This window comes from Pelophylax lessonae (genome assembly GCF_965119305.1).
Source record: "Pelophylax lessonae genome assembly, chromosome: 9".
NCBI classification, from domain to species: Eukaryota; Metazoa; Chordata; class Amphibia; order Anura; family Ranidae; genus Pelophylax; species Pelophylax lessonae.
This window is the reverse complement of record NC_138776.1, coordinates 251,024,739-251,313,096: the sequence shown is the minus strand read 5'-3', so window position 1 is coordinate 251,313,096 and position 288,358 is coordinate 251,024,739. Positions and strand designations below refer to the sequence as shown.

At 43.0% G+C, this 288,358-nt stretch overlaps 2 protein-coding genes across 2 annotated transcripts; one reads left to right on the top strand and one right to left on the bottom strand.

The window, feature by feature from the left end:
* Positions 1-64,582: 64,582 nt before the first annotated feature.
* LOC309562869 (pulmonary surfactant-associated protein D-like) lies at positions 64,583-78,063 on the top strand (the record flags this gene model as incomplete). The annotated part of the gene is made up of 4 exons (XM_082267187.1): positions 64,583-64,770; positions 66,036-66,161; positions 71,480-71,551; positions 77,684-78,063. The coding sequence occupies exons 1-4, from the start codon at positions 64,587-64,589 to the stop codon at positions 78,061-78,063; spliced, it is 762 nt and encodes a 253-aa protein (XP_082123313.1). The 5' UTR covers positions 64,583-64,586.
* Positions 78,064-99,073: 21,010 nt separating this feature from the next.
* LOC309562793 (uncharacterized protein) lies at positions 99,074-251,591 on the bottom strand. Its single transcript, XM_082267098.1, has 11 exons — positions 251,569-251,591; positions 246,299-246,500; positions 241,029-241,127; positions 236,026-236,097; positions 222,202-222,273; positions 109,382-109,480; positions 105,253-105,324; positions 103,050-103,121; positions 101,611-101,655; positions 100,247-100,330; positions 99,074-99,513 (listed from the first exon to the last, which is right to left on the bottom strand). The coding sequence occupies exons 2-11, from the start codon at positions 246,480-246,482 to the stop codon at positions 99,134-99,136; spliced, it is 1,179 nt and encodes a 392-aa protein (XP_082123224.1). The 5' UTR covers positions 246,483-246,500; positions 251,569-251,591; the 3' UTR covers positions 99,074-99,133.
* Between the last annotated feature and the right edge of the window lie 36,767 nt (positions 251,592-288,358).

The following is a 288,358-nucleotide window of genomic DNA, read 5'->3' as shown; positions in this document are numbered from 1 at the left end:
TGATAGGCGACACTAATATGCAGCAATTATGGGCACAGATATGCGGTAATGATGGGCACTGATAGGTGGCAATGATGGGCACTGATAGGCGGCAATGATTGGCACTGATAAGCGTCACTAATATGCGGCAATGATGGGCACTGATAGTCGGCTATGATATGTGGCACTGATGGGAAGTGTGAGAGCCGAGTTGGAGGGCGCTGCTAGGAGGTGGAGCTGCTCTAGGGCTATTTACCTCCCACTTTGCAGTGTGTAATCCACAGAAAAAACATGTCATTGGTTGCTAAGACAGCAAAGGAGATAATCAAGGCAATGGCAGTGGCAGTGGGGGGTGAGAGAGGCCCCGGCAGGGGACACAGAGAGGCACAGCTGACAGGTATCTCATTGAGTGGAGCGCAGTGCCGGAATCTGGTCTGATGCTAGCTCCATCCCCAGGACATATATTTACTAGATAGATGGATAGGACTGGAAGTATGTTGTGTCAGAGGACAGAGACCTGGGCACAATTGTCTAAACCTGGACTGTCCGGGGCAATACTGGACAGGGGGCAACCCTATCCGGGGACAAAACCTCAGTCTGGGGCCTGTCTCCGGAAACCGGGGACATCTGGTCACCCTAGACTAGAGACCTTGGGATAGGCACTGCACAGCAATCCCTCAGAATATATAATGCAGGATTGGGAGTTCATATGGGAAAGCTTAGGTTTCCTTATTGTACAAAGCTGAATATTGGGCTATGCAAGCAGGAGACACTTCTGTGTCCAATGACTTTCACTTTGCTGTAATGGTGGTGCTGAAATACTCTAGTGCCATTCCTTAATCACTACAGGGGGCCCTGCAACTTATAAAGAAGCAGACAACTATGGAAATTGTTGGACTGAAACCACCTTCCAACATTGTAGAATCGCCTGAATTAATTGCAACTCCCAGGAAGCCTTGTGTGCTATTCGCAGAAAGCCTTGTGGCAGAAGGAGGGTCAGGATGCCTTATAAGGGATTGCTGTGGGTGGGTTGGCTCATTTGGCAGGGCAGGACCATCATGAGTACATCAGGGTGTGCCATCATCTTCAGGTGGGGAGGGCCCTCAGTAACACAGTGGCTGTACTTTCTCAGTAGTCATCACACCAGTGAATGCCTTCAGCGGTGCAGATATCATCACACCAGTGCGTGCCTTCAGCGGTGCAGCGGTCATCACACCAGTGAATGCCTTCAGCAGGGCAGCAGTCATCACCCCAGTGAATGCCTTCAGCAGTGCAGCTGTCATCGCCCCAGTGAGTGCCTTCAACAGTGCAGCGGTCATCACACCAGTGAATGCCTTCAGCAGGGCAGCAGTCATCACACCAGTGAATGCCTTAAGCAGTGCAGTGGTCATCACCGCAGTGAATGCCTTTAGCGGTGCAGCGGTCATCACACCAATGTAAGTCTTCTGTTACACAACAACCATCATCACAGCAAAGGAATCTCAGCTGGGCTACCGTTAAATCTGAGAATTGGTGAGAGGACTGTGCACCCAGTTATATCACATCACTTTGAGAGCAAGTCTAGTTATACTTTTAGTATTCTGGGAGCAGAACTCTGCCCAGTGGAAAACTATACATTCTCCATAAATACCACGCTAGCAAAACCATCTACATTATCATTCAGTGCCTCCAAGACAATAATAGGGCCCGACATTGCGGCAGAAGATCTAGAGTCCCCTGCAGGACATTCATAAGGACATTATTGTTATCCCTCAGAATTGCTTTCCTCCTTCTCCTCCTCTTCCTTAACCACAGCCTGGGTCTAGTATCTCCCTGGGTGCTCTGTGGCAGAATAGCCTTCTGATCAAATATTTTCTTATTCTAGCTGCCAAAGTTTCACTTAAGGGTTATTGTTACAGCTATGCAGAGTCCAGTTAGCTAGTTAATCTTATGCCAGTTTTATTTGCTATTTATAACTGTTTATCTACCCATTATACAGTTGTTAATACACCTGTTTGTTCACATCATCACTATTTTAGGTTATGTCAATACAGCAAAATTCTGTTTTAATTCTTTGCCTAAAGCTTTTTTTATTGTATGCTGAAAGTTGGTTGTGACAAACTCACTGGTGTGGTTGCATGACGCATTACTGAACCTAAAATATTAGAATGATCGAAGTGTTCTGGATGTCTATGTAGGCCCAAGGTTCTATGTAGTGGCTCCTACGGGGGGTGACACTACATTAGCAATCTGTGGTGTTTTTTTTTAACCTGCAAAAATAATTGTAGCTTCAAATTTGATAGTGAATATATTTTGTGGGACAGCAACTCTCTCTGGTGAGACAGCAGTGCTGAATATATTATGGCTGAGTTAAAATCACTTCCTTCTTAGAGGTAAACCAACATTCCATATATACCAAATAAGCTAAATACAATTTAGAAATTTTATGCACCAAAGTTTTTCATCAATTCAATAAGCTGTTAAAATTCATTTGTGTAGCACCCTCTAGCACTGGGAGTGTAAATAGGGTTTCTTATAGTACAGGTACATTTATGCAGGCTTTGCTGGCAGCCAAGCCTGTCTGTTTTTCCTGGGTTGGGCAGAGATCCAGGGATGGCTTGATGACTCACAGGTAGCATCACTGAGACCTCCCCCCTACTTCTGGAACTTACTGGAAACTTCCAGAAGGATGGGAGGGGAGGTAAGTTGGAGCTGCCTGGAGTATTCTAAGGGCCCTGACCAATCCCCAACTTGCCCCCTCAAAAACTCAGGGTCAGCCCAGCTGGGGAGGAGTTGTGTTCGGGTGGAAGCTAGAAATGGAGTGTTAGCCTGTCATGGCCTTTGAGTCAGGGGGGGGGGGTGACCTTGGGCCTGGGCTCGGGTGCAGCTGAGAGCAGGACCCTCTCAAAACACACAGAGGTGTCCTAGCCAGGAAGCATGTGAGTAAGGAGAGGACAGTGGGAGAACACTGTAGGGTAAGTCTCCAGGAAGAACAAGAAACAGCCAGGAAGGATAGTGAGTGACACACAGTCTGGAGGCACACCTTAGAGGACTGAGATGGAGCAGTCTGGGATGGGTGCAGAGCCAGTAAGGAGGACTGTGGTGGCACGGGCAGTGGAAAGAGGCAGCTGCAGCCAGGGCCTGAAGAGGTGGTACTGGGAGCAGTAGCCACATGTGACACAGCTAGCACTAAGAACTACTACCATTTTTGCTACAACATAGGGGCCCTTGTCCCTGCCTGCAAAGGGCATTTGCTTTGGGCCTGGCTGAGCCAGTGTAAGGCCCCAACCACAGTGTTAGTTGGTTAAAGTAACGCAGTGCCGTATTGCATGGCCTGGTCATTAAGGGGGTAAAACCTTCCAGTCCTTAAGTGGTTAAAAAGTCAAAATAAAAAATATATACTCTTTGTGAAATAATTGGTTCCTAAAAAGTCCTGGGGGGATTTTAAATTGTATTTGGTTCATTAAAGACAACAATGCCCTCTGATAAGACATGAGTCAAAGTGGAAGTCTAGCGCTCCACAAATACAATTGTCTTTGATCACTGAACTGTATGTAAGGGATGTAGAGAAATCTGCTGAACCTCCTCAGAGTATTCCTACTTCCTTTCTCTATCTTGATCTTTCCAATTCTTCCCTCTCATCTTAACTCACATATATAGTTTTTATCCTATTGGAATGTAGGTGTGGATTTTGTTTTCCACATGATAACACGTCAGATGGGGAATCCTCTTACTAAATACAGTACCCCATCTCACCATCATAAAAAGGGGGCACTGTTTGCCTGTATAAAATTTTGGGAAATTTAGTTTAATTCAACTATTTTCTCAAAGATAACCTTCTGATCTAAGCCTTGGAGAAAAATCACTAAATCACTAGGATGTTTACCCCCATGCCACTTACTGTCAGATTATAGACTATCTCAAAAGATATATTGCCTGAATAGAGTCTGAAACCACCGCAATCAACATACCTTCTTCAAATACCTTGAAAGTGAAGTAACTAGGTTCAGGATGCATACAACAAATTAATTCTTTATGTATAAAAAGAAAATGCTATACATGTTACCCAATTCTATATAATTAAAGCTCATACCTATTATATCAATAATAATACACATATAATTCAAATTGTACCTCTCCCAAAATTTAGTAAATACATATAAAACATTCCTTAAACTTATTCAATTAAGTAGGCCTATGTATATGCTTCATATAATACAACAACACAATAATATTATTGCTAATACAATCAGTACAAATAATAATAATGTTTCCTCAAGCAAATTTTTAAATAAGCCCGAAAAAAAAATAAAAATGAAACATGCTGATCCTTTGTCCATTGTTGAAATAGAGACAAGAATGACATCATTCTCATTATAACCCAGCCTGGCACCATGGCTAGTCCTTATCTTGGCGTGTTGTCTGGGCCCCTTGAATTTATTGGCCTGAGAAGGTCTTTGCTAAGCCTCTAAAATTTTTACATTCACCTCATGACAAAGATGGCTACCAGGATGCCATATAATAATACGTAAAATAATATGTATAGGCCTCATATGATTCCTTTTAGCCCCAATAGTTCTGGCAGAAGCTCTAAGTCTGAAGAAGCCCCAATTTGTAAAAAAATTTAACTGCATGCAAGGAGTGTTAACCGTAATGCATTATAATGCTTTAAAAGACTTGCACATTTCAGTAACAATGATTCGTGTGTATCGCGCCTGTTAGAGATTTAGAGTTTTTAACATTATTTTAAATGATAAAAGTCTCTGAAATACATATTAATATTATAATGTAATATGTTAGTTTTAAAGGTTACTTCAATATGTCTTTGTGAAGGACAGAGAAGCCATTTTGCTATGTATATATTTCTATTCTGAGTTTCTATGTCAGTATGTTGCGTGGAGTTACAGTATGTGCCTTACTATATGCTCCAACTAAATATGCAACAGTGGGTGTTACATTATATTTAGAATTACTACCTTCTTGAGACACACTTTTTTGCTGACATCGTCTTTACATTTAGTATAAAAGACAACTATATCTACAGATCAAGCAGAGATGAGAAAAGAGCATCCTACACTCTGAAGACACGTAAAATTCTCTCTCTCTTCTTTTGACGCATGAAATCTTTCTGTTTTGTTCAGTTTCATATGTTTTGGATGAATTATATTACTCTTTGACTCCAGTTAATGATCCTGCTACCAGGGGTGATTTTTTTTTTCCTCTGTGTTTCTCACCTCTTGACAGCTTGCAGTTCAGCATGGAGAAAAAAACAAAAACAAAAGACCCAGCTTGTACGAAGTTGATTGACATTACCATCTGGACAGCTTTTTTCAAGTATTTTTAGATTCAGGAGGACTTCCGGTTAGAAAAGCGCATTGTTACGTACGTGACGATTTGTGCCAAGGTTATAGTCCCTGCCAGAGAAATCTGGTAGCCAGGAAACGTTCTCACAGGATATCAGGTAGGAGGCCCGAGGATAGTGCTATAAACGGGACTAAGGCTTTACGTTATTTTTTAAAGCCCACCATTGCAGGTAACCCGGCAGATGTTCCCTTTGGATGAGGCAAGTTTGGAAGTCGGATTTTGAATATTGAAGACGGAAGTCCAAAGACAAAAGAAAGAACAAAAGGCAAAAGAAAAAATACACTACTCATCTCTTGTTTTTCTTTAACCACTTGCCGACCGCTCACATTGAGCGTACTGCGGCAAAGTGGTTCGTTATCGTCCAGCGACGTAGGTCTCCTAAGTGACAGGCAGGGACAGATTGCAGGATTCAGCATAGCTGAACCTGCGATCTGTGCCTGTGTCACACAGTCCCCTCCCCCCACAAACGTCAGTAAGCACCAGGCATACATTATCCCCTTGATCACCAATAAAAGTTAACCCCTTCCCTGCCAGTGTTATTTTTACAGTAACAGTGCATATTTATAGCACTGATTACTGTAGTAATGTCACTGGTACCCCCAAAAGTGTCAAAAATGTCAGTCAAGGGACCGATCTGTCCACTGCAATGTCGCAGTCCTGCAAAAAAAAATCGCAGATCGCCGCCAGATTGCCGCCATTACTAGTTAAAAAAAAAAACAATAAAAATGACATAAATTTCCCGTAGTTAGTAGCTGCTATAACTTTTGTGCAAACCAATCAAAATACGCTTATTGCGATTTTTTTTACCAAAAATATCTAGCAGAAAACAAATTGGCCTAAAATGTTAAAAAATTTTGATTTTTACATTTTTTTGGGGCATTTCATATAAAAAAAATGTGAAAAATATTGTTATTTTTTCAAAATTGTCGCTCTTTTTTTGTTTATAGCGCAAAAAGCACAGGTGATCAAATACCACCAAAAGAAAGCTCTATTTATGGGGGAAAAAAGGACACAAATTGAATTTGGGTACAGCATCGGACAACCGCGCAATTGTCCGTTAAAGTAACGCAGTGCCGAATCGCAAAATATGGCCTGGTCAGGAATAGGGTAAAATCTTCCGGTCTTAAAGCGGTTAAAAATACGCTCATTGAGATTTTTTTTGTCAAAGACGTGTAGCTAAATACATTTTGGCCTAATTATATGTCAAAAATTTAATATATTTGATATTTTTTAACTGTCAAAATAGAAAAATATTGTTATTTTTTTCAAAATTGTCGCATTTTTTTATTAACATCCCAAAAAATGAAAAGAGCAGAGGTGATAAAATACCACCAAAAGAAAGCTCTGTTTGTGGGAAAAAAAGGACGTACATTTTGTTTGGGCACGGCGTTGCATGACCGCGCAATTGTCGCACAGTGCCGAATCGCAAAAAGTGGCCTGGACGTAAAGCAGGAAAATCCTCCGGTCCTAAAGTGGTTAAGTGCGCACAGGACTGTCACTTTTTACAGGGGTGAGTGTGTTTGTTCATATAAGCAGATAAAATGGAATGGTTGACATCTCAAGCTCAGAAGTATAAACATGTCCCTGTACTATTGGGAATTTATGCATTCCATAAATAGAATACAGACATGCAGTGGTTTATGGAACAATGTCAGAATGTAGGTAAGTTCTTCAATGGACAAACAACTAAGTTTAATGCAGCATGTAAATTATTGTTATCTTTTTTATGAATATTTAAGCCCTGAAATGTTTGTTATTACATGTGGTCATTCCAAACACATACAAGGGGCAGAACAAAGCTTACAGGAGAATCCATTAATTGAGGTTGTGGAAAGAACTGTCTGCAAATTAGATACATGAAAAAGAACTTGGCGTTTAGTGTTTAACAACAATCCTACAGATGAGGTTGCAGGAAACAATAGGTTAATGTTTAAGCAATTTTTACAAAAGATTCCAAACTTGGATTTGGTTATTAAATTAAAGGTAGTAGATTGTCCTAATTTACGTGAGGCTACCCAGCAAAAGTTAAAACGTAAATGTTTTGCGCAACCTGAAGTTTCTAAAACTCAACTGTTAAAAGTCTTTGCAATAAGCATTTCTGGTAAGAGTAAGAACTCTGGCTGTGGGAGGAGTTTTTCCCTGGGAAATGGGCCAATTGCAGTTCATGGGCATGAGCCAGTTTGTGAGTTTCTCAAGAAAATCAGTCTCCATACAATTTATTTGTTTTTGCTATAATCAGGAAAGCCATACTAAAAAGCAGTGTACAAGTTTTTTTGCAGATGTGCAATCAAAATCTGTAAAAAATTATAAAAACGATAAACTCGATAAACAAGAAAGTTACCAACAGTATAATGGTATAAAAAGAGTGACAGCTACGACTGACAGTAATAGATTATCTTCTGCGCTCTCTGAAAAGAATGTGACATTTAAGGCATGTACGATCAGTCCTACTCCTTACAGAGTAGCAAAGATCCAAATACACAAACTAGCTAGCTATCCCATGACAGCTTTCATTTCTTCTGTGGCTCATGGAATGACAGATTTTTGTGTCAATCCTTCCAGATAAATGGAAAAGAGTCCATGGACGAAAAGAAAAAAAACTATTACCTTACCAATGTAATTGTCATAAGAAGATTTTTAGGCCAACTTTTCTCGAGAATTTATTCAGATTTTTGCAGACAAAGCATCTGTCTAATGAATTATGGATGCTTACTGAGGCTATAGGGCAAATATTTTTAATAATTGGAGATGCCTTGTATACAATCATTTGAAGATCTAAAGAAAGCCCTTATAAATTCAGTATTTCTGATTAATGTAGATCTCTCTCAACTTTTTTACATTCTAGTGTATGTGGGTGATGAGACAATTTTATCAGTACTTTTACAAAAATGTGTTAGTTGTGCATTGGACAATCCTATAAGACAGACACATTGTGGGGTTTTCACCACTTGTTTTGCTAACACCTCAGGTTACACTAAAAGGTGTTATTACAAAAAAAGGCAAGGGGTGTTAATTCTCAAAGATTTGCCTAGTGAAAAATGGATCTTGAGGAGAAAGGCTTGTCAGTTGAATTTGGAATGACAAATGTATATAAACATCTGTAAAAGGTGGACTTTAAGGGCACATTCATGAGACAGATACTAGAGGGAAGACAGCGCAGCGCCTTCTAAGTGCAGCAAGACATTTATTGAAGTATGTGCAGCAGTAATTACACTCACATTTAGTCGGTGAATAAGATGCAGTTAGTCAAGTACATTGATCAACATTACTTGACTAACCGCATCTTATTCACCGACTAAATGTGAGTGTAATACTGCTGCACATACTTCAATAAATGTCTTGCTGCAGTTAGAACGCGCTGCGCTGTCTTCCCTCTTGTCTCCCCCCAGAGATCTCTTCTGTCTCTTCCGCCGGCAGCCGCTACAGTGGACAGCTACCCCCTGAACTGTTTAGGGGTCCCCCTACCCCTGGTGTTTCCCTTCCCCCTTCCCCCCTCCCCCGGGTCCCCAGGACCAGACTTTTTTGAGACCTCTTCTTGCGCCAATTCTCCACTAAACCAATGAGACAGATACTAAACACAGAAGTAAAAAAAACAAGTTTTATTAATTACATGATAAAAACAAAACATTTAAAACGGAAAAAGACTGACCCAACTAACATGGGATTCAGCCTAATCATAGCAAAAAAGAGGCACATATACAAAGTGTAAAATACAAGTCACATATGTAATAGCAAAATCAAATACATCCAAATTACATAGATGAAAAACGTCTGTATCAAGGGTTGACGTGTTTCGCAGTATGCTTCATCAAGACCTTGTAGATATACAGATACAAGTACTCTTAAAGCGGAGTTCCGGGCACAAAATCAATATTTTTTTTTTTGTGCCCCTCCGCTAGTTCTGCATAACCTGAAAAGGAATTGGATAGTTAGGTTTTTTTTTTTTTTAAAAACTCACCTTGTAATTGAAGATCGTAAATACTCACCTCAGGGTACTTCCTCCCTCAGCGCCGCGGCTCAGCTGTCACTTCCTGTCTCGCGATGATTCCTGGGAGCTGAACGTCATCGCTCCCAGGAATCAATGCGACGGCACCGGCCCCGCTCGTCACTTCCGGGCGACGCCGCATTCCCCTGCTAAACAGCTTCTGGGCATGCCCAGAAGCTGTTTAGGAATGCGGCGCCGCACCGGAAGTGACAAGAAGGCGTGGAAGAAGACACAGAAGAGGACCGCGCCGGCTTCAGCTGCCCACAAGAGAGATGGAAACGCTGTGGAAGAAATTTTATAAGTGAGTATTTCTTCTAAAAGGTAAGTGCGAACCAGGACAGATCAGAGGCTAGCCATTGTGGAATGTGCTAGCCCTGACTGTCCCGGGGGTATGTTTGTTAAAAAATGACTTCTGTGCCCGGAACTCCGCTTTAAAGTAAACAAAATCAGTATTAATAAATCATCATAGCACCAAAGTGTATTTACAAGTATTGCATATATTATACAAATAGAGTAGGGTGTTTTAAGTGTTTTGAGAAGAGGTAGCCCACTAGTAAGCATACTCTATTTGTATAATATATGCAATACTTGTAAATACACTTTGGTGCTACTGATTTTGTTTACTTTGGGAGTACTTGTATGGGTGTATCTACAAGGTCTTGATGAAGCATACTGCGAAATGCGTCATCCCTTGATACAGACATACTTTTTCATCTACGTAATTTTGATGTATTTGATTCCGCTATTTTATATGTGACTTGTATTTTACTTGTATTTTACACTTTATAATTGCCTCTTTTTTCTATGATTAGGCTGAATCCCATGTTAGTTGGGTCAGTCTTTTTCTATTTTAAATGTTTTGTTTTCATCATGTAATTAATACAATTAGTTTTTTTTTTTTTTTAACTTCTGTGTTTAGCATCTGTCTCATGAATGTGCCCTAAAGTCCACCTTTTACAGATGTTTACATACATCTGTCATTCCAATTTTTGCAATTTAGGATTATGGCATGCTCATGATAGCTCCCATTTTTTCCAGCTTGTCAGTTGAAGTGAGAGATAAATATTTATTGACACAAATGACGCAATGTGAGAGACAGAGCCACAGTTGTGAACTTAAAGGAGTCACTCCTTCACCTTTAAGTGGACATTTGTCAGGAGGAAATTTCCTGTGCCTATATAGATGGATCCAGATATTGGCTCTCTCTTTTTGAAGCGTGAAACCTTTCTGTTTTGTTCTGTTTCGTATGTTTTGCTTTACTTTAAGAAAATAAAAAACTTTCCTGAAGTATCGTTACAGCTGAGAAGTCTATTTTGAACAGCGCCCCCTTAAGAGCCGCAGATGAACTGGTTCCCCCAGGCACTGAGCAGAGAGACAGAGAACAGTTTATGACTTTGTTTTTGTTATTTATTGAGGGATCATACCTTAGATAGGGATGGGAGATTACAGGATGCCCACTTAACTTCAACAACAAACTTCAGGGACACTCTTCCTATATACAGTCTCTATATCCAGCTTCAATGTTTCCTCCAGCACTCGCTTGCTTGCAGACCCCAGCTGGATCACTGTTGGTGGATCTGATAGGTCCTCAGTCAGATCAGAAACAATGGCTCATTACAGGTAGGCAGAGATGTATAGTAACGAAGTAGAACTACTTAAGTACTGTACTTAAGTACCGAAATGCGGTATCTGTACTTTCCTAAAGTAGAATTTTTTTCTCCTACTTCTACTTTTACTTCACTACATTTTTCCGATGATTTCGATACTTCTACTCCGATATTTTTTTTTTTGTGCTGCATCGTTACTCGTTACTTTTAAAAAAAATTACCACTGCCAGAACAGTAGATGGCAGGTTGCATAAAGCTCCAAAAAATGTGTATAATGTCATTCATTTGTAAATCAGCGCATACGAAAATAAAGGCAGTGTATAATAAAAGCTGCTATACCAAATCTTTCCAATAAAAAGAAAATATGAAACAAACAAAGGTGCTACAGCGGCAGCGCTTAAAGTGCATCAAGAAACAAACTACTAACAAACACAACTTGGCTGTGCGAATAAAGTGCCTGTGCAATCGATATAATATCATCGTTGCCCCCAGTGTGCCCTGCCCACACTTCGAGTCCACACAGTATCAAAAAAAACAACAGTGCTAAAGCCTAAATGCATTGAAAATAATTATTCCCACAATGTAGTAACAGTAAATTCAATTCATATAAAAATAAAATATGAAAATAAAATCACAATAAAATAAGTTATGAAATAATAAGTTAGGTGACTTAGGGTCAGGTCAGGTGCGTGCAACAAGTTGAAGTGTGTAAGATTAAAGATAAGATTGCTTTAGGTGATGAACTTCTTGGCGGCCCTGGCAGGATGACGGGGACACCCGCCATTTCTGGAGCCGAGCCACTGTGATTTCCCAACATGTGACAAAGTGACAGCCAGGAGATCTAGTGTAGTGCTCAGCTCAACAATACCGGTCCGCTTTTATAAAAATGAAATAAATATACATACTGACTCACAATTTAGTAGTAGTAGTAGTAGGTAGTAGCGTGTAGCAGGCAGCACAACTCAATTCAATCAATCCCACAGCTTCGCTCGCGCCGCGGCCCGCGGAATCACTGTCGTCATCATGATCATCAAGTTAAGAGACCGCACTGGAGGAGCCGTGCTGCCACTTCCCGCTTGAGGTCTCTCCGCCTCTAAACGTGATGTGTCACTCAGACTCCACCCCTTAGGGCCCTTACTGAGTCTGAGAGGAGTTGTGACGCGGGAGCAGGACTCGGAGCATTTTCTTTGGCATCTCTCTCATCTTCTTCTTCTATGAGGTGAGGTGAGTGAGGTGGACCGTGGAGAGACTGAGAGGGCCTAATCCTTGCCATCTGCCACCATGGCAATGTGCCATTTGAGAATCAAATATCAATATAAAATATATATATTATATTAATATACACACACACACGGGCACGGCCTGGGCCGGCCCGGGTCATGGGCGGCTGGGTGGCTTTTTTGAACCAAGATGACGGTGATGGCTATGATGATTATTTATCCGATCATCCATGGTCCATGGACTCACCTGGACCATAAGTGTGTTGTGTGTGTGGGTGAGGTGGACTGGTGCCTGTGCTTCCTGCGGCCTGCCTCTGCCTGTGCGGCTGTGCCCGCACTGCAGTGGCCACTGGCAGTGGCACAGGCACTTGACTTGAGCAAAGCAAATGAGCACTAGTGTGAAGGAGTCAGGACTCAGGACAGGTGGTGGAAGCATGTTCTGACAAGTTCTTATAATGAAAATAATATATATAGACAGGTTTTTGAACCAGTGCAGTGCCAGTGCTGCTCCTAAGGTGAGACTGAGAGAGGCTATCCAGTCCACCACTTTACTTGAGCAGATCACAGAAGAAAGGTGGAAGCATCTGACAGCAAGTGACAGCACTTCTTAGATTGCACACTGGAATTCAGTTATGGACTTTTCCTTATAAAGTTTAGTTTACACACTTAATCTTGCACCTAACTTATTCACAATCACAACTTATTTTATTGTGGTATTGTCATATAATATATTTTATATGAATTAAATTTACATTGTGGGAATAATTTGCACTGCATTTAGCACAGACATGTCACTTTATTTTTGATACTGTGGACGATTAATCTGATTTTGAATACAAGAAGAATATATATTATTATTATATAATTGCATTTGCAGGTACTTTATTAGCATTTTTAGCACAGCCACTTTGTTAGTAGTTTTTGATGCATTTTTCACTTTTTAAGCGTTGTAGGTTAAGGTTTGTGATTGTGAAGCTGGCCTGGCACATCATCATCCATCATCAAGCGAATCAAATCAATCCGCGGATTCCGTGATTAGACTGCGCATGCTCATTCTGCCTCAGCTGAAAAGATGGACGAACCAAAAACACCACCTTCCACCCCTGGCCCTTCAACTTCAAGTGATCTGCCTGGCTGTGAGAGTGAGGAAGCTCATGAAGGAGACCACCCCTGGCCCTACTTAGAGTCGATGTTCTCATATGTCGGTGTGAAAGACAAGTCATATAGAATGAGGTGCTTACTCTGCCGCCCGAAAGGTTGTGAAATACTGGCCTTCAAAAATTCACCGTCGAATTTGAAGAAACATATCAAGGTAAGTTACAATTTTTTACAAATATCAAAATCACACCAGCTTGAGCTATCAGCTGTAACTGTAAGCCCTTTAGCGTAGCGATTAGCGAGTTAGCGACATGCTTAACGTTAACGCGTTAACTAGCTGTCATAAATTTCATAAAGGCTATGACGCAGCGTTGAATCGTGTTTTTGACCCATCCAGTAAGATTTAATCTTACATTATGTTAAAAAAATCATACAAGTTTTTTTGGTCACATTAAAAAAGTTCATATATAAAGACACAAACAACAAGGCGTCTAAAAACAACACAGATAAATGAAGGAATGGAATACTTTCATCATGACTACCACAAAGGGACACACAGTGGAGTGCCTATGTGTAGATTTCTTGCCCTGTTGCTGCCTATTGGCATTGGCATTGCCCAACATGTTTCGCGGTATCTTCTCCGCTTCCGCTTCGTAAGGGCCAAGGGGTCTTATCATGTTAACAGAGACTTTTTCCTCCTACGTCCTTCCTAAACAAACAGAGAGCTTGCATTCAAAGCAAAGATCTATCAAAGGAATATAGATAAGTTAGAAAAATAATATAAGAGAGCAATATATATCAAAAAAGCCACTGACCAAAAAGAAGGTCAGAGCCGTTCAGCCTGGTAATGTAAAGTAAAGCATAGCATAACATCATTTATTTTATTTATACTGTCATCATTATAGCTTGATGGTCCTATGTATGTTGGACTGAAATGGACGGTACAGTAACTAAAGCATAATATTGGAAATGTGTTGCATTTAATGATTTAATAATTAAAACACCTATATTAAAGTGTATCAAACTTGTAATGTTAAGGGATCATAGGACCAGTCCAGGACCAGGAGAGAAAGAGAACTTTCCTCCAAAATAGAAAGATATGTTCATGATATATATTCATATTCAATTAATTTGCCTCTATTTGCAGTTGATCATCCCTTGTTAAACAAAACAGGTGCAAGCAGAAAAATATATGTTAAGTAACTAGTTATTAAGTTAAGTACTGTCTTGTGTCTTGTTTCCCCTTTCCATCATGGCTGCTATATGGTTACGTTACGCAGCGCTGGTGAGTGTGACTGGTCAGATGCGCCCATAACCATAATAACCCGGCCGGAATGGCTCTCCATTCCGAATTTCCGGGTGCTGATTGGCTGGGCGGGGGGTGTGGAGATGTCCATCATCTGCCTCCCCGCCTGCCGTCGTACAGACAGTCAGCTGCGCTAGCCATCTGCGCATGCGCATTATGGGTCCGGGTCCGGCCGCGTCACACGCCGATGGGCGTGAGCGGCCGGACAGGACTCGGAGTCCTATAAAATGTCGGCAGATGCCTGTCAGCCAGCCTCGGCCACGACTACACAGACATTAGCACAGCAGGCTCCACGGACGGCCCAGGACGGGACGGAGGAGGTGGTTAAACTACTTGGTAAAAAATGCATTCGGGGTGACGGGGTCCACACTCTTGCTATCCTATCATGATGTCAGGCACTCTCTTTCTTGTGGCTCATTTAACTTTTATATGACTCTCTTTTCTTTGCAGTGAGCCCAGCATGGTAGTCTGACCATGTGGTCCCGTCCGGGCCGTCCGTGGCTTCCACAGTGTGTGTTTCTGTTTGTGACCTGCTGCTGGTCTTCCTTTTCTAATTGACCAGTTTTTTTTTGAGGCACCTCTCTTTGGCTCTTTACCATCCCTCCTTCCTTCCCTGCCCTGGTGAGTCTTTGTCTGCAGTGTGCTCACTGCTGAGCCTGAGTCTGACTGAGTGCTGCTGACTGGACTGTCTGCTGATATTATTATATAACAGTACTTTTTTACTGTGTGTGTAAAAATAATATATATATACATATATTTTTCTGCTTGCACCTGCTTTTGTTTAGCAAGGGATGCGAGGCAAACATAATGATCATGATGAACATATCTTTCTATTTATTTTTACAATATGGAGGAAAGTTCTCTCTCTCCTGGTCCTGGTCCTTATATCCCTTATTCCCTTTTAATTTTACAATTGTTTGATGTCTGCAGAGTGCAGACTGTGCAGCACTGCACATTTTAATATATGTTTTGAATCGATTAAATGCATATTTAGTAACACTTTTCCAATATGCTTAGTTACTTTCTGACTGCCATTTGTCCATTTCTTACTCCAACATAGGACTCCCATGTCCGTCTAGGAGGCGTTTCCGCTCAGTTTTGGTGGTTGCCTCCCCCTCCTGCCCGGCCTGGACCATCTTCTTGGCTAAGTCGTCGTCGTGGGGCCACCTTCCTTCGCAGGAATGTCATCACCAGCTATGTATGTATAAATGTCATGTTATTGCTGCTATAAATAAATCTATCTATCAAAGAAATAGATAAGTTAGAAAAATAATATAAGAACAAATCAAAAAGCCACTGACCAAAAGAAGGTCAGAGAGGTAATGTAAAGGCGTCAAGCATAGCAGTGCTATGCATGCTTGATGCCTGACCTTCTTTTGGTGAGTGGCTTTTTGATATATTGTTGTTATATTATTTTTCTCTAACTTATCTATTTCTTTGATAGATTTATTTGAATGCATTATGCAACTAGCTCTCTCTTTAGATGTTTAGGAACTCTCTGTTAACATAAGACCCCTATACGAAGTGGACAAGATACCGCAAAACATGTTGGGCAAGAAATCTACACATTAGGCACTGTGTCCTTGTGGTATCATGAGAGTATTCCTTCATATGTGTTGTTTTTAGACACCTTGTTTGTGTCTTACTTACTCTTTCTGAACTTTCTTAATATATTGTTGTGAGTGAGAGTGACCAAATAAACTTATATGATTTTTTAACATAATGTAGCCTTAGTGTACCCAGAAAGTCCTCATGCCTCCTCCTCCCTTTTCCTTTCTACAATTGATTTTAGGACCTAGGTACTTCTTTATTGGGTATTTGTCATTATGACACCCCAATTAGTACTAGGATTTAACTTGGTGTACTGCAGTAATTTCAGGTTATTTATAAAATTATATATAAAATTATATATGACAATGTGTAGAAAAATTCCCTAAAAAATATTTTAGCCTAGTTTAGACTGGAGTGAGGTGAAAACAGGAAAAAAAGTGCAAAGTAAGTTGGCTAGCTGTTAATTTTATTCAATTATATGGTAGAAAATTAGACTATTAGTCAAAATAAACTTTTGGTGATAAAATCAAAGTGCTGAGTGCTGACTGACAACAAACAAAGCATCTCAAATTGTCTGCTCTGCATGCATCTCAAGTGGTCTTCTTCGCGCACTCATGTTTCTCATCATGAACCATGCTTGTTGTATCAAGTGTTAGGCCTACAGGGTTTTGCAGCAAGAATGCAGAGAAGTACTAAAGCAGAATCCATGAAGGATCTTTGCTTATGGGGGTTTCTTGCTTAGTTTTTTGTATATAGAATTATGGTGGATAAGTATAACTGACTTTAATTGAATTATTTTTGCTTTTTATTAATAGTGTGGGTTATACACTCACCTAGCTATGTTGCTCAGTCACGTAAAACTTTATAATTCTGTGAAGGTAAAACAATATATTTTTTGGTCTCTTTTCAGAGCAAGCATGACTGCCACTTGAATAGATACGAGGAACTCACATCTGCAAAGCGAAAGAAGAAGACACCGATTCCCTCCCCTTCCATCAAGCAGCCGACATTAATGGGTAGCTGGAGCACGATGCCTCAGAGATCCATTGACAAGGCAATCATGAAGTATGTTGTCCGAGGACTTCAGCCTTTCAACATTGTAGAGCAAGCAGCTTTCCGCGATTTTGTGTTAGACCTGGTACCAAATACCAAAATAATGACAAGAATCACACTCACATCTATGATTGATGATGCTGCCAAACAGATGAAGATCAAGATTATTGAGGCCATGCAAACTGTTGACCACATCGCGACAACCACTGACTGCTGGTCAGCCAGGCGGCGTAGTTTCATTGGGGTCACAGCTCACTGGCTGGACCCGGAAAGTTTAAAAAGGTGCTCAGTGGCCCTGGCCTGTAAAAGATTAAGAGGCTCTCACACTTTCGACCTTCTGGCAAATGCACTTAATGATATCCATGCTGAGTATGACATTCGAGGGAAGATAGTCAGAACAACCACGGACAATGGCTCCAACTTCATTAAAGCCTTCAAACTCTTCGGTGAAGATGGAAATGCTGGTGCTCTAGTTGAGGTGGAGGAGGAGGAGGAAGAAGCAGACAAAGATGAGGAGGAGGTCGAGTTTGTCGATGTATCTTCACTTTTGGATGAGGATGATGGTTTTGAGTTCCAGCTCCCGAAGCACCAGCGGTGTGCATGCCACATTCTTAACCTAATAGCCACTGCCGATGCCAGCAAAGCAGTGTCCAATGAGGCGTACAAGAAATTATACTACTCAACATTTGCCAAGTGCAATGCACTTTGGAATAAGTGTTCAAGATCCTCAACAGCAGCTGAAATTGTGGAAGATGCTTGCTCCCTCCAGCTCGTGCGACCAAATGCAACAAGGTGGAACTCTGTCTTCATGGCTGTGGAGAGACTGCTCAGGATAGTGAAAGAAAAGGGAGAGGCAACAATGAGAGTTTTCTGCACAGATTTGAAGGTTCCAATGTAAGTTTAAAAATGGTTTATGGTACTCTTTCTGTTCAAACTCAATTCTGGTCCATATTGTCTACTTGTACAACATTTAATTGAATGGTTAACATTGAACGATGTACCAAATTCATTGCATGATAATCACCACATCCAATCATGTAGCAATGCTGTTTTTTGTTTCTTATTGTTTATATGTTCTGGTCTTCTTCATAGGTTTAATCCAGCTGAACTCGCATTCTTGTCTGAGTATTCTGCTGTCATGTCTCCAGTCGCCCAAGCAACTAACATTTTGCAAGCTGAAACCAATGTCCAGATGGGGTGGCTGCTCCCAACCGTCAAGCTCCTGAAAATCAAGCTGAACAGGATCAAGATGCCTCTGAAGTATTGCAAGCCACTTGTGGATGCCTTGCAGGTGGGCATTCAGAATCGCTTTGGCCCTATGATGGAAGACCCAGAGCTGGTGGCCGCTGCTATTCTGCTTCCAAAATTCAGGACAAATTGGACACAGGAGGAGGAGACAATCAAAATGGGTAAGATATATAGTGTAGTATGGGTGAATTATTGTGTATTTTTTGTGCAATCACAAATTTACATACCATACAGCAGTACAGCTCAAATATTGGGGGATTACTTTTAATTTTTTTTTTTTTATATGAAAACAAACACACATGAGCTTGTCCTGCATAGAAGATATTGCAAACATACCAGGGCATTATGATGTTAGAGTGAGAAATGATGTGGTAGTATGGGAGACTTCCTCTTTAGCATAGCGGTATCATGGCATTGGCAGCCAAGCCTTCCTGTCTAAGGTCTGCCACCAGGCTGTAAATGCTGCAAAAGGCTTTTTGTTTAAGGGAATTATTTGAATTATAAAGTCGCCACTATTATTTCCATTAAAATCATCTACCGACAATGTCATCATGTCAAATCTGTGTTTACTTTCATGGGTTGAAACTCTTATTATTGTATAAGTTCCACAATAATTCTATATAAATCAAACTTAAGCAAGAAACCCCATAACCAAAGATCCTTCATGTATTCTGCTTTAGTACTTCTCTGCAATTACTTGCAAAACCCCTTAGGCCTAACTTCATACAACCAACCATGCATCTCATTCATGAGGAGGAGTGCGCGAAGAGTAGACCACTTGATGCAGACAAGTTGAGATGCTTTGTTGTCAGCACTTTGATTTCATTATTTTGACTAATAGTCTAATTTTCTACCATATACAATTGAATAAAATGAACAGCTAGCTAAGCTAACACACTCTTATATTTCAGGAATGGAATATATCAAACGAAGTATTGAAGACCCCTCGTTGCACTGTACAGAGGTCAACAGGTCCAGCTCATCTGATGAAGACGACTTCTTTTCTGGCATGCAGGGTTCGAAGGCACAAGACAGTGCCAAACAGCTAGATGCGTACTTGTCATGTTCAGCAGATAACATGGACTTGCTCAAGTCTTTTCCAGCTGTGTGCAAGTTGTCTGTTAAGTTAAACACACCTCTTCCAGCATCAGCAGCCTGCGAGAGGCTTTTTAGTATCGCAGGATTAGTCTTTAGCCCTAGAAGAGCGAGACTGACTAGTTCCAATTTTGAAAACCAACTACTTTTGAGGATAAACCAAAGATTTCTAACTTAAACTGGTATGCATTAAGCAGTCATATAAATATATTTAAGAAGGGAATAAGCTGTGGAGAAAAAAAACACAAGCAGGGAAGAGAGGGTAGGGATGCTTTAAAGGGGCATATTTGATCTGCTTTTGTTTAAGCTCAATGTTTTGCTCTAATCACTTTTGTTGTTGCATAAGAAATACTTGAATGTGGCCTACTGGCCTTTGAGATCTTTTAGTTGCCCTAACAAGTTGAGGATGAAAAGAAAATGCGTAACTTCCAAAAATGACTGCTTTATGCACACTGCAGGGAATAAGCTGTGGAGAAATAAATGTGAATATTAAGGGTGCGCTGCTGGCTGCTGATGCTGATATGTAAAAAAGCTGCAACCAGGACAAAAATAAATGAATATGTGATAAATTAAATATATGGTGCACTAAATCGTATATAAAGCAATATACAATATATTCCAATAATGGAACAGTGTATGAAATGAAAGTCCAAAATATTGTGAATCTTGAAATATGTGACAAAACAAGATGAATATATTTTCAAAGGTGCAGGAATCAAACAGGACCTATTCCAGATAGGTGCAGACTCCCACCACCTTGTGGATTTCCCCCTTACCCGGCAGATGAAGGTAAGTGCAAAATAATATCCAAAATAGATCCAGTGAAACAAAATTGCAAAACCTGTGCTCTTAACTTTCAGTGAAAAAAACAAAATCAGCCTCTTACCAGAAAAAATGTCTATGTACGCTTGTGACTCTCCTTGGTTGGGAGCAGGGCCGGCCTTTGGGGTGTGCGAGCTGTGCGGCCGCACAGGGCGCCATGGGCAAAAGGGGCGCCGTGCGGCCATCGCAGCTCGTACATGATCAGGCAGCACAGTGGGAGGTAAGCGGCGACCGCGGCATGGAGAGAGTTAACACAGGCCACGACCGCCGCTTACCTTCCACTGTGCGGCTGTGCCTGTGTCTTCTATAGCTGCAGGGCTGAGTGCCCGCCACTGACAGATCCCCTCCTCTCCAGGCCAGGGACGCCAGAGGAGAGATCGTCGGCTCCCCCTCCTCCCGCCCCTTCTCCTCCTCCTCCCGCCCCTTCTCGTGGTAAGCCTCCATACTAAGGTAAGTAAACTCTCTCCTGCATCAAATGTAAGGGGGGGCTCTGTGTGGGGGTCTCGGATGTAAAGGGGGCTTTGTGCGGGGGGGTCTTTGGTGTGGGGGGTCTCTGATGTAAGGGGGCTCTGTGTGGGGGGTCTCTGATGTAAGGGGGGCTCTGTGTGGGGGGTCTCTGATGTAAACGGGGCTTTGTGTGGGGGGTCTCTGATGTGTGGGGGTCTCTGATGTAAGGGGGCTCTGTGTGGTGGGTCTCTGATGTGGGGGGTCTCTGATGTAAAGGGGGCTTTGTGTGGGGGGTCTCTGATGTAAGGGGGCGCTGTGTGGGGGGTCTTTGATGTAAGGGGGCTCTGTGTGGGGGCCTGGGGTCTCTGGTGTAAGGGGGCTCTGTGTGGGGGTCTCTGATGTAAGGAGGCTCTGTGTGGGGGTCTCTGATGTGTGGGGGTCTCTGATGTAAGGGGGCTCTGTGTGGGGGGTCTCTGATGTAAGGGGGACTCTGTGTGGTAGAGCTCTGATGTGGGGGGCTCTGATGTAAGGGGAGCTCTGTGGGGGGCTCTGATGTAAGGGTGGCTCTGTGGGGATGGTCTCTGATGTAAGGGGGCTCTGTATTGGGGTCTCTGATGTAAGGGGGGCTTTATGTGAGGGGTCTCTAAAGTAAGGGGGCTTTGTGTGGGCATGGTCTCTGATGTAAGGGGGCTCTGTGTTGGGGTCCCTGATGTGTGGGGGTCTCTGTAAGGGGGCTCTGTGTGGAGGGTCTCTGATGTAAGGGGGACTCTGTGTGGGAGGGCTCTGATGTGGGGGGCTCTGATGTAAGGGGAGCTCTGTGTGGAGGGGCTCTGATGTAAGGGGAGCTCTGTGGGGGGCTCTATGGGGGGCTCTGATGTAAGGGTGGCTCTGTGGGGATGGTCTCTGATGTAAGGGGGCTCTGTATTGGGGTCTCTGATGTAAGGGGGGCTTTATGTGAGGGGTCTCTAAAGTAAGGGGGCTTTGTGTGGGCATGGTCTCTGATGTAAGGGGGCTCTGTGTTGGGGTCCCTGATGTGTGGGGGTCTCTGTAAGGGGGCTCTGTGTGGAGGGTCTCTGATGTAAGGGGGACTCTGTGTGGGAGGGCTCTGATGTGGGGGGCTCTGATGTAAGGGGAGCTCTGTGTGGAGGGGCTCTGATGTAAGGGGAGCTCTGTGGGGGGCTCTATGGGGGGCTCTGATGTAAGGGTGGCTCTGTGGGGATGGTCTCTGATGTAAGGGGGTTCTGTATTGGGGTCTCTGATGTAAGGGGGGCTTTGTGTGAGGGGTCTCTAAAGTAAGGGGCTTTGTGTGGGGATGGTCTCTGATGTAAGGGGGCTCTGTGTTGGGGTCTCTGATGTAAAGGGGGCTCTTTGTGTGGGCTGGGGGGTCTCTGCTGTAAGGGTGATCTGTGTGGGGGGTCTCTGATGTAAGTGGGGCCTCTATGGGGGGTTTCTGAACTCTCTGTTGTAAGGGGGCTCCGTTGGGGGGTTTCTGTTGTAAGGGGGGCTCCGTTGGGGGGTCTCTGATGTAAGGGGGGTCTCTAATGTAAGGGGGGCCAAGTTTGTAGTGATCATAAAAAAGAAAAGTCAAATGAAGTGCAAGAAAAAATGTGCAGGGCGCTGGTGGGGGCGCCACAGGATCAGCTCGCACAGGCCGCTTGTCTTGAACACCTAAGGCCGGCCCTGGTTGGGAGGTTCACTTCTTTCTTTCCCATTAACAGCAGATATGAAATTATATTCATCTTTTGTCACATATGAATATGATATATATATTTGAAGATTCACAATATTTTGAACTTTTTATTGACTTAGATTTCATACACTCTTCCTTTATTTCATTATTGGAATATATTGTTGTATATCACATTGGTTTATATATGATTTTGTGCACCAATAAGCTGTGGAGAAAAAAAAAACAGGCAGGGAAGAGAAGGAGGGATGCTTTAAAAGGGGAAGGGAGGGACTTTATCTGTTTTTGTTTATAAAAAGTTACAGCCTAAGGAATTGTGATTGTCCTTTAGGTTAATCATTTGAATAAATCATTTGAAGTAATAAAAACAAATATTATGTTCAAACTTTTGACTTCTTTCTTTAATAACTACATAACACAGTACTTCTACTTCTACTTTCAGTACTTGAGTAGAATTTTTTTTTCAAAACTACTTGTACTTTTTACTTTTTCTACTTAAGTAGCAATTTTTTGGAAAAAACTACTTGCAATACTTAAGTAGAAAAAATGTTGAATACTTTTGTACTTCCACTTAAGTAACTTTTTCTGTGAGCACTTCCACTTCTACTTAAGTAACTTTTTGATCGAGTACTTGTACTTTTACTCAAGTAGAAATTTTGAGTACTTTATACAAGTCTGCAGGTAGGCCCCTTTTTGAAGTGTAGCAGAAATCACATTGTCCAGCTTACATGCCTCCTCCTGTGGCTATTGATCCTATCACCACCTCTTCATGCACTGCCAACCCACCTGGCTGCAGCTGCCCCTTTCTCTAGCCCTCCAGGCTAACTTCTCCCACAGCCGTCTTCCAGACTAGCTCACACCAGCCCACCCAGCTGTCTCTCAGGAGAACTCCCAGGGAAGGGCTTAAGACCTAAGCATAAAAATTATTACCAAAAAGTGACGTCGATTGCCATGGGCACAAAATTTGCAAATATTTTCATGTCAAAATGGGAGTCGGATTATGTATTGCAAATAAAATGTTACAGGAGGTTCATTGATTGATATGGGGAGAGGAGACAGGAAAAGCTTGGAAGACTTTAAAAGGAATATGGACAATAAAAACATGAATATAAAACTCTTCTAAAAACAACATACATTATAGAGAAAGTATTACATTTCTAGATTTGGTAATAAAAAATGAAGAAGGTTGTTTATCCACAAGCACTTATTTCAAACCATCTGATAGAAATGCAAATTTTCCTCAAGGAAGTTGTCTTCATCATAAGTGGCTCGGCAACATTCCAAAGGGCCAGTTTTGCAGCTCTGCAGAAATCATAAAGAAGTAGAAACCTATCTAGAGCAGGCACATATGATGAGGGATAGATTTATCAGTAAAGACAGTTATAGACAGTTATCTGTAAGAATTAGGGAACATATTTACAATATTAAGAATAGTTTCATGAAGCATAGTGTGACCCAAATGGTCTGCAGTTTTGTGGGGTTCGTATGTAAACATTAAAGGGATGGGAAATGGATTCAGAAATTTAGTCACGCTGGATTTTTGATACAAAAGTTTTATCCCCCAGATGTTAGAAAATAGAATTTGATCTAAACTGTTTTATCAGTGATATTTATTTGTCTGCGTATTTTGTTGAGTCATTATGTGTCCTATATAATTCTAGGGTTATGAAAATGCATAGTATATTTTTTAGCTTTTTTTTTTTTTTTTTTTTTTACATTTTAACAATTTTTTACATATATTTTAAGTTCTATGAATTTTAGTTAAATTAGCTAAGTTAGGAATAAAAGTATGCGTTTTATGGTTTTAGGGGAATAATAGTAATGCACCAATGTATAAAAATAATTGTATGGTAAGCCCGCATATAGCTGACTAGTATGAAGACTCTCTTTATTGTATTTACCCAGCTTTGGTGCAGAGATATAAGATATTATGAATATTATTTACTTGATGTTATCGAAACCATCTATGGGTGAGATTCGTTTCTGTGCTGGGATCACCAATGAGGGAGAGTGGCAGAATGTTCACATGTCACTATAGCGATGGGAAACACGGAAGTTAGTTTAAGCATGATGTGGCTAGGACTCTATCTTTGAGGAAGTCCAACAGGGCCACAACGCATCAAATGGGGGTATCCAAATCTAGATATTTTCCAGGACACCACAGATCTTTGGGTCCATATGGCTTGACTGCTAAGGAGCATAGGCCTAAAGCCATAATAAGCATATCTACCAATATTCTTGCCCAATAAATAACACTCAGACAGGTTAAGTTGGAAAGGGCAAGGCCACAGTTTTATTCAAATTTTCACATAAGCAATTTTCCAACATAGACATTTAACACGTGCCAGTCACAGTTGTACTGTGAGCACCTGTTGAAACCCTAACTGGACCTAGTCTAAAAGGCCTGTTGCTACTATAGGTTCTGGACAGATATTAGACCGGTTGAACCTTCCATTTTCTGAAGACGCCCCATCCTGTGATGAAACGCATCAATTTGGAAAACACGTTGGCTACATGGTTGCGAGGCGGAAGCAGCAGGTGGAATGCATGCTGGTTGCTTGCGCGGTGTTCCCCGCTTATGTCCCCAGTACACTGTTTCGCAACAGTCTGCGGGTCCATTTTGCATTCCGACCGGGTACATGGGGTGGAAGAGGGCCCACGTGTAGAAAATAAAGTTTTTTTGAAATTTTCACAAGCTAGTGAATAGTGTACTGGAAATGTGAGGATTTACAATGGGTTCACCAAGGATTACATTTATGCATGAATTGGTTGAAAATCTCACATTATGGATGCACTGTGTGAAATATATTATGTATTGTACTTTTCTGTATTCGTATGCACTTGTGGATGGCATAGGCCTTGCTGAAGATCACATTATATGAGTGTAGATTTATTTGGGTTATTCTGTTTTGCTATTTTTGTTTTGTAAGTGAATGTATTACATATATGTTGAGTTTTTTGTGTCAAAAGCAGGGATCACCATATTAGGATTGGTTACTAAATATTTAATTTCAAGAAATTGGGGATTGTGGGAAGCACAGCTGAATATTGGCTGCTCTCCCAGCTAGTACCTTTTACTACTAAAGCCGGTCATAGGTGGTGCGATTTTCTTTCCTGTTACCACCAGTTGCAGGAAAGAAAATCACTCAATTCCCTCATCAACACAGTCAGTGTTGATGGGGAGTCCCTTCCTGTGGAGCTATTGTGTTCTTCCGGTGGGGGGTGGGGGGAACCGTCCCAGCTGGGGGAACACACAGTGATTATTGCTAGATGCTGGTTGCACCCAAGCTGACCGATCGATTAACTTGGGTACAATCAGCCTGCCCATACATGGTTCAAATCAGGTTCAGCAGGGATTCGAACCATCTATGGCCCTCTTTAGTATAGGTGGGGATAGAAGCCCAGAGGTCACATTATCAGTATCAACTGAATAGCTAATTAACATGAGAAAACCATGGCACAGTCTACAATGTTAATACAAACATGTGAGTCCTCAAAAAAAAGTACGAGCCAAATCCACATAGCATTTTTAAGTCAGGCCATACATACAAATATGAGCATTTGAACCCAAGATCAGTCTTCTAGAAAAGGTGTATTTGATTTTCGATTAACTGCTGACGGTGCTAGGTGTAATCCTGGCCTCTGAACTCTCCTTTCGGCTGCACACCCAATCACTGGTCAAAGCTTGCCACCCCAGCCTTCGCAACATCTCCAAAATATGCCTCTTTCTAACCAATGACACCACAAACCTTCTAATTCACTCCCTGGTCATCTCTTGCCTTGAATACTGTAACTCCCTATCATTTGATTACCTTTACATAGGTTGTCCACCCTTCGGTTCATCATGAATGCTGCTGCCAGACTCATCCACCTTACCAACCATTCAGTGTCTGCCACCCCTCTCTGCCAATCCCTTCATTGACTACCACTCACCCAACTAATTAAATTCAAAATACTAACCAAAACTTACAAAGCCCCCAGCTACATCACTAAGCTAGTCTCAAAATACCAACCAAATAGTTCTCTTTGTTCCTCCCAAGACCTGCTGCTCTCTAGCTCCCTTGTCACCTTTTCCCATGCTTACCTATAGGACTTTTCCTAAGCCTCTTTCATCCTATTTAACTCCAAACCCCAATCTGTCCAGCTGTCTCCTACTCTGTCCACTCTTAGTCGTTCCCTGAAAACCCTTCTCTTTAGAGAAGCCTATCCCGTCTCCACCTAACAACTATATTTCAAATTTCTCCATCAGCTCAACCCAACTGTTGGCGCTACATAAAGCCTGTATAATAATAATAATAATATTAGATGCCATGACCTAAAATCCACTTTTTATATGATCCCGCTCTGGACATAATGATGGCATATATTTAGCACCCTACTAGGTAGGTGCTAGGGAAAGAGTATAGTTTGAAGCTGAATGACTCAAACCGCTGCTGCCAACCTTCATCACAGAACAGAATACTTGAAGAGACATTGTCCTGGGCTACTGCCGAGGGGAAGCTGTCTAGTCCAGTTTAAAGCTGAATGACTTAACCAGCCGCTGCCAACCTCCTTCACAAAACAGAAGACTTGAAGAGACATTGTCTGCAATATGAGGCTATCTACTCAGAATCTACCACCATCCTGGGCTACTGCCGAGGTGAAGCCGTCTATTCCAGTTTGAAGCTGAAGGACTCAACAAACTGCTGCCAACCTCTGTCACAGAACAGAAAACTTGAAGAGACATCATCTGCAATACGAGGCTATCTACCCAGAATCTGCCACCATCCTGGGCTACTGCTGAGGGAAAGCCATCTATTCCAGTTTGAAGCTCAACAGAAGACTTGAAGAGACACTGTCTGCAATCTGAGGTATTCTTCTCAGAATCTGCTGCCATCCTGGGCTACTGCCGAGGGGGAGCCGTTTATTCCAGTTTGAGCTGAATAACTCAACCAGCCACTTCCAACCTCCGTCACAGAACAGAAGACTTGAAGAGACATTGTCTGCAATACAAGGTTATCTAACCAGAAACAAGGCTGTGATGCTTACTTGGACTGTGCACTGTGGAAATGTTTGACAACTTTTGTATTAACTTATAGTGGATTCAGTTATGCACAGTTTTTGCATGAATTTATAAGTGGTTCCTTGATGTATTATCACTATTATTTGTAATAGTTGAATTTATTTTAATTTAAATATTTATTTTACCTATTTTTTTTTACCTTTAAATCTTTATTCATTTTCCAAAAAATAAGGAGAGGAATAGAAAACATACATTCTCAAATTAAATCTAGGTGTACAGAGCATATTGCTCAGACAGCAAGCATACATATATCACAAATTGTACATACGTGTATGTTAACAGACGGTATATGTGATAATTATTTAAGGGAAACAGACTAAGGAATAGCAATGTGTTTCTTATACTTAAGTTTAGTCTACACTCTAATTATGTTCAAAACCAACGGATTAATTGCTTTCAAAGATTAGTCCCTTTGTTTGGTGTTACGAGAGGTTTAACACTGGTGATGGAATCAAAGAAAGAAGCCAACATATAAAGGATGGTGACTGGTTCCTGGAGTGAGCTAAAGGGTCTAAAGTCAAGTGTAGCAGTCCAAATTTATGCTTCTGGGGTCTTTGAGCCAGGATTCCCAATCTTTGTAAAATTTGTTGGCAGTGTTTGGCTTTGGAGAAGAAGAATTTATTTTTGAAGTTGTTGCTTAAAATCGTGGACAGATCTTGGAGTGATGGTGACTGTGGAGATTTCCACTTCCTGGCTATCGCTAATCATGCAGCGATAAGGATGTGGGTTGCCAGGGTTTGGTGCTGTTTGGGAATTGCCAAACCAAATTAAAGTTCCAGTGAGGTTGACATAGATGTCATAGGTATGACTGATTGGAGGCCACAATTTCTCCAACATTGATGAGACATATTGGGGTAAATCCTGGCAGGGCTAGAAGGAGTATAGTACCATTGTTGAAAGAGCTTCTTTAGTGATTCTCAATATGTGGTACAATGAGAAAGCCGTGAGAGTAGTGATAAAGCCTTGTACCATTGTTCCAGTGGTGGGGCGGAAAGCATGTGTGTGGACCACTGTGTGATTTGGTCAATGGTGGGGTTCCTGAGTGAGTTTGAAAGTATGTTGTTGGTGTAGGACAGGGGTGTCAAACTCAATTTCATCGTGGGCCGCATCAGCATTATGGTTGCCCTCAAAGGGCCGGTTATATCTGTAGGATTAAATGTCCAGAGCACCCCACGCCCCCCTTACACCCTTACTTGAGATGTCAAGAGCCCCCCCACCATCAGAAGTCAAGAGACACCTACCCTTCCTTATATCACAATGCACTCCCTTACCTTGTGCTGATGCCAGAAAGAAGATGCGAGTGGATCTGGGAAGAAGTGCAGGGTCTAGAGGAGAATCAGGGGAGGGCTGGAGTCAGTTTCCAGTGTCTGCTGAATTCTGAAACCAGGGGAGGCAATGACAAGGTGGTGTTGTGGCTTCACAGAGAAGTGCAGGATCTGAAGGAGGAGTTCTGCCCTCCTCTCTACTGTTGACTGCTGAGAAGGGGGGGGGGGTGAGAAAAGACAAGCCTTTCTGCAGCTGCACAGAGGACTGCAGGATCTGGCAAAGGAGTTCTGTCCTCTCTGCTGCCGGCTACACAGAGACAAGGTGGGGGCAGAGACTAGGGGTGTGCTGCAGCTGCAAGAGAGGTGCGAGGGCCACATGAAATGGCCTAGAGGGCTGCATTTGGCCCGCGGGCCTTGTGTTTGACACCTGTGGTGTAGGAAATGCCCTTGAGTAGATTGTTGTTTGTTTCATAGAATTTCCGTAGGGGGGGGTCAGGATTTTGTCACGTGTAATCTGGTGGATTTTATTATGCAAGGACCGGATTCTGAGGTATATATAGAATGTTTTGGAGGAGAGATTATACGTGGCTTGGAGATTTTAAAAAAAACATTAAGCCGAGGCAAGTAAAAATTGCTTAGATCATAGATAGCTGTGTAGCACTGACCCCACAGGACCTGCTGAATAGTGTCTTGACGGGCTCACCTGATTATCAGCAAATGGTTACCTTTAGATAAAGTCCCTGGATCCCTCCTTGCTCCTGATGGCTCGTCACACAAATGAACAGTCTAGGGGTGTTGTTTTTTTTGTAGTTTATTCGTGATTGGGATAGGTGAAGGAAATAGTGGGATACTCCAACTGAACTATTCGCACTGGTTGAGAACTTCTATCTTCAGGACTTTCTTAGGAATTAGGAACAGCTGTAACGCTCCTGCATTTTCTGTATAATGTGGATTTGCAGCTGCAGAAATATTCCACTTCAGTAGTCATGTAGAGAAACGCTGAGATACCAATCCCAACTCCCAAGACTCATCATATGTGGATAGTCTCAATTCAGCATACAAATATACACACTCAATAAGATGTTCCTGGAGTGATCTATGTATATAGTAGTATAGTGGTGATAGGCTGAAGAGACAGGTTTGAGTAGAGATGATAGGTGACAGACACTTGAGAGGAATGTTCTTGAGAATGAGATAGTAGCAGGTGGGATGCAGATAGGTTAGCAATCATGTATGGTAGTAGATGATAGGATAGCAGATGACATACAGGAGAGACTAACCCAGTGCAAGAGCAGATGATAGTAGGCTCAAGAGCTAGCAATCTAGATAGTGCAGATGTAGTAACAGTCTTTAGTATGCAGAGCTAGATAGTGTAAGCTTTAGTATGAAGGTTATGGAGGATTCCCCTGTGGGGTACTTATCACTAGTAGCAAGTAGCAGAGGAGAGGAGAGGTAAGAGCGGGTGATCCGGTAGCGGGATACAGGGATCAGCAGCGAGGTTCCGACAGCGAGGTATGCTTGCAAGCATGTGAGCTTCAAGGCAGGTTATGCGGCGTTGAACGAACAATGCTAGTGAGACCGCCGGCTGTTGAAATAGCCGCTCCTGCGGCGCTCAATGATGACAGCATCGGTCTTAAAGGTGTATGCGCACCTTACCAAAAGAGAATGGTGGGGCGCATACACTTAAAGAAAGTGGAATTAGGGTACCAAAGGTACCAGAACATTACAGTACCCCCCCCCCCTTAAGGCCGGCTCCTGAAGGCCTCTGGAGCTGGTTTTTCCGGGTATTTCGCTTGAAAATTGCGAATTAGTCTAGGGGCATGTATGTCAGAGGTATTTAGCCAGGTGTCGTCTTGGGGCCCATAGTTCTTCCATCGGACTAGATATTGAAGTCTTCTTCTGTGGATACGAGAATCCAGAATCTCTTTTATCTCATATTCTTCTCCACCTTCAACTTGTACAGGAGGTGGGATAGTAGGCCTTATTCCTTGGTCAGGAACATGGGGCTTCAGTAGCGACACATGGAAGATGGGATGTATTTTGAGGTCTGTTGGTAATGTGAGCTGTACTGCAGCTTTTCCAATAAGTTTCCTGATTGGGAAAGGTCCCAAGAACAGAGGCCCAAGCTTTTTGCTAGGGATCCTTAATCTTAAGTTTTTTGTTGAGAGCCAAACGAGGTCCCCAATAGCATACTGAGGAGAAGGTCTTCTACGAAGATCATAGTACTTCTTTTGTTGACTATGAGCGTGTGCGATGGTAGTATTAAGTAAACCCAGAGAGTCCTTTATTTGGGTAAGATAGTCTGAGGCTACTGGGTTATTTGAAGGAAGGATGCGTGGTGGAAGAATAGTGGGATGAAACCCATAGTTCAAGTAGAACGGACTCTGTTTGGTCGTACTGTGGGTTGCGTTGTTGTAGGCAAATTCTGCCAGAGGGAGAAGATCCACCCAATCATCCTGTTGGTATGAAGTGTAACAACGTAAATATTGCTCGATGCACTGGTTGACTCTTTCAGTCTGTCCGTTGGTCTGAGGATGGTAGGGAGAAGTGAGATTTCGCTCAATTCGTAGTATGTGACATAGTTCTTGCCAGAACTTGGAGATGAATTGTGATCCACGGTCAGACAAAAGAGTTTTCGGGATACCATGTAACTTAAAGACATGTTTCATCAGTAGATCCGCTGTTTGTTTGGACGAAGGTAGTCTGCGAATAGCAATGAAATGTGCCATTTTTGTCAGATGGTCCACTGACACCAAGATGGTATTAAATCCTTTGGAAGGAGGTAGTTCTACTATAAAGTCCAAGGACACAACTTCCCATGGAGCAGTGTTAATTTAGTCGACTAAAACTGACTAAAACGTTTTCGTCGACTAACACAATTCAGATGACTAAAATACGACTAAAACTAAAATGGCATTTTAGTCTTAAGACTAAAATATGACTAAAACTAAAATGGCATTTTAGTCAAAAGACTATAACTAAAACTAAATCGAAATTTGCTGCCAAAAATTAACACTGGTGCATGCTCAAAGCATAAATAATAACATATTAGATTTTTCACTCCAGGACCAGCAGTAGTATATAATGAGTTTGGAAATTGTAGAGAAATGCTTAAATAATGCATTACAAATTACAATTAAACTACAACCATTTGATTATAGATGACTAAAATGAGTTTTAGTCGACTAAAATGTAGGGCGTTTTAGTCGACTAAAATATACTGGAGTTTTAGTCGACTAAATACGACTAAAAGTAAAACACTTGCAGAAGACTAAAATGGGACTAAAACTAAAATGCCATTTTAGTCCTAAGACTAAGACTAAAACTAAATTGAAATTTGCTGCCAAAATTAACACTGCCATGGAGTCTGGGGTATTGGTAGACTGCATAGTAGACCGGATGGTCTCGTAGTGTCAATTTTGGACCTGGCACAGACATTGCATGAAGAGACGAATTTCTGTATAGATGTCTTCATGTCATGCCCCGTACACACATGCAGATTATCTGCAGACTTTTGTCTGCAGACTTACCTTTTCTATGTAGTGCAAGGGCCTGCCGGATTGCATACAAATTGAAATGGTTTAGGTTTGACCTCATATTATATGGTTTTGGTAAGTCTGCAGACAAAAGTCTGCAGATAATCTGCACGTGTGTATGGGGCATCAGGCCACCAGAACTGCCTGGTAAGCAAATTAAGAGTCTTTGTCATACCCATATGTCCTGCCATAGGCACATCATACGACAATTCCAAGATCTTGGTGCGCATGGTAGGGGGTATGTAAAGTTTGTCGTTGTAGTAGAGGAAGCCTTCTGCATCAGTATTTAGTTGTGGTTCAAGGAACAGACAACTCCAATAATACGCTTATTAGTAAGGTATTATAGCAACGGAAGGTTTTCGAAGTAATTTTCTTCAGTTAGTCGTGATAGTGCATCCGCATTTTTATTCTTATCTGCAGGTGTGTAGGTCACTAGGAAGTTAAACCTTAGAAAGAATAGTGACCATCGTACCTGCCGGTGAGAGAGAGTTTTGTTAGTCTGAAGATATTGAAGATTTTTATGATCTGTGTATATGAGTATTGGTAATCGGGTGCCTTCGAGTAGATGTCGCCAATTCTCCAGAGCCAGTTTTATAGCAAGCAGTTCCTTTTCACCCACTGGGTAATTTACCTCTGGACTGCTTAAGGATTTAGAAAAGAAGACGACTGGATGAAGTGGTAAAGTGTTAGTTGGTCGTTGGGAGAGTATTGCTCCTACTGCCATGTTTGACGCATCTACTTCCAGAATGTATTGGAGGGATGGGTCTGGATAGCGTAGTATGGGAGCAGAAGTAAAATTTGTCTTTAACAGGTGAAAAGCTTCATTTGCTTCATCTGACCATTTGAATGGTCTCTTAATGCTCGTGAGTTGTGTGAGGGGTCTCACAATGGCAGAGAAGTTCTTGATGAACTTCCTATAGAAATTAGAAAATCCAAGGAATCGCTGTAGCGCTTTGCGGGTGGTTGGTATAGGCCAATCCAGAATGCAGGATATCTTACTCATATCCATCTTGATTCCTGTTTTGGATATGATGTATCCTAGAAACAGTACCTCTTCTTTATGGAACAAGCATTTTTTCAGTTTCACGTATAGGTTGTGTGCAAGTAATCTCGATAACACAAGTTTTACATGTTTTATATGTTCAGACAAGGATCGTGAATATATAAGTATATCGTCCAGATATACCACAACACAGACATCCAGTAAGTCTCTAAAGATATCGTTTATAAATCATTGGAAGGCTGCAGGGGCGTTGCATAGCCCGAATGGCATTACAAGATATTCGAACAATCCGTATCTGGTTCTGAATGCAGTCTTCCACTCATCTCCCTCACGGATTCGGATTAGATTGTATGCCCCTTTCAGGTCCAATTTTGAAAAATAGGTAGCTCCATGCACCTGTTCAATGAGCTCAGGGATAAGCGGTAGAGGATAGCGATCTTTTATTGTAATAGCATTCAATTGCCTATAGTCGATAATAGGCCTGAGACTTGAGTCCTTATTGCGGACAAAAAAGAGTCCTGCTGCTGTGGAAGAAGTGGAAGGTCTAATAAAACCTTTTGTCAAATTCTCATCCAAATATTCTTTGAGATGGGAAAGTTCATCCTGCGAAAGAGGATAAACATGACCGAACGGCAATTTGCTATTTGGGAGTAGATCAATAGTACAATCATAGTCCCGATGGGGAGGTAGTGCTTGGGCATTTTTCTCAAGAAAAACCTCAGACAGATCCTGATAGCATAGTGGTGCAATCTCATCTGTCACCACAGACAGGATCTTCCCATAAGACGGGAGGTTACACATACCCTCGCAATAGCAAGAGAGGAAGGCCAGGGTCCGTTCCTTCCAATCTATGGTTGGTTGATGTGTGTGTAACCAGGGAAGTCCCAAAATAATGGGAAAGTGGGGTGAAGGTATTAGGTCGAAGGTGGTGGTCTCCATATGAGACTCGTTAGTGGTGACTAAGAGTGCTTGTGTCTGACCAGTGATCGGTCCAGAAGATAAAGGAACACCGTTAATAAGACTCACTGAGACAGGTTTAGGTTTAGAAATAATAGGGACTTTATTTAAAGCAGCAAAACGTATGTCAATATAATTTCCACAAGATCCTGTGTCAATCATGGCCTTAGTAGTAATCCTGGTCTGGTCCCACTGTAATGTCAAGCGAACAAAAAGGTAAGGGTTAGTAATTGAAGTTGTCAATCCCCCTAGGAGGACATGTGAACACTCACCCTTTTTTTTGTAGACAAGGGGACAGACGTTTATCATGTGATCCGGGGATGCACAGTATATGCAGAGATTACTAGATCGTCTCCTGGCTCTTTCCGTAGATGATAGAGGTGGGCGTATGGTTCCTACCTCCATAGGAGTAGGGTCAACGGCCGAAATCCGAGAAGAACTGAATAATGGCATTCCCATTTTTTCAGCCTTTCTTTCTCGTAGTCTTCTGTCTATTGTGATACTGAGTTGTATCAATGCATCCAGGGTTTTCGGCAAATCCGCTCGGGCGAGCTCGTCTTTAACGGCCTCTGATAGGCCAAGCCTAAATTGAGTTTTCAGAGATGCAACATTCCACTCTGAATCAAGGGTCCATCTCTTGAACTCTGCCACAAAGTCTTCCACAGGTCTCCTACCTTGTTTTAAGGACCTCAATTGAAGATCGGCAGTACTCTGCCTGTTGGGGTCATCATATAGGCTAGTAAGTTCTGCTAGAAATAAAGCGTAGGAGTTGAGAAGCTGATCGTTTTTCTCAAAGAGAGAGTCTGCCCAGGCCCGTGGATCGCCTGTTAGGTAAGAAATAATAGTGCAAACCTTGATATGATCAGTAAGGTAGGTACGGGGTTTTAGCAAGAAAAGTAACTCACATGCGTTTTTGAATTCACAAAATTTTTTGCGATCGCCTGTAAATACTAGAGGAGGATTTATTTTGGGTTCAGGGGACTGAGCAGCGGTAAGTTGTGTCAGTCTGGCCACCTGCTGCGTCAGAGCCTGATTGTCTTCTTTTAATTCAGTAAGTGCGTGTATTAACGCAGTTACTTGTTGTTTTAATTGTGTCACCTGAGTGGTTATTTCTGCTGAATCCATTTTAGGGTTCGTTCAATCTGTAACGCTCCTGCGTTTTCTGTATAATGTGGATTTGCAGCTGCAGAAATATACCACTTCAGTAGTCATGTAGAGAAACGCTGAGATACCAATCCCAACTCCCAAGACTCATCATATGTGGATAGTCTCAATTCAGCATACAAATATACACACTCAATAAGATGTTCCTGGAGTGATCTATGTATATAGTAGTATAGTGGTGATAGGCTGAAGAGACAGGTTTGAGTAGAGATGATAGGTGACAGACACTTGAGAGGAATGTTCTTGAGAATGAGATAGTAGCAGGTGGGATGCAGATAGGTTAGCAATCATGTATGGTAGTAGATGGTAGGATAGCAGATGACATACAGGAGAGACTAACCCAGTGCAAGAGCAGATGATAAATGGCTCAAGAGCTAGCAATCTAGATAGTGCAGATGTAGTAACAGTCTTTAGTATGCAGAGCTAGATAGTGTAAGCTTTAGTATGAAGGTTATGGAGGATTCCCCTGTGGGGTACTTATCACTAGTAGCAAGTAGCAGAGGAGAGGAGAGGTAAGAGCGGGTGATCCGGTAGCGGGATACAGGGATCAGCAGCGAGGTTCCGACAGCGAGGTATGCTTGCAAGCATGTGAGCTTCAAGGCAGGTTATGCGGCGTTGAACGAACAATGCTAGTGAGACCGCCGGCTGTTGAAATAGCCGCTCCTGCGGCGCTCAATGATGACAGCATCGGTCTTAAAGGTGTATGCGCACCTTACCAAAAGAGAATGGTGGGGCGCATACACTTAAAGAAAGTGGAATTAGGGTACCAAAGGTACCATAACATTACAACAGCCAGGCTATTAATCCATACTGCCACAAGTGTAGATGGGGTTAAGTCTCTTGCTCTCTTTACTCTCTGACAAGACGACTTGATGGACGATAAGTTATCTTCAGGACACTCTCACTAGCATCCCCTTTCAACTGACACCCGACCACTGACTATCCTAGGAGCAGGGGTGGAAGCCCTTCGGTCAGGCCCATTGACACGAGATTCTGTATTCACTGTACTGCCGAGACAGATCCTCCAGTGTTTCCCCTCTCAGTCAGCTTCTCTGGACCTCCAGGTTCAGTTCCTCACTGCTACTCTTCAGGCCCTCAGGATGACTCTCTGCGGCTGCATGGCACCTCTACAGAGGAGGAGGCATCCGCCCCCTCCCTCCGGGACTCCGCTATCCAGCCAAAAGAACCCTGAGCACATGTGCTCCTGGCTTTTATACAGTATCCCCACATGCACTGAGGCACTTTTCTCTCTGCCAATCATCAGGTCTATCAAAAGCCCATGCACCCATTTGTCTGGTTTCCTCCCACTGTCTAACATGCCTCCCTATTGGACCATTGTGAAACACTCTCTAGACAGAATGAGTTGCATTCTGAGCACAATGAGCAGACCTCACTAACAGATCCTGCTCTCTGGTAGGCAGAGAACAATATAGATTTACCTGCAGCCCCTCTGGTAAGCAGACAGAGCTCAAACTATACTTTCTCACTAGCACCTACCTAGGAGGGTGCTACACCTGCATCAATCCAATGCTGTAGGTGTATGTTAGGAAGTATGCGCGGGAAAATCTGAAGAGGCAGGAGTGGCAGCATACAGTGGGACAGGCCTTTCAATATTTGCAGAATAGCTGCCCATACTCTGAGGGATGCTGTTATTGTGTCCAAGGGGTAGTGTTGGGGTATAGGGGTCAACAGGGATGCCCCAAAGGACTACTTTCGGCATTTGGTTAGTACCACCAGTTTTTATTTGCTTTCAGTTAGATTGGCTTGATTGGGTCCACCATGCTTTGATTTGTTCTAACAGTACGGCACGGTCATCAAGTTGAATTTCTTTATTCTGGAGCATTTCTGTTGCCAGATAAAGAAGTTGATGATCGCTTGTAAAGTCTTTAGTTGCATGGGAAGAAATGGAACAGGTATGGTGCGAAAGGTGTAAAGAATATGTGGAAGCAGAAACATTTTAGTTAGGGCAATCCTACCAGCCCAGGACACAAGGGGATGCTGAAGATTTTAAGACAGTTGATGGAGGTTTTTGATGGAGTGTTTTGTGTTGTTTAGTGTTTTTATCCAAACCTATTGCTAGCATGAATGATTTGCTGACTTTGTAGAGAGATATGGTGCTAAACTTTTCTAGTATGCGTTGAATTTCGGGGATGGAACGTACAGGGTTTGTGAGGGCAGTTATGACATCATCTGCATATAGGTCAATTTTGTGTTCTGTGGTGCCAGCAATTATGCCTGAAACTAAGAGTGCAGAGATCTTTTGAGCCAAGGGTTCCATTACCATAGCAAAGATTAACGCCGATAATGCGCACCCTTGTCTCATGCCATTCGTTATATTAAAGGGGACTGGAGATAACACCCGAGATCCACACTTTTGCGTTAGGAGACAAGTATAAGCTAAGAATGCATTTAGGAACGTTCCTGATAGACCAAATTTTCTCGAATGCCCTATCTGCATCCAAGGAGAGGTGCAGAGAAGGCATTTGGGTATGTTCCACCCATTGAATAGGGACAATAAAGCATCAAGTCCCATCCGAGGTCTGTCTACCAGCCTACTTGATCTAAATGTATGAGTTGAGTCATACCTGTGGAGAGACGGAGGGCTTGGAGTTTTGCGTATAGTTTTGTATCTGTGTTGAGCAGGGATATGGGTCTGAAGTTTGCCAGGGAGCCTGTTGATTTTGGGAGGGTTACTATTTGGGCCTCTAAAGCTTCTTTGGTGATTTTCCCTGTAGTCGTGTATTGTGGTACATAGGTGGGGGAGAGAATTTCTACAAAGTTTCTGTAATATTCATTAGAGAGGCTGTCTGGCCCTGGGGCTTTTTGCAAGGGGAGATTCTAAATAGTTCTGAAAATGTAATCTTGGGTGAAAGGGGCTGATAGCGATGCTAGTTGGGTGGAGGATATTGATGGAAGATTTATAGGTGATAGGAAGGCCTTAATATCTTTCGGTCGTGGAGGGACAGTACCTTCATTTTCTTGTATATTGTATAGTTTGGAAAAGAAAGATGCAAAGGTGTTGGCTGTGTCTAGGGGGTTGGACACGTGTACTCCTTGTGTGTTCAAAAGAAATAGGATTTTGGCCCAACTTTGTTGACGTTTGATCTGCCTGACTAGAAATGCTCCAGCTTTGTTGCTTAAAAAGTAAGATTTCAATTTTAGGCGTTTGATATAGAAATCAAATCTATGGTGCAACAGTTCGCCTAGTTTGTGTCTATGTTCCCTGAGTTGAGTAGAAAGTGTCTGGGATGACGAAATCTTATTGTTCTGTTCGAGATTTCTGATCTATTAAAACAAGGAGTCCATCTCGGCAGTTTGCCTTTTACGCTAAAGAGCTCCAAATTTGATAAGCAGACTTCGCAGAAAAGCTTTGTAGGCTAACCATACCATTGAATTTAAAATTTGAAATTGATTTCTCTCTCGACCTCGGATTTGATCAGTTTCTCATATCGTTGGTGGGTTAAAAGAGATGTATTCAGTCTCCAAAGAGTGTCTTGTCTGTGATTTGGGAAAAGGTTTATTGGATTTTGGAACATGGCCCGAGCACGTAATGAGGCCAATGCGGGTTTCGGATGTTGCTAGAATGACTTGTTTGTTCATAAGAAAGCGATCAATCCGAGAGTAGGAACAATTAGAGTGAGAATGAAAGGTATAGTCGCGCTCAACACCATGCATGTACCTCCACGGATCGTATAGGTCAGCCGTCAATAAATGGCGGCCCGCTGTCCAAGAACGGACCGCACAATGCTTCCACCCGGACCGTCAGGCTGCTACCTATGAGCAGTCATTTGTTTGCTGGGACCGTGGGTGTCCCAGCAACCTGTAATGTCCCGTGTGTGCGCCCCGCCCCCCTGCTTCTGACTGCGGCTCCCGACTCTCACTCCCAGCAGCGCCGCGAGTTGGGGCATGACTTCACGTGCGCGCCCGCCCCCTGCTCATGACTTTGGCTCCCGACTCTCACGCTCAGGCGGGCTGCAAGTTGAGGCGTGATATCACGTGCGCACCCCGCCCCCCTGCTATTTGCAGCTTCTGGCTCTCACACACCTTGCGAGGTATTTCTCGCATTTTCTGCCCCCTGCAGCTTGCTGACTCCTGCCCCAAAAGTATGCGGGGCATATTTTAAAGGGGATTGCTGATGGGAATATTTTAGAAAGTGCAGACTGATGGGCATATTTTGTTAAGGGGCACACTGATGGGTACATTTTGTTGTGCCCATTAGAATGCCCCATAAAATAAAAAATGCCCATTAGAGTGCCCCTAACATAAAATTATTTTATGTTAAGGGTCACGCTAATGGGCACATTTTATGCTAAGGGGCACGCTGATGGGCACATTTTATAATAAGGGGAACTCTAATGGGTATATTTTATGTTAGGAGCAATGCTGAGGGACACGTTTTGTTTTGCCCATCAGTGTGCCCCTTAACATAAAATGTGCCCATCAGAGTGCCCCTAGCATAAAATGTGCCCATCAGAGTGCCCCTAACATAAAATGTGCCCATCAGTGTGCCCCTTATTTTATGTTAAGGGTCACGCTTATGGGCACATTTTATGCTAAGGGTCACGTTGATGGGCACGTTGATGGGAACATTTTATGTTAAGGGTCACGCTAATGGGCATATTTTATGTTAAGGGTGACGCTGATGGGCACATTTTATTCTACCCATCACAGCGCCCCTAACATAAAATGTGCCCATCAGCGTGCCCATTATTTTATGTTAAGGGTCACGCTGATGGACATATTTTATGTTAAGGGTCACACTGATGGGCACATTTTATGCTAAGGGTCATGCTGATGGGAACATTTTATGTTAAGAAGTACTCTATAGGACACATTTTATGTTAAGGAGCACTCTAATGGGTATATTTTATGTTAGGAGCAATGCTGATGGAACGGTTTTGTTTTGCCCATCAGGGTGCCCCTTAACATAAAATGTGCCCATCAGAGTGCCCCCTAACATAAAATGTGCCCATCAGCGTGCCCCTTATTTTATGTTAAGGGTCACGCTGATGGGCATATTTTATGTTAAGGGTCACACTGATGGGCACATTTTATATTAAAGGACACTCTAATAAATATTTTATTTGTTAAGAAAAACGCTGATAGACACGTTTTGTTTTGCCCATCAGCGTTCCCCTTAACATAAAATGTGCCCATCATAGGACAGACTTGAGATTCGGACCTCGGCCCAAAGAAAATTTTAGCGACCGGACCTCCTTGAATTTTAATTCAATACCCCTGGTATAGGTCTTTATTTTTAATAAGTGAGTTAAGGGCAGATGATCTGCGTCTAGTGGGGCTAGGGGAGTTCAAAGCTGGGTCAATGATATCATTAAAATCAGCGCAAAGTATTAATGGGGCATTTTTATATAGGCTTATTTTATGTTTTATCATTTTATAGTGTAGCAATTATTCAGGGCCTTGAGCCTGATGTGGGTCTGCCATTGTTACCTGTGACACCTCCAACATATTTAAATTGGGAACCCAAGTGTGAGAATTGAGACATTGATCACTCCGGCATCTTTGGTTGGTTTTGTTTATTGTATTTTGGGGATGGGAGAAGGGAATGAGTGGGATACTCATCTGGCTCAACTAGGTTAACTGGAACTTTGTACAAAAATGCTGACCAGCGCTTCCTGAAGTTTGAAGATACTGCTTTGCTGAACTAGAGCTGGAACCTTGACTTTACCTTGTTTGTTAACTCAGAAGATCCAGGACTGTAGAATACTTGACTCCTGACACTCAATTTAGCTCAAAAGTCACTGAACAGCTCCCTGCATCCCTTCACTGACCGAAGTAGCTCCTTGTCACTGGTTGTGCCGCTGCAACTCTTAACTCACTCTTAACTCACTCTTACACTACACACTGTACACATTAGCTCTTCAGGGCCCAACCACTGGCGTCTCCTCTAGCACTTCAGGGTCCTCTGACTAGGTACTCTCTCTGACACTTCAGGTTCCTCTGACTAGGCACCCCCTTTAACAGCTAGCTGACTCCTGGATCCCTAGAACCTTCTCTGGAGTGGTCCCCTCTACACTTGGCAGACCCCTAGGGGCAGTTCACAGTTCTCACGACCTTGGCAGGCTTTCCTGGAACTGAACCCCTCTTCCTCCACTGGTTCTTGGCACACCGGATCCCTCCTGCAGCTCAACTCAGCATCCTTTGGATTCCCAGGTAGCCACCCGGAACACCCGATCCTTCTGACAGGAGGAGAGACAGCCGTACTCTCCCTCCTGGGACTCTGCTTCCCGCCAAAGACACTGCGTCATGCGATCCCCTCAAACTCATACCCACTCCCAGAATCCTCAGTGGCAGAATCTGCCTCCTGGGGTAGATACAGGCCTGAATGTGTCTCTGATTGGATTTCCTCCACTGCCCAATGAGAATCCTCTCATGGAGCACAGTGGGGAGATTCCCCTCTCAGCAGACACACCTGGGAGACATGACAGCCCAGCTGAAATTATGGCCCTGCTGTTAGGCAGCCAAGGCCCACTATACTCTTACCTAGCACCTACCCTGTGGGGTGCTACATCAGAATTTACATTGTGAGGTATTTGGCGTATAAACATTTACCAGGGTCAGAGGGTGGTTGTCAATGATGGCAGAGAGGATAAGGAATCTCCCTTCTTCATCTGTTTCTACTTGGTTTAACATAAAAGAAACTTTAGTGCTGACGACTATAATTACCCATGCTTTTTTTTGTGGAATTGGCAAAGAAATAGTGGGAATAATTTTTATGTGTACGGGGGGGTTGGCATTAGAAAAATGAGTCTCTTGAATGAACAATATATCTGCTTTTTGGGATGCTGCTTCTTTCCATAGAAGTTTTCTCTTAAATGATGAGTTAAGCCCTTTGGCATTGATGGAAGTGATATGGAGGGACATGGTGGGGGGGGGGGGGGGGTTGAAGGATGGACTGCTGTAGCTGAGCAGGGCTATAGCCCTAGTCATGCTTAACAACAATAAATCACCAGATTAGTAAACTCCTGGCTTTGTAATTATAGTAGACTTACAAATGCAATAGTAGGGTATGCAATGCAAATACAACGAAGTGGAGAACATCAGAAAGAATAAAAAAGAAAGGTTCAAGAAATACATCTTGTATACAACAGTATAGAACAGTGTTCACCTGAGTGTGCCTAGCACACTATATAACTGGGGGTGAAGTGGTAATCAGAGAAAATTCCCAGTTCAACTCTCCAACCAGTCTAATAAACCAACCGAATTAACCTGTCCAACAGTATGGGTTAAAAATGGGTTTAGTTAGCAAACATTTGCAAATGCATGCGTAAGCTGCAAGGCCCCTTCACTGCACCATGTATCACTTGCAGTCCTAACCCTTTTAAATTTACGAGAGTGTCCACAGTGGGAGCACATGCATTCTAGTGGATAGATAAGGGGCAGGTGGGCCCGGGGGTAGCCCAGTTCTCCCCAAAGGCACAGGAGCACCTTGGATACCCAGCACATAGTACAATGGCAGTAAAGGTGTCCAGTATGTCCTCTCACCAGTAACAAAGAAATGGCCCCTGTCCCCATCTATAACTGGCCTTCACAGCACAAAGCACATTAAAGGGCAAACGCATGAAACACAAAACCAGAGAAAATTCCTAGCTCAACTCACCAACCAGTCTGCTTACCAACCGATATAACCTGTCCTCTAGGCATTCAACTTTGTCATGCATTTGGGAGATAGAGATCTGCAGTTTTCTGTGTAGATCTTTCTGTAGTGTGGGAAGCATGGATTTTGGAATGTTGACAGATACAGATATGTCAGTGATTGGTATGTTAGTTAGTGCAGAGCTGTGAGCAGAGCTGTTGACATTATCTGATTTAGCCCAGTGGTGTTTTTTTGCCAGGGGGGATTTGCTGGGAGAGTTGGCTGGAGAGGAGGCAGTTCTCTTACTTCTGTCAGTCAGTGCTGCTTCTTGGTTACCCTGGACTGTTGGACTCTTGGACTGTTCATATCCACCTGCTCACTTGACCCAGGTGGATCCAAAAGCTACTGTTGTTGCTGTACTGGTTCTCCACACTCCTGACCATGCAAGGAGGCAGTGGGAGTCTTGGGGAGGCCGCCATCTTGGTTAGATCACGCTTCCATCGGGCTAAAATACTGTGTCAGGCTGCGTGGTGGAGGCAGGGCTGGTGCTACAACTAGACAAACTAGGCAGCTGCCGGGGGCGCACTATCACCTAGGGCACAGCCATGCCCACTGGTTCATTTGGTTTGGCCTTCAGTAGTCCCTATCATTGTACTTTTTTTTTTATACAATTTGTCCTGCTTTCCCTGTTGGCTCTGGTGCCCAGGAGCTTGGTATGCTGCCACCCTGCCCTCTTTAAAGATGGCAGCGGTGGTCATTGGTTCTGCTTAAAATGTGCAATCAGCCATCTTGCACGTGCAATATTGAACTGTGGGTCTTGGACCGGGCAGGTGCCACACAACAGATGGGGAACTGGTGTGGGTGGTGCGTTCTCTCCCATGGTTATTTGGCCTCTTGTGGAGGCACTGGTGGCACTACGCTTCTTTCCCAGGAGGGAGTAGTTGGATTGGTAAGCCTGTCATAGCTGTGCGTTTATTCAGGGGCTGCATTTCACTGCACACTATCTCTGTTAGTCTGAGGTTTTTTCACCTCCTATTTTTCTTCACAGATATAACATTGCTGACTTGCCTAGGGCACAAAATAGTGTAGCACCGGCCCTGGGGGGAGGTGGCGACTGTTGCCTCCTGGACATGCCAGTCTGTGTCCCGGGGTCTCCCTCTCACAATCCGAGGTAGAGGAGGAGATCTAGTTGCCCTCTGTTGCTTTATATCGCTGCCGTGGAGTGGAGCACAGAGTTCAGGCGGCCATCGTGACTCCTGGCAAGCCACGTCTCCTATTTTACCTATTTTATTTGATGCGCTATTGTGAATCATTTATCTTTTTGAGCACTGATGTGATGAGAGTTTAAATTTTTTTAGGGAAGTTGTATATGTAGCACCCTGCTAGGCAGGGGCTAGGTAAAAGCATCTTATGCTCCTTCTGCTTATCAGGGGAGCCTGATCAATTAGGTTGCCTGTTGCATGTTTCCAGGTGTGATTCACTGGGTCTGAGGGAGTGTCCCCAATGCATCCAACAGGGGAGCTTGTTGGACAGTGGAGGAAACCCAGCCGGTGACACATTGGCTTTTGTGGGAGTCTCAGTGGGAGGGCACTCTTTCAGTGCCTCCTGGGATTGCTCATAAAGGCCAGGGGGACGTGTGACAGGGCATCTTTGGCGGGAAGCAGAGTCCCAGGAGGAGGCTGACGGCTGTCTCTCCTCCTGCTGTATGAGGAAAGTGGTCTTAGGCAGTCGGCCTAGTGACCCAGGAGTGGAGCTGAGCTGCAGAGGATCCAGTAGAGCTGACAGTGGGGCTGTTGGCAGAGTCTTCCGGGAAAAACAGTGCCTGTGAGTACCAGGGGACTTGCCAAAGGGTCTGCCCAGGAAGGGGGACCACTCCAGTGAAGTCAGAGGATCAAGGGGTCAGCTCACACAGAGTGTCAGATTAAAGGGGGTGCCGTATAGAACCCTGAAGAGTAGGGACAAAGGGGGTGCTGAGTAGGACCCTGAAGAGCGATGTACAGTACAGTTCATCTAATTCTTCTTCACATAGTGGCAAGGTGAAGCAGCGGCCTTGCCACACTCAGCTTTATTCAGAAGTCCCAGCAATTGTGCATAGTTTATTCAGTTGGAGTATCCCACTCATCCCTTCTCCCATCCCAGTTCTCCAACAAAAAAACAACAAAAACCCAAACCCCTGGACTGTTTTCTGACTGAGCCGAGCACTTCGAATATTCTATACGTATTGTCAAGTTGTTGCTATGGGTAGCCCAGGGAAATCCATAACCAGCAGCTCCCATGGGAGTAGTGCTACATATACATTAACCACTTGCCGACTGCCCACAGTAATATTACTGCAGCAGTGCGGCTCCCCTGGGTTCAGCGATGTAGACCTACGTCACTGGAGGGAAAGTGGTGTTTAGACACAGTGGGAGTTGGGTCGGGGGAGGAGAGGCCTTCCTCCCCCGATTGTCTGGGAAAGTGTGAGAAGACCCACCTGCTTATGTAAACAAAGCAGGCGGATCTTCTCAGTGACAGACAGGAAGAAATCAGCAGATTCAGCATAGCTGAAGCTGCGATCTCTGTGTCTGTCACAGAACTTCTCCCCCCCCACACATCAGTAAGCATGAGGCATACATTTAACCCCTTGATCACCCACAGTATTAACCCCTTCCCTGCCAGTGTCATTTTTACAGTAACAGTGCATATTTTTAGCACTGATTACTGTAGTAATGTCCCTGGTACCCCCCAAAAGTGTCAAAAATGTCAGTTAGGGGTCCGATCTGTCTGCTGCAATGTCGCAGTCCCTCAAAAAATCGCGGATCGCCGCCATTACTAGTAAAAAAAAAAAAAACAATAAAAATGACATAAATCTTTCCCGTAGTTAGTAAACGTGATAACTTTTGCACAAACCAATCAAAATACGCTTATTGTGATTTTTTTTACCAAAAATATGTAGCAGAAAACAAATTGGCCTAAAATGTTAAAAAATTTTGATTTTTAAATTTTTTTTGAGAATGTCATATAGCAGAATGTGAAAAATATTGTTTGTTTTCCAAAATTGTCGCTCTTTTTGTTTATAGCGCAAAAAATAAAAATTGCACAGGTGATAAAATACCACCAAAATAAAGCTCTATTTGCGGGAAAAAAAGGACGTATTTCGCTTTGGTACAGCGTCGCACGACCGTGCAATTGTCCGCTAAAATAACGCATTGCCAAATCGCAAAATAGGGCCTAGTCAAAATGAAGGGGAAATCCTTCTGGTCTTAAAGTGGTTAAGTAGCAGCAAGGTTTATGAATATTAATTCACATTTTTTCAGCGCAGTGGAACACATATATATTTAATACAAGAATAGAGGCCAAAATGTGGGACTTTAAATGAGGTCAACTAGACATAGAGATTTTATTGAAAAAATACACAGATATACACAGAAGGGTGTCGATTGAATAGCGGAATAGAAAATAGTATATAAAAAGGTGTATCTCACACGTACAAACACAGACTAGGCCCCGATTACAATTTTTTGGACCCTAAAGGCAGGATGAGGATGAGGAGTAGGAGGAGTTCGGAACAGGAGGCAAACTGAAGCACCCTGCAATCCTCGGCGGTGGAAGGTGCGCCCAAAAAAATTTGAAAGGTGTATCTCACACGTATCGATACAGACTATGCCGCAATTTAATTTTTTTTACCCCAAAAGGGTGTATATTGAATAGCGGAATAGAAAAAAGTATATAAAATTGGTGATTTTTCAATAGCACATGTGAACACAGCAGTGTCTTATGTTTTATGTCACGGTCAGCAGCAGGCTATGAAGGGGAAAAAAAACAAATTCCCCTTTAACTTTGTAATTTTTAAATAGCAGATTAGAACAGCAATCTGTAGTAAAATATAGCTGAACGCTGCACACAACAGACTGATAAAAATATATATTTTTTCTCCCTCCTCCTCCTTCTCCTCAGTGAGGGCAAAAAGATTGTTTACTGCACCACCCCCCACACAGCAAAATCGATGTAGATTGCTAACGGACGATTGTTCTGTCCTGTGTCTCCTATCTGTCCCTGCCTACTCTCTCCAGCCTGTCCTTAAAATGCTCAAATATCTTTCCCTGCCTACACTCCGACCTGTCCCTGCATTCTTTTCGGGCACAATGTTGTTTTTCCCTGTCTGTCCCTAATCAGCAGCAGCCAGCACCGTTATGTGTGCTCTCTCCCTACACTACAGCAGACTGACGCACCGCGCTGTGTCTCTCGAGCTTATAAAGACCTGGGTCACATGCTTCAGCTGGACAATCACAGCCATGCCATTAGTAGGCATGGCTGGGATGGCTTCTAAGGCACACCAGTTAAACGCTTGTTGATTGGCTGTTGAAAGCCCGCCATTAAAAGCGCGCCATTACATACAAAACAGGAAATAAAATTACCGAACACGGATTTTAAACCCGAACATACAGTAAAGTTTTCGGGTCCGTGTCCGGTAGCAAAAATCCAATTATCTGGTACAGACCCGAATAATACAGTCCGTGTTCGCTCAACACTATATATTATACAATATGTGTTTATATACTTCTAGATCCCTTTGGTCCCTATGTGCCTCCAATATCCCCTGGAGCGTTGCTCTTGAATTCTGATCTCCACTTCACAAGTGATCTTTTTCTCCCCGTTGCCCCCTTTGTGTTGAGCGTTTGTCCATGCCTCAGCCCCGGGTCAGGCTTTTCTTGGGTCATCTCTGTTCTCCCTTTCCCGTATTGGATTGTTTCTGGACAATTTACATTACTTAAGGTAGTGTTTATTTTACATACCCCCCATCAGATCCAAATTCTTTCTAAAATTATACTGCACTATAATCAATATTCCTATTTTTAGATACATAATGCTTAATCAAGCTCCTGATTAATGGACGGAGTCGAGCCTACAATAACTCTGATGTTATACCCCTTTTTGACACATTTAGAGACTGTGAGCTTACAGAAACTATGATGTCATGTTGAATTTATTTTACCATTGAGAGATCTATGTGTGATCCTTGCAATATTGTAACTAACAGTGGTGGCTGGTGCTCAAAAGTTTTTTGGGGGGGGGGGCGCAAACAGAAAAATTAGTGACTAGCGTGCCCCCAATCAATGCAGAGCGCCACAGCGTGCCCCCCAATCAATGCAGAATGCCACAGCATGCCCCCATCAATGCAGAATGCCACAGCGTGCCCCCAATCAATGCAGAGTGCCACAGCATGCCCCCCAATCAATGCAGAATGGCACAGCATGCCCCCCCAATCAATGCAGAATGCCACAGCGTGCCCCCCAATCAATGCAGAGCGCCACAGCGTGCCCCCCAATCAATGCAGAGCGCCACATCGTGCCCCCTTCAATGCAGTGTGGGATTCCCCCCCCCCCCCGAGACCAATGCACTTACCTGGCGGCGACTTCTCTTCAGTCCCGGCAGCGGCTTCATCTCACTCTCTCCCCCGGCGCGTCTCCTGCAGTCCTCCCGCTCCCGTCTCCTCCTCGGCCAATGGCATGAGGTTTGCCTTGCAGCCAATTAGGAAGCGTGTATCGGACGCGCTTCCTGATTGGCCAGGAGGAGGATCGGTGCGGCAATAGCGAATTTTCATTCGCTATTGTCACACAATGGGTGGGCTCGGGACGCACTGCTCTGCGCCCCGAGCCCACCCTTTGCATCGCCCTATTAGAACCTCTGGCTCTAATCAGGCGATGTAAAAAAAAAAATCCCCATTAAGCTCCATGCGTCCGGCGCCCCTGCATGCAGATTAGGGGGCCGGACGCATAGATGGGGGGGCGGCGCCACTGCGCCCCCAACACGCCGGCCGCCACTGGTAACTAATTTTATTCAATATGAACTGTACTAACTTGTCATATGTCATTTTTCTCCACTGTGTATATCTGTGTATTTTTTTCAATAAAATCTCTATGTCTAGTTGACCTCATATATACAGTGGGTACAGAAAGTATTCAGACCCCCTTAAATTTTTCACTCTTTGTTATATTGCAGCCATTTGCCAAAATCATTTAGGTTCATTCTTCTTCCTCATGAATGTACACATAGCACCCCATACTGACAGAAAAACACAGAATTGTTGACATTGTTGCAGATTTATTAAAAAAGAAACACTGAAATATCACATGGTCCTAAGTATTCAGACCCTTTGCTCAGTATTTAGTAGAAGCCCCCTTTTGATCTAATACAGCCAGGAGTCTTTTTGGGAAAGATGCAACAAGTCTTTCACACCTGGATTTGGGGATCCTCTGCCATTCCTCCTTGCAGATCCTCTCCAGTTCTGTCAGGTTGGATGGTAAACGTTGGTGGACAGCCATTTTTAGATCTCTCCAGAGATGCTCAATTGGGTTTAAGTCAGGGCTCTGGCTGGGCCATTCAAGAACAGTCACGGCGTTGTTGTGAAGCCACTCCTTCATTATTTTAGCTGTGTGCTTAGGGTCATTGTCTTGTTGGAAGGTAAACCTTCGGCCCAGTCTGAGGTCCGGAGCACTCTGGAGAAGGTTTTTGTCCAGGATATCCCTGTACTTGGCCGCATTCATCTTTCCCTCGATTGCAACCAGTCGTCCTGTCCCTGCAGCTGAAAAACACCCCCACAGCATGATGCTGCCACCACCATGCTTCACTGTTGGGACTGTATTGGACAGGTGATGAGCAGTGCCTGGTTTTCTCCACACATACCGCTTAGAATTAAGGCCAAAAAGTTCTATTTTGGTTTCATCAGACCAGAGAATCTTATTTCTCACCATCTTGGAGTCCTTCAGGTGTTTTTTTAGCAAATTCCATGCGGGCTTTCATGTGTCTTACACTGAGGAGAGGCTTCCGTCGGGCCACTCTGCCATAAAGCCCCGACTGGTGGAGGGCTGCAGTGATGGTTGACTTTCTACAACTTTCTCCCATCTCCTGACTGCATCTCTGGAGCTCAGCCACAGTGATCTTTGGGTTCTTCTTTACCTCTCTCACCAAGGCTCTTCTCCCCCGATAGCTCAGTTTGGCCGGACGGCCAGCTCTAGGAAGGGTTCTGGTCGTCCCAAATGTCTTCCATTTGAGGATTATGGAGGCCACTGTGCTCTTAGGAACCTTAAGTGCAGCAGAAATCTTTTTGTAACCTTGGCCAGATCTGTGCCTTGCCACAATTCTGTCTCTGAGCTCTTCAGGCAGTTCCTTTGACCTCATGATTCTCATTTGCTCTGACATGCATTGTGATCTGGAAGGTCTTATATAGACAGGTGTGTGGCTTTCCTAATCAAGTCCAATCAGTATAATAAAACACAGCTGGACTCAAATGAAGGTGTAGAACCATCTCAAGGATGATCAGAAGAAATGGAAAGCACCTGACTTAAATATATGAGTGTCACAGCAAAGGGTCTGAATACTTAGGACCATGTGATATTTCAGTTTTTCTTTTTTAATAAATCTGCAACAATGTCAACAATTCTGTGGTTTTCTGTCAGTATGGGGTGCTATGTGTACATTCATGAGGAAGAAGAATGAACCTAAATGATTTTAGCAAATGGCTGCAATATAACAAAGAGTGAAAAATTTAAGGGGGTCTGAATACCCACTGTATTTAAAAATTAATAACCGCCTGCTAAACCTGCAAGCAAAACCCATGTGGTAAATATCACACCTTTTTTTGGTTCCGTTTTTGTTTATGAATTGACCTTAACAGAATATTGCATGGCTTATCGTGGGGAGGGATTAGAACAATCAGTTTACATTGTTGTCTGTGCCCCCGTTAAGAAGATTCACCCTCTCTATTTGTCTTGTTTACCATTATCATTGAAAATTAAAGTAAAAGAAAATCACAAATTTTGGGTTGTCCCCAGAAAAGTAATAGAGGGGAAATCTATCAATGGGGGTCCCCAAGAAATTCCCTAAAGAGGAGCTCCAGGCTGCTTCAGAAAAAAAAAAAAAGTCAGCAGCTACAAATACCGTAGCTTTTGACTTTTAATATTAGGACTTACCTGTCCTAGAATCCAGTGGTGTCTTCACCCGAGCCAATTTTTCAATCGGCTCTCAGGGTGCTGCCACAGCCATTTCTTGTAAGGGAAACCGGCAGTGAAGCCTTGAGGCTTCGCAGCTGGCTCCCTGCTGCACATGCTCGAAGTGCGCTGCCCTTTGTGAATGGACCGGTGGCGGAGAAATGAGGAGGGGGGGCAAACTTCCAGGAGATTTTGCAAAGTCCCCCGGAAGTGAGAGTGGTCACCTGTCAAAAAACAGGTACCTGCTCCCCCCGAAAGGTGCCAAGTGTGGCAGCGGATGGGGGGAAGAAGCAAACAGAGCTTCCCTTTTTGGGTGGAGCTCCGCTTTAGCTTGCAGGTATTTCTTCTTACTTTTTATTTGGCAATGGGACAGGAAGTAAAGGGAAATCTCCACGATGGGACACAGATGGCGGAAAAAAATTGTGATAAGGGTTATATTCCTCTATCTCTATCCAATATGTAAAAAAAGTTTTGCCTATAATTCTACTTGAAGCCACAGTTGTGTGATGACACATGACATGGACTCATGACATGGACTCATGGGGCAATAGGGGTCCAGTGATCTTAGACTACATCATACAGTTGGCTTTGCAGTCTTCTGGGACCGATGACGGTGAGGAACCTGGAGGGGGGACTTAGGTGAGTATATCTGGCTTAATAAGGGGGGGAAATTTTGAGTAGGATGGGTTAAAAGGGTGATGGGACTGGGAAAAAAATAATTTTAGCCCAGAATGGAGCGTTTTTGCTACTGGACTGAAAATGTATCTTTTATTCGTCATTTCATATATAAAGCATCCTCCTTCCACCCAGTTTGGGACATATGTAGTTACCTATGCTAATTTACATGACTTATAATACAATCCATTCAATGTGAGGAGCAAAAAAAATTTCACGTTGCATGTTTATTCTGGAGAAGGGTGACCTCCTCATTAACCAGGAAACAATGACAGCAGGGAATGTCATATTTTATAGAAAGTTTCCTTAGAAATATTACATGTTGTTTTTATACATATTTCTAGTATTTTGTTTACTTTGATTATGCAAATAAGCCAGTATCTTATCAGTATATATAGAAGCGTGTTGGAACTATTGCACTACAACTGATTCAGATTTCTACGTGTGCAAGTCGGTGAGTAGAATTACACTTTTAGGTATTATCTGAATTATATTTATATGATTGCATTTCTACGTAAATTGCAACACAGAATAATTCCTGCAACCTCTTTGTAAACATGCTCTAAGTATAGCATTTTCTCAGGATAGGTATCCATATGGTGATTAGCGTAGACCATGCTCTGTTGGAAGCCCATGTTATGGGATAACAACGCAGGAGCAAAGAGACAGGCACAGAGCGTTGTCACCCTTAGGAGGAAGTGCTTAACCAAGGACCTTCATGGCAGGGTCATCAGGGATTATTTTACTGAAAACTGCTCATTTGAAAAGAGTAAAAATTACATTTAAAATTACATTAACATGTTAACATTTATTATGATATTTTAGGGATTGGGTTTACATCTACTGCCATTATTTTCAGTTTTATTTTTAATTTTTTAGACGGTTAAGTTAGTTTGAAATTGTCTATACATAAACAGTGATATAAATCCAGTGAAAATGATATCAGTATATATGTAAAAAAGAGTCCCATGTGAGAGTGAAGTATCCACAAAAATCATAGGGTGATAGTAGACTGAGAAGATCCCCACACCAGCACAATGAACATGAATGCGCTCACCAGAGGGTATGGACCCAGATTAACATAGAGTAAGTGGGTCATACAGGCTGGATATCAGCATAGATGTCCCCCAATGTGATTGGATCATCAGATGCTCGGAGGTAGGAGTTCCCGCAGTCTCCAATGAAGATGTCAGAAAATCCCATTCAGAGGGGCATACATAGGGATAAGCCAAACAACACGAACAGAGTGTAAAACTGTTTTTAAAATTTATTAGAAATCCAGAAGTACACTTACAGACATCCAGATGAAATAATGCATTCAGTACAAAGAAATGGCACTCGTGATGTTCCTGACGTGTTTAGTTACATATAACATACTCATAGGAAGTTGCCTCTGATCTTCTGGATCAACCGCGGGTATAGAATTATGTATATAGGATTGTATGGTTGGGCTTTCAATACTGTTTTTTTTTTTTTTTTTTTTGGTTGAACCAGATGGACTTGTGTCTTTTTTCAACCTGAATAACTATGTAACTATGTAAGTGCCAAGCATAGCCGTAGATGTATTTATAAGGGTAACTCTATATAAATACATCTATGGCTATGCTTGGCACTTGGCAACTTCCCATGAGTATGTTATATGTAACGAAACACATCAGGAACGTCATTATTTCATCTGGATGTCTGTAAGTGTACTTCTGGATTTCTAATACATTTTAAAAACAGTTTTACACTCTGTTCGTGTTGTTTGGCTTATCCCTATGTATGTATTACTCTATGGTAATCTGGGTCCATACCCTCCGGTGAGCGCATTCATGTTCATTGTGCTGGTGTGGGGATCTTCTCAGTCTACTATCACCCTATGATTTTTGTGGATGCTTCACTCTGTGTGTAGCCCACCCCTGAACTCTGCATTCTGTATGCAGCGAACCCCTAAACTCTGCACTCTGTACATAATGCATCCCTGAACTCTGCACGTATCGCACCCCTGAACTCTGCACTCTGTATGTAATGCACTCCTGGTATTTAATGCCCCTTTAAGACCCTCCTACTGTTACTGAAATTTGACCATAGCCACTTTTTGTTGCGGCCTTGAGAGTATGTGTGTGCTGGGAGGGTTTTTTTGTGGGTCGTGGTTTAGTTCCTGCACCTTTTTTCTGAGAAAAAAAAGCCCTGCCTCTATAAGCTCTCTGTCTATTTTCAGCGCATGCAAAACCAGATGTATTGGAAGCCATGTTTTAAATGATTGTGCTGTGCCGGTCACTTTCTCCCTAAAATGTTCCTCATTCTTAAGTTCATAAGTTGGGAGGTATGCAGTCATGGCTCTGACAGTACTATGTGCCCTGATTGGGCACAGCTTTCATTGCTTCAGCCAGTCAGGGCTTCCAATGCACTATGCTGCAGCGAGGTGCATTGTGGTCATTCGGCTGGCCGTACAAAGGGTCAAACGATCCGATAATTGGGGTGTTCGTCGAACAGGAGAACAAACAATGTTCGGCCTAAACTCATGCTTGGGCTGAACCATTCGTCCATCCCTAGTGCCTGAATGATCTCTTGCTGACGTGCTTGAGCTTTCTCACAGCAGTGGTTGGCTTCCACATAAGCCTGCTGCTGAGCATCTGTAACCTAAATCAGGACTTTTACAACCTCTACCATGCTGCCTTCAGAGGTTTGCAGCACTTGTGCTGCTCTCACCCAGGACATGCAAAAATGGGCACTCACTCTTTAAATGTCAATTTTTACTTCAAAATGGTTGGATTGGAAGTTGGATGCCTCACATCTGAGCACCAGTTGTATTCCAGGCAGTCTTTATTGTTTTCAAAATCAAACAAACAAAGCAGCTTTCTTCAGTCAAAAGTAAATGCAAAAAGTCCACAATTCTGGTCTATTTGAAATAACACAATGGCTCACCACCAACATGCAAGTCACACACCAGGGTCTAGGGTTCTTGTCTGCTTCAGGGTGCCACAAAGACCGCAGGAGTTCAGTCTCCAGACAGTCCACACTTTCTCACAGCTGTGAACTACTCCACTTCACCTCACTAGCAGGTGCTGACTCCTTGCTGTTCCTTTTCAGACTTCCCATGCAGGCAGGTTCACCCTTTTAGGATCAAGGTCCCTGTACTCTGGATTGGGAGTTCTTTCCCACCCAGTCTCTCAGAGCCTCCAAATTCCAGATCTTGTATAATGACTTACCAATCCTTGGCAAACCACAAATGTTGCACTCATCAAAACTGGAATTAATCAGTTGCCAACCACCCGTCGCAGTTTTACTGCAGCAAGGTGGCCTGGCTGCGCAAACCGACGTAACTGTACGTCGGTTCCGTGCAGGGGTAGGGGGCACGCACCCGCTAGCCCCGATGTGCTGATTTGGTTCAGAACTGATCAACCATCAGGTCCAGGCCTGGACCTGGTGATCAGTTCTGACCAATAGCATTTCTGCTAGCACTAGAAGTCAAATATTTTGGTAGCGGTTAAAACAGTCCTCGACAACCAGGTGCTTTTTTACCTGTGAGTCACACTAGGTACCTATAAATTTATTGGGCAAAATGTCCAAATAGTGGTACACTAGTGAAGAGGCCTACACGATGCTGAGCATGACAGATGAGAGCGATGGGGAAGCCTCACTGTAAGAATCAGACATAATAATCAGGCACAATCATCAGGTATTCAACCTGTAGAGAGCCTGACAGATAACAGGGACCACTACTCCATTGTCAGAGCTAAGGTCAGGTGTACCTGACCCCGTTCTTCTGTTGCTGAGGTGCAACAATCGCAGAGTGTCAGTACTAGTGCCGCTCAACCTTCTGGTGAACTGGCAAGCACCAGCGGCCCTCGTACATCCTGGTCATAGTCAAACCAGCGCTGCAGTAACACCTGGGGACTTGGCAAGTCCCATAAGTGCAGTTCAAGCTGGTGCAGTGGGTAGCACAAGTAGCGTCCCGCCACCAAGAATTCGAAGACATGCCCATAGAGCCCAAAGTGTCCTTCCTGATGCGCTTGCAAATCCTGAGTGGCAGCCCACCACTTCTGCAGCGCCCATACTTCCACCATTCACTGGCCAACCTGGATTTCAGGTGGAAACAGCCAATTTTACTCCCCACTGTCTTTATGAGCTGTTTTTCATGGAAAGCTCTATTGTGGGCCAAAGCAATTTTTATGCCGATTCATTTATCGCCGCAAATCCAAATTTGACCCTTGCCAGAGAATTTGCATGGAAACATATCACTGTTGGATCACTGTTTCCAAATGTAAAACCTTTCTGGGCCTATCTCTCATTATGGGCATTACTAAAAAGAGTGAGTTGCGGCCATATTGGTCGACTGACCCAATTCATCATATGCCGGTGTTCTCTGCTGCCATGGCCAGGACTAGATACGAGCAAATCTTCCACTGGTTTTTTTTTTTTAATTATGTCATAGAGTTTCCCTTAACCACTTAAATTGTTTCACCCCCTTCCTGCCTAGACCAATTTTCATACAATACACTTTAGTGGCCTCACTGCAATCACAGCACAGCACTAAACTGACTACACTACACTGTGTAACATAAGAATCAGCCCTACACTATACTGCACTACTTAATATATATCCTGCAATAACTGATATAAATATATATACTCAACTATCTGATATATCCTTCAATAACTGATGAATATATATTTATACAACACTGCCTGATCTAGTACTAGATAAAACGCACAATCCACTAACTACCTGCCTAATCTCACTCGTATCTCAACCTAACACACTATACACGGCTGCTGTGTAAGATGCAGATTTATATAGTGTGGGGCATGGACTTAGCCCCTGAACCATGATTGGCTAAAGGCACCCTGCCTTTGGCCAATCACGGTTCTGACAGGACATTGTGCTGTGATTGGCAAAGCATACAAGTCATGTGCATGCTTTGGTCAATCATCAGATCATTATTAATTTATTCACTGCACCAGCGCAGTGCATTATGGGGCGCTTATCGGCAGCCAAACTTCCCGCCGAGCGCCCCATTTGTTTGTGTGTTCAGCAAACGCCCGATGTTTGAGTCGAACTTGAAGATTATCCTTACTTTACAGGTACTCTCATCAGCTGCAGCACTGATTTGTTTATTCTGACAGCAACAGCTTTTGCTCTCAGCATATACGTAAATCAATGGATGCAGTGCTGTAGAAGGTGATTTCACCACTGCAGTTTAAAAAAAGAGCATAAATGGCGAAGCATAGGGGATGGGGTGGACACAGAGGGTAGATTTCCCCTATGCTTTGGCATACATTTTTTTTACCACTTTTCCTGGCAGAGATTTCTTCATCCATGTCGATCAATATGAATAGAGGAATCTGTTATGTTCTTTTTTTTAGGGCTGAACAAAAAAAAGAACATTGCATGTATGCCCGTCATTAGAAGTGGGTGGATGCTGGGAGGTCTAATGGTGGGCATACCACACACTTTCTGGCAGAGATTTCTTTATCCACATTGTTCGATGTGAATGGAGGAGTCTGTTAGGTTCTCTTTTTTCCTTCACCCCACAGGCTGCATGAAAAAAAAAAACCTTACAATATATGCCCAACAAGGATCAGCAACATACTGGTACGTCGCTGGACTTTGAGTGGCCATACCAGGATCATGCCTGCAGATTTAGTTATCATCTTGGTATCGCTTTTTACAGCCAGTGGTCGGCTTTCATGTAAAAGCAATCCTAGCAGCTAATTAGCTGCTAGACTGCTTTTATAAGCAGTGGGAGTGGATTCCACCCCACCCCCTCCTACCCCCTTCCACGGTTTTCTCTGGCTCCCTTGTCCCACCGGGTAACCCGAGACTGCAGCCGGTGGTCCCATCAGCTGACCATAGAGCTGATTGGAGACCAGAATGGCTCCAGTCATCTCTATGGCCTAAGATACCGGAAGCTACGAGCATTTCGTGACTTCGGTTTGACCAAATATAAATAGCGCCATTGGGAAATTGGGAAAGCAGAATCTTATCACACCAATCTTTGTGTGGTCAGATGCTTTAAGGGCAGAGGAGAGATCTAAAATCTAATAGTCCCTAATTTTTTTTTTAAAAAGAGTACCTGTCATTGCTATTATATGGGATATTTAAAATCTCTTTGATAGCAATAAAAATGCTAAACAAAATGAAAGGGAAGGTGTCAAAATAAAAAAAGCAAAATAAATAATAATAATAGTAAAAAAAAAAAAAAATTCAAGAACCCCTGTTCCCCCGTGTTTGACGAACGTAAGCATCGGTCTGGTGTCATATGTAAACAGCAATTGCACCATGCATGTGAGTTATCACCCGAAAGTCAAATCAAGGGCAGTAATTCTAGCAGTAGACCAACTCTGTAAATCTCAATTGGTAACCTATAAAGGCTTTTAAACTGTATCCCCGTACTCAGGAGAAGCAGCAGAATGTATTTTGGGTTGTCATTTCACGTCTAGCCATGGCATGTGTGAGCAATATATCATTCAAGTGACAACTTTGTGTAAAAAAAGAAAAACTTGTCATTTTCCCAAAACTTATGGCAAAATATAAAATATTCCATGGACTCAATATGCCTCCCAGCAAATAGCTTGGAGTGTCTACTTTCTGAAAAGGAGAAATTTGGGGGGGGGGGGGGGGCGGTTGTGCTTTTTTGGCATTTCATAGCCTCTGAAACCGTGATAGGTAGTGAGGAGTGAAATCATCAATTTACGCCCTTAGAAAGACAGAAGGTGGTGATTGGTTTCAGGGTCCTGTACGCGGCTAGACTAACATAAAGTCTCCGTACTCAGAAGAAGCAGCAGAATGTATTATGGGTGTCATTCCACAAATACCCACGGCATGTGTGAGCAATATATCATTTCAATTACAACTTTGTGTAATTGTCATTTTTTAAATACTTGTGACAAAAACATTAAATATTCAATGGGCTCAACATGCCTCTCAGGAAATTCCTTGGGGTGTCTACTTTCCAAAAAATCCAAAAAAGGGGTAATTTGGGGGGGGGGGGGGGTAGGGTTTGTACTGCTCTGCTATTTTAGCACTTCAAGAAATTAGAATGTAAAAGCTGTGTAAATTCCTGCCAATAATTCCTATGATAAGGCTTACCTGTAGGAACTTTAAATATCTCCTAAAGTTGCACAGTTTAGTAGATATTCAGAGTGCATGTAGCCAATTACATCATTGGCGTAATGCACTCTGAAGGTCCGGATTACTGTGCCAGACCTTCAGAGCCCATGCCATAAACAGTGGCTCCAGTGCGCATGCGTGGAAGTGACTTCATTGCAGCTCCAGCCACTCAGTGCTGAAGCCCGCGAACCCGGAAGAAACACCGGGGAAGATGTCAGTCATCTCAGCAGGAAGGGCTTCGTTCTAGGGTAAGTACTTCATAATAAGCTAGTATGCGATGCACACTAGCTCATTATGCCATTGTCTTACAGGTTTTCTTTTTTCCGGGGTTTACAACCTCTTTAACTAATCAAAGGCAGCTGCACTGATTACAATGAACACAGCTAAATTTACCTGACACAACAATTGCAGCCACACTGGTTATAGTGAGACAAGCTAAATTTCCCTAAAAAAACACAGGCACAGCTCCACTGAATACAGTGAGCCAGCTCTAGATCTAACTAATCCTGGCACCTATCTAGGAGGGTGCTACATAACTTAAATAGCTGAAGGTACTCATGGTACTCAACATACTCATTGACACAATAGGACAGTTGCATATTGTCCAGATCGATTGACACTCCAACACATACTGATATCACCAGACACACCTGGCTGACCATTGGAGAGGTTAGAAAACATTTTATGATCATTATTAATCTTTCCTTCAAGAGAACTCGAAGTATCTGACCCAAACATACTTATGTAGAGGACAGATAACAAAGATAAGAGCCTTAAGATGGTCTGATCATACCTACATTGCCAACAGTCCTCATAGGTCTACTGTATGTTCTGTTGCAGAGTATGCTTGTCTGTAAAAAAAAAAAAAACCCAACACACATAATCACACAGCTGAACCACTAGAGGATGACGGTTTTTTAGATCTAATGAACAGTCAATTGGACCTATGCAAACCACAAACAGACTCCACATTAAATCAAAGCACGATAGACAGATTCACAATCAAACTGAACCAACTACAGGCCTAGATATAATAAATATATCATCTTATGTTCTTACTAAAAATGAAAAGGAAGTTCTCTCCTTAGGTCTTACTTTCTGTCCAATTCAGGAGATGAATCTCTTTGAAATTGTCAAAGATTTAAACCTTTTTGGAAGGAAATTAACTTACAAATATTTATTTGATGAGGAAAGAAAAAAGAGGAAACAGGACCACATACTAAAAGAACAGTGGAAAGATTTTAAAGTAAGGGACTTCAGGGCTCTCAAAGACCTCATGGATCTCCTTGAGGAAAATTAGACCGCTGAACTGTCCTCACAAGCCAGTGGAACAGAACTCCCCAACATAATAACATTTAATGACAATACAATAGAGACATCTACCCTAAGAGGAAAAGACTTGCCAACCCACAAAGTGAAAAAGAAATCAGACAAATTCCCCTCTCTACAGACGAACCCCAACATTGCGGCATTCATAACGCAGGTGACAAAACAAATTGAGGCTATTCAGATACCAAAAAATAGTAAAAATAACCTTACCCAACAGCAAAAACAAGCCCTGTTGTCTCTGAGCACCAACGACAAAATCGTGGTGAAACCCGCCGATAAAGGCGGCAATATTGTCGTAATGGATATGGAACAGTACAGAGACATGTGTTTGAACATTTTAAATAACAGGGAATGGTATAGGCTGATAGAATCAGAAATGGTAAATACACTACAAAAAGATTTTGCTCAGTTACTTTTTAGAGCACAATTTGGAGGCCTCATAGACAAAGATACATACCAGGCGATATATGTCAAAAATCCCAAAGTTCCAACCTTTTATGCGTTACCGAAAACGCATAAAAATTTAAGATCACCCCCGGGTAGACCGATAATATCAGGAATAGGATCATACACAGAGCCAACTAGTCAGTATATAGATCTAATTCTTAGAGAACATGTGACATCCCTGCCATCATATATAAAAGATACTCCAGATCTTCTCAAACGCTTAGAAGGCCTAGTGGTACCACCGGGCACGATTTTGGTGGCCGTTGATATCGAGGCCTTATATAGTAGCATACCGCATACCAGGGGTCTGTCTGTGATAGGGGAATTTTTGTATGAACGCCCCCTCAAACAGAGGGGTTATATTGATTTTATTCTGGAGGCCTTGGCCTTTATTTTGACAGGGAACGCCTTCGTCTTTGATCGCTCCCACTACCTCCAGGTGCAGGGGGTGGCGATGGGGACTTCCTGTGCCCCATCGTATGCCAACCTGTACCTGGGGGGGTGGGAGCGAACCCTTTTCTCAGACGAAGGCCTAGCCCAATTTTTTCCGCATGTCCTCCTCTGGCTCCGCTACATAGATGACGTGTTCATGTTGTGGTCGGGGCCGGAGGAGGACCTGCGGAAATTCCTCAAATCTTTAAACAATAACCAATTCAACTTGAAATTTACCAATCAATGGAGTCAAAAATCCATTCCCTTTCTTGACATCACAATATCCATCACAGAAATAGGAAAAGTAGAGACAACTCTGTATCGCAAACCAACAGCTGGAAACACTGTGCTTCATGCACATAGCTTCCATCCAAAATCACTGGTACAAAGTATACCGTACTCGCAGTACCTGCGACTTCGACGAATATGCTCAAATGATGAGCAGTTCCGTCTGGAAGCAAACAAACTTAGAAGCAGGTTGCGAGCAAGGGGATATACAACCACAACATTACGAAAAGCGTATAACAGGGCATTCCAAAAAACGAGAGAGGAAACTCTCTTTTACAAAAAAGACAAAAATCAAGATGGAAGGGTACGTATTATCACTCCATATCATCGTCAACATCACTTAGTTCGCAATATCCTACAGCAACATTGGTACCTGCTCAAAAATGATAGCATTCTAAGTAAATATGTGAAGGATTATCCAGAGATTACTTTTAAAAAAGTTAAGTCAATCAGGGATAGAGTCATCAGAAGCCACTTTGATGACAAAAGAGGAAAACCAGTTGAGGATATACCAGGTACATGGCGCTGTGGGAATTGCAAATTCTGTGAATGGATCTATGAAAACCAATCATTATACCTACCCAATGGACAACTTCATTCTATAAAACACTATGTTGACTGTCAAACAATAGGCATAGTATATATTATGTTCTGCGATTGTGGCGCATATTATATAGGAAAAACAAAACAAAATTTCTGGCGCCGTATCAAGGACCATATAGGATATGGAAAAAATAATCTTCTGTCCACACCTATTGGAAGACATCTGGGGGTGTATCACAAAAATAATACAAAAGTAGTGAAATTCGAAGCCCTAGAACGTATATTGGAAAACCCGAGAGGGGGGGAATTCGATAAAATTATATTACAACGCGAAGCACGTTGGATTTATTTGTTAAAAGCTACAACAAGCCCAGGGCTAAATGAGGCACTAAGTTTTAAACCTTTTCTTTGAGGGGCTTCTTTGAAGGGCCCCCCTGAGGAATTATTTCCCCCCCCCCCCTCATACGTGAGATAATTCCCCTTCATAGACAGAATAAAATAAGGACCAAAAAAACAACTCTTTGTAGAATGATTTTGGTGTGATAAGAGACATAATAATTATGATGTTGTCTGATTTCCTTTATCTCTCTTTTTCTCCTTTCCTCTCATTGTTATATTATACGATGTATTTGTAGCAATAATATTCTTCTTGACTTCCTGTAAAGAGTCCTAGATATAAGCCATATTCATAATATATAAGTACCCCAAAAAAATCCAATTCAAATGTTGATATATGATGTATATGTAATTTATAACTAAAAGTATTATATATGCCTCAGATAAAAATATGAAATGTTCTCTCATAGAGTGGATATATAGATTATAATATGCAATAAAAATGCGAATGACACAATGTTAATTTGACCCCTCTCTTTTATGCAGAAGCAGTTGTTATAGTGGTCACAGTGATCTCATTTGCAATTAGAGCCATTAAGGACCTATCTGCGTTCAGTGACAGGGCGGCGATGACCCACCCTCCTAGGAGGTTGTTGGTGAGCGCACGTCACTTCCGCGGATTACTCCTGGCCTCATTGACGCTTCCGGCGGGTGGTTTTCCGCCGAGCGTCATGACCGGATGTAAACAAAGGACGCACTTCCGGTCGCGTCCTAAGGTTAGAGATGAAGGCGGGAAAATGACGCACTTCCGGTGCGCGGAGAGCGACAAACAAACACCAGATCACAATTCATTAGGTAATGATCAGGTATATATATACGATATGCACACACATCTTGGACAAGGCGGGACACGAGCAGGCTGATGGAGGCTTCTGGCGCAGTAAGTTTTGTGAGCTCTTTTTGAAACCATCTACCTTTACTTTGGCAATTTAGTCAAACTAATTTAGATATGCTCTTCTATTTAAATCGTCTTAGGAACCCCCCCCCCCTTCTGAACCAGATGGTTATACCTTTTCTATCCCTGGGGCTTATATTCACAAGCAACTTCAGCTGTAATATTCATAATACCATTGCGTTATACTGGAGTATACCCTACTATGTAAGTAACAAATATCTATATATATATACATATATATACATTTACATAGAGGACTTAAATCGAGATATATACTCCTTTATGTGAATATAATCCACTATTATCTGATTACATCCTAGCGGATATACTACAAGACTGGGGGAATTTTTCCAGCTAACCTTACAAGATACCTATACCTACTGCTATGAGGGGACTGGGTCCCAATATGGTCTAATATTAGAGAGAAGGATACAAGGTAAAATGAATCAATTTGTAGACGTAATTACATGTATAGAACCTTGCGGTTTTATATTTTTATGTTTTTGTCTCTCCACTTCTACTGAATGGATAAGACGGAGATATGGGGATATAAATAAATATATACACTACTTCTTTTATTTAGACCTTCATATGATACAGCCAATAGCAGCCTCCATATCACAACTCTGGTCCCAACCTGAATCCTTGATAGATTCCAGTGTGGGAATTGAGGTAAATATAATACAAACTATTACCAATATTTGAGGATACGTAGATAACCTTTTTGAGATTTATATGTTTCCCCTTTGCCCCATATATAACAGGTGGCCTTTTCCATCAGTTTTTGGGCTCTCGCTCTCCCTCCTCGCTTCCCATTTTTCACTATTCTATGATCAATATGATATACTGATACTGATGACCACGGATTACACGGGTTTCTGCATTTTTGAGAGGTGTGTTGTTTTGACTAATAATCTGATAAAAAGATAAGGAATAAAATGTAACATAAAATGCTTTGTACTAATTGCATGTTTCTGTTTCTACTAAAAGAGATAAATTATATTTGCGTCTGAGGTCCAGAAGAAGCTAAGGCGAAACGCGTTGACCTCTTCAGACCACTATCTTAATACTCACAAAGTGTAACTACTACAATATCTGTATATCTAATATTTTGACCTATAGATACGATGAATGTTCTTATTCCTAAAAATATGTATGTCATTGTATAATTTTGTTTCTTGAACTTTTTGTTCCTTTTTTTAAAAAACTTTGGTTAAATAAAAGAATATATGTTTTTTATACCTATGGTAGTTTTTTGCCCACTTAACATGTGCCCTTAAAGTCCACTAAATCTTTATCTCTCTGAGCAAACTTGTTTTGTCTCATGGAGTTCCTTTTTTCTAATTAATAGGATTATGGCACACAAGGGTTAGCTCAACAAAACCCCCCCCCTCTTTTCTATGCTTGTCTGTAGTCATTATTGTGTTTTGGGGATTTTTTTGGCAGTCAGTGACAAACATTTTTCTTTCTCCTTTACAGACTAAAAGATGTGGAATATACAAATTGTGAAGGTTCTTGGTGTTCTTTTGCTCCATGTAGCTTTAGTGACACCAGCCACACAAATGTGCTATGATTCAGATGAGAATGCCTACTCTATTATTACATGTGGAGCTCCTGGAAAGAATGGAAACAATGGGACAGATGGAGAAAGAGGGGAAAAGGGAGAAAGAGGTATGAAGAGAATTATTTTAATGTCCTCAAATGCTTAAACTGTAAAACTGTATGAGGCCAGTTCATAAACAAGCTGCACTTTGTTCCTGCCACCTCCAGGTCCATAAAGCAGTCACCTCCAGGCAGGGCTGGCACTACCTGTAAGGTGACCAAGGCAGCCGCCTAGGGTGCAACTTGGCAGGGGGCACCGGCATCCTGCACCTGGAATCAGTAATGGACTGCCGGCCTGTGTGGCACTCCTCATGCTGTGCCGCCTGAGCGCTACAGCAAGCCCCACTTTGGTGAGGGCTCCAGCATTGCCAAAATCCCCATAGGAAAGCATTGACTAATGCTTTCCTGTGGGGAGGTCTAATGCACGTCACCTGGCGGGGGAGACCTGATGCACAAGGAGAGTAGGCGGAGCCTGACCCTGCGCCGAGGTAAGTCACTGACGGGGTTATAACCCCTTCAGTAACTTTGGATTAGGGGGGTGGGAGGGAGAGAGGGGCACTTAATGAAACGTACAATTTTAACTATATTTTATCAGGCTCATTTATAAAAGTTTGAATCTTTGGGAATCAAAGTGAATGTCACAATAGCCAAATGGGGGAAAACACCTAATTTCAACCAATTGCCAGATTGTGATGTCAAATTGTGGGCTGAGCATATGGGGGGGGCAATTTTTATTTTGCCAGATTGTGATGTCACATCGTGGGCCAAGCATATGGGGGGGGTGGCAAAATCCTTGCACCGCCCCTACCTCCTCATCCATAGACATATAAACTTCCAAATGCATTTAGATGTCACCTCCAGGTCCTTAGAGCAACCATCTCTTGGTCCATAGAACATCCATTTCCATGTCAATAGAACAGCTACTTCCAGGTTAATAAAACATTCACCTCCATGTTCATTAAAACAGCTAACCCCAGGTCCATAGATGACTCCAGGACCATAGAATTGCAATCTCCAGGTTCATAGAGCAGCTATCTCTAGGTGAGGTTTTGTAAAGAAGCTCAATTCGTTTTCATTGCTTCAATTGGGCAGTTTCGCAAATCCCTAACAAGAAGGTTTAGAAAATGCATTAATTTAAAATGTATTTTATAGATGCCTCGAATTGTGAAGTTTAACAGAAGCTGCACAAATTGCATAGACCCAGCTTTATTATTGGGCCAGTCAACAGATCATGTTTGCCTTATGATGTGCTTAAATATACTGTACCTACACCTGTTTGCTTTATTTTTTAAAACATAAACTCTGTCAGTAAATGTATTGACTTGATTAACCAGGGCCAGCAGGACCACAGGGACCTCCAGGACCACAGGGACCTGCAGGGGTTGCTGGACCATCTGGACCAAGAGGAGAACAGGGGTCACCAGGAGCAAAAGGAGAAAGAGGAGACAGCGCAAATGCAGGTAAAAAGAAAGCCCTCTACGAGACCATATAGTATCACCTACAAACCATTTTGTTGAAGATATCAAGATTGGATTGTATAAAATGTCTAGATCATATGAGGGTTTATGTGAAATGGAAGAGGCTCTCTAACTACACATTTCAAATAAATACATTATTCATGTCATCTTTCAATTGAACAATATATAGAAAGGCAGCTGAAATTTTCAACCTCAGGTATAATCAGGTCCATCCTCATTCCAAGATTTTCTGAACTGTGCAAAAACTTACAGTTTTTTTACCTTAAATCAGTCACAGCTTGAATAGAAAAGCCTATCCCATACCAGCATGCTGCAAAATGAGGAGCTTTGTTTATGGCTATAGGTCTGACACAGTAGGGGGCAGGTCAGATTTCTGCAGAAGGTTCCATGCAGGGAGCCAGGAGCCTTCTCCACAGCATACCGGCAGGGGGTAGGCTTTTCTACTCAGGCTGTGGCTGCTTTAGAAAGAAGAGAAACTGTGGAACATATGTTTGTTTACACAATTTACAAAACAGTGAAATTTAATTTATTCCAACGTCCATATCATTTATGAACATATTAAAAATAATTTGTCCCAGGACAAATCTAGACCATTCAGAGAAGGTGCCATTAATCACCACCCTCAGGATGCACTCCTGTAACCGGTCTTCTGTCCAGGTACAAATGATGATCCTTGCCAAAAGACTTTAACCACTTGCTGACTGCTCTATTGCAGTTTTACTGCTACAGGGTGACCACTGTGCGCAGGATCACGTATATACTGTATACGTGATCCTGCACTTCGGGCGGCGGATCGTTCCTCCCTATTGTCCTGCAGTCAGACAGAATGGTGGTGTGTCTATGTAAACATGGCAGATCGCTATTGTGATGGGATGGAAGGCTTGGATCCTGTGCCTCTGCAAAGCAGTGACAAGGATCCATGTCTTCCCCTAGGAAAAGCACCTTCCGCGCTATAGTAAAACACTGATAGAGACAAAGTTAACCCTTTGATCGCCCTTGATGTTAACCCATTTCCAGCCAGTGTTATTAGTACAGTGACAGCTTCATATATTTTAGCACTGATCACTGTATTAGTATCACTAATCCCCAAAAAGTGTCAGTTAGTGTCTGAATGTTCACCGCAATATTGCAGTCCCGTTATAAGTTGTTGATTGCCACCATTACTACTAAAAAATAAATAAATAAATACAAATGAATAAAAATATCCTATAGTTTGTCGACGCTATAACTTTTGCGCATACCAATCAATATATAAGTTTATTGGGATTTTTTTTTTACCAAAAATATGTAGCAGAATACATATTGGCCAAAATTTATGAATAAATTATTTTTTAACCTTTTTTTTTATTGGATATGTTTTATAATAGAAATTAAAAAATATTATTATTTTTTTTTTTAAATTGCCTGTCTTTTTTGTTTATAGTGTAAAAAATAAAAAAACGCAGAGGTCATCAAATACCAACAGGGCATACATTTTATTTGGGTACAGCATCGCACGACCGCGCAATTGTCAGTTAAAATAACGCAGTGCAGTATCGCAAAAAATGGCCTGGTTATTAAGGGGAGTAAATATTCTGGAGGTCAAGTGGTTAATTTGTAAATTAATCGTTTATGTGGTACTGTATCAAATGCCTTAGCGAAATTGAAATATACTGCTAACACAAGCCTTCCGCTATCCAAAATATAGCTTACCTCCTCACGGAATGGTAAAAGGCTGGCAAGAATTTTCTTTTATAAATCCATGTTCGTTAGTACTAATGATACTATTTTCATCAGCAAATTCTTGGTTATGGACCCTTATCATTCCTTCCAGTAGTTTACATACTATTGATGCTATGTGGACTGGTCTGAAGTTCCTAGGTATATATCTCAGCACTTTTTTCAATATGAATACCACATTTGCTTTTCACCAGTCTGCTGGTACCAATCCAGTCAGCAAGGTACCAATCCAGTCAGCAAGCTGGGCTTAAAAATGAGGAATAATGGTCTGACTATACCATGGCTTAGTTCTTTGAGAACTCTTGGGTGTAAGCCATCCTGGTCATTTATTCAAATTAGGTTTAGTCTTTTTTGAACACTGGCTTCTGTCGGCCACATGGGTACATTCAATTAACATTATTTTCTTGTTTATTATACCCCTCCTTTTTTTTTTTTTTTTTTTTTAATGGTGCTTTTGAAGTCATCTTCAACAAGTTCACATGTTATGATATAAGTTGCAATTTATATGTTGCATAATAACTATGAAACTGTTTTTTACATCCATATTTGCAGGAAAAAAATGCACTAAAATGAGTTTTAGCTCATGCACAAACAATTTAATCCCAAATATTTTTGTTCAAACTAAAAGATGGAGCAGTATCAGGTAAATAGGGATGAAATATGTGAACCCTTAAAACTATGTACAGTATCTCACAAAAGTGAGTACACCCCTCACATTTTTGTAAATATTTTAGTATATCTTTTCATGTGACAACACGGAAGAAATTACACTTTGCTACAATGTAAAGTAGTGAGTGTACAGCTTGTATAACAGTGTAAATTTTCTGTCCCCTCAAAATAACTCAACACACAGCCATTAATGTCTAAACCGCTGGCAACAAAAGTGAGTACACCCCTAAGTGAAAATGTCAAAATTGTGCCCAATTAGCCATTTTTCCTCCCCGATGCCATGTGACTTGTTAGTATTACAAGGTCTTAGGTGTGAATGGGGAGCAGGTGTGTTACATTTGGTGTTATCGCTCTCACTCTCTCATACTGGTCACTGGAAGTTCAGCATGGCACCTCATGGCAAACAACTCTCTGAGGATCTGAAAAAAGAATTGTTGCTCTACATAAAGATGGCCTAGGCTATAAGGAGATTGCCAAGACCCTGAAACTGAGCTGCAGCACGGTGGCCAAGATCATACAGTGGTTTAACAGGACAGGTACCACACAGAACAGGCCCCACCATGGTCGACCAAAGAAGTTGAGTGCTCAGCGTCATATCCAGAGAAATATGGGAAATAGACATATGAGTGCTGGCAGCATTGCTGCAGAGGTTGAAGGGGTGGGGGGTCAGCCTGACAGTCCCCAGACCATATGCTGCACACTGCATCAAATTGGTCTGCTTGGCTGTCATCCCAGAAGGAAGCCTCTTCTAAAGATGATGCAAAAGAAAGACCGCAAACAGTTTGCTGAAGACAAGCAGACTAAGGACATGGAGCCATGTCCTGCGGTCTGATGAGACCAAAATAAACGTATGTGTTTCAGATGGTGTCAAGCGTGTGAGGAAGCAACCAGATGAGGAGTACAAAGACAAGTGTGTCTTGCCTACAATCAAGCATGGTGGTGGGAGTGTCATGGTCTTGGGATACATGAGTGCTGCCGGCACTTGGGAGCTACAGTTCATTGAGGGAACCATGAATGCCAACATGTACTGTGACATACTGAAGTAGGGCATGATCCCCTTTGTGCAGAGACTGGGCTGCAGGGCAGTATTCCAACATGATAACAACCCCAAACACACCTCCAAGGTGTGTTTGGGGTTGCCTTGCTAAAGAAGCTGAGTGTAAAGCCGATGGACTGGCCAAGCATGGCTCCAGACCTACACCCTATTGAGCATCTGTGGGGCATCCTCAAACGGAAGGTGGAGGGATGCAAGATCTCTAACATCCACCAGCTTCGTGATGTCGTCATTGAGGAGAGGACGAGGACTTCATTGGCAACCTGTGAAGCTCTGGTGAACTCCATGCCTAAGAGGGTTAAGGTAGTGCTGGAAAATAATGGTAGCAACACAAAATATTGACACTTTGGGCCCAATTTGGACATTTTCACTTATGGGGTGTACTTACTTTTGTTGCCAGTGGTTTAGATATTAATGGCTGTGTGTTGAGTTATTTTGAGGGGACAGCAAATTGACACTGTTATACAAGCTGTACACTCACTGCTTTACATTGTAGCAAAGTGTAATTTCTTCAGTGTTGTCACATGAAAAAATATAATAAAATATTTACAAAAATGTGAGGGGTGTAATCACTTTTGTGAGATACTGTATGCCCGTGAAATGGCAAAAAATGGAGTTACCCAAAATTATCAATAGGGCGACGCTTTAAATGCCTTTATAGCTTGTCAGTTTAGAGTTAACCATAAATGAACTACCTTGAATTATTGCTCTATCTCCGGAGTGTGTGGTGATATATAACACGTTTAACCTCTTCAGACATACTAGAAAGGCATATTATAGAATAAGTAGATATAATGTATTTTTTCAAATTTAATTTTTTTAATCTCTTGCCATATATGGGGCCTCTCGGCAGGTGGGCTTTAATGCCATAGAGGCCGTTTATATGCAGCCCCATGTAAACACTTTTCTGAGCTGAGGGCATGTGCCCTGTGTGCTCCCAGCACAGTCACTGGTGGGAACCGGAAAGCTCCTGATGCATACATTTAATCGGGAGCTTTACACTCATATGACTGCTGTAACAGCCAATCACAGTGTCCACATGACCCAAATGCCTACCTCCACCACCCAGCATTTGGTAGCTCTTAACGGGGAGGCGGTGAAAGACAGGGGTTCATTTTATGGTGAATTTGAAAAACAAATACATGTTAAATTACCACAGCACATGGATTGCGTGATTAACCAAGCATCAGAGTGGTCATGTGGGAGGAAGAGGGGTGAGTTACATGCTTCCCCATAACTGGAACTCTTGGGTAACTCTGGGCAAATTAAGCAGTTGGGAAAGAAGAGAGTGCAAAATGTAGACTTTTGCATGGCCCTGCGTTTTTTCCTAAAAGTAAACCCAAGCCAAAACCAAGGCTATAAAGCAGAAGGCCATTGCCACCTACATTTACTTTTCAAAAGCTTCAAAAGCCACCCAGGAAGTGCAAAAACACGAGGAGCTCAATCATGCAACTAGTGACTGTGGTTCTGAAATGGGAATTTCCCTGTCTCCTTCACCATGCTATTGGTCCTTCAATACGATTAATGGCTTTATATATATATTATTTTAATAATATGTAGAAGGCAGGACTGGGCAGGTCAGAGCTCCCATAACTGAGTTTCCTCTGGTTTTTGGGCCCTCAGGGAGCTTGGAAATACCTCATTGTATTCTCAGGCTCCTCTAGGTGAATGATTTTTAGTCTTGCTATAATTTAACCTCCTTTACATGGAGTATAGGTTTACTGTAATATGCATTCCTTGGCTTTAAAGAATATAGCAAATACATAGTACCCACTGAATGTGTTTTACCTCTAGGCTTAAAAAATAAGTAACTTATGTTGTGAGTTCTAAGTGTACTAATTGACTTCTCTTTTCTTAGCACTTGAAGATCTTAAAAAGCAAATCTTGAATTTGGAAAAACGACTTCAATCATTAGAACAGCAGGGCAAAGGTAAGCTTGATGCTATAAATCAGCGTTTCACAACCTGGGTTGCCATCTGGGTTCCCCTGGGCTGCCAAAAGCATGAGACACAATTTTCACTGGTTCCATTAGGGTGAGGGGATCTTATAATGGGGAAACTCTGTGGTGATGGGAAGATTCTGATGTGAGAGAGGACTCTGTCATGGGGGTACTGAGTACTCTGATGTGATGAGGGGCTCTTGTTTAGAGGAGAGACTTTAAAGTGATGGGGGGGGGGGTATCAGATGCATTGGGGGGGACTTTGATATTTAGGGGACTCTGACATGCAGGAGGGACCTCTGCCATGATTGGGGCCTCTGACGTGAAGGAAAGACCATCAAGGTCGCTGTGTGTATTGTCCCAGTTCAGGTTTCCCATCGGTAAGTCATACTTTACACATTTTAGAATGGTGTGCTTAAAGGTTTTGCAATTTTATAAAGGGGTTCTGTGACTGAAAAAGGTTGAGGAATACTACAATAGATTAGGATTAACCATGACCACACTATGGAAATAGCAGACTTGGGAACTAAACATAAGGGTGGTGGGAACCCTCATACTAGGTACAACAGGTGCGCAGATCCAGGGATATCAAGAGTACAGCGATAGAAGGGACTGTCTTGGGGTAAACTCTTCATCATTCAAGAACTAAATATCACTTTTGAGTGGACTGACCCTTTAAGTTACCAATGGGTCTCAGTCTTAAAAAGTCTAAAAAAAAGGGTGCCTTCTCTCCACCAGCTGGCAATTTCAAGCTCAAGCCTGAAAGAGGCTGGAAATTATCTGGAAAAACCAGAAGATCTTAGCTTAGTCTGTTTGTGGACTGTGCATTTTCTGCCCAAGTGTAAGAAACAGGTGTGACCAGAAATGTGTGGACTTCCACAGAGAATACCAGGCACAAGTAAAATGTAAAATAATGTAATTTATTAAGAATAGGTAGATAACATAAATATACACACACCTCCAATATACCAGAACCGGTATAAATCAAACCAGAGAATGTTATAAGTGAGTGAAAACACATTGAACGACTACCCAAACAAAGTAAATACAGATAGCTGGATATGAGAAGCATAGTCGGAGTAAGAGCCAGGGTCATAAAGGGGAGATCAGGCAGAGGGAGCTGGGAGCAAGCCAGGACAGGGAGATGGTAAGCAGGAGAAGGAACAAGCAGGCAGGTAAGGAATCAGGCTGCAGGATTAGGGTTCAGGATGCAGAAATGCAAGAACGCAGGTCAGGGGCACACGGAACACACACCAATGCAAAGAGGAAAAGCATAGGCAGGGCTTAATTATACTTCCAGCAATGAACTGATGCCTGATTACCATGAGCTGCTGGCTGCTGAGAGACACCCGCTGGTGGACACCAGAACTGCAGCCTATAGGTCTGGGAGCCACAGTGCAACCAGCAGGTAAACCCTTTCCTGACAGTTCCCCCCCTCTAAGGAGCGGCCTCCGGACACTCCAAATAGCCATAGCTGAAAGAGTCCATAAAACATAATCATCTGTTGAACAAGTCCGGAGGAAAAGTTTCTCCTAGGCTGAAAAAGTGCCAGGTTTCAAGTGAGATGCCCTGTTGCCAAGATCTATCAATGGGCAAAGTGTCCCACCACCTGGGTCAGGAGACTGACTGGGTACCCCACAGTTGGGGTCAAGCAACTGGCTGGGTTTCCTGTTGGCCAGATACTCAGAGATGTATAACATTCGATATGCAAAGTCATTCAAAGCAGCAGTTACCCCAATGCTGGGGTCCCAAAGGTTATCTGCAAACTTTGCCCTGGGGTCATGTGACAATACCTAAACTCCGACACCAAAGTGTCCCGTCATAACAATGTAGCTTGCTTGGTTTCCAGGACTCACTCTGCACATCAACAACCACCTGGGTCTCTCTAAAGCACTGGTTACCCAACCTGGGTCCTCCAGGGCTCCTGGAGCTGTGGCAATCGCATCCGGATTATGGCAAGGCACAGATGGTACTCTGCCATTCTCTGGGAGCTCACCACAACCAGGGCCATAGAGGCAAATGCAGCTTCCAGGTACCGAGGGTATGTCCGGACCACTAGGCTTTGGCACCATAGGAGCAATACACTGCCAGAGGGACTCAATCGAGGCAACCATAAAACTAATCTCAGGCCAAGCAGGTAACCCATACATGGCACGTTAAGACTCAGACCCATTAGCAGGTGGACACTTAACCTTTGCATTAAAATTCAGCTGAGCAACATGCAAAGAAACAATGGAATATTGCTAAGCAGTATATACAAAGGCATTAAAACCTGTCTGGGTGGCAGGTAGAAGATTAGAGGCAGGCTGGACATCAAGCATCGCATCATCAGAGGCAGGGCAGGCTGATCATTATACAGCTGACCAAAAAAGGCAGGCACAGGGCCATCAAAGGCAGGCAGGTCATCAGGCACAGGGCCATCAGAGGCAAGCAGACTGTCCGGCACAGGACCACCAGAGGCAGAAGAGCCATTAGGCATGGGATCAGAGGCAGGCTGAACATCAAGCACAGGACCATCAGGCTGGACAATATGGTATCAGATCATCAGAGGCAGGCGGTTTTGTCAGGAGCCATGGAGCCAAACTGGACAGTGGACAAAGAACCAGTAACGCCAGGCTGGATAGCGTGAGACATAGCAATGAAGTTAAGCTGGGTCCCTGGAACATAGGCTGGATGCAGGTTGGCTTGCAGAAAGGGGCAAGGGTCACACCTGGCCAAATGAGGAAGTCTGTCCAAAGGATGGACAGATGTTCAAAGGTTTTGAACCAAGGCAACTGCAGTAGAGTGAGACAAGCTAACTGAAAGTCCTGAATATAAAAAGTAGAAAGCATGGGCTATACCAGGGTAACAGGTATGGTGGCAGAGTGGAGCAGATCGGCTGGCGTGGAGGTAGACTGGAGCAGATCAGCCAGTATAGAGGTAGACTGGGGCAGATCAGCTGGCATAGAGGTAGACTGGAGCAGATCAGCTGGCATAGAGGTAGACTGGAGCAGATCAGCCAGTATAGAGGTAGGCTGGAGCAGATCGGCTGGCGTGGAGGCAGACTGGAGAAGGTCAGCTGGCATGTAGGCAGGAGTGGATATTGGCAGAATTGCGTGAGTTGGAAAAAAACTTCAGTTTCTTCTTGGGTTTAGGCACTAAAGTTCTGCTTGTGATTGCAGGGCTGTGAGCAGGGGGTGCAGCTGATGGAAGAGAAGAACTGAGGGATGGTGAAAAGAAGGGAGCAGCTGCTAAGGAAGATTTCTGAGGGGTTGCCGCAGGCAACGGAAGCAAGGTATTCTTCAACAGGTTAAAGTCAGGGTAGGTGCAGCGAGTGGAAACAGGGTACTGACATATAGTTGGTAGCAGGGAATACTGGTCTGCTACTGTGGTTGAGTGAAATATATCCCATCAGCAGTTAGAGCAGTCCTGTGACTTCTATCAGTGTCAGGTTAAACCTTGTAGGAGGAGCTTTCATTCTCCCCTGATTGTCCTATGAGTCTGCAGGACCCCTGATCCTCTGTCTGGACAGTGCTGATTGGCCCTGTGTTGATCATTTTCACTCTCCCAAGAAAAAAAAACTCTCTAGCAATACACACTAAACTGAGAATGTGCGGAGTACCTCCAAGGCTCTGTTCTATAAGGAGATGGTTTGGGGACTGTGGGAGGATCAGAGAAGACAGAAACAAACAGCCTTTTTACACAATGCAGAGGAAAAAACCCATAGGTTCCACAGTGAGTATAACAAGCATACTTTACTGAATACACAGACTGGTTTACTGTTGTGGCTTTAGTAACACTTTAAAGAAATAAGCCGAATCATCCAATAACCATACCAGCGATTCCGTCTGAGCCATACTAAAGGGAGGAGAAAAGTCATTACGGCCTTTAGGAATACTGGACAACGTCAACTCTGCACAGACTTGAATCAATGGCTGAACATCACCAAACAACATTCTGCCCTGATCAACTAGGGAATGAGCAAGATGAATAGATTCTAACAGTTGATATCTGGCTCGATCCTTCAGGTCAGGACTGGCCTTGCTGATATGTCAGAAACAGGTGTGACCAGAAATGTGTGGACTTCCACAGAGAATACCAGGCACAAGTAAAATGTAAAATAATGTAATTTATTAAGAATAAGTGGATAACATAAATATAAACGCACCTCCAAAATACCAGAACTGTATGAGTCAAACCAGAGAATCGAATAGGTGAGTGAAAAAATACTGAACAACTGCACAAGCAGAGTACACTATATTACCAAAAGTATTGGGACACCTGCCTTTCCACGCACATGAACTTTATTGGCATCCCAGTCTTAAGCCTCGTACACACGTGCAGATTGTCGGCCGAAAAGATTCGGCCGACGACCGATCGGCCGATTTTCGGCTTGTTAGTATGATGCTTCCGACAGCCGACAGCGCACTTTCGGCCGAACAGAATCTGTCGTGCAAGCATTAAAATTTTTGTATGCCGACACCAGAACGGCCGATTGTTTGCCAGTCAGTACAGAATTCGGCCGACAGACAGCAGATTTGCAAGACTGGGCATGCTCAGAAAAGAAAAAAGACAAGGAAAGTTAACCATCACATGACATCACTTCTGCAGTCGGCTGTTGTTGGCCGACAATATTCGTGTGCAGTCTTTAGCAGTTTTCAACAGACACGACAGACCTTGGACAAAAGACGGCCGATCATTCGGCCGACGATCGGTACGTGTGTACGGGGCTTTAGTCCGTAGGGTTCAATAATGAGTTGGCCCACCCTTTGTAGCTATAACAGCTTCAACTCATCTGGAAGGCTGTCCACCAGGTTTAAGAGTGTGTCTATGGGAATGTCTGACCAAAGCACATTTGTGAGGTTAGGCACTAATGTTGGAGAGAAGGCCTGGTTTGCAGTCTGCTCTCTAATTCATCCCAAAGGTTTTCTATCAGGTTGAGGTCAGGACTTTGTGCAGGCCAGTCAAGTTCCTCCACATCAATCTCACTCATCCATGTCTTTGTGGACCTTGTTTGTGCATTGGTCAAAATCATTTGGTTCAGATGGGATTATGATGTGGGGTTACTTTTCAGGGGTTGGGCTTGGCCCCTTAGTTCCAGTGAAGGGAACTCTTAAGGTGTCAGTATACCAAGACATGGCCTGACTGGCCTGCACAGAGTCCTAACCTCAAGCTGATAAACAACTTTGAGATGTATTAGAGGGCGGACTAAGAGCCAGGCCTTCTCTCCAACATCATTGCCTATCCTCACAAATGCACTTCCTGGAAGAATGGTCAAAAATTCCCATAGACACACTCCTAAACATTGTGAACAGCCTTTCCAGAAGAGTTGAAGCTGTTATAGCTGCAAAGGGTGAGCCAACTCAATATTGAACCCTATGGACTAAGACTGGGATGCCATTAAATGTGGGTGTAAAAGCAGGTGTCCCAATACTTTTGGTAATATAGTGTATATACTGGATATGGGAAGCTTAGTCGTTGTCAGAGCCATGGTCATACACGGGAGATCAGGCAGAAGGAGCTGGGAGCAAGCCAGGACAGGGGAAGGGTAAACAGGAAAAGGAAAAAGCAAGCAGGTAAGGGATCAGGCTGCAGGTCATTGGTTTATGGCAGGTAAGGGATCAAGAATTCAGGAACGCAGGTCAGGGGCACATAGCACAAACTCCAAGGCAAAGAGGAAAAGCATAGGCAGGGCTTAAATACACTTCCAGCAACAAGCAGCAGGTGATGCCTGATTACCATGAGCTTCTGGTGGTGGGGAGACACCCACTTGTGGACATCGGAATTGCAGCCTATAGGTCTGGGTGCCACAGTGTCACCAGCAGGTGGACTCTTTCCTGACACCATGGTCCACCTCTCCCAACCCACTATATTCCAGAACTTATTGGAATGCAAGGGAAAGCAGTCAAACCTGTAGGCAGCAGAACCCATAACAGTCAGAAGTAATCAAATCCTGCTTCACTGGCTACAAAGAGCCAAAAAAAAAACCCTGAAATTTACCTAAATCTATTAGCCACCTAACTATGAGGGTGCTACATAGGTAATCTTTCAGGAAAGAATATATTTTATTTATGAAGCAACAAAAGTACAGTTCAATTATGAAATAGGTTTCTTTTCTTATCTCTTTTCCTCTTCTTGTTTCAGGTTTACCAAAGGGACAGCGAGCTACAAGTGGTGACAAAATCTATATTTCAGATGGTACTATAGACACCTATGATGAAGCCATAAATATTTGTAAAAAAGCTGGAGGTACGCTGGCCACACCACGTAACTCAGCAGAGAATAATGCTATTTTTACCCTCACCAGCCCTTATGGCCCACGTGCAATCCTTGGTATGAACGATAAAGAGACACCGGGAACTTTCAAATATCTCAACGGTGTGGTTATCTCATACAAGAACTGGGATTTGGGAGAACCTAATGATCATAGAGGAATAAAGGAGGACTGCGTGGAGATGTGTGAAAATGGAAAATGGAATGACTACCCCTGTGAACATAAAAAACTAGTAATTTGTGAATTCTAAATCCTCCGAAATTTCATGGCCCTACCCTTTGTGATTATGGATCTGGCGAAGCTTTCAGCTTCTGAAGTGACCCTGTCTACTTAAATTACCAATGCACCCCAACTTTTGTTTTTTTCTTATATTCATCTTCTCTTAACTTACCTTCTGAAGGAAGCCTTATGTAATATCCAATATGGCCTGGTTGGAGCTTACACAAAGCTTAGGACTCTCCTCCCAATCTGGGGCTTTGTGACTGGTTGCATACCCAATGGGTGGAAAGGAGGCGAGTCCCAGGCTCCCAAATACCTAGACATATGAAGTATTACTTCATATTAGTAAAGCTTTGTGTTACTAAACATTCACAAAAATTACCTAAAAAGGAATAAAAGCATTTTCAAAAACTTTATTTTTTTTTATCTATGAACATAATAAACAAAAGAAGGTATGCAAGTTTGCAGATCCGGGTCCTGGTTCTCAAATGTCCATGCTTGTTCTAGATCGGAAGCTCAGAAAGTACTAGAACCAGAGGCAGCCAGGCCAGGATTTTTCTAAAGGATGTGGGCAATGGATGTTTTTATATTTCTATCAGTGCATGCTTCCTTTAACATCATCCCTACAAGGCTCAGATTCTCTATTCCTTAAATCATTATCAAATATAATCCATTTTTAGAAATGCGGGTATTAATTTATCTGATTTTCTAAAAAAAAAAATATCTTTGATTATATGAAAAATAATATAAAATAAAATAATAATAATAATAATAATAAATATATAAAAAAAATATATATTATCTACTTCAATACCAGAAACTGTACCTCCTTCCTGCCCAGGTCAATTTTCAGCTTTCAGCGCACTCACACTTTGAATGACACAACGATGTAACCCTCACCTCTGGATTTTTATTTTTTTGCTAAGTAAATGAAAAAAGACCAAAAATTAATAAAAAAAAAACATGTTTTTCTTTGTTTCTGTTATAAAATTTTGCAAATGAATAAACTTTCTTCTTGAATTTAGACCAAAATGTATTCTCCTGCATTTCTTTGGTGACAATTACCCAAATCAGTGTAAGTTAGTTATAGAGTCTACAAACTATGGAATATATCTGAAAATTGATCAATCTTGATGCACTGAAGGCCAATCTTATTTCTTGTGGCCCAAAAATGCCAGAAAATTACAAATATCCCCCAAATTACCCTTTTTTGGAAAGTAGACAGTCCAAAGTATTTAGTAAGAGGCATGGCGAGTTTTTTGAAGTTGTCATTTTTTGTCATCATAAGTTTTTGGAAAATTAAGAAAATACATTGTTTTTTAATATACTGTCACCAGTGAAGTACAGCCCCATCATATAATAGGATACTGACTGGTGACAGTGCAAAAAAATAAAATAAATATATTTTTTTCTTTTTTTCTTTTTTATCTTTTTAATTATATTTTTTACATTTTTTTTTAAAAACTATTTTTCTTAACACACTTTGATCAAAGCAATATAAGGTTACTATAGTAACAGGAAGTGATTTATTTTTTTTACACATTATGTTTGCATATAGCAGTGCATGCTATATGAAATCATTTTACTGAATGAAATCAATTCATTCAGTTTCCTTTGTTGTGATTATCTGTGATTGGTCAAAGCTAATCACATGGTACAGATGGACTGTGATTGGCCCAGTCTGTACCATGTAATTACACTCACCAATCAAAGCTAGCAACACAATTGTATACAATGGATTGCTTGAAAGGAAGCCATTCATTGTTTACAACTGTCATGTGACCTGCTGTGATTGGTTACAGCAGTCACATGGTACCGGAAGCAGGCCGGTACAGTGATCAGTCATAGGCTGTGTCTGGTGGTCATGGCCGGTGACAGGAGGATGTCATATGATATCCGCCCATTTGACGAGAGGCTCCTGCCGGTGTCATTATGCAATAGGCCGGTCGGGAACTGGATAAAAAAAATCTTCATACTCACAGTTGACTTATCATCTATCTGTTATCATACCACAATCACATTTGGTCAGTTCAAAGAGCAGATATGATGAACTAGAGGCAGTAACTCTAACAACCAATAAGAAATCATCTATGGTAACAGGAAGGTGAAAGAGGTTTGATTGGTTTCTGAACTAGCTATAGAAGACCTTCAGGTTATCAAGTCAATAGATTGGTTGGCCTTCAATTGTAAATTGATAAAATTTCCTTCTTTGAAAAAAGCTTGACCTATGGTCATTTTTGCATGGCATAACATCTAAGATGTCCTGGATTAGCAGGTAATGAGGACTGTGATCCAAATGTGCCCATCAACAAATTCTAGTTTCTCTTCTAAAATCCCAGAGTGGACAGCAAACTGCTGGTGTGTCCAATCCGGAAACAGCTCTCCTGATTGGTACCAGCCTAAATGGCTAGGCAATGTGTCACTATGCCAAGGTCAATTCCCACCGCTGCACTACTCTTTCCCCTGTCTACCCGGCCTGCCTCCAGACTTCTGTGGTTCCTCAGCTGCAAGTGTTCGTTGTACCACTACCCCTCCTTCACCTCAGAGTCCTTGTGGCATGTGTTCTCCTGTCATAGGTGTGCACAGCCTATTGCATTAGGATATGCTCTCCTGATTGGTACCAGCTTAAATGGTGAGGAAATGTGTCACTATGCCAAGGTCAATTCCCACCGCTGCATTACTCTTCCTTGTGTCTACCCTGCCTGCCTCCAGTCTTCTGATTGGTACCAGCTTAAATGGCGAGGCAATGCATCACTATGCCAAGGTCAATTCGCACCACTGCATTACTCTTCCTTGTGTATACCCTGCCTGCCTCCAGTCTTCGGATCGGTACCAGCTTAAATGGCGAGGCAATGCATCACTATGCCAAGGTCAATTCCCACCGCTGCACTACTCTTCCCCGTGTCTACCCTGCTTGCCTCCAGTCTTCTGTGGGTCCTCAGTTTTAAGTGTTCGTTGTGCCACTACCCAGGGCTGGCCCAAGACATTGTGCTGCCTGGGCCCAAGAATGAAATGCTGCCCCTCCCCCAACCCCCCTCCCAAAAAAAAAATCACACCCATCAAAAGGCCCCACATCCATTATTTTATATACAGTAAATATAAAAATTAGAAAATATTATATATACTGTTGTCTTCTTCCATAACTCACCACCAAACCGGTCCACCAAACACCCACTGTCTGTCCTCAGTCCTTTTGTCACTACTGTGTCTGCCGCAAGCACCACCCTAGAAGATCCAGCCTGCCCTGCGTGAGATGGAGTGCGCTGATGTCTGACCTCATTGCGCACACCATGATCATGCGAGGGAGGTTTCCAGGAGGAGATGCTCCGCCTCCTCCTACCCATCAGTTTGCACTACAGGGGGCAGTATGAGATGGGGGAAATGCGCCGCAAACTGATGACACAAAAAAATGCTGAAAGTAAAAAATCTTGGTAGTCAATTTGCTGCCCCTCTCAAAGTTTTGCCTGGGGCCAATGGACCCAGCGGGACAAATTGTAGGGCTGGCCCTACCACTACCCCTCCTTCACCTCAGAGTCCTTGTGCCATGTGTGCTCCTGTCATAGGTGTGCACAGCCTATTGCACAGCAGCCAGGGGGAGAAGCGAGGGAAGCCAGCAGCACTGCAAGGCGAGGGGTCAACAAGGTGGGAAGCCTGGGCAGTAGGGTGAATCAGCACCGTACATAGTGATAAGGGTGTGCCCAGGCAAACCAACAGCACCATAATCCTGTGCATGAGTGGACTAGCTCTGTAGTGGCTGTATTGCCTTGGACAATGTGGATAATCCTTAAAATGTCTTGCTGCCCTCTAAGACTGGGGTTGTCCTGATCGTACTGTAGAAAATAAAATATGGAAGCCACACTGGCCTAATGCTTTATTCAACATAAATTTATTGTATTAATAAAATGGTTAAAATGTCTACTCACAACAAACATGAATGTACAATTTGCTCAACAGGCCACATGTGTCTGGAACACCAAGCTGGGGTAAGGGGACCCAAATCCTGGTCCCTGCTGGCTGACGTGTTTCGAAGGACAAACCTTCTTCTTCACCCCCTGCGCACGCCTATAGCTCCTGTGTCTCTAAGTGTGCTCTGTGTCTCCAATACACCCCTGTGCCTCCAAGTGCCTCATATGCACCCAGTCTCCCCAGTGCACCACCATGCCTCTCACCAAGTGCCCTCCAGTGTGCAGCCATGTTGTTTTAAAATTCAAAAGCGAGAAGTGAACCTTTTTTAGCATAGGAAACTCAGTCAGCTTACATCCACATAGCCAGCCTGTGGCTCACTCCTAAAAAATAGAACACCATGAATGTATCTCTATAGCCGTTTACATTTCTCCAAGGGCCTGTAAACAACTGCTATTTCAATTTAGGAATGGGCATAAACCATTCTAATACAACGTTACTTAGCAGATCACTAATAAACAGGGAACTGCTAAAGAGGGTTATTCTTGTTTATCCAGGCCTAGGCTATATAAACCATTAAAACAAGTAGCAACTAGCTTAATATTCCTTAAGGAAATATACGTGTTTGCTCTCTACAGAGGCAAGGTTTACAATGGGGGTCAGAAATCCAGCGATTGGGATCTACCTATCGTTCTCGGGCAAGTGACAGGTAGATCGCGTCCTTTCCCTGCCAACCCCTGGATCCTAGATAGGAGCTGGAACAGCATTTACTGGAACCAATCCCCTGTATCTTCCCCTGTATCTTCTTAGCTGGCTTCTCCTCCTCTCCCTCCTGCCGGTTTTCAGCTGCTGCAGGAAAAAGATACATGGGATTAGTAGCAACCCCTGCCTCCCCTCCTATCCAAGTTCCCCTGGAAGCAGCGGAATGCTAAAATCAACATTTCCTAGCTGAGCTAAAAGTTATGCATATTTCATAATCTCTGTTTTGACTAAAATAGGTTTGTTTTTTAATTCCCCCTATTTTATGGAGAGCAGTGGGGCAGTGAGGCACATTCCTACTTCCTAGGAAGGTACATTTCAAGGGGATGTCATGAGCCTTGTTTTAGGCTACGTTCACATCTTGGCGTTGCTATTTACAGGCGTTTTTTAGGCGTTTTTTCAGGCGTTTTTATGGGCGTTTTTTCAGGTGTTTTACAGGTTTTTTTTACAGGCAGGCGTTTTTAGGTTGACTAGTAACCAATGGAAAAAAATAAAAACTCCTGTAATCTGCCCAAAAAGAAGCTCATGTACTTTTTTGAGCGTTGGGCATTTTGCTTAAAACGTCAAAACGCTCAGATGTGAACAGGGGCCATTGAAATTAATAGGATTTGTCTTGTTGGGCATTTTTTGAGCTGATCCTAGAGCAGAAAAACGCCCCAAAACACCTATATGTGAACTTAGCCTAAAAGGTAATATTTTGCTGCACAATAAAATATTGGACAAAGTATACCACCCTCTAAATCTAGTGATTGGCACACACAAAAACAAAAATATTTGAAAAATATATAAATTCATATATATATACATAAACTTCTCCTTTAAATATCAATTCACCACACAAAAAGTGATATACTGTATGTGAAAAAAATGTGAAAAAAAGGTCCATATGTGATAAATGACAACTTCTCCTTTATATAACAGTGGATCAACCACTCGTGCTTGTGGAATAAATGTGTCCTGTCCTCCACTGATATCCACATGCACACACCACCTACCACATAAATTTGACCCCCGTTACAGGTAGTCAAAATGGGCACCAGATCAAATAATAAATGATTGTCCTTAGGATTCCACTCAAAGGTCCACAGATCAAGGCCAACGATCAATAAATTGAACAATTTAAGGACAATCGTTTATTATTTGATCTGGTGCCCATTTTGATTACCTGTAATGGGGTCAAATTTATCTGGTAAGCGGTATGTGCATGTGGATATCAGTGGAGGACATACCGTATTTATTCCACAAGCACGGGTGGTTGAGCCACTGTTATCTAAAGGAGAAGTTGTCATTTATCACATAAGGACCCTTTTTTATATATAAATATATATATGAATTTATATATTTTTCAAATATTTATTTTTGTGTGATTTAGAGCGCGGTCTTTATACTTTGTCCAAACCTTGAGCTTTTGCTAGTTTGACGTGCTGCTCAATATTTATTTATACTTATTCACTAATAATTATTATTTATTTATTCATCCATATATTTATTTATTCATTCACTTGAAATTGATTATCCTGTGTGCAATTGCATAAGTGTTTATGCACTAATTTTTAAATTACAATAAAATATTATCTGAAAAAATATTAGTGTAGCACCCCCTAGCGTTGCTAGAGTGCTAGTGTTATGGTTTTTGTTAGTGTAGGTAAATTCAGGCTTGGCTGGCACCCAAGCCTGTGTTGTTTAATCTGGGTCAGGGTGAGTGACTCACAGTTAGTATCTCTGATACCTACCCCTACTTCTGGAAACTAGCAGAACATTCCAGAAGGATGGGCGTGGAGGGGAGGAGGAGCTGCCTGCAATATACTGAGGGCCCTGTCTTTCACCAATAGATGGGTTGGCAGGGGGCAGGCCCCCTCAAGTAATCAGGGCCATCCCAGCTGGGGGTGGTGGAGTTCAGGGGGAAGCTGGAGATGGAGTGTTAGACTGTCAGAGGCCATTGAGAGTAGTCCCCCTAGTCTGGGGGAGGTGAACTCAGGCCTGAGCGTGGGTGTGGAAGGGACCCCTTCTCAGGACACATAAGGGGATCCTGACCAGGAGGCACTGGAGCAAGGAGAGGACAGCAGGAGAACACTGCTGGGCAAATCTCCAGGGAGAAAGATAACCAGGAAGGCTGGTGAGTGTTACAGTCAGATGACTAAGAGGCATGCCTGAAGGGACTGGGTGCCAGCAGTCTGAGATGGATGCAGAGACAGTCTGTGAAGACTGTGGAGAAGTAGCCAAGAGGGCTAGTGGAAGGGGCAGCTGCAGCCAGGTGGGCTGGCAGTGCCTGAAGAGGTGGTACTATGACCAGTAACCACAGGAGTAGGACAGCTAAGCCTGCAAAGGGCACTTCCTCTGAGTCTCTGTTGGATCAATTTGTCAGTGCTACCTGGTCCCAGGAGATGTAGTTCTACAAGTAAGATTGTGCTGGAGATAGAAGAGAAGTGTATATATGTATACTTGATGTATATAGTTGTGTTCCTGAAGAATTCCTTGTTGATCAAGTGGGCATCCCATAATAACCCTATCCTCATCCAAGTTCAATCCCCCTAATAAAATACAAAAACAAATAAGCTGCGAGGACTAAATCCTGACTCAAGTGTGTGTTGAAAACTTGTGTGCCTGGCCGTGCAGGGTGGGAGATAATCATATTCACCAGTGGCTCCATAGCCAGCTACAGCAACCGTGCAAGATACAGCAAGAGAAAGAAAACTGCAAAGAATAAAAGAAAATGGCCAGTAACACAGCTGCAGCAGAGCTTTCATTTGCAAACCTGACAAACCAGAACTACCAGTCTTGGAAATGTAAGATGTTGTTAATAAGAGGAGGTACTCAGAAATGTATCAATTAATTCAGGCCAGAACACCCTTCAGATGAGTAGATAGAGAAAGGCCAAAAAGCTCAGAGCACACAATGATGCATCTTAGATAATTATTGTGAAAACATATACAAGAGGGCGCAAATGCCTAGAGCATTACCACCAAAACCATTTTCTAAAATCATAAGACAACGTTATACTCACAAAGGCAGGATAAAATGAGAAATGGGGGGTCTATCCCCCGAAACGTGTGAGCCTTTTCACCAAGTGGCATCGGTTGGGATGCCCATCTAACTTGCTGAAGTGGTGCTATTGTCGAGCTTGATTTCATTCTGCCTTTGTGAGTATAACATTGTCTTATAAATTTAAAATAAATGCTTTTGGTGGTAATGCCCTGGATGTTTGCGCCCTCTTGTATATGTCTTCACAGTATACTGAAGATTGCCCAGTCTGAGGAAGGCTGCATCTTTGAAACCATTACGTGCCATAGTCCCTGGGTGAAGTATTGTGGTATGAGCGCTGGGTTGTCTTTGTTCTATTTGTCTATAAAAGATGATCAAATCATACATACACAATATTATCAAAAGTATTGGGACACCTGCCTTTACACACACACATGAACTTTAATGGTATTCCAGTCTTAGTCTGTAGGGTTCAATATTGAGTTGGCCCACCCTTTGCAGTTAGAACAGGTTCAACTCTTCTGGGAAGGCTGTCCACAAGGTTTAGGAGTGTCTATGGGAATATTTGACCATTCTTCCAGAAGCACATTTGTGAGGTCAGGCACTGATGTGGACGAGAAATCCTGGCTCGCACTCTCTACTCTAATTCATCCAAAAAGGTGTTCTATCAGGTTGAGGTCAAGACTCTAAGCAGGCCAGTAAAGTTCTTCCACCCCGAACTCACTCATTCATGTCTTTATGGACCTTGCTTTGTGCACTGGTGTGCAGTCATGTTGGAACAGGAAGGGGCCATCCCCAAACTGTTCCCACAAAGTTGGGAGCATGAAATTGTCCAAAATGTCTTGGTATGCTGACGCCTTAAGAGTTCTCTCACTGGAACTAAGGGGGCAAGCCCAACCCCTGCAAAACAACCCCACGCCATAATCCCCCCACAACCAAATGATTTGGACCAGTGCACAAAGCAAAGTCATTAAAGACATGGATGAGCGGGTTTGGGGTGGAGGATCTTGACTGGCCTGCACAGAGTCCTGACATCGACACATTCCTAAACCTTGTGGACAGCCATCCCAGAAGAGTTGAAGCTGTTATAGATGCAATGGGTGGGTCAACTCAATATTGAACCCTACAGGGATGCCAATTAAAGTTCATGTGTATGTAAAGGCAGGCGTCCCAATACGTTTGGTGATATAGTATGTATGTAAGTGTGAAACTACTAAAGAAATGTGAGAAGGATTAAAAAATGTACATGAAAAAGTTAATTTCAGCAATAAACTGTTCTTTGTTTAGGTTCCATTCACACCTGAGGGTATCGTTTTCAAGCGTTTCTTTGGGCTTTTTTCAGGGGTTTCTTTGGGCTTTTTTCAGGCATTTTTTGGGACTTTTTCAGGCTTTTTTGGGCGGTTTTCAGGCATTTTTCAGGCGTTTTTCAGGCGTTTTGTGCAGGTGTTTGGAGGAAGGCATTGACATCTAACAAAAACACTTGTAATCTGCCAAAAAAGAAGCTCATGTACTTTTTTGAGCTTCAGGCATTTTTCCTCAGATGACAGAATGCTCATATGTGAACAGGGGCCATTGAAATGAATGGGATTTTGCTTGTTGGGTGTTTTGAGACTTCAGAGATGAGCGTTTTACGAGCTCAAAACGCTCAGGTGTGGACAAATCCTTTGAAAGCTATACCAAACCAAGCTGATGAAAGGCCAGCATATGCAGAATTACATAAGGCACACTTTGGAAATGGTAGAACGCCTGAGAGGTATGGGGGAAGTAATAAAAGATTTTCATGTCGCAGCACTATTACTCAGTGATTTACCAGCAAGTTATGAAATGCTTGTCACAGCACTTAATGCATGTCCAGATGATTAACTGAAATTGGAATATGTGAAGGGAAAACTTGTGGATGAATGTAAGCGTAAAACAGAAAGCATTAATAGTGACGGTGAGTCTGTTTTAAAGATGAAAAATAGAAATGAAAACAGTAACATGCAACAAAAAAACATGTGAATGTTTTGTGTGCAAGAAACAAGGTCATTTAAAGAAGATTGCAAAATCTGTAAAGCTAGAATGCAAAAACAAACTAAACTACAAAGGCCCCGTTCACATGTCACAGGTTTTCCGATCCGATCTGCCTGTCAGTTTTTCTGGCGGACCAGATCTGATGCTCCATGCAGCCCTATGGAGCAGCGGATGTCAGCGGAGACATTTCCGCTGACACCTACTGCTATCTGATCCAATCCTGTCCATGAAATCTGGATGGATGGAAACCCTATTTTCCATCCATCTGGAGGATTGGATAGGATTAAATGAGAACAGACAGGCGGTCCGTTCTCATCCGATCTCCTCATAGAGGACAGCAGGGATCTGACAGCGCCATCACTGCACACAGAGTGGAGACGGAGCTGTCATTCACCTGGTCAGCGGGGATCGGCAGAGCGATCCCGTGCTGAGCGGAACGAACTCAGTCGGGCACACCGCCCGTGTGAAAGGAGCCAAAAGTTCAAAAGTGTGAAGCAAGAAACTGATTTTACTTCATATAATGAATTTTCAATCCAAAAGTTGCACCTCATCTTTGCAGGCATGGTGTGTTTATTCAGTAGCTACATGACAAATAGAGATGTATAGAACTGTTCGCCGGCGAACAGTTCCCGGCGAACTTAGCATGTTCGCGTTCGCCGCTGCCGGCGAACATATGCGATGTTCGGTCCGCCCCCCATAAGACATCATTGAGGCAAACTTTGACCCTGAACTTTACAGTCAGCAGACACATTTCCAGCCAATCAGCGTACCTCCCTCCCACACCCTCCCACCTCCTATAAATAAGCAAGGGCAGCATCCATCTTAGATCATTCTGAAGCAGTGTGTGTAGTGAGAGTAGGGAGAGCTGCTGCTGCTGCTGCTGCTGTTAAGCTAGGGACAGTTAGTCAGTGTTCCTGGTCTTGCAGTGTTCTTGGTCCACTACTGCTGTAATATCAGCACCCCAAAAAGCCCTTCTAAGGGCTGGTATTTGTGTTTTTTTTTTTTATATATATATATATATATATATATATATATATATATATATATATATATATACCTAGCGTCCCCAAAAGCCCTTTTAAGGGCTGGTAATTGAGTTGTTTCTTCATATATATATATATATCTATATCTATCTAGTGTCCCCAAAAGCCCTTTTAAGGGCTGGTAATTGAGGATTTTTTTATTTATATATATACATATATATATATATATAGTGTCCCCAAAAGCCCTTTTAAGGGCTGGTAAGGTAATAGATTTTTTTCTTTATATATATATATATATATATATATATCTATTGTACACTGCAGTTGCCTGCCCGCTGTGTGTGAGAGGCCACAGACCTACCACAGACTGTACTGTGTGCACACCACACTCATTTCGGGTGGCACAGGCACAGTACCTGGCATTTTAAAAAATATTTTTTTTTCCTCTGTCATAATTGCAGTGAGTGCTGTGTCAGGTCCACAGAGTGCACTGTACCCACTGCAGTGCACTGCCCACCACTGATATATATACGTTGGCACAGCATCTTGTTGCAATAAATTGAAAAAAAAAAATATATTTTTTATTATTGCAGTTGCCTGGGCTGCCAGTGACTGTCAGGTCCACAGAGTGTACTGTGCCCACTGCAGTGCCACTGTGTGCCCACCCACCACTGATATATAAGGTGGCACAGCAGCTTGCAAAGTAAAAAAAAATATATATATTTTTTAAATTGCAGTTGCCTGGGTGCCAGTGACTGCTGTCAGGTCCACAGAGAGTGTACTGTGCCACTGCCCACCCACCACTGATATATAAGGTGGCACAGCAGCTTGCAAAGTAAAAAAAATATATATATTTTTTAAATTGCAGTTGCCTGGGTGCCAGTGACTGCTGTCAGGTCCACAGAGAGTGTACTGTGCCACTGCCCACCCACCACTGATATATAAGGTGGCACAGCAGCTTGCAAAGTAAAATAAAATATATATTTTTAAAATTGCAGTTGCCTGGGTGCCAGTGACTGCTGTCAGGTCCACAGAGAGTGTACTGTGCCACTGCCCACCCACCACTGATATATAAGGTGGCACAGCAGCTTGCAAAGTACAAAAAAATATATATTTTTTTAAATTGCAGTTGCCTGGGTGCCAGTGACTGCTGTCAGGTCCACAGAGAGTGTACTGTGCCACTGCCCACCCACCACTGATATATAAAGTGGCACAGCAGCTTGCAAAGTAAAAAAAATATATATATATTTTTTAAATTGCAGTTGCCTGGGTGCCAGTGACTGCTGCCAGGTCCACAGAGAGTGTACTGTGCCACTGCCCACCCACCACTGATATATATGCCTGCAAGAGAAAAAGCCAGCCGCAGAGAAGCCGTATTCCTGAAAATATAAGAAAAATGCTTTTTTTTAGGGATTCTGGACATGCTACAGAGCTGAAACTTGACAGGTACACTTTTTAGACCCCCCAGACACTAAATACAAAAAATGACATGCCTGCCTAAAAAAATGCCCGATAAATGCCTGCAAGAGAAAAAGACAGCCGCAGAGAAGCCGTATTCCTGAAAATATAAGAAAAATGCTGTTTTTTAGGGGTTCTGGACATGCTACAGAGCTGAAACTTGACAGGTACACTTTTTAGACCCCCCAGACACTAAATACAAAAAATGACATGCCTGCCTAAAAAAATGCCCGATAAATGCCTGCAAGAGAAAAAGACAGCCGCAGAGAAGCCGTATTACTGAAAATATAAGAAAAATGCTGTTTTTTAGGGGTTCTGGACATGCTACAGAGCTGAAACTTGACAGGTACACTTTTTAGACCCCCCCAGACACTAAATACAAAAAATGACATGCCTGCCTAAAAAAATGCCCGATAAATGCCTGCAAGAGAAAAAGCCAGCCGCAGAGAAGCCATATTCCTGAAAATATAAGAAAAATGCTGTTTTTTAGGGGTTCTGGACATGCTACAGAGCTGAAAATTGACAGGTACACTTTTTAGACCCCCCAGACACTAAATACAAAAAATGACATGCCTGCCTAAAAAAATGCCCGATAAATGCCTGCAAGAGAAAAAGCCAGCCGCAGAGAAGCCATATTCCTGAAAATATAAGAAAAATGCTGTTTTTTAGGGGTTCTGGACATGCTACAGAGCTGAAAATTGACAGGTACACTTTTTAGACCCCCCAGACACTAAATACAAAAAATGACATGCCTGCCTAAAAAAATGCCCGATAAATGCCTGCAAGAGAAAAAGACAGCCGCAGAGAAGCCGTATTACTGAAAATATAAGAAAAATGCTGTTTTTTAGGGGTTCTGGACATGCTACAGAGCTGAAACTTGACAGGTACACTTTTTAGACCCCCCAGACACTAAATAAAAAAATGACATGCCTGCCTAAAAAAATGCCCGCTAAATGCCTGCAAGAGAAAAAGCCAGCCGCAGAGAAGCCATATTCCTGAAAATATAAGAAAAATGCTGTTTTTTAGGGGTTCTGGACATGCTACAGAGCTGAAACTTCACAGGTACACTTTTTAGACCCCCCAGATGCTAAATCCAAAGAAATTTTTTATTTTTATTTTTTTTTAATTTTTCCAATAATTGGCTCTCTATCAAAAAATTATAATTTTTAAGAACTTTTTTTTGCGTGATCCCTCTCCGGCATGCCACAGTCCAGGTGTTAGTCCCCTTGAAACAACTTTTCCATCACTATTGTGGCCAGAAAGAGTCCCTGTGTGTTTTAAAATTCGCCTGCCTATTGAAGTCTATGGCGGTTCGCCCGGTTCGCCGGTTTGCGAACATTTGCCGATGTTCGCGTTCGCCGTTCGCGAACGGCGAATTTTAGGTTTGCGACATCACTAATGACAAATAACAGAAATGTCTTTATTCACCTTAACCGGAGTAAAACAGAAAAAAATGTCCACATCTAATGGGCAAATAATGAAATCAGAAGGAATATGAGATGGTTTTCATGGTTTTCTCTAAACATATTGATGGGGACAAAAGTCTCACCCCACAACTCTGAGCTGTAGTTGTGGGGTTATCTGGGCAGGGGACTTATCAGAATCTGGAAGCCCCCTTTAACAAGGGGCCCCCCAAATTACGCCCCTCCCATGTGAATGAGTATGGGGTATATAGTACCCCTACCCATTCACTAAAAAATTGTCACAATGTAATAAAAACACAGACAGTTTTTGACATTTCCTTTATGTAAAATAAAAAAACCAGTGTCCCTCAATGTAAATCCATCATTAACCGGTTCCCGACCGCCCGCCGCAGTTTTACTCGTGCACGTGGTGCTGGGGGGCGAGCACACGCCTTCAGCATGCTCCCACCCCCACTAGGCAGCGATCCACGGGGCCGGTGGCTGCGATTGACGCCGGGCAACCGCGATCGCTCCCAGCTGAGAGGAAGAATACACACAGTAAACACAGCTGACCGTTCTTTTCTCTGAAATGATCACAGAGCGCCTGTGATCCTTCTATATAGAATCACAGGTCTCTATGGTTATTTCACAAGTCCCTCCCCCATACAGTTAGTAAACACTCCCCTCGGCTCACACTTAACCCTTTGATCCCCACTGTGGTAACCCCTTCCCTGCCAGTGTCATTATTACAGTAACAGTGCATATTTTTAGCACTGATTACTGTAGTAATGTCACTGGTCCCCACACAAGTGTCAAAAATGTCAGTTAGGGGTCCGATCTGTCCGCCGCAATGTCGCAGTCCCGCTAAAAATCGCTGATCGCCGCCATTACTAGTAAACATAGATAAATAAATAAAAATGACATAAATCCCTAGTTTGTAGATGCGATAACTTTTGCGCAAACCAATCAAAATACGCTTGTTGCAATTTTTTTTTTTTTTACCAAAACTATGTAGCAGAATACAAATTGGCCTAAAATGATGAAAAATTTAGATTTAACATTTTATATATATATATATATATATATATATATATATTATTTTTTTTTTTTTTCAGAATTGTTGCTCTTTTATGGTTTATAGCACAAAAAATAAAAATCGCACAGGTGATCAAATACCACCAAAAGAAAGCTCTATTTGTTGGAAAAAAAGGACATCAGCTTTATTTGGGTACAGTGTCGCACGACCGCGCAATTTTTCGTTAAAGTAACGCAACACCGAATCGCAAAAAATGGCCTGGTCATTAAGGGGGAAATCCTTCCGGTCCAGAACTGGTTAATCACGCTGCCCACCACACCTGAAAAAAAAAAACCTGGGGGCACCGCCCCCTTGTTTATCACCGACCCAGCATGCAACGGTCCATAACGTCACAAAGGGACAGTTCCACCAGGTGATGTTGCCAGGTGGCCCCACCCTTACCTATATAAGAACTGTCAAAAGGTGGAGCTTTCAATAGGTGGTCATCCTTCATGGAAGATGGAAACATTTTTTTTCTTTGTTCTTTTTCGGGATTGGCGGGCTGTGTGATTGACGATGGATTTACTGTCTTTGTATTTTTATTACTTTTTTGGTCGTTCACAAAAGGGGGCAAGGATCTGGGGGCCCCCTTGTTTCGATAAGCCCCCTGCCTGCAGACCCCCACAACCACAGTCCAGGATTGTGGGGATGATACCCTTGTCTCCATCAACATGGGGACAAGGTGCTTTTGGCTGGGGGGGGGCAGAGCCCCCCTTGCCCCAAAGCACCCAACCCCCACATGTTGAGGGCACATGGCCTGTTATGGTTCAGGAGGAGGGGCTATTTCCATTTTACCACCCCCCCCTTTCCTGACCTGCCAGGCTGCATGCTCGGATAAGGGTCTGGTATGGATTTTAGGGCATGGGGTGCCACCTAAAACCCATACCAGACCAGGCACCAGCAATTTGAACCTGGGAGACAATAATGTGATTTGACTCGTTTTTTTTCTTTAGAAATTCCATTTCTGCTGCAGCATTATATTTAAAGAAATTTTTCATTTTTATTATTGCCCTTTAAGCATCATTAAAATCACTGTTCCTGAAAAAACTACCGTTTTTGAAAAAAGAAAATTGCATTGACACATGTCCCCCCAGCGCCATACCCAGACCTCCATATCCCTTTTATGGCCAATTACCTGCATATACTGTAAGCCTTCAAAATGGGCACTTTAGATTTTTCCCGTTCGCCACCTATAGACTTAAATGTGGTTCGTTGTTTGGGTCAGAACTTTTCCCCTGTTCGGGAGTTCTGGGTTGTTCACCCCATCTCCAGTCACTAGCTAAACTGATTGTTCCTCTTTTCAGTTATTCTTGAAGTGCTGAGATGCTGTTGCTGAGTGACTGTTGCCTGTTCCAAGAAGCTTGCAGAAAAGATGATCATGATGCCACTGTAATCAACGCCTACGCCTTCTGTGCCACATATGGATAAGACTTTGCAGCCACAGAAGAAGAGACAGAATCTTTTGATTTTTTTGGGGACTATTTGTGTGATAAGTGTCGGGTGCATAGGGTGTATGAAGGGCATGATGAGTGATCTGGATTGTAATCGCTATGAGGCTTAGGTAAATCCTCAAGAAGGGGAAAAATTTAGTAGAATGTTCATATTAACTGATATTTTATCAGGCACTGCAATATACTGGTACGTTGCGGTGCATATGCGCACTGGCACATTCCCTGGCGGCCACAATTCCTGATGCATTTATTACTGCACCCAGGTTTCACATCATCTAACCGGGCAGGGATCCAGTGCCACTGCAAAAATACTTTGTATGCGGATTCAAGGGTTGCCATATTAGAAGAACATTTTGCTTTGTTAACCAGGCCTTACTCTAGTGCTCCAGATTGACCAGGTGGTTAGGTCACATTTCCACTGTTTCATGTATGAGAGGGGTGCTGAGCGTGCTTGATTATTTAGGGAAACATATAGGGCCGAGATGAGGCCTGGGGACCCTGGTGAGTGTTGACAAGTTTGTTCAAAGCTCGTTTTCCAAAAGGCTAAGTCAAGGTACAGTGAAGAGACATTGAAGACAGTGAAGGCGTTTCCTGGATGGAAGCCTGTGCTGGGAAGACACGGGTTGTCAAGAAGTGCTTTATTCAAATAAAACCATGGAAGATCTCCCAAGCAAAAGTATGAGGTTGTTCCATTCTAACTGAATTTTTTTTAATCTAACTGAAATATGCCTATGAAACACTATCCCCATGCAGATGTCAGAGTTCCTCACTGCTGCAAGGCCAGTCATAGCATTTCCTTCTTGCATCCAGGCACAGAAAACAGACTTTAAACAGGTTTTTCTTGTTTTATTTGGAGACGATAACTTGGATGGGGTAGGGAATTATGGGATGTCCAACTTGACAATAACAACAGAACCAGGGACAACTTCCTCCCTATTTACAGCTTTCACTTGATCCTTCTGCACAATATCTTAATCCTTTGTACATCTCCGCTTGGTTCACTCCATTAGGAACTAACAGTCTTTTTGTTAGCTTAGCAACAGCCACTTACAGGCTAAGAACTCTCAGTCCCTATTGGAAAAGTAGCACATGTGGAGTGAACTGCTTCCTGCAACACCTTCTGCTTCTCTGTAGACACTGATCCCAGCTCTACTCTTCGCAGTGATGCTAACCCACCTGGCTGCCGATTCACCACCTTCCTGCTTCTTCTTCCCAGTCCTACTGACTGATACACTGGAGAGGTCCCAGGGCAAGGCTGAATACTTAAAGAGGTAGTAAGACCCCCTGTAAGATTTACCTATAATAAGGCTTACCTATAGGTACTGTAACTATCTCCTAACTGTTTAGGAGATATTTACTGTATACTGCGCCGATGACGTCATCATTTCTTCAGAGGCCTGTGCCGTGACTGGCGACTCCCATGTGGGAGTGACGTCAAGCGTCTCTGGCCAGTAGCACACCCAGAGTCCGCAGACCCAGAAGAAAGACCAGCAAAGATTTATGCGGCCTCCAGTGGGTACGACGAGGGCTTAGTTTGAAGGTAAGTGTCACATAATGTGCTAGTATGCAATGCATACTAGCATATTATGCCTTTACTTCTCAGGTAAGGGGAAAAAAATGTCAGACTTAACTTCCTTTTTAAGCACACCGCTGTCTTCAAGAAATTTAGAGTTAAAATGATAAAAATCTCTGAAATATATATAAATGTCATAATGTAATGATGTTAGTTTTGAAGGGTACTTCAAGATGTCTCTTTCAAGGACAGAGAAGCCATTTTGCTATGTAGGTATATTTATTTTTGAACCTTATGTCAGTATGTTGGGTGGGGTTATGTATCTTACTATAGATTCAAACCATATATGCAAGAGTGGGTGTTACTTTTATATTTAGAATTACTACCTTTTTGGGACACACTTTTTACTGACATCGTCTTTACATATAGTATAAAGGACAACTATATCTACAGATCAAGCAGAGATGAGAAAATAACATCTTACACTCTGAAGACACGTAACTCTCTCTCTCCTTTTGATGTGTGAAACCTTTCTATTTTGTTCTGTTTTATATGTTTTGCTTTACTTTAAGAAAATAAACAACTTTCCTGAAGTATCGTGACAGCTGAGAAGTCTATTTCGAACAGCCTGCTGCTTGTGGCAGTTTCTCCCCTTGTCTATCCCTGCACTGTACTAATATACTCACTCTGTCTCTCCAACTTGTCCTGTGGTTGGATTATTCCAGGCCAGCCACCTGAGCCCCAGGCCAAGGTAGAGCCCCTCCCCAGCAGGGATCCCTCAAGGGCCAGACGCCCTCAGCACTTCATCTCCATCTTCCACCTGACTCTACTGCTGGCATGAATCATTTCTATTTAAGGGCTCCTTAGTTCCCTGCCAGGCTCACTTCCTAAGGATTGGCTAAGGGCCCCTAAATATGCAAGACAACCCTCCTGGTTTCCACCCACTAATCTCTAGAATTTTCTCCAATATTCTAGAACCAGGGGGGGGGGTGGCGACCAGAGAGCTGTCTGGATTAGTCATCCATCCCTCAGCTTTGTAGTGTGGGTTTATGGTTTGTACACAAACGTGTGTGTTTGAATAGAATATTTTTTTAGAATCTTAATGTTAGTTTTAGCTGTATTGCTTCTGCTGCTTCCAATGCTTAATTAACCACTTAGGGACAGGAAGACCAGAAGGTTTTACCCCCTTAATGACCAGGCCATTTTTTGCGATACGGCACTGCGTTACTGACAATTGTGCAGTCATGCAATGTTGTACCCAAATAAAATTGATGTTCTTTTTTTCCCACCAATAGAGATTTCGTTTTTATTTTTTTGCACTATAAACGTTTTTCGGGACAGAGCTGACCTTGGGGTGGAAATCAATCACCGGACTCAGTGAGCAGCTGGGGGATCACGTGATTGCAATCTGATCACATGATTATAATGTATACCCAACTATACCATGAGTTCCATTCATAATAGTGATAACAGGTGTGCATTCTGTAGTGATGCTGTGATTGGTCCATAGCTATCACATGGTGCATGGGCCAATCACAGCACACTGAACCATGTGATTAACTGTAGCCAATCACAGCATGCCAAAAGTAAGGAATTTATTAGGAATGGAAATCCATTCATGACAGTTCAAAAGATTGCTGTTACAGTGTTCCTCACTGTAACAGCAAGCACAGAGTAAAAAAATCACCCTGAAGCGCAATACAGTGTGGCTATGTTGACACTAAACTACTCTGATAAAAATATTTTTAAAAAAAAGTAAAAAATGAAAAAAAAAAAGTTAAAAAAGCAAATGAAAATGTTAGAAAAAGAAAAAAAAATAGTAAGAAAAAAAAGAATGTTAAAAACAGAGAAAAAAATAGTAAAAAAATAATAAAAAAATAATTAAAAATTGAAAAGAAATATATTCATTATTTTTCTTTTTTACATACTGTCACCAGTGGGTATCCATGATCACTGCCACACCAGTCATGTGATGATGCTGTACTGCTCTGGTGACAGTATGAAAAAAACTATTGTGAAAAAAGAAACACATTTTATTAATTTCTTTATTTTCCAAAATATTGTGACAAAAATTTAAAAATGTAAAAAACTTGCCATGCCTCTTACTAAATACCTCGGACAGTCTATTTTCCAAAAAGGAGTCACTTGGGGGTTATTTGTACTGTCCTGGCATTTTAGGGCCTCAAGAAATTAGATAGGCTGTCAGTACATCAATTGGACTGATTTTGTCTTATATCAGATTCACAGTATAGCATTCTACCACAAAATTTAGAATATCTTATGTCTTATATGTGGATCATAGTCTTCAACAGATGCCTTTCCATACCTCATTAAAGATGAATCCACAGAGGGACCTTTGTGTCACTGCCTAACTGTGTGCTGGGGGAAAGGTCCTGTACGTGCACAGCCATGTGGTAGGAGAGCCCCTATATTCTTTAACCCATTCCTGCCCAGCATAGATTGGTCTCCTTAGACTCACTAAAGTGCTATGAGGCAACCCCATGAGACCTCTGGCCTGGCCTAACCAGAACAAGTTTTGTTTCCAGAAGACTTTCCCAAAATGAGCTTAGGAGAAGGAGTCCACACACTGACATTTTACTCTTTATTGTAATCCAGTTGATTCACAGTTGATTTACATTACATTATTTTAGTCATCCCAATGGTGACAGCACATTCCCTAAGTTGGAAGCAGATAGAGAACAGCAGACATGAGAGCCAGTTACCTTTAGGGGTTAGGTGCTACATTCTAAGCCAAAGGGATATATGTAGTCTCATGAGTCCTGTACCTCTCTTTCCTTGCTTCCCCCCTAGGTGAAGGCTCCCAGAAGCTACAGCCTCAAAGATTTCCATGCCTTGGTCATACCATGACTAACCAAGCACAAGTGATCACCTGCCAAAGTATTTCTATAGAGTCTTTTTACCTAAGACACCCCGCAATTGCAGGGGCAGGGCTTGCATGTCATAACCATAATCTATTTTGCTCCCATCTCACTACTCTGGGGACCTCCAACAGCTACCCAGGCACTTACACTGCCCACTCTTCATTACGGGGTTCTCAATCCCAACTGTGGCAATACTTGGTTGACAATTTTAATGAATTGTGAAGAGACGTTCCCCAACCAATTTTCTTTTTCAATGCTAAGATCAGGTATGGTCCTATTTTGATAAGTTCAGCAATTATTCTTTGCGTAAAAAAATATTTGTGATTGGTTGTTTTGGGTCACTTCCACTATTTATTATTTCTATTTGCATGACTGCTAAGCATTTCTGATACTGGTACATGTTTTAGAAGAAGCAATAAAACTAGAAATAAGATTGAACTACACTGTAAATAAGGTGTCATTTTTATTACAGTTACATGCATTTAAAGTTTTTTAGGAAAATAACTGCACACACTTACTTTATACTCAAATGTATAAATGCTTGTTAATTGGAATCACCCAAGAAAATAAATAGATTGTAGCCTCTAAAAGTTCAGGTTTTGAAAAATGATCGATCAAAGGTGCGTTTGAAAAATACAACAGGTGCATGGATTCAAAGAATCAGCTTATTTGCATTGATTTAAAACTCACAAACAAAAAGCCGTTTTTGTGCACAATTTTCATCATTCCACTTTCCAGTTTCACGCATTTCCACGCAGTGCTCTTTGCCACCAACATTGTTGGGTTCACCTGGGCCCCAGTTGGTGTAGATGATGGTTTCTCCAGATGGATATCTAAAATCACCCTCTTTCTGAAAGTCGTTCATACCCATGAATGTGTGCTTATCAACCTGCTTGCGGATTGAGAAGATGGCTTGGTTTTCTTCGGGGGTCCGGGGTGAGGCCAGCTGACCTCCAACACTGGCACAGTTAGTTTTGGCTTCGAAATACGTGGCTTCAACACCGTTTATAATATAGATTTTGTCACCACTTCTAGCGACTCCTTTTGTAAAAGATAAAGCTGTAACAGTGGGAAGAAGAGGAAAAGAAAATATTTTCATTATGAGACTTGATGGTACACATAGTAGAAAGTAACATCTGCCACTCTTTATTAGGTTAAAGGGGTCCTATAGGTGGACAACTATGGCAACCATTGATGACCTCCATCTAAAAATTATCATTTAGAGGGCTCAACTTTTTAAAATCTAGAGATCTAAACTGAAGGCTTAGCAGAAACTCTTGTGCAATTAAAGCTGAACTCAAGGACACCTAAAAATCCTCCCTTGAAGTAAGGCTGTGCCTGCACTGCAATTAAATATTTTTAGATTTCCTGGAGTTGGGCTTTTAGCTTGCCACACCAATTTTGAGCATTATTATTTGAGTATTATTGAGTATTATTTGAGTATTATTGGGTTAACAGACTACTATATACTATGAGTATTATATATACATTATATACAGACTACTATTATATATACATTATATACAGACTACTATATAGTATGAGTATATATACTATATACTATGAGTATTATTTGAGTATTATTGGGTTAACAGACTACTCTTGACCAAGCCATGAGTTGAAGACTGTTTCTGCAGCATAGGTTGGACTTCCAGTCCTTTTAGCCTTCCTCCCCCCAATGAAGAGTTGACGTCAACTGTCTCATCTGCCTACCTACCCATTGACCCCAAACACGAGATATACATTACCCTGGATAAAATCAGCCACATACAGTATAAAGCATCGAGCTAACCTTTTCCCTGCTTCTCAAGGTTTGATTGCAGATCTCTCATCCGTCTATCCAAACCAGTCACTTGCAGTTTAAGATTTTCGATTGCTAAGAAAAGATTTAGGTGAATGTATCACATGCTAAATGTTTTTTTTTTCTTTAATATGCTCAGGGCCAAAAATTAAAACATTTTTCTACTTCTCTTTGTTCAGGAGAATTTAAGAGGAAACTTTTCATTCCAGTTTTTCAGTCTATGCCTCTAATTGACTAATGACCAAAACAAAGGAGCCTTTCCACCATATTACCCAAAGCAGAAACCCCCTATAGACAGTTTCTGATTACTGAACATTTGTTTACTAACTTCAACTATTCCATTTGACTTTTGGGGTTCCCAAGATCTGAGCCCTTCTCTGTATAGACTGCATGTGTTCCTAGGGCTTTAACTATAGCAGTGGAAGTATAAAACCATAATTTCGTTTTTTTTTTTTTTATCCCTAAACATAATCATAGGTAGTTGCTTCGGTCAATTAATAGTCAAGCAAATTAAGAAGAAGGATCCTTGCAGCCAAAAGCAGTGTTTTGGATGTTCTAACAGTGAGATCTCCCTGTCATAGTTCCTAAAACTTTTTCTGTCCCACTAAGAGTTTTTGGTGTTTCTGTTCCCCTTAGTGTGTTCCAGTTTCTCCTGTTAAACACTCCATGATTTCAAATTTAAAAAAATTCAACATCGGTGTTGGGAACACCTCATAAAAGGCACAGCAGATGTGCAGACCCAGGAACTCAGAGATCTCCTAATAGAGTTCCCGAGATACAGAAGACAAGGTTTAAATGCTCTAGCATCTACGAAAACTACGACCCATATTAGAGCTACCAGCTGAGCCTGAGCTAGCAAGACCATCTGATCCTTTTTCCTTGCTCTTAAGATCTGCCATGTTTGTGAATATATGGTCCCAAGAGGGGTACTCATGATCTCCACAGCAGTAGAGAGAGAGAGGCCACAGTAACCCAGGAAGCATGATAACAACTGCTCTATTGTGCCCACAGGAAAAAAAACAGGAGACGTTGCCGTTCCAAAGTCCTACTAAGAAAAAGGAAGAGGTAGGGTTCACAACCACCATAATCCTTATGAAAGATGCAGCAAGTACCTAGCTTTCAAAGGCACACTTGGTGCCACATAGGGGAGGGGTCCAGTCTTAACAACTCCATTCACTGGAAGGCGCTACTTAGACCACTTCTTACAGGTGTGTAGACGTGCTACAACGCATCTTAAAAAGGCACTAAAAAAGCAGACCAGATACTGTAGATGTGAACCTGGCCTAACAGTTTAATATTGAATGAAATCAATGTAATATGTGATTATGTAAGGAACAAATGACATGGCCTATTACCTGGAGCTGCGCTGTCTCCTCTTTCTCCTTTTGGTCCTTGTGGTCCTGTTAGTTATAGAAGATATTTAATTGAGAGAGTTAATTAAACAAAACCCGTACAGTTAAAATTTTAAATAATCTGTGCAGAAGAATGATAAACTAAATTGTAGCCTATGAATATCTGTTGGTCGAAGATCATTATTTTAAACAAACGCATTGATGACAGTCTGTCTGTTTACTTTCTGCTAATGGATGTGTGAGGGTGTCTAGGCATTCTTGCACCTACATCCCAAAAACTGTATATCTGCAGTGTGAAATGTAGAGCACTGCTGCCTCTAACTATGTCACCAGATATGGAGTGAGATTTGGAGATGTCACCACTGTGCTACTCACTGTTCTCCTTGCTGGAGCCTGTAACATAGGAAAGCAAAGATGGCTGCCAACATACAGAGACACAGTGCAGAACATGGCCTGGCAACTCAGTAATGGGGGAAAATATCTTCTGTAGAGAGACCACAGGCCATGCTGGTGATCAGTCTTTTGTCCTCTAGCTCGCTTTTGGTCTGTTAGACATACAATTGAAAGCATTTTGCTATATCTACTCAATAGGTGCAGATCCCATTTTCTAGAGCCTATTTAACCCTGAAGAAAAGTGATTTTTCCATGACTTCTTGTCCTGACATGACGTGAGGGATGAATCTACCTATTTGGGACACAGACAGCAATAAAAACAGAGGCTGAGGCTCTCACAATGATGATAATAAGGTGTGGTGAACCTCATATGTGGGGGTAGCGTTTTCCTTAAGATTCAAAAGTCAGTAAAAGAATAGTTAGATTAATGTATCCTGTTTGCGCTAAGCAGTCATGGAAGGCAACACATTTCACAAAAGGGCAGTCCAGTTCAAGAGAATGCTGAGACATCATAAGCCTTTTAAGGACCCCTAATAAGGCCCTGTCCTAAAATTGTCCCATTGTATATGGTCTATTGTGCAGTTTAAGAAATACATAACTACAAGGCTTATGTACTAACCTTTAGTGATTTAGAGCTGAACTCCATAGAACTCGATTTCATACATTTTCTATAATTCTTACTGTAATAAAGTTACCTTCCTAAAAAGCAGTTACATTAATGTAGAAGAGAACACCAAACACGGCTATGCTAGAAGGCATTTTTTTAATTAAATAATAAACATGTTATACTTACCTCCTCTGTGCAGTTGGTTTTGCACAGAGCAGTCTGGATCCTGCAATCGGGAAAATCTACTTGCAGGGTGAGACTGACAGTGTGTACCTCACTAACCTTCCCTTCTATCCAAAGCAAAAGATTTTTTGCTGAAGTTGGGTTTTGAGTTGCAGCAGAGTTTGGTGAGATACCAATAATGGAAGCTTGGGTAGAAATGCAGACCAGAGAAAAAAAATTAATTTCTTTCATGTACACAAACAATATGTTCCTTGTTTACCTGAAGGCCCACTGTTTCCTCTTTCTCCTTTTGGGCCTGATGGTCCGGTGACCCCTTGTATACCAGGAGATCCTAAAAAGCCATGTAATACAGTGACAGACTGAATTAAGGATAGAATAACATTTAGGACAATCAGGGGCATATTATGAAATCAGTAGGCCTGTGTGCAAGATAAAAAGGGGGCCCTAGGCAAATAAAAGCATTGCGCGTAGCACGTCGTGGCGAAATGTGTCGCTCTGGCTGTAAACCAGAAGATCATCCATGTGTGCAGGGTGGGCCCCCCCCCCCCCTTCGGGGCCCATGTTCAGTGAACACCCTGCACACATGGATGATAAGCTACTGAGGCGTACAACAAGAATATTGCGACAAAGCTTACTAAAAATAGTATTTACCAAAAAAACTTAAAAGCAAACCAAAAATTCAAGGTCCCCCATAGCAAAACCTTAGTTGCACCCATCCACACCACCCACCCAACTGTAATTTAGTGAAAAGTTGACGATGTTTCAGATCTAATGATAGCCACCTTTAACACATTAGCCCTAAAATAAGCCCCCCATGAACATCAGGGGCCCAAGGGCCTAAATTGCAGACCTAGAAATAACCTCCATTTATCTTATCTATTCAAATATGAGACCTCTCAAAATGTTCGTAAAAATGATCTTATCTTATTTGATTTGTTTTGGCCTGTTACAAATGCAATCAAAAGTGTTTTATTATATTTGTTAAGCAAGGCAAAAAATGCCAAATGATCAGGTCAGAAATTCAAAGCTGTCCTCTGCACATTACCTGTGTTATTTCAATGAGAGCATTCAGCCCTCCTAGTTGTTATCTCGGGACTACAGAATGATTAATTTCTATGGTTTGAAGAATAAGAGAGTGGGGAGGCTTGAGTAGTTTAGCAAACGACAGCTGGGTACGGCTCGCTGGGGGAAGGCAAGGCTATAAGGTTTTATTCTACACAAAGACGTATGGAGATTATCTACCTTGGGATGGCTCCCTGTGTTTAATCACATACTGGATGCATATCAACTGGTGACACTACGTCACTACGTTCCCTACGTTTTTTGAATGTGTGGGAATCTCCTAACTTTTGCTGGGCTCCTTTTGAGTGTCATCACCCCCCCCCTTCTCCCCCCCTTCTCCCCTTCTTATATTTTTATACCTTCAAGTTCCTTTCCCTATATATATTTATAGGTGAAAGTAAACATAGTACTTCTCACAATTTTTGATATTTATCAGCCTACCATTTCCTCGGCGGTACAGTTGACTACACTCTCTCTGATATCTACCTGTACAAATATATACATATAGTTTAATACGACTAAATCTACTATGATCAAAATTTTGAGGACCTTCTAGATATATTGAAAATATCTTGAAACAGCTGGAGCTTGATGAAGCATTCATCGCAAAACCCGTAGTTCCAGCAATCTCACTTTTTCCATGTAGTCCCGTTTTCTGGGCTCATTGAAATATTAACATTTTTTGATCTTATGTATAATAGAAATATGTATTTGTAATACTATGTATGTATGTCTATCTGTAACTTATGTTGAATACATTTTGTTTTTAAATTAAAAAAAAAAAAGTTGACAATCTGTAAGAATTTTTTTGATTGGCACATTTAAATCCCCTTTGGTTCTATCACTACCTTATGGGGAGTTTTAGAAACCCCTCCCCTTTTTCTACATATGGCTGATACCACTCAGTCCACAAATGTGCTGTGTGTGGTCATCAACAGGTATTTTTTTCTCTACTTGCACAGCCTTTAAAGGGAATACATTTGAGGAAATGTGTATGTATTGCAGAAATGTACTGCATGTGTTTTATTTTCTTTTGCAGTGACATACACTTTAAATAAAGATGCTGGAAAAGTCCTTATTTACCATATTGCCCTTAAATATAGCTGCCAAATGGCCTATATTGCAGACCTAAAAATAGCCCTGATTAACCATATTTTCCTCTAATAAGCGCTCTCATAAACATTGATGCCCAAGGGTCTATTTCGCAAACCCAACCTCCTTACCATATAACCTCCAATAAGAGCCTTCATAAACCTAGGCACCCTGTATTGCAAACCCAGTTATACCAGTTCACATTTAGCTATGGTGCATATATTCCTCTCTGTGGTTTCATGTAAAGTCATACAAATCATTCATGTAAGCACAGAGGGTTCACTTTAGTGGGCAAAGTTCCCAGTTACCTTGTGCCCCATTAGCTCCTCTTTCGCCTTTTGCTCCAGGTGGTCCGGCAATTCCTTGTAATCCAGGAGGGCCTGATGAGTCAAGAAAGAGTAAAAGCTTTAGTTTAATCTGCTTGGTTTTTGACTTTCCTGGTTTCTGCTTCATCCCCAACAAGTTTCTCAGGACCTGTGGTGGAAATAAACTATCATCTCATAAGCCCCCAAAAGAACCCTACAGTTGAGCAAGCAGTGGAAAGGAAGAGGTCTTTACGCACTGACCCTACCCCTTCTGGTAACCACAACTCGTTTTATTAACATCAGCATGAATATGTTCCTCTCTAATTAAATTCAAAGTATTAGTCAAATATGATCCCTTCTGATAATACACATTATAAGCTATATGCCGATGGAAAATGGTTTGTCCTGGTTATAAGGAGCTGCCTAGGGGCTGACAAAATGGTTATGTGGACTTCCCTACTCCCAGTAGTCATGCGGTGTGCGGACTTGCAGGGTCGGGATAATACACTTGTGTCAGAAAACCTAACTCTCCCCAGGCCAAATCAAGAGACGAGAATCCTCCTTATAGTACGTGAGCTAGCACAGCCTTTCTCAACCAGGGTGCCCGGGCACCCTTGGGTGCCTTCAGGTTTCTTTGGGCAAAATGCCTAAAACTTGACCAAAAATTGTATACAAGCAAGCAGGTGGATCCATTCCTTTAAGTTACACAAAGCCATAGGTTTTCATTGTGCACCATTAAAACCTTCCTACCACCGCCGTCCTAACAATCAATGAGCTCATCGATTGATAAGGAGAACATTGGGGGCCATCAGCGTGATCATCAGCCTCCCCGCGATACAAAAAAAAAAAGATTGGCGGGGAGGCTGACGATCACGCTGATTTATTGTTTATGGCCCTGATTTCTCCCTCCTGTGGCCAGCACATGATGGCCCCTCTCCCTTAGACCATTGGTGGACATTTGTCTGAACCAGTTTGATAGCTGATTCCTCCCTAGAAATAAGTGGAAATCTGGACAACCAATTTGTGTTCTAACGTATGGCGGTGTGATAACACATTAATCCCTGAAGAAGCCAAATTTGTTGGCGAAACATGTTGTGATTGTTGCCCTAGAAGTTTCATCAACTTTGTACCATGTTTACTACTCTCCAGAATACCATGTTAGAGAGATTTTAACATTATTGTTCGCACATGTCTTGCTTTATTAATTGTTTTATATGAATTGAATAGAATAAAATATGTAATTTTTTATCGTTTCATTCTCCATCTATTGGCACCTTAAAAATCCCAGCTCCTATGAGAGCATTTCTTCTTGTGTTGTATTGTTGCATTATATTGCAGTGCCCGTTTGCTTGGTTGTAAATTCACTGTTAATCTTTATGAAAAAGTAGGGTGGAGCTGCTGATTGAAGCTGCTGTGTGCCTCCCTTGTCCATGTACTCATCTCTGTACCTTTCTATTAGACCCGGTGGTGGGACCATTGGATCACTGTGCTTCTTTAGAGGTGAAAATGTTTTTATTATTTCAGTGTTCAAGAAAATAAATCAGGACACAACAATAATAGAACAGTAGGTCAGCATCAATAGCTATTGCCCATAGCATGACATATATAAATCAAAAGCACGTCTAATCCAGCCTTTTTCAACCAGGGTGCCAAGGCATCCTAGGGGTGCCTTGAGGCTTCTTCAGGGGTGCCTTGGCAAAATACCCAAAAATTGATCAAAAATTGTATACAAGCCAGCGGATGGATGAAGCCTGCCTTTTAGTTACACAAAGCCCCAGGTTTCCATTATGCACCATTACGACTTTCTAGACACTGGCATCCTATCAACCAATGATGTCATCCACTGATGAGGAGGATTTTTGTCGCCTCCTTGGCATCCTTGTTTGACCCTCTTGTGCCTCTCTCCCTCAGCACTGGGGTCACATGAGCTGACTGATGGAGAGAAATTGAGGGAAAAGAGAAACATTGGAATAGAAAAAAGAAAAAAAAAATCACATCTAATGTTGGATGTCCTACGTGTGTATGTTGCTACATTATGTAAAACTATTAGAATAGTTTTTCACATTTTAGAATGGGGTGCCTCGAGACCATAATTGTAAAGGGTGCCTTGACTGAAAAAAGGTTGAGAAACACTGGTCTAAGCTGAGAGTTGTGTCGTATTAAATGGCCCAGGTTGGACAAGAACATCAATTCGATCCAAAATGCAAGTAACAGAAGAACATAATGGTGAAAACATAGAAAGCTAAAAACATAGCATGAACCATTATCTAATCCACCTGAGCGGACAACCTGAAATCAAACTGGCATGATATAAATAGATAAAATGAACAGTATTTGCACAGAAAGAAAGAAAATAAAAAAAAGGAAATGAAGAGGAGAAACCAGGAGGAAAAAAAGAAAAGAGGAAAGAGAAAGGGAGGGGGAGAGTAGAAGAGAGAAAGATTGATTGAATGAGGATCTAGGGACAGAGGACCTAGAGGAACTGATAGGTCAAGAGCGGTATCACATCAGTAATTACATGGCACAGGAGAGGGGAGAACTAGTAGGAGTGATATCAGAAATATGGTGCCGTAGAACTGCACCACGAGAGGTCTAAATTAGGACAGGGCTGAGGACGTACTTACTGGAGTTGAGAGCTTATCTGTGAGGGTGTCTGAGGAAGAAAAGTGGATCCAAACATACCATAGAACTTTGTATTTGACAAAAAGACCATTATCAAGAGCCAACATTTCACTGTGCTTTTTTATGTAATGAATGTAGATCATGGTTGGCAAGAGGGGCCGGCAGGATGCTTTACATAGCTTCCTAATATTCCACAAACAAAGTTCATGCGCCAGTCCTACATGCAATTTCCATGTTGTATCACGACCCCCAAAAAATATATAAACTGGTGAAGATTATACTCCAAGTGCACCACGGTTGCCTGATCCTTAACACAGGATGGTGTATGCAGACAGTTAAACAGAAGAGAAGGATGGCGCTCAGGTGTGCACTTGTGATGGGAAAAGTACAAATGTTGACCTCAGAGAATGGTCTTTGTAATGGGCCTCAAAAGTTTAATGAACACATACAATAAAAAATAATAAATCAATAAAAGTACTTTCAAACCGGACCCTGGAGCCTCTGGATCTCCATAGGGAGCTGTGGGAATCCCTGGTGATAATCATGGGACTCGCAATGACATCAGGTGACTCAGATGAAAAAAAGGTGCTCCCTGATAGAAGGCTGGAACTTCCGATGGTAGTGGCTCACACGGTTCTGTGTGCGGCCGCTACAATGAACCGGGGCTAATGCGTAGTTGGAAGCCGAGTCCTAAGTGCGGACCGGAAGTGGCACGTGGATAACGTCACCGGAAGTAGCCGGAAATGATGCCGCGGGGATGCACAGAGGCCAGGCGGGGCGGATGAAGTATCGCAAGTGCTTCTAAAGAGCTTCTGGTTGCCACAACTACATGTTTCGCTATGTATAGCTTTATCAAGTCCAGAGGCTCCAGGGTCCGGTTTGAAAGTACTTTTATTGATTTATTATTTTTTATTGTATGTGTTCATTAAACTTTTGAGGCCCATTACAAAGACCATTCTCTGAGGTCAACATTTGTACTTTTCGCATCACAAGTGCACACCTGAGCACCATCCTTCTCTTCTGTTTAACTACATAGCTTCCTAAAAACATCAAAGCATCCTGCCTCAGTTCTCCTCTCAAGAGCCCTCAGCCCTGATGCAAACAGTTAGCTGGTCCTTAGTTGTGCAAATATCAAAAAGATTTGATGGATGAATGTCAGTCTGAAGGAGTGGATGTTTCTAGGCAGACTGCATTTGTATGCAGACTGCACTAATTATTGTACTCATGTGATGCTGAGCCACCATGCTTGAAATAACTGAAATCCAAGGGTTGAAAGCGGTTTCTCCTGTCTTCAGCCAATAAAGACTTCTATACCCATTGTACCATGGAGCCAATTTTTGAATTGGCAGGAAATCTATGAGCCACCATACTTGACATAACTGAAATCCAAGGATTGAAAGCGGTTTCTCCTGTCTTCAGCCAATAAAGACTTCTATAGCCATTGTACCATGGAGCCAATTTTTGAATTGGCAGGAAATCTATGTCTCTTCTGCTACAGTTCATTAATTACCTGAAGCTCCTTTGTCTCCTCTTTCTCCCTTTGGTCCTGCTGGCCCCTGCTCTCCTCTTGGTCCAGTTTGTCCAGTTTTTCCCGGTGGTCCAGGCAGACCTAGTTATGAAATACATAGAAAGAGCTAAAGTGGACCTCCTATCAAACATCATTTTTCAAGTTAAGCAGGAGCGTAACTACAGATCATGGGTCCCCATTGCATTATTTTGATGAGGCCCCCCTCAGCGATCTAATACACAAAAACGAATTTTAATTAACACAAGCTCAATCCATTTTTTTTTTTTTGTACAAAATAAAAGATGAGGTAGTGTTGACTAAATAGATACTACACCTGTTGAGCTTTAGTCCCGGTTCACACTACCGCGACTTGTCAGGCGACTTGGAACCGTTCTAATAGGAGCAACTCAAGTCGCTCCGACTTAGAAAATAGTTCCTGCACTACTTTTGACAGAAGTCTGAGCGACTTGCATTGACTTCCATTATGTGAAGTCCGTGCAAGTCACGCCGAAGTCGCGGTGCACGGCGACTTCACTAGTCGCCCCCGAAGTCGTGTCGCCATAGTGTGAACCTGCACGCCTGAAAAAGGGCAAAAAATGACCAAACTAAAATTTATCAATACGTAACTCTTTAAATGCCTTTACAGCTCAGCAGTTTGGTTAACCATAAATGAGGGACCTTGTGCATTCTATGTCCCCAAAAGACTATAAATGGCAACTCTATAGAAGCCCAAATCAATTTTTAGACAAAAGCCCAAAGCCTGCTGAGCAAAACTGAACCACTTCAGACTTTCAATGTACTAGACATGCCCAAAGATCCAAAGAGGCTAAACTATCATTTTTTTTAAAAACTAAAAACAGCTAAGGATTTTTTACTAACTTAGGAAGACTGTGTTAGGCATATAATTTTAGTGCTGGCTGAGATGACCAGAAGCCCTGAGAGCAATAAAACTACATTACTAAGACAAGTAGTCACATTCTTCTTACTGCACAGCCTGCAAAGGGGACCCGTGACCAGTAACAACAATTCTAAAGGCTCTTCCTGTACTTTTGACTTCAGCTCTTCTTTATTGGAAATGTCACATGGGATACAGGGTCACGTGTTGGTGTATTGCTTCCAGGGACTTTCCCTACCTTCAAGAATCTACCTGCGGGATTGGGCTACAGATCTTTAATGGTATTAGAATTACAGTATGTCTTTTTTTACCTGGTTCACCCTTTTCCCCTTTCGAACCATTTGTTCCATTCATGCCTGGTAGACCATCCCTCCCGGGAGCTCCACATGTGATGATCGAGTAGGCATTTTCATCAGGGTCTTGGCATATCTGTGTTCCTGGAGTCACTAAAACCACATGGAGCATAAGTAGACCAAGAACCTTCAAGACTGACATATTCCAAATACAGCTGGTCTGCAGGGGAGAAAAAAACAAACATTTGCTGTAATAGTAACTGTAGATAAGATCATATACTGCTCTAGGACATCTAAGACTACTCTAGGACATCTAAAGCTATGCTAGGATATCTAGGACTATGCTAAGACATCTAGTATAACTCCACAGATGTTTAAATTCACATTTTGTTTGCCCCTCTGCCATAATGTTCACCCACTGCAGGCAAACTGAAATACTTGATACTTTTGTTGCAGTAGAGTATGGGTCTCATTATCTTGCCTTTTTGGAACAACACCAGGTGCTTGAATATCACCAGGCATGAGTGCCATCTGGTAAAGTTATATCCATAACCTAGGACTTATATCAAGGGCTTAAAGCTAAAGTTTAGGTATGGCAGGTTTAATATAGTTACATTGGTCCAGCCAGGGACGGTGCTACACTATTTTGCACCCTAGGCAAGACTAGCTACTTGAAACCTCCCCCCAAAAAAAAAACACATTGCCCCCCCTTCCTGTACATAATGCCCCCCCTTTAACCCCACTCTCCCCCTCCTGTACACACCGCCCCCCTTTAACCCTACACTCCCCTTCATATACACACTTCCTCTCTTTAAACCTACACTCCCCTTCATATACACACTGCCCCCTTTGACCCTACACCCCCCTCTTTATACACACTGACCCCCTTTAACCCTACACATCCCTTCATAAGCAAAGTGCCCCCTTTAACCCTTCACACCCCTTCTTGTACACACTGCCCCCCCTTCCTGTACACACTGCCCTTCTTTAATGCTACATCGCCTTATTGCACACACTGCCCCTTTTTAACCCTACAGCCCCCTTCCTATACACACTGTCCCCCCTTTAACCCTACACCCTCTTCATATACACACTGCCTCCCCTTTAAACCTGCACACCCCTTCATATACAAAGTGCATCCCTCTCTAGAGGTGATATCCATTGGGGATAAGGAGGTGACAGGAGAGGAATGTGGCACCGGCCGTGGCACCAGCCATGGCTGTGCCCTAGGTGGCAGTGCGCCCTCGGCGGCCGTCTAGTTTGCCTAGTGGGAGCACTGGCCCTGGGTCCAGCTAGTGATCATTAGAAAGAATGTCCTATACATTGGTGATCATTGGGAGGAATGTCCCTTACATTGGTGACCAGTGATAAGAATGCTCCTTACCTTGGTGACCATTGGGAAGAATGCCCCTTACGATGGTGATTCGTGATAAAAATGCTCCTTACGTTGGTGATCATTGGGAATAATGTCCCTTACATTGGTTATCAGTGGGAAGAATGCTCTTTACATTGGTGGTCAGGGGGAAGAATGCTCCTTACATTGGTAATCAGTGGGAAGAATGTCGCTTACATTGGTGATCAGTGGGAAGAATGCCCCTTACATTGGTGATCAGTGTGAAGAATGTTCCTTACATTGGTGATCAGTGTGAAGAATTCCCCTCACATCAGTGGTCAGTAGAAAGAATGTCGCTTACATTGGTGGTCAATGGAAATAATGTTTCTTACATTGGTGGTCAGTGGGAAGAATGCGCTTTACATTTGTGATTATAATGCTACACTTACCAACAGCTAAAAAAGTTAAAATAAAGTGTAAATCAAGAAACACCAACTGCGCAAACCTCGTGCAACAGGTAAGATTATCAATAAATTGTTAAATAAATACGAAATAAGATCAAGTTGCAACAGATAAGAATATCAATAAATAAAATTATATTCAAAATGTGATCAAATAGCAGTGATCATAATTAATGTCATCATACCACCTAAATAAATTCATGTGCATGGATGTATAAATATAAATACATAAATAAATAAAAAAATAGTCCACATCCAATTTCTTGCACTTCAAAAATAATGATGAATGGTGAATCTGAAAAACGGTGATCAGGTAATAATGGGTCCTGTGCTGTATAATGGGTCACCAAGGGTTCCACCACCTTTGTGATTCCACTCCCCTTCAACCTAATAACTCACCCCACAATATGGCCCACCATCAACATGGTTAAGTCAAACAGCGCTGTATGGCAAGTAATCATAGTACTCCACTTCCAATATTAGCTCCTTGGCCAGCTCCTCCTCCCCCATCCACATGCAAGAGAAACAAAAGAGCGTAACTAGCACAATAACGTTTAAAGTTTTATTGGCAACTGAAGTACAAGTCCCATTTGAATTGCACTCACATGCTCTAAAAAGACAAGCGCTTAAAACAATAATATCGGTGGGTATGGTGTGTTCGCCCGGTCCTCCCTGCCTCCGGTATGTCGAACCTGCAAGCACCGCCACAGCTCACCCGATCTCCTGTTCCCATGTAGCCACATACTCACGCGTTTTGTCACATCCGACTTTGCCAAAGGGAGCTAAAAAAGTTAACTGGTATCATGCCGCTGATTTTGCCAAATGGCATTAAACCTGGTGGCATTGGACCTGGAACTATGCAGGCAAAACCAGATAGAGGGTCAATTAGCCACAGCTCAAGGAACCTCCAGCATCCTCTGAAGGAACCCTGGTTGCTCTATACAACTGCTATGACAACAGTTAGTATTTTGTATTACTAGAGGAATAGTCTTTGAGATTGAGACTACTGGAGGCCCCTTTATTGGTTTGGCTATGGGGCCTGGTCAAAAATATCTACAGCTTTGGTCCTCTGTAAGCTCCAACCTCCAACTGGAGTGGGCAAAGTGCATGTTGAATTTAAGCCAAATTTAAACTAACCATCTAAAAAATGAAAAAACCTGAAAAATATGACAGTAGATGTAAACCCAATCACTAAAATATTATAATGAATTTTAACATGTTAATGTAATTTTAAAAGTGATTTTCAATCTTCCCAAATCAGCGGTTTTCAGTAAAATAACCGCTGATAATTCTTCCATGAAGATCTTTGTTTAAACACTTCTTGTTAAGGGTAACAGCACTCTGTCCCTGTCTCTTTGCTCCTACTTTGTAACCCCATCACACGGTCTTCCAACAGAGCATAGTCCACTCTTGTCACCATCTGGAGACCTACCCATGTTGAAGTATATGTTTAAGTGATTACGAAGAGGTTGAAGGAACTGTTCTGTGTTGCAGCTACATAGAAATAATCTAAAATTATAATTCAAACAGTACCTAATATTGTAGTTTTACTCACCGACACATGCACTTAGAAATCTGAATCAGGTGTAGTGCAATAACACCAACATGCCTCTATATATACTAATAAGATATTGTCTTACTTGCATAATCCAACTAAACAAAAGACTTAAGAAACATGATGTACAAACACAATCTACAAATATTTATTGGGAAATACTCTCTAGTGGATGACATTTCTTATAGATTTATTGTCCTGGTAATAGGGAGCACACCCTTTTCCAGGAATGTGTATGAGGAAAACGAAAGTGAAAATTTTTCTGATCCTTACATTGATTGAATGGCATTATAAGTCAGCATAGGTAACTAGATACATCCCAAATCAAGTGGACGCACCAACAGGAGATTCATTTTCAGTCCAGTAGCTAAACAGTTCTGCTCTAAAATAATTTTCTCAATTCTACCACCCACCCACTCTCCCTTACCTTGTTAAGACAGATACAATCACCTTCTCCATGTTTCTTGCCACTGCCGGTTCTGGGGGTCTGCAAATCGAGGGTGATGGTCCCCTACTGTCTCCCTTTGAAGATGTCCGTCCTCATCTGGATTATGAGAGAACCCCACCACTAGAAATCAAACAGGAAGTCTACATCATGACTGAAGGATCCAATCAGAAAGTGAAGATGACTCGGGGTTGTGGAAATGCATGGCCATAGCTTAAGAGCATAATGGGCATTTTGATTGGGATTTTTGTTTCCAGTGATCAGATGGGGGGGGGGGGGCACCCCAAAAAACATGCAAAATCTTCAGGCACTTTAGTCTAAATTGTAAAAAATGTAAATGTTACTAATGAGGCTGAAACAATGCACACAACCACCTTGATGAAATTACATCAGAAGCCCCCCTTCATCTTTGAGGTTTCTCTATCACTTCAGAAGTCCCCATCATATCAGAGGTTCCGCCTTCATGCCAGAGACCCTTCTTCATGTCCAAGTCACCCCTTCACACCAGAGGCCCCCATCACATCAGAGGCCCCTATACATGAGAGTCCCCATCACATCAGAGGCTCCCGATACATGCTTCCCCCATCACATGCCTTACTAAGGGGTCCTGCACGGCCCCGAAATGTTGCACTTTTCGATTTGTGATGGTTCTTCAATTAAAAAAAACATTTGGACTTAACCTGAAGATCTGTGGTGTATTTGCAAATGATTACATTAGAGCCTCCCCACCACATCAGCAAGGCCCGAAGTAAAAAAAAAAAAAAAAAAAAATAAGCGAAGGGCCTCATGAGGGGGTTTACTGGGCCACGGGCAGTCAGGGGTTAAGGACATCAGGCCATGTAGGTCAGGTCAGGGATTGGTCAGAGCAGTTCATAGGTGGGGTCTACAGTAGGGTAAGTGGGGGGGACTTACGGTCTTCCAGCACATTCCCTGTAGGCAGCAAGTAGAAAGGATCGGATCCCCTGTTTTCTCCCTGGCTTGCTGCGGTTACCGGCTTTGATGGGGGACTTGGAGGCTTTTATCTCCCGGCTGCGGGAGGCGGCGGCGTCTCGTGGGACCCGGTGGCTGGAACGTCACCTGGAGGCGGCCATGGAGGAGGACATTGCGGAGGTGGGGGAGCGGCATTCCCGCGCTCGGCGGTCACGGCCGCCGGAGCGCTACAGCCCGGATTTCTCCCCTGGAGCTCAGCGCCACGATGGGAGCCCCGGTGGGGACCCTCCAGGGCCGCCGTCCCAGCGTTCGCTTGCTGTGGGCGGCGGGGCCTCTGGGAGGAATCCTCGGCGTCGGCGGAGCTCCAGTGGGCGGGGCCATTCTCGTGCAGGGCCTCCGGCCCCGCCCGCTCGTCCGGATGCAGGAAGTGCAGCGGCTGCCCGTGGCGGTGATGACCGGCCGCCCGGGTCGGCTCGGCGGGGGAGAGGAACCAGCAGTCGCCCTGGCCAGTCGGGTGGAGCGGCCGGCACTGCTACACCGCGCACGTCCGGTGCGGCGGTGGCCCCGGAAGTGGATGTGGATGCTGGTCCCGGCAGAAAACGTCAGCGGAAGTCGGCGGGAGACGTCAGTTCCGGTCATCGGCGGGGGGGGGAGGTGGAGCGGAGTGCCCCCCCTGCGCTTGCTGTTTCCAGGTCGGTCGTGGTGGAGGAAGATCCGGAGGTCCGGTCGGAGGGCGAGCTGTCCAGTTCCGAGGAGGGAAGTGCTCCTGGTCCGTCATCTGCTGTGGCTGCGGGACCCGCGGCCGCGGGGTCCCAGTCAGGTGAGCCTTTATCTTTGCACCCTTTGTCTGTCCGGTCTGCTTTGTCTGCGTTGGTGGGGGCGTTGGGGGTGGAGCAGAACCGGGGGGGGCCCGCGGTGGTGGGGGGGGCTCCAGGGGGGATGGGCTCTCCGCAGGTCGCGGAGGGGAGGGTCCCGGGGCCTGCTGCGCCGGTTGCGGCGGGGGGCCTGGGGGACTTGCTGGCGGGCCTGCGGTCCTTGGTCCAGCGTTTTGATGGGAGTGTGGGGTGTTCGGCGCCGGTGGCAGCGTGGGGCTCGGTGGGGGCTCCGGTCGCGGCGGCGTCTGGCACGGGACCTGCGGGGGCTGGGTCGGCCCCGGCGGCTTCGGGGGACAGGGTGGTGGCGCCGGTGGAATCGCCTCCTGCGGTGCCGGCGGTGGACAAGGTTGCGGAGCCCAAGGCGTCAGGTAAGGATGATGCGATTCGCTTGGCGGATTCCGCGAAGTGTGAGGTGTACGTCTGTTTTGAGGGCCCCTTGGGGGCGCACCTCAAGGCAGAGGTACGGGAGAAGATCTGGAAGGATGAGTACGTCGAGATATTCACGTTGCTTCCGTTGGAGAAGTTTAACCTGGATAGGGTGAAGCCGGAGGAGTCGAAGAAGGAAGATGAGGAACGGCGGCGTTTTCGTTTAATTCCGCGCACGTTTAGCAATTGGCTGCAGGCGTTTGCTATTTTTGCGAGTGTGGTGGGCGAGAAGCATCCGGAGCATTGCTCCGCTTTGTTTTGCTATCTGGATGCGATCGGGGAGGCCCACAGGGTGTATGGGGGGGTGGCGTGGCTCCGGTATGACGAGCAGTTCCGTCAACGGAAGGCGGTCCGCCCGTCGTTACGGTGGGATCATAAGGACATTAGTTTGTGGATGCGCCTCATGACTTCTGCACGGGCGGTGCCGTCTTCCTTTCCGAGCGGGGTCGGCGGTCCCTCTTCCCCAGGACAGCCGGCCGCGAAACGCCGGGGTTTCTGTTGGCAGTATAACGAAGGGACGTGCCGCTTTGGCACTGCCTGCAAGTTCAAGCATGAGTGCTCCGGTTGTGGGGGCGCTCACCCCTTCTCCCGTTGTTTTAAGCAGGGTAAGCCCCGTACCGGGGACGCTCAGCACAAGAGGGACGACGCCGGTGATGGTGGAAAGGATGCGGCCTTTCCTAAGTAGGTATCCGGACCGGGCGGCGGCCCGCTTGCTGGAGGAGGGTTTTTCGGTCGGTTTCCGCATCCCTTGTTCTCTTGATGGTGTTCCCCCTTTGGCGGATAATTTGCGTTCGACTCGGCTGAACCCCGGGGTGGTGTCCGATAAGTTGGCGAAGGAGGTGGCCTTGGGCCGCATGGCGGGTCCTTTTGCTGCGCCGCCCTTGGCTGATTTGGTGGTTTCCCCGTTGGGTTTGGTGCCGAAGAAGGAGCCGAACAAGTTTCGGATGATCCACCATCTGTCCTTTCCGAAAGGGGGTTCGGTCAATGATGGGATTGATCCGGGTGCTTGTGCGGTGTCGTACACGTCTTTTGACGCTGCCATTTGTTGGGTTCGCCGTTATGGGCGGGGTGCGTTGCTGGCCAAAACGGATGTTGAGGCTGCGTTTCGTTTGTTGCCGGTGCATCCGAGCAGCTTTCGGTTGTTGGGTTGCAGGTGGTTGGATGCCTTTTATGTCGATCGCTGCTTGCCCATGGGCTGCTCTATCTCTTGTGCGTTTTTTGAGACCTTTAGTTCATTCGTGGAGTGGGTGGTACGGGAAGTGTCGGGGGTCAATTCGGTTATCCATTACCTGGATGATTTTCTGTTTATTGGCCCCCCGTCTTCTCCCTTGTGTGGTGTCTTGTTGGCTTCTATGCAACATGTGGCGGAGCGTTTCGGTATTCCTTTGGCGGCTGATAAAACGGAAGGTCCAAAGACCACGATCAGTTTTTTGGGCATTGTCATTGACTCGTTGGCAATGGAATGTCGCTTGCCGGATGACAAGTTGCGGGACATAAAAGCGGAGATCTGCCTGTTGGTGGGAAAACGGAAAGTGCAACTTCGGCGGTTGCAGTCGCTTCTCGGCAAGTTGGCGTTTGCATGTCGGATCATGCCTATGGGTCGGGTCTTCAGTCGTCGTTTGTCGGCCGCTACGGCGGGGATCCGCTCTCCGCATCATTTTGTCACGCTATCGGCGGACCTGGTTGACGACTTACGGGTCTGGCACGTTTTTCTGTCAGCCTACAACGGTCGTTCGCTTTGGCTGCGGGGTCCGGTCAGTAATTGGGACATTGATTTGTTCACGGATGCTGCGGGATCCGCTGGGTATGGTGCTTACTTGGGGGGCCGTTGGAGCGCCGAGCGCTGGCCGGCGACTTGGCGGGTGGAAGGTTTCTTGCGGAACTTGGTTCTGTTGGAACTGTTCCCCGTGGTGGTCGCGGTGGAGTTGTGGGGGGAGGTCTTCTGTGACAAAAAGGTGCGTTTGCACTGCGATAACATGGGGGTGGTGCAGGTCATTAACAGCTTGTCGGGTGCTTCCCCGCCGGTGATTCGGCTGTTGCGCCATCTTGTCTTGCGTTGCTTGCAGTTAAATGTTTACTTGTACGCCGTGCATGTCCCAGGTGTTACCAACTCGGTGGCGGATTCTTTGTCTCGTTTTCAGATGGACAGGTTTCGGGAGTTGGCGCCGGCTGCGGAGCAACGGGGGGAGCCTTGTCCATCGGAGCTCTGGACGATTGCTTTGGGATCGCCACCGACTTGATCAGACGGTCCTTGAGCGCCGGCACTTGGGCGGCGTATTCAAAGGTATGGGGGGAATGGCGGGCCTTGTTGACTCGGACAGGAGTGGAGGGGGTGAGTATGGGATCTCGTTCTCTTTTATTGTATTTCGTTTGCTTGAATTTTGAACAAGGGGTGTCAGCGGCGGCCATCACTCGGAAGTTGGCTGGCTTGGCGTTCTTGTTCAAAATGTCTGGGTTGGAAGATTTTACAAAGGATTTTGCGGTACGGCAGGCGTTGAAGGGGTACAGGAGGGGTGTGAGGCGCCCGGATGGGCGTAGGCCGGTCTCCTTTCACCTGCTGGGGGAGTTGGTGGGCAGGTTGGGGAGCATCTGCTCCTCGGTATATGAGTCGCTTTTGTTTACAGCGGCTTTTGTTTTGGCTTTTTACGGGGCATTTCGCATTGGGGAATTGGTTAGCCCTTCTAGGAATGTGCATGGCGGACTGCAGGACGGGGAGGTGAGTTGTTCTGCCTCGGCTGTGGTGATTTTTCTGAGACGTTCCAAGACGGACCAGGATGGCAGGGGTGTGTATGTGCGCCTGTATCGGGTGGGGGGTTCCTCTCTTTGCCCGGTTGCGGTGGTGGAGGAGTTCAGGCGGGTGCGTCCGTCGGTGGCGGGTTCCTTTTTGATGCACAGGGATGGTTCGGCTCTGTCGAGGTTCCAATTTGTGGCTGTGTTTCGGAGGTGCTTGTCCGAGCTGGGTCGTGATGCCGGTCGTTACGCTTCTCACTCCTTCCGCATCGGGGCGGCTACGGAGGCGGCCAGGTGGGGTGTGGATGAAGCGTCGTTGAGGCGGATAGGCAGGTGGGAATCTTCTCGTTTTCGTTTGTATGTTCGTCCTCATTTGGTTTAGGTACTTGTGTGGTTTGGGGGGTGGCTGGTTGTTTTGCTGTTTCATTGCCGTGGTGCTGTTTCTTTTCTTTACAGGGGGAGCTGCATGCCTCGTGTGGATCTTAGGACACTCGTATGTGTATTGGGGGGCCAGGAGGGCTGAGGTCAGGCATGACGGGAGGCAGTTGGGTTTTACAAAAGAGGAGGCCACCGTCCGGTGGATTGGCGTCCCGGGGTTGCTTTGGTGCAGGGTCCTGCCGGAGATTAACCGTTTTGTACAGTTGGACAGAGCCCCTGGGATTTTGGTGTTGCATGCGGGGGGCAATGATTTGGGGGTCAGGTCCATGCGCCACCTTATCCGGGACATAAAATACGATTTTCTTCGTTTGCGATTGGCATTTCCTGACACGGTTGTGATCTGGTCGGAGATTGTCGGCCGCACGGCTTGGCGTTTTGCCAGGTCGGTCGCCAAATTGAACAAGGCCCGCATCAAGGTTAATGCGGCGGTTAGCCGTTTTGTCGTTAGGAACGGGGGGTTGGTGGTCAGGCATCGGGAGTTGGAGGTGGATACCTGGCGGTATCTGCGGGGGGATGGGGTTCACCTTAATGCTGTGGGCACGGATTTGTGGTCACTCGGCATTCAGGAGGGTGTCCAGCGTGCCTTGCGTTTGTGGAGGGGCTCGCAGTTGTAAGGTGTCACGCCTGCGAGCGGTGGCGGTTGGGGGTCTTTGGAGGCGGTATAAAACAGTGTTGGTATAAAAGTGTTTAGGGTGACCCATCTAGGTATGGAGCCCTCTGGTATCCCGGTTAAGAGTGGATATTAACCGGAAGTGTAGGAGGTATCAGTGGTCAAGTGGGTTGTCCCTGAGCTGGTGTTGCGCGGCTGGGGACCGTTTAACGGATTACGCTGATACCAGGTTAATTGGAATCTGTGCCTCCCAAGACCAACAACTTATTTATGGTACTGGAATATTTATGGTTATGTTAATATGTGTTTTTGGTTAGTTGTTAATAAATGGCCCACCGGGCCAATTTTCTCCAAACTGGCGTCACTGGTATTTTGTTTAGTTTAAGTATATGGTTGGGGCTAACAGGGAGTAAGCCTTAGGAATACCCTAATCAAGCAAGGCCCGAAGTAAAAAAAAAAAAAAAAAAAAATAAGCGAAGGGCCTCATGAGGGGGTTTACTGGGCCACGGGCAGTCAGGGGTTAAGGACATCAGGCCATGTAGGTCAGGTCAGGGATTGGTCAGAGCAGTTCATAGGTGGGGTCTACAGTAGGGTAAGTGGGGGGGACTTACGGTCTTCCAGCACATTCCCTGTAGGCAGCAAGTAGAAAGGATCCCCACCCTCCCGCCCTGTTTGTTGAGGGTTGTTTGCGGGGGGGAATTTTAGGGGCCGCTTTGAGGTTGTCGGGGTTTTTGTTTTGTTCAGATAATTGATGTTGGCGGTTGGGGGTCTTTGGAGGCGGTATAAAACAGTGTTGGTATAAAAGTGTTTAGGGTGACCCATCTAGGTATGGAGCCCTCTGGTATCCCGGTTAAGAGTGGATATTAACCGGAAGTGTAGGAGGTATCAGTGGTCAAGTGGGTTGTCCCTGAGCTGGTGTTGCGCGGCTGGGGACCGTTTAACGGATTACGCTGATACCAGGTTAATTGGAATCTGTGCCTCCCAAGACCAACAACTTATTTATGGTACTGGAATATTTATGGTTATGTTAATATGTGTTTTTGGTTAGTTGTTAATAAATGGCCCACCGGGCCAATTTTCTCCAAACTGGCGTCACTGGTATTTTGTTTAGTTTAAGTATATGGTTGGGGCTAACAGGGAGTAAGCCTTAGGAATACCCTAATCAAGAGTTCCCCATCACCTCAGAGCCCCCATAACAGAGTCCCATCAACACACAGCTCCCTATTACAGAGCCCTCCAACCCATCTAAAACAGAGCCCCCCCCCCCCCCATCACACAATTCCCTCTTCACATCAGACCTAAACATTTGGCCCCAGCACAGGGAAAAAGGGTGGGGGGGGTGCAAGAGGCCCTGCATCAGAGTCAAAAATGGACATGGTGCCAGTGAGCTGGCCTCCATTACCATAGCATCCAATGGTGCCACTCACCCTGGCCCTAGAGTGTCACTGGTTGTTATGGAGCTGGCAGCTGGCCCACCTGCACCATGGCAACTCATGAAATCCATGAGCCAATTGGGTCCTGTGCTAGCGGTACCCTGGGAAACCAAGGTGGCACTCTTGATGAGAAACACTGGTCTAAATGATGTACAAAGACCGTTTCATGAGAAACTAGAAAGACAGTGGTTAGCGAGAAGAAATCAATATGTGAAAAAGGCAAAGAAGTGGGCAACAACACAAAGTAGTGGCAAGCAACATATATTAACACATAGGTATAGTCCGTGTAATATCATCCAGTGGGTTCCCACGCTGCTTGTGTAAATTGTTCCACAAAACAAAAATAGAAATTTTTAGAAATATCTTTCTCTTTATTCCTTAACATTAGAGATGAGCATGGGTTTGGTTCAAACATAGGTTTATGCTGAACCCACAATTTGTACTAAACCTGAAAGCCAAATCAGCCCCCAATCATCCACAGTCAGGAAATTCCACCTCCAGCCCCATGAAAAAAAGGAGTGGGAATGTTCATGACATCATTGACCCAATATGGCTTCATGGTCATATTTGGACTATGTCAATACCCAAGTATAGTCACGTGGCCATATTAGGCCATCCCTGCCCCACAGCGGCATGTAACAAAGGAGCAGGGATGCTCATGATATCATTGACCTAATATGGCCAACAGGCAATATTTGGACAATGTCACTGACCAAATATGGCTATGTGGCTCCATGGGGGGGGGGGGGGGGGGGGAATGCCCTGGCTGCAGCTGATTTAACGCAGGAGTGATAATTTGCTTCGGAGTTCAGTCTGAACCTAAGTTTGAACCAAACCCATGATATTTCTGTGTTTCATCCCTTTTTTCTTTTGGAATGCGGATAGATACAGTATGTGAATGTGTATATGTGCATAGACACACTATATTGTCAAAAATATTGGGACACCTGCCTTTACACACACATGTACTTTAACCGCTTTACGACCCCCCCCCCCCACAGTAACTATAGGTCGGTCACACGCAGAAAGCTAGGGCGCGATGCAGCGGCAGGTGGCTCCGATTGCCGCCGGACACCCACAATCATTCTCCAATGATAGAGAAGAATGGTCAGCTGTTGTAAACACAGCTGATCGTTCTTCTCCCTGGAATGATCATAGAGATCATGTGATCCTTCTATATAGGAACACAAGTCTCTATGGTCATTTCACAAGCCACGCCCCCCCACAGTTAGAATCACACCCCTAGGCTCACATTTAACCCCTTGATCACTCACAATGTTTACCCCTTCCATGTCAGTGTCATTATTACAGTAACAGTGCATATTTTTAGCACTGATTACTGTAGTAATGTCACTGGTACCCCCCCAAAGTGTCAAAAATGTCAGTTAGGGGTCCGATCTGTCTTCCGGAATGTCGCAGTCCTGCAAAAAATTGCAGATCGCCGCCATTACTAGTAAAAAAACAAAAAAACAATAAAAAATGACATAAATCTTTCCCTTAGTTAGTAAACGCGATAACTTTTGCGCAAACCGAGCCCACCCAGTTGTTTGACAATAGCGAATGTAAATTCGATATTGTCTCACGGATCCTCCTCCTGGCCAATCAGGAAGCGGGTTCTGAGACCCGTTTCTCGATTGGCCGAAAGGAGAAGCCATGTCATTGGCATGCCATTTGCTCCCCCTTTCACCATCAGATGGCTGTATCTGTTGGTAGAGGGGACAGGTTCGGTCCAGGCGGCACTGACAGGACAATAACAGCGAACCCCGCGGTCGTCATATCGGCTAGCGGATCCCACCTGCCAGTGGTGGCGTTGGCCCGTTCGACACTGACAGGACCGGGGGGGGGGGGACGATCCGGCTGTGCAGGTAAAGAGCAGATGTCAGAGCAGGGCCAGGATGGAAGTAGTGTGGGCACAGTGTGTGGCATCCTGGGCAATGATGGATCGGAGCCCCCTCCCCAGTGAGACTCATGTCCTGTTATCCCCGGAATAGCGCTGGCAGCAGGTCTCAGGATTATAAGCAGGATCTGGACATATCCCATACTCTGATTTCTACAGATTTCAGCAGATCAGCCCCCCTCCCCTATAATAATAACTATAACTGCCCCCTCCTTATAAAGACAGACAATCTTCATCTTTCTTTGTATTTGATGTTATCATTACCGGGTAAAGCATTATGAGAAGGCAGACATGCTTTGTTTCTAACTGTAAACTATGTATTACTGTAGTATGTGTACAGTGACAGCATCAAAATCTTAATTTATGGCCAGGCCCCTAACCCCCTATTATTGGGATATATACTGAGAGATACCTTAATATGGGATGTACTGAGAATGGGAGACCCTCCATTATGGATATACTGGAAGACCCCCTTTTTTCACATGGGTTCTCTCAGTATATCCTAGAATCGGGGTCCCTCAGTATATATCCCATATGTGGGAGGTCACTCTCAGTCAGTGTGTCCCATAATAGGGTGTCTCTCACAGTACGTCCCATAATAGGGCCCCTGCTCCATATTATGGGATATACTAGTACTGAGAGACCCCTTAATATGTGATATATTGGGAGAATTTGTTCACGCAAGCGAAATACAGGGGACAAAATGGGTGGAGTCTATAAGGGGTGGGGCTTCTGAGAAGAAGGAGGGGTCAACATGGAAGGGCGGGGTCTAGCGCCCCACCATCTTAAAACTACACCAGCCGCCACTGATCGGGGAAAGTGCATATCGGCCCCCGATATATCGGTGTTGTCGACAGAGATGTATAGTAACTAAGTAGAACTACTTCACTACTGTACTTAAGTACGGAAAGGCGGTATCTGTACTTTCCTAGAGTAGAATTTTTTTCTCCTACTTCCACTTTTACTTCACTACATTTTTTCAATGATTTCAGTACTTCTACTCCAATATTTTTTTTTGTGCTGCATAGTTCCTCTTTACAATTATAAAAATTACCACTGCCAGAACAGTAGATGGCAGGTTTCATGAAGCTTAAAACATGTGTATTATCAGCGCATACGAAAATAAAAGCTACTGTATGTATAAATAAAAGCTGCATTTGAAATAATAAAAAACAATATGATGTTCAAACTTTTGACTTCTTTCTTTAATAACTACATAACACAGTACTTGTACTTTTACTTTCAGTACTTGAGTAGCAACATTTTTAAAAAAACGACTTGCAATACTTAAGTACAAAAAATGTTGAATACTTTAGTACTTCTACTGAAGTCATTTTTTGATCGAGCACTTCCACTTCTACTCAAGTCACTTTTTGATCGAGCACTTAAAGTATGGGTTTCAAGTACTTTATACAACTCTGGTTGTCGATAATCGGTCGATCTCTATCTAGAATAGAGTAATTTAGATTAGATACAGGGAAATAGTTCCACTATATTGTTGCACTGTTCTGCTGATACGCTGTTTGCTTGCACAATCTAAGCTAAACAAAAGATTAGCAAAAACCGATTCCAAATTTTAAATTCAATATGCAAATATTAACAATGGAATTAGCGCCAAGAGATTTCATTTCTGTTAGGTGTTTGTCATTTAACTGGATGGTTGAAGGGTGGAATTTCTCCTTGCGCTGTATTTAGAGCGTGGATATTACTGTGTACACAAACCTCCATAAACCTATTAAAGGTATTCTCCATGATAAAAGCATTAGGGGGAAATGTGTCCTTATCCGAAGTTATTCTAAACATTCCCTATTCCATCTGGACCGAAAAAAAGTTTTAGAGCCCATTCAGACTAGCACGACACGACTTTGGGGGGCGACCTGTGAAGTCACGTGCACCGCGACTTCGGCGCGACTTGCAGAGACTTCACATAATGGAAGTCTATGCAAGTCGCCTCCAGGTCGCCCCAAAGTAGTACAGGGCCCTTTTTCTAAGTCGGAGCGACTTGTGTCGCTCCTATTAGAACGGGTCCTGTGCTAATCAATGGACCACGATCGAGCGCGACTTGTCAGGCTGACAAGTCGCCTGACAGGTCGCGCTAATGTGAATGGGCTCTTAGTTGCTACCAGTTTGATGTAAAGTCCTAGCAGAGAAAACCATTGTGTTTCAAGACATTGATACTGTACTATCAGAGTGCTGCTGTGTTACCAGAGAGTGCTATTGTATGATTGAAGTGCCTGCTGTGTTACATGAGAGTGCTACGGTACTATAAGAGGGCTGTTATACAATCAGAGAAAGTCATGTTACTAGAGACTGCTGACACTTTAGACACATTATTTTTTTATGGCACTAGGGACTGCTGCCATGTTACCAGAGACTGCTATATGGGTTTGTTATGTAGCTGCAGAGGCCATTGTAATTTATTTAGCCACTTTACCACCGGAGGATTTTCCTGCTAAAAGACCAGGGGGTTTTTTGCGATTTTTTACTGCGTGACTTTAACGGACAATTGCGCGGTCGTGCGACGCTGTACCTAAACGAATTTCACGTCCTTTTTTTCCCACAAACAGAGCTTTCTTTTGGTGGTATTTGATCACCTGTGCGATTTTTTGATCACGCGCTATAAACAAAAAAAGAGCGTAATTTTTGCAAAAATAACAATATTTTTCACTTTTTTTTATATGAAATTCCCCCCAAAAAAAATTAAAAATCAAAATTTTTTAATATTTTCGGCCAATTTGTTTTATGCTACATATGTTTGGTAAAATAAATCGCAAAAAGCGTATTTTGATTGGTTTGCGCAAAAGTTATCGCGTTTACTAACAAAGGGAAAGATTTTTGTCATTTTTGGTGTTTTTTTTTTTTTTTAACGAGTAATGGCGGCGATCTGCGATTTTTTTTGCGGTACTGCGACATTGTGGCGGAAAGATCGGACCCTTTACTGACATTTTTGACACTTTTGGGGGTACCAGGGACATTACTGCAGTAATCAGTGCTATATATATGCACTGTTACTGCAAAAATGAAACTGGCAGGGAAGGGGTTAACTGTATTGGACAGGGAGGGGTTAAGTGTGTCCTAGCGGCGTGCTTCTAACTGTAGTGGGACATTGCTATTGGTGTAAAAACAAAGATCAACGGTTCTACATAGTAGAACCGTCTGATCTTCATTTTTACACAGGGAGAACTGACAGGCGGCTTGTTTACATAAGCCGCTCTGTCTTTCTCCCGCTGTACCGGCGATCGTAGTGTGACCGGCGGACATCGGGTCCGCCAGTCACACTCCCGCACTCCTCCGTGAACGAGCTGAGGCGGGCGCGCGCCTCGGCGGGCGCGCGCTCGCCTGCTATTGGCTCTAGAAGGAGTGACAGGCGAGCGACGTAGACCTACGTCACTCTGCCTGGCCGGGGCCGACTGCCGCAGTAAATATACTGTGAGCAGTCGGCAAGTGGTTAGGGAGCAAGCAATGTGAGCTTGCCAAGACTTCTGCATTACTAGAGAGATTTCCATATAGGTAAGGCTGCCATGTCCCGTGATGTTCTTCAAGAAATGGATTTTACAGGTAAGTATGAATTAAAAATCCAATTTTCGTTTACATAAAGCCCATGATCACAAGTCATCAAGTTAACATGGAATCCCAGTCAAATCTATGCTCTGGGTAGCGTTGGGAAAGGTTGGAACCTTTTTCAGGTTTTATCTGTGTTAAGAGATTTTTCCTCGCATCCTGTTTAGACCCCATTCATACTAGCATGACTTGTCAGGCGACTTGGTCTCTGAGGAAGAGGCACAGCCTCGAAACGCGTCAGCCCTCTGCTTCCAACGAGATATCGGACCTCTGCTATGAGGCGGCTTTATGGAATTGATGTGTCTGAATTTCACGAATGTTTGTGAGTAGCTAAATTTTTATTTTGATTTAATAAACTCGCTGAGGATAATGGCTGGTGCGCCCTTTCTTTGTTTTGTATTTACAGGCGACTTGGTCGCCTGACAAGTCGCGGTCGGTCGCCTGCCATTGATTAGCTTAGGACCCGTTCTAATAGGAGCCACACAAGTCGCTCCGACTTAGAAAAAGGGTCCTGTACTACTTTGGGGCGACCTGGAGGCAACTTGCATTGACTTCAATTATATGAAGTCCGTGCAAGTCGCGCCGAGGTCGCGGTGCACAGCGTCGCCCCAGCAAGTCGTGTCGCCCCTGTCTGAACGGGGTCTTAAAGCGGTTGTAAACCCAATTAAAAAAAAAATAAAAGAAAAAAACCTGCAAGACAAAGGCATAATGAGCTAGTATGCATCGCATACTAGCCCATTATGTATAACTTACCTTAAAACGAAGCCCCGACACAGACCCCCGGACATCGCTGCGGGCGCTGCCATGATCCCTCGTCGTCTCTTCCGGGTTCGGCGGCTCCGGCGCGCTGATTGGCCGGAAGAGACGGCTCCGGCGCGATGATTGGCCGGAGCCGCGATGACGTCACTCCCGCGCATGCGCGCGGGAGTGATTTTTCCGGCAAGCTCCCGGCAACTTAATTGAAGGTCCCCCCGGACCTTCAAAGCACATGCGCCGCTCGCGCGAGCGGCTGCATGCACTGTAAATATCTCCTAAACCGTGCCGGTTTAGGAGATATTATTTGTACCTACAGGTAAGCCTTATTATAGGCTTACCTGTAGGTAAAAGTGTCAAAAAGCAAGTGAAGGAAAATGTACTAAACAAGGACACAAACCACAACGAAAAGCCAATACAACTATTATTTCTTCACTCCTCTATCTAAAACTTGAAACAAACATTTTGGCTTATTGCCCACCACAAATTCAGGCCTAAGATAAAGTCAGTGCAAGGTCACTGCAAGGTACGTATGCAGACGTGCCAGTTATGAAGAACTTCATATCTATGGAGATCAATCCATGAGGATAATACAATTATTAATAATCCACCTGGTAAATAAAGAATTTGCCAATGGCACTTCAAAACAATTCATTTGACATTCACAGGAAAGTCTCCTTTAGCATGTATGTAATCTCTGGCATGATTGATGGCTTCATTAGGTACACATTCCCAACAATGTTCATTGAATTGTATTGACATGCCATCATGCCAAGACAAACATTTATCATAAGACAGTAGAAACGTTTGTGGCGAGCCAATTGTGTAGAACATTGATATGAAATCGATGCTGTAAAAACATCGTACAGGGAGACATTCTGCCCATGGTCTTTCACACATGAATTAGATTGACCTTTTTCTTGAGCACCGGAATAATGCCAAGTGTCACTATTCTGGTGCTTTTGTTTTTGTCAGAATAGCTTAGAGCCCATGGGGTCAATTTACCACTTGAAGAGTGACTTTTCATGTGACAACACTGACTGCTGGTTCACACTGTTCCGACTTGTCAGGTGACTTGGTCGCCTGACAAGTAGCGGACCGTGCTGTGCAATAGGAACCGTTTTAATAGGAGCGACTCCTCCATGACGACATCACGGAGCTGGTGGATGTTAGAGACCTTGCGCTCCTCCACCTTCCATTTGAGGATGCCCCACAGATGCTCAATAGGGTTTAGGTCTGGAGACATGCTTGCCAGTCCACCATAATTACCCTCAGCTTCTTCAGCAAGGCAGTGGTCATCTTGGAGGAGTGTTTGGGGTCCTTATCATGTTGGAATACTGCCCTGTGGCCCAGTCTCTGAAGGGAGGGGATCATGCTCTGCTTCAGTATGTGACAGTACAGATTGGCATTCATGGTTCCCTTAAGGAACTGTAGCTACCCAGTGCTGGCAGCACTTATGCAGGCCCAGACCATGACACTCCCACCACCATGCTTGACTGTAGGCAAGACACACTTGTCTTTGTACTCTTTACCTGGTTGCCGCCACACACGCTTGACACCATCTGAACCAAATAAGTTTATCTTGGTCTCATCAGACCACAGGACATGGTTCCAGTAATCCATGTCCTTAGTCTGCTTGTCTTCAGCAAACTGTTTGCGGGCTTTCTTGTGCATCATCTTTAGAAGAGGCTTCCTTCTGGGACAACAGCAATGCAGACCAAGTTGATGCAGTGTGCGGCGTATTGTCTGAGCACTGACAGGATGACCCTCCACCCCATCAACCTCTGCAGCAATGCTGGCAGCACTCATACACCTATTTCCCAAAGACAACCTCTGGATATGACGCTGAGTACATGCACTCAACTTCTTTGGTGGACCTGTTCTGAGTGGAACCTGTCCTGTTAAACTGTTGTATGGTATTGGCCCCTCTGCTGCAGCTCAGTTTCAGGGTCTTGGCAATCTTTTTATAGCCAAGGCTATCTTTATGTAGAGCAACAATTCTTTTTTCAGACCCTCAGAGAGTTCTTTTCCATGAGGTGCCATGTTGAACTTCCAGTGACCAGTATGAGAGAGTGAGAGCGATAACACCAAATTTAACACGCCTGCTCCCCATTCACACTTGAGACCTTGTAACACTAACGAGTCACATGACACCGGGGAGGGAAAATGGCTAATCGGGCCCAATTTGGACATTGTCACTTAGGGGTGTACTGACTTTTGTTGCCAGTGGTTTAGACATTAATGGCTGTGTGTTAAGTTATTTTGAGGGGACAGCAAATGTACACTGTTATACAAGCTGTACACTCACTACTTTACATTGTAGCAAAGTGTCATTTCTTCAGTGTTGTCACATGAAAAGATAGAATAAAATATTTACAAAAATGTGAGGGATGTACTCACATAGTGCCTTTAAAAAGTATTCATACCCCTTGAAATTTTACACATTTTGTCATGATACAACCAAAAACGTAAATGTATTTTATTGGGATTTAAAGGGGGGTGAATACAAACACACGCCACACTTTTCACATATTTATTTGTAAAAAATTGTGAAAACCATTTATCATTTTCCTTCCACTTCACAATTATGTGCCACTTTGTGTTGGTCTATTACATAAAATCCCAATGAGATACATTTACGTTTTTTGGTGTAACATGACAAAATGTGGAAAATTTCAAGGGGTTTTTATATATTATATATATTTTGTTATATAAGGGGTCTGTGAATCCTATATCTCTGAGCAAGTCTGGACTTGCTCCTATATGCAGCTGATATAAATAAAACCTCCTGTTCTTTTGGAATTCCCTGCCTTATTATGTTGTCTTGTTATTTTCTGCCGTATAAAAGCTGTGCTTGCAGGTACTTTAATGTTTCCATCTTCTGCACTGACAAAAAAAATTGTAAGGTGCAATTGGCTTGATCTTGCCCACAAATCGTGGTTAGTCTGAAAAGTTTTTTTAAAAGGGTACATCAAAGCTGTAACATTGGTTCTTCCTTACTCTATAAAAAAGGAACCCCAATTTTTATACAAACTGCTTTACGGCCTTGACAATGAAGGCTTATTAAGCCTTCCACTTAAGCCCCGGAAGATTTGACCCCCTTCCTGACCAGGTCCTATTTTGCGATTTGGCACTGCGTGACTTTAACGGACAATTGCGCGGTCGTGCGACGCTGTACCTAAACTAATTTGGTGTCCTTTTTTTCCCACAAACAGAGCTTTCTTTTGGTGGTATTTGATCACCTGTGCAAATTTTTGATCATGCGCTATAAACAAAAAAAGAGCAACTATTTTGCAAAAATAACAATATTTTTCACATTTGTTTATATGAAATTCCCCCCAAAAAAAGGTAAAAATCAAAATTTTTTAACATTTTAGGCCAATTTGTTTTCTGCTACATATTTTTGGTAAAAAAAAAATTGCAAAAAGCGTATTTTGATTGGTTTGCGCAAAAGTTATTGCGTTTACTATCTAAGGGAAAGATTTTTGTCGTTTTTATTGTTTTTTTTTAACGAGTAATGGCGGTGATCTGCGATTTTTTTTGCGGGACTGCGACATTGCGGCGGACAGATCGGACCCTTGACTGACATTTTTGACACTTTTGGGGGTACCAGTGACATTACTACAGTAATCAGTGCTATACATATGCACTGTTACTGTAAAAATGACACTGGGAGGGAAGGGGTTAACTTTATTGGAGAGGGAGGGGTTAAGTGTGTCCCTAGGGGCGTGCTTCTAACTGTGATTGGATGTGTGTGTAACAGCAGAGATCAACGTTCCTACATAGCCTCATCGGGTCCGCCGGTCACACGCGCTGGCTTCTTAGTGAATGGGCGAGGGCGGGTGCGCGCCTCCGGCGGCGCGCACTCGCCCCCTATTGGCTCCCAGGCTAGTGACATACCCATACGTCACTTTGCCTGGGAGGGGCTGACCGCAGGCAGTGGCGGTCGGCAAGTGGTTAAGGCTGTGTTGCAAAGATGCATGCTGTTTCCATCCTATCCAGAATAAAGGCACTGATATATAATTTCCCGGTGTAAAATGCTTACCAGCTCTAAACCTCTAAAATTGTGTGACTATCCACACTGGTTTCTTAGTTGTGTTGCTAAGTTGTATGGAATTTCTATCCCTGTGTGTGCAAACATTACATGGTAAATAATGGTAAATACCTTCTCACTCTTTCAGAAATTGCAGCCTCTTCAAACAGGCTTTCTGGCTGTGGTGCAAACCTGTATGCTATTTCCAGAGTCAGTGTCCAAAAAAAGGCACTTGCTTACCTAGGCACCCCCTTCCTGCCCAGGCAAATTTTCAGCTTTCAGCGCTGTCACTTTTTGAATGACAATTACCCCGTCATGCTACACTATACCCATAAGAAATTGTTATCATTTTTTTTCACACAAATAGAGCTTTCTTTTGGTGGCATTTATTCACTACTGGGGTTTTTATTTTTTTGGCAAACAAACAAAAAAAAGGAACAACCAAAAATGTTGAAAAAAGAATTTCATAGTTTGTTATAAAATTTTGCAAACAGGTAATTTTTCTTCTTCATTGATGTGCACTGATGGGCACTGATAGGCAGCACTGATAGGCACTGATAAGATGGCACTGATAGGCACTAATAGGTGGCACTGATGAGGCAGCACTGGTGGGCATTGATGATGCTGCACTGATAGGTGGCACTGATGGGTACTAATAGGTGGCACTGATGAGGCGGCAAGTGGTTAAAATAGAAATGAAATACTATATTTTTGTAAAAATATATATATATATATATATATATATATATATATATATATCTTTTTTCCCTATTGTATAAATGATCAAATTCCCTCTGTTCTCAGATGCATTGGAGCTTCGGGGAGGAGAAGCAGCAGCACATTGAGTTTTCCATTGAATGGCTGTGCAACGGGGGCATGTCAGGACAAGTCTAATCATTGGAGGAGCGCAGGCACAGCTAGAGACCTGACCACGGTGTGCTCTCCTACTTAGTGTGGTCAGTTTTTAATAGGAAAGCAGAGGGACTAGCAGAAGCACCAGGGATTGCACACAAAGGAAGAAATCCAAAGAGAGAAGGAGACTTTCTCATACAAGTACATGGTACAGCAGGCACATATCAGGAATATGAAGTGTTTGGGTAACAAAAGCTTTAAGTCTCAGGTTTGTATAGCTAACAGAAACTCCATTGGCCAAAGAATCTGTTCTGTAGGCAAGCTTATTTTCAGACCCCCTGGCAGTTGCTACTCCTTGTGCTGGTTAAATGTTAATAGGATCATGTCTCTGGCATGGTAAGAAAACTCCTATAGTCCAAAATTAAAAATTATTAAATATGTATATTTCCTTTTTTTTTCTTCATAAAAGTTCTCACATATGGTACATATGACACAGTTCCCCACACACGGCTAATGTGTAAGGTAAAGTCTACAGGCTTGGAAAGATCGGTTTGTAAATGGATAGAAAATTGGCTAAAAGATAGAATTCAGAGAGTAGTGGTTAATGATTCTTATGCTGAATGGTCTAAGGTTATTAGCGGTGTACCCCAAGGCTCAGTGTAGGGACCCTTACTTTTTAATATCTTTATAAATGATATAGGGTCTGGGATTAAAAGTAGCATTTCAGGCTTTGCAGATGACACCAAGCTATGCAGTGGAATAACTTCCTTACAGGATGTCTCCAACTTACAAGCCGACCTCAATGCATTGTTTCATTGGGCAACTATGTGGCAAAGGAGGTTTAATGTTGATAAATGTAAAGTTATACACTTGGAGGCTAAGAATCTGCATGCATCATACATACTAGGTGGAGTAGAACTGGGGGAATCCATAGCGGAGAAGGATCTGCGTGTTCTGATCGATCCTAAGCTTAATAATAGCATGCAATGCCAAGCTGCGGTTTCCAAGGCAAGCAAAGTCCTTTCTTATATTAACAGAGGCATGGACTCCAGAGAGAGAGATATCATTTTGCCCCTGTACAAATCATTAGTAATATCTCATCTGGAATATGCAGTTCAGTTTTGGGTACCTGTTCTTAAAAAGGATATCAGGGAACTGGAGAAATTGCAAAGAAGGTCAACAAAACTGATAAGAGGCATGGAGGAGCTCAGCTATGAGGAAAGATTAGAGGAACTGAATTTATTTTCTCTTGAGAAGAGGAGATTAAGGGGGGATATTATCAACATGTATAAATACATAAGGGGTCCAACTTGGTGTTGAGTTATTCACTTTAAGGTCATCCCAGAGGACAAGGGGGCACTCTTTACTTCTAGAGGAAAACAGATTTCATCTCCAAATACGGAAACGTTTCTTCACCGTAAGAGCTGTGAAAATGTGGAATAGACTCCCTCCAGAGGTGGTTCTGGACAACTCAGTAGATTGCTTTAAAAAATGCCTGGATTCTTTCCTAGGTGTAAATAATATAACTGGGTACTAATATTTATAGGTAAAGTTGATCCAGGGAATATCCGATTCCCTCTTGGGGCATCAGGAAGGAATTTTTTCCCCTGCTGTAGCTTTGCTGGGATTTTTCACCTTCCTCTGGATCACCTGCAGGTATATGATTGTGTATATGGGATTGTATGGTTGAGTTTTCTTTACTGTTTTTTTGTTTTTTATTGGTTGAGCCAGATGGACCTTTTTTTTTTTTCTTAACATGACTAACTATGGTGGAAATGCTCCTTTGTTTTGGCCATTAGTCAATTAGAGGCACATTATTATTTTTTTTTTATGGTGCCAGCTCCAAACACTAACAAATTGGAATGCAAAGTTTCCTCTCAATTCTCAAGGTCTCCTGACTAAAGTAGAAATATATTATAATGTTTAGTCCTGAGCATATTGAAAAAAGATGCAAATGATTTAGCATGTGATATGTTAACCTTAATAGTGTCAATTTTTTTCTTAGCAATCGAACATCTTAAACTACAAATGGCGAGTATGGATTCACGGATAAGAGATCTGCAATCAAACCTTGAGAAGCAGGCAAAAGGTTAGCTGGATGCTTTATACGGGGGGGGGGTTACTTCCACTTGAGTAACATACAGTGCATCCGGAAAATATTCACAGCTCTTCACTTTTTCCACATTTTGTTGTTACAGCCTTATTCCAAAATGGATTAAATTCATTATTTTCCTCAAAATTCTACAAACAATACCCCGTAATGACAACGTGAAAGAAGTTTGTTCTAAATCTTTGCATGTTTATTAAAAATAAAAAAACAGAAAAATCCCGTGTACATAAGTATTTACAGCCTTTGCCATTACACTCAACATTGAGTTTAGGTGCATCCTGTTTCCACTGATCATCTTTGAGATGTTTCTACAACCTGTGTAAATTTAGTTGGTTGGACGTGATTTGGAAAGTCACACACCTGTCTACAGTATATAAGGTCCCGCAGTTCACAGTGCATCTCAGAGCTCAAACCAAGTCATGAAGTGCAAGGAATTGTCTGTAGACCTCCGAGACAGGATTGTATGAAAGCACAGGTCTGGGGAAGGATACACAAACATTTCTGAAGCATTGAAGGTCCCAATGAACACAGTGGCTTCCATCATCTGTAAATGGAAGAAGTTTGGAGCCACCAGGAGTCTTCCTAGAGCGGGCTGCCCAGTCAAACTGAGTGGTCAGGGGAGTAGGGCCTTAGTCAGGGAGGTGAACCCGATAGTCACTCTAACAAGGCTCCAGCTTTTCTCTGTGGAGAGAGGAGAACCTTCCAGAAGAACAATCATCTCTGCAGCACTCCACTAATCAGGCCTGCATGGTAGAGTAGCCCGATGGAAGCCACTTCTCAGTAAAAGGCACATGACAGCCTGCCTGGAGTTTGCCAAAAGGCACCTGAAGGACTCTCAGACCATGAGAAACAAAATTCTCTGGTCTGATGAAACAAAGATTTAATTCTTTGGCCTGAATAGCAAGCGTCATATCTGGAGGAAGCCAGGCACCTCTTATTACCTAGCCAATACCATCCCTACAGTAAAACATGGTGGTTGCAGCATCATGTTGTGGGGATGTTTTTCAGTGGCAGGAACTGGGAGACTAGTCAGGATCGAGGGAAATATGAATGCAGCAATGTACAGAGACATCCTTGATGAAAGCCTGCTCCAGAGTGCTCTGGACCTGTAACGCTCCTGCGTTTTTGTAGTAAGCTGGATTTGCAGCTGCAGAATCTCCACTCAGTAGTCATGTAGAGATGTGTTGGAACACCAGATCCAACTCTCCAGACTCATCACTGTGGGCCTGTCTGCTTCAGCATACAGATATACACACACTCAATAAGATGTTCCTGGAGTGATAGGATGTATATGATAGTATGGAGGTGATGTGCTGAAGGGACAGGTGTGAGCAGTGACAGTAATGGTAAGCACTTGATAGTTTTGTTCAGGAAAGTAGTAGATGGTAATAGGTAGAATGCAGATAGGTTAGTGATCATGTATGGTAACAGGTGGTAAGGACAGCAGATGACATATACAGGATAGACTAACCCAGTGCAAGGGTAGATGGTAGTAGACTCAAGAGCTAGCAATCTATGTAACAGTGCAGATGATAGAATTAGTATGCATAGATAGTAACAGTCCTTAATGTGCAGAGGTAGGTAGTGTAAGTTAGTTATGGAGGATTCCCCTGTGGGGTACTTATCACTAGCAAGGTTAGTAAGTAGAGGGGTCCAGTAGTGAGGGAGTGATCCGGTAGCGAGATACGGGATCAGTAGCGAGGTTCCGGTCTGTTCCAGGTAAAGGCAAATAGCTGGAGGCTCCGGCAGCAAGACAAGGCTTGTGAGCATGTAGGCACATTGAACGAACAACGTGAGAGAGAAAGCCGGCGATTGAAATAGCCGCTCTGCGGCGCTCGGCGATGACGTCATCCGACTTAAAGGTATATGCGTTCCACCTAACTAGAAAGGTGGGATGCAATATTGAAAGGAAAAATGGCAAATAAAGGTACCAAAGGTACCAGAATCTTACAGGACCTCAGACTGGGGTGAAGATTCATCTTCCAATAGGACTACGACCCTAAGCACACAGCCAAGATAACAAAGGAGTGGCTACAGGACAACTATGTTAATGTCTTTGAGTGGCCCAGCCAGAGCCCAGACTTGAACCCAATTAAACATCTTTGGAGCAATCTGAAAATGGCTGTGCACTGACCCTTCCCATCCAAGCTGATGGGGCTTGAGAAGCCCTGCAAAGAAGAATGAGAGAAACTGCACAAAAATAGGTGTGCCAAGCTTGTAGCATCATACTCAAAAAGACTTGCGGCTGTAATTGGTGCCAAAGGTGCTTCTACAAAGTATTGAGCAAAAGGCTGTGAATAATTACGTACATGGGATTTTTTTTGGTTTTTATTTTTAATAAATTTGCAAACATTTCAAAGAAACTTCTTTATTCAAATCTGTAAAGAAAAGCGCACGCAACCTCGGGCAATAAAGCTTTAATAAAGGACAATAACACAGTACATTGGAATTGCACTCACACTTTTTCTTTAAGGCAATCGCTTTACAGCATTCCAACAGGAGCTACTCGCTCCTCCCGTCCCTCCAGATGGTGACACTGCGAGGTGGGGGAACAGCAGAGGCAGTGCACCCGTGTCTTGAATCCCCCACCTCGCAGCTCCGTACTACTTGTGGCTCCGGCTTTGGCTGAGGCTTTCCTGAGGCGCCATAGATCACGTTGGTATAGTGCGCAGGCGCACCAGAACCGGCATCCGGTGACCAGGCAACACAGGAAGTGAAGGAGAGCGGGGATACAGCGGCGGCAGCCGCGGATGAGGAGACCGCAGAGTCCCCATCTGGAGGGACGGGAGGAGCGAGTAGCTCCTGTTGGAATGCTGTAAAGCGATTGCCTTAAAAAAAAGTGTGAGTGCAATTCCAATGTACTGTGTTATTGTCCTTTATTAAAGCGTTATTGCCCGAGGTTGCGTGTGCTTTTCTTTACAGATTTGAATAGTTTTGATCCGCCCCCCCCCCCCCCCCCCAGTGGAGTGAGAGAGGAGCAGCAGCAACCGGGACATTTCAGCTAAAAAACATACAAACAAAGGAGGTGAACACATGGACAGCGCCATGGGCTGGTGAAGTATTCCTCTTTGTACTTGTTGTATATCAGCATGTGCAGGATCTGTCCTTTTTGATTGCAAAGAAACTTCTTTCACTTTGTCATTATGGGGGATTTTTTGTAGAATTTTGAGGACAATAATTAATTTAATCCATTTTGGAATAAGGCTGTAACATAAAAAAAGTGAAGGGCTGTGAATACTTTCCAGATGCACTGTATATCTTGTGTTTGGGCCAATGGGTAGGTAGTCAGAACAGACATTACCAAAGAAAACCACAAGGGCTTAGGGGGATACTGTAATGCCAAATTATAGAGTCTGTGCAAATTGTGGAGTCAATCCCCACTAGAGATCCAATACCAGAAAATTTAATATTTTTTGAGCAAATTGGTATGTTCAAAGTTTGTCCTGTGATGAACTGTCAATCAGAGGCAATAACTGGACCATCTGAACAAGCAATCCATAAAAAACACAAGCATGGGCAAAGGTAAGTAATTAAAAGCTTCCAGACCAAACCTCAGGGATCCAAGGCCCCTATCCTCTTCTTCTGATGTCCCCTGCCAGTGCTCCAGGCCTCTGTTCTTTATGTAATGCCCCCATGAAAACTGTCTTTCACCTGTGTGGACTCACTCCCAAGCCACCCTGTCTGCATCTTTGTACCTGTCAGAGCATTTGATTGACAGCAGCGGGAGCTTATGGCTCCCGCTGCTGTCCATCCTATTTGCCTATTTGTGCTGGCTGCTAACTCCATCATGTTTTAACCAAGTGCAGATAAACTTTGTTTTTTTAATAATAATAGATAAATAATAACCAAAAAGGAAAATATGAAAAAAATAACAGCACAATATAACCATATGTTAAACAAAAATAATCACAGGGTCCTTTGAAGAAATGTATAAGATAAAATTAAATATAAAGAAAAAACTCTAAATCTTGATATTAATTATTAAATGTCAATAAAAAGTATTCTCTTGATGTGATCACATTTACAGGTAAAACTAACTTATTAAACTGTTAAACATAACACAAAAAACCCAAAGTGTAATCCCCAATAAGTCCAAAGTGTAATCCCCAATAAGACCAAAGGAATCCCAAGAGAGAACACAAGAGAGAACACAAAGTGCAGAAAAGCCTATTTATTTCACATTTTGTATTTCTAAAACTTTATTTAGGCCATTCATGACATTGTTCTTAACTTATAAATCCAAAAGGTTTCCCTCTTATATAAAAATAGGAAATGCTTTAGTTGGCTGTGAGGAAATTATTGGGAATAAATCCAATCTCCAGGACTTCAAGGGCTCTAATATCTTTCTTATGAAAATGGAGAAAGTGATCTGGTACGCTGTGCTTATGAGAAACCTCTTTAATGAATCTGCGGTGTTCCCCCATTTGCCTCTTCAGTGTGCGCATAGTGCGCCCCATGTATAGAAGGTTTCAAAGACACCGTAGGATGTAATAATACTCAGTTGAGCAGATAATGAACTGTCTAATCTGGAAGACATTGCTCGCTCTGTCTGTAAAGCAGGATTTGCCATGATGAATAAATTGGTAGGTGAGGCATTCTTACACCGGAAAAACCCATCCTATGATCGAAATAGGATCTAATGCCAACGAGGGGATGTAGTACACATCTGGTGGCCCTGTCCCCGTCTCACAGGGTTCTGGTCCAGGGTGTTTGGTCTCCTACATTCCTTATTCCATATACCCATACATAGAGAATCCAAAGCCGCCCTGTTGCACTGCCCAATTCAGGGCTTGTTCTCCTACCAACAAAAACTGGCTTTTTATTTGTTTATAGCTGCTAAACGGGTAATACCCAAAGCTTGGAAGAAGCCTTCTGTTCCATTTGCTATGGCGAAGAGCACTTTAACCGATCTTATGAATAATGAGAAAATCTCAAGTATTCTAAATGATTCTCATTCCAAATTCCTCAAAGTATGGTCACTTTGTTGGTCCTATGCTCTTCCCACCTTGCATCCAAACAGCCTGGGTCTCCTCTAAGAACTAATTTGTTCCTTCCCCCTCCTGCAGGACTTCTCCTCCACCCTCCTTTCCTCTTTTCCCTATCTCGATCCTTATTTCTTTGTCTTTTTCCTTCTCTACTTCGCTGCTGAGACCGTGCTTATGGCTGCCCTTGATCTTGTTTGCTCTACGGTGACCCTGAGTCCTCGGACTTAGGGCCTATTTCTTGTAGGCAAGCAACCACTGCTGCTAGATTCCAATTTTTTTTTGTCTTTAAGAACCTCCCTACAGATGGCTCACCCCGACCTGTGCTGGAGGTGCCCAATAGACCAGTACACGCATTACCCTTTATAATAAGCTTACCTGTAGGTAAAAAAAAAAAATATCGCTGTTACTATCACTTTAAACTTACCCAGCAGGAGCTTGGTATGCCTGATATATTCCTCATGAAACATGAGGAAGGTGAGAGAGAGAGGGAGGTGACAGAGAGAGAGGGAGGTGACAGAGAAACATGAGGAATATATTAGACAGTGACAGAACTACCAGGGTTGCAGCAGTTGCACTCACACCCCTTCCATCAGAATTCCCCTTTATATTATAGTCCACAGAGCTTCCCCTTTCAGTGAAATTCTGCAGTCTCTGATGTAGGGAGGGCTCTGTGGTCTCTGATGTAAGATGGGCTCTGCAGACTCTGATGTAAGGGGGGCTCTGTGGACTCTGAGGTAAGTAGGGCCCTGTGGACTCTGGTGTGAGGGGGGGGGGCTCTGCGGACTCTGAGGTAAGGAGGGCTCTGTGAACTCTGATGTAAGAGAGGCTCTGCAGACTCTGATGTAAGGGGGGCTCTGGGGATTCGGTTATAAAGGGGAAGCTCTGTGGATTCAGATGTAAAAGGGAACTCAACTCTGTGAATTTAGTTGTAAAGGAGAACTGTGATGAAAGAGGGGGGACTCTTGTGAATAAATCCCACTGTGGTACCATTATAAAGGGCCCCAGGACAGAAGTAAAGAGCCCCTGGATCAGTGGGAAGGGCCCTGGGCTCAGAGGGAAGGCCCTGGAACCAGAGGTTTTTGCACATACAGCACAGAGCACTTTGTAGCGTGACATCACTGATTGATTTACAGAGGAATAGCAGTGGATAGCAATTGGAAACTTTGTATATGGACTATTAAGTTAGAGTTCACTATGAAATAGATATGATTTTTTTTTAGTTTTTTGATGTTTTAAAACAAAACAAATTATGCACTGGAGCACTTTATACAAAAGATTAATTTATATGGTTCTCACAGTTAATTTATAGGCAATATTTATGTTGCATCACAATAGAAAATAACAGCATCAGGATAATTTAATTGAGCTCTGCGTACTGAGGTTTAATAATTATAAGAACACTGATTGTGTTTCACATAGCAGCTGTCACTATAGAGACAAGGAACGCGGGTACTCTTGGTTTATACATGTTTTCCTTGATGCGATAGAAGTGAGGTTTCATGATAATGTCTCTGGATAAGCTATATTGTCTAGGGCCCGATGGATCCAATTGATTTCCAGGTGGTGCGGAGAGATATATGGGATAAGCTCTCTCATCGGTTGATGGGCTGCGTCCTCCAGGTCGGAGATGGTCTCTGGAAGTCATTGGATGACGACATTATATCTTCTGGTTCTGTTCTCTTTGCATTTGCTTTGTTCAATTGCTACTAAAGGCCTGTAATCAATCATTTTGGAATTCTTATTTACCCTACAGACTGTGCCATCGAATGTAGCATCTAGTCATTCTCTGATTGACTGCAGGTCACCCTTTAAATCAGTGGTGATGAGGGTAATTGCTTTATTGAGTTGCTGAGGCAGTAAGGCTGAGAATCTAACAGGTAATACTGTGTCCCATGAGTAAGTAGTTGGTGGCACCACCAATTGTTCAGGAGAAGAGCTTGGCTAGTTCAGTGCAGATTCTGCAGGTTCTGCAATATGTTTTTCAATGGGGAAGGCAGGAGACCTGGCCTCTTCAACATCCCCCATGGGAAAGGCTATAGAGTGGGAGTCCAGGCAAATCTCACCTAGCATTGTTGTGAGCATGTCATTCTGGAGCGGGGAGAGGCCCGATTCTCTTGTTCTCACTAAAGGTAATCCTGCTGGATTATGTGGTGCCACTGCGTGGTAGGTCAGCAGCAGGTTTCGGTGCCCCAAGGCCTTTAGGCCCAGTGCCATCTTGGCTGTAGAGGGAAATAGCTGAATAGTGCGAGTTGCGCAAGACTGAGAGGCCAGCGTAGGGTTTTTTTTTCCTTTGCCGCTCCTGTCCCCCTTTGGTGCATAGTGGTTCCTGCTGATCGGGCAGGCTGGATGCGACCTTCCCTCGGGCCTCCACGCGGCTGATGGTCGCTAATAGTGCCGGCAGGGGAGCAGAGTTTGATTACAGTGAGGCCTTGCACATGCACACTCTAATTTTCTTCATCTTTATTTCTCATGCCATGCACTTCATTTTACTGCTCTTTTGGTGGGTCCAGTTAGCTGCACTTTTTGGTGTTGGCTCGTTCTTTTTTAATAAATATATATATTTTTTTCACATATGTTATTTCAACCATGTACCTTATTATGTCAGCACCACCCTGTGGTTCTGCTGTATGCCCATGGTGTTTGGCCTTCTGCCCCCTCCACAGCTCCCGGAGCAAGCGTCTTGGACAAGGCTTTCGCTTTTGCTCCTGACATCCAACCATTGACGTTCTTGCTGTGTTACTTGGGTAAATATATATCTTTCTACACTACATCTTAAAGGGGAAGGGTCTGGAGTATATATCTACCATACCACCCCTTCTTTTTGACAAAAAACTAATTGTATTATTCTTAATGACATGGCTTCTCTGTAGATGTTTGAACAGCAACAATAGAATATCTCCTGAAGTGAAGTGAACGTTGGTTCATGAAACACTTTAAGATTCATGGCACTGTTTGAGCATCTCCTCGTTTATTGGTATATAGCACCTTTTAATTGTTGAAAAATTTATTTTTTGGCATAGCAAAGGATATTCTATGTTATAATAGATATCTTTTAAAGATATGAATGTTGAATAAACTGTATTACTTTTTTAAGACTTTTAAGGTTTACTTTTTCGTATGACATATCTCATCAACTTTTTATGGGCAGCTTGTTTGCTTTAGTGTATTTACACAGCTTTTAGGGACTGAGATATGCCTGTTTCATGCACATAGCACTTTCTATACTGGGTATAAAAACACATGCTGATATACAGTTTTTGAAAACTGTGGCAAGGTCACTGGCAAGGCCCACTTATTCAAGTTTAAACTTTGTAAGGGTTTTTAAACTGTAAAGTTCATTAACCTTTATACAAGCTTTTCTAAACTTTTTAAACCCCAAAAGAACCCTTCAAATGATTTTCAGGTCTCAGGGAAATCCTACTAAAATAAATTTATTAGGCGTCAATGGAAAGAATACTTCTTACAAAAGTGGTTAGTGAAAAGAATACCCCTTACCTTAGTTATCATTGGGAAGAACACCCCTTACATTGGTGATCAGAGGGAAGAATACTCCTTACATTGAAAGCCCCTTACATTGCTGGTCAGTGGGAAGAATGTCCCTTACATTGGTGATCAGTGGGAAGAATGCTCCTTATATTGGTGATCAGTGGGAAGAATGTCCCTTACATTGGTGATCAGTGGGAAGAATGCTCCTTACATTGGAGGTCAGTGGGAAGAAAGCCCCTTACATTGCTGGTCAGTGGGAAGAATGTCCCTTACGTTTGTGATTAGTGGGAAGAATGCCCCTTACATTGGTGGTCAGAATGCTACACTTATCAACAGCTAAAAAGATCACTGATATCAAAGGGCACTGGATCTGAAACTATACGGGCTCCAGCAGATGGAAGGACAATCAGCAACAGCTAAAAAAACCCTCAGTAACCTCTGGGGGAACCCTGGTTGAGATTGGCGGCTCTATACAACTGCTATCATAACAGTATTCTGTATCACTAGAGGACTAGTCATTCAGGTGGAGATTATTGAGGCCCCATTATTGGTTTGGCTATAGGGCCTCACCACAAATATCTACAACCCTGGTCCTTGTGTAAGCTCCAACCAGCTCAACTTGGAGCCAGAAAAAGCATATGTTGACTTTTAGGCCAATTTCAAGCTAACTCAACCATCTAAAAATTATGTAAACCCAATCCCTAAGATATCACAAATACATTTTATCATGTTAATATCATTTTAAAAGGGATTTTGCCATGTTGGAGTGCATGTTTAAGTGGCTACAAAAATATTCTGTGCTGCAAGTACATAGAAATGAAATCATATAAATATAATTCAAATAGTATTTTGGTACTCACCGACTTACGCAGTTAGATATCTGACTCAGGTGTAGTGAAATAGCTCCAACATTCCTCTATATATACTGATAAGATATTGTCATACTTGCACAATCTAATAAATAAAGGACTGATAACAAATATGTCCAAGTCAATATGCCAATATTTGTAAGGAAATATGTTCTACAGGATGAAATTTATTGTGTTATTGGGTCCTGATAATAAAGATCACACCCTTTTCCTCAAACAATAAAAGGGAAAATTGTTCTGCACGTTACATTGAATGGATTATAATGGAATACATGGAATGGCATTATAAGTCAAGTAAATTGGCATAGGTGACTAAATATAGTATCTCACAAAAGTGAGTACACCCCTTTCATTTTTGTAAATATTTTATTCTATCTTTTCATGTGAAAACACTGAAGAAATGACACTTTGCTACAATGCAAAGTAGTGAGTGTGCAGCTTGTATAACAGTGTAAATTTGCTGTTCCCTCAAAATAACTCAACACACAGAAATTAATGTCTAAACCCCTGGCAACAAAAGTGAGTACACCCCTAAGCGTAAATGTCCAAATTGGGCCCAAAGTGTCAATATTTTGTGTGGCCACCATTATTTTCCAGCACTGCCTTAACCCTCTTGGGCATGGAGTTTACCAGAGCTTCACAGGTTGCCACTGGAGTTCTCTTCCACTCCTCCATGATGAAATCACAGAGTTGGTGGATATTAGAGACATTGCACTCCTCCACCTTCCGTTTGATGATGCCCCACAGATCCTCAATAGAGTTTAGGTCTTGAGACATGCTTGGCCAGTCCATCACCTTTACCCTCAGCTTCTTTAACAAGGCAGTGGTTGTCTTGGAGGCGTGTTTGGGGTTGTTATCATGTTGGAATACTGGGGCCCAGTCTCCAAATGGAGGGGATCATGCTCTGCTTCAGTATGTCACAGTACATGTTGGCATTCATGGTTCCCTCAATGAACTGTAGATTCCCAGTGCCGGCAGCACTCATGCAGCCCCAGACCATGACACTCCCACCACCATGCTTGACTGTAGGCAAGACACACTTGTCTTTGTTCTCCTCACCTGGTTGCCGCCACACACGCTTGACACCATCTAAACCAAATAGGTTTATCTTGGTCTCATCAGATCACAGGACATGGTTCCAATAATCCATGTCCTTATTCTGCTTGTCTTCAGCAAACTTGTGCATCATCTTTAGAAGAGGCTTCCTTCTGGGACGACAGCCATGCAGACCAATTTGATGCAGTGTGCGGCCTATGGTCTGAGCACTGACAGACTGACCCCACACCCCTTCAACCTCTGCAGCAATGCTAGCAGCACTCATAGGTCTATTTCCCAAAGACAACTTCTTTAGTCGACCATGGCGAGGCCTGTTCTGAGTTGAACCTGTCCTGTTAAACCGCTGTATGGTCTTGGCCTCTGCAGCTCAGTTTCAGGGTCTTGGCAATCTTCTTATAGCCTAGGCCATCTTTATGTAGAGCAACAATTCTTTTTTTCAGATCCTCAGAGAGTTCTTTGCCATGAGGTGCCATGTTGAACTTACAGTGACCTGTATCAGAAAATGAGAGCGATAAAACCAAATTTAACACACCTGCGCCCCATTCACACCTGAGACCTTGTAACACTAATGAGTCACATGACACCGGGGAGGGAAAATGGCTAATTGGGCCCAATTTGGACATTGTCACGTAGGGGTGTACTCACTTTTGTTGCCAGCGGTTTAGACATTAATAGCTGTGTGTTGAATTTTTTTGAGGGGACAGCAAATTTACACTGTTATACAAGCTGTACACTCACTACTTTACATTGTAGCAACATCCCAAACTGGGTGGGCGCAGAATACATTATATGTGAAATGACCAACAGGAGATATATTTTCAGTCCTATAGCTAAACTGTTTAAAGTACCATTCTTGGGTAAAATAATTTTTTCCCAACCCTGCCTCTCATCCCCTTTTGACAACTAGACATTTTTCCCCCTTACCTTGGTAAGCCACATATACTCACCTAAGATCCCCCTCCAGGTTTCTCACCATTGCAGGTCCCAGAGGACCGCAAATCCAACTGTGTAATGTAGTCCCTGATCACTGGTCCCCTGCTCTCACCCTGTGGTGAAGTTATCCTCTTCTGGCTCCTAAAAGTACCCCGCCACTAGACATCCAATAGGAAGTGTCCATGTAATGACGGCACTGAAGGACCAAAGTGGGAAATTACATGACTGTAGACGTTATTTGCGTATGACGAAACGCATTGGGCCGCTCCCGATTGGATGCCTTGACGCACATGCGCAGTAGAGGACAACCGCGGCCATCTTGTCGGCTAAACACGGAACCACGCAGGTCGGCGTTTACATGCTAGGATACCTCCTTTGTAAATGTGAGTTGTACTCTTATGTTCATTAATAAATGATTATCGATTACATACTTCACTATGAGGAGGTTTATCTTGTCTTTATGAGTGGTTCCTGATTTGGTGTGACGTTCGGTGTATACATATGAGTTTCCCTCTGAGAGTTGGATTGAGATGAAGACCCTGAGACAGTGATCTACAGCCTAGCTGAGGTTCAGCTTGATCGCTTGTTTGTTTTATCCGTCTGGTAAGCGTGTTTTGGCACTCTACTTGCTGGCGGATCTGCTTCACTGATTCACTCAGACCTGGTTGTTGAGCATCTTCTTTTCACTGGGATCTCTGGATATTTAAATGAACTGTATATGGACTTTTTAACCATTTGTTTTAGCGCTACATATATATATATTTTTACTAAGTATTTCAATAACTGCTGATCTACTGGGATTTTCCCACACAACCATCTCTCGGCTTTACAGAGAATGGTCCGGAAAAAAAAAAACATCCATTGAGCGGCAGTTGTGTGGACAAACATCCCTTGTTGATGTCAGAGGTCAGAGGAGAATGGGCAGACTGGTTTGAGATGATAGAAAGGCAACAGTTACTCAAAGAACCACTCGTTACAACCAAGGTATACAGAATACCATCTCTGAACACACAACACATGAAACTTTGAAGCAGATGGCCACCCCGGGTGCCACTCCTGTCAGCTAAGAACAGGAAACCGAGGGTACAATTTGCACAGGTTCCCCAAAATTGCACAATGGAAGATTGGAAAAATGTTGCCTGGTCTGATAAGTCTCAATTTCAGCTGCAACATTCAAATGGTAGGGTCAGAATTTGGCGTAAACAACCTGAAAGCATGGATCCATCCTGCCTTGTATCAACGGTTCAGGCTGGTGGTGTAATGGTGTGGGGGATATTTTCTTGGCACACTTTGGGCCCCTTAGTACCAATTGAGCATCGCTTAAACGCCACGGCCTGTCTGAGTATTGTTGCTGGCCATGTCCTTCCCTTTATGACTACAGTGTACCCATCTACTGATGGCTCCTTCCAGTAGGATAATGCATCATGTCACAAAGCTCAAATCATCTCACCACTGATTTCTTCAAAATTACAATGAGTTCACTGAACTCCAATGGCCTCCACAGTCCCCAGATCTCAATCCCATAGAGCACCTTTGGATGTGGTGGAACGAAGATTCGTATCATGGATGTGCAGCCGACAAATCTGCAGCAACTGCGTGATACTATCATGTCAATATGGACCAAAATCTCTGAGGAATGTTTCCAACACCAGGGTAATTCTATCCCACAAAGATTTAAGGTGGTTTTTAAGGAAAGGGGGTCCAACCTGGTACTAGCAAGGTGTACCTAATAAAGTATACGGTGAGTGTAGATATGTATACACAAAGTATTGGTAATTCACACATATCCCCACTTATGTTATGTATAGTCCATGCAACATCTTCCAGAGGGTTCCCATACACCATCCAGTAGTTCCCCCCCAAAAAAGGAGATGAAGCACAGAAATATCTTGCTCTATCACTTTATTCCTTAACACTAGGGATGAGCACAGGTTTGGTTGGAACATAGGTTCAAACTGGACCCAGAAGCAAGCTCCAATTAGCACCCAATCAGTGACAGCCAGGGCATTTATTGCAGCTGCATTTAACAAAGGGTTGAGGACACTCATGACTTCATTAACCTAACTTGGACACATGGCCATATTTGGACAATGTAATTTTCCAAATAACACCATATTTTTATATTAGGTCAATGATTTCCCTTTATGTGCACTAACATCCACATTTTCAGGGAAAGCTTTCAGGGTGCGTCCCCTTCTTCAAGGTCCAAGCAGTACACTGCTTGGACCTTGAAGAAAGGACACACCCCGAGAAGCTTTTCCTGAAAATATGGATATTAGCACAAATAAAAAACGTATCATGGATAGTACTCAATTGTTCTTGTTGCAAGTGCACGGTGGGAAGATTGCCCTTTATATTGGTGGTCAGTGGGAAGAATGCTCCTTATATTGGTGATCAGTGAGAAGAATGCTCTTTACATTGATGATCACAGAGAAGAATGAAAGGAATGAAAGAATGAATGAAAGGAATGTCCCTTACATTGGTGATCAGTGGGAAGAATTCTCCTTACATTGGTGGTCAGTGGGAAGAATGTTCCTTATATTGGTTATCAGTGGGAAGAATGCTCTTTACATTGATGATCACAGAGGGGAATGAAAGGATTGAAAGAATGAATGAAAGGAATGTCCCTTACATTGGTGATCAGTGGGAAGAATTCTCCTTACATTGGTGGTCAGTGGCAAGAATGCTGTTTACATTGATGATCACAGAGAAGAATGAAAGGAATACAAGAATGAATGAAAGGAATGAAAGAATGAATGAAAGGAATGAAAGAATGAATGAAAGGAATGTCCCTTACATTGGTGATCAGTGGGAAGAATTCTCCTTACATTGGTGATCAGTGGGAAGAATGTCCCTTACATTGGTGATCAGTGGGAAGGATTCTCCTTACATTGGTGATCAGTGGGAACAATGCTCTTTACATTGATGATCACAGAGAAGAATGAAAGGAATGAAAGAATGAATGAAAGGAATGTCCCTTACATTGGTGATCAGTGGGAAGAATGCTCCTTATATTGGTGATCAGTGGGAAGAATGTCCCTTACATTGGTGATCAGTGGGAAGGATTCTCCTTACATTGGTGATCAGTGGGAACAATGCTCTTTACATTGATGATCACAGAGAAGAATGAAAGGAATGAAAGAATGAATGAAAGGAATGTCCCTTACATTGGTGGTCATTAGGAAGAATGCTCCTTACATTGGTGATCAGTGAAAGGAATGTCCCTTACATTGGTGATCAGTGGGAAGAATTCTCCTTACATTGGTGATCAGTGGGAAGAATGCACTTTACATTGATGATCACAGAGAAGAATGAAAGGAATGTCCCTTACATTGGTGGTCAGTGGGAAGAATGCTCCTTACATTGGTGATCAGTGAAAGGAATGTCCCTTACATTGGTGATCAGTGGGAAGAATTCTCCTTACATTGGTGATCAGTGGGAAGAATGTTCCTTACATTGGTGATCACGAAGAATGTCCCTTACATTGGTGGTCAGTGGGAAGAATGAGCCTTACATTGATGATATAAGGGAAGAATGCTCCTTACATGGGTGGTCAGAATGCCACACTTACCAAAAGCTAAAAAAATAATTGATATTATGCCACAGACTCTGCAAAATTACATTGGACCAGGAACTATGCACTATCAGATAGAAGGTCAATTAACCACAGCTCAAGGAACCCCTAGAAACCTCTAGAGCACGGGTTTCAAATGATGGTCCTCCAGTTGTTCAGGAACTACAGTTCCCATCATGCCTAGTCATGTCTGTGAATGTCAGCGTTTTACAATGCCTCATGGGATATGTAGTTCCACAACAGCTGGAAGGATGTAGTTTGGAGATCCCTGCTCTAGATGAACCCTGGTTGAGAATGGCTGCTATTATAACAGTTAGTATTCTGTATCACTAGAGAAATAGTCTTTCAGATGGAGATTATTGGGCCCCCTTTAATGGTTTGGCTATGGGGCATCACTACACATATTTACAGTCATTGTCCTTGTGTAAGCTCAAACCAGATCAACCAGGATGGAGCCAGGGAAAGCATATGTTAATGTTATGCCAATTTCAAACAAATTCAACCATCTAAAAACTCAATAAACTGAAAAAAATGACAGTTGATGTAACCCAATTCTGAGGATATCATATAACATTTTACAATGTAAATGTCATTTTAAAAGTGATTTCCAATCTTTTTAAATCAGCAGTTTTCATTAAAATAACCTCTGATGATCCTGCCATGAAGGTCCTTGTTAAAGTACTTCCTGTGCTCTACCCCTGTCTCTGTTCTCCAGCTTCGTCACCCGCCATCACATGGGCTTCCAACAGAGCATATGGTCCACTCTTGTCACCACCTGGAAACCTATCCTGTGTAGGGTTGAGCGAACCTGGACTGTATTGTTCGGGATCGTACCAGACTTTTGGGTGTTCGAGACCCGGACACGGACCCAAACATTTCAATGTATGTTTGGGATAGAGTCCATTGTTTGGTTGTTTTGGCGCGGTTTTAATGGCACGGTTTCAACAGCTGCAGGGCAGCCAATCAACAAGCGTTTAACTAGTGTGCCCTTAGAAGCCATCACAGCCATGCCCACTAATGGCATGGCTGTGATTGGCCAGTGCAGCATGTGACCCAGCCTCTATATAAGCTGGAGTCACATAACGCCGCACGTCATTCTGCTCTAACTACTGTAGGGAGAGATAGGAGATTATTGTAGGGTCAGGCTGGAGATTGCTTTCAGGGAAAGAATAGGAAGAATCTTCTTTAATCAGACAGCGATCTACATTGATTGTATTGTGTGGGGGTGAAGTGCACAATCTTTTTGCCCTGACCTGAGCCCAGTGAGGAGGTTATCAGTCTGCTAGGTGGGCGTGTAGCGGCCATGTAATGCAAGCTCAGTGCATATGTGTCTGCTTAATCTGGATTTAAAAAAAAAAACAACTTTTTTTCTTTCATATTTTACTGTGACTTACATCGTTTAGACACTGCTGTTCTAATCTGCTATTCAAAAAGCACCAATTTAAGGATAAAATTATTTTTCAGTTTTTCATTCATACTTTACTGTGACACTGACATACAGCGTTTAGACACTGCTGTTCTAATCTCCTAGATCAAAATGATTATTTTTTATTTTTATGTTTTTTATGTTATTTTAAGTAATTTCCCTATCCCCATTTGTTTGCAGAGCACTTGCCATGCTCTTAAGAAGATTTTGCTGCCATTTGCAGCCCTCTAGCCCTTTGCATGTTTTTTTTATAGAGAATTTAGTGCTCAAAAGTTCGGGTCACCATTGACTTCAATGGGGATCGGGGTCAAGTTCGGGTTAAGTTCGGGTCACGAACCCGGACTTTTTTTTTCAAGTTCGGCCGAACCCGCCGAGCCCGGACATCCAGGTGTTCGCTCAACTCTTATCCTGAGTTATTCTGTGTTGCAAGTACAATTGAGTCTCATAAATATAATACAAATAGAACCTGATAGTATAATTTTACTCAGGAATTACACACTTAGAAATCTAAAACAGGTGTAGTACAAAAGCTCCGACATGCCTTTATACAGTATATACTGATAAGATGTTGGCTTACTGGCACAATCCAACTAAACAAAGGACTGATAACAAATATGTTCAAGGCGATAAGCAAATATTTGTAAGGAATTGTGTTCTAGAGGATGACATTTATTGTGTTATTGGGCCCTAGTAATACAGATCACACCCTTCTCCAGAAATATGTTTGAGAACAACGAAAGTGGAAATTGTTCTGCTCCTTACATTGATTGGATGGCTTTATAATTCAAGTAAATTGGCAGAGTAGTGAACAAGTTTGTAGCAGTCGTGTGAAACGCGTCTACTGTCCTACCCTGCTGTACTTTAGTACTGCTGTACTGGAATCCAATGAACTTTTCTTCATTGGATTCCGTGGTGGTGTGCGACCATTTTCTTCTTTCAAATTGGCATAGGTCAGTGATGGCGAACCTTGGCTCCCCAGATGTTTTGGAACTACATTTCCCATGATGCGTATCTACACTGCAGTGCTTGAGCATCATGGGAAATGTAGTTCCAAAACATCTGGGGTGCCAAGTTTGCCATCACTGACATAGGTAACTAGATACATCCCAAACTGGGTGGACATAGAATACATTATATGTGAAATGACCAATAGGAGATACATTTTCAGTTCTATAGCGTATAGCTAAACTGTTTAAAGCCCCATTCTGGGCTAAAAAAAAATTTTCTCCTAACCCTGCCAACCCCATTTTTACCCATCCAACTAGGCATTTTTCTCCCTTACCTTGTTAAGCCAGATATACTCACCTAAGATCCCCCTCCAGGTTCCTCACCACTGCCGGTCCCAGAGGACCGCAAATCTAGCTGTGTAATGAAGTCCAAGCTCACCGGTCCCTTACTATCCCTCAGTGGTAATGTCGTCCACTTCTGGCTCCTGAGAGAACTCCACCACTAAACACCCAATAGGAAGTGACCATATCATGAAGAAACTAAAGGATCACATGATCGTGGCTTCAGTTAAGTAAAAAAGGGATAGAGATAGAGGAGGGTAGGAGTGGGCAGTACCCCAATATAAAATGTAAAAAAAATAAGAAATTTTTACTTACCAATGGAAGACCTGAGCCTAGGACAATGCATACAACCACCCTAATGAAATAACATCAGATGCTTCCCTTTACATCAGAGGTTCCCCCATCACATCAGAGGCCCGCCCATTGCTTTCGAGCCTCTCCACCACATCAGAGTCCCCTCATTACCTCAGGGCCCCCATCACAGAACCCCTCCAAACCACACTGTACCCCCAACACAGAGCCCCCAGTCACACAGCCTCCCATCACAGAGGCCCCAATCACCCAGTCCCCTTTCACAGCCAGAAGACCTTTTGGCTTCAGCTGAACAGCAAAGGGCAGGAGGTGTAGCAGGTCCAGAGGAGGCAAAGTTCCTTCTGGTCCTAAATAATAGGGGTGGCCCTGCATGCCACCTGCTCGGGATCAGAGCCATTCGTTGCCATGATATAGAAATCAGCGGTGCCATGTGTCCTGGACCTAGAGAATCAATGACTGTTATGATGCTGGTGGCCAGCCCACCCACAGCATGGCAACTTATGATGTTTGTCCAGAGCAAACTGGGTCCTTTGCTCACAGCACCCGGAGGAACCCAGACGGCACCCTGGTCGAGAAACACTGGCTTAATTTAGGTACAAAGACTGTTTAAGTGCTTCTAAAGATAGTAGTTAAAAAAAAAAACACACATAATATTTGCCTACTTTTGCACGGAGCAGCAACAATCCTTTTCTTTTAGGGTCCCCCACTGGCAGTCATGGCTTCTAACCCTCTGCCTTGTACCCCTAATAGCAAGCCTCTTGCTATGGGGGCACTCGAGCAAGCTGGCTTCCAAGTCATGCTCTTGTGTATGGCCATTGTCCATCACACACAGAGCATGGCTCAGGCCCCACCCCCTGCTCTCTCCTCATTGGCTCACTGGCTGTGATTGACAGTAGCAGGAGCCAATGACTCTTGCTGTTGTGTAAGCCAATGAGGAGAGAGAGACTGGGGAGAACCGCTGCTCTCATGCATATCGCTGGATCGAGTTGGGGCTCAGGTAATTGTAAGGTGGCTGGTGGAGGGGAGCTGCACCCAGAACCACTTTATTAAAGAACTGGCAGGTCTTATAGTTTTTCACAAGAAGGTGTATCAGTATGTGTTTGGGTAAGTGGTAAGCAGTGGTCAACAACATATTAATTTAGATATCTATACACAATGTAATGGTGATTTGCACATATTCCCACTTATGTATAGTCCATGCAACATCATCCAGAGGGTTCCCATACACCACCCAGTAGTTCCTCAAAAAAAAGGAGACAAAGCACAGAAATATCTTGCTCTTTCACTTTATTCCTTAACACTAGGGACGAGCACAGGTTTGGTTTGAACTTAGGTTCAGACTGGACCCAGAAGCAAGCTGCTACACCAATTAGCACCCAATCAGCTGCAGCCAGGGCATTTCTTGCAGCTGCATTTAACAAAGGGGTATGGTCACTCTTGACATCATTACCTGATATAGCCATATGGCCATATTTAGACAATGTCATTTTCCAACTAAGACCATATGGCCATAATAGGTCAATGATTTCACAAGCATCCCCTCCCTGCAGACACACGTAACAAAGGAGCAGGGGTGCTCAAGACAGACTTGATCTAATATGGTCACATGGCCATACAGAGACAATATCTTTAACCAAATAAGGAATACTTTATTGAGAGCTTAAAAACAATCGACTTTGGAGGCACATACACATACACATAGGGTAATATAATTACATATTTTTTTTTATGCACATTAAGGCAAGGGGGGAAAAGAGGAGAGGGGAGGGGGCCAGTCCACTCAATGGAAGGTAGACTGGCCCCCTTCCCTCTCCTCTTTTCCCCCCTTGCCATATGTGGTGACCTACAGGAGATCATACACTGGACAGTATCTTCTAGACAGATCACCTGCTTATATGGGATAGGCTTACTGGCAAGAACCCTTCAGAGAGGTCTTCTTAGGTATTTAATGACTTTATTAACCCATTAGTGGTGGGCCCCGTCGTTGCAGGAAAGAAATTCGTATAGCAGGCCTTAATCTTTGATTTCGCAAATAGCGTATAAGTACATACAGAAGCAAGTTGGAGCAATTTCCTTACATCTCTTTTAAATTACTCTATTCTAGAGTTACAGAGTTAATATCTATACCAGAGATCTCCAAACTACACCCATCCAGCTGTTGCGGAACTACAAGTCCCATGAGGCATTGTATAACTGTGACATTCACAGACATGACTAGGCATGATGAGAATTGTAGTTCCTGAACAACTGGAGGGCCATAGCACTGTGCAGTGCTCAGTGTATTGTAGGTTGTTTATCGGGGCGAACACCCTGCTAATTCGAATGTTCTACGAATAGCAGGAAAATGTTTGGTCCGAACTCATGCTCGGGCCAAACCATTCGCCATCCCTATTCCAAAACAAAACAAGGATGAAACACAGAAATATCTTGCTCTTTCTCTTTATTCCTTGAGTTAATAGATGCCTTATTAGTGCACTTGCAGCAAGAACAATTAGGTACTGTATGTGATGTCTCCTTCTTAAGGTCCAAGCAGTACTCAAGCAGTGTACTGCTTGGACCTAGAAGAAGGAGACACGTCCCGAAAGCTTGTCCTGAAAATGTAGATGTTGCAGCTGCTGTGGACTGATGAGTCAAAATGTGGCTGTAGCAGAAGGCAGTTTATTTGCCGAACGGCTGGAGAGTGGTACAATAATGACTGTCTGCAGGCAACAGTGAAACATGGTGGAGGTTCCTTGCAAGTTTGCAAGTTTGGGGCTACATTTCTGCAAATGGAGATGGAGATTTAGTCAGGATCAATGATGTCCTCAATGCTGAGAAATACAGGCAGATACTTCTTCATCATGCCATACCATCAGGGAGGCGTGTGATTGTCCCCAAATTTATTCTTCATTAGGACAACTACCCCAAACATGCAGCCAATGTCTTTAGGGACTACCTTCAGTGCTAAGAAGAAATAGGAGTCCTGGAAGTAATGGTTTGGCCCCCACAGAGTCCTGATCTCAACACTATTGAGTCTGTCTGGGGTTACATGAAGAGACAGAAGGATTTGAGGCAGCCAACATTCATAGAAGATCTGTGGTCAGTTCTCCAAGATGTTTGGAATAACCTAGTTGTCCTCTAGTGCAAGTGTACCTAAAGAAATTGAAGAATTGATGGTGTTTTGAAGGCAAGGGTGGTAACATCAAATATTGGTTTGATAGAAATATACTATTAACACTTTTATATATATATATATATATATATTTACTGTATCTCACAAAAGTGAGTTCTGGCCAAGCATGTCTCCAGACCTAAACCCTATTGAGCATCTGTGGGGCATCCTCAAAGGGAAGGTGGAGGAGAGCAACATCCACCAGCTCTGTGATGTCGTCATGGAGGAGAGGAAGAGGACTCCAGTGGCAACCTGTGAAGCTCTTGTGAACTCCATGCCCAAGAGGGTTAAGGCAGTGCTGGAAAATAATGGCGGCCACAAAAAATATTGACACTTTGGGCCCAATTTGGACATTGTCACTTAGGGGTGTACTCACTTTTGTTGCCAGTGGTTTAGACATTAATGGCTGCGTGTTGAGTTATTTTGAGGGGACAGCAAATTTACACTGTTATACAAGCTGTACACTCACTACTTTACATTGTAGCAAAGTGTCATTTCTTCAGTGTTGTCACATGAAAAGATAGAATAAAATATTTACAAAAATGTGAGGGGTGTACTCACTTTTGTGAGATAATGTGTGTATATATATATATATATATATACAGTATATATATACACAGTGCTCAGCAAACATGAGTACACCCCTATTGAAAAGTAAGATTTTAATCAATATCTCAAAGAACCAAGAACAATTTTCAAAATTTTGATAAAACAGAGTTTTATAGAACATTTAGTTAGCTCATTACATGAAAGGAAGGTTAAGGATAGCACTTAGATTACAAAATCTTCTGTTTTTAGTTGATGCAAAAATGAATACACCCCCAAAAAAAACAAAAAAAAAAAAAAACGACTAAATCTAGTATTTTGTATGACCTGATTTGTAAGCACAGTACCAAGTCTTCTAGGCATGGAATGAATAAGTTGGCGGTATATTGCAACATCTTTTTCCATTCTTCACCCCTTTTAAAGCCTGGATGCTGGATGAAGAGTGATGCTCAACTTGTCTCTTCAGAGTTCCCCATGGGTGTTCGATTGGGTTCAAATCAGGAGACATACTTGGCCACTGAATCACTTAGAGCAGTACATCTGTGAATTCATGATACCATCAATGAAATGCAACTCCCGGACACCAGCAGCACTCATTGTAGCCCCAAAGAAGGACACTGCCACCACCATGTTTCATTGTAGGCACCATGCATATTTCTTTGTACTCCTTCCCTTTGCAATGCCATACAGTTTTGAAGCCATCGGTTCCAAAAACATTTATCTTGGTCTCATCACTCCAGATTACAGAGTCCCAGCAGTCTTTTTCTTTTTCAGCATGGGCCCTGGCAGATTCTAGGCAGGCTTTTTTGTGCATGGACTTTAGGAGAGGCTTCCTTCATGGACAACACCCATGCATGCCATTCCTCTGCAGTGTACGCCTTATTGTGTCACGAGAAACAATCACCCCAGTTTGGCTTTCTTTTTCTTTAGCAAACTGCAGTGAACTTGCATGGTGATTTTCTTCAACCCTTCTCATCGGAAGACGCTCCTGTCGAGGTGTTAACGTCCATGGACGACCTGGAAATCTCTGTGAGATGGTTGCACTTCCAGCTTTGTTAAATTTTTGTATCACTTTTGCTCCAGTATTCTGACTGATAAGTAAAACTTTGCTGATTTTCTTGTAGTCTTCACCTTTCTTGTGTAAAGAAATTATTTTTTTTCTCAGGACTTGTGACATTTCTCTTCCATGTGGTGCCATTGCTGACAGCATGAAATGGGAGGGAATTTCTTTGTTAGGTAACGCCCTTTTATAATCAACTGTCTGCTGGTCACCTGTTTAATTAACAATTAGGCTCACCTGTAGTTGAATTCTTGTTAATTAGGATTTTGTTGTCTAAAACTCCGCTTTGCTCATAAGACATTCATTAGGGTGAATTTATTTTTGCAACATAGTCTTAAATGAATTTGTTAGGAAAAATACTTCTTTTGTGTGCAAATTAACAAATCTTGGTTGCAATCAGTGGCCTGCATTTGCAGGAGTATTTTTTAGTATAGGGTCCCTTAGAAAATGTTGATTCTGAAAAGAAAAGTAAAGGTTTTCTGACAAATCTGTTGGGGTGTACTCATTTATGTTGAGCACTAAAATTGAATATACATTTTTCTGGCTTGTGGCTATGAAAAAGCATAGGCTAATTTAAATTTTAGGGGGATCAAGCCTGCCAGGTTACTCCAGCTTGCATTCCGGCCTAGTAAAAACACTTGCATGGTGTGTTTTGTGTTCATACAATATGTTTGGCTCTGGATAGGGACATATTAAACTGAAAGTTTTAAATCTGAATAAAATATGCCTAATCTCTTCCTCTGGCATAGTAGCCAAGTACAAATTCTTACATAATTAATGGAAAGCAATTCTCTTCCATTCCCGTGTCTGGAATATCATACTCATACTTTCTCCCTTTCACATTGCTGCCTTGAGCTCCAATCAAACTACCTGCATGCTCCCCAGCTACACTCTGTGAACAATTATGCTTTTGTCTCTAACAACTGCCATCCTTAGCTCTGCAATGTGGGTTTGTGGTTTGTACACAATAAAGTGTGTTACCAGGGGCAGACTGGCAACGTTCAGCCCAGGGGGCAAGTACAAACCAGAGGCCCATGGTGCAGCTACTCGGCCCCGCTCCCACTCTCCCTCTTCCTGTCCTCCTCCTGACCCTCTTTCCAGGCTGAAGCTCTGCTCCCTGTACGTTCTACTCACCGGCTTAATCCTGGTTCCCAACCTGGCCAGCAGGGGGCAGTTGGGGGGAGCTGGGACAGCTTGGTTGGGGCTGGCTGGGGGAGGAGAGTCTCCAGTGGGGCATTAAACCGGCCTCTGCTCAGACACAATTTACACCATCCATTCTGGGTGGGGGGAGGCCTGCGCTCTCTCCTTGTCTTCAACCTGCACTCAGTAGGTCAGTGGCAGGGGCATTTTACTTCTCTTCACCAGGAATCTTTTAGGCATGTCTGTAGCAGAAGTGGTGCAGCCTTTTTACAGGGCATCAGAGCAGTCCTAGGGGGCAAGTGTCCCCCACCCCCTGGCCCAGTCCTCCCCTGTGTGTTACTGATGTAGCACCCTCCTAGTTAGGGTAGGCTGCTTGGCCAGATTTAGTTTTAGTTACACTGTAATCAGTGGAGCAGGGGTTGATTAATTGGGGCTGCTTAGGGTTCCACAGGCTGCTGCTCTGCTTCTTACCCCTGTCTTCCAGAGAGTTCTGGAACATAATGGGAGGGCAGAAGCTGCAGCCTGAATATTTATGGGACTTTGGATAATCCCTGGGGAGGTTAGAACAGATGGTGGGGAAAAGTCCATAAATAGCCAGAAGCTGGTGCAGCGGGGCAACTGCAGTGTTCTTGAGTCCAGCCTGTGGGAGCAGACCCTTGTTGGGGGGCTTTACTCTCCATAGGCAAAAAACAGGTAAGGAAGCCAGCCTGAAGACACTGAGGTCCAAGCTAGGCTAGGCTGGGGGGCCTCTTCGCAGGGCAACCCGAGAGTCCAGAGGGTCAGGAAAGAGCTCATCGGACATAGCCAGTAGAAAGCTGTGGGGGAGAGCCCAAGTTGTCCAAGAGGTGGTGTTGGTCTACATCTCCATCACTAGGACGAGCTTGGAGGGATATTGGCAGGAGGCAACCGATGATCTTTGTGGCTAAATGGGTACAAGACCTCAGTGCTGCAAGAGTGACAATGAGGTACTTGGGACTGTGAGTTAAGCACAGTTCACAGGTAGCTGGAGATTCTTTGGATCTTTGCTAGGAGAGTGCAGCCAGAGATGGTTCAGTACAGCCAAGCGGTTTTGGAATACAGCTGGGAGTTGTACAAGCACATCCAAAGTTGTGCAAGGCTTTCAAGAGTCGTGTAGAGCAGCCAGAGGTTTAGTAGTCCTCAAGTTATCCAAGTTCATGTTTTTACAGTTATTCCATGCTCCCTATCCAAGTTCATCATTCCCCTATGCTGAAAACTCTGGGTGCCGGGCTGTGTGTGCTCTACAGGGAGAAATAATCCCCAAATTCACCAGTGGTTCTGTAGGGGATGCGCTACACTGAATAGAAGATTTTTTTAAGTTCTTAAGGTATACTGTATACCTTACAATAGTTTTGCTGTATTGCCTCTCCTGCTTCCAACGCTCAATTAAGGCTCAGCTGTTTTGGAAAAAAAACTATGTACTACAAATTTATTTTGGGGTGGAAATCAATCAGAATGGATTGCTGCTGCTGTATGTAAGCCAATAAATTATGTAAAAGTAAAGTAAATGATTAGACGTGCAATTTATATGATGCCAGAATATGGTGTAGCTAATGCTGTCCTCATGAGGCATATCATTCTGTAATTACACGTACAATTTTAAAGCAATAGAACATTTTTATTCCTTTGAATTCTTTTATTGCTACAGGTAGAACAATGACAAGCTCAGTATCTGTAAAACTTTTTGCGGAAGTACGTGCTGTATCGATTAGGTTGATTTTGTCTTATATCAGCTTCAAAGTATTGAATTATTCCAGGGAACTTAGAATTTGTATGTGGATTATAGTTTTCAACAGATGCTAATCCATGCCTCATTTCAGGTTAATCTGTTGTGAAACTCTTGTGTCACGGCCTAATTGCATGCCAGGGAGAATGTCATGTATGGGCACAGCCATGTGGTGACAGAGCCTCTATATTCTTTAACCAATTCCTGCACAGCATAGGTTGGTCTCCTTAGACTCACAGAGGCTTTTTGGGCATGGGATTCTTCCTTGAATGCCATAACAAAGGCACCCCAGGAGGCCCCAGGCCTAGCCTGGTCTTACCAGCATTGCCAGTAGCCCATTGCATACCCATCTCAGGCCTTAAAGAAACTGACCCCAAAAGCATCCCCACCTGGCACAAGTTTTGTTTCCAGAAGATGTTCCAAACTTGAGCTTAGGAGAAGGAAGAGTCCACACTAAGACAGACATGTTACTCATTATTTGAACGTAGTTGATTGACAGTTGATTTACATGACATTATTTTAGTCATCCCACTCATGACACATTCTATAAGTTGGAAACAGACAGAGAACAGCAGAGATGAGAGTCAAGTCAAGAAGCAGCCCATACCTTTAGAGGTTTTGCCAGAGTCCTACATCCCAAGCCAAAGGAATATGAGTGGTTCCATGAGTCTTCCACCTCTCTTTCCTTGCTTCCCACTAAGGAAAAGCTCCCAGAAGCCAGAGCCCCAAAGACTACATCTTTCCAGGCTTTGGTCGTTGAACTATTTCCCATGACCAACCAACCACAGGTGTACGCCCGCCACACCCAGCCTTTTAAGCTAAGATGCCCCACAATGGCAGGGGCAGCGTTTGCACTTCCTAACTATCTATGGTACACCCAACTCACTACTCTGGGGGCCTCCAGCAGCTACCTACTCTTCACTACAGGGTTCCCAACCCTAACTGTGGCAATATTTCGTGGCCAATATTGGGGGGATTGCTCTGGGTGCTTCAACCCTACAAAATCACTTTTTAACATATATAACTAAATATTAGCAAATTGTGAAGAGATATTTACTATTCCATTTTCTCGTTCAATGCTAACATCAGGTGCTATTTTAATAAATTCAGTAACTGATTTTTATTTACTTCCACTTTTCATTTTTTCTCCTTGCTGGATTGCTAAGCATTTCTGATACGGATACATGTTTAGAAGAAACATCAAAACTAGACATTATTTGAAGCTATACTGTAAATAAGGTGTAATTTTTAATATAATTACTTGAATTTAATGTTTTTCAGGACAATAATAGCACGCACTCACCAAAATGTAATAATGATTTGTAATTGGAGGCGCATAACAGAATTAAGGGGCTGCAGCCACTAAAAGTTCAGCTTTTCATAGATGATAATATGTGTCTTTGAAGGAAACAAGAGGTGCATAGATTCAAAGAATCGGCTTATTTGCGTTTATTTTAAAACTCACATACAAAAAGCCGTTTTTGTAAACAATTCTCATCGTTCCACATTCCAGTTTCCCACATTTCCACGCAGTGCTCTTTGCCGCGAAGGTTGTTGGGTTCACCTTGTCGCCAGTTAAAGTATTTGATGGCTCCTCCAAACAGGTCTCTAAAATCACCCTCTTTCTGAATGTCATTTATACCTATGAATGTATGCTCTTTGAACTGCTTGCGGATGAAGGAGATGGCTTGGTTTTCTTCGGGGGTCCGGGGTACGGCCAACTGACCTCCACCATTGCCACAAATAGTTTTGGCCTCGAAATAAGTGGCTTCAACATCATTTATAATATAGACTTTATTGCCACTGCTAGAGACTCCTTTTGTTGTAAATGAAAGAGCTGTAACAGTGAGAAGATGAGGAAAAGAAAACATTTTCACCATGAGACTTTACAGAAGAAACATAGCAGAAAGTAATATTTGCCACTGTTCATTAGATTAAAGGGATCCTGTTGGTCAGGGGTCTCTAAACTGTGGCCCAGGGGCCAAATAAGTCCCGCTGGTTGCCCTAATACGGCCCTTTGGACACTATTCATCCCACTGATTTGAGACACTATTCTGCTCTCGGACACCAAAAATGTGGCATAATTCTTGCCAATGACATCAATGAGGTGCCATTTCTCCCACTGACATCAACAATGGGGCACTGTTCCTCCCCCTAATACCAAAGACGGGGCACTGTTTACTCCCACTGATGCCATAAAAATGTTCTAATCTCGCTGGCCACAGTCCAGCCCCCCTAAAGTCTGAAGGATAGTAAACTGGCCCTTTGTTTTGAAAGTTTGGAGACCCCTGCTGTAGGTGGACAACTGTGGCAGCCATTGATGAACTTCATCTAAAAAAATTATTTAGAGGGCCCAGCTTTTTAAAATCCAGAGATTTAAACTAAGGACTGTGCAGAAGCTCTTGTGCATCTAAACATGTTCTCCAGGACACCTAAAAAATCGTCCCTTGCAGACAACCAGTCCTGCAGGCTCCTCTGCACTGTTAGAGCAGTTCCCTCAGCCTTTTCTCTTCTATGGTTTAAGGTCTTCTGACTTCATAAAGACCAATGTAGGGACCAAAGCTCTGCAATGCAGGGAACATTAAAGTACAGTGCAATGTCAGAGCATGGGGGAGGGAAGGATTGTGTAAGAAAAACTGCTTGTTTGCTTACCACTGCAAGGAAATGTTTCTAAGTTTCCTATAGTTGAGCCTTAAAGCGGAGTTCCGACCGCGGGGGTGAAATTTAGCTAAAAATACCCCCAGGACAGTCAGGGCTAGTACATTCCACAATGGATAGCCTTTGTACTGTCCCGGGTCGCACTTACCTTTTAGAAGAAATACTTACCTTGAAAATTTCTTCTCCAGCGCTTCCATCTCGGATGTGGGCAGCTGAAGCCAGAACGTCCTCTTCTGCATCCTCTTCTGTGTCCTCTTCTCCCAGAATGCGCCTGCACCGGCCCCGCTCGTCACTTCTGGTGCGGGCGCGTCATCCCTGCACAGCTTCTGGGCATGCCCAGAAGCTGTTTAGCAGGGAATGACGTGCCTGCACTGGAACTGACGTCGGGGCCGGTGCAGGCGCATTGATTCCTGGGAGCGATGACTTTCAGCTCCCAGGAATCAATGCAAGGAGGAAGTGACGGCGCGGGCCGTGGCCGCAGAGGGAGGAAGTGGAAGAAAGGTGTGTATATTTTCTTCAATAACAAGGTAAGTAAAAAAAAAAAAAACCTCACTATCCATTTGTTTTTCAGGTGACCAAGAGCAAGCGAATGGCCCAAAATCGATTATGTCGATTTTGAGGCCGGAACTCCGCTTTAAGCTTGCCACACTTATTTTGAGCAAATGTATTATTGGGTCAGTCGATTGCTCCTGACTATGAGCTGTGGACTGCTTCAGCAGAATAAACTGCACCTCCAGTCCTTTTAACTCTTCTGAAGCTGAAGAGCCCAAGACAATTGTCTCTTCTGTTTACTCATTGGCCCCCAAACATGATATATATTACCCAGGTGAAGGTAACCCCCATATAAAGCAACCAGCTTACCTTTTCCCTTCTTCTCAAGGTTTAACTGCACATCTTTCATCTGTCTCTCCAAACAAGTCACTTGCCATTTAAGATTTTCGATTGCTAAGAAAAAAGTTGACACGATTAAGGTGAATGTATCACACGCTAAGTAATTATTTTTTTTACATTTAATTTGTTTAGGACTTAACATTAAAATATGTTTCTACTTTTTGTGGTCAGGAGACATTGAGAATCTAAGAGGTAACTTTTCATTCCAGCTTTCCAGTCTTTGGAGCTGGCACCATGAAAAAATAATGTACCTCTAATTGGCTGCTGGCCAAAGTATAGGAGCATATTACCCAAAACAGAAACCCTCTATAGACAACGTCTACTAAATTCAACTATTTCATTTGACTTTTGTGGTTCCCAAGATCTGAGCAAATAATGTATGGACTGCATGTGTTCCTAGGGCTTTGCCATCAGCACCAGAGATGTATAGTAACTAAGTAGAACTACTTCACTACTGTACTTAAGTACGGAAAGGCGGTATCTGTACTTTCCTAGAGTAGAATTTTTTTCTCCTACTTCCACTTTTACTTCACTACATTTTTTCAATGATTTCAATACTTCTACTCCGATATTTTTTTTTTTGTGCTGCATAGTTACTTGTTACAATTATAAAAATTACCACTGCCAGAACAGTAGATGGCAGGTTTCATGAAGCTCAAAACATGTGTATTATCAGAGCATACGAAAATTAAAGCTACTGTATGTATAAATAAAAGCTGCATTTGAAATAATAAAAAACAATATGATGTTCAAACTTTTGACTTCTTTCTTTAAAAACTACATAACACAGTACTTGTACTTTTAGTACTTTTACTTTCAGTACTTTAGTAGCAATTCTTTTTTCAAAACTACTGGTGCTTTTTCTTTCAGTACTTGAGTAGCAAAACTTTTTTAAAAAACTACTTGCAATACTTAAGTACAAAAAATGTTGAATACTTTAGTACTTCTACTCAAGTCACTTTTTGATCGAGCACTTCCACTTCTACTCAAGTCACTTTTTGATCAAGCACTTCCACCTCTACTCGAGTCACTTTTTGATCGAGCACTTCCACTTCTACTCAAGTCACTTTTTGATCGAGCACTTGTACTTTTACTCAAGTATGGGTTTCGAGTACTTTATACAACTCTGATCAGCAGTGGAAGAATAAATCCACCAAAATAAGAAGGGTCATTGTACCCAAAAGAGATGTCCCAAATGTTCTGCCAATAAGAACTTCCTGTCAGAGTTCCTAATTCTGTTCCTGTCCTCTTGGACGTTTGGAGTGTTTTTTTTCCATCTTAGTGTGTTCCAGCTTCTGCTGTTACTGTAGCACTTCCCCTGCAGGGGCTGCTGGCAACTGCTTCCCTTATTCTCGCATAGCCAGGCAACATCCATTTCCAACTTGCATCCAGACACAATAAATCAGTCCACTGGCTTGTCTTTGTTGTTTTATTGGGAAAACAACTTGGGTAAGGCATAGGGGTTTATGGGATGCCCAACTTGACGTGAAGAACAACAGATGAGGACAACTTCCTTTCTATGTATAGATAAATTATCCTAGACTGCTCTCTTTGCTAGAAACATCTAGTCTCTTGGATTAGTGGCAAAGTCCCTTATGAATCAGGAGCTCTCAGCTTCTTTGGAAAATAGCACAAAATGTCGAAAAGCTGCATGCAGGTGTATCCCCTCTCTTCTTATAGATCTGCTCTCAGCTCCTCCACCTGCAGGTATTACTAGCCCTCCTGGCTGCTTGTCCACCAACCCTTCTAGCTGCTTGTCTACCAGTCCTCCAGGCTGCTCCGAAGATCTCCCAGGACAAAGGATAAAGGGTTAAGCACAGTGCTGCCTTTAAAAGCTTGCTACCTGTAGCAGTGAATGATGTACTCACTATTTCCTCCTAGCTCCCTGCTACTCTATGGTAAGACTCCTTCTCAAACCAGGATGCTGAAAGGATTCTTTCAAGCCAGGCTGAGCCCCAGCTTGGACATGGGGGTTCCCTCCTAGGCCACCGGCAGCCTCCTCAGTACTCCATCTTCCACTTGACTCCCCTGCTTCATGGCTCTCCCATATTTAAGTGCTGACCCAGCCAACCTGCCAGGCCATCTGCCTGGGGATTGGCCAAGCTCCTGCAAGTAGGCAGATCAGCCTAGGTAGATGGATACGGAGGAACTTGAGTGTACATCTTATGTATTTAGGGCACCCCTATAACTCAGAGCTTAGGAGATATAGACTTTGTCCTTTCAAACTAGGTTTGTGTGTCAGAGTGTGCTCTATTGCCTGCAGGGTCAATATTACCAGGAGCCAGGAAACCCAAGCATCGGTGGCTCCTTTGGGTTTAAGCATTACAAGAGAAACTCTATTGTTCAGAAAATAGGCCCCAAAATAACTTGTCTCATCCACCTAGCAATAGTGAAGCAAGAAGCAGGAAGCAAGAAGCAATAGTGAGGTAAGAAGCTGCAATAATCCTCAGGAAACACAAAGAGGGAATCTGATTGCCTAAAAGAGGCAATAGCTAAGGAATAAAATGTCACAGCATGCACTACAGAACTTTTTCTTTGGATGTTTCAAATCTGGACATAAAGATAGAAGGAACATGTCCTGGTTAAGGTGGAAAGCAGGGACCACCGTTGGGAGGATGGAGGCCTTAGGCCTCAAGACCACTTTTTGTTTTGTGCAATACTAAGAATGGCTCCTTACCGGATATGGCATCTAACTCATAGACCGCCCAGCTCCTGAAAAGTTAAGAGAACCAGAATAAGGTCCCAAGGGCACCCCTGCACAGATGTAGAAATTTGTTTTACTCCCTGAACAAAGGAAGAGAAACCAACAGTCTTTGAATAAGAATGGCTAATGCAGAGATGTGGCCTTTGACGGTACTCAAAGTCAGATCTTGATCCAGACCAAACTGAAGAAAATACAGGTTACGTCCCATAGAGGCTCCTACTTTCTAGGATGAAACTTTCACCACTCATACCACACAAAATAGGCCTTCCAGGTACTATGGTAGACTTTGCATGAAATCAGCTTCCTAGCCTTTAAAAGAGTAGGAATGACTAAGATTGAAACTGCCCCTGTCCCTCTGGACCATTATTTCAACAACCCTGCTGTTATAGCCAGCGACCTTGAAGCAGGATGAAAAACTTGCTTTTAGTACAGAAGGTACGGATCACCTGGAAGGGCCCAAGGAGCATCCACCAAAAGTTCGAGTATGTCCTGTCCTTATGGGCTTTTCAATGCATGTCCTTTTCAATGCAATGAGAATCACCGGAATACCCTCCAACTCGATCTTGCAGAGCAGAAAAGAGAGAACCTAGGAGAGCAGAAAGGCAGAACTACTGAATGTCACCAGAACATACACTATAAAGGCCTGAGGGTCCCTGGACCTGACAAGAAACTTGTCCAGTTAGATGTTGAATCTGGGACGCAGCAGATCCATGTCCAGTGTCCCCCACCTGTAACAAAGGGGTTGAAACAACCCTGAACATAGAACCCATTGTTCTGGATATAGGTGCCTGTCAATTTTTTATGATTGGGGTGTGGGCTGAAATCTACAGTTCTGCCTAAAGGAGAGGATTAAGTCTCCTGCCTTTTGTGCAGCAAGACTTTTTGTGCCTCCATGGTGATGTATGTAGGCCCCAGCCATAATATTGTCTGACTTGATTCTCATTTAGTATCCTCACAATAGAGAACACAATCAAAAGGCTCTGAGCTCTGTAATGGTAATGGAAAAGCAAGCTTCCTTCTCTGATGAAGTGCAAAAACCATCCAGAACCGCTCCCCAAATTTTAGGACTCCCATGCACAATGTGGACAGAAGCATCTTTAAAGATGGAACTAGAATTTCATACCATGTGCTTATTCCAGACAGTAATCTTGGCAGACTGCTATAAAAATAACCTTTTGTTGCATGACAGAACCCTCCAAGGAAAAGAGAGATATAAAAATCTCTTTTCTACTGGGCATCTGCACACAGGATTATTATCAGGGGAGGACTGGGCCAGGGAGCCACTCTGATGCCCCATAAAAAGGCTGTCACTTCTGCCACAGTTTAAAGAATTCCTGGTGAAGAGAAGTAAAAAGTCCCCACCGCTGACCTACTGAGTGCGGGTTGAAGAAAAGGACAGAGCGCAGGGTTCCCCCTCCCCAGCATGGATGGTGTAAACTGTGTCTGAGCAGAGGCCAGTTCCATGCCCCACTGGAGCCCCAATCGAGCTGTCCCAGCTCTCCCCAACAGCCCCTTGCTGGCCAGGTCAGGAATCTGGTTTCACGCTGTGAGTAGAGGGTACCTGGAGCAGAGCTTCAGCCTGGAATGGGGGTCAGGAGGGGGACGGGAAGAGGGAGAGTGGGAGGGGGGCCAAGTCGCTGCACCATGGGCCTCTGGTTTGTACTTGCCCCCTGGGCCAAAAGTTGCCAGTCAGCCTCTGATTATTTTCCACAGAAACCATGAGGGTCTTGTTAAGACAAGAAAAAGAGCAGGATCTAATACGGGAACCACCCACTTCTGTAGAAAAGTTTTCTCAATTGGATATCATTGAGCAACACACTTTGGAGTACAAATCTTCTCTGTGTAAGACCAGTACCCATTCAGAATAGAGTCTATCAGCGAGTGGATAGGAAAGTCTTGACTGATTTAGCTAATTTAGGGGACTCCATGCTGGATACCTTGGGATGAGCAGATCCTTGAGCTTGGATGAAATCTCCGCTACAGGCATGAGTAGGCTCCTCCGCAACATCCACCTCCTCCCTATTTAATGTGTCTGGCTCAGGAGTAAAATCAAAGGCCAAATTCAGAGGGGAGGTTGAACAGGCATGGTTATGACCCCTGCTATTTAGGGCCCCTGCTAAAAGACAAGACATTCTGCCCATGAAATTTGACATTGTGGCAGAAAGTTTCTATCTGGATAAAAAAGAGAAACTGCTGTGGCAGATTAACTATATATAAAGTAACTCCTATGTCTCCACTACCCTATTAACCAAATCACCTTAACTTACAGTACTTAAGTAAGTAAGTAGTAGTACCACACTGTTACTGTAAAAAATAAACGCTTGTGAATTATTATTGGGGTTGACTTCTTCCAGTCCATGCAATGTACTGGTGCATCCCTGGATGGAAAGGTAATATCTCTGACTGAAAAACCACCTTTTTTAGCCGGCAATTCCCTAAAGTAAAAGTAATCCTAGTGGCTATAGAGCTGCCGGATTATTATAACAGGCAGTGGAAGGGGGTCCCCCTTGCCACCCTTACTGTTTGCCATAGGCAGTATAGGCTTCCCTGAACACAGTGAGAGAAATGTGATCCATAGAAGGAGGATGGACAGATGATTGAAAGGTCTGCCCCCTCTATTCATAGATTCTTTTTTATTCATAGAAGCTGTAGCATGGCTTCTAAGAATGTGGGCGAGTGGAAAGGACAGGCATAGTCCGGCACTCTTGATGACTACCTTTAAAAACTCCCTCCCACTTCTAATAACCCCCCCCCCACACACACACACACACACTGGAAGAATACAGCACCAGGGGAGGGGCACCAAAAGAGGAAGATTAATACTAAAGCATGACATAGCAGCACAAGGGACACATCACATAGAAGGTAAGTAATATCAATGTGCTGATTTTTTTTCTTAAGTGAACTTGGGCTTTAAGACAAAAATGGTGTAAGATTAAAGAAACCCCAGCGCTACCTGCTCTCAGCTGTGGCCGCCAAAAGGGTGATTGGCAACTTTTACACTCCCTACACCCCAAAGGGGATACAAAAACACCCCCGGCTGAAAGGTCTTTCACCCTGTGCTCACCATTGGCAGGAATAATGGGATAACCCCAACCTTGACTTTGTGCTCCCCCCATAGGCATACCCCACGGCGATCTTCAGAGACAGAGACAGGGATCTTCTGCTGCCACACCACAGACCTGGAACTGTAAAACACCCTGTGGTTAACTCCACTTATTGCACTACCTGTCAAGGGGACCATCTACAGCAGGACCCAGTGTATAACAGCACCATTACAGGCCAGCCCTGTTTCTTCCATCTGGGTATGGCCCCCAAGGCTCCCTTAGTATTGAAAGATGAGGCTTTAGAGAAGAGTAGAGTCTGGAAGGAGTGAAGGCTCAAGCAACTAGTATGAACTGGAGAGGGTGGGTGGCCCTTTTAGGTTACCCAGTTTGGAAATGAAGGCCTCAGACCCAATCTTGGGATAATACTGTATAGCTTACATCAAGTGTCTTACTACTGAAGTGTAAGTGCTGCAATACCTCTTCCACCATTTTTTTTATTTCCTTTCTTTTAAACCTTTTATAGAACCTATTGGCAATAATATGGACCTAGTACAATCTGTTCTTTACCATGTAATTGGGAATTGTGCTATTATACCAACTGTTTGGATTTTTCATGTAGTGCCGTCCTAAATAGGCTGTTAATCTAAATTTAGTTTTTTTGGCTTCACTGCTGTCAGTGGAGCAGTAATCTATTATTTTTTTCTAGTCAGAGTTTCCTAAACTGGGTGTTTAATTGCTACTACTTGCTTTTGGGAGAAGCTTCCAGAATATAGGGCAGAGAGAGTCAAAGGTTCAGTATGAATATTTATCATCCCTCAGCTAATCCCTGGAAGGAGGCATACAGAAGGTGGCTGTGAAGGTGATAAATGTTTGGGAGGCCTTTCCAGAGGCGTTCTTCCTCTGTTAGGAGGATTCCAGTCCTACTGTCCCTGGGAGGCAACTGCACTGAGACAAGAATTGTAGTCCTGGCCTCATTAGGAGTTGAGCTGAGGTCCTGAAGAAGATTACTAATGTTTTTTTCTTGGAGGGAATTGTTCTGAAGTCCTGGTTTAGAGAACTATGAATACTATCATGCCTCAGCTAATCCCTGGGAGGTGGCATCCAGAAGGTGGCTGTGGAGGTGATAAATGTTTGGGAGGCCTTTCCAGAGGCGTTCTTCCTCTGTTAGGAGGATCCCAGGTCCTACTGTCCCTGGGAGGCAACTGCACTGAGACAAGAATTGTAGTCCTGGCCTCATTAGGAGTTGAGCTGAGGGCCTGAAGAAGATTGCTAAAGTTTCTTTCTTGGAGGGAACTGTTCTGAAGTCCTGGTTTAGAGAAGGACCTTTTATCCACCTCACTGAGGCTCTACCTGTGGAGGCTGAATGACAGACAGCTCCTAGGACATTGTAGGTAAGACCTGGTTTTTGGGAATTTAATGCCTGCAGCTATACGAATTTGTGCTAGAAATTTGTCCTCCTACTGATAGTTTTGGAGTATCCTGAACCACTGAACACCTCTCCTGTTTCAAGTTATTCAGCAATAAATTCTAAAAAAAAGATGTCACCTAGACTGAGCCTGCATTGTCGGTGTGCATGGAACTGTGATTGTTGGTGACAGTCTTTGTACTATTGTGTGAGAACCTGTGTCACTTTTCACCTCCAGAAGTTGTGCTAGTACCCAGGTTTGCTTTTATAAAGAAAATTATTTTGCTAGGATTTACGTTTCTGTGTGATTTGGCTATATATTATGTAAATCAAGTAGACATTCTGGGCAACCTGTTTAGGCAAGACAATGTAATTGTTGCAGGATCAGGCTAGCCCCTAATTTATCCACATCCATTACCAGAGTAGAGAAACAGCTAGATCTGGGGAAGGAGTGATGGTGTAATGGTGGAGTGACTGGTCTGGGATGATGGACAGTAGTCTTTCCTCATCGCACCTCCTTTGTCCCTAAGCACTTGTGTAATGCACCTCCATTTGGATGCAGTCAACTTCTGCATGCTTGGAATCACATGTGTACTGAGGCCTCAGATTAAGTAAGTGTTCTCCTGCCCAGGCTTAGAGCTATCAAGGAAGCAGAACTGTGTCTGGTAGAACTAGTGGGGAGACAATCACCTGGCTCTTGCCCCTGCAAAGTTAAAAAGAGGAGTTCCACCCCCCACCACCCCAAAAAATGAAAAGTCAACAGCTACAAATATTGTAGCTGCTGACTTTTACTATTAGGGAACTTACCTGTCTATGCATCCAGTGGTGTCCTCACACTTGCTGTTTCTTGAATCAGCTCTTGGGTGCTGACACCACCGCCATCTTGGGTAAAGGAAACCGGCAGTGAAGCCTTGCGGATTCAAAGTTGGTTTCCTAATGTTCATTCATGAATCATGCTGCACTTTGTGAATAGGCTGGCTGGAGGGGTTGTGGCGAACTGAGCCAGAAGTGGCAAACCAGTCAAAACCAGGTATCTGCTCCCCCTCAAAAAGTGCCATATGTGGCAGAAGGTGGGGGGGGGGGCAGACATGTGGAGCTTCTCCCTTTGGGTGGAGCTCCACTTTGAGGACCTGTAAGAATCTCGACTTCCTCTTCATTCTCGGACTTCCTCTTCCTGTTTGCGTTCCACCCCTCGGTCAGGTGGAACGCATGTGGGCGTGGTGACATTTGACGTCGCGCGTGACGTCATTCTCGGGCGCCGCTCAGGGCGCCTATTTCAACCAGCGGTTTGCACAAACAAATTGTTTGTGCAACCGCTCATACCGGAAGCCTTACCCTACAACACTTCTTGTGCCTACTGAGTGACCCTGCACCACTGCCTTACCTATCTGACTGAAACATCCTCCAGCTACCTCTCCTGGAACCCTGTCTGCCGCTGCTTCATCAGAGATTCCAATACTGATAAGTACCCCACTGGGGACCCCTCCCTATTTTACTGCTAGTACCATTACCACATCTTTAAACATCTCATATGTACCTTGCATTGGATGAAGAGAATACATTCCCTTGTATGTCTGCTTGCTAACCTACTGTGTCTAAATACCAACTCCTGAATAATTAACCCATTGCTTCTTGCTACTCTCATTGTTGCATAAGATTGATCTGCTGTGCTTCTGCTAGCATTTGTGCTTTGTGTGTCCAGAAACTGTTTCCAACCACTGTGATGAGTAAAGAGAGTTAGGTCGGTGACTTAACATATTCTCTGCAATACTACTGAGTGGTTTTCTGCAGCAGAAGATCCAAACCCCTAATTATAAATAGCAGAGCGTTACAGGACCTCGATGATGGAAGAACTGCCCTAACAACTCCAGTCACTGAAAGCCGCTGCTCAGTCCTCAGAGGCTCAGATCACTTCTTACAGGTGTGTAATGTGCTGCAACATGTAAAAAAAATGCACTAAAAATGCAGAACAGATAGATGTGATCCTGGCCTAACAGTTTTACTTTAATACTGAATTAAATAAAGTAACATAATTATGTAAGCAAAAAACATTCCCTTTCAAGAAAATTGGCCTTGTTACCTGGAACTGCGCTGTCTCCTCTTTCGCCTTTCTGCCCTGGTGGTCCTGTCAGTTACAAAACATGTTTAATGAGAGAGCTATTGAAACAAAACCTATACAGATATCTTTATACAATGTGTGCAGAAGAAGGTCAAAATAAATTGTACCCTGCAAATCTCTTTTAGTATCTTTATTTTAATCATAGGCGACAGTCTGTTGGTTTACTTTCTGATAATGGATGTGTGAGCATGCCTAGGCACTCTTGTACCTACAGCCCAATAACTGTATATCTGCAGTGTGAGGTCTAAGGCACTGCTGCCTCTGAATGTGTCACCAGATATGGAGTGAGATTTTGAGATGTCACCACTGTGCTACTCACTGCTCTCCTTGCTGGAGGCTCTGACGTAAGTATGCAAACCCCTTATTCTACCAAGTGTGGCACCCTCCTAGGTAGGTGCTAGAGAGAAAGTATAGTTTTGGGTCCTGTCTGCATACCAGAAGGACTGCCGGTAAATCTATATTGTTCTCTGCCTACCAGAGAGCAGGATCTGTTAGTGAGGTCTTCTCATTGTGCTCAGGTGCAACTCGTTCTGTCTGCAGAGTGTTTCACACTGGTATAATAGGGAGGCATGTTGGACAGTGGGAGGAAACCTGAAAAAATTAGTGCACAGGCTTTTGATACAGACCTGGTGATTTGGCAGAGGAAAAGTGCCTCGTGCATGCTGGGATACTGTATAAAAGCCAGGAGCACATGCGCTTGGGGTATTTTGGCTGGATAACAGAGTCCTGGAGGGAGGGGGCGGCTGCCTCCCCCTCTGTAGAGGGGTCGTGAGGCCTCGGGTAGTCGACCTGAGGGCCTAGAGAGTAGCAGTGAGGAGCTGAACTCAAGAGGTCCTGTGAAGCTGACTGAAAGGGGAGACATTGGAGGATCTGATTCTGCACTACAGTGAGTACAGATCTGTGTCACGGGGTCTGACCTGAGGGGGGCCATTCCGGAAGCTAGAAGAGTCAGTGGATGGATGTCAGTAAAGGGGATGCTAGTGAGTGTCCCAAAGATAATGTAGGTTCACCAAGCCTATTGCTGGAGAGAAAAGAGCAAGGAGACCTAACCATTTCCATACATGGGGCAGTATGAATTAAGCAGTGCAGATGCTTCCACAAACAACCTGGTGAGGCAAATTGAAAGTTGTCCTTATCGATTGTGAATAGTTACAGTTGGAGTATCCCACTATTCCCTTCTCCCATCCAAGTTCCAAAATAAACACTAAAAACCAATACCCCTGGACTGTTTATTGTGTGACGAGCCATCCGGAGTAAGGAGGGATGTGTGAACTGTTCCCTAAGTGACTGTGTGCTGGTAATCAGAGGAGGCCCGAGAAGTATTTTTACAGCAGGCCCTACGGAGACAGTGCTACACAAGATTGCCGCCTTCATACAGAGACACAGTGCAGAACATGGCCTGGTAAGTCAGTTATAGTAAAGATCAAACACAGAGAGACCCCAGGCCATGCTTGTGACTAGTCTTTGTCCTTTTGCTTGCTTTTGGTCCCTTAAATATACTGTTGAAAGCATTTTGTTATATCTGCTCAATAAGGGCCAAAAAAATAATACATGTGCTACAGTTATATCAGTTACATTGTTCCTAGTCATCTTTGAGTAGCACCCTCTAGCGTGTGTTAGAAGTTAGTACAGGTAAAAATATAGTTCGACTCAGGGCTAAGTCTAAACCATGAAATCTGGGTCAGGGTTTATTAAAGTTTAGGGCTGGGGGACTCATTCTGGCAGCTCTCTTGTGCCTCCCCCTGGTCTAGAAGGTTAGAGAATTCCCCCAGCTTTTTCAAGGAGCTACTGGGGGACACAGCCACGGAATCACTGTGCTGGCATACTGGGAAAGCAGCAGGCATTTTCGTAAACCAGCCAGAATCCTGCACACCTGCTTGGAAACCCTGGACTTCCTATTTTACTGGAGGCTTTGGCCTTGATCTGGGGACACCAAGATGGTGCAAGACCACCACACATCCACTGCCGCCTCTCCTGCAGCCACCTCTGCCCCTGGAGACACAGACAACAGCTACCAGCAGGTACACAGTTTTAGTTTGGCTCTCTCAAACTTCTCTTCACACTATATTAATCCAGACTCCATGCAGAGATATCAAGAGGAGGACAGGGATATCAGGGAACATATTAGAGCCCTCTCCACTAAAGCTGAAATTTTGCAATTGATTCCCTCCGTGGAAACCTCTTTAAAGAAGTCATAGACACTGTTATAGCTGAGACTACCGCTTTGAGTACCATATTAAGACTCTAGAATCCAGGCATAAGGACATGTCTCATACTGTGGTATAACTGGGGTATAGATATGATTCCAAAATTGAGTCCTTCCTCCAACAGCTGGATGACTATGAAATCTGGAGCGTCAACAAAACATTTGCATTCATGGGCTGCCAGAAGCTATTCACACTATGACTTGGTCCCTACCATCCGGGGCATTTTTGGACTTATCCTGGGCAAACAGCTTATGCCCCTGTGGATATCAACAGACCTTTCTCCCGCTGCCTCAAGACACCAACTGGCCTAGAGACGTTATTTATAAAATACATAAGTATGCGTTTAAAGCCATAATTTCTGCTATGCACAGGAAGAAATGTATTGATTTTAATGGAGCGCAATTATTTATTTTCTCTGATCTCTCCAAACTCACACTTATGATAAGGAGGGCCCTCGGCCCATTGCTGGCAGTGCTGGGGCAAGAAGGGACGACTTTTCACTGGGGCTTTACCTTCTGACCTATTGGAAGAATGGGAAACCTGTAGTTCTTCACAACAAGGATGATTTGCCTAAGTTCAGAAACAATTGGAGTTCCCCCTGGTGGATTTTCAGAACTACAGATTCTTGAGGGATATCTAGATGCCACAACTCTGGCAACCAGCTCCTCAACGATCCAGCCTTGACAGCAACAACTACCGGGTACGACCCCAACGCCCCCTCATCAGGAATTTTAGTTACTTATGTGCCAGGTCATGCCAAAAATGCCACTTAGACACGTGAGTCTTACATGTGTTGACTTGTCCTGCTACTTATACCCTCCCTGGCTTGTAAAAGGCCCCTAATGGTGTCCACATGGACTATTCGCTGTTAATCTCCTGTGGCTTTCACGGGTGCTTGAAGGATACACTTGTGACTATTTCTCCATGTACTGTGTCTTTTTCTTCCAACTCTTCTTGACATTTGCGAGAACTTGTGCTTAAGCGGCAATCCAATTTCTTGATGGTTATGGATCCTCACATCTACTTCATCTCCTATACAAGCCAGGGGTCAGGGTAGGCTGTGCCCCATTAATGCTCAACTACTGTACGTCCCCCACATAGGCATGACTCCCCCATTTGGAGACCTGACTGTCTTTTACAGCTTGCTGGCCTGGGGAATCCAGCTGCAGACCCAGGGTGGGACCAGCTTCACTTTTTATGTTACTTGTTCTTGGTGTTTCTTTGTCGTGGTATGCTATTTCTTTTTATGTTTATATTCTGTTTTAGTTTTCATTTTTTGCTTCTGTATGATCAACAGGACACACAACAATATTGTGTCATATTCATGGGTCTTCCTGTCACTTGGTTGCTTGTTTTTCGCCATAATGATTCTACTGATGCATTCTGCAATGATAAGGCTTAACTATCTAGAATATGGTCTATAAACTAAAAATACTTTCATAAAATATATGATACCTGTGTTGGCAATATAAACATGGTAAACTGTGGCAACAACTCTGCCACTTAAAGCCGCGTATAGCGCTTTTTCAGGACACTAATTTCACACCAACCTCAACCCCTAACCTGCTGCAGTCTATGTTCAACCAATAGTTTCTTTGCTCCTCTCCAGTTTTAAAAGCGAGGGGTGAAGGGATAACTATACACAAAACATGCCCCTTTGTCTCCACTTCACAGGTTTTAGACCAAGATGGTAGATACAAGTTTCTCAAGGACATTATTCAGGGTGAGTTGTTTGCTGTAGCCAATATATACGCTCCGACTACACACACCAATAACTTCCTGTCTAATGTGTTGAAGAAGCTGCTTGGGTTTAAGGAAAGCCTTTTATTGGTAGGTTTCATTCTCCTTCCTGACTCTCAGTTGGACACCTCCAGGTAATCATCCTTCTGTTTCAAAACCTTAAAGGGGAGTTCCGGGCACAGAAACCATTTTTCAACAAACATACCCCCGGTACATTCCACAATGGCTAGCCTCTGATCTGTCCCGGTTCGCACTTACCTTTTAGAAGAAATACTCACTTTTAAAACTTCTTCTCCAGCGTTGCCATCTCTGTTGTGGGCAGGTGAAGCCAGCGCGATCCTCTTCGGCGTCCTCTTTCGCGTCTTCTTGTCCCAGAATGCGCCTGCACCGGCCCCTCTCGTCACTTCCGGTGCGGCGCCGCATTCCTCCACAGCTTCTGGGCATTCCCCGCTAAACATGCCCAGAAGCTGTTTAGCGGGGAATGCGGCGTCCCCCCCCCCCCGGAAGTGACGAGCGGGGCCGGTGCCGTCGCATTGATTTCTGGGAGCGATGACGTTCAGCTCCCAGGAATCATCGCAAGACAGGAAGTGGCGTCGGAGCCGCGGCACCGAGGGAGGAAGTAGAGAATAGGTGAGTATATTCAATCTCCAATTACAAGGTGAGTGAAAAAAAAAAAAAAATGCCTAACTATCCAATTCCTTTTCAGGGGAGGGAGACCAAGCGGATGGGCACAAAAAAAAAAGTTTGTTTTTGTGCCCGGAACTCCGCTTTAAAACATTTTAGTAAACTTTTATCTAGTAGACAGTTGGAGAGGCAGTAACACTACCACTAGAGATTATAGTTACTCCAATACCCATGATTCCTACTCAAGAGTAGATCTTCTCTATATCGACCAATACTATTTACATAGAATAGGTGACCACACTATTAGTCAAATCACTGTTTCTGATCATGCTCTGGTCTCTTTGACCTTGAAGCTTCAGGCCTCGCAACGTCCTGCCTGGACTTGGCTTCTAAATGAGTCCTTATTATCCTCTGTTTGGCTGATAGGCACCCTCCTCATATTGCCAGATCTGTCCACCTTGATTGTGCCTTTGCTTGCTTTTCATAGCCAGTAATGTAATGCCATTTTAGTTGTATTCCGTATGTTACAGCCTTGCTAATATGTTGTTTGTATTTTCTCTTTTTGTTGCTTTTTGTATATTTGAAAATAAAGATTATTTAAAAAAAAAATAAACGAGTCCTTATTAGATGACAGTACTGTGATGACAGATATATTAAGACATACAGTATTTTTAATTAAACTCCACCGATGAGATGTCCACATAAATGTTATGGGAGGATCATTAAGGTGGTACTCCGTGGGGTGCTGATAGCACCTGGCTCCAGAGTTAAAAGATAGGCTCAGAGAAATCAAGGACCTGGTTGCCAAGATATGAGCGCTGGAACAAACACACAAGAGTCGACTCCAACTTGCTGACTTATCTAAGTTGATGGAATTGAGAGCTCACCTGTCTGAGTGCTTTGAATGTAAGGCTAAGCATAAGCTACTTTATTATACTCATAAATTCTTTTAGTACGGGAATAAATGGGACTGTCTTTTGGCTCCTATGAAAGAAACAGGCCCTCTCCCATGTCCATAAACTGACACTGCCAGATGGACAGGTTGTGGACTCTGCTCTTATTACAGACTCCTTTAGATCCTATTACAGCTCCCTATATAATCTTGAATCCCCACCAAACTCACTGACTGACTGCCGGAAGTGAACTTTGATACAATAGTACCTACAGCAAATTGAATACTCCTGCCTTACCACATCCAATGAGCCAAGGAGTTGGAATGCCTTTTCACTTCCCTAGAAGTGTCCATGAGTATTGCAGGTCTCCCTAACGGGAAGAGCCCAGGCTGCCAGGTCACCAATGCTTATTATAAAAAAAGATCACTTCTCCTGATGGAATCTCTACGTAATTACTTTAATGCCATAGCCCTGGATAACCCTCCTCCTTGAGAGGTGTAACTTGCCCAAATTGTGGTGATAGCCAAACCTGGGAAAGACCTATTATATTGTTACATAGTTAGTGAGGTTGGAAAAGTCCATCTAGTTAAACCAATAAAAAGGTGAGAAAAAAATCATACAATCCTATATACACAATCCTATATACACAGATTATCCAGAGGAAATTGAAAAACCCCAGCAAAGCATTATCCACTTTGCTCCAGCAGGGGGGAAAATTCCTTCCTGATCCCTGATTAGTATCCAGTTATATTATGTACATTGCCTATATCTTTATTATTCACCTTCGATCACATCCTGCCCAGGGTAATTTTTAGCTCTCAATGCTGTCACATTTTAAATGCATAATTACTCATGCATGCAATGCTGTACCCAAATTATATTTGTATCATCTTTTTGAGGCAGATAGAGCTTTCTTAAGACTCCGTTCACACTGGGGCGACCTGTCAGGCGGCCTGGTCGCCTGACAGGTCCCCTGCCCATTGATTAGCACAGGACCCGTTCTAATAGGAGCGACACAAGTCGCTCCGACTTAGAAAAAGGGTCCTGAGCTTCTTTGGGGCGACCTCGGAGCGACCTGCATTGACTTCAATGATATGAAGTCCGTGCAGGTCTCTCCGAGGTCGCGGTGCGCGCTGTGCACCGTGACCTCGCAGGTCGCCCCGGCAAGTCGGGTTGCTGCAATGTGAACCGGCTCTAATACTACTGAGTGTTATTTTTTGATAAATAAATTAATTTGTTTCTGTTATAAAATGTTGCATATAAGTAATTTTTCTTCCTCACTGATGTGCGCTGATGAGACTGTACTGATGGGTACTGATGAGGCAGCACTGATGAGACTGTACTGATAAGTACTGATGAGGCTGCACTGATGAGCACAGGAGGTCTGCATATGGGAGGTTGTCCATGGATGACCTCCCAGAAATGGAAGTCTGCGCTGCAGCCGTCTATCAAGTATAGTCAGAGTGGAAAGTGGTTAAACTTACACAAAAATCCTTTCCAAGCTTTTGGCCACCAGGCTACAGGATCTCTTCCCTGCTGTCATCAACCCTGAACAAACAGGGTTCATTACAGTCAGGGAAGCCTGAGACAACACTGTAAGGGCCCCTAATATCCACCATTGGACCCGTTATGGTCCCTTCTTAATCTTGTCAACGAATGCCAACAAGGCATTTGAAAGGGTAGATTGGCTGTTCATGGAGTAGACCCTGCTCAAATCAGGCCTCAGGAAGAAAATAATGGGGTGGGTTTCAGCCTTCTATCATGACCAAGAGGCTTAAGGAAATGGAATGCTATTTGAGCTGTTTGGAATCTGCAATGGGACCAAGCAGGGGTGCCCACTATCCCCACTCTTGTTCATTCTGGTGTTAGAACCCCTTTTAAAGAAGGTCCAGCAGAATGGAGACATTAAGGGAGTCCATATTGGCTTTGGGGAGCACAAATTTAAAGGATAATAGCAGTGTACACTTAGATGCCTCATTATCTTTATTCACATATCATGTCCATGGGATGGTGAGAGATCGATCCAGGAAGTGGCATTTTTTATTGAGGATTCAATGCTGGTTTAATGCTTCAGTGAGGTGAGAGGCCATCTGGTGGCTAAACGGTGGTGGTGTCACTTGCACTTTTATATGGAAACATCTATCAAACTCTTTATTGAATTTTAAACCACGGTTATATTTATATTTTAGTGGACTCTTATGCACTTTACTTTGAATGCACTTTATGGACATTATATATTGCACCTAAGAGGAATATATATTGCACTGTAAGCGAGTTTATTGATTTATATGATGCACATTGTCACTTTATTTGATTTTATATAGCGCTGTATACATATTTGTCTATAGTTCATTTCTCCCGTTAGTGAAGGAGGTTCTATATAGCTGCTGTATTTTCTTTGTGTGTCCCAAATTATTGGGTCTTAACACTATACCACTTTATATTTAATTGCGCTGATTTACCTTTTTGCGCAGCTTAAAACAAGCTTTCCATTTACCTGGAAAACATATACATTGCCCTATCTAGGCACACATATCACCTTAAGTTACTGCATTCTGCTTATTATAGAACACTGCTACGCACTTTAGAAAGAGACCTGAAGCATTGGCAGAATGCTGCTTATGTCTTTTTTATAACATTTCTCACATTGTTTTTATTTTTTTTTTTTTCAATTAAAAGCTACTTTAGTGTAAACTATGTTACATTCCTGGGTAGACATAGCATGAGTGATACAGACATTTTTTTAAAGGTCAGAATCGCATCAGTGGATGCATTGAATGGTGCATGTTTCTATTACAACACGTGGTGGCAGTTAACGTGTGTACTGAAAGGGTTAAATGGTCAGTTGTCCTTTCCCAGTGATGGTCTCTGTCAGCCTGCTGGTACTGAGATACCACTAATGGAAGCTTGAGTTGAAAAGCAGACCAGAAGAAAAAATAATTCTTAATTCCGTTCATGTACACAATCAATATGTTCCTTTTTTACCTGAAGATCCGCTAAATCCTCTTTCTCCTTTTGGGCCTGCTGCTCCGGTGATCCCTCGTGTACCAGATGCTCCTACAAAAACATGTAATACAGAGACCGAATGATTTAAAGTTAGAACAACATATACAACTGTATTTACCGTATATACAATGAGGATATGTAAAAGGATACTAACCTGAAACTAGTATTTACCTGAAAATCTTAAAAGCAAACTAAAAATCTAAGGACCCCCATAGCCCCATTGCCCCCTTCCAACTTTAGTTTGGTTGGCAGGCAACGAATAATAGTCACCTTTATCGCAATACTCGTAATATAAGCCCCTATGAACATCGGGCCCAGCGACCTATATTACAGACCTAGATATAGCCTCCATTTATCATACACTGCCCGGCCAAAAAAAAAAAAAAGTCACCACCTGGAATTAACTAAGCAACTAACTAAACTAAGCATGCAGTAACTATCCTGCCCAAATAATGAAGTCAGCTGACTACCTGAATATACTGAATGACCAGGTTATTCCATCAATAGATTTTTTCTTCCATGATGGCGCGGGCATATTCCAAGATGGCAATGTCAGGATTCATCGGGCTCAAATTGTGAAAGAGTGGCTCAGGGAGCATGAGACATCATTGTCACACATGGATTGGCCACCACAGAGTCCAGAACTTAACCCCATTGAGAATCTTTGGGATGTGCCGGGGAAGGCTTTGCACAGTGGTCTGACTCTCCCGTAATCAATACAAGATCTTGGTGAAAAATGAATGCAACACTGGACAGAAATAAATCTTACGAAGGCATATCGAAGCAATGCCACAGCGAATGCCTGCCATAATCAAAGCTAAAGGCGGGCCAACGAAATATAAGAGTGTATGACCTTTTTTTTGGTGGAAATTTTTTTTTTTTGGCTGGGCAGTTTTTTTCCCCTATATGAGACCTCTAAAAATGTAAAATATGTAAACCCTAAAAATGAACTTGGAAAGTTCCAATTTACTACATTACCCTTAAATATACAGTAGGTGCCAATTGGCCCATAATGCAGACCTAAAAATAACCTCCCATTTACCTTATTATTCCTAATATAAGCTCTCATAAACACTGATACACAGGCGCCCATTTTGCAGACACTGCCCTTTTACCATATTACTGATTATATAAGCTGCTTTACACCTGGGCACCCTATATTTCAACCCTAGTTATACCAGTTCTCAATCAGCTATGGTGCATGTATTCCTCTCCGAGGCTTTTCTTTTTTTTCCAGTAAAATGTCAATGAGAAAACTGAGTCATTCTTTTAGATAATTATTTTTGCATTTTCAAATCATTTATGTAAGCACGGAGGGTTTACTTTATTGGGCAAAGTTCTCAGTTACCTGGTGCCCCATTGGCTCCTCTTTCTCCTTTTAGTCCAGGTAGTCCAGAAATTCCAGGGGGGCCTAGTCAAGATAGAGTAAAATCTTAAGTTTATTCTGCTTTGCTTTTGACCTCCCTGGTTCCTCATTTACCCTCAATGCATTTCTAACAGGACCTGTAGGCTTGTGGTGCAAATAAACACTTATATAAACCACCCTCCTCATAACTCTACATTTGCAAAAGCAGTGGGGAAAAATAGGTCTTTACACAATGATTCCACCCTACCTGGGAACCACCACTCATTTTATTAAGATTAGAGGGAATGTGTTCATCTCTAATAAAATCCAAAATATTTGTCAAAAATTATACATTCCAAAAGAGCACAATATAAGCTATGTGTAGATGGTAGGTCTTGGTTGTACAGAGCTACCTAGGGTTATATGGACCCTGTTCAAAACAGCCATGCAGTGACTGGACTTGTAAGATCAGGATGATGCACTTCATCAGCATCGTGCATTTAGAGTCGGGTGTTGGTTGTTTGGCAGTGTTGGCTGCTATCCACCCTCACCCTTCTCGCTTTTATCACGCTGGTGTGACGCTGGGAGCATCTGGCCGGCATGCCCTGTACACACTACACTTGTGGGGGAGCATTTAGTCCTATGTATCCTTCGTCCTGGGAATGCCTATGACCACTTCTATGAGTCCACCAACACCTGGGACTCATTAGGTAATTACTTTTTTTTTGGGTCTTTCATTGACGCTTCCCTTCACATCCATATCACGTTATGGTTTTATTTTGTTCAACTCAACTCCCACTCACCTCTTTTCCACTTTGCACTTGGTTTTCTTCTGGCACTTCGTTATTTCCACAACCTTTCTACTTTTGGTTCTACACTTTTTTATGACCATAAGCCTCTTGCTCATATATTTAGTTTCTACATTTATTACATATTATGGCTTTTTAACTATGGTCACACTATACTTTCTGTCCAGAGGGACCTTCTCTGCCTTTTGTCCTTGGTTTATCACACTTTGTGGTTGTAGGAGGCCCACTGGAAGGTGTCCAGGACACATGGCACACATGGGACAAGCAGCTACAAAGGCAGTTACATCAGCGCGGAGACTAAGCCACCAGAATTGTTGAGACATCGATCATATGAGTTGATTTTTTCCTGGGTGCCGGCTGCTTTAGGAGAATGGTAGGCCAGAAAAAAAATCAATGTGGAGATTTTCTGGGACAAAGCAGTGGTAATGAAGTTTTCCAGGAGGAGAATGGATCTGAGAGGCCAGAATTCTCTTATCCAAAGGTTAAGTGAGACTAATGCGAAAAGTGGCCAAAATGAGGTCCGGGGGTATCACAGGAAAAAGAACAGACTCCATTTTGGAGGAGGAGGAAACTGATTCTGCACTTATATTCTTCATACTGGGTAAGAATGAAAATATGTAATTGAAGCTTGACAGAAAAAGGGCCCACTGAGTCCTTCTAGGAGATATGCATTTAGCTTTAGACAGTCAAAATGAGGATCGGCACAGAAGTACAATCAGGGAGAAATCTCCATTCCTTAAGAGCTAAAATGATGCCAATAATTCTCTATTCGCAATTTTGTAATTGCATTCTGCTGGAGACAATTTTTGTAGAAATGCAGCCACAAGGATAGGAGAGTGCTTACTCAGTCCCAGGCACATCAACTTAAAGAATGAAGGGTAACTAAGGAACAGCATGTATCAGCACTGAAGCTGCAGCAAAAGTGGCCTCTAGGATTTTAAACAAACGAGTACATTTCTGATAATAATAGGCAAAACCAAGAAATCGTTGTAGAGGACTTAGACCTATGGGTCGAGGCCCCTGCAAGACTGCAAATAGCTTCTCTGGGTCCATTGAAAACCGCTTATAGCTTAAAGGGGAACCTGGCTGCAAACCCCGAGGGGGGCGCACCTAGCTTCTACTTTTATATTACTTGTTCTTGGCAATCCTTTGTCATGGTATGTGGATTTTGTTTTTATGTGTATATTCTGTTTTAGTTTTTCTTTTTTTGGATCTGTATAATCAACAGGACACATAACAGTTCCTTTCACTAGGTTGCTTGTCTTTTGCTATAATGAGACTACTGATGCATTCTGCAATGATCAGTCTGAACTATTTAGAATATGGTATCTACATTGAAAATTCTTTCATATAATATATGATGCCTTTGATGGCCACATAAACATGGTAAATTGTGACAATAACTCTGCCACTTAAAGCCGCATATACTGTAATACTTCTTCAGGAGACTCATTTCACGTCAACCTCTACGCCAGGGCTGGCCCAAGACATTGTGCTGCCTGGGTCCAAGAATAAAATGTTGCCCCCAGATCCATTATTTTATATAAATATAAAATATAGAAATTATTATATACTGGTATCTTCTTTCACCAGACCGGTCCACCAAACACCCACTGTCTGTCCTCAGTCCTCCTATCATTCCTGTGTCTGCCGCGGCCACCGCTCTAGAAGATCCAGCCTGCCCTGCGTGAGATGGAGTGCGCAGATGTCTGACTTCACTGCGCACACCATGCTCACGTGAGGGACATGCCCTGGAGGAGACGCTCCACCTCCTCATACTCATCAGTTTGAACTACGGGCAGCAGTATGAGATGGGGAAATGCCACCCGTAACACGCCGCAAGCTGATGACACACAAAACTGCTGGAAAAAATTTTTGGGAGTCAATTTGCTTCCCCCCTCCAAGTGCTGCTTGGGTCCAATGGACCCAGCGGAACCCATGGTAGGGCCGGTCCTGCTCCATGCCTAACCTGCCACAGTCGGTGTTCAACCAATGGTTTATTTGCTTCTATCTGGTTTCAAAAGTGAGGGGCGTAGCGATAGCTATTCACAAAACATGCATTACATCTGCTGTCTGTTACTATGTCTTTTATGGAGAATCAATACATTTTGAAGATCTTAAACAGCAAGCAAGGAGTTGCAGACTATCTTTACTTATGTTTGTCATTGCAACTGTGCGACTGCCTTTCTGCTCCCAGGTAGCTCTGAAATTTTTTTTCTAATTTCATTGGGTAGTAGCACCCTACCTTTGCTTTACTTCACAAAACATGCCCCTTTATCTCCACTTAACAGATTTTAAGCCAAGAAGGTAGATACTTGTTTCTCAAGGGCAATACTCAGGGAGGGATGTTTACGATGCAGTGACTGGTGCGTGTTTCTATTACAACACATGGTGGCAACTACCGTGTGTACTGAAAGGGGTAAATGGTCAATTGTTCTTTTCCCAGTGACGGCCTGCTGGTTCTTAGAATTTTTTCCTACGAGTGGGAAAATCTTTTTTCCCGGTTGAGAGTGTTTACATCACACTAACCTTCCCTTACTCCATATAAAGCAAAAATGTTTTCACAGAAGTTAAGGTTTCAGCAGCAGCAGTAGCATTTGCTGAGATACCATTATTGGAAACTTTGGTTGAAAAGCAGACCAGAGGAAAAAATGTGTCTTAATTTCCTTCATGTATATGATCAGTTTGTTCCTTTTTTTACCTGAAAGCCCAATGTTTCCTCTTTCTCCTTTTGGGCCTGTTGCTCCGGTGACCCCTCGTGTACCAGGTGCTCCTAAAAAGTCATGTAATACAGTGACCGAATGAGTTAAAGCTAAAACAACATATACAACAAAGATATATACAAGGCTGGCTAAACAAGCATTTACCAAAAAATCTTAAAATCAAACTACAAATCCCAGGACCCCCATGGCAAAACCTTATTTGCCCCCCTCCAACTTTAGTTTGGTGGGCAGTGAACTAAGTTGCAGATCTAATAATAGCCACCTTTACCACAATACCCCTTATATAAGTCCCTATGAACATTGGGGCCCAATGACCTTTATTGCAGACCTTGATATAGCCTTCGTTTTTCATATTTCCACTATATGAGACCTCTAAAAATGTAAAATATGTAAACACTAAAAATGAACTTGGAAAGTTCCAATTTACTATATTCCCCTTAAATATACAGTAGATACCAATTGGCCCATAATGCAGACATAAAAATAACCCCCATTTACCATAATTTTCCCAACATGAGCTCTCACAAAAACTGATGCCCAGGGGCCCATTTTGCAGACACTGCCCTTTTACTATATTACTGATAACATAAGTTGCTAAACACCTATATTGCAGACCTAATTATACCAAATCTCAATCAGCTATAGTGCATGTAGTTCTCTCAGTGGCTCTTCCTTTTATCAGTAAAATGTCAATGAGAAAACTCATTTAAGTACGCACGTACGAGTGGGTAAAGTGGTACACTTTAGTGGGCAAAGTTCCCAGTTACCTGGTGCCCCATTGGCTCCTCGTTCTCCTTTTGGTCCAGGTAGTCCAGCAATTCCTTGTACTCCTGGAGGGCCTAGTCAAGAAATATTAAAAGCTTAAGTTTATTCTGCTTTGTTTTTGACCTCCCTGATTCTTCCTTCACCCTCAATCAGTTTCTAACAGGACCTGTAGGCAAGTGGCACAAATAAACAATCTCATAATCCTACAGTTGCAAAAGCAGTGGGGAAAAAGAGGTCTTTACACAATGACTCCACCCGCTCTTGGAACCACCACTCATTTTGATAAGATCAGAGAGAAAATGTTCATTGCTAATAAAATCCAAAATATTGGTCAAAAATTATACCTTCTAAAAAATAATATAAGCTATGTGTAGATGCAAAATGGTAGGTCTTGGATCTACAGAGCTACCTAGGGTTATGTGGACCCTGTTCGCAAAAGCCATGCAGGGTTTGAACTTGCAGGATTGGGATGATGCACTGTTGCCCGGAATCTTAACTCTGACCCCACCACATCAAGGGATAATAACTCTTTTCATATCATATATCTTTGCAGTAGGTGAGGTAACACGTTAAATGGTGATTGGCCATGGGTTGTAGTCTGTTGGGTTGGGTTCAGACTGTCCCGCATCCATACCTCTATAAATTAGGCAGTCTGAAATTTGAACATAGTAATTCATCAGGAGATTGTTCTAAACTAGATAGATTGCTGGAACTTTTGGTGTGCTCTCACCAGCAGGATAGCACATACTGCCCAAAACGGTAACGTTTATTTCTGATTCCCCCCTGCTTTATGTAAAAGAATTTAGCTAAACTTCTCCTCCTAAGGGTTTTCATCCCTAGTTCAAGAGTTGGTGCTTGCGAGGAGTTTTGCAAATACCAAAATGCCCTGATGATTGGATGGTGCCCGATCAGTCTGGAGAATTGAGTGTTACTAGGAAGACTGCATTTGCATTTCAACAAATGCATGTGATGATGAGCCTATATGATGGAACTGAAATCCAGTGAATCAAAGGGGCAGGCCAGTTAAAATAATACTGGGGAGAAAAGGGCTAGATGAAAATGTATATATATAAATGTGGTTTTCTTTTTCACTGTGGTGCACTGATGAGGCTGCACTGATGTAGCTGCACCGATGGCCACCAATGAGGCTGCACTGATGGACCCTGATGGGGCTGTACTGATGGGCACTGATAGGTACTGATGAGCGCGCACTGATGTGCAATGATAAGTACTGATGAGGCTGCACTGATGAGCACAGGAGGTCTGCATATGGGGGGGGTTACATAGTAGTTGAAGTTGAATAAAGACAGTAGTCCATCCAGTTCAACCTGTGTAGGTGTGAATCATTTCTCATACCCCTGAATGTTTTGATCCTTGAGGTGTATGTCCAAGAGTCTTTTAAAAGTAGCCATACTCCCCGCAGTTACTACCATTTGTGGCCGAGAATTCCACAGTCTTGTAGACCTTACTGTAAAAAACCCCCTGCATAGCCTGAGGTTAAAACGCTTCTCCTCTAAACGCATTTTATGGCCTCGTGTCCTCATGCATTCCTTGCGACTGAATCGTTTTTTTCTATGCTCAGATCACCGTTGAGGTATTTGTAAATCGCTATCATGTCCCCTCTCAGGCTTCTTTTCTCCAGGGAGAATAAATCAAGCGCTTCTAAATGCTCTTCGTAATTAAGGTCCTCTAATCCCCTAATAAGTTTAGTTGCCCTTCTCTGGACTCTCTCCAGCTCCAACACATCCCTTCTGAGGACTGGTGACCAGAACTGGACAGAATACTCCAGATGTGGTCGGACCAGTGTTTTATAAAGTGGCAGGATTATAGTTTTATCTCTGGACTACATCTCCTTCCTTATGCATGCTAATATTCTGCCGGCTTTGGCAGCTGCAGCTTGACATTGCATGCTATTGCTAAGTCTATCTTCTACTAAGACCCCCAGATCTTTCTCCATTTTTAAATACCCCCAGAGGTTCCCCCCCCCCAGCGTGTATTTTGCTTTTATGTTATTACCTTGCACTTATCCACATTAAACCTCATTTGCCATGTAGTTGCCCACTCTGATATTTTGATCAGGTCATTCTGTAAGATTTCTGCCTCACAATGTGAAGTTATTGCCCTGCTAAATTTTGTGTCATCTGCAAAAACTGAGATTGAGCTAATGACCTCGTCCTCAATGCTATTTATGAACAAATTGAACAAAATTGGTCCCAGGACTGAGCATTGGGGGACCCCACTTACCACCCCAGACCAGTCCGAGTATGCGTTATTTATTACCACCCTTTGGACACGCCCCTTTAACCAGTTTCGTATCCAAGAGAAAACCTTGTGGTTGATGCCTGCGGACATTAATTTATAAATTAAGCGTTTGTGGGGAACTGTATCAAACGCCTTAGCAAAATCCAGGTACACCACATCCACTTGTCTCCCCCTATCTAGCTTATAGCTCATAGAATGTTAACAGATAGAATGTTAACAGATTGGTTTGACATGAACGCCCTTTTGTAAACCCGTGCTTATTACTGCTGATGATATTATTGTCTTTAGCAAACTCTTGGATATAGTCCTTTATCATCCCTTCCAGAAGTTTACATACTATTGGCGTCAGGCTGACCGGCCTATAATTTCCCGTTGCCTGTGGATGACCTCCCAGAACTGGAAGCACACAGCTACACCCTTTCCAGCAAACTACGCAATGAAAAACAGGGATATTTAGTTCACATATATTGCAATACATGTTTAATCTGACCAACTGCGTCAAAGTAATCCCTCTCCTGGCCAGTCCTACACTGCCTTGCCACTGCAAATGCTACGATGGACACCATGCCAACATGGGGCATAAAGATCCAAGGTGGAGAGAGCCACTAGATTCAGATCTGGTCACTGACCTGCGTTACAACAGAGAAAATCTATACCTGTGCTCAAATCCCAATAGCATGTACATGTATTTAAATTACTGTATCAGGCACTAAATGGTTGTTATCACCTATTAACATACAAATTCTGCATGGATCCTCTGCACACTGCTACACATTTTCCAGCAAACTATGCAATAAAAAACACAGATATTTAGTTCACATATATTGCAATACATGTTTGGGTCTTTATTCCACATGTTGGCATGGTGTCCACCGTAGCATTTGTGGATACATTGTTTTACATTGCATATTTTGCTGTAAAGGGTGTAGCAGTGTGAAGAGGGTCCATGCAGAATTCATATTGGCTCTAGGGAGCACAAATTATCTGCACATGCAGATGATATATTATTTTACATCTCCCAACATCTTACTACCCTCTTGATTTTAATGTCATGTGTCTAACTTCCATATTAATTATGAGAAATCTGAATTTCTCCTAATTATGATTACGCCAGACCTGATTTTGCAGCTTAATACAAACCTTCCATCTACCTGGAAAACACATACACTGCCCTATCTAGGCTCACACAACACCCCCAATCTTATATTACTGTATTCCAGTAATTATAGAACACTGCTACAGGCTATAGAAAGAGACCTGAAGCATTGGCAGAATGCTACTTTTGTCTGTTTTTAAACCATTTCTCACATTGTTTTTCTTTTCAATGAAAAATATTTGAAATTCTTTAAGCTGAATCTCTGAATGCTCTAACTAGAAATGATAGAATTTTGCTTCTCTGAAGAAGCTACCTTATTGTAAACTCTGTTACATTCCTGGGTGGACGTGATAGCGAGTGATACAGATATTTTTTAAAGGTCAGAATCACATTAGTGGATGCAGTGACTGGTGCGTGTTTCTATCACAACACATTGTGGCGGCTACCGTGTGTACTAAAAGGGTTAACTGGTCAGTTGTCCTTTTCCAGTGATGGTCTCTATCGGCCTGCTGGTACATAGATTGTTTTCCTACAAGTAAGAAAATCTATTTGCAGGGCGAAGTTGTGAATGTGTACATCACACTAACCTTCTCTTACTCCATCCAAACCAAAAAGGTTTTCACTGATGTTGGGTTTCATTTGCTGTAGAGTTTGCTGAGATAACATTATTGGAAACTAGGTTTGAAAAGTAGACCAGAGGAAAAAATTTGTCTTAATTTCCATCATGTACACAATCAATTTGTCCTTTATTTACCTGAAGGCCCGCTGTTTCCTCTTTCACCTTTTGCGCCTGTTGGTCCGGTGAGCCCCCGTGTACCAGGTGTTCCTAAAAAGCCACGTAATACAGTGACCGAATGATTTAAAGTTAGAACAACCTCTACTGTTCAACTGTATTTATATACAACAAGGATATATACAAGGCTCGCTAAAGTAACATTTACCAAAAAATCTTGAAAGCAAACAAATACAAATCCCAGGACCCCCATAGCAAAATTTTATTTGCCCCCCTCCAACTTTAGTTTGGTTGGCAGTGAACTAAATTGCAGATCTAATTATAGTCACCTTTACCCCATTACCCCTAATATAAGCCCCTACGAACAGCGAGCGCAATGATGTATATTGCAGACCTAGCTATTGCCTCCATTTATCATATTTTCCCTACATGAGACCTCTAAAGATGTAAACCCTAAAAATGACCTTTTATCAGTAAAATGTCAATGAGAAAACAGTCATTCTTTTAGATTAATTTTCATTTTCAAATCTTACATTTCATTCATGTATGCACAGAGGGTTCACTTTAGTGGGCAAAGTTCCCAGTTACCTGTTGCTCCGTTGGCTCCCCTTTCTCCTTTTAGTCCAGGTAGTCCGGCAATCCCTTGTACTCCACGAGGGCCTAGTCAAGAAAGAGTAAAAGCTTACGTTTATTCTGCTTTGTTTTAGACCTCTCAGTTCCTCCTTCATCCTTATTGAGTTTCTAACAGGACCTGTGGGCAAGTGGTGCAAAGAATCATGTCATTACCCTACAGTTACAAAAGCAGTGGGGAAAAAGAGGTCTTTACACAATGATTCCACCCTATCTGGGAACCACCACTCATTTTATTATGATCAGAGGGAGCATGTTCATCTCTAATAAAATCCCAAATATTGGTCAAAAATGAAGACCTTCCAATAGAGCACAATATAAGAAGCTATATGCAGATGCAAAGTGCTAGGTCTTGGTTCTACAGAGCAACCCAGGGTTATGTGAACCCAATTCAGAAAAGCCAGGCAGTGTTTGGATGGGATGATGCACTGTTGCCAGAAATCTTAACTCTGACCCCACCACATCAAGAGACAAGAACCCTCTTCACAGTAGGTGAGGTAATACGTTCAATGGTGATTAGCCATGGCTTAGAGTTTGGTGGGTTAGATTGGGTTGAGTCTGTCCTGCATCCATACCTCTATAAATTAGGCAGTCTGAAAAATGAACATAGTAATTCATCAGAAGATTGTTCTAAATCAGACAGATTGCTAGAACTTTTGATGTGCTCCCACCAGCAGGATAGCATTTACTGCCCAAAAGGGTAAAGTCTATTTCGGTTTTTCTCCCTCTTTATGTACGTAAAGACATGCCCGGCGACAGGAGAGAAAGGACTAGGCATAGGGCATACATGAATGGGAGAGAAAGGGAATCGTGCAGTAAAGGTCAAGTGGGGAACAAAAGTAGGTGGGCTAAAAGGGGGCACTTACCTTATTGGTCAGTTGTCCAGGCAGGGGGTGGAGAGGTTGAAATATAGGTCCAGGGTAGGAGGGGTCAGGTCAACCCTGAAGGAGAAAGCGTGGAAGAAAAGTCCCTCCCTCCCGCCCCTTTTTGGTTTGTCAGTAGGGTGGTTGCTTTTGGGGTATGTTATAAATTTGCTGTTAAAGTTGGCGGTTTGGGGTCCTTGACAGGGGTTCAGCAAACTGGTTTTTGGGAAAAATGGTGGGGACCCATCCGAGGTATGGCGTCCTCTAAATTGTACAGGTGGGTGTCTGGGTCGGCTGTGTTAGTCCCCGAGGCGGTGCTTAGCGGCTGGGGAAGTGACTAAGCCAAATGGTGACCCAGACACAAAAGTTGGCTTTTATATGGTACTGTCAAGGACCACAAACATAGATCTGGGTTATTGTTATTATTATTATTGTTATATTGTTATTTCAGTATTTTATATTTGTTATTTAATAAAAGGCCATGTCGGCCATTTTTACTCCAAGATGAGTAGTGTGTTTTGTATATAGTTTAAGTGGGTGTGGGTATTGGGGAGTTAGCAGGTATTTACAGTAGACCAGCACGGGAGCTCTGATCTACCCAGATCATGGTAATCAGCCAAACGTTTGTATATCTTTTTCTTTGCTGTCCTTTTGTAACTTTTTACTTCTGTACATATTTCTATGATCTTCCTGCCTAGAAATATAAAATGAATAAATGGCCTTCTGTGTACCTAGAATTCAGGTTCACAGAGAGATCTTTGCATTATATTGCTAGTGCCTGTATGTTCGGTGTTAAGTTCACTACTAAACTGTGGATTTTGCATTGTGTAGAAGCTGATTGCAGCTACTGTGTGCCTCCCTTGTCCCTCACCCTCCGTCTCTGTACCCTCAGTACCCTTGATATTAACCTTTCTATTTTCATTACATACCTTGCTTTTAAACCCAGTAATGACATCATTGGATCTCTGTGCTTCTCTTTGCAATGCAGGCAGATCATGGCCGGTGGGAGGGACTGGCAAGGTGTTGTACATAATCAGAGCACCCTGCACTCATCTTAAGGGTCCTCAACCCTAATGCAAGCAGTGGGCTAGTTCTTGTGAGGAGTTTTGAAAGTTCCAAAATGCCCTGATGAGTGGATGATGCCTGATCAGTCTGGAGCATTGGGCGTTACTAGGCAGACTGCATTTGCATTTCAATAAATGCACACATATGATGATGAGCCTACATCATTGAACTGAAATCCGGTGAATGAAAGGGGCAGGCCAGCTAAAATCATACTGGGGAGGGAAAGAGCTAAATGGTGCTAGAAATCCTCATCCAGGAAATGAGGTAGGCTCTATCTGACTTGCTGCAGCTTTTATTGCACACTGTTAGAAGCCCATACTGTGCAGTGTAAGCAATTTCAGTACCGTAAAGGAGCCTCTACAACTGTGCAAGGCTGATGGGAAGGCTGGGGTTCAGCTTTAACTGTTTGCTGACTAAGCCTCAAAGTGTGCAAATGCCTTAATCAGGTCGGCTGGTTTTCCTCCCACCAGACAGCTCCCTGTAGAGCAGGGGTCTTCAAACTATGGCCCTCCAGCTGTTCAGGAACTACAATTCCCATCATGCCTAGTCATGTCTGGATATGTCAGAGTTTTACAATGCCTCATGGGATGTGTAGTACCGCAACAGCTGGAGGGCCGTAGTTTGAGGATCCCTGCTGTAGAGTTTCTGTCTGACAGAGAGTCTGAAAGCAAACATCTCCTGCGGTACTCTCTCTATAAAAGACACATAGTGCTTTGTGTCCCCAGTCTCATGAGTAAACTCTGCTTTAAATGTTTATTTTTTAAACAAAGATTTTATATACATGGTGAAAAAAACAGATATACTGTACAGTAAAATGGTTTCAAAAATTGTAAACTATCCATCCTGTAGTGATAGATGCTTCGGGGAGTGTGGTCAGCGAGGAAATGAAATGCATATATGGTGGTCTTACCCCCACCTCGTGGGAATTTGGTCAAGGGTCTTTGGACTCCTATCTACCCTCTTCCACGTACCTTTTCACAAGGACCCCAAACTTGCATTGCTCTATTGTCCGATCCTGGGCCTCTTCTCTCACTAGCAGAAACTAGCCACATATCTCTTTATCGCAACTAAAGGCACAATAGCAAGGGCATGGAAAAAGCCGGCTGTATCATTTTCAGAGTTTAAGAACACCTAGACGGCCCTTATGATCCATGAAAAAAATGTCCAGTATCCTCCACGACTCCAATGCCAAATTTCTCCAAGTACGGACCTCCTATGCATTCCCTACTCTGCACCCAAACAGTCTAGGCCTCTCATAATTACCTTGATCCCACCCCCAGCCCAGGGGACCTTCATTTTCCTCTTCCTATATCCTCTTTGCCTCTCCTCTGACCCTTTCTATTTCTGGGCTTCTTGCCTGCCTCTGTGCTTTCCCCCACGCCGTTGTGTGTGTGTGTGTGTTTTTTTTCTTCTTTTTTTTCTTTCTTTTTGTTTGTCCTGTGCTTGGTTTGGTTTTGATTTTATTCTCCCCCATTATTGCTGACAGCTCCGCTCCCCTTGCCCACCTCAGCCCCTGGGTCTGCAGGCTCAGGCATTGCGCATTGACCCCCAGGCCTGGCCTGAGGGTCATTGTTAGTCTATATTTTATATCTTATTACCTGAAGGCCCATTGTTTCCTCTTTCTCCTTTTGGGCCTATTGGTCCGGTGACCCCTCGTGTACCAGGTGCTCCTAAAAAGCCATGTAATACAGTGACTGAATGATTTAAAGTTAGAACAACCTATACAACTGAATTTATACACAACAAGGATATATACAATGCTTGCTAAAATAGTATTTACCAAAATATCCTAAAAGCAAACTACAAATCCCAGGACCCCCATAGCAAAACTTTGTTTGCCTCCCTCCAACTTTAGTTTGGTGGCAGTGAAGTAAGTTGCAGATCTAGAAATAGTCACCTTTACTACATTACCCCTTATAGAAGCCCCTATAAACATCGGGGGCAATGATGTATATTGCAGACTTAGGTTTAGCCTCCATTTATCATTCATATTTCTCCTATATGGGACCTGTAAAAATGTAAAATATACAAACCCTAAAAATGAACTTGAAAAGTTTTGATTAACCATATTCCCATAAATATACAGTAGGTGCCAATTGGCTCATAATGCAGACCTAAAAACACCCCCATTTATCATATTATCCTAATATGAACTGTCATCATAAACACTGATTCCCAGGCTCCCCTTTTGCAGACACTGCCCTTTTACCATATTACTGATAATGTATACACCTGGGCGCCTATTGTGTAGACCTAGTTATACCAGTTCAATCAGCTATGGCGCATGAATCCCTCTCTGTGGCTCTTTCTTTTATCAGTAAAGTGTCAATGAGAAAACTGAGTAATTCTTTTAAATTTATTATCATTTTCAAATCTTACAATTAATTCATGTAAGCACAGAGGGTTCACTTTAATGGGTAAAGTTCCCAGTTACCTGCTGCCCCGGTGGCTCCTCTTTCTCCTTTTAGTCCCGTAAGTCCGGAAAATCCTTGTACTCCAGGAGGGCCTAGTCATAAAGGGTAAGGATAAGTTTATTCTGCTTTTTCTTGACCTCCCTGGTTATTTTTTACCCTCAATGAGTTTCTAAAAAAAACCTGTAGGCTTGTGGTGAAAAAAAACCTCATAGCCCTACAGTTGCAAAAGCAGTGGGGAAAAAGAGGTCTTTACACAATGATTCCATCCTATCTGGGAACCAACACTCATTTTATTAAGATTAGAGGGAACATGTTCATCTCTAATAAAATCCCAAATATTGGTCAAAAAGTATGCCTTCTAATAAAGCATAATATAAGCTATGTGCAGATGCAAAATGGTAGGTCTTGGTTGTACAGAGCTACCCAGGATTATCTGGTCCCCATTCGTAGCAGCCATTCAATGTTTGGACTTGTAGGATTGGGATGATGTACTGTTGCACTGTTGCTAGGTCTTGGTTCTACAGAGCTACCTAGGGTTATGGAACCCAATTCAGAAAAGTCACACAGTGTTTGGATGGGATGATGCACTGTTGCCAGAAACCTTAACTCTGACCCCACCACATCAAGAGACAAGAACCCTCTTCACAGTAGGTGAGGTAATACATTCAATGGTGATTAGCCATGGCTTAGAGTCTGTTGGGTTGGATTGGGTTGAGTCTGTCCTGCATCCATACCTTTATAAATTAGGCAGTCTGAAAAATGAACATAGTAATTCATCAGGAGATTGTTCTAAACAAGACAGATTCTTGGAACTTTTGGTGTGCTCCCACCAGCAGGATAGCACATACTGCCCAAAATGGTTCAGTTTATTTCTGTTCTTCTCCCGCTTTATGTAATAGAATTTAGCCAAACTTTTTCTTTGCTGTACTTTTGTAATTTTTACTTATACATACATACCTTGCTTTTAAACCCAGTGATGACATCATTGGATCTCTATGCTTCTCTTGCAATGAAGGCTGTTCATGAGAGGGACTGGCAAGGTGTTGTACATAACTTTGAAAACATTAGAGCACCCTAAAGGCAGCCTTGACCCACAGAGGTGTAAGAGATCCTTTCCTACAATGGATAGCTGCTTTGTATAGTGATCCTTCAGCAACTGTGAAATACATAGGACATTCTTCGCCCTCCTTCCCAATAGCCCGGGGCACTGGTCAGGATGCCCCCCTCTCCATTTCTCTTTAATATTGCCCTAGAACCTCTGGCTGCAACATCTACCTAAGCCCCAATATCAAAGGCATTGAATTGGCTGGTATACACCACAAGCTTGCTATGTTTGCCGATGGTATTTTAATGTACATCACTTCTCCACATACTACACTCCCCAATTTGATAACTTCTCCTCCCTCTCAGGCCTTTATTTAAAACCAGGCCAAGTCCCATACACTGAACGTTTCTCTAATGGACGGCGCTCTTCAGATGGTAAAGGACCATTTTCCTTCCAATTGTCTGATTCCATCCCCTACCTTGGGATCAAGATTACACTGTTATATTCAGCTCTATAGAGTGCTAACTATCCTCCCCTCATCTCTTGGAATCCTGTAACAAAACACATATTTCTTGGCTGGGCCAGATATGCAATAAAGATGACCCTTTTGCCTAAGCTGTTATATCCTTTCAGGGTTCTGCCTATCCTGGTCCCCCCCACATGTCCTGCGGTCCTTGCAACTCCTTCTCTTTCAATTTGTCTGGGGCTCGTCCAAACTGAGGTTAAATAGACATTTACTCTATAAGCCCAAGGCCCAGGGAGGGTTGGGGTGCTGAATATTACCAATTAGTGTAAAGCAGCTCAGATAGCTCCTCTTTCCCAACTGTTTGCAGGAAAGGCCATACCCCTTTGGACCTTTATATATGTAGTAGATACAGACCTGGTCCTGCTCTCTTCTATACCATGGCTCCTGTCGCAACTTCGTCCTAAACCTTTAAACCCTGTCTTATCCCACACCCTTGCGGTATGGGACTCTATAAAGTATTCGGCCAAAATGATATCATCCCACCTCCCTCTTCCAGAGATATTTAATTGTCCCTTATTTCCTCCTGGTCTGGAGAAGCCTCGAAATTATCAATGGTGGCATAACAAGGGCCTAACGACAGTTCGGTCTCTTTTATCCTGCAGAGGTATAGTCACCTTCCAATACCTCAGAGATACCTATAATATTCAGGACTCTGAGAAATTTCATTATCTCCAAATCCGTCACCTGCTTGAATCCTTGACAAAAAAACATGATTGGTCTATGGCCACGACGGCATTTGAAACCAGATGCCGAACGTCACCCACTACTCAAGGTCTTATCTCCTTATTATATACTTCCATACTAAATAATACTAATTTGTGTGTCTTATCTTATTGCTTTAATTCGGAAAAGGATCTTGGAGCCACACAAATTCCAGAGACATGAAAAAAAAATCTGGGAGGCGCTATTTGTTCCTCCCGCAATATTGGAAAATTCCTTTAAAGTTCTTTCTCGTGGTATTTTACCCCAGCCTGAATTGCAAAATGCCTCCCATCCTACCCCTCTACATGCTTCAGGGGATGTTCAGACCTAGGTGACATGAAGCATAAATGGTGGACATGCCCTAGGGTTAAGCGCCTTTGGATAAGGGTCTATAACATGGTCAATTCGGTGCTACATATAAACCTACAAAAAGATCCTTGGGAGGCACTTTTACACAAACCAATAGTGGGCACCACTAAACGAGAACGCACTCTAGTGACCCGCATATTTTCAGCAACGCAGAAAATAATCGCAAAAGTGTGGAAAACGCAGATTCTCAGCTTCGACAAAGTAAAAAATCGAAGGTACGGCACATTGGTGAATGAGAAACTGACGGCAATACTAACAGATACACATGATACATTTTTATGCACCTGGCAGTCCTGGCTAAACTACTTCCCATCAACACAACTACCTACATGATTTCTAGAACTGTAAACCACTACAATGAGTCAAAATATTCATAGCAAACCCCCCAGGACAGAGATGGCTTCCTCTTCCTCTCTTCTCTCTCTTCTTCTTTCTCTTCTCCCCTTTTCTCTTTAACAACCCCCCCCCCTTTTTTTGTTCTTTTTGTACCTTTAAGCAGGAGCAGCATCCTGTTTTTTTCGTTTTTTTGTGCACTGACCCTGCTAGTTCAAAAGCCATAGCCGAAAAGTCCTTTTACAGAAATAAGGTATATTGCATCTCTAAATAAAGACAAAAAAAGGGGGCGCACCAGCCTAGCGCATTATCCTCGGCGGGCTTTTTAGTAACATAAAATTTTAAAATCAGCTACTCACAAACATGCGTGATATTCCAGCATTTAAATTCCATAGAACAGTCTCTTTACAGAAGTCCAATGTCTTGTAGAGACGGAGGGCTGACGGGTTTCGAGGCCATGCCTCTTCCTCAGAGCCAGGTTATTAAAAAAAGTTATGTTATTAAAAAGCCCGCCGAGGATAATGCGCTAGGCTGGTGCGCCCCCCTTTTTTGTCTTTATTTGCAGTGTTTGGTTGACCTTCCCTGGTCGTTGAGGGCAGCAAAGCTTAGCCATAGTGGATGCCAAGTGGAGTTCCATGTTAGAGGCAGCCTGAAGACCCAGTTCTGAGCGCAGGAGCAGGGTGCTCAGCATCTCTTTTCGTTTTAGGAATATTGCATCTCTAAGCAGGGCCATGATAACTGTCTTCCTAATAACATGATTACTTGGGACCAACGGTCCTTCATTTCTAATCCATTGTTTAAATGCTACATGTTGACAAAGAGAAATATTTCCTGCACTTGCTAATTTTCCATACAGTCTTCTTGATTATGAAAATGTGCGGTCCTGCACCCATCCGTAGGTCTTAGGGGTGCGATCCACACTGCTGGTATATTGCAGAGCTCATCATACTTAATGTTTCTTAGTATTCTGCTTTGTTTTCCTTTTTTTTTTTTTTTGTACTATTTTCACTGATTATGTTGAATCATGCACTAATGTATTTGTTTCTATATTGACATAAAATGGATGGTGTCCTATTTTGATGTTTGCTTTTATTTTTTTAAATCTTTAATAAAAATATGGTAAAAAGAAAACATTAGGGCACCCTGTCTTAGTACTCTTCTTAAGGGTTCTCAGCCCTAATGCAATGGTTGGTTTTTGCAAGGAGTTTTGCAAATTCCAAAATACCCTGATGAGTGGATGATGCCTGATCAGTCTGGAGAATTGAGTGTTACCAGGAACACTGCATTTGCTTTTTAACAAATGCACAGATGTGATGATGAGCCTATATAATCAAACTGAAAACCAGTGAATGAAAGGGGCAGGCCAGCTAAAATCATACTGGGGAGGAAAGAGCTAGATGGTTCTGGAAATTCTCATCCAGGAAATGAGGTAGACTCTATCTGACTAAATAAATTCAAAAATACCTACAATTATAAAAAAACAACATTTTTCTTAGTTTCTGTTATACAATTTGGCATATAAGTAATTTTTCTTCTTCACTTCGAAGAGCTGATGAGGCTGCACTGATGGTCACTGATGGATCCTGATGGGGCTGTACTGATGGGCATGGGAGGTCTACATATGGGAGGTTGTCTGTAGATGACCTCCCACAATTGGAAGCCTGCACTGCAGCCGTCTATCGACTATAGTCCAGGCGAAAAGTGGTTAAACTCTGACACAAAAAATCCTTTCGAAGCTCTTTACCACCAGGCTACAGGATCTCCTCCCTGGGGTCATACACCCTGATCAAAGAAGGTTCATTACAGACATCACAGGCTGAAATGCTGTAAGGGACTTAAATTTCCTCCACTGAGCCTGTTATGGCCCAGGCCCCAGAGCAATCCTCCTTCTTAATCTTGTCAACGGATTCCAAAAAGGCATTTGAAAGGGTGGATGGGCTGTTCCTCTGAATGCTCTAACTAGAAATGATGGAATTCTGCTTCTCCGCAGAAACTACCTTAGTGTAAACTCTGTTACATTCCTGGGTGGACGTGGTAGCGAGTGATAGACACTTTTTAAAGGTCAAAATCTCATCAGTGGATGCAGTAACTGGTGCGTGTTTCTATTACAACATGTTGTGGCAGCTACCTTGTGTACTGAAAGTGTTAACTGTTCAGTTGCCCTTTCCCAGTGACGGTCCCTGTCAGCCTGCTGGTACTTAGATTGTTTTCCTGCAAGTGGGAAAATCTATTTGCAGGGCGAAGTTGAGAGTGTGAACATCACACTGACCTTCCCTTACTCCATCCAAAGCAAAAATTTTCACTGGAGTTGGGTTTCAGTTGCAGCAGAGTTTGCTGAGATACCATTATTGGAAGCTTGGGTTCAAAAGCAGACCAGAGGAAAAAAGTGAGTCTTAATTTCCTTCATTTACACAATCAATATGTCCTTTATTTACCTGAAGGCCCGCTGTTTCCTCTTTCTCCTTTTGGGCCTGTTGCTCCAGTAAGCCCTCGTGTACCAGATGCTCCTAAAAAGCCACGTAATACAGTGACCGAATGATTTAAAGTTAGAACAACATATACAACTGTATTTATATACAACAAGGATATATACAAGGCTTGCTAAAATAGTAATTCCCAAAAAATCTTAAAAGCAAACTACAAATTCCAGGACCAACGTAGTAAAACTTTATTTGTCCCCCTCCAACTTTAGTTTATTGGGCCAGCCATGAACTAAGTTGAAGACCTAATAATAGTCACCTTTACCACATTACCCCTGACATTGGCCACTACTGTATGAACATCCTGGCCCAATGACCTATATTGCAGACCTAGATATAGCCTACATTTATCAATTTTTACACTATACGAGACCTTTAAAATATGTAAAATATGTAAACTCTAAAAAAGACCTTAGAACGTTTCAAATTAACAAAATTATCTTGGGATACTGTAGTGTATACAGAAGGTGCCAATTGGCCCATAATGCAGACCTAAAAATGACCCTCATTTACCATACTATTCCTAATACAAGCTCTCATAAACACTGATGCCCAGTGGCCCATTTTGCAGACACTGCCCTTTGACCATATTACTGATATTGTAAGCTGCTATATACATGAGCGCCCTATATTACAGACCGAGTTATACCAGTTCTCAATCAGCATGTTTTCCTCTCTGTGGCTCATCCTTTTACTGGTAAAATGTTAATGAGGAAACTCATTCATGTAAGCACAGAGGGTTCACTTTAGTGAACAAAGTTCCAAGTTACCTGGTGCCCCGTTAGCTCCTCTTTCTCCTTTTAGTCCAGGTAGTCCGGCAATTCCTTGTACTCCAGGAGGGCCTAGTCAAGAGAGAATAAAAGCTTAAGTTTTTTCTGCTTTGTTTTTGACCTCCATGGTTCCTCTTTCATCCTTTGCAAGGCCGTGGTAAGAGAGGCGTCCGAGTCCGCCAAGTACAGCAACGTGTCGTCCGCATACATGCTAAGCTTTTCGGTCAGGGATCCCATACGCAGTCCTTCTATACCGGGGTGATTACGGATAGCAATGGCTAGTGGTTCGGCCGCCAAGGCGTACAGTAAAGGAGAGAGTGGGCAGCCCTGTCTCGTCCCCCTGGTAAGCGGGAACGATTCAGAGGTCCTGCCATTCGCAAGAACCTTGGCTACCGGAGCACTATACATCAAGCGGATCCACTTAATGAACCGCGGGCCAAACCCGAACCTCTCAAGGCATGCCCAGAGAAAGCTCCACTCCACAGAATCGAAGGCTTTGGCCGTGTCCAGTGTCACAACAACCCTGCTGCCCGAGTTCTCATGCCGAGCCTGTAAATTCATATGTAACCTACGAAGATTAAAGGATGTGTTTTTTCCGGGCATGAAGCCTGTCTGATCACCATGTATCAGTGACAAGATGACCCGATTTAAGCGGATGGAAAGAATTTTTGCAAGCACTTTAACGTCCACCTGAAGGAGGGAGATCGGGCGGTACGACTCCGGGAATCGGGGGTCCTTACCCGGCTTAGGAATCAGCACGATCAATGCCTCCCTCATGGACGCGGGTAACCTATCTTCCTCAAAGATGGCGGTAAACAAACTCAGTAGCTGCGGCAGAAGAAGTTCGGAGAAATGGGCATAAAACTCAATGGGGAGTCCGTCCGTCCCTGGGGACTTAGACCTGGGGAACCTGGACACGGCCTCAGCAATCTCACCTGCCGATATCGGAGCCTCCAACCCAGACACCTGTTCATCAGTAAGCCTAGGGAACTCAATCTCATCCAGTAGCAAATGCATTTCCGTGAGGTCATCAGGAGCCCCTCTTTCATCCTTAATGAGTTTCTAACAGGACCTGTAGGCTTGTGGTGCAAATAAACTATCACCTCATTACCCTACAGTTACAAAAGCAGTGAGGAAAAAGAGATCTTTACACAATGATTCCACCCCATCTGGGAACCACCACTCCTTTTATTAAGATCAGAGGGAACATGTTCATCTCTAATAAAATCCAAAATATTGGTCAAAATGTATACCTTCTAATAAAGCACAATATAACCTATGTGCAAAATGGTAGGTTTTGGTTGTACAAAGCTACTTAGGGTTATGTGAACCCTGTTTGCAGCAGCCATGCAATGTTTGGACTTGTAGGAATGGGATGATGCACTGTTGCCAGAAATCTTAACTCTGAGCCCACCACATCAAAAGACAAGAACTCTCTTCACAGTAGGTGAGGTAACAAGTTCAACGGTGATTGACCATAGCTTAGAGTCTGTTTGGTTGGGTTGAGTCTGTCCTGCATCCATACCCCTATAGATTAGGCAGTCTGAAAAAATGAACATAGTAATTCATCAGGAGATTGGTCTAAACAAGACAGATTGCTGGAACATTTGGTGTGCTCCCACCAGTAGGATAGCACATACTGCCCAAAATGTTAACATTTATTTCTGTTTTTCTCTCCCTTTATGTAATAGAATTTTGCCAACCTTTTGTATATCTTTTTCTTTGCTGTCCTTTTGTTTACTTCTGCACATATTTCTATGCACTTCCTGCCTAGGAATAAAACATTAATAATTGGCACTCTTTGTACTAAAACATCATATTCCCAGAGAGATTGTTGCATTATATTGCTAGTGCCTGTATGTTCAGTGTTAAGTACACTACTAAACTGTATGAAATTGCATTGTATAGAAGCTGGTTGCAGCTACTGTGTGCCTCCCTTGTCCCTCTACCCTCCATCCCTTTACCCTCAGTACCCTTGAGATTAACCTTTCTAATTTAATTTCATCTATTTTCATTTTCTATTTTCCTCCACTGAACTAGATATTGTATGCATCCACAAAACCTATGGGAGTCAATTATAGATTGTATCTCATATTTCTTATGGTTGTCAACCTGAACCGGGTGAGAGCATAGTACTGAGGGGGTATAGCGGTTTCACACCAAAGGGTTTTAACAAGGAAACATTGAATACATTGAAAAAACGCATGTTGGAAGGAAGATCTGATGCAAAAGGCCACTGGGTTAACCTTAGGGAGTATGCAGAAAGGCCCAATATACAGAGGAGCCAGTTTTAATGAGGAAACAGCCAGACTCTCTCCCCCAACTCAGTAGGAGGGCTTAGGTAGGCGTCGGCAGTCAGCATTAAGTTTGCACCTCTTCCTGGAGCGTTATAAGAATTGTTGGACCTGCACCGTAGTGGAACGAAGGAATTTTTTACAGAACAAATGTATCAGGCAACATGGATGGCTGGAAGCCATAGTTTGCCATAAACAGAGATAATCGGGAGGCGGAATTGATAGCGCTATTGTGAGCAAACTCCACCCAAGGTAACAGGTCCAACAAGTTGTTAGGGTAGTCTGAAATACAGCAATGTGGGAACTGTTTTAAGGCTTCGTAAGCCTGTTTTGCAGCCCCATTGCACTGTGGGTGATATGCCGAGGAGAAGAAAAGCTGAACACCCAACTGTGAACAAAAAGCTTGTCAAAACCTGGACAGAAACTAGCTACCCCTATCCGAGTTGATCACTTTACGTAACCCATGCAACAGAAAGACCTCCCAGAGTAAACATGATTGATGCCAGTTCTTTGGACTTAGGCAATTTCTTTAGTAGAATGAAATGTGACATTTTCAAAAACCGGTCAACCACCATGAGAATAGCTGTGTTGCCCTGGGTGCTAGGTATATCCACAGTAAAATCATTAAACAAATGGGTCCAGGGCCCCTCTCCACTGGGTATGGGTTATAGGAGGCCCACTGGAAGGTGTCGGGGGGTTTTCTTCTGGGCAGAAGCTGGACAAGCAGCTACAAAGGTGGTTACATTAGCACGGAGACTAGGCCACTAGATTTGTTGAGACACAGACCATATGAGTTGGTTTTTCCCTGTGTGCCCAGCTGCTTTAGAAGAATGCGAGGTCATGAACAAAGCAGTGCAAAGATTCTCGGCGACAAAGCAGCGGTCATGAGGTGGAACCTTGGGTTGAAAAGCAGAACAGAGGAAAAATTGAGTCTTTATTTTCTTTCATGTTCACAATCAATATGTTCCTTTTTACCTGAAGGCCCACTGTTCCCTCTTTCTCCTTTTGAGCCTATTAGTCCGGTGACCCCTCGTATACCAGGTGCTCCTAAAAAGCCATGTTATACAGTGACTGAATGTTTTGAACAACGTATACAACTATATTTATATACAACAAGGATATATACGAGGCTTGCTAAAATAGTATTTTTGAAAGAATATTAAAAGCAAACTACAATTTGTAGTCTACAAATCCAAGGACCCCCATAGAAAAATTTTATTTGCCTCCCTCCAACTTTAGTTTGGTGGGCAGTGAACTAATTTTCAGATCTAATAATAGTCACCTTTACCACATTACCCCTAATATAAGCATGCATTAACTTCTGGGCCCCAGGACCTATTTTATAGACCTAGATATAGCCTACATTTGTCATATTTCCACTATATGAGACCACTAAAAATATTAAATATGTAAACCCTAAAAATTAACTTGGAAAGTTCCAATTTATCATATTACCCTTAGATATACAGTAGGCCCATATGCCAATTGGCTCATAATGCAAACATAAAAATAACTCCCATTTATCATAATATTCCTAATATGAGCTCTAATAAACACTGATGCCCATGGACCCATTTTGCAGACATTGCCCTTTTACCATATTACTGATATTGTAAGCTGCTATATTGCAGACCAAGTTATACCAGATCTCAATCAGCTATGGTGCATGTATTCCTTTCTGTGGCTCGTCCTTTTATCAGTAAAATGTCAATGAGAAAAGTAATTCATGTAACTATACAGGGTTCACTTTAGTGGGCTAAGTTCTCAGTTACCTGCTACCCCGTTGGCTCCTCTTTCCCCTTTTAGTCCAGGTTGTCCGGCAATTCCTCGTACTCCAGAAGGGCCTAGTGAAGAAAGAGTAAAAGCTTAAGTTTATTCTGCTTTGTTTTTTACCTCCATGGTTCCTTCTTCAAACTCAATGAGTTTCATTCAATCACCTCAAAACCCTACAGTTGCAAAAGCAGTGGGGAAAAAGAGGTCTTTAAACAATGATTCCACCCTCTGGGAACCACCACTCATTTTAACAAGATCATAGGAAATATGTTCATCTCTATCCAAATCCAAAATATTGGTCAAAAATTATACATTTCCATAGAGCACAATATAAGCTGTATGCAGATGCAAATGGTTTGGATTTGTAGGATTGGGATGATGCACTGTTGCCAGAAATGTTTTTACTTCTGTACATATTTATGTACTTTGTGCCTAGCAATATAAACGTAATAAATGGCCTTCTGTGTACTAAGAAGTCCTATTCCCTGAGAGATCGTTGCATTACATTGCAAGTGCCTGTATGTTTGCTTGTACGTTAACTGCTAAACTGTTGTATAGAAGCTAATTGCAGCTGTGTGCCTCCCTTGTCCCTCTACCTCCCATCTCTGTACCATCAGTACCCTTGAGACTAACCTTTCTATTTTTATTACATACCTTACTTTTAAACCCAGTGATAACATCATTGGATCTCTGTGCTTTTCTTTGCAATGTAGGCAGATCATGGCCAGTGGGAGGGACTGGCAATGTTATGGACATAACTTGTTGAAATTATCAGAGCACCCTGTCTTAGTACTCCTCTTAAGGGTCCTCAACTCTAATGCAAGCAGTGGGCTGGTTCTTCGGAGGAGTTTTGCAAATACCAAAATGCCCTGATGAGTGGATGATGCCCGATCCGTCTGGAGACTTGGCCGTTACTAGGCAGACTGCATTTGTATTTCAACAAATGCACACATGTGAGAATGAGCCTACATGATTGAACTGAAATCCAGTAAATGAAAGGGGCATTCCAGCTAAATTCTTATCGGGGAGGAAAGGGCCAGATGGTGCTTGAAATCCTCATCCAGGAAATGAGGTAGGCTCTATCTGACTCGCTGCAGCTTTTAATGCACACTGTTAGAAGCCAGGTTTAGCAATTTAAAAACAGTAAAGAAGCCTGTACAACTTTACAAGTTTGATGGGAAGGCTGAAGTTCAGCTTCACCTGTTTGCTGACAAAGCCTCAAAATATGCACATGTTAATCAGATTGACCGGTCTTCCTTCTGTCAGACAGAGAGGCTAAAGGAAAACATCTCCTGCTGTACTCTCTCTATAAAAGACCCATAGTGCTTTGTGTCTCCAGTGTCATGAATAAACGCTGTTTTAAATGGTTTTTAAATTTTTTTTTTAAATTGTAAGCTAAAATTCAGGTGTCAGGAACCATAAACCAGACAGAGACATAAAGTGCAGTTAAAATCAGACCTTTAATGAAATGGTAAAAATAAAAGTTCAGGTAGGTAGTAAAAAAACAGAAGTCAGAAGAAAGACAGAAGTCAGCCTAGTCAGGAGCAATAAACAGGAACAGGAATCGAAAAGGAAGTCAGCCAGGCCAAGTCATACACAGGAGCACAGAAAGGAACGCAAATCATAGACCATGCAAGGGCAAGAAGGAAATGAGCTACGAAAAAGAGTGTGATTGCCATCATTCCTTCTTAAACATTATACTGTATATCCTCTCTTGTTGGGATTTTTAAGGCAAACACATTTTAATAAATCTATAAAAAATTTTATTTTATTGTAATTTCTTAAAATGTATTTTTACGGATTTACTTAAACTTTAAAAGCGATTTTTCCATATACTTATACATCAATTAAATTGTAAACATCATGGTAGTATCTCAAAGATGCAACAAGTGGTATTCCCCAACTGATTTGTATTTAGTCCCATCACCAAAGAAGGACAACAGGTTATTTCCAAAAGTTGTAGCATAAGGTTATTGTAAGGAGTATAGGTGTCACAATTGTTATTATTGGAGGTCCCTGTATTTAGATAATACATTTTCGACCTAACCTAAACATGCATATAAAAAGGTGTTCTGTTCAGCGGTCAGAACTAAAGTTGGTTAAATGTTCAAAACAAATATAGGGACACGGGTATTCTATATTTTAAATAATAACAAGTTTATTAATGAAAATTTGGACTTATAATCATAACCGTACAGTATATAATTCTTTATGTACCAGTATATTCATGAGGAACAAGACATACAACATAAAACGATAAACATATAACAATGTACCGGCCGGTGCATATTAATTCAATCACAGGGCTAATTTTCACTATTTCGGTTAAATACCGGGAGTATATCTTCCTGTGATTAGTGTCTGTGGATAAACGGAGTGTAGTACAAAAAAAGAGTGGTGGTGGTTTTAAAGTTTAAGATGTTCTGAAAAAATTGCGGTTTTGGAAGGTAGGTCTGATAGGATGGCTATTTTCTGTTTAGCATCTTTGAAAAGTAAATTCTGGGGTGCCGGTGTGCAGTCCGGAGTCTGTCCTAATACTTTTGACTCCTGTGGTAATTACCATTGCTTCACCTTTTCACATTTCCTCCCTTTTACTTTTCCAGATACTGGTTGGGTAAGTGATTTCTCAGCGGTTTGTAGACAGAAAGAGATGGGGATTTCCTGTGATTCGTTATCACATATGGTTCCCTTTTATGGCGGGTGTATAGAGTGGTGTCAGGGGTATTTGCTGGTGGTTGATAATACCGTATCTCTTTTGGGGACTATGCAGAGTGTTTTTTGTAGGGCGGATAGGTGTTGGGTTTTAACTTTCAAAGTTATTTCTCCTAGGGTGTCTTTAAATCCTTCTCCCCACTCTGTCAGCTGTTTTTTTGCCGATGTTTCACCCCTCTACTGATGTGTATCAGTGCGTTTGGGGACTATGCAGAGTGTGCTTATACAGGGCGGGTAGGTAATGGTTATAACAATACATCTCCTCCGGTACCCGTCTATTCCAATGCACCGCTCACCTATTGTTTTTCCCCACTCTGTCAGCTATTGGCTGATTCTTCACCCCTTCTTCCGTCGTGTTCCAGTAAAGTCTTGTACTTACCTGACCTTCACTCTATAGCCGCTCGTTCCGTATTCTATCTTCCGCTGTTTCCTTGTTGCGGTCGCCGATCCTCGACCTTTCGCTTCCGTTTGCTTTCTCCGTTGTCCGCGTCTGAGACACTGGTGGGCGTGCCGGCGGTGGTGATGACGTCAACGCGTTTCGCTTCTAAGTGGCGTAGCTTCGTCTGGAGGAGATGTATTGCTATAACCATTACCTACCCGCCCTGTATAAGCACACTTTGAAAGTTAAAACCCAACACCTATCCGCCCTACAAAAAACACTCTGCATAGTCCCCAAAAGAGATACGGTATTATCAACCACCAGCAAATACCCCTGACACCACTCTATACACCCGCCATAAAAGGGAACCATATGTGATAACGAATCACAGGAAATCCCCATCTCTTTCTGTCTACAAACCGCTGAGAAATCACTTACCCAACCAGTATCTGGAAAAGTAAAAGGGAGGAAATGTGAAAAGGTGAAGCAATGGTAATTACCACAGGAGTCAAAAGTATTAGGACAGACTCCGGACTGCACACCGGCACCCCAGAATTTACTTTTCAAAGATGCTAAACAGAAAATAGCCATCCTATCAGACCTACCTTCCAAAACCGCAATTTTTTCAGAACATCTTAAACTTTAAAACCACCACCACTCTTTTTTTGTACTACACTCCGTTTATCCACAGACACTAATCACAGGAAGATATACTCCCGGTATTTAACCGAAATAGTGAAAATTAGCCCTGTGATTGAATTAATATGCACCGGCCGGTACTTTGTTATATGTTTATCGTTTTATGTTGTATGTCTTGTTCCTCATGAATATACTGGTACATAAAGAATTATATACTGTACGGTTATGATTATAAGTCCAAATTTTCATTAATAAACTTGTTATTATTTAAAATATAGAATACCCGTGTCCCTATATTTGTTTTGACCATTTAACCAACTTTAGTTCTGACCGCTGAACAGAACACCTTTTTATATTTCCAAAAGTTGAGAATATCCACGCGTTTCAAAATATACATACAAATAGTTTCTTCTTCAGAGATTAATACCACTCTGCAATATAGAATAACTTCTTTTTAGAGTCCATATCTTATGCCTACATATATCAAGCTTATCCTATACATTTAAATCTCCCTTACATGATATACTACTGTATCTTTGGTAAAAGTGCTTTCATAGCTCAAGTTGTCTAGTATTCCACATGTGGGTCAGGTCACTACATCATGGAGAGTGCCCAAGGGTCCTCTAATTTTGAGATATAAATAATTCATGTCCAAACTCTATTTTTCCTTTTTTAAGCTATGGTGTCGGTTCTATGGACAGGGTCCAGCGATCCTTGTGTATCATGAATATAATTCCATAACAGTGTCACTGGGACAACTTGAGCTATGAAAGCATTTTTGCCAAAGATAGTATATCATGTAAGAGTCATTTTAATGTATAGAATAAGCCTGAAATATGTAGGCATAAGATATGAACTCTAAAATGAAGGTATTCTATATTTCAGAGTAGTATACATCCCTGAAGAAATTATTTGTATGTTTCTTTCGAAACCCGTTGGACACCCCCAACTTTTGGAAATCATTGTTTCCTTCTTCAGTGATGGGATTGAATACAAATCAGTTGGGGAATACCACTTGTTGCATCTTTGAGATACTACCATGATGTTTACTATTTATGTGATGTATGGGTATATGGAAAGATCTCTTTTAAAGTTTATGAAATTCTATAAAAATAATTTTTAGGAAATAACAATAAAATACAATTTTGTTAATAGATTTATTAAAATGTGTTTGATTACCTCACAAATCCCAACAAGAGAGGATATACAGTATAGGGACCAAATGAGCTAAGCAGCCTAAATAACGAGAAGGGGCTGGCTGTAGGCTGGACTAATGAGGCAGAATAATGATAATCAGATGAGTCACTGTGGTAACAATAAGTGGCTGGAAATTAACCGACAGCTGGGCAGCTTCTGAGCACTGAAAGAAAAGAGCTGCTCATTAAGTAGCAGGAGCCCATCCCTGACAGTACCCCCTCCTCAACAACCCCTCCCCCACTTCCAGTTCTTTGAACATAGGCAACTTCTTTAGTGGGATGCAATGTGACATTTTCAAAAACTGCTCAACCACTATGAGAATAACTGTGTTGCCCTTGGAGTTAGGTATATCCACAATAAAATCAATAGACAAGTGGGTCCAAGGCCTTCCTCTACTGGGTATGGGTTATGGGAGGCCCACTATAAGGTATTGTGCTATTTTGTTCTGGGCACACATGGAACAAGTGGCTACAGCACAGAGACTAGGGTCACCAGAATTATTGAGACATAGACCATACGAGTTGATTTTTCCCTGGGTGACCAGCTGCTATAGGGGAATGGTAGGTCAGGAACAAAGCAGTGTGGAGATTCTGGGGACAAAGCAGCAGTCATGAGGTTTTCAAGAAGGAGACTGGATCTGAGAGGCCAGAATTCTCTCACTCAAATGTGAAGTGAGACTAGTGCGAATAATGGCCAAAATGCAGTCTGGAGGTATCACAGGAGAAGGAACAGACTTCATTTTGTAAGAGAAGGAAAACTGCTGTGATAATGCACCTGCCCTTGAATTCTTTGTACCGGGTAAGAATGAGACTACGTAATTGAAACTTGACAGAAAAAGGGCCCACAGAGCCCTTCTAGGAGATAAGCATTTAACCTCAGATAAAATGTGAGATTCTTTTAGTCAGTCAAAATGAAGACCAGCACAGAAGTACCCTTGAGGAATTGTTTCTATTCCTTAAGAGCTGAAATGATGGCTAATAATTCTCTGTCCCCAATTTTGTAATTGCATTCTACTGGAGTCTTTTTTGTAAAAAAGAAAAAGCCACAAGGATGCATAAATCTCTCAGAGGTAGGACATTGGGAAAGGAGAGCACCTACTCCAGTCTAAGATGCATCAACTTCAAGAATGAAGGGTAACATAGGATGAGGATGTGCCAGCACTGGAGCTGCTGCAAAAGTGGCCTTGAGGGATTTAAAGGAATTAGTAAATTTACGATAATCATTGGCAAAGCCAATAAATCGTTGTAGAGGACATGGACCTATGGGTTGAGGCCACTTTAAGACTGCAGATATTGCTGCAGGACCTTACAAACCCTATTTAATTTCCTCTATCTATAACTTATTTCATGAGTTTAACTGAATGACTGAATCTAGCCACGCATATATTTGTGTAAATGGTCCCGTATCCTCCATCAACCGACCTAGTACAAAATTTTGGGCTCTGCTTCTAAAGTTTCACGCTGTGTGACACAGAAAGAAACAGCCTTCAAAGTACTTACATGTAAATTTTGGTATAAAACTCCTGTTATCCTAAATGCTCGCAACCCTGATATTTTAGGACGATGCTGGAGATGTATTACTGATATTGGTACACATTACTATATTTTTTGGGAATGTACCCTTCTTAAATCTTTTTGGCATTATGTTCAGATCATGTTACAAACTCTTTTGAATGTTGATATACCTTTAAACCCTATTCATAATTTTCTAGGTTCGCCTTTCCCGGGAATTTCCAAGCATGAACGGAAACTGATGGCTTATATCCTATTAGCAGCCAAGCGAGTAATACCATGTAATTGGTAATCTACTTCCCTCCTAAACACCGTCAGTTAATATCCGCTATCAAAAGTATTTCCAAGATGGAGGATTTAACTGCCCTAGCTGAGGATTCAATGGCGAAATTTGCCAAAATTTGGGGCATCTGGGATAATTCAAAGTTCTGCTCTAGTAACACCTCTATAGACATTAAATAAAATGCTTATTATACTTACTCTAAGTATGCTCAATACACTCCATTTCATGCCTGGAGATTCATGGTGTTTCCCCTCATCCCCCCTCTCCCCCCTTTTTTTTTATCCCTCACATACTTATTATTGGGAGATATTGATTTTATATATACCTATTAGAGTGGTGTTTCACTTATCACACTATGGTAAAAAGGTTATCTAATTGTTGCTACATTATTTTATATGTACACCACACTAATCTTCTTTCTTTTTTTTTAATTCTTTATTTAGAGGTATGCCATAAAAAATTAAGAACAACAACATTACAAACAATCGCATGATAGTAAAAGAGATGTAGTCTACGTAGCACAGGGAACAACCATATGCAAAACAGACTATCACGGATCAACAACAAGTAATGTAACCTGGGTTCGTATGTCGTCTGTACGACCATTTTGATGCATTCATATGCAATGCTGCCGTAAACAACAGTTCGTGTAGAGGGTGGTCCAGCGCCACCCACCCGAGTGGAGGGGGAGCGAAATCCCCACCGGCATCTACCACATGGCCGGAAAAGGGGCCCACCAAATCTCCATCCCGAAGCGGGGAGGACCGCGGGACCAACCCCCCACCTTTTGTCTGGAGCACACCTTGTGACATTTTATAATTTACTAGAATGGAAAGGGCAAGCACAGTGCCCTAAAGCAGGAAGGAAGGGGAAAAGGTAGAAAAGAGAGGAAGGAAGGAAAAGAAGGAGAAAGGGAGGAGGGAAGGGAAGGTAGGCAGAGAAGTGAAAAACAAAAAGAACATAGAAGTGGGGGGTCCACTCCGCCCCACCCGCAGGCACGGCAAGCCGGTTAAGAGTAGGATAAGTAATCGTCGGACAAGTGAAAAATTTCCCAGTGAATCCAACGTGTCTTGTGTTCCTCCACCTTGTCCCTTAGAGTTGCTGTAAGCTGTTCCATGTGCCATATATCATTCACTCTGGTAAACCAATGAGAAATAGGGGGTGGCGTTTGTTGTTTCCACATGCTAGGTATACACGCCCTAGCCGCGTTCAGCAAGTGTTTCAGTAGTGATTTGCGGTACCTCTTGCTCGACATAGGTGTCAAGTTGAGGAGAACAGCAGCAGGGTCATCTAGTAGGGAGTAGTCGGTGAGTTTATGCACTATGTGTAGCACCTGTTGCCAGAACGGTCTAATCCTGGGGCATTCCCAAAAAATATGGAGAAGCGTACCCTCCTGGAGACTGCAGCGCCAACAGGAACTGTCGTGTCCCGGGAAGATGGCAGATAGCACCGCTGGGGTACGATACCACCGTGTCAGGATCTTGTATGAGGTCTCCTGATATTTGCTACATAGAGAAGATTTATGAGCAAAGAAAGGCATCTTGTTTTTTTGGTCCGTTGTGAACGTAGTGTTTAGGTCCCTTTCCCACTTAAGGAGGAAAGAAGGGTCATGTTGGGAGGCCGTTAAAAGAAGTATAGAGTAGGAGATTGAAAGTGATTTCTGGATCGTTCCCTCGCCTAAACAGAGGTCTTCAAACTGCGTTAACTGTCTACGGAATTTAGTATGATCAGGAAGGGATCTGAGAAAGCAGGAGAGCTGAAATGATTTCCAGCGTCCCCACACTAATCTTCTAAACTTCCTATATTGATAGTGGTTTGCATATTTTTGAATATTGTTTATATTTTCTTTGTCTTTGTACTTACTGAAAATGTAATAAAAATATAACATAAAAAAAAAAAGAAAAAAAAATACTGCAGATAGTTTCTCTGGGTTCATCGAAAACCGCTTGCAGCTTACAGGATAAGTGTATATTCTGTTTTAGTTTTCCTTTTTTGAGTCCTGTATAATTAACAGGACACACAACAGTTGCTGTCACTAGGTTGCTTGTTTTTCGCCATAAAAGTCTACTGTTCCATTCTGCAATGATCAGGCTGAACTATCTAGAATATGGTATCTAAATTGAAAATAATTTCATATAATATATGATGCCTGTGATGGCCACATAAACATGGTAAACTGTGTCAATAACTCTTCCACTTAAAGCCACATATAGTATTTCTACAGGAGACTCCTTTCACGTCAACCTCCACACCTAACCTGCCGCACTTGTTGTTCAATGGTTTATTTTCTCCTTTCCAGTTTCAAAAGCGAGGGGCATAATGATAGCTATACACAAAACATGCCCCTTTATCTCCACTTCACAGGTTTTAGGCTGAGAAGGTAGCTACATGTTTCTCAAGGGCACTAGTCAGGGTGAGATTTTTACTATAGCCAATATACTGTATACGCTCCGAATACTCACACTATTAACTTCCTATTTAATGTGTTAAAAAAGCTTATTGCGTTTGGGGAAGGCTTTTTGTTGGTAGGTGGGGATTTTAATCTCCCTCCTGGCTCTCAGTTGGTCATCTCTGGGAAGTCATCCTTCTGTTTCAAAGCCCTAAAACATTTTCGTAAACTTTTAGGGGACCTGCATCTAGTGGACAGTTGGAGAGTCAGTATCATTTCCAGTACAGATTATAGTTACTCCAATACCCACGATTCCTACTTGAGAATAGGTCTTCTCTATGTTGACCAATACAATTTACATAGAATAGGTGACCCCAATATTGGTCAAATCACTGTTTCTAATCATGCTCCGGTCTCTTTAACCTTGAAGCCTCAGACCTTGCATAGTCCTGCCTGGACTTGGCATCTAAATGAGTCCTCATTAGATGGCAGTACTATGGTAGCAGATCTATTAAGAAATACAGTAGTTTGAATTAAAATCCACTGATGAGATATCCACACGAGTGTTATGGGAGAATCATAAGGTGGTACTCCGTGGGGTGCTGATAGCACCCGACTCCAGAATTAAAATATAGGCTCAGAGAAATCAAGGACCTGGTTGACAAGATGCGAGGGTTTGAACAAACACACTAGAGTCGACTCCAACCAGCTGACTTATCTAAGTTGATGGAGTTGAGAGCTCACCTGTCTGAGTGCTTTGAATGTAAGGTTAAGCTTAAGCTATGGTAATATGCTTATAAATTCAATGAGTATGTGAATAAATAGGACTGTCTATTGCAGGGGTCTTCAAACTACGGCCCTCCAGCTGTTGCAGAACTACACATCCCATGAGGCATTGTAAAACTCTGACATTCACAGACATGAGTAGGCATAATGGGAATTGTAGTTCCTGAACAACTGGAGGGCCATAGTTTGAAGACCCCTGGTCTATTGACTCCTATGAAAAAAACAGGCTCTCTCCCATGTCCATAAACTGACCTTGCCAGATGGCAGGTTGTGGACTCTGTCCTTATTACAGACTGCTTCAGATCCTATTACAGCTCCCTTTATAATCTTAAATGCCCTCCAAACCCACTGACTGAGTGCCAAAAGTGAACTTTGATACAACAGTATCTCCTAGAAATGGAATACCCCTGCCTTCCCACAGTCAAGGAGCTGAAATGCCCCTTCACTCCCCTAAAAGTATCCATGGTTATTGCAGGTCTCCCTAACAGGTTGATCCCAGGCCGCCAGGTCACCAATGCTTTTTATCAAAAACTATTACATCTCTTGGTGGAACCTCTATGTAATTACCTAATGCCAAAGCCTTGAAAACCCTTCCCCTTGAGAGGAGTTACTTGCCCATATTGTGGTGATAGCCAAACCTAGGAAAGACCCATCATATTGTCAGAATTACCAGCCTATTTCTTTATTAACCACTTCAATATTGGGCATCTTCAAACCCTTCCTGCCCAGGCCAATTTTCAGCTTTCTGTGCTGTCACATTTTAAATGCATAACTTACCCAAATTATATTTTTTTATCATTTTTTTGAGGCAGATTGAGCTTTCTTTTGGTGGTATTTCCTACTGTGTTTTTTTGAATGTTTTGTTAAATAAATTAAAAAAAGACCGAAAATTAAAAAAAACAAAAAAAAACAACAACATTTTTCACAGTTTCTCCTACACTCTTTGCATATAAATAATTTTTCTTCTTCACTGCTGTGTGCTGATGAGGCTCCATTGATGGCCACTAAAGAGGCTGCACTATTGAACACTAAAAAGTACTGATGAGGCTGCACTGATGGGCATAGGAGGTCTGCATATGGGAGGTTGCCCATCTAGAACTGGAAGCCTGTGCTGCAGCCGTCTATCGGCTATAGCGTGACAGAAAGTGGTTAAACTCTGACACAAAAATCCTTTCCAAGGTTTTTACCACCGGGCTATAGGATATCCTCCCTGCGGTCATCCACCCTGATCAAACAGGGTTCATTAAAGGTAGGGAAACCTGAGACAATGCTGTAAGGGCCCTTAATATCCTCCACTGGGCCCATTATCGTTATGGGCCCTTCTAAATCTTGTCAACGAATGCATATTAGCTATAGGGAGCACAAATGACCTGCATATGCCTATGATATATTATTTTACATTTCCCAACATCTTACTACCCTCCTGATATTAATGCTTGAACTTTAGAAAGACGGACATTTGTCTAACTTCCTTATTAACTTTGGGAATTCTGAAATTCTCCCAATTATGATCCTGACCTGATGTTGCAGCTTAAAATAAACCTTCGATTTTACCAAGAAAACACATAAAAACATTTCTTACAATGTTTTTCTTTTTTAACCACTTACCCACTAGGCACTTAAACCCCCTTCCTAACCAGACCAATTTTCAGCTTTTAGTGCTCTCACACTTTAAATGACAATTACTCAGTCATGCATCGCTATACCTATTGCTGAACACTCCCCAACAGGAGACACACAAGGGGCAGGTATAACTGATGTGTAAATGAAGGTAACCCTTGACAAACCATTTCCCTTGCAGGAACAAAATATATAATGTATAATTAATGTAGAGTAGAAAGGACTGCATCACATAGTAGTGATCAGAGATGTATAGTAACGAAGTAGAACTACTTAAGTACTGTACTTAAGTACCGAAATGCGGTATCTGTACTTTCCTAGAGTAGAATTTTTTTCTCCTACTTCTACTTTTACTTCACTACATTTTTTCGATGATTTCGATACTTCTACTCAAGTATTTTTTTTTTGTGCTGCATAGTTACTAGTTACTTTTAAAAAAATTACCACTGCCAGAACAGTAGATGGCAGGTTGCATAAAGCTCAAAAAAATGTGTATAATGTCATTTATAAATCAGCGCATACGAAAATAAAGGCTGTGTATAATAAAAGCTGCTATACCAAATCTTTCCAATAAAAAGAAAATATGAAACAAACAAATAAATGGTGCTACAGCGCTCAAAGTGCATCAAGAAACTACTAACAAACACAGGTTAATCATTTGAATAAATCATTTGAAATAATAAAAACAATATGATGTTCAAACTTTTGACTTATTTCTTTAATAACTACATAACACAGTACTTGTACTTCTACTTTCAGTACTTGAGTAGAATTTTTTTTTCAAAACTACTGGTACTTTTTACTTTTAGTACTTAAGTAGCAAATTTTTTGAAAAAACTACTTGCAATACTTAAGTACAAAAAATGTTGAATACTTTAGTACTTCTACTTAAGTAACTTTTTCTGCGAGCACTTCCACTTCTACTCAAGTAATTTTTTGATCGAGCACTTGTACTTTTACTCAAGTAGAAATTTCGAGTACTTTATACAAGTCTGGTAGTGATAGCAGCAAGTAAAATGTATCCATATATGTATATAATGTGCAGTATAGCAAAGACAAAATGGAAAGACAAGGGGAAGATCAAGCCCACATGTGAGAGAGAGTAAAAAGTAAAAAAGGGGGAAAAAATAGTGCAGCCCAATAGATGTTGGAGAAGAGACACCTGAGAGGGGACATGATAGCAATTTATAAATACCTCAATGGTGATCTCAGCATAGAAAAAAACTATTCAGTCAAAAGGATTGCATGAGGACTCGAGGGCATACAAAGCGATTAGAGGAGAAGCGTTTTAACCTCAGGCGATGTGGGGAGTTCTTTACTGTTAGGGCTACAAGATTGTGGAATTCTCTACCACAAGAGGTGGTTTCTGCAGGAAGTATAGTGGCTTTCAAAAGACTTTTAGACGTACATCTCAAGGATCAGAACATTCATGGGGTATGTGAGATGATTACGGCCACACACACCTACACGGGTTGAACTGGATGGACTATTGTCTTTATTCAGCCTCACCTACTATGTAACTATGTAATAAAAGAAAAAAGTGACTGAATTATAAAGGAGGAAGAAAAAATATATATGTGGAAATAGCGAGGGAATAGGGAATTTGTCAAGGGTTACCTTCATTCACACATCAGTTACACTTGCCCCTTGTGTGTCCCCTGTTGGGGTGTGTTTGGCCTCGCTTAATTCAGCTCCCAGGTCAGACTACTTGGTCTCCACCAGACGTTTGCTTTGTCCTCTTGTACACTGGCTCAGCCAATTTGTAAGTATGGTTTTTCCCTAAATTGGGCTCTCCACAATTTTCCATTCTTTATTGGCCATTATTTTTCATACAATTAAAAACTGATATTATGTATTTTTTAGACTTTTTTGAAGAGTGAACGATTGACTCACAAAACGCATCGGGTTAGAAAGATGCATCTAGTTCACCATTAAATGGTATTATTGCTATGCGCAAGCATGTATACCAACCATCATGTCCTTTATCATGTACTGTAATTATGTCTGTATTGGCACATGCATTTGCACATATGTTGATGTTTTTTATACTTAATAAATGTGCTACTATATCTACTCCATTACAATTGACCATTTGTGTACACCTCATTTAAAGACCCAGGGCTATATCCTTTTTTCTTTGCAAATGGTCAGTTGTCCTTTCCCAGTCTCTGTCAGCCTGCTGGTACTTAGATTGTTTTCCTACAAGTAAGAGAATTTATTACTTGCAGGACGAAGTTGAGAGTGTGTACATCACATTGACCTTCCCTTACTCCATCCAAAGCAAAAACGTTTTCACTGGAGTTGGTTTTTAGTTGCAGCAGAGTTTGCTGAGATACCATTAATGGAAGCTTGGGTTGAAAAGCAGACCAGAAGAAAAAATGAGTCTTAATTTCCTTCATGTACACAAACAATATGTTCCTTTTTTACCTGAAGGCCCGCTGTTTCCTCTTTCTCCTTTTGGGCCTGTTGCTCCGGTGACCCCTCGTGTACCAGGTACTCCTAAAATATAACATGTAATACAGTGACCAAATGATTTAAAGTTAGATCAACATATACAATTGGATTTATATACAAGGATATATACAAGGCTTGCTAAAATAGTATTTCCCAAAAAATCTTAAAAGTAAACTACAAATCCCAGGACCCCCCATAGCAAAACTTTATTTGCCCCCCTCCAGCTTTAGTTTGGTGGGCAGTGAACTAAGTTGCAGATCTAATAATAGTCAACTTTACCACATTACCCTTAATATAATCCCCCTATGAACATTGAGGCCCAATGACCTATATTGCAGACCTAGATATAGCCTCCATGTATCATATTTACACTATATGAGACTTCTAAAAATGTAAAAAATATGTAAACTCTAAAATGGTCCAATTTACCATATTACCCTTAGATACTGTACACAGGCCCATAATGTAGACCTGAAAATAACCCTCTATTTACCATACTATTCATAATATGAGCTCTCATAAACACTGATGCCCAGGGGCCCAATTTACAGACACTGCCCATATACCATATTACTGATACTGTAAGCTGCACTATACCTGAGCACCCTATATTGCAGACCTAGTTAGACCAGTTCTAAATCAGCTATGGTGCATGTTTTCCTCTCTGTGGCTCGTCCTTTTATGATTAAAATGTTAATGAGGAAACTCATTCATGTTGGCACAGAGGGTTCACTTTAGTGAACAAAGTTCCCAGTTACCTGGGGTCCCTTTGGCTCCTCCTTCTCCTTTTAGTCCAGGTAGTCCAGAAATTCCTCGTACTCCAGGAGGGCCTAGTCAAGAAAGAATAAAAGCTTAAGTTTTTTCTGCTTTGTTTTTGATCTCCCTGGTTCCTCCTTCACCCTCAATGAGTTTCTAAAAGGACCTGTAGGCTTGTGGTGCAAAAAAAACTATCACCCCATAACCCTACAGATAGACATTTTTTAAAGGTCAAAATTGCATCAGTGGATGCAGTGACTGGTGTGTGTTTCTATTACAACACATGGTGGCAGCTACCATGTGTACTGAAAGGGTTAACTGGTCAGTTGACCTTTCCCTTTGACTGTCTCTGTCAGCCTGGTGGTATTTAGATTATTTTTCTGCAAGTGGGAAAATCTATTTGCAGGGCGAAGTTGAGAGTGTGTACATCACACTGACCTTCCCTTACTCCTTCCAAAGTAAAAAAGTTTTCACTGGAGTTGGGTTTCAGTTGCAGCAGAGTTTGCTAAAATACGATTTTTGGAAGCTTGGGTTGAAAAGCAGACCAGAGGAAAAAATTTGTCTTAATTTCCTTCATGTGCACAATCAATATGTCCTTTATTTACCTGAAGGCCCACTGTTTCCTCTTTCTCCTTTTGGGCCTGTTAGTCCGGTGAGCCCTCGTGTACCAGATGCTCCTAAAAAGCCATGTAATACAGTGACCGAATGATTTAATGTTAGATAAGTATATACAACTGTATTTATATACAACAAGGATATATACAACAAGGCTTGCTAAGATAGTATTTCCCAAAAAATCTTAAAAGCAAACTACAAATTCTAGTACACCCATAGCAAAACTTTATTTGCCCCCCTCCAACTTTAGTTTGGTGGGCAGTGAACTAAGTTGAAGATCTAAGAATAGTCACCTTTACCACATTTCCCCAAATATAATCCCCCTATGAACATTGGGCCCAATGAACATTGGGGCCCAATGACCTATATTGCAGACCTAGATATAGCCTCCATTTATCCATTTTTCCACTATACGAGACCTCTAAATATGTGAAATATGTAAACTCTAAAAATGACCTTAGAATGTTCCAATTTACTATGTTATCCTGAGATACTGTGTTCCAGTAGGTGCCAATTGGCCCATAAAGCAGACCTAACAATAACCCCCATTTAACATACTATTCCTAATAGGAGCTCTCATAAACACTGATGCCCAGAGGCCCATTTTGAAGACGCTGCCCTTTGACCAAATTACTGATACTGTAAGCTGCTATATACCTGAGCGCCCTGTATTGCAGACCTAGTTATACACTTATTCTCAATCAGCTATGGTGCGTGTTTTCCTCAATGTGGCTCGTCCATTTATCACTAAAATGTTAATGAGGAAACTCATTTGTGTGGTCACATAAGGTTCACTTTAGAAAACAAAGTTTCCAGTTACCTGGTCCCCCGTTGGCTCCTCTTTCTCCTTTTAGTCCAGGTAATCCGGCAATTCCTTGTACTCCAGGAGAGCCTAGTCAAGAAAGAGTAAAAGCTTAAGGTTATTCTGCTTTGTTTTTGACCTCCCTGGTTCCTCCTTCTCCCTCAATGAGTTTGTGAAAAGGTCCTGTAGGCTTGTGGTGCAAATAAACTATCACCTCATTACTCTACAGTTGCAAAAGAAGTGGGGAAAAAGAGGTCTTTACAAAATGAATCAACCCTGTCTGGGAACCACCACTCATTATATTAGGATCAGAGGAAACATGCTCATCTCCAATATAATCCAAAATACTGTTCAAAAAGGATATCTTCCAATAGAGCAAAATATAGGCTATGTGCAGATGCAAAATGGTTTGGACCTGTAGGATCGGGATGATGCACTGTTGCCAGAAATCTTTTTACTTACATATTTCTATACACTTCCTGCCTAGGATTAATAAATGGCCTTCTGTTTACTAAGAATTCATATTCCCAGAGAGATCGTTGCATTATATTGCTAGTGCCTGTATGTTCGGTTGTAAGTTTACTGCTAAACTGTTGTATAGAAGCTGATTGCAGTTGTGTGCCTCCCTTGTCCCTCTACCTCCCATCTCTGTACCCTCAAGTACACTTGAGACTAACCTTTCTATTCCCATTACATACCTTACTATTTAACCCAGTGATGACATCATTGGATCTAAGTGCTTTTCTTTGCATTCTGGCAATGTGTTGTATATAACTTGTTGAAAACATCAGAGCACCCTGTCTTAATACTCCTCTTAAGGGTCCTTAACCCTAATGAAAGCACTGGACCAGTTCTTGCAAAGAGTTTTGCAAATACCAAAATGCCCTGATGAGTGGATGCTAGATTAATCTGGAGTATTGGGCGTTACTAGGCAGACTGCATTTGCTTTTTAACAAATGCACACATGTGTTAAGGAGCCTACATGATTGAACTGAAATCCAATGAATGATAGGGGCATGCCAGCTAAAATCACATTGGAGATGGTGCTGGAAATCCTCATCCAGGTAATGAGGCAGGCTCTCTCTGACTTGCTGCAGCTTTTAATGCACATTGTTAGAAGCCAGAGTAAGCAATTTCAGTACAGTATTGGAGCCTCTACAACTGTGCAAGGCTGATGGGAAGGCTGAAGTTCAGCTTCAAATGTTTACTGACAAAGTCTTAAAATATGCACACGCGTTAATCAGATTGGCTGGTCTTCCTCCCACCAGACAGCTCCCTGTGGAGTTTGTCAGACAGAGAGTCTGAAAGAAAACATCTTCTGCCATAGTACTTTGTGTCTCCAGTGTCATGAATAAACTCAGTTTTAAATGTTTATTTTTTAAACAAAGATTTTATATACATAGTGAAAAAAAAAATCGTATAAAACGGTTTCAAAAATTATAAACTAAAATTTAGGTGTCAGGAACCATAAACCAGACAGAGACAGAAAGTGCAGTTAAAATCACACCTGTAATGAAATGGCAAAAATAACACAGTTCAGGGACTTAGTAAAACAACAGAAGCCAAAGTTTGGATGCCAGAGCAGGTAATCAGATGAGTCGGGGCCGGGAAATCAGAAGTCAGAGAAGTCAGGAGCAAAAAACAGGAACAGGAATCTGAAGGAAATCAGCCTATCCAAGTCATACACAGGAGCACTGGAAGGAACGCACTGAGAGATCATAGACCACGCAAGGGCAAGGAGGAAAAAAGCTAAGCAGCTTAAATAGCGAAAGGGGGCTGGCTTTAGGCTGAACTAATGAGGCAGGTTAATGGTAACCAGGTGAGTCAATGTGGTAACAATGAGTGGCTGGTAACTAACCAACAAAATAATCAAGCATGATCTCGGATCAACCGCTGTCACAGCTGTATCAACCACTCGCCAGAGGACTGAAAATTCAGTCAGTTAAACGGTGCAGTCCATGTGGTTGAATCAAGCATATAATAAAGTAGACAACTGTCTACCAAGAAAGTCACATATGTGGGATACTATGGTTGAAGTAAAAAACAGATGGTCGGATGCCGGTGCTGAGTGAAATTGTGAGCGAAGGGGCTACGTCCGAAATGGGAGATATCTACATACATGAGGTGGTGAGCAATTCCCCCAGTTCCATCTTCCCCAGAGGTACCCCCGCTCAGCTCAATTGGAGCCTATGACTTACCCACTCTGACTGCCCTATTTAGCACCCTGATTACTATGTCTCCACCACACATCTAGGAGTCCTGGTCCTGGAAGAAGATTACAAGGAATTTCTGTAGAGCACATTGTTTACAACATAGGAACCTCCGATACATACCTGTTGTTTCATCTGACACCCAGTCATGTTCCAACACTCTGATATTTGAGAGCTCTGAACCAGCACTAAATGTAATCTCAGAGATGAACTTTGAGCGTCTCCTGTTAATCTAGATGAGGAATGATGTTGTTCTTCCTGCAGGAATACTACTGCTCTAGTCCTCGATCTGCTGAGAGTGACTGGGTGTATAGATGACTGCATGTGCAGCTGCTACACCCAGTTTTAGACAACATTGTCTTTTATTTTAGTATAGGTGTGGTGAAGGCCACTATATTGGTACTTTTTGTTTGCAATGTGATATTTTTTCAATAAAGCTGTTTTTTACTTCAACCGTGGTGTCCCATATATGTGACTTTCTTGGTAGACAGTTGTCTTCCATTTTATAGGGTAATTAACCGACAGCTGAGCAGCTTCTGAGCACTGAAAGAAATAAAGCACAGAGGAGGGCCTCCCTCCGGTCATCCTCCCTGATCAAACAGGGTTCATTACAGGAAGGGAAGCCTACGACAACATTGTAAGGGCCCTTAATATCCTCCACTGGGCTCGTTATTGCCCGGAGAAATCCTCCTTCCTAATCTTGTCAATAGGTGCCAAAAAGGCATTTGAAAGGGTGGATTGGCTGTTCATGGAGTAGTCCCTGCTCAAATTGGGCCTGGGTAAAAAAATGATGGGGTGGGTTTTAGCCATCCATCATGACCCAGAGGCTAAAGTGAAAGAAAACGGGATTCTATATGAGCAATTTGGAATTTGCAATGGGACCAGGCAGGGGTGCCCACTATCCCCACTCTTGTTCATTCTGGTGTTAGAATTCCTTTTAAGGAAGGTCCGGCAGAATGGAGACATTAAGGGAGCCCATATTGGCTCTATGGAGCACAAATTGTCTGAATATGCTGATGATACATTATTTTACATCTCTCAACCTCTTACTACCCTCCCGATTTGAATGTCCGAACTTCAGAGATACGGATATTTGTATAACTTCCGTATTCATTTTGGGAAATCTGAAATTCTCCCTACTATGATCCTGCTAGACCTGATGTTGCAGCTTCCATCTACCTGGAAAACATATACAGTGACCTATCTAGGCACACACATCTTAAATGTTTGCATTCCCTAAATAATAGAACACTGCTACAGGCTATAGAAACAGACCTGAAGCATTGGCAGAATGTTGCTTATGTCTGTTTTTAAACCATAAAAAATATTTGGAATTCTTTAAGCTGAATCTCCGAATGCTCTAACTAGAAATGATGGAATTCTGCTTCTGTGAAGAAGCTACGTTAGTGTAAACTCTGTTACATTCCTGGGTGGACGTGGTAGCGAGTGATACAGACATTTTTAAAGGTCAGAATCCCATCAGTGGATGCAGTGACTGGTGCGTGTTTCTATTACAACACACGGTGGCAGCTATCGTGTGTACTGAAAGGGTTAACTGTTCAGTTGACCTTTCCCAGTGGTGGTCTCTGTCAGCCTGCTGGTACTTAAATTGTTTTCATGCAAGTTGGAAAATCTATTTGAAGGGCGAAGTTGAGAGTGTTTACATTACACTAACCTTCCCTTACTCCATCCGAAGCAAAAAAGTTTTCACAGGAGTTGGGTTTCAGTTGCAGCAGAGTTTGCTGAGATACCATTAATGGAAGCTTGGGTTGAAAAGCAGACCAGAAGAAAAAATGAGTCTTAATTTCCTTCATGTACACAAACAATATGTCCCTTTTTTACCTGAAGGCCCGCTGTTTCCTCTTTCTCCTTTTGGGCCTGCTGCTCCGGTGAGCCCTCGTGTACCAGGTGCTCCTAAAAAGCCATGTAATACAGAGACCGTATGATTTAAAGTTAGATCAACCTATACAACTGTATTTACTGTATATACAACAAGGATATATGCAAGGCTTGCTAAAATAGTATTTCCCAAAACAACCTTAAAAGCAAACTACAAATTCTAGTACCCCCATAGCAAAACTTTATTTGCCTCCCTCCAACTTTAGGTTGGTGGGCAGTAAACTAAGTTGCAGATCTAATAATAGTCACCTTTACCACATTACCTCTTATATAATTCCTCCTATGAACATCGGGCGCATTGATCTATATTTCAGACCTAGCTATAGCCTCCATATATCATATTTTATGGGACCTCTAAAAATGTAACATATATAAACCCTAAAAATAAACTTGGAAAGTTCCACCTTACCAAATTACCCTTAAATATACAGTAGGTGCCAACTGGCCCATAATGCAGACCTACAAATAACTCCCATTTACCATATTATTCCTAATGTGATCTCTCATAAACACTGATGCCCAGGGGCTAATTTTGCAGACACTGCCCTTTTACCATATTACTGATATTGTTAGCTGCTATATACCTGAGTGCCCTATATTGCAGATCTAGTTATACCAGTTCTCAATCAGCTATGGTGCATGTACTCCTCTCTGTGGCTCTCCTTTTTATCAGTAAAATCTCAATGATTTTTTTTTTCATTTTCAAATCTTATAAATCATTTATGTAAGCACTAAGGGTTGACTTTAATGGGCAAAGTTCCCATTTACCTGGTGTCCCGTTGGCTCCTCTTTCTCCTTTTAGTCCAGGTAATCCGGCAATTCCTTGTACTCCAGGAGGGCCTAGTCAAGAAAGAGTAAAAGCTCAAGTTTATTCTGCTTTGTTCTTAAACCCCTTGTTCCTCCTTCACCCTCAAAGAGTTACTATCAAGACCTGTAGGCTTGTGGTGCAAAAAAACATCACCTCATAACTGTACAGTTGCAAAAGCAGTGGGGAAAAAGAAGTCTTTACACAAAAATCCCACCCTATCTCTGAACCACCACTCATTTTATTAACCACGGCCAAGCAATTGTTTGCGATTCAGCACTGCATTCCTTCGACAATTGCGCAGTCGTGCAATGCTGTACCCAAATAAAACTGATGTCCTTTTTTCCCAAAAATATAGCTCTCTTTTGGTGGTATTTGATCACCTCTGCAATTTTTATTTTTTGCACTATAAAGAAAAAAAGACCAACAATTTTGAAAAAAAATAAAAAGTATATATAATTTTTTTTAACTTTCAGCTATAAATCATTTCCATTAAAAAAAATTGAAAAATCTAATTATTTCATCATGTTAGGCCAATATGTAGTCTGCTACATTTTTTTGGTATAAAAAATCCCAATAAGTGTATATTGATTGGTTTGCGCAAAAGTTGTCACTTCTACAAATTAGGGGAAAGATTTATGTCATTTTTATTCATTTTATTTTTTTTACTAGTAATGGTGGCGATCAGCGATTTTTAGCGGGACTGCGACATGACATATAGGACACCTAACTGACATTTCTGACACTTTTGGAAAGACCAGTGACATTACTACAGCAATCAATGCTAAAAATATGGACTGGTACTGTGCTAATGACACTAGCAGGGAAGGGGTTAACACCAGGGGCGATCAAAGGGTTAAATGTGTCCCTAGGGGGTGCTTTCTAAATGTGTGGGGGATGAGCTTGCTGAATGAACACAGAGACCTGTGTTCCAAAATAAGAGGATCACAGGATCCCTGTGTTCATTACTGACAGAACAGCGGTCTGTCATGTTTACAACAGCAGACCGTCATTCTGTCTCCATGTGGGTCCATCACGGGTGCCCAGCTGGACCGGTTGATCGGCACACCCTGTAGCCATTTGGCGGATGCGCGTGCCCCCACTAGCGGTCCCACAAAACGACGTACAGTTACGTTGTTTCACAGGACAGAGCCGACTTGCTGCAGTATATGTACTGCTGGCGATCGGCAAGTGGTTAAGATCAGCGAGAACATGTTCATCTCTAATAAAATCCAAAATATTGGTCAAAAATGATACCTTCCAAAAAAGCACACAGTATGTGCAGATGCAAAATAGTAGGTCTTGGTTGTGCAGAGCTACCTAGGGTTATGTTGACCCCGTTCGCAGCAGCCATGTAGTGTTTAGACTTGTAGGATCGGGATGATGCACTGTTGTCAGAATGCCTAACTCTGAACCAACCACGTGAAGAGACAAGAACCCTCTTCACAGTAGGTGAGGTAACATGTTTTATGGTGATTGGAAATCGGTTAGAGTCTGTTGGGTTGGGTTTAGTCTATCCCACATCAATATCTCTATCAATTAGGCAGTTTATGAACATTGGGGCCCAATGACTTATATTGCAGACCTAGATATAGCCTCCATTTATCATATTTCCCCTATATGGGACCTCTAAAAATGTAAAATATGTAAACTCTAAAAATGAACTTGGAAAGTTTCAATTTATCATATTACCCTTAAATAAACAGAAGGTGCCAATTGGCTCATAATGCAGACCTATAAATAACCCCCAATTACCATAATATTCCTAATATGAGCTCTCATAAACACTGATACCCAGGGGCCCATTTTCCAGACATTGCCCTTTTACCATATTACTGATAATATAAGCTGCTTTACACCTGGGCGCCCTATATTGCAGACCCAGCTATACCAGTTCTCAATCAGCTATGGTGCATGTATTCCTCTCTGTGGCTCTTCCTTTTATCAGTAAAATGTCAATGAGAAAACTGAGTAATTCTTTTAGATTTATTTTCATTTTCAAATCTTACAAATCATTCATGTAAGCACAGAGGGTTCACTTTAGTGAGCAAAGTTCCCAGTTCAAAACATAACAGTGCAGCGCAAAACCTTTCAATACTAAATAGCTAAAAAGTCCTAGTTATGTGGTTAGTATCTTTAATCCTCATAGGTAATGGGATAGATTCTGTTACTGCCCAGCCCAGCTAGGACAATATGTAGACTTTCTCCTCCAACCCTTGCTATTGAGAAATTATGCTTATATAAGGATACTAAACAAATCGTTCAAATTTTGGAAACCTTAACCAGTACCCCTTCCAGCATTTTGGTAACTGCACATGTCATTTCTTTGTATACTAACATAGGCCACAATGATGCCTTGGCATCAGTGGAATGGGCTTTGGCTGGCTCAGATCTGATTGGAAAACACAGAAAGTTCCTTCTAAATAGTCCTAATTTTTGAATCGCCGGACTTCTTGCAGTGTTGCGATGGGCACCTGCTTCACTCCTAGTGCAGCCAATTTGTTTACTGCCCATTGGGAATAAGAGGTGGTGTTCAGGGATCGCCATTTTCAACTAGTCTGTTACAAGAGGTTCGTTGATGATCTGATTATGATGTGGGAGGGGGACAGTGCTAATTTGGAAGTATTTACAAGTAAATTGAATAAAAATTATAAAAACATTAATCTGACGTGGAATATTAAATTGCATCATAGGATCTTCCTCAATTTGGAAATCTTTAAAGAGGGGGGTTGGTTTCGGACATTTGAAATTGACAGATAGGAATGGCTATATAGCCTTGGACAGTTGCAACCACAGAATGTGGTTGTGTAACATCCCTAGGGGACAATTTATAAGACTTAGGAGCAACTGTTCATCTGATGAAGATTTTCTGTCCCAGTCTCAGGTGTTAACCCAAAGATTCCATTAGAAAGGGTATGAGAAAATTGCTATAGATAATGAGATTGAAAGGGTTAGATCTTTCGATAGTAGTGCAATTGTAACCAATACTCAAAAGTGACGAAGTGCCAACAATGGCAAATACCATACAATTCTTAATTACAATGTTTACCTGATGGGCACCAGATGGGCACCTGCTTCACTCCCAGTGTGGCCAATTTGTTTATTGCCCACTGGGAATAAGAGGTGGTGTTCAGGGATCGCCATTTTCAACTAGTCTGTTACAAGAGGTTCATTGATGATCTGATTATGATGTGGGAGGGGGACAGAGCTAATTTTGAGGTATTTACAAGTAAGTTGAATAAAAATGATAAAAACATTAATCTGACGTGGAATATTGAATTGCATCACATGATCTTCCTCGATTTTGAAATCTTTAAAGAGGGGGATCGGTTTTGGACTAGATCTTTCGATAGTAGTGCAATTGTAACCAATACTCAAAACTGACGAAGTGTCAACAATGGTAAATACCGTACAATTCTTGATTACAATGTTCAGGGCCGCTGATAGAAATCATGGGGCCCCGTACAGCCTACCTGACGGGGCCCCCTTTAGCCCCACCCTCAACTCCGCCCCTGGTCCCGCCCCAGACCCTGCCTTATATGTGCTGCTTTTACTAACAGAACAGTCTGGTTTTTCTCCTTGCTTTGCAGTGAGACTAAATAGCCAGATCACTGATCTGTGTACAAAGCATACAGCAAAGTCAGTATAACTAGCAGAAGATGGATATATATAGGCTCACAACATGCATTGCTCTTTTACGTTTGGAAAATTGTTACTGCCATCAGAACCTTATCACATAGGTATTTTGTTACATGGCAGGGTCTCTTAAAGAAATACAGTGATTATAAAAATTTGTCATCAGCCATTGCTGACCATTGCTTTTGAAAATGCTAGCTGCTTTATTGGCACATGATGCAGTGGCTTCAATACATTCTGCAATTTTAGCTAAAATTAGCAAAACTAATTTAGGTGGGTCTTATATTACAAAGCAAAGTATGCTTATTTAGTTAGGGCCCCTTCTCCATGCTGCAGTACAATTAAAAATAAAAACCTGTGGGGGAAAAAAAGTTAATAATTTACTTAGGAAACGTACTAAACCTGCAGCTTACATGTGCTCCATCCACAATATAGTGTGGCTCCCTCTGCTCACTGTAAGCTGTCTCTCCTTGCCACTGCTGCTGCCACCCGCCTCACATAAGCCTCTTGATCTCGGCTGCTGAGTGGGGACCTGAGCGGAGGAAGATCACTCTGCCAGGGTAGGCAATGGGCAGCCACAGTGGCAGGCATCCGGGACTTTAGCACAGCAGCCAGCAACATGCGGAGCAGGTGCGGGAATGCGCATGCGCCGAAAGTTGAAAAGAAAAAAGTCCCTCAACTGCTCCGCCTCCACCATCCCATAATCAGAAAGGGGCCCTGGAATTGCATGTAGTATATAACACTCCCTAAGCTAGAAGGAGTGGAATGAGCGGGGGGTGCATTTTGTCTGTGAGGCTGCCCGGGCCCTCCCTGCTAAGCTCATGTACTGGCTTATCAGTGGCCCTGCACTGAGAACCCTCAAGTGTTTTTCTAATGGGGTAATGTCTGTTGAGGACCATAGCATCAGGAAGTCCTGAACCTCTTGCAAGTCAGAACCCGGGATCCATAGGACCTTGAAGTGCCTAGCCCCGAACTGATCCACAATGGGGTCGGGCCCCAAAATCATGCCAATCAATAGCCCTGTCTATGAATGACTTGTAATGTCTCTATGGGTGGCCAGATGTAAATGCACTCATATCCATTTTACATCATGCTAGCTTTGATCTATAACATTTAGGTCTGCAGACCCGGAGGAAGGAGGGTGGACACAAGTCCATTTACATCCAAACCCCCATAGACCTACATGGAACATTCAATCAGATCCGCATGTAAAGCTGACAGGCGGACCTAATTGAAAAGCTTGGTTGAAAGGCTATTTAAGGGGAGCGGTGGTAGTGGGAGGTAAAAACATGGCTCAGCTGCATGTTCTTACTCCCCCCTTTCCCCTTCCAAACACAAGAGTGAACTAGCAACTCATGCTTATAATCATATTCATTATGATGATCACAGCACAGCATGGACTTTATGGCTCTGTGTCACATGGCTGCTGGGTGCTGACTTTGTTAAGGCTGTACTGTGTTACAATCAGTATGGCCATAAGTTAACAAAGTCAGCACCCAAAAGCCATATAACACAGAGCCAGAGCCATAAAGTACATGCTGTGCTGTGATCATCATAATGAATATGATTATAAGCACACAGTCAGGGAGTCTGGGAGCTGTACCTTCCTTCCATAGAAGTCTGTCAGTGTCACTGTGTGCTGCTGGTCTGTGCACTGCTGAGCCCTCTCATCCATCTCTCATCAGTCACTTCCTCATTCCACAGCATGCACAAACGAATCACTCCGCCAGGGCGGCCGGAACTACATATTCATTCAGTGCAGCATATTCACAGTGCACAAGGTTAGTGTGCCTACGCCCCGAAAATGGAAATAAAGTCCCTCCTCTGCTATCACCTCCTGGGCCCCTCTGTTGACCTCATGGGGCCCAGGAAAATATATTTATACACCCTGTAATGAAATTGAAGTGGGGGATGGAATTTAAAGGATTTCTATTTATTTAGGCAGAAGTTAACTTAAAGCTGCCCGGGCCCCTAGTGGAGCTCATGGAGCCCGGGCCCGGTACAGCAGGGCTGGTTGTACTGCCCTATCAGCGGCCCTGACAATGTTTATTATAAGAGATTTGAGAACACTGTAACCAAACACTGGGCAATACTCAAACAAAATTGTGTCCTTGGCCAATTACTACCTTTACGTCCACAGTTTATCTATAGAAAGACACCTTCTCTTGGTGACAATATTGCTCCAGGGGTCATTGATCCCCCATGTAATCATAATAATAGGCTTATTTCCTTTCTATCGTGGTTTTTTGCATGTAGTAGATGCACAGCCTGTAAAATTTCTAAGGTGAACATTAAAAAAAGGAAGGTATCAATTTCTTCAATCACCAAGAGACAGTATAACATTTGAGATTTGATTACTTGAACCACATAGGGCATTGAATGTATGTTGGAGTGTTAGTGCAGCATATATATATATATATATATATATATATATATATATATATACAGTCAGATCCATAAATATTTGGACATCAACACTATTTTAATCTTTTTGGCTCTATACACCACCACAATGGATTTGAAATTTAATTTGAGGGTATTTACATCCAAATCAGGTGAACGGTGTAGGAATTACAACAGTTTGTATATGTGCCTCGCACTTTTTAAGGGACCAAAAGTAATGGGACAGATTAACAATCATAAATCAAACTTTCACTTATTAATACTTGGTTGCAAATCCTTTGCAGTCAATTACAGCCTGAAGTCTGGAACGCATAGACATCACCAGACGCTGGGTTTTATCCCTGGTGATGCTCTGCCAGGCCTCTTCCGTTCCTGCTTGTTCTTGGGGCATTTTCCCTTCAGTTTTGTCTTCAGCAAGTGAAATGCATGCTCAGTCGGATTCAGGTCAGGTGATTGACTTGGCCATTGCATAACATTCCACTTCTTTCCCTTAAAAAACTCTTTGGTTGCATTCGCAGTATGCTTCGGGTCATTGTCCATCTGCACTGTGAAGCGCCGTCCAATGAGTTCTGAAGCATTTGGCTGAATATGAGCAAATAATATTGCCCGAAACACTTCAGAATTCATCCTGCTGCTTTTGTCAGCAGTCACATCATCAATAAATACAAGAGAACCAGTTCCATTGGCAGCCATACATGCTCACGCCATGACACTACCACCACCATGCTTCACTGATGAGGTGGTATGCTTTGGATCATTTGCAGCTCCTTTCTTTCTCCATACTCTTCTCTTCCCATCACTCTGGTAAAAGTTGATCTTGGTCTCATCTGTCCATAGGATGTTGTTCCAGAACTGTAAAGGCTTTTTTAGATGTTGTTTGGCAAACTCTAATCTGGCCTTCCTGTTTTTGAGGCTAACCAATGGTTTACATCTTGTGGTGAACCCTCTGTATTCACTCTGGTGAAGTCTTCTCTTGATTGTTGACTTTGACACACATACACCTACCTCCTGGAGAGTGTTCTTGATCTGGCCAACTGTTGTGAAGGGTGTTTTCTTCACCAGGGAAAAAATTCTTCGGTCATCCACCATAGTTGTTTTCCGTGGTCTTCCGGGTCTTTTGGTGTTGCTGAGCTCACTGGTGCGTTCTTTCTTTTTAAGGATGTTCCAAACAGTTGATTTGGCCACACCTAATGTTTTTGCTAACTCTCTGATGGGTTTGTTTTGTTTTTTCAGCCTAATGATGGCTTGCTTCACTGATAGTGACAGCTCTTTGGATCTCATATTGAGAGTTGACAGCAACAGATTCCAAATGCAAATAGCACACTTGAAATGAACTCTGGACCTTTTATCTGCTCCTTGTAAATGGGATAATGAGGGAATAACACACACCTGGCCATGGAACAGCCGAGCAGCCAATTGTCCCATTACTTTTGGTCCCTTAAAAGTGGGAGGCACATATACAAACTGTTATAATCCCTACACCTTTCACCTGATTTGGATGTAAATACCCTCAAATTAAAGCTGGAAGCCTGCAGTTAAAGCGCATCTCGTTTGTTTCATTTCAAATCCATTGTGGTTGTGTATAGAGCCAAAAAAATTAGAATTGTGTCGATGTCCCAATATTTATGGACCTGACTGTATATATATATATATATATATATATATATGTATATATATATATTCAATATATAGGTAGGAAATCCAGGGCTCTCCATGTGAAGAATGAAGGACATGTGAGTAACATTAAAAGAGGGGTGAAAACCCACAGTGTATTTAAGCTTTTTAGAACTTGCCACAATAAATATCTCAGGGCTTCAAGCTGTGAGTCCTTGAAAAAGTCAAGAACCATTGGAGAAGTGGAAATGTTGTTCGACATTTGAGCCACAGGGAGTAGTTTTGGATCTATGAAACCAAGGTTCTGACTCTTGCTGGTTTTTACGCTGCACTGTTATGTTTTGAATTTGTATTGAAGTATTGCGTATATTTTACTTTATTTTATTCGTTTAGCTTCAGGGGTCTGTGTTGAATATATATTTTGCATTACAAAGTTCCCAGTTACCTGGTGCCCCATTGGTTCCTCTTTCTCCTTTTACTCCAGGTGGTCCAGCAATTCCTTGTACTCCAGAAGGGCCTAGTCAAGAAAGAGTAAAAGCTTAAGTTTATTCTGCTTTATTTTTGACCTCCCTGGTTCCTCCTTCACCCGCAATGAGTTTCTAACAGGACCTGTAGGCTTGTGGTGCAAATAAACTATAACCTCTTAACCCCAAAGCTGCAAAAAGTAGTGGGGAAAAATAGGTCTTTACACAATGATTCCACCTTATCTGGGAACCACCACTGATTTTATTATGATGAGGGAGAACATGTTCATCTCTAATAAAATCCAAAATATTGGAAAATATTGGTCAACAATTATACCCTCCAACACAGCACAATATAAGCTACAGTATGTACAGATGCAAAAAGCTAGGCCTTAGTGGTACAGAGCTACCTAGGGTTATGTAGTCCCCATTCATAACAGCCATGCAGTGTTTGGACTTGTAGCATCGGGATGATGAACTGTTGCCAGAAATATTTTTACTTCTGTACATATTTCTATGTACTTACTGCCTAGGAATATAAAAAAATATAAAAAAGAGTAAAAGCTTAAGTTTATTCTGCTTTGTTTTTGACCTCCGTGGTTCCTGCTTCGAACTTAATGAGTTTCATTCAATCACCTCAAAACCCTAAAGTTGCAAAAGCAGTGGGGAAAAAGAGGTCTTTACACCCTATCTGGGAACCACCACTCATTTTAATAAGATCAGAGGAAATATGTGTATCTCTATCCAAATCCAAAATATTGGTCAAAAATTATACTTTCCAATAGAGCACAATATAAGCTGTATGCAGATCCAAAATGGTTAAGATTTGTAGGATCGGGATGATGCACTGTTGCCAGAAATCTTTTTACTTCTGTACATATTTCTATGCAGTTTCTGCCTAGCAATATAAAATTAATAAATGGCCTTCTGTGTACTAAGAATTCATATTTCCAGAGAGATTGTTGCAATATACTGCTAGTGCCTGTATGTTTGGGTGTAAGTTCACTGTTAAACTGTATGAAATTGCATTGTGTAGAAACTGATTGCAGCTACTATGTGCCTCCCTTGTCCCTCTACCCCCCTCCCCATCCCTGTATCCTTAGTACCCTTGAGACTAACCTTTCTATTTTCATTACATATCTTGCTTTAAACCCAGTGATGACATCATTGGATCTCTGTGCTTCTCTTTGCAATGCAGGCAGATCATGGCTGGTGGGAGGGGCTGGCAAGGTGTTGTACATAACTTGTTGAAAACATCAGAGCACCCTGTTTAGTACTACTCTTAAGGATCCTCAACCCTAATGCAAGCAGTGGGCTGGTACTTGTGAGGAGTTTTGCAAATATCAAAATGCCCTGATGAGTGGCTGCCCAATCAGTCTGGAGCATTGGGTGCAGGGGAATTGCCCCCTGGGCCTCTCTGATGCCCCGTAAAAAGGCTGCACTGCTTCTGCCACAGACATGCCTAAAGGATTCTTGGTGAAGAGAAGTAAAAAGTCTCTGCCGCTGACCTACTGAGTGTGGGTTGAAGAGAAGGACAAAGTGCAGGCCCCCCAGCATGGATGGTGTAAACTGTGTCTGAGCAGAGGCCAGTTCCATGCCCCACTGGAGACTATTCTGCCCCCGCCAGCCCCAACCGGGCTGTCCTAACTTCCCCGTGCTTGCCAGGTCGGGAACCTGGATTCAGCCGGTAAGTAGAGAGTATATGGAGCAGGGCTTCAGCTTAGAATTGGAGTCAGGAGGGAAAGTGGGAGGGGGCCGAGTTGCTGCACCATTGTGCCTCTGGTTTGTACTTGCTCCCTGGGCCGAAAGTTGCCAGTCTGCCCCTGATTGGCCGTTACTTGGCAGACTACATTTGCATTTCAACAAATGCACACATGTGATGATGAGCCTACATGAATGAACTGAAATCCAGTGAATGGAAGGGACTGACCAGCTAAAAACATACTGGGGAGGAAAGGCCTAGATGTTGCTGGAAATTCTCATTCAGGAAATCAGGCAGGTTCTCTCTCTGACTTGCTGGAGCTTTTAATGCACACTGTTAGAAGCCAGTGTAAGCAATTTCAGTACAGTAAAGGAACCTCTACAACTGCGCAAAGCTGATGGAGTTCAGCTATATCTGTTTGCTGACAAAGCCTCAAAATATGCACAAGCGTTATTCAGATCGGCTGGACTACCTCCCACCAGACAGCTCCCTGTGGAGTTTCTGTCAGACAGAGAGTCTGAAAGCAAACATCTCCCGCTGTACTCTCTCTAAAAAATAGACCCATAGTGCTTTTTGTCTCCAGTGCCATGAATAAACTCTGTTTTAAATGTTTATTTTTTAATCAACGATTTTATATACATAGTGAAAAAAAAGAGATATAAAACAGTTTCAAAAATTGTAAACTAAAATTTAGGTGTCAGGAACCATAAACCAGACGGAGACAGAAAGTGCAGTTAAAATCACACGCAATGAAATGGCAAAAACACAATTCAGGAACATAGTCAAAAAACAGAAGTCAGGGTTTGGATGCTAGAGCTGGTAATCAGACGAGCCGTGGTCAGGAAACTAGAAGTCAGTATAGTCAGGAGCAAAAAACAGGTACAGGAATCGGAAGGGAAGTCGAGCCACGATATGCCGAACCTGATTGCCTAGTGAACAACATATAGTTCGGCGATCACGGTCTTTGTGACATATTGGCCTATCTGTCCTTCTAATAATTGAATCCCCTACCAAAAATCTGTCTTTCCTTACCCTTAGCCATGCCTTCATCCTCACTGGAGGAGTTGATACCCTGGCAGCTAGGGCAGTCGCTCTGCTCCACCAATGCCACTCCTTGACTGGTTTCCTCAACATCCCGCAACAGGGAGCACTTATTGGGATGTGTCAGCTCAAGACTGGCCTCCCTAACGCTTTTCCCTCTACCCCGCCTGTCACCCAACTTCTCTGCTCTTGTGCCTGCACTCTTGTATCTCCTCTGTGCTGGCCCATGCATTAGTGGATTGTGGCAACCATGAAATAACCTTGGCTCTTCACCAGTCAAATGAAGGATTGTGCCTCTGTAACCAAGGATAACCAATGACAACTGGGTATTGAGGTGAGGAATTGACTTGGCATTGGATTATCTCATGGTAAAGAGCCCCTAAAGTCATGGTCAACGGAGAAGTTTCATGGGTCACATGAGCAGGTTGTAAAGTAATCCCATCAATGGCAAGTGGGAGGCACGAGGCTGCAGTGGTATTGAGTGCTTCAACATGAATGCACCATCTATAAACAAACCTGCAGCCCCAGATTTGATTAGTGCCTGGGTATCTATGGAAAACTCAGAGCAGGAAAGGATAACCAGAACTATAGACTTATCTTTCAGGATAGCTGGGGACGCAAAGGCACCACCTAAGGTCTGTCCCCTATGGGACCTCAGGTGCGGGTGACCTGCTTGGTCACAGTAAAGGCACAATCTCTCCCTTCTTCTAAAGGTCCTCTCTTCGGCAGATAGATATGTGAAGCCCAGCTGCATGGGCTCTTCTCCACTAAAGGACCTGGGCCCAGGAGGCATGGGAGTTGAGGAAGGCATGGGTTGGAATGCAAAGTTCGGAGCTAAATGTACAGGAAGCCTCTGCAAATATTCCTTAAAGGAAAGTCTCTCTCTGAGTTTGGTATCAACAAGAATGGCAAACGAGATAAACTACTCAAGACTCCCAGGTATATCTCGAGCTGCAATCTCATCTTCAGGGTTATCAGAGAGGCCAAGGGGAAAAAGAAGCCAACAGAGCCCCATTGTTTCAACCAACCTCTGCTGCTAGAGTACAGAATTCAATAGCGTAGTCTGCAACAGTTTTTGAAGTCTGTTTAATGAACGTGGAGCTTTTGGCAGCAGAGGTGAAGAGAGCGGGAATATCAAAAACCCTTTTATAGGAGGCCACAAACTCAGGGTAATTCTGGACAACGGGAGTGTCTCCCATAGTGGGTTTTCACAAGCCAACGCTTTGTCAGAAAACAAAGAAATAATGAAACCTATTTTGCTTCTGTCAGTAGGGAACGCCTGGGGCAACATCTCAAAATATTTTCCAACTTGGTTGAGAAATACTCTGCAGTGAGCTGGATCACCCTCAAAATGCCGGGGAACCAGTCATACCTCTTACAGTGAGTGTCAGAGCCAGCTTCCTGAACAGAGACAGGAGCAGCAGCAGGGATGGCTTCCAACACTGGTTGTACCAGAGCAGCCGGAGAAGGTGGATCCAGATGAGCAGTTTGCCATAGCATTACAAACGCTCCTGATTCAAACTGGTCATCTGGATCCTGGAACAAATAGTACAACTAGGTGGATTGCATCTTCTGGATTCACGGCCCTTGCGTAATGTCAGGAACCATAAAACAGACAGAAACAGAAATTTGCAGTTAAAAATCACACCTTTAATAATATGGCAAAAAAAGCAGTTCAGGAACATAAAAAAAAAACAAAAGCCAGGGTTTGGATGCCAGATCGGTTAATCAGATGAGCCGGGGTCAGGAAACCAGAAGCCAGCATAGTCGGGAGCAAAAATTAGGAACATGAATTGGAAGGGAAGTCAGCCAGGCCAAGTCATGCACAGGAGCACAGGAAGGGACACACTGAGATATCACAGACCATGCAAGGGCAAGGAGGAAATGAGCTAAGCTGCTTAAATAGCAAAAAGGTTCTGGCTGTAGGCTGAACTAATGAGGCAGGTTAATGGTAACCGGGTGTGTCACTGCGGTAACAACGAGTGGCTGGTAATTAACCGACAGCTGAGAAGCTTCTGAGCACTAACAGGAAAGAGCCACTTTCTAAGTAGCAGGAGTGCAGCCCTGACATTAGGACCGATTATTGACCGAAAACCATTACAATTTCCTATTACTGATAATGCCAAGTATTTCACACATTTCTCCTGTCTTTAGCCAATGAAGACTTCTACACCCATTGTACCATGGAGTCAGTTCTTGAATTGGCAGGGAATCTATTAGTTTTTCCAGTTCAGAGCTTACCTAAAGCACCTCTGATTCCTCTTTCTCCATTTGGTCCTGCTGGTCCCGGCGCTCCTGCTGGTCCAGTTTGTCCAGTTTTCCCTGGTGGTCCAGGAAGACCTATTCATGGAATACAGTTAGAGTTAAAACCATATTTCTCATTGGATATATTTTTTCAAGTTAAGCAGGGGCATAACTGCTGATCATGGAACCCTATAGCAAATTTTTTTATGTGCCCCCCCCCCAAGCCATATTTTTATGGGGACCCCTTACAGCTTAGTACACAAAACAGATTTTAGTGCACACAAACACAATTGAATCCACATTTTTTGTACAAAATGAAAGATGAACCTAATAACTATGAGCACCTGTGAAAAGGTAAAGAATTAAAGAACTCAAAATTAACAATAGGTAACTCTTTTAAAATGCCTTTACAGCTCATCAACAATAAATGGTCCAGAGCCTACTACTGAGCAAAACTGAAACAGTTTACCCCTTCAGAAGTTGAATGTACTAACTAGACACATCTGAAGAAAGTGAAAAAAGTTAAGCTATGTTTTTTGTTTTTTTAAGAACTACCAACAGCTCTAGGTTTTTAACTGAAGAAGTACTAGATCACTCTGGATTTTGTACAGCCTAAAGGCCCCTACACACGATAAGAAAATCTGTAGGGAAAATTCGTCCGACGACTGATCTGCCGATTTTTGGATTGCTAGTATGGTGCTTTTGACAGCCAACTCCGACTTTTCGGCTGAGAAAATTCTGATCTGCAGGCTATAAAAATTTTTTCGTCCGTAATACAACGTCCGATTTTCGTCTCATTAGTACAGATTTCGACAGAAAAAATTCTTAAGAGCAAGACTAGGCATGCTCAGAGACGAAAGAACACATACAAAGCAATCCAACACATGACATCACTTCTGAAGTAGAATTCTGTCTTACGGGAAAATTCGTATGAAAATAACCTCTTCACTTTCCACATCAGACTAGCATGCCACAAAAAACGGACGACAGATCGTTTGATAATCTGATTGTGTGTACAGGGCTTTAGGAAGACTACATTAGTCATACAGGGTACAATAAAGTGCTGGCCAGGATGAATAGAAGCTCCAAGGACAATAAACCTACACTACTAAAGAGGGATCTGTGACCAGAAACAACAATTCTGAAGGCTCTTCCTGTACTATTGACATCAGCTCTTCATGATTGGAAATGTCAAATGGGATTCAGGGTCACAGTCAGCAACAATTTCTTCACTTATTAAGGATTCAGTACTAAATCTGTGTTATCTTCACTAGGGATGATCGAACGGTTCGGGTCGACCATCGGTTCGACCCGAACATTGGCTGTTCGAGGTTTGGCCGAATTTAGAACTTTTTGCTGAAAAAGTTCGGAATTCGGCAACCAGAACCGACCAAAATGCAATGGGACAGGAAATGGGCTTTAAAAGCCCATGATTGGACCAGAACCATTAGTAAAAGCCAATTGAGGGGGCAGGAGAATGCTAGTAATGTGATTGGAGTGACTAGGGGGTCCACAGGCCAATCATTAGTGAATATGCCCCCCCAGTATATAAGATAGCCCCACCAAATTCCTAGCATTGTAATACAGGGACATGGAAGAGAGTGGAAGCAGTTCTGTTACTTCTGCTTCAAAAGTGTCATTTAGCATTTATTAGTGTGAGGAAAGGGATATCTAGTGTAGTTAGAGTGCTTTTTTACACTTTAGTTAGATGCAAAAATTTAGTTTCTGTAGGGAAAGTGTTAAGTGCCAGGGTGACCATAGTGTAGTGTAGGGTGAACTGACTCTGACTGCTATGGCAGGGTGACCAAACCCTTCCATGTCAGGGTGACCGCTATAGAGAAAAGATCGTTTCTCTTAGGTCACTTACAGAACAGCGATATGGCTTCTCACCTGTCAGCCTGCTTTTTGGCTGCAGGCGTTTATAGGGCTTTTTTGAGGACATGTTTGGAGTCAGGCATGACATCTGAACTTGTGTATAGGGGTATATATACACACATACTTATATGTATATATACACCTAGACATATATAGGTGTGATAGGAGCAGAAATCTATGCTTGCGCTAATTAAATAAATAACACCAATATGGCTCCGCTCCTATCACACCTATATATGTGTAAGTGTATAAAAACATATAAGTATGTGTGTATATATACCCCTATACACAAGTTCAGATGTTTTGCCTGCCTCCAAAGTCCCCAAAAAAATGCCTGCGCCAAAAAAAAAAAAAAACGCCCAGGTGTGTTATTGCAGGCTTTTTTTTTTGGCCATTTTTTTGGGGTCTTTGGAGGCAGGCATGACATCTGAACTTCTGTATAGGGGTATATATACACACCTACACATATATAGGTGTGAAAGTAGCAGAACACTATGCTTGCGCTAATGAAATAATTAACACCAATATGGCTCTGCTCCTATCACACCTATATATGTGTAAGTGTATAAAAACATATAAGTATGTGTGTATATATACCCCTTTACACAAGTTCAGTTGTTTTGCCTGCCTCCAAAGACCCCCAAAAAATGCCCAAAAAAACGCCTGCGCCAAAAAAAAACCGCCCAGGTGTGTTATTGCAGGCTTTTTTTTGGGGTCTTTGGAGGCAGGCATGACATCTGAACTTCTGTATAGGGTTATATATACACACACACTTATATCTATTTTTACACATATATATTTGTGATAGGAGCGGAGACATATTAGTGTTCATTATTTCATTAGCGCAAGCTATTTTCACACCTATATATGTGTATGTGTATATATACAGACATGGGTGTTTGTATATATATACCCCTACACAGAAGTTCAGATGTTTTGCCTGCCTCCAAAGTCCCCCAAAAAATGCCCAAAAAAACGCTTGATACAAAACCGGCAAGGTGTGAAAATAGCGGAGCCATATCCCTGTTCTATAAATGACCTAATACAAACGATCTTTTTTTTTCTGGTTCTGGACATGCTACAGAGCAGAAACTTCACAGGTACACTTTTTAGACCCTCCAGACACTAAATCAAAAGAATTTTTTTTTTTATTATTTTTTTTTTAATTTTTGCAATAATTGGCTCTCTATCAAAAATGACAATTGTTAAGAACTTTTTTTTGTATGATTAATAGTCCCTGGGGCATGACCCAGAACCCTAGGCACTTTTTAGGGACATTTATTGGGTTTTAGGGCTTCAAAATGGTGTTTTTTGATTACAGAAGTTCGGGTCCCATTGATTTCAATGGGGTTCTGAAATCCGGGCCGAACTTTCGGGAAGTTCGGATGTTCTGGCCGAACCGAACTTTTCAAAATTTCGATCATCCCTAATCTTCACACACACAGAGTTTCTATGTTTAAATTACTCTAAAGCTGGTTAACTTGGAAACCCTACTTCAAGTGATTAGACTTAAACGTCTGGGCCAAACTCCCTTTGTCAGTGGACAGAAGGATCAATCTGATAAAGATGATTCTTTCCCCCAAATGCCTATATGTAACTTCTCATATGCCGATGATGGGGCCTAAGTCATTTTTCAAAACTCTAGATACAATGTTCACTTCTTTTATATGGGCAAACAATAGGCGAAAACTGAAACTCTCTGTCCTGCAGCGGCCCAAGGCGGAATCTGGTATGGCACTATCTAACTTGCACTATTACTACTTAGCAGGGCAATTGTGCCACTTGATTGATTGGTTAGTGCCTGTCACTCCAGCAGTAGGGGAGTCGCATCTGACATGTGTTGCACCTAGAACACTTGCTAATAGCCTTGGAGGCTTCTCTGAACGTATTGGAAAGGGTTCTATTACCGATATTGACTTTGGCCCGTATGGTTTGGAGGGAGGCTAAACATCTGGATGGGTTTGATAATATTAATTTACGTAGATCTGTCTCTGTGGCATACCCCCATGTTTTCTTATATGTTAAAGTTCACAGACTACTCTTTCTGGGAAGATAGGAGACTAGTCATATAAATGATATCTATACTGATAATGTGCTGGCCTCCTTTACTGAAGTACAACGAAAGCATGCACTCCCTCAGACAGACATTTTATAGGTATCTCCAGCTTGGCTATGCACTACAAACCCAATTTGGTGTTAATGATATTATGTTTTCAGATTATCCTTCAATAGGTGTATTGCAGACCCAGGGTCCTAAGGGTTTAATTTCTACTGTCTACTCATCTTTTAGCTACCTCAATCAAAAAAAATCCTTTGGCAATTCGTGTTAAGTGGCATACCTGGGCTGTCAGATAAAGATTGGAAGAGGTGTACTCCTCTCATTTAAATGTCTCACTGGCTATCAATAACAAACGTATTCAATTATATATATGTTGCATCAGTCATATTTAACCCTGGTAGGACTGCATGCTATCCATCGTATTCCAACGTCCGGGTGTACTAGATGCACCTATCAAAATGCTGACTTTATACATGTAATATGGCTTTGCACTATTATAGTAGGCTATTGGAGGAGAGCAACTGCCATATTATCCCAAATTCTTTCTATTCCAGTGCCATGTACTCCACAGATATGTTTGTTGGGTATATTAGATGAAGAACAATGGCCAAAATATACTAGAGTATTGCTAAGAGAAATGCTGTTTCTTTCCCGTAAGACTATTGTGCTTAAATGTAATTAATTTGACCCTCCATCTACCCGTCAATGGATTCAGATGGCGAACCAGATGCTTCCTTATGAAAAAGGTATTTTTGAACACAGAGGTTGCTCTAACAAATATATTATGGTGTGGGAACCTTGGTGTCCTTCTACTTTCACTACTACTAGTATATGAGTTATTCACAATATATACTTTATCTATAGGCTAAGGTGTGTTTTTATATACTGTAGAATTACTCTGTACCCAATCTCTCTTTACTTGGCTACTGATTGATTTGTCACGACTTTTCTCTATCAGGACTGGTTCTCTGGACTTTATACATGCAATTGTGGATATGTTCTGTGTTTGTGTACTGAGTTTTGTATTCTTTATGCTCACGTTGAGCTTATTAGTTTTTGTACCAAAGTGTTTTCCTTCTTTTTTTGCATCTTATCAATAAAAAGAGTTTAAAAAAAATTACTCTAAATCCCCCTTAATGGTGCCCCTTCCACATCCAGGCCCTAAAGCAACTGTGTGGGCTGCAATGGCTGTTGTTAAGTGCAAGCCTGCTTAATACCGTGTTGGCGTAATACTTCCAAAGAAAGTCAGGGGAGTTCCCAGCCCTCCAGAATCCAGCTGAAGAAATATTGGGTTACAGATCTTTAAGGGTATTAAAACTGTGTGTATTCTTACCTGGTTCACCCTTTTCTCCCTTTGTTCCATTTGTCCCATTCATGCCTGGTAGACCATTCTTCCCAGGAGCTCCACATGTGATGATTGAGTAGGCATTCTCATCAGGGTCATGGCATATCTGTGTTCCTGGAGTCACTAATGCCACATGGAGTAACAGTATACCAAGAACTTTCACAATTGACATATTCCAAATACATTTGGTCTGTAGGGGAGAAACATCTGCTGTAATAGTAATTGCAGATAAGTTCATGTGCTACTCTAGGACATCTAAGACTACTCTAGGCCATCTAGGGATACTCAAGGACATCTATGGCTATTCTAGGACATCTAGGGATACTCTAGAACATCCAAGTCTACTCTAGGGCATCTAGGATTACTTTAGGACATCTAAATCTACTCTAGGACATCCAGAACCACTCCTGGAAATCTAGGACTACTTTAGGACATCTAGAATCACTCTAGGACATCTAGAACTAATCTAGGACATCTGAGGCTACTCTAGTACATCTAGAACCACTGTAGGACATATGAGGCTACTCTAGGACATCTAGATTCATTTTAAGACATCTAGAACTACTCCAGGACATCTAGGGCAGGCAAATGCTCCCTTGATGCTTACATTCCAATTCTGTTTGTTCCTCTGCCATATTGTTCACCAACCCAGACAAGGTGAAATATCTGGTACTTTTGTTGTAGGAGAGTATGGCACTCACCACTCGCTTTTATGACGCAAAGCATTCCTACACACTGTCTGTCATCACCCACAAGCTGCCTCTCCGGTGAGGGGAGAGATCAGAAGCGTCGGCTGCATCTTGTGAGTAGTAGCCTCGGTACTGGCTGTCTTTGGAAACTTGGACTGCAATTTACCTACTGACCTGTCAGGGGAACCACGTCCCAGAAGGTTAACCCTTACCTAGATGTAAGTGAGAAGTGTTTTTAAGGAAATAAAATCTTTGCTGACTATGTGATAAGAACACATACAACACTTGATCTTTGCCAATTTCAAATTGGTATGGAATTTTTAGCAGCAGGGTCCGTTCCTGCACCGAGCAAGAGTAACTGCGAGGGGTTGCGGTGTTCAGGCACCACCAACAACCAAGGCCCAATTTTTCTGCACCTCTATGACAACTGACAAGTACATGTTACATAGTTACATAGTTACATAGTTACATAGTTACATAGTTAGTGAGGCTGAAAAAAGACACAAGTCCATCCAGTTCAACCTATGTGTGTGTGTTTGCTTTTAACCGTACATTGTATACCCCTGTATGTTGTACATTGTATACCCCTGTATGTTGTGGTCTTTAAGGTGTCCATCCAATAGTTTTTTGAAACTATCAATGCTCCCCGCTGATACGACTGCTTGCGGAAGAGAATTCCACATCCTTACCGCTCTTACAGTGAAGAACCCCTTACGCACTTTAAGGTTAAACCGCCTTTCCTCTAGTTTTAGTGAGTGGCCACGTGTCTTATTGTATTCCCTTACTCTAAATAGTTTGTTCCTTATGCTAGGGTCGCCAGTACAGTATTTGTACATTGATATCATATCCCCCCTCAAGCGTCTCTTCTCCAGAGAGAATAGGTTCAGTGCTTGTAGTCTTTCCTCATAGCCGATGTCCTCCATTCCCCTAATTATTTTTGTTGCCCTTCTCTGGACTTTCTCCAGTTTCAGCACATCCTTCCTGAGGACCGGTGCCCAGAACTGGACAGCATACTCCAGATGTGGCCGGACCAGAGTCTTGTAGAGTGGAAGAATAATCTCTTTATTTCTGGAGTGAATCCCCTTTTTTATACAACCCAGTATTCTGTTGGCTTTGCTTGCAGCGGCTTGGCATTGCATGCCACTTCCAAGCCTGTTGTCTACCAGTACCCCCAGGTCCCTTTCCATCCTAGACTCACCCAGAGGTTCCCCCCCAGTGAGTAGCTTGCTTTCTGGTTTCTGGCCCCCAAGTGCATTACTTTACATTTTTCTACATTAAATCTCATCTGCCATGTAGTTGCCCACCCCGTCATGTGATTTCAAATTTGCATGGAATTCTTACCAGCATGTCCTGTTCCTGCGCCCAGCAAGAGTAACTGTGAGGGGTTACGGTATTTAGGCAGCACCAACACCAAAAGCCCAATATTTCTGCACTTCTATGACAAGTACATGCAATTTCAAAATTTGTATGGAATTTTTAGCAGCAGTGCCCGTTCCTGCACCCAGCACGAGTACTGTAACTGCGAGGGGTTATAGTGTTCAGGCACCGCCAACAAAAAAGGCCCAATTTTTCTGCACCTGTATGACAAGTACATGCGATTTAAAATTTGTATGTATATTTGTATATGACATTTTTTCCTTTAGAAATGTCAGTATTGCTGCAGCAGGCTACATGCATCGTAGAGATGCACCACTTTACAGGCACATTAAGGGGACCCTATAAACAAAAAACAAACACAAGGGCGCACCGGACTAGTGCATTATCTTTTAAGCAGGTTTATTGAAATAATGGATTAAAAATACTCACAAACGAGTTTCTTGATAAAAAGCACATCAAATAGGTATAAAATCCTCAGCATAAAGATCGGGATTGGATCGTCCCCTGAAGCTGTACAGGCTTACATGTTTCGAGGCAGCACCTCTTCCTCAGAGCCTGAAGAGCATGTCTAAACACATGCTTTATATAGTGAACAATGAACAAAGTGAATTGGGTACAATTAGGTGGAGTCCCTCCCACTCCAGGGCGTGTGCATGAGGTTCCCACCCACAAACTCTCATCTATTATTAGGACATTAAGGGGACCTCCCAGGCACAATATTTAAAGGAATTTTTTATTTTTATAGTTTCACTTTAAGCCTCATTAAAATCAGTAAATCACTGCTTTCTTAAAAGCTATCATTTTTAAAACATTTTTTTGCATTGCTACATGTTCCCCGGGTCAGTACCCGGACCCCCATATGCTATTTGGGGGCAATAACTTGCATTTAAGCCTTCAAAATGAGTCTGTTTGATTTTTGACATTCGAGTCCCATAGACTTCAATGGAGTTTGTTTGTTCGAACAAACCTTTTCTTTGTTTGTGGTGTTCTGATGCAAACCGAACCGGGGGGTGTTTGGCTCATCACTAGTGATCAGTGGAAAGAATGCTCCTTAACATCGATGTTCAGTGGGAAAAAATGCTCCTTTAATTGGTGATCAGTGGGAAGAATGTCCCTTACATTGGTGGTCAGTGGGAAGAATGTCCCTTACATTGGTGGTCAGTGGGAAGAATGTCCCTTACATTGGTGATCAGTGGGAAGAATGCTCCTTACATTGGTGATCAGTGGGAAGAATGTCCCCTACATTGGTGGTCAGTGGGAAGAAGACTCCTTACATTGGAGGTCAGTGGGAAGAATGCCCCTTACATTGATGTTCAGTGGGAAAAAATGCTCCTTTAATTGGTGATCAGTGGGAAGAATGTCCCCTACATTGATGTTCAGTGGGAAAAAATGCTCCTTTAATTGGTGATCAGTGGGAAGAATGTCCCCTACATTGGTGGTCAGTGGGAAGAAGACTCCTTACATTGGTCAAAATGAAACACTTACCAACAGCTAAAAAGATCACTGATATCATGCCACTAACTCTGCCAAAAGGCATTGGACCTGGAACTATACAAGCACCATCAGATGGAAGGTCAATCAGTCAACGCTCTAGGAACCCCTAGTAACCTCTGAAGGAACCCTGGTTGAGAATGGCTGCTCTATACAACTGCTATGATAACAGTTAGCATTCTATATCACTAGAGGACTAGTCTTTCAGAAGGAGACAGATGGAGATTGCCTGGGGGTCCCTTTAATGGTTTGGCTATGAGCCCTTAGCACACATATTTACATCCTTGGTCATTGTGTACCAACCAGCTCAGCTTGGACCTAGGAAAAGCATATGTTGACTTTAAGCCATTTTCAAACGAACTCAACCATCTAAATAATCAATAAAATTAAAAAAAGAAAAAAAAAATGGCAGATCTAATGTAGTATAAACCCAATCCCTAAAATATCGTATTCAATTTTAACATGTTAAAGAGGTTGTAAACCTCAGAAATTAAAAAAAAAACACCTGAAAGACAAACATAATGAGCTAGTATGCATTGCATACTAGCTCATTATGAAATACCTACCTTAGAACGAAGCCCCGCAGTGCCGCCCGCTCATCTCTCTCACGGATGACATGTTCGGTCGCCCTTCTTCCGGGTTTGCGGCATCCGGCCACCTGATTGGCTGGAGCCGCGATGACGTGCGGGAGCCGACGTTCACGACAGAGGTCTCTGAAGGAACGGCACGAGCGGCCGTTCCTTCAGAGCGCATGCACCAGTGACGTCACTGGCTGTATGCAAAGTAAATATCTCCTAAACGGTACATGTTTAGGAGATATTTACAGTACCTATAGGTAAGCCTTATCATAGGCTTACCTATAGGTACAAATTGCAGAGGAGGGTTTACTTCCTCTTTAACATAAGTTTAAAATGTTTTTAAATCAGCAGTTTTCAGTAAAATAACCTCTGCTGATCCTGCCATAAAGGTCCTTATTTAAGCACTTCCTGTTAAGGGTAACAATGCTCTGTCCCTGTCTCTGTGCTCCTGCATTGTCACCTTGTTACATAGACCTCCAACAGGTCATAATCCTCTCTTGTCACCATCTGGAAACCTATCTTGAGCAAGTGCCATGCAGCCAGGGCCGCCATCAGGGGGGTACAGCCCATACACATGTAGGGGGCCCGGGCGTCCCGAGGGGCCCCAAACAGGGTATGGTTGCCACCTGTCCTCTCAATGCCATTCAATTGTATGCTCCGCCGTTCCCTTGCAGACTGGTGCTATGTTGTGGGTCCTGTCCCTCACTAGCCCTCACACACAGCTGTAGGCCCTGCCCTCCCCTGTTCTCCAGTTGTTCACCCCTGGACAGGAGGGGCGGCATTTACTAGAACCATTCACCTTTATTTTCCTGGGATGGAGAAGATGGGACTGGAGGAGGAAGAGGACATGGAATGCAGGAGGACATGGGACTGTAGGAGGACAACAAAAGGTAGGTGGGCCCTGTGGAATGTTGGTGGTCAGGCCCGGGGGGGGGGGGGCCAGGCCAAAAACTGTGTAAGGGGCCCCAAAATTTGTGATGGCTGCCCTGCATGCCGCCATTGTTGGAGTGCATGTTGAAGTGGCTACAAAGAGGTTGCAGGGATTATTCTGTGCTGCAAGTACATAGAAATGGAATCAGAGAAATATCATTTAAATAGTACCTGATAGTGTAATATTACTCACCTTCTTATGCACTTAGAAATCTGGGTCAGGTGTAATGCAATAGCTCCAATGTGCCTCTATATATAATGATAAGGTATTGACTTACTTGCATAATCTTACTAAACAAAAGACTTAACAAATATGTACAGACACAATATGCAAATATGTATGAGGAAATACACATAATAGGGGTTTTGAAAATTTTGCCTTGGAGGAACCCTTGTCAAAAAAAGTTTGAGTTCTTGAGGAACCCCTGAAAAAGTTTTCAAATCCACAGCTTACAGAATATTGGTATTATCAGTGAACTCTTGATAAATCAATTATATATGATATATATACTGTATATATATATATATACACACACACACATACAAAGTATTCTGGGTCGATCTTGAGATACGCAAGTAGTGTGCAGAGGACAGCAGGGCAGAGCACACACAAGGGGTCAGCACAGAAAAGTATAGGGGTTCAGGAGGGCAGACTACAGGAATTAAAGTGGAGTTCCACCCTAAAATACAACTTTTCGCCATCTTCTTCCTCTCTGTCACCTGTAAAACAATTGGATAATCGTACATTTTTTTTTCTTTACTTACCTTGTTTTAGAAGAAAATATACTCACCTTACTTCCTGTTCCTCTCTCTTCGGCCGTGGCCCGCGCCGTCACTTCCTGCTTGCATTGATTCCTGGGAGGTGAACGTCATCGCTCCCAGGAATCAATGCGCCTGCACCGGCCCCGCTCGTCAGTTCCGGTGCAGGCACGTCATTCACTGCTAAAAGGCTTCTGGGCTTGCCCAGAAGCTGTGCAGGAATGACGTGCCTGCACCGGACATGACAAGCGGGGCCGGTGCAGGGCATTCTGGGACGAAGAGGACACAGAAGAGGATGCGCTGGCTTCAGCTGCCCACACCTGAGATGGCAGCGCTGGACAAGACATTTTCAAGATAAGTATTTCTTCTTAAAAGTAAGTGCAACCTGGGACAGTTCAGAGTCTATCCATTGTGGAATGCACTAGCCCTGACTGTCCCGGGGGTATTTTTATTAAAAAAAACTTCCCGAGGGTGGAACTCCGCTTTAAGCAGGGAAGTAGGAGGAGGTCAGCAGGGCAGAGCATAGGAGGCCTGGAGGGAATAGTACAAGGGGGCAGAAGGGCACATTACATGGAATGCAGCAGGACACATTACATGGGGCGGCAGGGCACATTACAAGGGGCAAAAGGGTGCATTACATGTGGTAAAAGCAGTTCACATTATGGGGCACAGCAAGGCACATTACAGGAGAACACAGCAGAACTTACAGGGGGGTTACAGCAGGGCACATTACATGGTGGGACATAGTAGGGAACATTATGGGGCACAGCAGGTCATATTACATTTGGGGCAGGAAGGCACACTATGCGGCACTCAGGTAGGCATATTATGGGGCACACAGCAGCTGTGATGAAACATCTTGTTGCAGTTGAACTCCTTCGATCTCTCCTCCCCATTTATCCTTCACATGTGATGTCACATACAAGCACCTGGGATGGACAGGAGGGGTGGAAGGGCCAGCAGGGAACAGCGCTTGACAAGAGGGCTCATCACAGCCGCTTCCCTGTACTGCTCTGCATGTCTTGGCTAAGTGGAAACACGATCTACCCATCAGTTGCCTGTGATTGATGGGTAGATTGCGGCAGAACCCCTGGGGACTTCTGGCAGAACCCTGAGTGAGAATCCCTTCTCCTGAATTCTGGGGTGGCCTTATCCTACCCTGGATCAGAGTCATGCATTGCCATGGTGTAAGTGAGCTGGCTGCCATCACCATAGCACAAATGACGCCACACATTCTGGCCCTAGAGCGTCATTGGTTGTTAGTTATGGTGCTGGTAGCTGGCCTGCCTCCACTATGGCAACTCACTATGCTAATCCAGGGCAAATTGGATGCTGTGTTTGCGGCACCTGGGGAACTGAGGTGGCACCATGGTTGAGAAACACTGGTCTAAAGGAGCAAGGGAGGACTGGGCCAGGGGGCAGAGGGGGGCCGTGGGGGCCGTACAAACTACTGAGGACCATTTTGAGTTGCTGCAATGAAGTTTCAGCATAATGGGCTAGCCTGCTGCTTTGATTTTCGGGGTGTCTTTGAACTCAGCCCTCTGTAGGTTGATAAATTTCATTTCCATTAAAGTATATGGCATTCTTTCATTCCTAACACATTACCCAGTCCATATCAGTATAGATATCCAGCGTGAAATTTTTTCCCATTGAGATCTGATGTGTTTTCAAGATGTTCCTTTAATTTTTTTTGACCAGTGTATATAATGATACACTATCTACTTACTTGCACAATCTAAACTAAACAAAAGGTTGATAACAAATATCTACAAATTCAATAAGCAAATGTTGACAAGGGAATTATCGCTAAAGGATTTAATTCCTATAGAGTGATTGCCATTTAGCTTGATGGTTGAAGGTTGGAATTTCTTCTTGTGCTGTATGGGGTATTACTGCATGTACAAAACCCTTCCTAATCCTATTAAAGGTGTTCCCCATTATAAATGTGTTAGGTTAAAATGTGTCAATATAAGAAGGTATTCTAACCATTCCCTACTCCATGCACAACACAGAAAGATTCAGTTGTTGCCAGTAAAGCCTTAGCAGAGAAATTTGTTGTGCTACAAAAGATTGATATTGTATTATCAGAGCTCTGCCCTGTTACCAAAGAGTGTTATTGTACTCTCAGAGTTCTTCTCTGTTAAAAGAGAGTGCTACTGTACTGATAAGAGCCACATTACCAGAGACCCCGGACAACTATAAGCAAACTGGTAATTTCCAAATGTCATGTGTAGCACCCTCCTAGCGTAGAATGCTAGGCAAATTTAGTTTTGGGCTGCTTCTGTAGGAAACAGTAATTGTTTGTTCTGGCCCAATCAGGGTCCTAAAGTTTGATTGCTTCCCCCTGCCTCTGAAAGAGATTTCCTTCCAGAACTTAGGGCGGGAGATTCAAAACAGCCAGCCTAAATATTTATCAGGTTCCAGCTAATCCCTGGAGAGGAGTGTCCAGTAGGGGGCTAGAATGGAAATAAATTGTCTGAGACACTGGAAAGCAATGTTCCTTCTCCCTAGGAGGGTTCCAGAGGTTCCCATGGAGCATGCAGCTGCTCTAGGAGGCCTCAGAAGTCCCAGGATTTAACAGCTTCTGGACCGCCCGCCATACATTTACTGTGGCAGGCTGGCCCTCCTGCGCGAACCGACGTAGCCCTACATTGGTCGCGCTTAGTGCTAGGGGGCGAGAGCGCGCCGCCAGCGGCGTGCTCCCACCCCACTAGGCAGCGGGGATGCCGATGCACAGAGCCAGTGGCCGTGATTTCTGCCAAGCACCTGCGATCGCTCCCCACTGAGAGAGAAGGATGGTTAGCTGACAGATGGACGTCTGAAGAAGGAGCAGAGTACGCATGCTCCGAAACGTGTTATGTCACTTCCGGTTAGCCTGCGTTCCATTGCGGCTTCCGGCTTAACCAGCTTCGTGGACTAGCTTCCTATGACGTCACTTCCTGGCTGCAGGACGGCCGGAATAGTGCAGACTAGATGCTAAGAAACACCATTACACGGGACATAGATTGAAGCTTTCTTGAATGTAAGTTATTATATCATTTTGTTATGCAATAAAGGTTTGGCTTACTACAGTGGCGCCTGTTCTCTTCTATTGTTGCCAGCGGGATTTCTTGAAGTTTAACCGCCAATGCTGCCCTGGATGTCGGCTACCTTGGACAGTCAAAAGCACCTTTCGGTCATCTTTTGTGCCTTTTTTTTTTTTTGGTGGACATTCCTTCTGGTAATTAGCGCCCAACACCCATTTCCTTGAGCTGTTGTAAACACAGCCGACTGTTCTTCTCTCTGAAATGATCACAGAGCGCCTGTGATCCTTCTATATAGGATCACAGGTCTCTATGGTCATTTCACAAGACCCTCCCCCCACTGTTAGTAAACACTACCCTAGGCTCACATATAACCCTTTGATCACCCCTAGGTTAACCCCTTCCCTGCAAGTGTCATTATTATAGTAGCAGTGCTTATTTTTAGCACTGATTACTGTAGTAATGTGACTGGTCTCTCCAAAAGTGTCAAAAATTTCAGTTAGGGGTCCGATCTGTCCGCTGCAATGTCGCAGTCTCGCTAAAAATCGCTGATCGCCACCATTACTAGTAAATAAATAAATAAAAATGACAAATCTTTCCCCTGGTTTGTAGACGCGATAACTTTTGCGCAAACCAATCAAAATATGCTTATTGTGATTTTGTTTAAACCAAAAATATGTAGCAGAATACAAATTGGCCTAAGAGGATGAAAAATTTAGATTTTTGAATTTTTTTTTGGAACGTTATATAGCAGAATGTGAAAAATATAGTTTTTTTTGTTTTTTTTTCAGAATTGTCGCTCTTTTTTTGTCTATAGCGCAACAAATAAAAATCACACAGGTGATCAAATACTGCCAAAAGAAAGCTGTATTTGTGGGAAAAAAAAGGACATCAAGTTTTATTTCGGTACAGCGTCGCACGACCGCGCAATTTTCCGTTAAAATAATGCACTGCCGAATCGCAAAAAAGGGCCTGGTCTTTAAGGGGGCAAATCATTCCGGTCAAGAAGTGGTTAAAGGACTTTGCTCAGAAAGTGACTGCAGCACCACACCACCAAGGATTTGGTTCTGAGAGGCACCATCGCACTCACTGTTGTCTAGAGGAAGCCCGCTGTTGGCTGGTGTATTGAGCTGAAGCCCACTGTCGGCTGACGTCACAGAGCCAGTCCAGGGTTGGGCAAGATTGGGACAATGAAGTTGAGATCCACCCACAGGCCTGTGTTACCAAAGAGTGTTATTGTCCTCTCAGAGTTCTTCTCTCAGAGACAACCTCTAGACTGTTTTTTGAAATTTGTATGAAGGACTGTTGCTTGTGTGACTAATGGCCTCTGCAATGTTTGGGAAATAGCAAGAAAACAAAATCAGCAGCCCCTACGGAGGCAGTACTGCATATTGAATCCACTGACACCTATTAGTCGACTGGTAATTTAACAATGTTATGATTATGAATCCAACAGCAACCTACCAGCATACTGATAATTTACCAATGTCATAGAACCCACTGCCATCTATAAGCAGAATGGAAACTGACAAATGTCATAGCCCACTGCCCCCTATCAGTAGACTGGTAATTTACCAATTTCATTGAACCCACTGCCAGATATCAGTAGACTGGTAATATACCAATGTTATGGAACCCACTGCCACCTATCAGTGCACTGGTAATTTACCAATTTCATGGAATCCACTGCCACTTATCGGAAGACTGGTAATATACCAATGTTATGGAACCCACTGCCACCTATCAGTGCACTAGTAATTTACCAATTTCATGGAATCCACTGCCACTTATCGGAAGACAGGTAGTATACCAATGTCATGGAACCCACTGCTACCTATCAGTAGACTGGTAATTTGCCGATGCAATGGAATCCACTGCTACTGTACCTATCAGTAGATTGGTAATTTACCGATTTCATGGAATCCACTGCCACCTATCAGTAGACTGGTAATTTATAAAAAAGAGAGAACAGAGCAGCCCCACCTGAGTGTAGTATTAAAACAATCCTTTATTGGCATAAAAGGTAATGCACTGACATAAGTGCTAGGAAAGCAGGCTTTACAGCAAGTCATCCGATCCGCTGCAGGGGAGGCAGGAGAGGTGTAGATAGCCCTGGGTCCTGGCTGTGTCAGTGGCTTCTGGCACTTCCTGGTGTCCTGTCGGCGTCACAGCTTCTCCCTCATCACATCCGGCGGAAGCGGAGCAGTGCTAGCGTTCGGGGCATGCGCGTCCCTTAGTCAGGCATCAATGCCATGGAACCCCCTGCCACCTATCAGTAGTCTGGTAATTTACCAAAGTCATGGAATCCAGTGCCACCAACAGTAGACTGGTAATTTGCCAATGTCATTAAACCCACTGCCATACAGTATATGGGCAGACCGGTAATTGACAAATGTCGTAGCCCACTGTCACCTATCAATAGACTGGTAATTTATCCATTTCATGGAATCCACCTATCAGTAGACGAGTAATTTACCAATGCCATGGAACCCACCGCCAAATATGAGTAAACTGGTAATTTACCAATGCCATGGAACCCCCTGCCACCTATCAGTATACTGGTAATTTACCAATGCCATGGAATCCAGTGCCACCCATCAGTGTCACTCACCCAACTGCCATATATGGACAGACTGGTAATTGACAAATGTCATAGCCCACTGTCACCTAGCAGAAGACTGTTAATTTACAAATGTCATGGAACCAACTGCCACTTTTTAGTTAACTGGTAACTGACCAAAGTGTATGTAAGCCTAACAATGAACTTTTCTTATATCCTTCTATTTGGTATTTTATTTATATCTGTTGGCTAAAGGCCCGTACACACGTACCGATCGTCGGCCGAAAAGCTTCGGCCGACGACCGATCTGCCGATTGTAGGCTTGTTAGTATGATGCCTCCGACAGCCGACAGCGCACATTCGGCCGAAAAGAATCTGTCATGCAAGCATTAAAATTTTTGTATGCCGACACCAGAACGGCCGATTGTTCGCCAATAAGTACAGATTTCGGCCGACAGACAGCAGATTTGCAAGACTGGGCATGCTCAGAAAAGAAAAAACACAGGGAAAGTTAACCATCACATGACATCCCTTCTGCAGTCGGCTGTAGTCGGCGGACAAAATTCTTGTGCAGTCTTTTGCACTTTTCAACAGACACGACAGCCCGGGGACAAAAGACGGCCGATCGTTCGGCCGACGATCGGTACGTGTGTACTGGGCTTAAGTGTAACAAAATATCTGTTGATCCTGACAGAAATTTAAAACTGTCCTTTGTCCTGTCCCCACTTTCATTAATATCTCAAGAGGTCCTCCCAGTTTTTAACTACAAAACAATCACTCTACATGTCCTATAGATGAGGAGGGATTCAATTTCAACTAAAAGAAACTGAACAGACAGAATACACACTATGGGACTATTATGGAGGTGCCCCAAATTGCACTTATATTGGAGGGGGGTGGTGGACACCCTGAACAGAGTATTTCAAACGTCGCTTCCCTTGGACCCCAAATCTTGTTTGCTTAACCTTCTAGATGAGTTTGAATGGGAGAATCATACAAGAAAGGCTATGACTAGGACCTTATTTCTAGCTCGTAAAATAAAATTGACACATTGGAAATCAGAGAAACCTCTTACAATTAAAGAGTGGGGGAGCTGCTGTGGGAAACACAACTGGAATGGAAAGGCTCATTTACCAGCATAGGGGTGTCCATGCAAGTATATAAAAAACTTTGGGACCCATGGTTAGATGTACCAGGGCTTCCTCCGGCAGATCTGACCATGGACAGGCTTCCTGGCTGATTATTCAATTTTATTTCAGTATGGAAATAGTGTTGACAGATTCATGTACTCTTTATGTTAACTGCATTGTATTTGGGTTGTTTGCTTGCTGATGCCTATATTTTGTGGTCACAGTCTGCTTGAATCTGATTTATTTTTGTATAATATACAGTATATGTGGTTGGTTATGTTGTTTTGGGCTGAATGTAACCAATAAAAGTAACCAATAAAAAGACAACTGAACAGAGCTGACACCAATTCTTGCAATTTTAGCCCCCAAAATGCAAAACAGGTAATTAGGGTAAATTGATGGGGGAAGTACCGCGCTTCAGGGGTGATTGTTGTAGTAAAATGTCTAATGGTGTAAATATAAATCAATAATTTTCCAAAAGGTGTATTAATCTAAAACAATAGTATGAAGTATATGGACTTGTTAATCAAAAAAATAAACGTACTCCGGTACCTCCTCGTATCTCAAAATAATAGGGCCAACATAGTGTAGTAATTCCACATATTTATTTGAAGAAAAAAATATAACAACTCACAGTTAAAATCACTGTTATCCGCTTGTGTGCCGCGGGATTTTTCCTCCGTGTCCCGTAACGTCACTTCGGGTGCGGTGTCTGCCCTACGCGTTACGTCACACTATCACGTGACTTCTTCAGGGGAGTACAAGGCATAGCTATACCTCGGAAAGGAGGAAATATACCAACACCCCCCACACTTGATCTAGCAGATCTATGAAAAGATTGGTGAATCTATGAGAAGAGAGGATAGAGGATATGATCTTTAATAGATCTAAAAGCGCATTGCTTACAGCATTAAGGTGAGCAGGTAGCACACCTAGAGGTGATGAGAACTGAAGAGCACTTTGTTTTGCTAGGTGTAAAGGTGGAAGGAAGACAATCCTAATTCACAGAAGAGGAAGATTGGATTTATTTGTTTTATTGATTTGGACACTTGAGCACAATATATTATCTATTTATTTATTCATATTTTATTAATCCTATTGATAGAATATTTGAAAGAAGAATCATGACACTTTAATGATATGCACCGTGCACTTTATTGTATCACTATTGTCACTTTTAGTTAATTTTATATAATACACACCCACCATAAGCACTTTAATATTGATGTAGGAAATATATCAACATACGTATTTATTTATTTATTTTGGATGATATCTTATGATTTTATTTATATGGCACAGATACCATCGTATACACGTTTATTTTTTTTGATTAACAAGTCCATATACTTCATACTATTGTTTTAGATTAATACACCTTTTGGAAAATTATTGATTTATATTTACACCATTAGACATTTTACTACAACAATCACCCCTGAAGCGCGGTACTTCCCCCATCAATTTTCATTTAACTGTGTGGTCACCAGTAATAGTACAGGCAGCATCAAGGGTAGAGTTATTCAAGAATCTCCTAAGACAGCGCAAGAGTGACAACCTTATAAACAGAGGTAATTAGGGTAATTAGATCAAAAACAAAGGGATTTCCAGTCACTACTTACCAACCAGCCAGCAACCCCCGTTTTTAACGTATGCTGTTAGACAGGTTAATTTGGCTGGTTGCTGGCTGGTTGGTAAGTAGTGACTGGAAATCCCTTCATTTTTGATCTGCGTTTGCCCTTCCAGTGCTCCTTACTATCAAGACCAGTTATAGGTGGAGGAGATGGCCACTTTTTGCAATTAGGGTAATTAACATTGAGTACAAAATGTATCAAATCCATGGTTACTCTACAAACCTAAATATATAGTGCATGACAACCCTACAAAATAAACCCAACATCCTTCATTTTTATACAGTATGTCCATGATCACAAATCATAAAATTACCATGGAAACCCAGTCAAACCTTTGTTTTGGGTAGAGTTGGGAAGGGTTAGAACCTCTGACATGTATTATAACTATCTGTATTGGGATTTTTTCCTCACATCTTGTTTAATGCAATGGTCTAGGAAATGAAAGCAAATCTACTAAACAATGACACAAACAGCAAATAAAACCCAACAGAACTACTATTCCTTAACTCCTCTATCTAAAACTTGAAAGAAAAACATTTTGGCCTATTGTCCACATAGGCCTAAGGCTACACACTATACAATTCTCTTTATTTTTCCTTTAGATTTCCAAAAAACATTTAATATGAGGTCAAACCTAAACACTTTCAATTTGAATGCAGTCAGGCAGGCCCCTTGCACTACATAGTTGAAGGTAAATCTAAAGGAAATCTAACAACAAACGTTGTATAGTGCGTATCCAGCTTAAGATTAAGTCAATGCAAGGTACGAATCCTGCCGTGCCAGTCATGAACAACTCTGCATCCATGGAGATCAATCCATAAGGATAATACTTGTATTGATAATCCAACTGGTGACTACAAAATTTGCCAAAGGCATGTCAAAACAATTCATTTGACAATGTCAAGAAAGCCTCTATTAGCAGGTCCATAATCTCTGGCACAATTGATGGTTTCATTAATTAAATACACATCCCTAACAGTTTTTAATGAATTGTGTTTCCTCTCCATCATGCCAAGACAAACATTTATCATAAGGCAATAGAAACGTTTATGGCGTGCCCATTGTGTGGAACGTTGATTTGAAGTTGGTGCTGAAAAAACATCCTACAGGGAGACATTCTGCCCATAGTCTTTCACACATGGATTAGACTGACCGTTTCTTATAAAATATTTATTGAGCACCAGAACCGTGACAAGTGTATAAAGGATGTTTTTGTCAATACATTATGACATGACGTTAAACAGGCCATTCATGCTGGAAAAACCTCCAATGTACAGTAGTAGAAACAATTCTGCAAAGAAAAGTGGGCCAAAATTCCTCCACAATTATATGAAAGACTCATTGCCAGATATCGCAAACACTTGATTGAAGTTGTTGCCGCTAGGAGTGGCACAACCAAGTATTAGCTTTAGGTGGCAATTACTTTTTCACATAGGGCCAGGCATGTTTTGACAGCTTTTTTTCCCTTAATAAATGAATTCATCATTTGAAACTGCATTTTGTATTACCTCTGGCTATCTTTGTGTAATGATAAAATGTATTTGAATATCTGAATCATTTAAGTGTGACAAATATTCAAAAAAATACAAAATCAGGAAGGGGACGAATACTTTTTCACAGCACTGTAGCTGTGCGAGTATTGGTCCCCTGACATCCGGGTTCTGTGAGTTCAGCTAAGTCAAGACAGTGGGCATACGCTAAATCAGTGTTTGCTCTCATAAAATAAATCTTGACTGATGTTCTTCATTTAATGGTAAAGGAGAGCTCAAGACTGTTGATGCAGCCCCTCTTTTCTTGTTCCTGGGGAGAGTATGGACAGAAATTACCTGACCATTCATGAGATCTGAGGAGTGACCGGTGGGGTATTACAGTGTTTATGATCAGGCAGATGCCACTCCTTCAGATACAGTTTTTTACATGTATTAATAAATTGAATAGCTACAGGATACATTCTGGTAACCAATATATTATCATTCAGCATGGGATTACCTTCTAAATTAATACAAATATGATGGATATCAGATGTCTGTTTCACCTAGGAGATGGAATGTGCCTAACCCACCTCCAGTACTTTCCAATTTGGAAGTGTTTTGACTTAAACTGCTGCTAATTAATTGATACAGAAACCGATATACTTATACTTGCTGTACTGTTGTCAGCTCAGGAGTTATGAAATACACTTACGTTTTTGACTCTGTGGGTAGTAATAGCCAGTCAGGGATGTTTATTCTGCTGGTCTGCAAGATAAACTACTTTATGATACAGCAATAATTTTCCAGAATAGATATCTGGTTAAGAGTTCTAATTACTTAAGCCAATAAAGTAGAATGTTTTATGATAGCTATTAAATACCATAATAGGATTTGTATGCCCTTAAATGCATAGGTTCTGTTAATTGGGTTTTTGCTGGGCTAAATCAAAGGGTTATCTGTTTTACAAGAAGCTGATATGTTCTATCAGTGTATTGATAAGGCTGGTTTGGAATGCATCTAAAAGTTTGGTAATTGTTGAAGATGTAGTCCTGACGTATCTTCCCTTGGGAGAGTATAAAATCCATTTTACAGATGGAATTCAATTTGAGTCTACCCTGTGTCTCAACTTGGTATCCTGGTGTTCCTAACTCAGTTTTGGGGTCACCCAGACCTTATGATCATCACACGAATAATTTCAATAAATACAGAATGCAGCTAATTTTCCACTCATAGACAGCTTCTCACTGAGTGAAGCCCAAGGTAGCTCAGGTAACACTGGCAAAAAGCTGGAGAGATCCAAGGTTCTGTGAGGACATAGGGACACCCCACTGGAAATGCAGTACCTTATTAAAACATTGGGGAAGGGCTCCCCATGGGGACATCCCACTGGAAATGCAGTACCTTATTAAAAAATTGGGAGTCCTCCAAAGACTTTGAGTGCCGACATAGGCCAGCACGCCAGTTCTGATAGTAGAGAACATCTCACCTGGCTGATGATCACATGCAAAATCACTGAAAAAAACCTTTGTGTCCAGGAACCCATGGAGTTGTGGGAAAGAATGGGCCCACACCTGAGTTTGGTGAGTGTCACACTTCTGTACACATCAATACGGCGCCGGGTTGTGTCTCCTGTCCAAGTTGCTTTCTGCCTATCCGCCCTGAACCTAGGTATTAGGCCTTTGCACCTATGTGTTATTGTTCGAGCAACGTATCTTTTAAGTGAAAGCCGGTCCCCTCTGTTCCTGTGGTGTTGGCCAGTGTCTGAGTATTCCCATATCCTGTGTGTTGTTTGATCCTGTCTTTTAGGGATGAGCTTCGAGTTCGAGTTGAGGCTAAGTTCGACTCGAACAATGTTCTTTTTCGCCGGAAATTCGAGTTTCCCATAAGCGCATTATGTGATTGGCCAAAGCATGCACCCTGACCTCATGCTTTGGCCAATCAAATGATCTCTGCCATGATTGGACTAAAGGCAGGCTGCCTTTATCCAATCATGGCGCAGGGGTCTAGTACACGCCCCACACTACATAAAGGGCTGCTCGCGCAGGTTTTTTCTATAGGGGTCACATAGCTGTGGGAATAGACATCACTGCAAATATCAGCCACAGTAACCTTTGCGCTCAGTTGTGGTTTTTTTCTATAGGGGTCACATAGCTGTGGGAATAGACATCACTACAAATATCAGCTACAGTAACCTTTGCGCTCAGTTGTGTTTTTTTCTACAGGGGTCACATAGCTGTGGGAATAGACATCACTGTAAATATTAGCCACAGTAACCTTTGCATTCAGTTGTGTTTTTTTCTATAGGGGTCACATAGCTGTGGGAATAGAGATCACTACAGATATCAGCCACAGTAACCTTTGCTCAGTTGTGGATTTATCTATAGGGATCACAGATCATCCATCTATAGGATTATAGATTACATCAGATGTCAGTTGCGTACATCTATAACCACCACAGCTCATTTATAGTGCTATCAATTACATCATATTCGGCCATTGAGTATCTATTTGTCAGTTGCGTATACCCTATATTGATCTGTATCAACATAATGTCTGAAAGGCCGACAAGGAGAGGCTGACGCTCACAGGCCATGAAAAAAAGGGCAAGCAGCCTCTGTGTCAATTGTGAAAAGTGGTGGTCACAATCGACATAGTGCATCCTATGCAGGTGGGGCACGCCCGTCCTTTATTTCCGGTGCTGCCCGTGCTATTCATCCACAACACGCGGAAGAGTTGGTGTAGTGGATCACTAAGCCATCCTCATCCTCCTCTTCCTCTGACACCCACGCTCTCAGTAGTTTTCCTTCCACCGCAGCTGCCAAAGCGGCCCGTTCCACAGGCTCCTTCTCCACAGCTACTCCTTCAGTTGCCCCACCATCATGTATGGAGGAGTCACCTGAACTATTCGATCATAGTGTCAGTGACATGCTCCTGGAGGATGCGCAGCAATTTGAAAGCTGTGATGTTGTTTCCTAGGTTGATGAAGGTAATAACATGAGCCTAGAGAGAGGGGGTGACAACGACAGACAAGAGACCAGCAGTCTTGTTGCCACAGCTGAAGCATATTGCCATGTTTGCTCCAGTGATGAGGAGGGAGAGGAGGATGAGGTCACTGACCACACTTGGGTGCCTGACAGGATAGAGGAGGAGGAGGAGGAGGGGGAGGATGAGGAGGATGCACAACTGCAGTGAGGCAGGATGTGCTCCATGGGCCAGCCTAGCAGTAGCCAACCTATCCAACCTAGCCCGCTGGTCATCTCTTGGTCTTGCTGGCGTAGAGTTGGAGTGAGACTGATGCCGCCTGTGTTAATTCCGCTGGGCTTTTGAGGTGGATGAAGAAGTGACCGGCACCCAAGGATCCAGAGTATAAAAGGCTCTGGTAGGTCAAGGACCGGGACATCCATGGCTTTGCAGAAGGCAGGAATTTCCTCAGGGGTATGGAGGGATGCAGATCTGCCACGGGAGGAGGCAAAAAGACAGAAGGGGAATCTCCATCTTTAAGTAATCCCTCTAGTGCGGAGAGATTCCAGGAGGGGACAGAGGGCTCTGCAGTTCTGCAGTGTAATGGCAGAGAGGTCTTGGAACAATTTGACCTCTGTTCCTTCATAGGAGATATGTTTCCAAGCTCTCACTTTCCGTAAGATAGCCTCCTTCACAGGATAACTGACGAGACAGCTCACAACGTCCCTCGGAGGATCAGAGTCACCCCCTATTGGTCTCAAAGCCCAGTGCACCCTCTCAAACTCGATGGGGGTGTCCGTCGGCCTGTCCAGGAGCTCATTAAAAATGGCGGTAAGTACGGGCACGAGGGCGGGGTCTCCACCGACTCTGGAAGGCTACGCAGCCTGATATTATGTCTTCTGCACCAGTTGCCTAGATCCTCCAGGTGGCAATTAAGCTTGATGAGGTGAGCTGTATGAGAATCTGAAGACCGCTGGAGTTGCTTGATAGTGGCATCCTGGGTGGCAGAAGATTTCTCCGTGTCAGACAGCCTTGCGGTAACAGATCTCAATTCTGCAGTCAGTTCCGAGATAGCGGTGTCCAGGGTGCTTTTGATATCGGCTGCCACGGATTGAAAGTCGGCAAGACTGGGTAGCGGGGTCGCCATGGTGGGCAGAGAGTGGGGCAGCGCATAAGTGGCTGGAAGCATATCAGGAGAGCAGGGTGCCGGAGAAGGTGAGGCTGCCTGAAGGCCTTCCCGCTGGGTTCGGAAGAGAGCGGGGATGTTGCCAGATAGCTGGGTCCCCTGGTCAGGTGGCACTCGATTGGCAGAGGCACTACGACCCGTTCTGACCATCATGGGCTGATGAAGAGACACCATATACATTGAATTCAGTCCCCCAGTGCAGAGAGCTCCTCTAGCATGCGACCATTAGGGTCAGATGCCAAGCCACGCCCCCATCATGGCTGTCTTTAACGCGGGGAAAACGGGGAAGTTGCCCAGGGCCCAATCATTAACTTAGGACCAAAAGCAGCTGCCCCTTAAGGCTGCACTGCCCCCAAATTGGGAGCCCCACCAGCCCTGTAAGATGACCGCCCTAGTCCACTCCACACAGGCAACTTGCATGGAATTCTTACCAGCAGGTCCCATTCCTGCACCCAGCAAGACTAACTGTGAGGCCTTGGTTATGGTGTTCAGGCACCACCTTCCACAAAGGCCTAATTTTTGGCACTTGTATAGCAAATGCGATTTCAAATTTGCATGGAATTCTTACCAGCAGGTCCCATTCCTGCACCAAGCAAGTGTAACTATAAGGCCTTGGTTACGGTGTTCAGGCACCACTTTCCACAAAGGCCCAATTTTTGGCACTTGTATAGCACATGCGATTTCAAATTTGCATGGAATGCTTACCAGCAGGTCCCATTCCTGCACCAAGCAAGAGTAACTGCGAGGCCTTGGTTACAGTGTTCAGGCACTACATACGGCAAAGTGCCAATTTTTGGCACTTGTATAGCACATGCGATTTCAAATTTGCATGGAATTCTTACCAGCAGGTCCCATTCCTGCGCCAAGTAAGAGTAACTGCGAGGCCTTGGTTACAGTGTTCAGGCACTACATACGGCAAAGGCCCAACTTTTGGCACTTGTATAGCACATGCGATTTCAAATTTGCATGGAATTCTTACCAGCAGGTCCCATTCCTGCACCAAGCAAGAGTAACTGCGAGGCCTTGGTTACGGTGTTCAGGCACCAGCAACACCAAAGGCTCAACTTTTGGCACCTGTATGACAAGTACATGCAATTTCATATTTGTATAGATTTTTTAGCAGCAGGGCCCATTTCTGCACCCAGCAAGAGTAACTGCGAGGGGTTGCAGTGTTCAGGCACCATCAACAACCAAGGCCCAATTTTTCTGCCCCTGTATGACAAGTACATGTGATTTTAAATTTGTATGTATATTTGTATATGACATTTTTTGCTTTAGAAATGTCAGTATAGCTGCAGCAGGCTACATACATCGTAGAGATGCACTACTTTACAGGCACATTCAGGGGACCCCCCAGGCACGATATTTGAAGGAATTTTTCATTTTTATAGTTTCACTTTACGCCTCATTAAAATCAGTAAATCAGTGCTCCTTTAAAAACAATCATTTTTAAAAACTTTTTTTTCATTGCTACACGTTCCCCAGGTCAGGACCCGGACCCCCATACACTTTTTGGGGGAAATAGCTTACATTTAAGCCTTCAAAATTAGGCCGTTTGATTTACAGGGTTCGAGTCCCATAGACTTCAATGGGGTTTGTTTGTTCAAACAAAATTTTCCTCTCTTCGCTGTGTTCTGGTGCAAACTGAACAGGGGGCTGTTCGGCTCATCACTACTGTCTTCATATTCAAAGACAAGGAACATACTACCAAAAATGCATGTGATGTTGTCAATAGTTTAAATCATGCATAGGTCAACAACTCACACAATGCCCAGAGTAATGAGCGAAGGTCATTCAATATTCACCTAGAGGATCCCAGAAGCCTATATAGGCCCAGCACCAGGGCCCACAGCGGACCGGGGTAGCTTCCCACAGCTGGTTTAGGCCACCTACAGTAAAATCTATTAAAAAAAAGGAAAAATTTTGTAGAAACCAGGCTAGGATAAATGCAATTAAGAAAAAAGACACAAAAAACTCAAAATATAAAATCAATCTGACCCAGATAATCATGGAAATCTTGGGTAACAGTAAACAGGGAAGATACCACCATTGGACTTCACAAAATGGAGATGGAAATTAAGCCTAAAAAAAAAATTAAAAAATTATGTAGTAGAATCCCTGAAAATTAATGGCTTCATTATCAAAAGGACAAGAGAAGATAAAAAAAAAATCAAAATAAAAAAAAATTGCTCCATCGTAAGAAGTCCAGAGGAGAAAGGTATGATATACTCACAGATCACACAAAAATGGCCGCAACTTCCCTGTTCCTAGCAGAGAGGAAAATGGCTATAGAAGAGCACCTCCAAGTGTATACATAAGGTCATCAATTAAATGCTTAACCACTTAAGCCCCGGAAGATTTTACCCCCATTCCGACCAGGGGGTATTTTGCGATTCGGCACTGCGTGACTTTAACGGACAATTGCGCGGTCGTGCGACGCTGTACCTAAACGAATTTGGCGTCCTTTTTTTCCCACAAACAGAGCTTTCTTTTGGTGGTATTTGATCACCTGTGCGATTTTTTGATCACGCGCTATAAACAAAAAAAGAGCGTCAATTTTGCAAAAATAGCAATATTTTTCACATTTTTTTATATGAAATTCCCCAAAAAAAAAATTTAAAAATCAAAATTTTTTTACTTTTTCGGCCAATTTGTTTTATGCTACCTATGTTTGGTAAAAAAAATTGCAAAAAGCGTATTTTGATTGGTTTGCGCAAAAGTTATCGCGTTTACTAACAAAGGGAAAGATTTCTGTCATTTTTGTTGTTTTTTTTTTTAACGTGTAATGGCGGTTTTTTTGCGGTACTGCGACATTGGGGCGGACAGATCGGACCCTTGACTGACATTTTTGACACTTTTGGGGTTACCAGTGACATTTCTACAGTAATCAGTGCTATATATATGCACTGTTACTGTAAAAATACACTGGTAGTGAAGGGGTTAACTTTATTTGGGAGGGAGGGGCTGTGTGTGTCCCTAGGGGCGTGCTTTCTACTGTGATTGGCTGGGGCTTGAGCTGTATGGACACTGATCAACGGATCTACATACTAGATCCGAGTGATCAGTATCCTAACAGCAAGGAGAATGACAGGTGGCTTGTTTACACAAGCTGCCTGACATTCTCCCTCTCCCCCGCCGATCGCCGAGTGACCGGCGGACATCGGGTCCGCCGGTCACACGCGCGGGGGGGTCCGTGACCAAGCGGGAGCGGGAGCGCGCCTCCGGGGGCGCGCGCTCGCTCCCTAGACCCTCACAAGCTAGTGACGTAGCCCTGTCACCAGCCGTGTCTATGGGACACAGCCGAAGACTAATCAGTGTACCGGCTTGTTGCCTGTACCATATGACCACTGTGTCCAATCACAGCAGGTCACACGACAGTTGTACACAATAGATGGCTTCCTTTCATTCCATCCATTGTACAGTATACAATTGTGATTCTAGCTGTAATTGATCAATTTGATCACATGGCACAGACAAGGCCAATCACAGCCCATTTGCACCATGTGATTAGCTTTGACCAATCACAGCTAATCACAGCAAAACAGACTGAAATAATCAATTTCATTCAGTAAAATGCTTGCTTAAAGCAATGTAATGCACTGCTACAGGTGGATCTCAAAAAATTAGAATATCCTTAAAAAGTTAATTTATTTCAGTAATTCAATTCAAAAAGTGAAACTCATACTTTATATAGATATGTTGAACACAGAGTAATATATTTCAAGCATTTCTTTTTTTTTTTTTTAATTTTGATGATTATGGTTTACAGCTAGTGAAAACCCAAAATTCAGTATCTAAGAAAACTAGAATATTACATAAGACCAATAAAAAAAATATTTTTAATACAGAAATGTTGGCTCACTGAAAAGTCTGTCCATGTACAGTATAGTATGCACTTAATATATGGTTGGGGCTCCTTTTTAATGAATTATTGCATCAATGTGACGTGGCATGGAGGCCATCAGCCTGTTGCACTGCTAAGTTGTTATAAAAGTCCAGGTTGCTTTGATAATGGCCTTCAGCTCATCTGCATTGTTGGGTCTGGTGTCTCTCATCTTCTTCTTCACAATACCCCACAGATTATCTATGGGGTTTAGCTCAAGTTTGCTGGCCGATCAAGCACAGTGATACCATGATCATGTGACCAGCTATTGGTACTTTTGGCAGTGTGGGCAGGCGCCAAGTCCTACTGGAAAAAGAAATCAGCATCTCCATAAAGCTGGTCAGCAGAGGGAAGCATGAAGTGCTCTAGAATTTCCTTGTAGAAGGCTGCGCTGCCTTTGGACTTGGTAAAACACAGTGGACCAACACCAGCAGATGACATGGCTCCCCACGATCTCTCTCCTCTGGTGTCCCTGCAGAGAGGAGGAGGGATCAGTCAGCGGCAGCGTCTCTGCGGCTGAGTTGTGTGAGATACACAGCTCAGCGCTGCAGCAGTAGGAGACCCAGGCACCCTGTCCAGGCCACAGTCGCCACTTACCTCCCACTGTGCGGCCTGATCATCTGCGAGCTGTGATGGGCGCACGGCGCCCTTGTTGCCCATGGTGCCCTGTGCGGCCGCACAGCTCGCACACCCCAAAGGCCGGCCCTGGCTCCCCAAACCATCACTGACCGAGAGGAGAGGAAGATGATGTTGGATAATTTATGTTGGATATTTTATATACATATACACATTTTTTATTATAATTTGTACAAAAATGTGTACTGCAGGCTTTGAGTTATGGCCCAACACAGCTGGCAGGCAAGTTGTGTTTTTACATATCAAAAGGGCCAAAGCAGTTACCTAAAGGGGATCGTAAAATGTAAATTTGCCTGATCAGACTTGAAAAGAATAGTACAAAAAGTATTTATTGATGGTAATTAGACTTGAGGGGGCATTTATGGGAAATGGTGGCTTGTTTACCTCTTAAAGTGGAGTTCCACCCTAAAATTTTACTTTGGTCCATCTTCTTGCCCCGGGTCACCTGTAAAACGAATGGATTCTCGCAATTTTTTTTTTTCACTTACCTTGTTTAGAAGAACATATACTTACCTTACTTCCTCTTCCTCCCTCTGCGGCCACGGCCCGTCGTCACTTCCTGGCTTGCAATGATTCCTGGGAGCTGAACGTCATCGCTCCCAGTTATCAATGCACCTGCACCGGCCTCAACGTCAGTTCCGTGGCAGGCGCCGTCATACCTTGCTAAACAGCTTCTGGGCATGCCCAGAAGCTGAGCAGGGATGACGCTGCAGCCCCGGAAGTGACGGCGGGGCTGGCGCAGTGCATCGTGGGACCGAAGAGGACGGAAGAGGACACAGAAGAGGATCGCGCTGGCTTCAAGCTGCCCACACCTGAGATGGCAGCGCTGGAGAAGACATTTTCAAGGTAAGTATTTCTTCTTGCAGGTAAGTGCAACCCGGGACAGTTCAGAGGCTATCCATTGTGGAATGTGGAATGCACTAGCCCTGACTGTCCCGGGGGTATTTTTATGTTTTTTTTTTTTTTTTTTAGGTGGAACTCCGCTTTAAACACTAATGTGAGGTTATTGCCAGTAAATACAAGTAAAGTCTTTTCACCTTGATTAACAATAAGCTCAGAAAGTATTTTGGGTTGACCAAGCAGAAACCCCCCCCCCCCCCCCCGAGTGTCCGTATTTCTGGGTCACGGTGAGAGCGCACATCCATAAAAGATTGGTGTCCCAGCAAAATTAATCGAGGTGCACGTTCCCCAGCGTGCGCCTGTAGGACGGCTGAAGTCCAAATAAATAGGAGCCCTTGTTGTTTTGTAAGACAATTGTGCAATGGTAACCGCTTTCCAACAGGCCCACGCTGGGGAACATGCACCTCGGTTAATTTTGCTGGGACACCAATCTTATATGGATGTGCGCTCTCACCGTGACCCGTCATACAGTCTCTCACAGTCCGGCTGTTTTTTTACTTTTGCAAACAGTGTGAACTTCACATAAACGGAGCCGATAAAAAGCACTATAAGGTCAGACTTACTCCTGACGAAGGAGTTTTTACTTCGAAACGCGGTGGATTTTTCTCTGCTGTATAGTATGATCATCACCTGCATCATGTGTAATGTAACATATACTGTTTGCCTTTTTTAACCCATGTATTATGTTTTCCAATAAAAATATTTTTGCACATTATCTTTTGTAAACTTTATTAGTACCTGAAAAATCCCACCACTAGGGGAACAAATCTATTTCTTTTTTTATTGCATGTATAGAAGCTTTATATGTGCATATTATGCTGGATTGTAGTGTCTCTAATGCTTGCTAATATATGCTAGGACGAATAAGACTCTGAAGGCTGCTGTTCATTGTAATATTTACTCTGTTGGACTTTGTCATCTTTTGCAAATATTTTGTGAACTTTCTTCTGTGCTGGGACTCAATAAATGCAACTCTTTGGAAGAACCGATTGCTGCGGAAAGGGTTTGAATTATAATAAATAATAATTATCATCCTACCACTACATTTATCCTCATACTACTATATCACTACATTGGTGCAGTTCAAGTGCCCAGAAGTGCATTTTGGACTCCGTAACAATAATTGATGATGACAACAATCCTGGTAGGTGGACAGAAGTCTGGTGGAGACTCAAGAGCTGTGCTGTGACTCCAAAGTCTGGTGGTGACTTAAGAGAATGATCTCCAAAATTGAACAAGTTTGGAACCTCAGAATTATTCTCTGGGGACTGGAAACTGAACAAATAGACGTGTACCGGTGTACCTGGAGACTGGAACTGGAAGCTGAAGTAACTTCAAATTGAAGCCTCAAATGGGTAAGTAAAGTAAAATATTTATTTTTCTTTAAATACTAGCAATATAGTTAAAATGCTTACTCAGTCTGAAGCTAGTGTCAGTTGTGATAAAGTTAATAGATGGCGTCATGGCGGTCCTTATGAAATTCCAGAAAAATGTAAGCAGACGTGGACTACGATGAAGGAATTTTTAGAGAGAAATGTTTTTGATAACAAAATTAAAGCGGAGTTCCGGCCACAAAATTGACATAACCGATTTTGGGCCATCCGCTTGCTTTTGGTCACCTGAAAAAGAAATGGATAGTTACGATTTTTTTTTGTTTACTTACCTTGTTATTGAAGAAAAATATACTCCCCTTTCTTCCACTTCCTCCCTCTGCGGCCGCGGCCCGCGCCGTCACTTCCTCTTTGCATTGATTCCTGGGAGCTGAACGTCATCGCTCCCAGGAATTATGCGCCTGCACCGGGCCCGCTCATCAATTCCGGTGCGGGCGCCTCATTCCCTGCTAAACAGCTTCTGGGCATGCCCAGAAGCTGTGGAGGGATGACGCGCCCGCACCGGAAGTGACAAGCGGAGCCGGTGCAGGCGCATTCTGGGAGAAGAGGACACGGAAGAGGACGCAGAAGAGGATGCGCTGGCTTCAGCTGCCCACATCCGAGATGGCAGCGCTGGAGAAGAAATGTTCAAGGTAAGTATTTCTTCTAAAAGGTAAGTGCGACCCGGGACAGTACAGAGGCTATCCATTGTGGAATGTACTAGCCCTGACTGTCCCGGGGGAATTTTTATTGAAAAAACATCCGCTTTAGGTAAAAAAAGTAAAATAAAAGGTTGTATTATGCAGAGCTTGTTTTCTTGTTGTTTAACTATATATAATTGTTTGAGGGGTAAGGTTGAGCAAATTGCCCAGTTACAGAATGCAGTTGATAATAACAACAAGGTCTGTGAGAGGTTAAGAAACCAATCAGAAACTGAGATTGTAAATTTAAATTTGCATGCAGTTACCATTGGGGAAGCTTTGACTGAGAAAAAATGTAATTCACAAATTCCTGAAAGACAGCTGAGGCATTACACAGACCGAACATCATAACAAGGTATTCATAGTGACTAGTGTTGAGCGAACACGGACTGTATTATTCGTGTTCGTACCGAATAATTGGATTTTTTTTACCCGAACACGGACACGGACACTTTACTGTATATTCGGGTAAAAATCCGTGTTCGGTCGTTTTATTTCCGGGTTTTGCATGCTTTGGCGCTCTTTTCATGGCGGACTTTCAACAGCCAATCAACAAGCGTTTAACTGGTGTGCCTTAAGCCATCCCAGCCATGCCTGCAAATGTATCAGTAGCTGTGATTGGCCGTCTGAAGCATGTGACCAAGTCTTTATAAGTTCGAGGCAGCGCCGCAGCGGCGTCATTCTGCTGCTTAGATCAGGGAGAGAGCACACATACGTGCTGGCTGCTGATTAGGGAAAGACAGGCAGGAAAAAAACATTTGTGTCCGGATAGAATTGAGGGACAGGTGTGAGTGTTTTAGGCAGGGAGAGTTGTAGGCATTTTAGGGATAGAGTCTGCAGAATTTTAGGGAAAGTGTGTTCTACAAACTACAATCGATATTGCTGTGTGGGGTGGGATAGGAGATAGGCAGGTGTCAGTGATCCACATCCATTTTGCTGTGTGTGGGCTGCAGTGAACACAATCTTTTTTGGGTGCAGTAAACACAATCTTGGTGCAGTGAACATAATCTTTTTGGGGTGCAGTGAACGAAATCCTTTTGGGGTGCAGTGAACACAATCTTTTTGGGGTGCAGTGAACAAAATCCTTTTAGGGTGCAGTGAACACAATCTTTGTGGGGTGCAGTGAACACAATCTTTTTGGGGTGCAGTGAACAAAATCCTTTTGGGGTGCAGTGAACACAATCTTTGTGGGGTGCAGTGAACACAATCTTTGTGGGGTACAGTGAACACAATCTTTGTGGGGTGCAGTGAACAAAATCCTTTTGGGGTGCAGTGAACACAATCTTTGTGGGGTGCAGTGAACAAAATCCTTTTGGGGTGCAGTGAACACAATCTTTGTGGGGTGAAGTGAACACATTCTTTTTGGGGTGCAGTGAACAAAATTCTTTTGGGGTGCAGTGAACACAATCTTTGTGGGGTGCAGTGAACAAAATCCTTTTGGGGTGCAGTGAACACAATCTTTGTGGGGTACAGTGAACACAATCTTTTTGGGGTGCAGTGAACAAAATCCTCTGTGGGGTGCAGTGAACACAATCTTTGTGGGGTGCAGTGAACACAATCTTTTTGGGGTGCAGTGAACAAAATCCTTTGTGGGGTGCAGTGAACACAATCTTTGTGGGGTGCAGTGAACAAAATCCTTTTGGGGTGCAGTGAACACAATCTTTGTGGGGTGCAGTGAACACAATCTTTTTGGGGTGCAGTGAACAAAATCCTTTTAGGGTGCAGTGAACACAATCTCTGTGGGGTGCAGTGAACACAATCTTTGTGGGGTGCAGTGAACAAAATCCTTTTGGGGTGCAGTGAACACAATCTTTGTGGGGTACAGTGAACACAATCTTTGTGGGGTGCAGTGAACAAAATCCTTTTGGGGTGCAGTGAACACAATCTTTTTGGGGTGCAGTGAACAAAATCCTTTTAGGGTGCAGTGAACACAATCTTTGTGGGGTACAGTGAACATAATCTTTTTGGGGTGCAGTGAACAAAATCCTTTTGGGGTGCAGTGAACACAATCTTTGTGGGGTACAGTGAACACAATCTCATACTTCTGAAGATTTGAGGGTGCTGCCTGTTCCATACTCCTCCTACTCCTCATCCATCCTTTTAGGGGTACAAACAATAGTAATTGGGGCCTAGTGTGGTTGTGTACGTGTGAGATACATACACTTTTTTTTAACATATTTCCTATTCCGCTATTCAATAAAAACCTTTGGGGATCAATTAAATTGCGGGATAGTCTGTGTCGGTACGTGTGAGATCAACCTTTCCAAGTTTTTGAGGTTCATCTCATACTTCTGAAGATTTGAGGGTGCTGCCTGTTCCATACTCCTCCTACTCCTCATCCATCCTTTTAGGGGTACAAACAATAGTAATTGGGGCCTAGTGTGGTTGTGTACGTGTGAGATACATACACTTTTTTTCTGATCATATATTCTATTCCGCTATTTAATTAAAACCTTTGGGTATAAACAATTAAATTGCGGGATAGTCTGTGTCGGTACATGTGAGATACACCTTTCCAATTTTTTGGGCGCATCTCATACTGCCGAGGTTTTGAGGGTGCTTCAGTTTGCCTCCTGCCTGCTCCTCCTACTCCTCTTCCTCATCCTGCCTTTAGGGTACAAAAAATTGTCATCGGTGGGGCCTAGTCTGTGTTTGTACGTGTGAGATACACCGTATTATAAAAATTTTCCTATTCCGCTATTCAATAGACACCCTTTTGGAGTGTAAAAAATTAAATTACGGCATAGTTTGTATCCTTACGTGTGAGATACACCTTTTAAATTTGTTTGGCGCATCTCCTTCCCCCGCCAAGGATTGCAGGGCGCTTCAGTTTGCCTCCTGTTCCCAACTCCTCCTACTCCTCTTCCTCATCCTGCCTTTAGGGTACAAAAAATTGTAATCGGGGCCTAGTCTGTGTTTGTACGTGTGAGATACACCGTATTATAAAATTTTTCCTATTCCGCTATTCAATATACACCCTTTTGGAGTGTAAAAAATTAAATTACGGCATAGTCTGTATCGGTACGTGTGAGATACACCTTTTAAATTTGTTTGGCGCACCTCCTTCCCCCACCAAGGATTGCAGGGCGCTTCAGTTTGCCTCCTGTTCCCAACTCCTCCTACTCCTCTTCCTCATCCTCCCTTTAGGGTAGAAAAAAATTTAATCGGGCCTAGTCTGTGTTTGTATGTGTGAGATACACAGTTTTTTATCCTATTCAGCTATTCAACATACACCCTTTTGGTGTAAAAAACATTAAATTGCGGCATAGTTTGCATATTTGACTGTGAGATACACCCGTGCGATACTGTTGTTGTTTTGTTCCGCTATTCAATAAACACCTTTCTAGGGCAAGATCTTAAATTACAGAAATATGAGGAGACCGTCAAATAAGGGCCGTGGCCTGGGTCGTGGTGCTGCTGGCAGAGCTCCTGTTGCAAGGAGAGGACGTGGTCGATCTGTGCCAGCTACACGCACAAGTGAAACACCTTCCTCAAGTGTGAGTAGGCGACAGAACCTGCATCAGTATTTGGTAGGGCATCATACGCCTCTAGAAGTGATGAGGCCAGAACAAGTGGAGGCGATAGTAGATTGGTTTGCTGCTGACAGTGCCTCCAGTTCCTTCACATTGTCTCCCACCCAGTCTACTGCAGAAAGGTCAGAGTTGGCACCTGCAGCCAATGTCCAACCGTCTTTCACCTCACCCCCTTGCAAATCAGGCAAGCAGTCTGAGCCCCAAGCCATACAGCAGTCTCTTATTCTTTTTGAGGACTCTGTCAGCAGGGTTTCCCAGGGCCATCCACCTAGCCCTGCCCCAGAAGTGGAAGAGATTGAGTGCAGTGATGCCCAACCACTTATTTCTCAAGATGAGTACATGGAAGGACCATCACAGCACGTCTCCGATGATGACGAAACGCAGGTGCCAACTGCTGCGGCGTTCAGCATTGTGGAGACCGACAAGGAGGGCAGGGGTGAAGACTGGGTGGAAGATGATGTGGAGGACGATGAGGTCCTCGACCCCACATGGAATGAACGTCATGCAGGTGACCTGAGTGGTTTGGAGGAAGAGGCGGTGGTCGCACAGAGCCACCAGAACAGCAGAAGAGGGAGCAGGGTGCAGAAGCGGAGCGGCCGTGTCCTAGACACTACGCCTGCTACTGCCCAACGCAGCAAGGGAACGAGCGCACCAAAGTCAGCTCAAAGGAGTTCTCTAGCGTGGAAGTTCTTTAGAAAATGTGCTGATGACAGGACACGAGTGGTTTGCACCCTGTGCAATCAGAGCCTGAAGCGAGGCATAAACCTTCTCAACCTGAGCACAACCTGCATGATCAGGCATCTAAGTGCAAAGCAAGAGCTGCAGTGGAGTACACACCTTCAAATCCAAGAAACGTCTCTGGCTCATCCTGCTTCCTCTTCTGGTGCAGTCTCGGCCGCTCCAGCCACATCTGTAGTCATACCGGCACCTGCCACCCCGCAAACAGACGATCTGTCAGCAACACCACCACCTGGGTCACCAACAACCATCTCCACAATGTCCCATGGAAGCGTTCAGCTTTCCATCTCCCAAACACTTGAGAGGAAGAGGAAGTACCCTCCTAACCACCCGTGATCCCTGGCCCTGAATGCCAGCATTTCACAATTATTGGCCTTTGAAATGCTGTCATTCCGTCTGGTGGAGACGCACAGTTTTAAAAAGCTTATGTCGGAGGCTGTCCCACAGTACGTCGTGCCCAGCCGCCACTACTTTTCCAGGCAAGCCATCCCTTCCCTGCACAACCAAGTGGGGGAAAAAATCAGGTGTGCACTGCGCAACGCCATCTGTGCCAAGGTCCACCTAACTACCGATACGTGGACCAGTAAGCACGGTCAGGGGCGTTATATCTCCCTAACGGCACACTGGGTAAATGCAGTGGCGGATGGGCCTGAGGCGGATAGCAATTTGGCGCACGTCCTTCCACCACCGAGGATTGCAGGGCGCTTCAGTTTGCCTCCTGTTCCTAACTCATCCTACTCCGCTTCCTCATCCTCTACCGCCTCCTCATCCGGACAGCGTAACACCTTTACCACCAACTTCAGCACGGCCAGGGGTAAACGACAGCAGGCAGTTTTACAACTTGCCTGTTTGGGGGACAAACCACACACCGCTCAGGAGTTGTGGAGGAGCATGGAACAGCAGACAAATGAGTGGTTGCTGCCAGCGAGCCTCAAGCCCGGCCTGGTGGTGTGTGATAACGGGAGAAATCTCATAGCAGCTCTGGGCTTAGCCGGTTTGACGCACATCCCTTGCCTGGCGCATGTGCTGAATTTGGTGGTGCAGAGGTTCCTTAAAAACTACCCCGATATGTCAGAGCTGCTGCAGAAAGTGCGGGCCGTCTGTGCGCACTTTCGGTGTTCTCACCCTGCTGCTGCTCGCCTGGCAGTGCTGCAGCGTAACTTCGGCCTTCCCGCTCACCGCCTCATATGTGACGTGCCCACAAGGTGGAACTCCACCTTGCATATGCTGCAAAGACTGTGCGAGCAGCAGCAGGCCATAGTGGAGTTTCAGCTGCAGCACGCACGCGTGAGTCGCTCTGCGGAACAGCACCACTTCATCACCAATAACTGGGCCTCCATGCGAGACCTGTGTGCCTTGTTGCGCTGTTTTGAGTACTCCACCAACATGGCCAGTGCCGATGACGCCGTTCTCAGCTTAACTATCCCACTTCTATGCCTCCTTGAAAAAACAATTCGGGCGATGATGGAAGAGGATGTGGCAAAGGATGAGGAGGAGGAGGAGGAGGATGAAGAGGTAACATTTCCAAGGCTTTCAGGGCAGTCATTCGCAAGGGGCTACGAGGGTGGGTTCCTGCACACACAAACGCCAGGGACACAATTGTCCAGCAGGGGCACAGTTCTGGAGGATGAGGAGGAGGAGGAGGAGCTGGAGGAGGAGATGGAACCATGTTCACAGCAGGGTGGCACCCAGGCCAGCTCATGGCCATCACTGGTGCGTGGCTGGGGGATACAGAGGACACGGACGATACACCTCCCACAGAGGACAGCCTTTCGTTGCCTCTGGGCAGCCTGGCACACATGAGCGATTACATGCTGCAGTGTCTCCACAACGACCGCCGAGTTGCCCACATTTTAACTTGTGCTGATTACTGGGTGGCCACGCTGCTGGATCCCCATTACAAGGACAACGTACCGTCCTTAATTCACTCACTGGAGCGCGGTCGCAAGATGCGCGAGTACAAGCGCACGCTGGTAGACACCATGCTGCTGGCATTCCCATCTGACAGCGGGGCCACAGTGGAAGCACAAGGCAGAGGAGGAGGAGGAGGTCGCCAACGCAACCAGGGCACCGCCAGCACCTCAGAAGGCAGGGTTAGCATGGCCGAAATGTGGAAAAGCTTTGTCAGTACGCCACAACAAACAGCAGCACCAGCAGCTCAGATGGAACGTCTTAGCAGGAGGCAGCATTTTACCAACATGGTGGAGCAGTATGTGTGCACATGCCTACATGTAGTGAATGAGGGGTCTGCCCCCTTCAACTTCTGGGTCTCCAAATTGGGCACATGGCCTGAGCTTGCCCTTTACGCCTTGGAGGTGCTGGCGTGCCCTGCAGCCAGTGTATTATCTGAACGGGTATTTAGCACGGCTGGGGGCATTATAACAGACAAGCGCAGCCGCCTGTCCAGAGACAATGTGGACAAGCTCACGTTCATTAAAATGAACCAGGCATGGATCCCACGGGACTTTTCCGTACCTTATGCAGAATAGCAATGGATACCAACCTTACCCACCCATTGTTCCATTTTTGCTCTTTCTCACTCTTTTGGGGTGTACCCTCATTTAAAATTTGTGAAAAGAAGCAGTGTTGGCTACCTCGTCCTCCTCCTCAGGGCCAGATTAATGTAGGGGCTATTGGAGCTGCAGCTCCAGGCCCCTACCTTTTATATAGGCCCCGGGTTGGCCATATTCACTGTTACCGCTCTTCTGTCACTTGTAATCACAGAAGTCTGGCTTCTATGCTCGCTTCCCCAGGCAGCACCCTCAGAACCTCCCCACACAGCGCGAAGGCCGGACAAGGAGGGACAGTTGCCGATGCATGGATGTGTTTATGGGCTTCAGAGACAGCATCCCATGTTGAATTAGGCATGCATGGCTGCACCCTTCCTCCTCTGGGTGCATGCCAAGGCACGGCCCTTAAGGCCCTTCAAAATCCTCAGCACCAAGCCCATGATGCTCTTAATCTGGCCCTGGTCCTCCTCCACCGCCGCTTCCACCTACACCGCCCATAGGTGTGCGCAGCCTATTGCATTAAGGTGTGCACCCCAAAGTTGAAATACACATGCATGTGTTTGCCTACATGTACATGGCCCCGATACATTACTCTCCCTGCTGGCAAAGAGAAATAGAGCAGAGCAGGTCCGAGGGAGATCTTTCCCATCTCCTCACTGGCAAACAGAGCGATAATGCTATGTGCCCTAGGTGATTAGGGTGTGCCCAGGTACACCCGGCACACCCTGTGCGCACGCCTATGACACCGCCACATCCACCACCACCTCAACCTCCCTCCTACTCCATATGGGCCTCGTCCTTCAGAGATGAAGAACATTGTTTTATTTTTCTGTTTTTTTTTTGTTGTTTTAAGTTATTTCCATATCCACATTTGTTTGCAGAGCACTTGTCATGCTCTTAACTACGTTTTGCTGCCATTTGCAGCACTCTAGCCCTTTCCATTGGTGTTTTAGAGCCATTTTAGTGTCTTAAAGTTCGGGTCCCCATTGACTTCAATGGGGTTCGGTGTCCGGGAAAAGTTCGGTAACAGTCCGGGACACGGACCCGGACTTTTTTTAAAAGTTCGGCCGAACCCGTCGAACACGGACATCTAGGTGTCCGCTCAACCCTAATAGTGACCTTCACGAGTATTAACAGATGTCTTCCACTTGTCACCCTCAAGAATGCAAATCAAATTGTAAGCTCCCTGTAAATCCAATTTGGTGAAAATTTGAGCTCCCTGAATGTGACTAAAGAGCTCAGTAATGAGTGGTAGGGGATACTTGGTATAGTGATCTTGTTCAGGCCACGGTAGTCGATACAGGGCGGTAAGGGTCCATCTTTTTTCTAAACTAAAAAGAACCCCCCGGCAGGTGAATGAACCTGAAATTTCCCTGAACATACAGTATCTCACAAAAGTGAGTACACCCCTCACATTTTTGTAAATATTTTATTATTTCTTTTCATGTGACAACATTGAAGAAATGACACTTTGCTACAATGTAAAGTAGTGAGTGTACAGCTTGTATAACAGTGTAAATTTGCTGTCCCCTCAAAATAACTCAACACACAGCCATGTCTAAACCGCTGGCAACAAAAGTGAGTACACTCCTAAATGGAAATGTCCAAATTTTTGCTCTATACTCCACCCCTTCAGCTCATGTGTTTAATGATGGCATTTTCTCAGAAAAATTCCCAATAACTAATGGGACGAGACAAGGATGCTCTCTGTCCCCTTTAATATTCGCCCTTGTGACGGTATTCACCGTCAGTGGAAGTGAAAAATAGATACTTAATGATTTGGATTGCTTCAAGTGGGACAGAAATATTTGTCAGCAACATCTTCATATAGAAATATGAAGATTTAATCCCACTTTACACTGGGAGACTTAGACTGTTGTAGACCATTGTCATGAAGTCTGCAACTCCTAAATAATGTGTGTATTCCATGTCCCTCAATTTCAGACAGTTTTTCTCTATTGTTTGTGTATTGAGATAATGTGTATTCCATGTACTGGAGTGTAGGAGATGGACAGACTGATACTGGGGTCTCTTCCTATTGTCTATCTATTGAGCTGGAATGTGGATTGTGCCTGTCCCATTGTTAAATGTTAATGACCACATTGTTCTGTCCAGATGGCTAGATAATTAGTTTAGGTTAATTCTGTTCCTGTATACACTTTCATCTGCATATGATACTGTAATCAGGCAGAGGGGAGGGATTGTGTACACTGTATGGGAGTGACTGAGTGAAAAACTCTGTTTTCATTGGATTGTGAATTTCAGGGCCTGTTCCCAACAAGATCCACCTGGGCGGTAACCTTGTGGGGGAAAACTGTATAAAAGTCTGTTTCTTGTTCAACAAAATTGAGTTAATTCACTCTAAATCTAGAGTCCTGTCTCTTATTGGGAGAATATTCTACAAGGGACTGCTATGATCTTCCATACTCCCTTGGATAATCACTAAGCTCTGATAAGTTCCCATTGACACCATTGTTCCTTTTAGCTATCTGTAAGGGGGTAATTCTTCCCAATGATGACAAGAGTATAGAGCATTCTTCCCACTGACTATCAAACTAATGTGTCATGGGATGTAGATTTTTAATTTTTACAAGGGGTTCCCTGAGACCAGAAATATATTTCAAGGGTTTCTCTGTGTTGAAAAGGTTGAGAAAGGCTGATCTAGACATATACCCACATAATTACCAAACTCTAGTAATGCATATACTTTATGCAGCAAGATTAGTAATAGAACGCAAGTGGAAATTAAAACTGGCCCCATCAATGAAAGAGGTGATCGGTTTGGTAAACGATTATTATGAATATGGAAAAATACTGGCATACAAAGAGGATATGAACACCCAGTTTGATAAACGGTGGTGGATGATCTGATCTGGAAAATGTTTTCTGCATTCCAAAACAGGGCAAACCAATACATGACAATAAACATTTGAGGTTCATGTCATGGTGATGAATATCAGAAGTTCAATGGCAATATTACGATGTACTCGATGTTATGTAAAACCCTTTCTTTCCTTTTCCTTTTGAATATCAAAGCTCAATGTTATTATTATCTCGATGCACTCGATGTTATGTACAACAGTCCTTTCCTTTTTCTTTTTGGAACACTTTTAAGCTCCACTTATCTTAAAACATATGTAGTACCCTCCTAGGTAGGTGCTAGTGAGAGAGTTTAGTTTTTGGCTCTGCTTGCCTATCAGAGGAGCAGCAGGCAAATCTATATTGCTTTCTGCCTACCAGAGAGCAGGATCTGTGAGTTAGGTCTGCTCAGTGTGTGATTCATTGGGTCTAGATAGTGTTTCATATTGGTCCAATAGGGAGGCATGTTGGACAGTGGGAGGAAACCTGACCAATGGATACACAGGCTTTGATACAGTCCCGGCGATTGGTAGAGACCGGCTGTCTCGGTGCATTATGGGATACTGTATAAAAGCCAGAAGCACATGTGCTGCAGAGTCTTTGGCTGGTGAGCAGAGTCCCGGAGGGAGGGTGGCGGCTGCCTCCTCCTCTGTAGTGGTGGCACATGGTCACAGGCGGTCGGCCTGGAGACCAGAGGAAAGGAACTGAACCCAGAGGTCCAGGAGAGCTGACTGGAAGGTTAGAGACACTGGAGACCCTCTAAAAACAGTTTCGTGAGTACAGGGGATCGTGTCTAGGGGCCTGACCTGAGGGTGGCCACTCCGGTGTAGGATAGTCAGAGGACGGGTGTTAGTATGTTGAATGAAAGAGGATACTAGGAGTGTATCCTGAAGATAATCTACCCAAACAAGTCATTTATACAGAGACTTAACCCAAATTCATCTAGTGGCAAGGTGAATCTGCAGCCTGGCTACATCGTCAGTGAGAGTCCTCATCCATTGTGAATAGTTTAGTTTGGAGTATCCCACTCTTCTCTTCTCCTATCCCTAATTAAATAAAACAACAAAAAAACAACTACATCCCCTAGACTGTTCATTGACTGAGCCAAGGAGTAAAGTGCTAAACTGTTCATGCTGCAGTTACTAATGGTAACCCAGGGGGATCCGAAGGTGAAGAATTCAGCAGTCCTCAAGAGGGCAGTGCTACACATACGATTTTCTACTATTTGTATTTTACTTTGTATGAAAACCCATTAACCACTTACGGACCGCCCACCGTGTATTCACATCGGTACTTTACTAAATACCCGGGCTATGGCAGAAGATAGCTGCCATAACCCCGGTATTTTTTTAAACAGCGGGCAGTCCGCTTTAACATAAGGGTGGTCCCAACGGCAGATTTGCCGTGGGATCACCTTTATGGGTGGCGGGAGAGGTGCCCCCCCCCCCTCTTCCACTTCGTTTTCCCCTCAGGCAGAAAGTCAGGTGAGGGCAAGCTGGCCCTCACTCAACTCTAGGGCCTTGGAGGACCGGAGCGACGTCATACGTCGCTTCCTACAAAGGATTTAAAGAGCCCATTTTTTTCATCATGAAAAAAATGACTTTTTTTTTCTTTTTCAGTGTAAATGTGAGATGTGAGGTCTTTTTTGACTGCAGATCTCACATTAAAGAGGTCCTGTCATGCTTATTTCTGTTACAAGGGATGTTTATATTCCTTGTAATAGGAATAAAAGTGATCAAAAATGTTTTTTTAAAAGGATAGTGTAAAAATAAAAAAACAAAAGATAAAATAAATAGGAAAAAAAATTAAAGCTCCCCGTGCCTCTTAGCTAGTTCGCAGAAGCGAACGCATACGCAAGTCGCGCCCACATATGTAAACGATGTTCAAACCACACATGTGAGGTATTGCCGCGATCATTAGAGCGAGACCTCCTCTCTAACTCTAAACTGGTAACCTGTAGAAATTATTTAGTTGACGCTTATGGGGATTTTTAAGTACCAATGTTTGTCGGCTTGTCGCCATTCCAGGAGTGTGCGAAATTTCGAAGCATGACATGTTGGGTATCTATTTACTCAGCGTAACATTATCTTTCAAATTATAGAAATAAATTGGGCTAACTTTACTGTTTTCTTATTTTTTAATTTAAAAAAGTGTATTTTTTCCAAAAGAATTGCGTTTGTAAGTGTAAGACCGCTGCGCAAATACGCTGCAATAAAAAATATTGCAACGATCTCCAGGGCTAAAAATATATATATAATGTTCTAAGTAATTTTCTAACAAGAAAAATGATTTTAACTGATTTTAAACCTTGTGGACAGCCTTCCTAGAAAAGTTGAAGCTGTTAAAGCTGCAAAGGGTGGGCCAACTCAATATTGAACCCTACGGACTAAGATTGGGATACCATTAAAGTTTACGTGCAAGTAAAGGCAGGCGTCCCAAAACTTTTGGTAATATATGTATAAATAAATAAATAAATATATATATATATATATATATATATATATATATATATATATATATATATATATATATATATATATATAGTAGGGACTCACATCAAATGTAGAGCTTTTTTTTTGTAAATTCGTTTATTGAAACAGAGAAATAAGGCACATAACAAGCCACCAGATAAACACCGTAATCAGTAACAGCGTAAATTTAGGAAACATAGCTCTCGATTGATACAGACATCATGGAGTAACAGGATAACAACATAGTGGAACTTGGGGGCATACAGCCCCTGATATTCAAACACAAGCATTCCGACCCCCTAGAACCCAAAAATGTAGAGCTTTAAAGACACCGCCACTTGCTATTTCTTCTTTAAGGGCTAGGTTTGCCCAATTTTTTTAAAAAGAAAGTTTAGTAAACAAAACATGAGTTTCCCTTGCAGGGGTTTTCAACATTCCTTTGTTCATCAACATAAACGTCATTCAGCCTTTTTGGCTCTCGCTTGCAGCACTGCTGCTCTGGCCTTACACTTCAGGCCCTTGTCTGTCTCCAACAAACGGTTAGCTCACCAACAGGGTGCACACAGATAGCAGCCTCATGCTGCACTGATTCCAACGTGGAACCCTCCTGACTCCTGACTCCTGAGCCAGACCTCCTGTCTACCAGGGTGGAGCCCTCCTGACTCCCAGGGTGGAGCCCAGAACCTTGGCCCTGTGTTTCCTAAAAGACCCAGCCACACCTGCACCATCAGTGTCCTGGCTGGTCCTAAATCTTGGTCCCAGGATTGGAGATTTCCTCCCACCCAAATCCCCAGGCTCCGGGTCCCCAACTGGACTTTACAAAACAATGAGGAAACTTAAAAGCCAGTTTCCTCCAAATAAAACAATACTCCTGGAGCCTCTCAACCTGCCTGGTTGACAATCCTGGGTGATATACCCGCTCACAGCTAACTGCACTGTCACATATCCTCCCCCCCTGTTTTGACCCCTCTCCCAATTGGCACCTCTGTTCCAGCTATCACCCACAAGGGCGAAACCCAGTCTTACCAGGTGACTTTCCCTGTATCCCCCTTTTACGGGTGCACTTCCAAAAGTGACACCTTTTCTTTTGGACCACACTATTCACCTTGCCACTAAGGGACTGACCAAGGACCTCTAAATAGGTCACATTTTTGAACAACTTTTTTTGCCATAAGTGTGGGCACTTTTATTTGGGTTACGTTAGTCATTCTCTGCATTCTATCTAAGGGCACCGTCCTGAGCCTGTAGGGGGCCTATTTCTAAGGTGTTCGTAAGGGGACCACCCCACCTATTTCTGGTACCTGACTTGTTTCCCAGGTTTAGGATCTGTCAGGCTGTGTTCACCTAATTGGACTTGGGTTTGATCATCCGTGGAGGCTCTTGTCTATATCTCTCCCCCACCGGCCACCCAGAACCATACACCTGGAAAACAGCACTGCTCCTTGGTGCCATGTGACGTATACATATTTTTTAAGGTTTTATCTATTTCTTATCAAATATTTGACCTATCGTTCTTATATTTCACTGAACTCATATACAGTATTTGATTATGATTGTATGGAACTATGTCTGTTATATGTTATTAATTGGAGTATCTTGTTTCATTGTAGTCTTAATGTTGCTCTGTGATATATACAAAACAAAATGAAAGGCTAAACTGGTCCTGAGGAAGCGGTACTTCCACAAAAGTCATAGATCTCATCTTCTTTGCATCTGAGACACCTTTCGTAGACCGTAGAATGTCCAAGGAAGGTTCTCCAGACATTTATGGCCAAGTATATGCACATGATTTGTAATGGTTTTATAAGATATAAAAATGTCTTTTTACTTGTGTCTTTTTGATATTTAATAAAAATCTGACTTTTTAATAAAACATAGGTGTTATACTTCTGGGGATATATACAAAGTCCCATCACAAATATATTTTGTATTGCAGTTTTGAATCAGGGATGATATTTCCCTAAGTAGTATTTAAGATAGTAAGAAGTCACCAGTTAGCTTGATTACATAAAGTCATTGAAGGGTCACATTGCATTTGTACAGTCATATTTCCATATGCCTCTACCCATATATCATGCCATTTGTTGTATACAAATATAGATCTTGGTTGGTTATATCAGGACAGTTGATAGAAACATGGCCCATTGATCTGGACAAGTTGTAATGACCAAGGGTGACTAGGTTTGTGTGTTGGTAAAGTGAAAACATTTGTTAAAAATTAACCACTTGCCGACTGTATAACTTAGATTTACGGCGGCAAAGTGGCATGGCACCTTTGTGCACTGGTGCGCAGTCATGTTGGAACAGAAAGGGGTCACTCCCAAACTGTTCCCACAAAGTTGGGAGCATGAAATTGTCTAAAATGTCTTGGTATGCTGACGTCATAAGAGTTCCCTTAACTAGAACTAAGAGGGCCCAGCCCAACCCCTGAAAAACAACCCCACACCATAGGTGCCCTTGCAATTGGATGAGGATACATGTAATGAGGCTTGACTATCTGACTTAGGTGGCTTCTCTTTTGGGTTTGGACCCATGGCTTTTATATGGATTGGATATATGCCTCTTTAACTCTCATGTAAATGTTGGGTTGGGCACCATGCAATAGAGCTCCGGATGCTTAGCCAATGCACAGTGGAAGACACATGTCTGCATTCTCA

What these genes read in the sequence shown, in the direction of transcription:
- LOC309562793 (XM_082267098.1), bottom strand. Translation starts at nt 246,482, where the DNA reads ATGTCAATTGTGAAAGTTCTTGGTATACTGTTACTCCATGTGGCATTA. An exon ending in AGGAATCAGAGGTGCTTTAG is followed by an intron (nt 236,098 to 241,028) that starts GTAAGCTCTGAA and finishes TTTCTTGACTAG; the next exon opens with GCCCTTCTGGAGTACAAGGA. An exon ending in AGGAGACAGCGCAGCTCCAG is followed by an intron (nt 100,331 to 101,610) that starts GTAATAGGCCAT and finishes ATCTTTTCTTAG; the next exon opens with CAATCGAAAATCTTAAACTG.